The 245,896-nt window shown below is 54.6% G+C and overlaps 1 protein-coding gene across 1 annotated transcript; it reads right to left on the bottom strand.

The window, feature by feature from the left end:
* Positions 1-25,865: 25,865 nt before the first annotated feature.
* Positions 25,866-241,286, bottom strand: Grik4 (glutamate ionotropic receptor kainate type subunit 4). Its single transcript, XM_048344013.1, has 20 exons — positions 241,179-241,286; positions 234,224-234,355; positions 148,429-148,593; positions 137,558-137,655; positions 133,545-133,710; positions 125,426-125,604; positions 121,223-121,276; positions 104,775-104,936; positions 97,294-97,446; positions 96,566-96,670; positions 75,810-75,917; positions 73,679-73,882; positions 57,147-57,260; positions 48,846-48,955; positions 46,263-46,436; positions 44,328-44,493; positions 42,788-43,013; positions 37,922-38,050; positions 27,953-28,071; positions 25,866-26,228 (listed from the first exon to the last, which is right to left on the bottom strand). The coding sequence occupies exons 2-20, from the start codon at positions 234,303-234,305 to the stop codon at positions 25,866-25,868; spliced, it is 2,877 nt and encodes a 958-aa protein (XP_048199970.1). The 5' UTR covers positions 234,306-234,355; positions 241,179-241,286.
* Positions 241,287-245,896: the final 4,610 nt, after the last annotated feature.

The following is a 245,896-nucleotide window of genomic DNA, read 5'->3' as shown; positions in this document are numbered from 1 at the left end:
GGTGCGTCTGCATTACACGTGTGCACATACACAGATCTGCATGTATACATGTGCACACACACACACACACCTATGTGCTTTGAGATAGTGTCAGGGAAGGAAATGGAGGTGCGCTGGGCACACATCCTCACCCCCTAAAGAGGCATCTGTTCCTGGGGACTTAGGCTTGCCAGCTTGTTTTGTCTTAGGCTGTAGATGGGGCTTAGAGGAGGTGGGAGAGAAAAGCCAGCCAGCCAGCCAGGGGGGGCTTCGTGTGGTGCTCAAAGAATCAAGGGGAGGATAACCAAAGCAGCGTGGCCTCCCTTGCTCAGCCAAGTGCCTTTGCCTTTCTGACATCCTGGGAAGGAATGGCTTTGCCCTGGAATGGCCACGGGACCACAGCCAAAAGTAGCCTCCCTGGAAGAGGATGGTGAGAAGCAGAGAGACACACACAGAAAGGGCAAAGAGTGAGAGCGCACCGGGGTCCTGGGGGGCTATTCTGTTGTGCATGGGTACCATTAGGGATGCTCAGAAATACTTAGGATGTCTGGCGAGCAGCGATGGGGGTGGGGAGGGGGGAAATGGTGAGAACGATCAGCAATACTGTTCACAAGTGCTATGTACAGTGGGCATAAATACTTAAGTATGGAATGGCGGTGTGATTGCTTGTGCATTTCCTTGTTTTGTGGTGATATCCTGGAGTCACTTTTCTGTCTTTGGTTCCCGTCGCTCCCTTTAGACAGCCAACTCCTGAAGATAAGATTAATATCTCCACCCAACTCTTGTTGATCTCCCCAAGACAGCCAGAATTCTCTTGAAAAAAACAACTCGCATCTGATGGTGTTACTACCTGGAGCTTAAGACCCTTCCCAAGAATCCCCCCGGCTCTCAGGATAAAGTCAACAGTCATTAATATGCTTCTCCAAGTTTCTTAGGCTCTCCTCCCCACAGACTTTCCAGCCTCATCCCCTGCCTCTGTTTCAGTCTGGTAGCCACTGGCCATACATGGCTATTCAGATTTAAATAAAAAATCAAGTCTGAATAAAACTCCCTTGGATACATGAACACCAGTTCCATGGTAAGTGCTCGGTCACTACATGTGGCTAATGGCAATCATTGACCAGGACACACATAAAGTATGTGCGTTATCACATTGAGGAGGACCTGCCGCGTTAGGCTCTCAAATCTCCGTGTATGGTATATTCTATGGGAATATCCCTTCTGACAAGTAATTTGCTTGACATATTCTTCTTCCACCTCCCTGACATAAAAAATCATGCCTCCTTGCTTATTTTCTTGTTGTCTTGCTGACAAGCAAGCACTCCTCAGTGGAGGCAGGATTTGGGTCCGTGGTGTCAGCCCACTATTTCTAAAGGGCTGTAACAAGAGTCTGCATTGAATCAAAGTGAAAGCAAGGAATTGAAGGACAAATCTGGTCATTTATGAGGAATGGAAGAAGATTTAAAGTCAGGTGTGGTGATGTATGCCTGTCATCCCAGCATTTGGGAGACTGAGGAAGGAGGATCTTAAGTTCAAGGCCAGCCTACACTACATAGCAAGTTCAGGGTCAGCAGGGGCTATAGAGTGAAGTTGTGTGTACAAATCAATACAAAAGGAAGAAAGCTGGAAGAAAGAGGGCTTCTGTAGTCAGTTCTAGTGGATCACCTGTCATTGGAATAGGTCACACAAAGGAGAATCTATTAAAATAATGTATAAATGAACCCTGGATCCATTGGATAAGTTGATTCTCAGTCCAATTGATTTTCTTTCTTTCTATTCTCTTTTGGGATACTGGAGATTGATATAGGAGCCTCATGTTATTATGTAAGCTCTCTCCTACTGAGCATACCCACAGAAAGTCCTTTGACTTTTATTTTGTTTTTGAGAAACTATCTCATAGCAACTTTGCTTCAGCTCACTGGCCTCAAACTGTGAGATCCCTCTACTTCCTCCTCCCAAGTAGTTGGGATTATAAGTATGCCCCACCATACCCAGCTTTCAACCCCTACTTTAATTTAGGGTTCACTGTGCCCTAAGAATAAGCCATACTTGCTTTCTGAGTTTTTATTGTGTCAGATACTGCTTGAGATCCTTTATATAAATTATTTCCTCTAATTCTCTCAATCTCACAAAGTACCTTTGGTACTATCAGATTTCTTACGTGTGACTGGGGTTAAATAACACATTCAGCCACACACAACTAGTAAATGGCAGTGGCTGCATTCACATTCAGGTCAGTTTGCCCCCAGAATATTAGCTCATCATAGTGCTGCAACAATAGTTCTGTTGTGAATTTCAGCTGGATATTTGCATGTCCTTTTAATTCAGCAAATATTTATCTTATAATGATTATGCACCCTTATTAAGCTAGGTGGTTTGGGGAAAACACGAATAAGGCATAGTCGGTACACACGATGCATTTGGAATGATAATGCACACACACAACGTGATACAGAGCAATTCAAGGGGTGCTATTTTTCTGAAGAGGGAAAAGGGAGCCAATAGGATAAGAACGGAATCCTATGAGAATGCACCACTGGTCAGCTATGTCTCTTAAACTCTTAGGGCCTTACACCATTATCTATGTAATCTAGGTTAGATAAACTAGCACCATGAACAAGTACTCCGTCATGTGTCACATGTATCATAGGACACGTGTCATATGTACTGTGTGCATTATAAGGTGAACTCTTTATACGTATCTTTTTTTTTCGAGAGGAAGTATATTCAACTCTACTAAATTCACAATGAAATCCTCACTCAGAAAAAGGTAGAGTATGTGGTGCCTTTAAGATGTGCATTTCTCAAATTCGATACTCTATTTTAAAAAACATTATTGAGACAATCCTCCAGGAAATGGATTGTCATGACAACCTTGACAATCAGGCAAAGAGCATACATAATAAAATTTAAAACTGAAGAGTCATAGCTAGATCTAGAAAACATCATCCTTCCTGGGGAGAATATTGTCTTCAACTCAAGGAGGAATAAGAAAGAATAATAGAGACTGGGTGACTAACATCTAAGTACATTATATGTATGAATGTAAATATCACAATGAAACCCCTTTTTACAACCAATTTATGTGAATAAAAACATAAGCAGTTGGGGCAAAAAAACAACAACACATGAGCATGCCTTTCTACAGTTTCTGTAGACAGATCAGCCAAAAGAAGCTTAGTTTTCAAACAGGCCTTCTATTTATTAAAGTAATTCATTGCCAGAAACCTCCCTGTACCCTCTTGATTTTTATTGGAAAGAGTAAAGTACGCACAGAAACATGAAGGCAATTTACGTACGGATGTTTACCCGCATCCTTACATAATAGTTTACATAATCGCTTACATAAGAACCTTGCAAACATCCGTATAACCACCACTCGTGCATGCCAGAGGAAATTACCAGCACCCGAAAGCTCCTCCCAGTGCCCACACCCGCCATTCTCTCCAGACTTCGCAACCACTCTGCCTTCTAATATGGCAACCTAGCAAACCGCTGTACAAAATGAGACCGGGGCGAGATCAAGGCAGGGAGTACTTTGACAACATCACAGAGTCATTCCTAATGTCACCTACAGCTATTGTGCCTTTCCTTTCATTGTTAAGGACTGTTTTCTATTATTATCACACTGCAACTGGCTTTTATTGACGGGCATGTGAGGGGTTCCCAGTTTGGGCTCTGATGCGTAGCACGGCTAGGTGCATTCTTGTGCTTAACTGCTGATACGCATCAACGCCCATTTCTATCGGGAACGCCCCAAGACCACACTCGCTGGGTCAGAGCAGGAGGTCGGCATCAGCTGACAGAAATCTAGCACAAGCCAAGCCACACAGGAAGTTTAAATTTTCCTAATGGGTACATTGAAAGTATTTTTAAACAGGAAATGAATATGAATCGTGCATGTTCTTAAACTCCCCATAGCCATAATACTTTCATTTTTCCACGTTGTCCATATGAAGATGATGTGTGAGGCACTTCACAATCTTCTTGCACAGTAAATCTTCGAAATTTTGTGTGCATGGGACCCTGGCAGCAATTTGAGCCTAGCCACGCACACTTCAAGTGGTCAGAAAAGGTACTGGTTGTGCCAATATTCACCTCAACACTTGGTGTTGCCCGTCTTTAATTTTAGCCTTTCTGATGGTGGTTGTGTGGAAATATCTTATTTTGTTTTAACTTGCATCTTATTGGGGAAAAGGAGCTTGAACATCTTTTCATATCTATTGGCCAGTGGATACTGTCTTTCATGAAAAGGCGTGCCCATGTTTTCTTCTAATTTGGTCTATTTCTTATTGGTCTTCCTAAATTAATTGACAAGATCTCTCTTTTTTCTGAAAAAAAATATTTGTATGATATTTCCATTGTTTCCTCCTTAGAGGATTGCCAGATTTCACCAGCGGAGCCATTCTGACAGACTTTCCTATGTGGGACAGTTAATAGTTACAGACTCGATTTATTTCACAATTACAGCACTATTCAAAAAGGTCTGCATTCTCTGTGGACATTCATGCCTTATTTTTGTCCTAGGAATTTACTAGTGGCATCTAAATTTTCTAATCTAATGGCATGAAATTGTGTTAATCTATCACGTTAGTTGTATCTGCAGGCTCTGTGGTAACATTTCATTTTTATCTAGGTAATAGTTATCGATGCTATATCCTTTCCTTCTGTTTCACTAATTGTATTGCTCTTCTGAACCTCTTTCTCATGTTTTAATCTTGAGTCATTTTCTGTATGTATCATTAGTGTTTCTTCCTTGCTATAAATCACTACTCTTTTTTTCCAACTATCTTCTTTTTTCTAATATAACAGTAAGTATACAGTTATGGATGTGCCTAACTTTTGATATGTGATGTTTTCATTACCATTCAGTTGCAGTTTTTAATTATTATTTTAAAGTAGTTGTGCAAAGGCGTTACCATTTAACAGGTCAGCTTAGAAGCACAATGAAGTTTGGTCAGTGCCACTCGCTTCATCCCTCTCTCCCATTCCTTCAAATATTTTCTAGGGCTTGGGCATAGTTTTCTTCAGTGTCATCTTCCCAGCCCTAGGAGACTATCAAAAAACACTGCTGAGCTTCTCAGCCTCGGTGCTGTCTCTCCTGCGTCAGCAGATGGCCCGAGGAAGCCGCGCCTGCCTCTCTCTGGGGCTCCATCCGTCCCGCAGATCCTGGCGCCCCTGCCCAGCCTTGCTGGCTCTCTGTGCCCCCGCGAGCAGAGTCCTGAGGGACTACGCACTCATGTGCCTCAAAGAAGAATATTATCCAGCTCAACGCGTCAGAAACGGAAATGCGCCAATCCATGTTGATTCCTCCTTCTTTCCCGTTATGTTTACAAAGCTTGAGACCGCTTGAGAAATGTACTGAGCATGGATATGGGTAACTGGAGAGAATTGTAGTGAGCATTTTCAGTTAATAGTAATAGCAGCTCCACACGTGTTGTTCTTAGCTTTTCATGTATTTGCGCATTTAGCTTCTCAACATACATTTCATGTGAATGCACAGTTTCTGTTTTTGCTGTATTCCAGTCCATAAAAGTCCTTTAAAAGAGTATTTCTTCTAGGTTGCTCAATGGTAGGGTGCTTATCTTACTCCTGTGTTTTATCTCTAGCACTGCTAAGAGGGGAAAAAAGAGATACACCAATAGACATACAGTTTGGTGACAAGATTTTGTAAATAGCTTAAGTCAACTAAGATATATGTGCAGATACATATATTTTTTCAAAGAGTTGAGCCTGGTATGGTAGTTCATATCTGTAATCCCAGTGTTTTAGGCAACTAAGGCAGCCTTCTGCCTTCTGGGAATAAGCCTAAACTACATGATGAGAACCCATCTCAAGCAAATCAGAATAAGCCAGAGGCTCATGCCTGGAAACATAGCTAGTGAGGATGCTGAGAGCAGGAAGATCATCATTTGAGGCTAAGCCAGGCTAAAAAAAATAAAGTCAGTGAGAATCCATCTCAATGGAAAAAGCTGAGCATAAGTAGGAGGACTGAGGTATAAACAGGACTGAAGTCCAGGCTGGCTAGGGCAAAAGAACAAAATTCTGTCTCGAAAATAATAGAGCAAACAGGGCTGGAGTTGTGGCTTATACGGTAGAGTGCCTGCCTTGCAAGTGTGTGGACCCTGAAAATCCACTACCATTGAAAAGAAAAAAGGGAGGGAGAGAGGGAGGGAGGGAGGGAGGGAGGGAGGGAGGGAGGGAGGGAGGGAGGGAGGGAGGAAAAAATAGTGAAAAAAGGCAAAAGGTCAAATAAATGAATGACTAACATCGATGCATAAACTCACAATTGCACACTGAATTACACGTTCTCAGCATTTGAAAGCACATTGAAGGTTCACAGAAACACCTAATCAAGTGCCCACACTCACTAGCGTGCTCAAAACGGCAGCTCCCAGGGGTGCCGCTGGTTGCCTGTCCACATTCCCCCACTCACCGCAAACACTTAGCTCAGCAAAACTGCATCACAGTAAGCATTGCTTCCAAGCCAGGAACGTGCCACAGGTAAGCCTGTCTTGCCATTAAGATGAACTATTATACACAGGTAGCCATCTGTCTCGAGAGTTTAGCTGTTCCTCTACCTCCGGAGGTTCTATTGAACTCTGAAAAAATGTCATATGTTTTAAAAATTGTACCAATTTAAAAATTGTACTGAGTGCAATTAAAAGGATTGGGCATGGCGTTCACGTAAAAGATCCAGTCAACTACTGGGGCATGAGCATGCCGAGTCTCTTGATATACCATGTTCCAAGTATATGTGATTTCATGACTTGGTAGAATCTTATAGCTATTTGCCACTGAACATTTTCGGTATGACTCCTTGAAAGTTGGCTCTTCTTATGTAAAGTGATAAATGAGGAAATTAGCATAGACAACTGCAAGGGAGGAAGGAGGTGATGGGGGAAAGGGTGGAGGGGAGATTTGGCCAGAGTGGCGCAGCTCCGAACATTTCCCAGGGAGGAGTTGGAATGAGAGCGGCCGTCACATCCTGTGAAAGACTTCCCCTCATCTGTGCTCTCCGTTCACTCATCGCTGGTTCTGGGGGTAGATTTGGAACACGTCCACAAATTGTGAGCCATTCCTCCCATGGAGCGGTGGGACCTGGGTCTCCCCCTTGAGTCTAAACGAGCCTTTGTGACTGCCTGAGTCCATGGGCAGTGCCATGTCCCACCTGGGCCTGGCTGTGCCGTGAGATGTCCCAACTGCTGCTTTATGTTCTTGGGGTACTTGTGCTTAGATTTCCGCCACCGTGTCGTGTGGAAGCCAAAGCAGCCACATAGAGAGGTCCCGGGAAGGTGTTCCAGCAACCTAGACCCACAATTCAGGCTAAGGTCAAGAACCAGACCTATGAGCAAATGAGCCCCCGCCTGGTTCCAGGCCTCTGCATCGAGTCCCTTCCGGCCCTGGAGTGTTTCCAGGGGAGGCCCCAGGCATTCTAAAGCAGAGCTAAACCATCTGACTGCGTCTTCTCTGAATTTCGGATGCAACCGTCAGGAAAACAAGCCTGGTTTTTTATACAGCAAAGGACAACTGAGCCGTAGGTGAAGGCTGGAATCCAGGCACCGTGTGCATGGCTGCCTTATCTCCCATCGTTCCGCTCTATCCCTCTGTTCTTTGCGTCCCTATGTGCCGTCCTGAATTACAGCATCAAAAGACCTAGGCTTGAATGCTGTATGGGCCACCCAACAGCAGCAATCAACCTCTCTAACCCTCACCAGAAAACAGAGATGAAAACAGAAGCTGTTCTGGGGTTAAGTGCCGGAAGTGCTAAGTGCCTGGCACGCCGCAAACACTCCATGAATATGGCCTGTTATTATGAAGTCTCCTTTTTGCTTAAGTGTCTCTTGGATATCAGGGCTTACACACAACCATGGTTGAAGCTTATATGTCAATTTCTGTGTGAAGGCATCCCCACCTATCTGGCAAAAGTAATTTTCTCCTTCTATTATGCTCCCAAGTATACTTCTCACAGTTCTCCATTATAGTCTTGACAAGTGACTCGGTGTGTATGAGACCCACATTAGACCCCACATTCCTAGAGGAAAAGGCTTAAGGCAAAGTCCTCTTATGAGTGTGTTGCTTGTGTGTATACGTATAAATGTATATCTTCACACACACATATATATATATATCTTTATGAGACTAAGTATCATAAAGATAAGTGAAAAGTTGGTTGTATGACTCTGGTAGGGCAAATCTCAAGAATTTATACCACCAGTTCCCTGTCTAAACAAAACATCCTTACTACTCATAAAAGACTTCTCTGCCTGTAATCCCAGCCACTCAGGAGGCTGAGATCTGTCTGTCTGAGAGTTGTCTAGTTGTGGAGACAAATCCGGTGACGCTTTTTTTTTCCAATTAATCACATACACATGCGCGTGTGTGTGCACACACATTGCTAGAAGGGGAGCCATAGCTCCACTCAGCCTTAAAAGAAAAGGCTCAGTGAGAGCTAAGGCCTGAGGTTAAGTCCCAGTACTGGCACAGAACAAACAAACAACCACCATGAGCCAAAGTAAACTTTCCCTCTTTTTCAGCAGGTTTATCTCAGGTATTTGTTATAGTGATGGAAAGCTGACTAACGTTGCCCCTCCCTTTTGCTAGCCTCTGAGGGGTCCCTTGCTTCTGGCTTGCCTCTTTCAAGCAGGCTGCTCCTTCCTAGGAGGCTTGACTAGCTCCCTCAGTGTCCTCCATCCTACTCCAAAGGTGCACTAACTCTAGGGCCTTTCTCTAGTTTCTCCCTACACTCATAACACCTGAATTTTTTTTATCATCTTTGTATGGATGGATTCTAAGTTCTCCAGGCCTGCAGACCAGACCTGCATACCTAATTGACTACTTAACATTTCCATGCAGATAGTCCACAGACATCTCAAATTTAACATGCTCTGAAGATCACTCTGGGTCTCCTCCCCACAGGCCCTCCTAATCTTTCTTCCTCATGTGGTAAACAGTATCACTTTCCCTACAGATTACCAATGCCAGTAACTGGGAGTTCACGCTTGACTCTACCAAAGGCTGTCTAACTTGAAAACATACTTAATCTCCATCTCTGCTGATACCCAGCTCAGATAGGCACTGGATAAATACCCATTTAACGAGCAAACAAATAGGAAAAAGATTAGAATGTTTGCCTACTTGAAAAACTCTGGAACAGGTAGCTGGGAGTTCTAAGATATGAGAAGGTGATGTTGCTGCCAGCTGATTAAGAAAACACTAAACTAAAGAATGCTAAAAATAAACGTTGAAAAGCTTTTCCCAGCTCCTGAGACAGGGAGGGAACTTGGGGACAGATAAGAATCAAGGAGCCCAGGGTCCTGTTGAGTCCCCAGGGGAGGGCAGGATGGGAGGGCACTCCCCTGGCACTCCCTGGGGTACAACGGTCCCTCCATCTAGCCGGGAAGTGGCAGTCCCTCGTCTGTGACACTGCTGGCTGCTGGGGGAACACTGGAGAGGCTGGGCCTGGTGGGAGGTTTGAGGTGACCGTGAGGAAGACTCTGGACTCCTCTTTGGTATGAAGTCACAACCAGGTTCCTGATCTCCACACTACCGCCATGATCCTTCTCCTTCCCCAACCCACGCTCTCCTCCTGCCTTCACCCATGGTGCAACCCAAAGAGAAAGCAGTCTGGGCATTTCCAGGAGAACGAGGGTGGAGGAAAGCGACCTTTCTTTGCCTTTCTTCTAGGCTAACAAGAAGCACACCTTCCCCACGAAGTCACCCCACCTTCATGGCACCGCGCCAGGATCTGGCCCCCAAAGAAATGCGAGAAGCAAACCCTAACAGAATAGCCCAGAAGGGAGTTCTGAAGCCAAGGAGTCCTGGGGCAGGGAGCTGTCAACGCGCCTTTCCTAAAAGACAGAAGTGCAGTGGGGGCCTGGGCTCTGCGTGTCCTACACCCTTCCAGGTAGAAGCTCCTTTTCTTTTTAATTGCCTCTGCACTGGACACAGAGCTTTTCTTCTTGCCATGATCCCCTAAACAACACCGCACTGCAACTCTATCTAGATAGCATTTCCAGGTAGATGTTAGTAATCTAGAGATAACTGAAAGCCTGTGGGGCAGTGTGGGGAGGTTCTATACAAATAGGACATCATGTTGCATTGTCAGGATTCTGACGGGTCCTGAATACCTGTTGGTTCTAAACCAAGGACCACCATCACCTCCTTCTGCGTTGGACAGCTGAGTGGCTTACTCTCCTCCGTCAGGGATAAGGGAATTGATTTCCATGTGCTAAATTGTATTTTCAAACCCACGGCAGTACTTAAGAGTATGTCATATATTCACATGTGCATAATATAAAATTATCTTTAAGAGGAAGAAGAAAAATTGCAGACAAATCAGAGAGCCAACGGGAAGCAAAAAGTGTCATGGCGGGCCTTTGCGCATGGAAATGAAAATGATGGAGTAAATAGGAATCCTGGGCTTTCGGCTCCATAAATTCTCAGCTGAGTGCTACTGCCTAATTTCTCAGACTGCCACGGCCATAGCTTCATAGATTATTTTTTCTTTGTCTTTCTTTCAGCACAGAGAATAGATTTTTTTTTTCTGTTCACACATAAGCAGTGCTGCCCCATCTCAGAGTATCCCACCAGGAAAATGGAGCATAAAATTGCTTTCCTGAATTGTTTTTCTTTTAGCAAGTTATTTTCCAGTTTCCCCAGCATATTTCAAGGAGCACTTTTCATACCTTTGTCCCTGAGGTGCAACAATATTATAAATGATGTGTTAGGAAAATCATGTACTTTGGATCTACATGGGAGTTAATGGCTTAATGCCTTTTTTAAGAGCTGCATTTAAGGGTGTGTATGTGAAGTTGCTATGGGAGAAACAAAACTTCACACCATCTACTCTTTACTAATCTAGTCTCAGAATGCCTGGGGTGACAACGCTTTGCATAATTTCATTTGTAGATTCGTATGGTACACTCACTATACTGCAGATGTAGGCCTAGATATCTATGTGCATTTTTCTATCTAAAAGTTGGATGAAAGGAGAACAAAACAAGGGCTAAAACATAAGTGATGCAGAGCAAGGGTGAAAGAATGCTCACAGATGCCAGGCACTGGTGGCTCACGCCTGTAATCCTAGAGTTTCAGGAGGTTAGAGTCTGAGGACTGAGATTTCAAGCCAGCCAGGACAGGAAAGTTCATGAGACTCTCATCTCCAACTAACCACCAAAATAGCCAGAAGTAGAATTGTGGTTCAAATGGTAGTTGATCAGCCTTGAGAAAAAAAAAAAAAAAAAACTAAGAGATAACACCCAGGACTTGAATTCAAGCCCCAGTACACACACACACACACACACACACACACACACACACACACACACACACACACGAATGCCTATAGGCTGACACTTATAGATGGACCTACAATTTAACTTTCTAGATATTGACTCAAAAAGGGAAAAGAATCTAATCAGTTCATAGACTCTATAGGATCAATCTGATTGCTCAAGTGACTTTTAGCTACTTTTATCACCAAGATCCAACAGATTTTTTTCACCCCACTGGAGGTCTAACAGTGAACACTATATAATGCAGTGAGCCCCCACATGCAAATTTGTTTTTCCAGCAGAACCAGTGAAAGTCTCAGCTCCTAGCATCTCACTGAATCTCACTGATCTCACCTAGAATCTCACTGATTTCATAATAGCTCTGCCAGGGGTCTCATATAACTTAGACTGTGTAATGAGCTCTTTGTTGATCAGTATTGTGCAAATGACCAAGTAAGTGGACACTAGAAAACATTGTATCAATAAATTAGACCCGCTAAGTATGATCTAGGAGCACAGTCACATTTTGCCAAGAAATGCATTACAGGTGATTCTCCATTAGTTTGAGAAGCTTTCTGATTCTTTCTTGCTAAAACTATAAATAGGGCTGGGAATGTGGCTTAGTGGTACAGTGCTTGCCTAGCATGCATGAGGCTCTGGGTTCGACTCCTCAGCACCACATAAACAGAAAAGGCTGGAAGTGGCGCTGTGGCTCAAGTGGTAGAGTGCTAGCCTTGAGCAAAAGGAATCCAGGGACAGTGCTCAGGCCCTGAGTTCAAGCCCCAGGACTGGCAAAAAAATCAATCAATCAATCAAAAAGTATTAATATTAGGAAGGGGAAGAGGTCTAGCCAATAGCATGAGAAGCAGCAGCCTAGATAACATCCTCATTATCATTATCATCCTCTCCGCCAATGCTGCCACTTCTTAGGTCCTGGTGTACATAGCTCCTTATACATGCAATCCTACAAAATACTCTATTTTACCAGAGCGAATGGAAGAAATAGAGAAGAGAGGAAGGAAGGGAGGGAGAGAGGGAGGTAGGGAAGGAGGGAGGGAGGGAGGGAAGGGCAGATAGATACTAGAAACCAGAACCATTCAACTTTCCAAAATTCCACTAACACCTAAGTGGCAGAGCTTAAATTTGACTCAGTTCATAATTTTCCATTATTCCCTGAACTTCTGTATTAACACAATTTAATTAGGAGAGTTTCCCCTGCCTGGTTTCTTGCTGTCACTGTCAATTTTGTATTACTTCCTTCCAGATACCACATAAGAATAGAGATTATTTGGGGCTGGGGATATAGCCTAGTGGCAAGAGTGCCTGCCTCGGATACACGAGGCCCTAGGTTCGATTCCCCAGCACCACATATACAAAAAAACGGCCAGAAGCGGCGCTGTGGCTCACGTGGCAGAGTGCTAGCCTTGAGTGGGAAGAAGCCAGGGACAGTGCTCAGGCCCTGAGTCCAAGGCCCAGGACTGGCCAAAAAAAAAAAAAAAAAAAAAAAAAAAAAAAAAGAATAGAGATTATTTGGACAGGAGACCCAGATGGCTGGTGCTTTGCATAGGCTTACTACTGCAGCTGAGCAACGGCAGTGGGGGCAGCGGCCCAGCTTTCCCAGCCCCTTTGCTCCGCTGGTAGTGACCGAGCCTGAGCTCTTGGGCAGTCAAGTCCACGTTTCTGTTGACCGACAAACTGTCGCTAAACACGGTGTAAACGTACTCCTTGAAGCAGCCTGGTGGTCACCTTCTGCATTTGTGACTGGGGATGGGGAGTTACTTTGTAGTTTCGTTTTCCTGCTTGTTCCAGTTCATCAGTGCATTCCAAATCCAGGCCAGCCCTGGCTCGAGTGCCTCACCCACACCCTAAACCAAGAGATGCCCCCAATCCATGAAGCCCCTGAGGAAAGCATCATCTTCAGATCAATAGTTCAGCCTCAGAAAATACCCCCACGGAGATCTTGTCTATCTAATTACTACTTGATGGACAGCTCAGTGCACCTGAGCTGCCAGGGTTTTCACTCCGTTCTGTATTTTAAAGACTTATCCATATGGAAATAGGGAGAGCTCGCTGGTTCCCTCTGCCACTGTGAATTGCTGCTCGCTACTCTTTAAAACCTATAGCTTTCCAAATGTATCCCTTGGCTGGTGTACCTTTAAACTGCTCGCAGGAATTGTTTGTTTTGTTTGGGTCTATTTGTCTTGCTATTACAAGCTTCTGCAGTGAGTATTCTTGTTCATGTCTACTTGGGAAAATTTGCAAGCATTCTGGCATAGAAGCCAAGCTAGAGACCTGTAGGCTTCAGAGAATATTTCTTACTTTTATTGTTAGATGAGGTTATCAAATTATGCTCCAGTACACACTCTTGTTTGCCAGTATTGAATATATGAGAGTTTCCTGTATCCCACATCCTTAGCTCTTGGTACTATCCGTTTTTAAGTATCTATAACTATCTATCTATCTACATATCTGCATATCTATCTATCATATCTACACCCACATCTATATTTATCTATATATGTAAAAACTCTACCAATCTATTATCTACTTACTTATTTAGTAGTATTGGCATTTGAGCCCTGGTCTTGTGTTTGCTAGACAGGTATTCTACCACTTGACTCCACCATCTCTTCTTTGTGCTGGTTATTGCTTGAGAGAGGGTTTCGATTTATTCCCAGGCTGGTCTGTTTTGTAATCCTTCTTTATTTTTCCCTAGTCCTTGGGGTGGCAGGCATGTCCCAATACACCCAGCTATTGGCCAAGATGGATTCATTATCTATTATTATTTGCATAGACTAGGCTCAAATCATGATCCTCTGATCTCTGCCTCCCATGTAGTTAGGATTACAGGCTTGAGGCCCTATAGCTGGGCTTTGTTATTTGTCTTACCTGATGAATATGAGATCCTTCTCTGTCATTTTGAAAGCCTTCTAGTGTTTGAAGGCAGCTGCTGGGGTAGCTCTCTAACACCATGGCTTGGTCTACATGGATGAACAGTGTGGGGGCGGGGCGGGGAGAAGGTCTTCAGTGAGGTCCCCTGACCCCAGAAAGGCAAATCAGGTACTACTTGTTCTTTGAGCACATGTATTTAAAATAAAAAATGACTTACCAGTGTCCATATTTTGTCCAATCCTGCTAGATTCTTCCCCATTTCCTACTTTCCCTTTCTCTATTTGGATCAGGTTGTGAATTCCTGACACGTCCCCAAGAGAAATGTCAAGATCAGCACCCACCAGCATGGGAAAGCCCTTGCTTGGACAAATTAGCCTCCGATTCTTCAGCTGCAAAACTAGAAGAAAGTGGCTTCGCTCGAGTTAATTGTATTGAAATTTAAACACGCATAAAAGACCTAGCACATGCCTGAAAGACAGCAGACATGACAGAAATACCAGCTCCCTTCTTTCTGCCCTCCTTCCACACGCCTGGGACTCTGGGACCAGACTTCCCACATTGCCCCAGTGTTCGCCACATGACGCAATGCCTCTGGGCCCCATGCTGGGGACAGCCTCCCCCGGGGACGCTTTCCTGGCTCCAGGCCCTGTGTGCAGCTCCATCAAAGGTGACCTCTCCTTCCTTACATGCCTCACCTGCTCTTAGGTGACAACCAAGGAACTCGGTATTATTCTTTTTGTTGGCCAGTCCTGGGCCTTGGACTCAGGGCCTGAGCACTGTCCCTGGCTTCTTTTTGCTCAAGGCTAGCACTCTGCCACTTGAGCCACAGCACCACTTCTGGCCATTTTCTGTATATGTGGTGCTGGGGAATCGAACCCAGGGCCTCATGTATATGAGGCAGGCACTCTTGCCACTAGGCCATATCCCCAGCCCGGTATTATACTTTCTTAACCCAAAGAAATGACTACTGGTGACAAGTTCAAGTACGATTGCAGGTATCCGAGAGACACTGTATCTAGGGACAGGAGGACGCTTTGGTGTTCAGGTGTAAGTGAGTATATTTGTCTCTGGAAGCCCCAGGAGCAATTGACATCCTCACCTGCCCCTAAGACACGTTTCCCCCGTGGTACTGGCAGAGCTTTGGGTCCTAAAGAGGGAATTACCAACACTCTATACACTCTTCCGTCTGAAATGGCCAGAGTTAAGATCCTTCCCTTTCCTCCCTTCTTCCTTCCCTCCACCCCTCCCTTCTTTCCTTTTTCTTTCTTTCCCTCTCTCTCTTTCTCACTCTCTTTTTGAGATAGGGTCTCCTATGTAGCCTAGGATGCCTTGAGCTCTGCATGCATTGTGATCACAAGTCTTTGCCTCCATGCCTATTTAACAAAAGGCCGAGACTAGTGGCTCACACCTATGATTCCAACTACCCAGGAAGCATAGGTAGAAGGATCATAGCTTCCAAGCCCCATCTAGGTGGAAATTCAAGGCCCTATTTGAAAAGTAACTAAAGCAGAGAGAGAGAGAGAGAGAGAGAGAGAGAGAGAGAGAGAGAGAGAGAGAGACAGAGAGAGACAGAGAGAGACAGAGAGACAGAGAGACAGAGACAGAGACAGAGAGACAGAGAGAGACAGAGACAGAGACAGAGAGACAGACAGAGAGACAGACAGAGACAGAGAAAAGAAAAGAATGGGAGTGTGGCTCAAGTAGTAGAGCATCCACCTGAGTTCAGATCCCTGCACTGCAAAATAAAATAAAGCACAAGAAAGAAAGACGACTTCAGTGGTTGGTGGCCTGGATGGTTGGCTGTGAAACCTTTCATCTCCCATTGCCACTTCAATGTGTTCCTGTGCCAGCTTCTCAGAACTCCAGGAAGAAGACAGTTTCTGATGGGTCTCTACCCTGTCCTGTACCCTTTACCAACACTCAGCTAGCTGGAAATACCTTCTCCTCCGGCACAACAGCCTCAGCGGGGAAACAGAAGGTCAAATACATGTAATCTTTGCCCTCCGTGCTGGCCAGCAAGCAGGGATCTGTCTTTCAGGCTGGGGGGCTGGGGGATCTGAAATACCTCTTGTGGCTCTCATCAGGCGGCTTGCTCACGACGGGAGGCCGTGGCCCCGCAGGGCTATCAAGCTGACATATTCCTCTAGTTTTGCATGGAGACTAAAATACCATTTAAGTCTTCTTCCAACATTTTTCAAATCATGTGGGTATTACGGAGCATGAAATTATCAACTAAAAACTCAATTTTAAAGAGATGGTACTTTGGGAAAAAAAAATAAGAAAGAACATTTCTTTCTGTGAACTCTGAGATTTTTTTCTTTTTTCTTTTTTATTTCCCTCAATAACGTAGTGATTGTGTACTGCTTAATCTTTGCAGATTAGGGTTGAATTTTTTTTACCTAGATTCCAATTTGCTCATAAATCTTTTCATTTTGCTTAATTTAAATGTTTTGGCCAACATCATGGTTTAATAATGAGAAATAAAATGGGAGCTTTAATGACTGCTAAGAAGGGAATTTTCATTTCATTTGGAATTAAAAGAGCTGTTAAAGCAGCGGCCATCCCATCAGACAAGCTGCTAGTACCTTAGCAGAGAGTGCCCGATGCCGCCTGATGTTATACATTTGTCTCTACCCACGGTGATTCTGCAAGACGATGACTTAGAAATCCTTCCAATCCAGCTGCCCAGACACTTGCTGATTGTTATGCCTCTATGGACCGGCCGGGAACTGTTCATTGAACAAAGGCCATCTGAGAGTCCCCAGGTCACCTGTGTGTCCCTCAGACATGGCCTGCCAAAGAGAAGGTCAACCACTCAGTTCCAGTCAGCGTCCACACACCCTGTATAGCAGGGGCCCTGCGACAACCAGGCAGCAGAGAGCATGGGTTTACCCTTTCCTTCAAGGAGTCAGACAACTGTTTGTTAGTGTTTCCAACCCCTTTTCTGGTAAGTCTTACCACTGGAGAAAGACATCCACATCAAGACTAAGTAGATGTGAATTCTCTCCTCGGCCCCAAGCTGAGACTAGCCATGCGATTCTCCTGTGCAAAGGGAGGGGCTCTGGTTTCTTCCGCTGGTCTAGAATACAGTGGGTCTTCTGAGGAGTGGCTCCAAGCGAAAAGAGGGGGAACCAGCTTGCAACGTGCTCACGGGGAGCACACTGGATGGCGAAGAGGAAAACAATCAGATTCCTCAGCGATGTCTCAGCTCCTCTTTCCTCATCATATACCAGTTTTTTTCTAAGCAGTGTCTCACAGTTACTTTATATTTTTAGCATTTTCTCTCACACTTCGATTAACCTTTGAAGCAAACTGCAATTGCCTCAAGAGCAAGATGCTTGTTTTCGTGTGTGTGTGTGTGTGTGTGTGTGTGTGTGTGTGTGTGTGATTTGCTGATCGATAGCTAAGTCAGCAATGGAGTCATTCATTGCTGTAGCACCTACACGTGTAGGTGCATTGTGCATGGCTTACGTCTCGGTCTTCGAAAGGCTCCTCAGAAGGATGCTACCTAATCTCTGCCTTTCGGTAGCTTTAGTCGGTGTCTAGCGGGTGACATTGGCTCCCATACTTTCAATGACAGGGAACAGATTGCTTTGTTTCTATCTTTATTACTTTGGCCTTTGGCCTCTCAGTGAACTACGCAAGTAGTTCCAGAAACGGCACAGAATGCAAAGCCTCTTGGCTTTCCCCCTCCGATGGCGCCCATTTCCTACCCTGGGCTGGGCCCATGAGCCTCTCTGCTCACACCAGCCCGCACATACTGTTGATGAATACAGGTTGATGGGTTTGAACTGATGGAGTCACATTTTTAGGCTTGGGTGTGGTTCTGACCACTTGCTGGAGAAACCTGCAGATGTCCAAGTGGAGGTGCGAATGTCTGGAGCCCGACTTACTATCTGTCTCCACTCGATGATTTTCTTTGATTACTAAACATGATTCTCTTAAAAGTCATAGGATCAGATGCTTACCTAAAAACCAAATAGCTCCTGGGTGGTTGGTAAGGCCATCCGAAAATGGATTAACTCCCATTGCTACTAATAATGATGAAAAGACACAGAGACCCTAATTTAAAAATGCTTCTAGTAAAAAATCCCATCTCTTCAGTATTTAGCATCTCTGATGAGTTTTGAGCATTATAGATGCAGGTTGCTTTAGGGACTAATGTAAGATATTAGAGGGAAACCAGGTTATAAAATCCAAGTAATTTATCTGCTTGAACAACAAAAAGCTAACGCCTAGCTTAGGAAAAATCAAATTAAGGGGTAAACGTAGCAGGTTCCTCCTCTCTGTGTTTCTCTGGCTTTGGCTCTGTCTCTGGCTTCTCTCTCACCCTCTCTTCTTTCTTGGAGTACTGGGGTTGAACTCAGAGCCTTGCATTTTTCTCGGCAAGAACTCTATCACCCAAAGTGGTCTTGAACCATGTTCCTCCCATTCTCAGCTTCCCAAATAGCGAGGATTACAGGCATGAACCAGTAGCGCCCAGCTATCTTCTCTTTCTCTGGTCTGAACACTGGCACTTAGGTAAATAGCAATGCTTTTCTAAACATGTCAAAATGGATCTGACTTCCTTGTACGATAATCATTCTACATGCTAGGCCGATAATTTGTTGCCCTTCAAGCCACACGGAGGCATTCACATTTTTCAAAGTAAATAACCAAGGAGAAATGTGTTTTTCCTGGGAAGTAAAGAGAAAACAAAGGTTGATTTCGATTAGAAGACCACATTCCAACAAGTACCACTTTGCTGGTCTTCTACCGAAACACACGAACCGTGAATAACACGCTGAGCTCTGGCAGTGGAGGATGAACGGGAAGGGCATTCGGCACAGCCCAGGCATGGTGGAGGAGCCCGGGCAAAGCTGCACCCGTGTGGATGGGGGGGGGGGGGTGTCACCGGCAGTGGGGAGGAGGGGAAGGAGGGAGCCAGGTGCCTGGAGAAGCTCGAAAAGACCAGAGAAGAACTTGGAGTTTCCTGAAAGTTCCACAGCTTTAGCCATCTACGGTTCTGTTTGTAAACTTGAGCTAAGGTGGCCAGATGACATGTTGCTTTTTTTTTTTTTTTTTTTTTTTGCCAGTCCTGGGCCTTGGACTCAGGGCCTGAGCACTGTCCCTGGCTTCTTTTTGCTCAAGGCTAGCACTCTGCCACTTGAGCCGCAGCGCCACTTCTGGCCGTTTTCTGTATATGTGGTGCTGGGGAATTGAACCCAGGGCCTCATGTATACGAGACAAGCACTCTTGCTTTTTAATTCTGTTCTCTCTTGGCCAACTGAACCCTGACAATGCTACCACTTCCAATGTCAGGCCATTGTGGAGAGGGCTTCCTGCCTCAGATGGACGGGGCTTTGGGGAAGTCCGGGTGTACATGGTTAGCCACAGGACTCCTGTCCTCACCATCACCCGTGTCCTCCTGTCCCCCACCTGCCCCCACCCCTCCTCAGGCTGGAGGACCAGTGCCCACCAGCTGGAGGAGAAGGGTTTGCCCCGGTAAGCCATTGCTCTGCTGAGAGTCAGAAGGGACACCCCCCCACCTCGTGCATCCATGTACAGTCAGGCCTAGAAGTAAATCCCGCGAGACATCAAGGAGAGCCAGACGTACTCCAGGGTGCTGACAAGAAGCACCAGAGAAGCCGGACAGGAACGAGGAGCGGGCGGCCTCTGCCTCTCCATATGCACACTAGGAACACTGTGCTACGCTGCTGTACACACATGCACACTCAGACACACACACCACAACACAGATGCCATCCTCATCGCATGCACACCATTTACACACTCATACCACCATACATACAGCACACACACACACCAGATAACAGACAGATGGATAGGAACCTGCATGTCCGTGCCAAACTCCTCTATATACTCCAAGCACAACACATGCACGTGCGGACACACACAGTTGTGCTCACACACAAGGCACGAGAAGCAGCTGATAACCAAGTCACTGGACTTTCATCTCTCCTTTGTCTGCCGGTGTGAACGTCCGTCAGCCTGCTGGGCCTGCCACACCGTTGGGCCACGCGGCCGGTCACTCTTCTCACCTTCACCTCTGATCCAAGTTCCCCCAATTTAAAATGCTTTCCTAGCCCCTCCGGTGCTGTGGGATTACAGATGGTATAGAAATAGAAGATCTGTTCTGTTATTTTTTAATGGAAAAGCCACTCAGAATCTAATCAGAATAATCTGAGTAGAATAACTTCCCACCCAGACTCCTGCTGTGAGTTACAGGATGGTTTAATGGGTTGAAAAGGAAGACAGTTACTGAATGTCCCTGGATCGGGGACTTGGAGATTTTGTTCTGTATTAATTTCACATTGTTCCACGTCTTCAGTTCTGTATTCACACTCCTTCCCCTCAATTTTAAAACTGATCCTTTCCCTAAGAAGAGCTCATAATCCACTCGAGAGCTTGTCATCGCTCGTTTGTCAGCCTAAGTGTATTCTGGAGGGGGAAGCTATCTGTCTCTGTGGCGAATTCCACTAAGACAACCTACGGGAGTCTAGGGAAGGGGTAGCATTGAGAATCTAAATAACATGGCAGAAGAGCAAAACAACAGAACAAGTGTCGTATCAGAGCCAGAATTCCTCCCAAAGGAATGGCTTGGTGAGAACAGGAAGACTGCAGCAACAGTAAGTCATCGTGTGTGTGTGTGTGTGCGCGCACCAGTATTGTAGCTTGAACTCAGGGACTTGTGCTCTTGCTTGGCTTTTTTCCATTCAAGGCTGGAGCTCTACCACTTGAGCCACAGCTCCACTTCCAGCATTTTGCTAGTTAATTAGAAGATAAACGTCTCATGGATTTTCCTTCCCTAGGCTGCCTTTGAACCATGCTTGACAGATCTCAACCTCCTGAGTCACTCAGTTTATTGGTGTAAGCCACAAGTGTCCAGCTGACAATCCATCTTTTGTCAGAGAAGGACTGAACTCAACATGATCAACTCTTGTCATCCCAAGGGACATGAAACAAAACCCTGTTTGCCCAGACATGAGAAGCATTAGAACAACCTGAAGACACAAATGCTTCCTGCACTACACCTTGCCTGGCTTTCCCCACCGCCTAGGATCTGGAGGCCCTCGGAGTTTCTACACAGCCTATAGAGCCATACCATTTGCTCCAGCCCTTCCTTACAGGCAAGTCTTGCCCTCCCATCCAGAGTACTAATCTCTGCTTTTGCTACTCATTATTTTCCGCCAAATCTAACAAGGTGCTGGTAGCTACAGATACTCTCTAAACCCACTCACCAGTCTGTGGGGGAAAACAATGTCACCATTGTGCAAGATTCTTCTATCCACATTCCCCTCCAACATCTCTGAATGACATTAGACAAGGCACAAAAATCAGGAGGGCAGGCAGGAAGCTTTGGCAGAGTTTTCTAGCAGGAAAATCTTCCCATTTTCACATTTGACCCCCACTTACTATAATGCAGAACCAATGTCTATATTAAGGTCTCCTCTGCAAATAGGATCAAGCCACCTGCTTGCACGCTGCTAGCAGCACAATGTATCTGTTACCTGACACGCTCCAGCAAGCCCCACCCTTGGAACAGGTATACATGTAAACACATTGTTAACATATAGTCATATTCTACACTCAGCTCCCATCATTTGTAGACTTCCTTCTTTCCTGATTCCAGCACAACTTCGATGATTCGTTTCATGGCGCCATTGGCATTTAGTTTTCGTCCATCCTTCGGATTTGAAAGCTAGTTTGGAATCAATAAACCATGACTGGTGGATTCCTAACAACAGTGCCAGGAATCTCTTCTTGCTGACTTGCTATTAAATGACAACTGAAACCACTTGGGTTGTTTGTTTTTGTTTTCTTTCCAGGTTATGATTTTCTTCCCTGGAGGAAAAGTCTTTTGAAAGTATGTCATAAGCAGTCTTTGAGGCACACAATTTTTATACCCTTGAGGATGTTCTTAAGTTTGGCCCTGGTAGGGGATTTGCCTGTGAGGAGCAAGTTACCTTTGTCAGAAAGGGATGGAAATTACTCAAATCTCAAGGCAACTTAAGATTCCATTTTCTCCTCCTGAGCAGGCCCCATAGGAAGTACTAGCTTTAAGCAAAATCTTTATGAAAAGATTCCTTCTCTTGGCTCTCCGAACAGGCCTCTTTGTTATTAACCCAAGAGGGCTGACAACCAGCCGGGGAATCAAATCTCCCTTATCATTTCCAGACTAGTTTACCTTGATGTGCATACCCGATTGGTAGGAAGGTAACAAATAATTTTCTCAAGCCGCACTCCAGCCACCAATCCCCTGTGTCCAAAATACCCCCTCCCCCCACCCCCTGGGTCCCTTTCTGGTCTCCCACATCACAGGGAAGTCCCCCTTGGATTCTACAAGAAAATTCAACTCCTTGGAATCCAAAACTAATAAACTTTCACAGAGTGGTCCCAAGTGGATTGGTTATCATGATATTTCAGTCTCACCTAACCAATAAGAGGGCGGCTGGCAAATCCCCAGGCTGAATATCCTCATATGAACATTGGCTTAGAAGAAGCCAAAAGATTTTCGGCCATCTACACGCTCAACTTACACCCCACCTGGGTTCTGAGGCGGGGATCTGGTGACGGCTGGGGCCCTGTAGAGCAATTAAAAGAAATAAAGCGAAGTATTATATTTTAATTGATGTAATCTTCAAGCTCCCCGTGGGATCTGGGGTGTTATCTGACTAGAGTTACTAGAGGTATCAATAGATGGCTATTCACTGAAGAGTGCATTTGGGAAGACAAAACCCCATGGATCCTGAACTTCATTAACATGTGTATCCCCCTCTTTTTTTTTTTTTTTTTTTTTTTTTTTTTTGGTGGAGAGGCTGGCTCAGGCTCCCAGGACTGAAAATTGAAATAAGCTACCTAGACTCTTCTGAGTTGTGAACAAAGAATGGAAGAGGGTGGGGGAGAGGAGAGGAAGGGAGAGACAGAGAGAGGGAGGGGAAAAGAACGAGGAAGGGGGAGGGGGAGAGAGCCGAAGGGGGAGACACAGTGGCTTTCATTTCTCGTTTTCATTTGTTGTGAGAGCTTTACCACCTGCCCATCAGGCATCGCGAACCCCACTTGCCACACCAACACATCTCTTACCCACTGCTACCATTTCAGGGTTTGTTTCTGTTTTATTGTAAATATTCCAGTTCAAGAAAGATAAACAGACAAGGAAAAAAAAAACTGCTTTTGTTTGTTTGGTTGGTTTTTACAGTACACACAGAGTCCATAGAAAATACACAATGGAAAAGAAAGCCCACAACCGACAGATTTAAAAAAAAAAAAAAAGAAAATGGAGACCAACCAAGAATGAGAAGGAGCTGGTAGCAAATTCACGCAGCAGCAGGAGAGAGGCCGGGACGGCTTGGTGGCCAAGAGGAACTGCATGGTGCTTCAGGTTTATCTTTATTCCACACGGTGAAGGAAAGAGACTTTATAAATGATACATGAGGACATTTATTTCACCCATCCATTAAAAAAAAAGTTTGCTATTGATCAAGATAGCTTGCTCATAAAAATGAGATTTAAAAAGAAAAAAAAAGACCAACAGAAAACCATTCCCACTGTAAACGGTGTTCTGGCAGGAGGGAGCACGAAGTCAGAGGCGTGAGATGGAACTGCAGCCCGGGCCGGGCAGGGTGGCACCCCCCCCCGGGGGTCTTAGGGGACGGTGGGCCTCCTGGTGCCCTTCCCACCAAATCCACCCTTCTCCACAAGGTCTGAGGGGAGGTGTTGTTGTTTTTAATCCTCAAGTGTCCCGCACAGCTTGGTGTCATTGGAAGGTTCAAGAGAAAAAGGCTTCGAGTTCACTGTCGAGGTCCACTTAGGACAACACCGGCCTCCCGTGGAGGGCGGGTCAGGGTTTCATTGGGCCCTGGGATGCCAGCTCTGTCTAACTAGCTGTCCCGGCACAGAGGGGACAGCGAATTCAGATGACAAAAACATGGAATTCAGCCTGCCCTTGCCCCCGGCAGGCGTCCATAATTTACACACTTAGCACAGAAGCAAGGCAAGGACGGCTGGACTCAGGGGGGCGGCGCGGCCGGCGGTGGAGATGGAGGTGGTGGCGGTGATTTGCTTCTCTCTCTCCTTCTGAGTCATCTTCAGTTTACAATCAGAAATTGCATAGAATTTGTTTTCCATCAGGACATGGAAACTGCATGAATAGCCAAGGCCCATTAGTTGCTGGGGCCCCCCCCCACCCCACACCAGCATCAGAACTGTGCTCTGGACATGCCGGCTTCACAGGGGCAGAGCGGGTGACAGTATCCCCGGACCCCAGGGGAAACATAACGCTTAGTCTGTGGATGCAGGAGAAGCTCAGTGCTTTGCCTAAAGCCACGCAAGGGCCACTGCCCACAGACAGCAGGACTCCCAATTCCTAGCTCCCAGGCCTGAGGCTGGCTAAGAGAGTCCACCTCTCCAGGAACCTGCCTAATTCTTGATTGCGTAAGGTCTTTCCATTTCATGGGCACACGCACGTGTGCAGTCATACACACGCACACACCTATTTGCACCCAGTCTTGTGCGTGGCAAGAAACCTCCTGGTCCATCATGACCACCCTGGGGATGGGGCTTCACAACCCTGCTGAGTTTAGTTGAAAAAGAGATGCAATTGTTTTACCAACACACAGTGGGCTGTCCTGACTCCTCCACGAGCGGGGCAGAACAGGGCCCTCAAAGCCAGGGCCTAGCCTGGGAACAGCACACCTATCCCCTCCGGGTCTCATACTGCCTTGCCACGCGTGGTACATGGTGTTTCCCTTCCCTCTCTGGTTTCAGAGAGCTCATGGCAAAAGACCAAACCTGACGTGGTAACCATGGAAGTCAAGTGAAAGAAAACCCATCAGGAGCCCTGGAGACGCCCGGCATGTCAAGGTCTCTCTGAGTAATGGATGGGCTCCTTGCTTTGGGGAGTGAACCAAGAATGAACTGAATGCAGCTTTCGTTGAGACTCTCTCTCTCCTGATGCACCCCACAAAACCCTCTTTCTGCACTCTGGGGGACCTCCCACTCGGGCAGGAGCCTGGAGAGTTCAGCACCTGGATTCTGACACATACCGGATGACTGGATCCTAAAATTCAGGACAAAGGAATCAAGGAGGAAGGATCACTTTTGATTTCCATTCCCCAACTCAGCCTCCCTCCCTCTCCACCCACCCACCCTCCACAACAAAACAAAGCACCACAAAACAAGTGGGCAGAGCTGAGATGAAGGAAAGGGGTGGGGGTGGGGGGAGAAGGAAGAGGGCTGGAAAGAAAAGAACAGGAACAAAATTATACAAATCCAGAAAAGAAAAACTTCCCTGTTGCGTTTAATTTTTTTTTTTTTCCAGTAAGAACTAGACCCAGGGCACAACGACCCTCCCCCCACCTCATGGGGGGGAGGGCGTGAGGAGAAGGGGAGCCGATGAGAATTCCATCAGTTCCTTGGGCTGGTCCAGGCGGCGGGGGGCCCCACTGGCACGCACCCCACACGGGGGCGCTCTGGGCGGAGGGCAGGCCCACCGAGGGAAGGGTCCCCGGCCCCCTCTCCACGTGGATGGATCTGCCTCCCGGGTCAGGCAGGCAGCCGTCGAGGGGTCTCTGGCTGAAGGGTGGGAGGGGGCGCCAGGCCTGGTGCAGTGGCTGGATCCCCACTCTGTACAAGTCCGCGCCCCCCGCCCCCGGGCGCGCGCGTGGGCAGCCCGGCCCGGCCCGGCGTGCGTCCGCCCGCCCGCCGTCGGGTCCCCGGCTACTCGGGCTCGCTGCTGTTGGTGGTCTTGTCCCACTCCAGGCTCTCCTCGCTGCGGGCCGGGGACGGCCGGGCGCGCAGGCCCTGGAAGCGCCGGCACTCGGGGCACACGCGGATGTGGGTGCAGCCGCGGGCCACCAGGGCGGCCTCCTGCGCCAGTCTCTGCGCCAGCTGGTCGGGCTCCCCGGCGCCGCCGCACAGCTTGCCGTTGCTGAGCACCGCCGTGCCCCGCGCTCGGCGCGGCTCCTCGGGGGCCGGCGGCCCGGGCTGCGGGGCCCCCGCGCGCCGCCGCCTCGGGTGCGCGCTGTCCTGACACAGGACGATGCTGCGGAGCTCGGCCACCATCTCCTGACACACGGACACCTGGGGGACACGGACAGCGGGGTCACGGCCGGCCCGGGGGGACCCCCGCGCTGGAGCCCCGGCATCGGGGACACCCGAAGGTTCTGCAAGGCCGGCCCATCACCGGAGGCACAGAAGCGAAACCCGGGCCTTGGAAAGGAAACCACCGCGGCCACGCCGGCGGCTCCAGGATTTGAGGAAGACACCGTGGGTGCCCCAACAATAGGCTTGCAACCCCAAGATTCATCGTCTTTCATTTAAAAAATGCATATATATATATACACATACATATATACACAGATATATTTAGTAATACTGGGGTTTGAACTCAGATCCTGTGCTTTGCTTGCAGGGCGTGAGCTGTGTCACCGGATGGACAGCCCTCGGTCCTTTGTGCTTCCTTTTGGCATAGGGGCTTGAGCTTTTTTGCCCCTGGTCAGCTCTTAGGCGGGATTACAGGCATGCGCCTCCACCCCAGGCCAACACCTGGTTCTTTTAAGTCAGCTGGCGATGGCTGGAGACCGTGCACTCTGTAACCGAAACAAGGGCGCCACCCTGGGGCTTGAACTCGGGGCCTAGGCACTGTCTCTGAGCCTGTCTGTGCACAAGGCTAGCAGTTCTACCACTTGTGCCATAGAGCCCCTTCTGGCTTTGTCTGAGTGGTTTATTGGAAATAAAGAAGCACATGGGCTTTTCTGCCCAGGCTGGCTTTGAGCCATGGCCCTCAGATCTCAGCCTCCCGAGTAGGTAGGATTGCAGGAATGAGCCACCAGCGCCTGAGATGCCACTACTTTTAAGTCTAACATTAAACCTAACATTAAACGCTCGGCTCAAGCCATCTTTCCAAACCATATACTTTAGATTTTAGGAATGTAATAAAATGCAGCAGTGTACCACATCCAGTGCTGCCTGGGGGGGGGGGGGGGCAAACTATATTCAAACATCTCGCTATTTCTATAGGAAAATGTGTGTGTGTGTATGTGTGTGTGTGCACTCACATTGTTATTCCTACAGGAAAATGTGTGTGTGCACAGTGAGACAAAAGACCAGGAATGCTATTCAAGTTTTTGTGGCTGCATGCATTTATATCAGACATACAAAGAACTTGGAATTTTCCAAGCTTTGTGGCTTTGAGAAGTATAAGTGGAGTAGCACGAACCTGCCTCGCTATTAATTACAATTATTATATCTGTCTCACAGGTGTGCATACGCTGCCTGAGAGAGGCTCTGTATCTTGGGGATTGTTGAGCAGTAAATTGCTGGCTGAGAATCTGAGCTGCAAAGCCTAGGAACCTTCCTCTGAGTTCTTGTCCCTGATCTGAAAAGGAGCCTCTTCAGATCCATGAGACAAGAAACTTCTTGTTCTTCTACGCTCTCTCCCCTGTCAAGTGCAATACCTCTAAAAGACTTAATGGAAGGACTGAGGTCAGATTCTCCATTAGTAATCTGGTGTCTCTCTCTCTCCCCCCCCCCTACCCCCGTCTTCTATAAAGCTTTGTTGTTCAAAGAACATTTTCACATATGTATTTGCTGGACTGTCTCAAGAAGAATCTAGAAGCCCGTGAGGTTGGTACCCTTTCAGGGTATGCACAGTCAGTAGGTGACAGAGCATCCCTCAGGTTCTCTGCCAGCTCTGTCCCGGGTACCATCCTGTGGGTGTCCACCAGTCCTGCCTGAAATACAACCAGGAGCCTGTGGCTGTCACCCCATCGCCAGCACTAAGGACAGACCCTTGGAAGGCTTACCTCAGTTGCTTCTGAGTGTCTGAGAGTCCATAAAAACTCCAACATAGCCATAAAAATGGCCACAATTAAGCCACAAATAAGAACCACAAAGATTCCACCAATATTCTCCATTCCCAGGCCTGTAAGAGAAGAACAACAAGTGAAAATTAGAACAGGAAGACCTCATTGCCTCAACAAGGCAAATGCCATGTAAACCTCACTGCTTGAGACTTGTACATGGTCTAGACTCACTTTCTTGGAAGAGGTTTTTTTATGGAAAAACAAAACAAAATGGGCGTTTGGAGCAACATGGGCAGCCAGAAGGCCGTTCTACACGCTGTAAAACAATGTCTGGGGATGGGAAGGAGCAATCAGTATGAAACAGGCTCAGGCCAAACCTGATGGAGCCTTTCTTTAGTGGTGTGACATCAAAATATCCACAAATTGGAACACTTTTAATCAGTGTCCTTAACATTGAGCTCCTATGACATAAAGCAACTGTTCTGACTTGCCACGGACAGAGCAAACGTTGCTTAACAGAGTCAATGTGTTACAGGTTGAACATCCCTAATCTGAAAATACAAAAATCTGAAACCTTTTTAGCATGGATTTAACGCCCTGAAAGTTCCTGATTTAGGAGTATTTCATGTTGAACTAGAAAAACACTAAAAAGAAACCAAACTTAAAAAAAAAAAATCTCACCAGACTGATTCTCAACCCTGGCTGCCATCAGTGTGGCCAGGAAAGCTTGTTAGCAACAGACATTCCAGGCGACGGGCCTGGCCCGCCCCCACCCCCGGCACTTGAGAACCCAAACTTTAGGGGAAGTGGGATGACACATGATATGTTGATTCCACACATCAGATGGCATCTTTTATTTAGGAAAACGGTAACATTCTTCACGTGTGGGGAATCTCGCACACTCCAATGCTCACTTGACCATCAAGGAACATGGTGCTATGGGATTGTTCAGAAGAGCCAACTTCACACACTACAGGATGTGCCATGCTGAGGACCACAAATGGAACGCTACCTTCTGCACCTCGGGAAAACCAGGAAAATTGCTCTGCCTGGCCATTTCAGGATGTTTTGCATGTCCTCACACGAATCCCCAAGTGATTTAAAATCATATATCCTGGCAGAAGTGGCAGCCTCCCTGAGAATCTGCTTACCATGGCTTCAAGAGTTCACACGATAAATGCATTTTTACACGGACCATATGTTCTGGTCTGCAGACCCACACGGTCAACTCTTGTGCACTTGGGCGAATGCAGGAGCTTCTATTTTGACTAATCAAAGATAAGGGGGTCATGAAATTCAAGAGGAAGATATCTTGGACTTATTTGAACCCATGTCTCACTCCCTGGGTCCATTTGGGAAACAGGGTTCTTGAGCATGGGGGCGTGCCAAGGAACACACGAGGTCTGTAGGCCAGGGCTACGGCCAGTGGTTTAGGGGTGGTAAGAACGGAGGCGGTAGGGTGCATTCTGGGAGGACCAGTCTTTCCAGTCAGCCTTGGAGGCTGGCTGTGGGCTCCCCTGTGAAGAGGAACAGCCAGTGGTCATGGCTGCTCAGGTGTGGGGAGACTCCAGGACCCCCCATCACTAGAGTAGTTCTTCATCCAATGGAAAGGACTAGGGGTCCCTCAAAGGGCCTCTCCTGCTCTGAGTTCTTCCCTCGCTCTAGTCTCTGTCACCGAGGCTGTGGCTACGTCCCCTTGTCTCCCTGTCTGGCTCCTCCTGCAATCAACCTTTTCCTCCCTAAAGGTTCTTTGTCGCTCATGTTTCTCCTTTCTTACACAAAAAGAATCTCCCATTCTGTCTAACCAACATCTTTCTCTCTTCCGTGGGCCAGATTTTTGGAAAGAACTGTCTACGCCAGCACCTCCTGAAGACATTCTCAAGGCCCTCACAATGCTTCCACTGGGAGAGCCTTTCCCGCAGAAGAGCGGGTAGCAGAAAGTGCGCCCACATTGCAGGCAAAAATTCCGTTCTGAAATGCCGTTTCCCTGTCACGCTGAACGGCACGAAGTAGTTAATTTGTCCTTGGCTGTGATTCCTCAGCAATCACGGTGCATACAAGGGAAGGCTTGCAAAACGAGAAAAACCTAACCCCACTCCCCCAAATGTTTCTACATGTGATGCAGTTTTTATGACTATTAGATTTAAAAATTAATGAAGTTGAAACAATGTTCCATTTTGGAGATATTTAATTAAACATGTCTTAATTCAATTTTTGCAGGTTTCTTTTTGCATTTGGAAGCCAATTTCCCCACCCCAACCCCATCCCAACCTCACATAGAATTGTGGACACCTGATCAAGCTTTCGTGCCCAGGATGCTGGGTCTTTAATACCTGATGGAGAAAATGACTCTGGGCTGCTGAATATACTTTTGCTTTTCCCATTCTTTTCTCATCCCATACAATTTTGTCTCCACCGCTAAAACCACTCTTACCATTTAGAATCTAATCTTCTTGGAAATGTCCTCATCTTGATCTTACCTAACCTTTTGAGCACTTGACTCCATCAACCCCATCTTCTTTTTGGCTTTTTAGAAACCCCATTGATCGTGCTTCTCTTCTAATCTTACCAATCTCCTTTGATCACATCAGGAACATTTCTATCCTCATTTTCCTGCATTTGGTCTCTTGCTTGTACCCTCGGCACTTGACGATTACAAAATCCTGCTGATTTCACCTCTTAAGTAATTTTCAGCCACTTCCTTGCTCCATCTCTTTGGTTGACTATTATAGCAGCCTTGGAAATAATTTTCCTCAGCTCTAACCTCCACATAGCCAGCCGGAATGCTCTTTGTGAAATGTAAAATCTGATGGGGGAGAGGCATTTCTGTAATCTTAGCTAGTTGGGAGGTAGAGGTCAGCCAGGGAGAAATTGTCAGGCCCATCTGACAAATAACTAAAGCAAAAAAGGGACTTCGAGTATGACTCAAATGGCAGACGGCTTGTCTAGCAAATGCAAAGCACTGAGTTCAAGCCCCCACTACTGTAAAAAGCAAAGCAAAACAAAACAAACAAAAAACCAAAAGGAGACGTTGTAGTTGTGGAGGGCTGCATTATAAAAAAAAAAAAAACTCTGGTTCCATACTGTGATTAGGGATTCATAGCTTCATTAAATTTCATTCCGGACAAGAGTAAACATCTGACAGCCTGCAATGAGGACTCCAGGCAGACTCCTAGTCTAAACTAAGGGGCTCTACACATGGATGTGGAGACTCTACCGCTGGGATCTCCTTGCCGCACCAAGGAGGAGAAAGGGACCCGTGACCTTGCTGAGATGACTGATTTGGTCATTCCTGGAAGAGCTGAGAATGCAACAGAATGCTGGTAGGAACCGTAAGTCACTAAAACAGCCCCAGGCAGCTTCCCCCTGCTTCCCACCTTTCGGGACCAGCCTGTGAATCATGGGCATTGTGGCTCTAGCCTGCCAATTCCTGGCTGAGCGGCCCCTGTCCTGGGAGGGAGGCTCGTATACCATTCATGCCTTTAGAGAGTTACTGGAAAGTGGAACAAGAATAGATTGCTGGCAGAGTCGGAGTTGAGGAGCAGATGGAACGGGGAGTGGGAATGGAGCATTCGAAGAGCGCAGCAGTTCTGTTTAGCACGGCCATCAGTCATCCTCAGAGGAGCTGAATGGCTTCTGGAGCACGCAGCCATCCATCAGAAGGGCCTTGGCGGTGGTCAGCCCCCAGCCTGCAGGGCCTCAGAGGCACCTGCAAGAGGCACCCGAAGCCATGGAGTCATCTTCTCCCCTTCCTACCTCACAGGGGAGCACGCCGAAGCCACGCAGACAGATGGCTTTAACACTGGGGTTTTCTCCTGACACCTGAGCCTCACCTGTGCTCCGGCCATTAGCCTGCCGTGGCTGAAAGAGAATTAGGCTCTCCTGGAAAACTCCTGGTTGCTGGAATGCGAAGTTTGTGTCACTCACTGATCATGTACAAATACAAATAATCGTTCACAAGTGTACTTTCTTGGTCTCAGAACCACAGAAGGTGATAACAGCCGACAGGAGCTCCCTTTGGAAAGACAGGAATCTCCACGCTCCCTTCTGCTCTCCCTGTGGTTCTGAGTGGCTAAGAACCATTTCTAGGTTTTGGTACCCTTAGGTCTTGAGCCTCCTGTACTTCCGGGCAGCACTGCAGTCATTTGCATTGGAAACACAGACGGGAACTCCTTCTAAACAAAGAGGCAAAGAGGCAGAGACAGAGAAAGCGCGTGGACAGAGAGGGGATGGAGGGCTGTGAACCCAACAAGGGGCAGCACGTTCGCCTTGTGAAGTGGGTTAACACATCTTTACGGAGCTCCCAGGAGCTGGGCACTGCACAAGGGGCTGAAGCTCTGGGGCCTATTGGCACCCGAAGAGCATTTGGCCAGAGTATAAATTCCAAGACCCACGTTGCTTTCCAACACTCCATCTCCGGGGGCTGGGGATATGGCCTCGTGGCAGAGTGTTTGCCTGGCATCCATGAAACCCTGGGTTCGATTCCTCAGCACCACATATATAGAAAAGGCCAGAAGTGGCGCTGTGGCTCAAGTGGCAGAGTGCTGGCCTTGAACAAAAAGAAGCCAGGGACAGTGCTCAGGCCCTGAGTTCAAACCCAGAACTGGCAAAACAACAACAACAAAAAAACCCCCCAACATTCCATCTCAGCACCCCCCTCAGCCCCACCCGCATGCATATGCAAGATGGCCCCATCTGCATGGACTTGTATAAGCTTCCCTGAGCAATAATCTTCCCAGGAAATGCAATGCAATGAGGTGCCTCGCTGAGGGCTGTGAAGCAGTGAGCACGCCATTGCTGCTCGGCACTCTTACTGTGACATCTGCTGAAAAGACGGAGCAGATCCTAGAGAGAGTTGGGAGAGAAAGACAGGCAAAGGAGATAGAAAATAGAAGGGGAAACTGGACACCAGCGGCTCACATCTGTAAACCTAGCTAATGGTTCAAGGCTAGCCCAGGTAGCAAAGTCCACAAGACTCCATCTCAAAAAAACAAAAAACAGCAAAATGTTGGGCTAGAGGCATGGCTCAGATGGTAGAATGTTAGCAAAGCAAATGAGAGGCTCTGAGTTCAAACCTCAGTATGGCCAAGAATTAAAGAAAATAAAAGGAGAGAAATGGAAGAGACAGTACATATAACATTTTTAGTTTATCAAGCTATAAATTCTGGGAGAAATACTCTATCATCTATCAAAATACAAGTTCAAATGTCTCAGGTAAAAAAAAAATTCTTGCCATGACAGTCATTTACTAAAATTTCTATAAAGGAAACCCATTGTCCCCATTTTGTAAAGAAACAGCAGTTCAGAGAAACTAATTTGCCCAAGTTTCTGGCAAGTTAAGCTAAGATGTGGACTCTGGTTGCGTCTGACCCCAAAGCCTGTGGTCTTCATAAATACGAAGCTAATCTTTATGAGTGTTTACCTTGACAAGACTCCTCACTATTTTAACTCCATCTTTACAGGTGCCCTGGGATATTAGCACTACTTGGAACAACCCTCCATCTTCCCACCAAGGAAAACTGAGGTACAGAGAAATCAGCCACTTGCTCAAGGTTCAATGGCTGACAAGCAGAAGTGCCCAGGTACAACATGAAGCCAGGGCCCCCTAACACGCCTCCCCGTCTCTCAGTACCCCCGCAGGCTGTGTGGGCACCTTCAGGGTGGAGATCTCAACTGGCATCCCAAGGGGCTGGCATCACTCCAGGGAAACCCCAGAGGAGGGGTGGGGAAAGGGATTCTATGTGAGCAACACATTCAGCGCACGAGTCCCCCTTCTGTGTGGCAGAAGGCATGTGGTCCAATGTCTGAATCCACGATTGACTTCGCCTTGGCTCAGTCTGCGGCAGAGGTGGGCTGCGGTCTTTATCACCACTGCCCCCCTCCTTAGCCACGGACTCAGGGGGTCGCCATTTACGTCGGCGTCTGGCCAGCCTTCCCAGCCCCCTCCCCTGCCGGTCTGTGCCACTCAGCAATCAATCTTATTTGATTAGGGCCGGGATGCCTCCCCAGCAAGTCTGAGACATTACCCAGCTCACACATTCTGGTGCTCTCCAGAGAAACCAGAGAAGCCTGATAGCCAATCTAGGCCCCCTGAGAAGAGAGAGGAAAGCATCCCCAGAGGTCCCCCCCGCCCCCCACCCGCCCCTACCTCCCCACCCCTTTCCCCGCTCTTGCTAAGATCTCACGCTTTCATTCCCGCTGAGCCGGCCAGCATACTCCCTGTTCTCCAAGGATTCCAAGTCAATGCCAGTGGCCTGGTTTCCATTCTGGAAAGGGGACCCCCCCCACACCCCGGTTTTCACAGCCTGGTGGAGTATTTATGTGGCTTTGAAGCCCAATTGTGAGCTTGTGTTTTTTCAAGATAAAAGTATTTCATTTCCTTGGAGTTCACCCACTATCTTTTGTCGAGCGACTGTTCTCCCAAGCCTTCGGTAATCCAACCTCCTTGCGTGGGGCGGGGGTGGGGGGGTGCGCACCTGTGAGTGGCTGGGGGATATTTCTTTTTAGAGTTGTCTGAGTGAGAAATAAATCAATGTTTTTGAAAAGGCAGAAGAATGTGAAGCAGCTCGGACCCGCTACTCCCTGTAATCTCCTGCCTCCCATGCAAGCTGCAATCTCATTTATCTGTGCTTCTATAAAGAAGTCTGTGAGTGTGTGTGTGTGTGTGTGTGTGTGTGTGTGTGTACGTGCGGAGAAGCTAAGAGGCGGGATGGAGCCAAGAGAGTGTGGTTCCTCTCACAGCTGAGCAAGACCTGGCAAGAAGGCTCAGGACGGGTGGCGTGAGCTGCGTGCTGCTGTTGGCTCACGCGTGTCATGTGACCCACGCTACTCAGGAGGCCGAGACCTGAAGGATTTCCCTTCAAGATCCTCCCTGGTAGAAAAACTCATTAGACTCTGTCTCCAAAATAACCAGCAAAAATCAGGACTGGAGGCGTGCCTCAAGCGGTAGAGCCCCCATTCATGGAACACGAGGCCCTGGGTTCCAATCCTAGTACCGCCACCATTTCCTCCTCCTCCTCCTCCTTCTCCTCCCCCATAGCTGGGTGGCATCGTCTCAACATTCCGGATTCCTCTTTGGAATTTGTCGGTGATGTCTGAGTTGCAGTTATTGGATTAGAAGCGGAGTTAGCACCAGCGCCTTTTCCTTTGAAACCTCTTGCATTTTAATGGGATAACAAAGCAGGGAGGGATTACGAGAGGCCCCCGAAGTGTGGTCTCACGCACGTTAATTGAAACCGAAGCGCCTGGAGCCACGGTCAGTTTCCAAGGTCTCCAAACAAAGATACGTCAATAAATAAATCCCCCCATCCCCCCTTCACCCCCATCTTTCTCTGCTGGTTCCGCGTCCCCCATTCTCCTCCTGCCTTTAGGCCCACGTAACAGCCACGGGACTCAAAGGCCGCAAAGAAGGAACCACCGAGGAGCTGCTGTGGAAGCAAATGAAGGCGACTGCCCGCCACGCGCGAGGAAAGCAAGGCTCCCGGGATTCCCGGCCGCCGCGTGGGGAGCTCAGGGAGGAGGTCTTAGGGGTCACGCCGGTGCTCTCTTCCCAAGTCTCTTGAGGCGTAATGGACGATGAGATGGTTCGCGTGCCAGGCGGAAATGGAACGACGGCACCTTGCATCTCGGGCTAGGGCTTCCTGCCTGGCTTAAAGGAAGTCACGTGGGCTTCGGCCTGGCCAAGAAGGCTCCGAGTCATATGTGCCTGGAGCCCAGCCACGGTGACAATGGGGCCGCCACACGACGCTGGCTCTCGCTGCTGCGGCCGGATCGGCAGCCGTGCCCCGGCTTTCGCGGTGGTTGGCTCTTGGACGCCGCCTCTCATTCGGAGAGCGCAGCCCCTTGTTCCGAAGGACAGCCACGCGGGGCAAGCGACACGGGCATCTTGGGAAACACGGGGACCTGGGCAGGATGACTTCCTCTGGCGACGATTCCTTTTCATCTGCCGGTTCTCTTCTCGGTGCCAGGGAACATTTGGTCCCCACGTGCATGAGAGAGAGAGGCCTCCTGTTCACGCTGGCTGTCACATCTTCCCCGGGAGCCTGGTACCCCTGTCTATCTTCTTCCTCCCTCCACCCTGGGCTGGGCCGTCCAATCAGCCTCCTTTAACCTCAACGGGACGGGGAAGTGTTCGCAAAGCTAACAACTGTAAACACACGGATAACTTCACTTTTCTATAAATGAACCACACATTTCTCACCTCGGGCTTCCATTCCCACCTGACTGCCAAACACAACGACTTCATCATCACAGGCTTTGAGTCAGTTCAATCCAGTGTTTTCTCTATTTCACGCCTTCGCCCTGGGCGTACTTTGGGCCTGCTTCGGAGCACAGGGGTGAGGGGAGACGGCCAAGCTTCCACTCGTATTTATTGGAAGTCTAAATATAGTCAGACTTCCAATGTCTCTGTCTGGGCCTTCCACGGGGGTGGGGGGGGCCCGGTCTTTCCTGGGTCCCCGGGCACCGCCCCCCCCTCCCCCGGTCTCCACTCCACTTGACATGTCATTTATGTCTGGGTTCGCCACACTCCAGAAACAAGCAAAACATTGTCTGCGTAAGTCTTGTAACTCCCACCTAAATCGAAGAGTGACACCTGCCATGGCTCCCACACAGGGTCCTTCTGGGGGACCAGGCTGCTTCCCAACCCCCCCCCCCCCATGGCTCACCATCACTCCGCAGGGCCCTCTTGAGTGAGCGGCTGACCTTGGAAAACAACTGCCCTGTAGATAGCTACCACAGTCAACCTACCCCGGAGGCTGGAAGAACCGCAAGGCTCATATTCAGAGGGCAGAGCAGTCATGGTGGTAATGCCATCCCCCCCCCAAAGTGGGCTGTGCACAGTCCACCCGGCCTTCACCTCAACCCCACAAGCCCCACGCCACCTTACAGATATGGCAGCCAGAGCTCAGCAGTGTTTAACCCACAGGCCTCAGAGAAGCAACGGGCAGAGCCGGGGTTCCGACGGCATCGGCCCATCTGCCTGTGTTGACGAACGGGCACACACACGGCAGCTCGGTCTTGATAGAGACCAGCCAGGAAGCACGTGGCTCCCTTTACGTGACAAATGACATGTCCCTTACATTCTCACTCTTGAGCCCTCGCCTTTACCAGAGACAGATCCACACACAGACACTTAGAAACACAGAGTTGTTCATTCACTCTCTCATCAGGGACAATCATTCACGCTGAGTGGAAGACGAGCGCACGCTAGCCTTCATTTTGCTCCCGAGCTACCTTCCTAGGGGAGAACATGCACGAGGAGAGGTGCTGAATATTTTAGCAAGGCTGTGGGCAGATTGCTGGGGTGACCATATGACTGACTGTCCAAGCCAAGACACTTGGGGAAGAACAGTTGTCTAAAAATAAGCAACAGAGACCTACCTGATATACAATGGCTATACCCAGGGCAAACCGAGATACATGTTCCTCTCCCCTCTAGAAAACCCTGGGGGCTCTCGGGCCCTCACCCGCCTTGCTGAGGGTACATACAGCCGATACAGCGAGCATTCATTCGTGCAGTGTCCCTGGGCTGGCACTCTGGGTTTTATTCTGAGCAAAACGGGAAGCCGCTGGAAGGCTCGTCCAGGGGACGCTGGCATCCAGTTTGCATTTTCAAACAGAATCGCCCCGACAGCAAGTGGAGATTACAAAAACGGGCAAAGCAGATCAGGCTGTGGCACCTGCCGGGGTGGGAGAACTTGGAGCCCAGGCGGGGGTAGAGACGGTGGTGGTGGTGTCGGGGCGGGGGACAGGAAGAGAAGGGGGGGATTCGGGAACCAGTGAGGCCAGTGCCTCTAGGGGGTTTGGCCCTGGGGATGCTCAGCACCGACAGTACACGGATGCTGGACGGTCCAGCCCCACGCAGCCCCAGGCCCCGGTGTCCCTCAGGGCTCTTTGTCCCTGTGTGTTGGAAGTGGCTGTGTGGTACCCTGGCCCCGGGGGCGGGAGGCGGGCCCGGCGCAGGCTCACCTTTCGCTCTGTGGTCTTCCTCCTTGGGGCACTTGCCCCCTTCCCACCATTTGCGCTTCAGGATCTCCAGGCGGTTGTTCTCCTGCAGCTGAAGGATGGCCAGGTCGAACTCGTCCCGGAAAACCGAGCCTGCAGGGGTCACAGGAGAGTCCAAGACAGGCTGGGAGGCCCCTCCTGGGCTTCTCCACACCCTTCCCGGCCGTTCTGCCTGCCTCCACCTCGGGAAGGGGCCCCTGAGGCCGAGAGATGGCCGTGGGCTCTACCCACCCATCGCCTCCCTTGAAGACGGTAACCTAGTGGCTTTGCTGCGGTTTCTCTGTTCCCCTCCCCCCTCCCCTTCCACATACACGGATCGCACACCCAGCCCACAGCCAGAGACCTCAGCACGGGGCAAATGACAGCTCTCCGGGTGCGTCTTCCCCCCAGCACCCCGACTTTCTAAATTAAAAATGGAGCCTGGTCCCAGGGCCGGGCACGGTGGCTGGGGCGTGCCACCTGGCTGTGCAGGAGTTGTAAGCAGGAAGATGGGAAGTGGAAGCTGGCTCCAGGCAAGACTGCATGAGGCCCTACCCGAGGAAGAACTGAAGAAGCAAGCCACAGGCGCTGGTGGCTCACACCAGGGAATTGGAGCTACTAGGGAGGCCGAAAATGAGAGGATCTTTGCTAGAGGCCAGCTTGGGCAGAAAAGCTTTTGAGACTCCTCAACTGAGAGCTCTGAGGGGCAGCGTGCACCTGTGACACCCCCCCCCCCCCCCGCCAAGCTACACAGGAGGCTGAGATCAAGAGATCTCAGGTGCAGGCCAGCCCGAGCAGAGCAGCCCTGGAGACTCTGCTTCCACAGAGGGAAACGGGACACGGTGGTTCGAGCCTGCGGTCTCCACAGCAGTGGAAAGCTGCTAGGTAGATAGCTCAGGTTCTGGGCAGGAAGCAAGAAAACGATCTTCTAAAATTAACCAGTGAAAAAACAGGGCTGGAGGTGCAGCTCACTGGTAGCAAGCTAGCCTAACGAGTACAAAGCCCTGTGCTCAAACTCCAGACTGCCAAAAATAAAAGAACTAAAAAGGGCAAAGAAAGAGGTTGGGGATGTGGTTCAAGAGGTAGAGCACCTGCCTAGCAAGGACAAGGCTCCAAGTTCAAACCACAGTCACGCCTCTTGACGGAGATACCCCGCCCTCGCAGCTGAGCGAAGCGGGGCCCCGTCCCCCGCTTGCCCTCCCTCTCCTAACAGAAGGCTTCTCTCTGTTCAGTGTGATTCTTTTCTAATTTTTTCCGATGGAGCGTAGTCAAGGGGCTTTGGTTCTGGAATTAAGGTTTAATCACAAAAACAAGCTTAAATGAAACCGGGGAAAGCTCCACGCCCCACGGCAGGCTGAGGTATGTCTGAGATCATTGAGAAACAGCTGCCAAGAGACCAGAACACAGCTCAGCTGCCCGCTGGTTTCCTTGCCCATGCTCCCATGAAGGTCTGGGGCAGAAAGATGCCTCCGAGAGGAAAGGGCTACGGTGGAGGAGTCAGGCAGGAGCTTGGAACGGACCTCGTGTCATTTCGAGTGCTTCTCGCACTTGAATGGGATCATCTGGGGATTGTGCTGAACTGCGTGTTTTGTTCCAGTGGGTTGGGGCAGAGCCTGAGACCCTGAATTTCTAACAAGGCTCCAGAACTGCATGGCAGAGCCTCCCTACACACACACGCACGCACGCGCACACACACACACACACACACACACAAGATGGCGGGCGCTTGGACTCACACGCTCCCCAGGCCTGCAGCACAGATGCATGCACACAGGCAACCTCCCGTGGAGCAGGTGCCCAGCGCGCGCCTGCGGTGGGTGAATGGATTTATGAGCAAATTGCCTCACAGATGTGATTACGTGTTAGCCTAAAGAACAGTGCAGATTTAGAGACGCGCGTCTGGCTCAGCAAGGCATCTCAAGCAGTTCCAGGGCACTTTCAAGTCAATCTCACAGCACATCAACGGCGAAACGGAAGGCTATTCCACCCACTCCGTGGCGGCTTTCTATGCTCCTAAACCACCTGATAAAATTTCCATCTTTCCCTTATTCGGTTTCTCTTCATTTTCCTGTGACCAAGCGCACTGCTCATTCTGTATTTATGCCCTTCCCTCTTACTCGGGGAACCTGAACCCTGTCTCCCCAGTGTCCCGTACAAATCTCTTCCCGGCCTCTCACAAGAGCCTGGAGCAGCTCGCAGCTTCCCATCCAGCCTGTCCCATTTAGCTGAGGGCCCCCCTTGAAAGCAGCACAAAACTGGAGGCATCCCAGGGCCAAGCCAGCTTCTCCATCTAGTTGGTGACCTTGAACCAGCACCTACCTGCTCTGCATCTCAGTTCCGCCATCTACAGAGGGCAAGAGCCACGAGTGGGATAACACAAGTACCAACCGTGTCATGCCAGACACGAGCCAAAGGTATGGCATCCTGTTCTCCCTTGGTTTCTGATGGAAGTTTCTATTGGTCTAACACACACACATACACACACAGTTTCTAGAATTGGTCATATATATATGTATGTATGTATATATGCACATATACATACACACATGCACATATATACATATATATATACACACACACACAGAGCGATAGTCAAGTTCCTCATGAGAACTTTTGAAGCACTTGACATTTAGGTTAAATTTCTTTAGTTACTGGACTATCACCAAGGTATGGCCTAAGTTCATTTCACGGTTCACTCCACCATGTTAAAAGGAAATGTCAGCCAATGAGAACCAAGGAGCCCATAATCCGTTGCCCATAATCTGTAACTGACATTGATGAAACATGACAGTGAATGGAGGGTATGCAAGTTTACGAGTGGGCTCCACAAGGTCTCCTGTTTACAAAATCACTAGTGTCGGAATCTAGAGTTAGGGATGACTCCCAAGTCTCGCCTGTATGTTCGTGTGCGTGGGTTCTGATCGGTATTTAAGAAATCATCCGCTCAGTAGCATAGGGGTTGTGGGGAGGATGCTTGTGGGGGCTCGAGGTCAACAACCTATGGAAGGCTCCCAGGACGTTAACCAGAATGCAGGAGTACCAGGCCTGCCTGACTCTGGCTACCTTCACTACACACCACAGGTGTAAATGAATCCTGCCATTTTCCTTTTCTTTTGATATGATGATATATTTTGGTTACCCTTTATTTGCCTGTTTCTGAAGATTCCAGCCATCCTGATTCCACAGAGATTTTAGTAAAGTATAGCCCGTTCGACTGCTCAAACAAAATACCTCTGGCTGGATACTTTGTAAACAGAAATGTGTTGGAGTGCGGGAAATCCTCAATCAAGGCTCCGAGGTTCACTGGCCACTGGGGTTCCATGGAGCTTTCTATGTCCTTGCGTGCAGAAGACTCCATCAAATCCCTCTTTTTTGGGGGGGGGGGCTGGGGGAGAACTGGGTGACTGAACTCAGGGCCTAGCACTTTGCCAGGTACTCTACCACTCAGGCCACGCCTCCAGCCCCTGCATCCTGTAATGCACAGAGCTTTGTGTTAGGGAAAGTGCATCTATCTGTGCTCCGACGGCTTCAGTTCCTGCTTCTTCCCCTGTCACCTTGCTTAAGGACACGCGTATTCAAGGACAACCCTCTACGGTGGGGGCCCTCAGTGGCACCTGTGTGGAGAAAGACCAAGTGGCAACACAATCTGGGCGACCCACCCTCTTCTGCACCGGTTAGTTTTAGGATCTTGCTCCCCATCAAGGCCCGTTCCGAACCGTGATCCCCCTATTTGCGCTTCCTACCTGCCATGCACGGGATGGCAGGGGCATAATGCCTTGCCCAGCCCCCTCTGTTGCGATGGAGTCTTATGGACTTCCTTGCCCAGGCTGGCCCAGCACAGCAATCTTCCCAACCTCAGCCTCCCAAATGCCTCTGATTACAGGTGCCAGCCACGGGCCGCACCAGCTGGATCCCACCGCAATCTCCGCAGCAGCTAACCCTGTCCCCCTCATCTTCCGGTGGAAGCTCTGTCCCCAGGGGAAGGCTTGCGGTGTAAATGTCTCTCAAAAAGCGCAGGTGGGAAACCTTGTTGAAAACCACACCTCTGTACCCTCCTGCAACAAAAGTGGGTGGGGCTCAGTGTGCACGCCGTCAGCCAGCCATTCTCAATTACCCACACTGACTGGCATCGACGGACCAGCGAAACCCACAAGCAATGGGAGCGCCATCTCCCACGACCATGGCAGTACACTTTCCACTGGGGATGCTAACTGCCTACCAGTCACATCAACTTGTTGGATTCCTTCTGCACACCGCTAGTAAAGACGTCAACCAACAGAGCAATGGTCAAGGGACTGGAAGTGAGGGACAGTAGGAGCCAAAGGCCTAAGTTATCAGTCCAGGGTGTCAATGTACACTTTAAAAATCAGAATTAAACCAGGCACCAGTGGCTTATGCCTGTAAACCTAGCTACTCAAGAGACTAGACCAGGCAGGAAAATCTGGGAGACTCATATCCAATTAATCTCCAAAAATGGAGGTGTGGCTCAAGTGGTGGTGGACCAGTGCCCCAGGCTCTGAGTTTTAAACCTCAGTCCTCGTACACACACACACACACACACACACACACACACACACACACACACACACAATTACTAGGGAATCAATTAAATAGCCAATCCACTAACTCTTAATACTTACAGGCTGAACCTGATTACTATTAGTAGAAGTACACGGATTAGCATTTTCATTAACCTTAAGCGTGCTGGCCTAAAGTCAGTGTTACACTGGTTTGTAGACACAGGGGTTGTTGAGTTCGAGTCTATGCTCAATGGTTTGAAGGACCCCATCCCTGCCTGGCCCTGAATGGCAGCGCCCCCCCCCCCCGGGAGGCTGCTCCTCTCCCGCGTACCGACGGGCATGCCAATCCCGTAGCCCTTGGTGTCCAGCAGGTCCCCGATCTGCGTCAGGTTGCAGTTCCGCTGCCGGTAGTACTCGTTCATGGTGGACTCCAGCAGGAAGGCGTAGTTGGAATTCAGCACCCGGGCGATGCCCTCCTCCGTGCTCTTCACAAACACGCTGGGCTGCTTCGAGTACATGTAATTCCACATGCGCTGGTAGGTCTGGTAGCGGGAATTCTGGGGGAAGAAAAGGAGGAAGCAGGGTTGGGAAAACAGAGACGAAATGCTGGCTTCAAGGGGGACGGAACCGAAGCCTTGAAGTGCTGGCCCTTCTGCCTCTTGACACCCCCCCGCACCCCCAATTACAGCCAAGGACCTTTTCCTTTTGTGTCATTTCTCAAGGTATTTCCTGCCACTGGTCCGTAGCAGAGGAGCGGAGGAGGGACTTGGTCTCATACTGGAGACCAGGAAGCCATAGGTCCTACTGGTTGGTCTTCCAGTGTTAACATCTCTTTTCTGGTAGAAGAACTGATTCTGGTTGTCTCTCCCTTGTCCCTCAGTGTGGGGCAGGGAGCTCAGGCTCGTTCAGGATTTATACACCCATGTCACCTGAGCAATCAGTGCAGCTCTTTTCTATCCGCCTTAAACCAATGCATCCATCACACATTGAACGCTGGCTTTGGCTTTATCAATACCAAGGGGGACTACCCAGACTCCATGTTGGCATGGAGCCCTCCCTCGTCTCTGTGCCCACCAGTGCCAAGACTTGTATGGCAAACAGAAAATGGAAGGCCTCAGGCTTGCTTTATGTGGAAATCAGCTTCTTGGAAATTAGGTTGGTTAGACACCGAAGAGCCTCAAGGGAAATCGACTTCCCTGGAAATCTTGGAGCATATGAAAACTCTGTTGTGCGGCCTGGTTCTGTCAGCTTCGGTGATCAATCAGCTTGTCTGACAGAGAATTCTCTGTTGTGGCAGGGACTTCCCCTGAGCTTCGCAACGAAATCCCCCCAAAGCCAAAAGGGTTGCTATCTGGGATCTATCAGCCTGAAATTGATGATACCAGGTGCTATTACCTACGGTTTTTCTAACCTCAGTCATTCATGTATTATTTTAACCCTGTGTTGTCTATGTACTACATATAAAATTGAACTCGCGTCCCCAAATTTAAATGCGTATAGTAACCCCTTCCTATGAGGTAATGTAAATAAAACCACAGGTTTGGTTCATAAGGAATCCAAATCACACACAATAAACATGTAATTGTTGCAATTACAAGGAGAGTTCCACCCTGATAAACCTGAAGTCAGCTCAAGGACCAACGACTGTTCATGTACACTTTGGGACAGGCTGATGGTGATCAGACGTCCTTTTGGGACCTCCCACTGGGGATACTTTATAGAGCAGGAGAAAGCCATAGCCCCGCTGCGTCTCCACCCTAGATGTTCAAAGGAGGGAATGAGATGAGGAAAGATGTTTTTATCTCCAGTGGACAAACATCTCGACCGTGTTCCGCCCCGCCCCCGTGTCGGTGAGCAGCCACATGGTTTACTTGGAAGAAAGTCATGCTGGAGCCGCCGTGAATCGTGCCGTACTCAATGGCGGTCTGGTCGGCCAGGTCGTCCACGGACTCGATGGGTACGTCCATGCGCTGCACGGTCAGGAAGGCCGCCAGGTTGGCCGTGTAGGAGGAGATGATGATCAGCGTGAAGGCCCACCTATTCCGGAAAGACCAGGGACTCATCACTGCCCTGCCGCTCCCCAGAGGCTTGGCCCCCAAATCCAGTCCTGCCGGGACAGGGGAGAAAGCGGATGCCTCTCTTTGGAGGGCGCTCTCAGCTTTAGCAGAGAGAGAGAGAGAGAGAAAGGCGGCAGGGCATATGATGCGAAGAGAAATGAATCGCGTTGGCGAGGGGCGCCTTCAAAGAAGACAGTTGGTTCCCCATCCCAATTTCTGGAGGAAATGGTTGGTTGTTATTTCTGAGATGTGTAGTCCACGCACATGACATAGTTTGGGGGGGGCATGGAAAACGAGCTGGCGAATGAGCTAAGGGAACCAGCCAGAGGGCTGTGCCAGAGCTGGAGCTGGGCCTCCTGCCCTGCTTCCTCGTGCTCAAGCCAACGTTCAGATGCACACAGCCACGCACGACGTTCCCGCTGCCCCCACAACCTCACGTGAGCCCGGGCGCTCACAGAGGCCAAGGCCCCATCCCGACTCGACGGGGGAGGAGACCGAGGCTCTGAGAAGCTCAGGGAGTTGCCAAGACACACGCGGGTTGATTCGTATTGCAGACCCAGGTCTACAGATCTTAACGGCACAAAGTCTTTAATGAAGACAGACTGCTTAAAAGTGTCGTTGAACTGCTAAAATGAGGGAATTTGAAAATACCCTCACAATGGCCATGCGGTTCCGGACTTGATTGCTTTATTAAGTTGCTAGAAATCATTGAAAATTCGAATCATTTTGCAATGCAGGAAGCATACAGGCTAAAGCCCTTAACAGGGTTTTGTTTTGTTTTTTCCACTTTGGTAAGTTAAGTAAGCTTTTCCCACCAGGCCAACAGCATGGACACGCATCCCAATTTGTTCGTATATGAGAAGGCAGATAGGTCTATGAGCAAATCATGAAGAATCACAAGCTCTGACTCAGAGGGTCTGAGTTCACAAGGCACTGCTCGTGATATGCACAGACCTGACAGCCTCCAGGTAGGACTTTCAGAGCACCGAGTCCCACTGTCCCTTTTGCCGTTGTTGCTTATGCATTCAAGAGTGCTGGGGAGGCCCCGCTCCGCCTGTGAGGTTGCAGGGAAAGCCCTGCCTTCTTAGTGTATCTGTTCGTCACTGGGGATCGTGCTTGCTCTGCTTCTCTTCAGAGTCGTGAGCTGTGTGCAGATCAACCCTAACCCAACGATGGAAGCACCGTTTTTCCCCTTCCTTTAGCCTCAACCCATTGAGGAGGAAGCCAGAGGGTCAAGCGACTAAGCCCTAGACACACTGGTATGGAAACCTCCAGTTGATTTTTTTAAAAAAGAGGATCCCAAACTCTTACTTTGCAAACCTGCCTGTCAGGGCTTCATCTATTTTCCTCCCTCCCCATTAAGAAAGGAAATGTACGCAGCACTTTCAAGTTTCCAAGCAGCTTTCCCGCCTACTGCATCATCTTCCCATCTCTGAGTGTGCAAGAGTTGTCCGTTTTCCACACCTACCGAGGTGGCTGGACGGTGAGTCGGGAGGCCCGGACTCCAGTAGCAGCCTCCGCCCTGTAGACTCGCCTTTGCATGAATCTGCGTATGCCCGCCAGCTTTGCGGCGGGCTGTCTTGCCCTGACTCTGCTCAGGATCCAGGGGCTCAGGTGGGCAGGGTCCGCTGCCCCCAGCCTTCTGAGCCAGCCGACGGGCACACGGTCCTATGCCAGCCGTCCCCCGCACGTCCCCATTGGGCCTGGTCCCACCACCCCACCCCTTCCAGCCTGGCTCCGGGGGCTTACCAGACGCCACTCACGCAGCGGGTGGACAGAGCCCGGGGCGCGATGGTGGAGCCCTGCTGCATGAAGCCGCCCACAGGAAACCAGAGGCTGTTGCCCAGGGAGTACTGGTTCACCAGGAGGTTGCACCGCCCCTGCGCGCACGGGTGAGGGCTGTACCACTCGTAGGGAGTCAACCTGTGGGAGAGAAGGAGTCCACTCCAGCGCTGGGGAGGAGCGCAGGGAGAGGAGCTGCAGAGAGAGAGAGAGAGAGAGAGAGACGGCCCTCCCTCCAGGCCTCTCCCGGTGCCTCCGGCGGGACTGTCCTTGGGGCTGGAGCTCGCCTTTTTCCCAAGCAAAAAAGACAAGCGGAGGGGGTCGCGGAACCAAGCTGGTGTCACTTTTCTTTATTCAAAGGAACTTTCCCCCCTAATACATTGTGATGTGGACCGCCAATTTCACACCACTGGAGCCCCCCGAGAGGAAGCAGACAGGCCGCGAGAGACCTAGGAAGTGACTTGTTTCTCTATCCAAAGCCATCAGAGAGGGACGCAGGGCTTGAGAAGCCTGTCCTCGGCCTGCAGCTCTCTCTCAGCCTTCAGCCTTCATCAGAATTACCAAGAAGGCTCCTTCCTATGCCCCTTGGCAGGCCCCACCCCCCCACCTGCGTGTTCCCAGGGGACCCACGCGGGGAGACCCTGCTTCTGCGTCTGCGTTGAGGGCGGTCAGCTCACACCCCTGCGACGCAGAGACACTGGGGCCTGGGAACTCCAGTGGTGAAGAGCTCCCTGGCTTGGGAATGGCTGCCAGAGACCTGTCGTCTAATACAAGTTTCCTCTTGAAAATGAGCACAAGATCCAAGTAGAAGGGGTCCAGATAAAGAGGTGCGGGGTCCCCGGGGCCCTGCCTGTTGGGAGCTTCCAGGAGCCTCTGCATTCCCCCACTTTACAACACAACATCCTGGACTTGGTATGGGGTGTGTGTGTGTGTGTGTGTGTGTGTGTGTGTGTGTGTGTGTGAGAGAGAGAGAGAGAGAGAGAATATGTGTGAGAGAGAGGGAGAGGGAGGGAGGGAGGGAGAGAGAGAGAGAATATGTGTGTGTGTGTGAGAGAGAGAGAGAGAGAGAATGAGAGAGAGAGAGAGAGAGAGAGAGAGAGAGAGAGAGAGAGAGAGAGAGAGAGCCCAGTCCTAAGACCCCTTTCCTGGCTCTGGGGGCGAGTGGCGAGCTGGCCCAGGGGCCCGAGCGCATCTCAGAGCCGCGGGGCCGGGCTCACGCAGACGGCTTCCTGAGAGCGGCGGCAGACAGCCCTGCGAAGTGGAGAGCGGACGCGTCAGACAGCCTGCGAGCTCCCGCACCTCGCCAGCTGTCACTGACAACAGATCGTTGACCGTGGCCGCGCCTCGGTGGCGACTCAGCCCCACGCACAGGGCCCGAGAGGACGACCAGCGGGCGACCCAGGCCGTCCTGTGTTGGGCTGCAGATTATTTTCTGGAGTTTGACCTTGATCCCTATTGGAAGAGGTGGCAACAGGGTGGTTCAGCCCCTCCGGGGCACGGCAGGGGCTCGCGGGGGGCTAGGCACCCTGACAGTCGTCGGGGCTCTGGGCGGGCTGCTGCGTCTGCTCAGCGGAGGGAGCGCGTGCCTCTGACCCGCGGAGAGAACACGCTACCTGCAGAGGTCATCGCGGCCCTGCCAGGGTGACAAGGAGGTGCAGGGGACCACCGAGGCTCCGCCTGCCTTCTAGAAGCTCTTCCAGAGCTGTTCCCTCCTCTGCCCTCACCGTGGTCCACGACGGGGAGGCCCGGGGCTCGAGAGCCACTGGGGCGGAAGCGCAGCTACCCCAAAGCCTGGGCTGGACCCTCACAGGTTCGGGGTGCTCCTGGGCGTCTCCCAGAGGGCTCGGTGGGCGCCCGGCCTCTAGGGGTAGGGGAGGCATATCCTCCCCGGCCTGTTCTGACCGTGTATCTCGACTCCACCCTGCTCACCCTGCGCCCGGGCCACCTGCCCCCTCCACGGACTTACTCGCACAGGACAGCCGTGTTTCCACGGGGCAGATCCTGGCTCTGCCGAAGAGCATCCTCCCTGGCCAGTGTCACTGCAGTCTCTAGCCATCCACCACCCCACGCCCCCCCCTCGGATTTGTGGGTCCTGTTTCTTGTCATTCAGCATTTTGTGGCAGATCCTGGCAAGGACTGATGCCGGGGCAGCCAAATGCACCGTGCTTCATCAAAGTGGTCTTCCTGCCGCTTCGTTTCCTCCCCCTCCCCCTCTTTCCCAAGGCTCCTCCACAAATGGCAGAGGGGGCGGGGGGTGGGGGGGTGGAGACCAGCAAGGGGCAAGAGGCAGGGGTAGAGAAGCAAATTGAGACAAGTGTTCCTGTCTGGGCCGTGCACATTAGGGATGCTATGTGCAGCCAGATGGATGGGCAGTGTTAGGTCGACAGCTGGGCAGACAGCATTTCAGGCCCCGAGTCCCTCTCCCATCCCTCCCGTTTGGCACCAAGGTCTTTTCAACTGCCCTCTCCTCCTCCCACCCCTGCCCCATGCAGTTCCCAGACGTGGACACGAGGTGGCGGTGTGAGGACAGGCAAGGGGAGCCGAGAGTACCTAGCCACGAGGAAGAGGACGCAGCTGACTGCCAGATAGGCGAGAAGCATGAAGAGCCAGACGCCTGGAGAAAAGGGGTCCAGGAAGGAGAAATAGCCAGGCCTGCGACCCTGGAAAGGGAAACGGAAACAAGGTTCACTATACACCGTCAGTCAAAATGGCCTTACAGGGCAGGGCAGGGCAGGGCAGGGCAGGGCAGGGGGCTGGGCTCCAGATTGCATTTCTTTGGGATCTGGAAGGTTAGTGGGGGCTGCTCCAAACCATGACCCCAGCTCTGAGCTCACAGACGGGGTGGCCGGTCACTTCCTAGGAGAGGAGGATTCGCGATGGGCACGCGGGGCAGCCCCCCGGGCGGCACCATCCGTATTCTTGGGACGGCACGGATGGGCTCAAGGGCATCTCTGAGCTACTGGGGACCTGGCCTCCCTTGCCCGGGGCCTCGCAGCCTTGCAGCAAGAGGACAGCGAGCACTCAAGTGACATCTCAGCCGCGGGTCTTCTTTCCCAGCCTGACTTGAGTTGGGGAGTCGTCCCATGAGACTGATCCTTCCCCATGGTGCACGCATGCACATTGGCACAGAAGCGCATGAAAATGCAAGTATTTGAGGAACGAAGCCCAGTCATCAAAGGAAGGGAGTAGACAGGTGTGCGTGTCTGGGCCTGCCATCGTGACAAATTTCTAACAGGAAACAAAGGACTCAAGCGCAGCAGAGTCAGAGGCCCTGGTTTGGTCAATTCAGTATCGGTCACGGGCTGACCATATCTTCTGCATAATACCAAGTGCAGTGGCAGACGCAGGAAGACAGAGCTGGACAAACCCACACGATCCTGCCTGCCTACAGAGCTACTGCGGCAGAAAGCACTAGCTTGGTCTACTCCTGAGATCTCCCTCAACCCCAGACTTTCTCTGGGCAAAGGTACCTGGATTCTCTGTGCCCTGTCACTCAGGACTATTTTTCTCTCTGTTTGAACTATGAGATAGGCAGGAGAAAACAACATCTTTTATTGTTGCCTTTTGAATCTGAAACCCCATGTTCGATGTCAGAAATCTATACCTGATTATATCACAATGAGTGAAATCGAGGAAAATGACAGCACGATTTAAAGCTGCCATGTTGGGTTATGGGTGATAAGGGATGATGCATCGCCGTGGGAGAGAAAAACAGCAACCGTCACGAAGGCCCGGGTTATAAAACATGGCACAAACACAGACCAAGTCCTAAACACAGCTCCGTGAGAAACCTAGCCGTCATATTGTTGAGGCAACATCTGATCACACCTGTGATTGTCTGACGCCAGCCACAGCACCAAGGGCGGACAGTCATCTGCGATTTGGGCCTCCTGCCTGCTGACCAGTTCTCCTAGGTGGATGCCTTAGATGGCTCCCTTCTCAAAGCACACCTAAGATACTCGCACCTGAGAAAATCAGGTGTCATGCGCCACAGGCATTTCTTTCCGATCGTAGCTTTTCTGGAACCCCCAAAAGATGTACAACGGAGACGTTCTGCTTCCCTATGTTCTCTTGATTTCCAGACCTAATTTTCCCCACTGCCAGATGGAATAACTGAGACCCAGGGAGGGTAAGCGCCTCCCTCAGATCACTGGTGATAGCGTCCGTTTCTCTAGTGCTCACCCACCAAGCTGGGCCATGGGCATGACATACTCCTCTACTCGAATGCCATCTGTACCAAGTCTTCCTCTCCTCTTAAACCATTGCCACTTGCTCTTAGAAACTCCCTCATTAACCCCAAGCCTTCTCCCCAGTGCCAGGGCCTACTCGATCCTTCCTACCCCTTAAAGAACTCGTAAGTGTTAGGGATTATTTATCTCCGTCATCATTTCTTTTGACTCTGGTATTTATGGGCATCTGTATTGATTTATACAATCAATAGAACTGCCGACTGCAAGTTGGGTCTGTCCCTTCTGGTAAAACACAGCTACTTTGGAAGTAGATAATTGATGTTTTATATATGTCTCTGTAGAACGATAGCCCTCAATCCATGCCCCAAGGTCAGGGAGAGGTCAAGTGCTGCTGGTAGAATTGAAAATTAGATGGCAGCAGGATTAGAACTGAAGCCCTGGGCTTTGGGACCGCACTTTGGATTGACTACACCAGGACCAGCATCCTCCATGCTCTGTGGTGATGGGAGAAACTAAAGGCTGGCCACTAACTGACCGTGATTGGTCGAAGTGTACCGGGGGAGGCTCTCTGACTGACAGGTTGTTATGACTCCCCATCCAGCCTTGATGTGGCACTGAACTCCTCTTACATGCAAAGAGCTTCTCTTGTCCTCAGGAACAAACTTGCAAATGGACTGCCACTTCACTGCAGGTGAGGTAAAGTATTATTATCTTATAATAGGAATGAAATTGCTTTTCCCCAGTCAAGTCAGATGCATGGGGACACTGGAGCCAGGTCAAGGAGGACGAGAAGTAAATTAAAACACAGACTCTGCAGTCAGACTGCTCAGGGTAAGACTTGGCTCTAATGAGTTGTAAGTTGTATGATGCTGGGCTGAGTTATTGAAATCTCTGTGTCTCTGTTTCTTTCTTTTTTGTCACATGTGGGTAATAACAAAACCCCTATGGGGTTGTTTTGAGGACTGAATATGTTAACGTATAGCTACATCTCTGTGTGCCTGCTTCTTTTCTGTACAATGAAGAGGGGGAGGAGATAGCTTGTGACACAGGAAGGAACTTCCTTTTGTAGTCCCCCAATGGATAAGAAATACTACATTCTGTCCTATGGACACATACTATATTGGGGTTGATGGTAAATGTCATCTTGCTAGAGTCACTTTCTACATACATATGTGTGTATATATATATATGTATGTATGTGTGTGTGTATATATACATATATATGTAAAACTTGTGGAGTTTCTAGGGGTTGTAATTCATGAATCAAAAGAATACTACAGGATGCTCTAAGAAACCAATTAGGGCTACTGTAGACCTGTAGACTTCCTTCTTGGAAAGGTGGCTCCAAGGACCCAGTAGCTGAAATCTTGTTAACTGTTCCACCTCAGCCTTTCCAAGTCACTGTGACAGTGGGCCAGATGTGTGGCAAGTTTTCCTGGACTGACATATGGACGAGGTACCCTGCCGACATGTCTCAAACACGGAGTTTACTCTTTCTCTAGGCCTCAGCCCAACCCTACAATATCAACAACAAAGGGTTACTGCATCTTCTGTACGCTTTTGACCATCTTCTAGACAAAGTGTCTAGAGGTTCCTTGTTAGATGGCCCGCTGCCAGCAGGGCTCAGAGGTCCCCAGAACACTTGCTGGGGCTGAAAGGGGAAGGAAACAGTCTCTCCGTGACTCTTGGGAGAGGAGATTGAAGTGAGCATTCACTCGCTGTTGGAGCTACAGCAGCTCCCCCCCTCCCCAGTTGCCTGCACCGGGTTGTTTTGCATATGTTGACTTCACATGCACCCTACCCCTGACTCCAAGAGGAAATCGGAGGCAAGCAATTAGCGCCTCTCCACATAAAACACCCAGATGGTTTGTGGCCTATATAACCCATATGCTGGCATGCGCATTTTCCCTCTGCAACCGCATGGGAGGAAACCCAAGTTCTTCTCTTGGCACTGACCTTGACCTGCTGGACAGCCCCAGGCAAGCCACGCAGCCTCTCTGGATGCCATTTTCTGCTATCAGATGGAGCCCCACAATCCCATGAGAGGTGAACGGGAGAACTACTAAAATAATGCCAGGGCACCTCAAGCTTCTCAGGAGCAGGTCTCAATAAACAGCCAATTTTAAAGTGATTATATTTACAGGAACCCATATTTCCACTAGATGGGCTATCATATTACTTAACTTTAAGGAATAGAATCCTATTCTTTTTCTATTTCTTTATAGCAGAGTATTAAGCAGTATTAGAAATGATTCACTGGTTTACTTAGCAATGTTCCCCATTTTCCTAGACAGTCTTTTTGAAATGAAACAGATTTTCTAAAGAAAAAAAAACAGGTAATAAATCCAGCCAATGCTGTGCATTAATTAATTTACTGTTGGCATTTACTTCTTGCTCCCTTTTTAATCACCGCCTCATTTTTTCCACTCGCTTTTCTTGAGCGAGAAGACTCTAGCTGAGTTAAAGAACAGAGCATGACATGTTTTGCTCGTGAGAGGTGGACCGGGACTGCACTGCTGGAAATGGTACGCTTCGACTTTCCAGGGCGTCTCAGGGTGCTCTGACTGGCTTGGGCTCCCCGAGCGGGGATCAGAGATCACCTCGGCCGATAGCAAAGGAAGCGGAAAGATCATCTCATGCACAGCATAGACACTGGGGAAAGACGGGTGCTCTCCCGTGAAGACAAGCAGTCGGATGTGTCTGAGACTTGGAGACAATCTGCCCCGGACGCCCCAGTACCACGGTGCTGCCTGCCCCCTGCCCACGGCACGGACCAGGCGGGTGGTGCCCTACTCCTCTCCCGGGCAACGCCATGGCTGAACTCGACTGAAGTGTGTTAGTGCTTCATAAATCATGAGCTGTTAGTCAGCAGACAAATACCTTCCACATCCAGCCAGCCTCCCTGAATTAGCGGGCACTGAATTATTCAGGTGAGATTTATTTACATGGGTGAAGGGGGAGGGTGCGGTGAACACCAGGTCTGCTTTTGGCACACCCTGACTAGGCTTGGCTATCCCAGGCAGGCTGTGCTATATAGCAACGCACATTTATTTTGGTATTAGTCTAAGCAAAACATCATTAGGCAAATTGCTGCAGCAGGGGGGGGGGGGAAAGGACAGAGAACAACATGATATACTCTTAATGTCAAAGATAAATGTTTTTGTTTTCCTCTGCTCTTCTCTCTCCTCTGCTCACACATATTTGAGAGCCTCGCAGTCTGCATCAATACCATAAAACCCTCGAAAGTAAAATGCCCTGGGAGATATACAGCTACACTAAACACCAAACTTCCCAGTGAAAAAGAAGTTAATTTGCCAGGGAAATCGAGAGTCTTGAACTTCAGAGGTCCTATCACTTGGCTCTCATCCTTAGAGCAAACGCCACAGGATGTTCTGGATTCCAAAGGCCAGGCCACTGACGTAGGCCTAGGAGCACAGCTGGTCCCAGCCAGGGATCTCAGTGGTTCTCAGAAGATATTACATTGTATGGGGAATGAGAGGCACTGGAGGGAGAGAGCCATGAGTTTCGGTGGCACCTATGGCCTGGACAGAGCAGGAGAGGTACCTAGTCTGTTTGAAACACCTGTGCCCCATCTCCTTTTGTTCTCAAGATCAATGGTGTGAATGACAGGAAGAAAAGTCAATCTATTCTTAGAATGCTGACCCTGCAGGGCTTGCTTGCAGAAACCTAGGTTCCTGGGGCTTAGTGCTGCTCAGCTCGGAGACACTGGGGAAAAGATGGGGCCCACTGACCACAGGGTCTTTTATGACTCTTGCTTGCCTCATTTCTCTTTCTCCTCCTTCTCCTTCCTTCCCTCTTTCCTTTCTCCTTTCCACCTCCCTCTCTCCCTTTATAATGTACACACATCACTAGTAGTGAATGCCAAGGCCAGGTTCTTGGCCAGCCTGGGCAAGTATCAGGGAACACATGGCAAACCGAGCAATACGTTATTCTTGTGTTGGTCCTAGAGACCCCCTGAACAGATACAGATTATCTCCCCATGTAGGGAAGAAGGAAACAAGTTCATGTTCTACTCTTGATAACCCATGTTCATGAGACAGCACAGAGACTCTCAGATTGCGGCATATTCACAAGGTATTTCTGACCGTGTTCAGGCTGCAGAGACACACTGAAAGAGACCCTGAAATTATTTCCCATAGCACCAGAAATATAAATAAGTAAGCAAATAACTCTTAAATAGGCATTTATACCATGTGTTAACTACTTCTCTTGCACATGGATTTGATGGTCACCAGACGCTCACTTTTGGTAACAGAGACTCATCTCTCAGCTGATCTGACAAAAAGCTAGGTCTTTGTAAGGTATAAACAACATCAAAGTAACCATACTTTTGCTGAAAGATAGCCACCAAGTAGAGAAAACTCATGATATAATGAACACCCTTCATTCAATGTCATTAACTGGGCGCTGTGATATTAGTCCCTCTAGGTCACCTTAGATTTAGGCTCTGGCGATCCCCACCTGTCTAGACCTTAGCATTAGTGGCTCCGCTAAGGTGTCTTTGCGTCAAATACAGGGGGGCTTATTTCCAACTCATTTTCACCTGCTCTCCTCTGCATTTGTCAGTTCGGGTTTGTTCTCTCCCGAGCTGACTTCTTGATACTTTCGAAGCACAGTGCCTCACACACAGAATGCACTCGATAAATATTTGTTGAATAAATGCATAAACTGTCAGTCGTGCTCAGTGTAAACTGTTCATGCCAGCACTCATTTTTCACTCCGTTTGGCTCCAATATAAATCAGATCTGAACAGCTATGTGGCATATTGGGGACTCAAAGAGAAGCCCAAAGGAAGGAAAGGCTCTGACAAGACTGGAGGCCACACGACCCAGTCAGAGTTGTCTTAAAATAGAACCAACGGGAGAGGAATCTCTATCTGTAGCAACCTCCATCCATCATCTCTCGCTCTCTGTATCTATGTTTATATGTGCATATATATATATATATACTCTATGTATCTACACATCCATTTATTTATCACTCTATCACTTACTATCACTTTATCCATCACTCTATCACTGCCTATGCATCTATCGATCATCTATCTGCTATCTATTATCTCTCTATCACTCCATCACTCTATGAATCTATCATCTGAGTGTCTATCGATCTATCTAGGAACTGGTTCACATGATTATGGGAGCTGGTAAGTCCGAAATGCCAGCAGGCAGGAAACTCAGGCAGAATCTCTGTTCTGGCCACAGGGAGAACTCCTCTTGGAGGAAACCTGAGCATTTTCTCTTACAGCCTTCGCTGGCCTGGGGAAGGTCCACTTATAACCTTGAGGGGGACCTCTGTTCCTTGAAGTCAATTCATGGTAGACATTACTCAATCTCCCAAATCCCTTCATGGTGGCAACTTGGCTAGTGGTTGACTTAGCCTAGACAAGTTGGCGCCGAATTTGATATCCTGGGAATGAATACAAGGGTGTATGGACGGGTGCGGGCGTGTGAATGATAGGAACCATCGGGCCAGGGTGGAGACTTGGGCCGTGGCTGTGGCCAGTGATGCTACTCAGGGCAGAGGTGTCCCCGACACTGAGCAGGTGTTGTGGGTGGGTAGACGGGCGACTGTCAGCAGCCTCCAGCAGCTAGGCTGTCAGCTTGCTCCCTCTGAGCCTGCCTGTGTGTGCAGCCGACCATGGCCGGCAAGTCTGGAGGAAGGCTGCATGTCTCCATGCCCTTGGAGTGCCCCCAAGCAAGGTCAGTAGAGAGAGGTGGGAGGCAGCGGCCCAGTGAGCGAGCACAGAGGTGACCTGGTCCAGATCACTGTTCTGGAGCGAGGAGGCTGGACTCCAGGCCCTGCCCCGAGTTAGCTACAAGCAGGCCTCTGCTCTCCTTTCCTGGAAGTTGGGGATTTCAACCACCACTCACTTTCCTCAGAGAGCAGTTAGTCCGGGGGGCCAAATGGGGAAAGGTGTAGAGAAGCGCCTTACAGGAGAGTCGGGATTAGTAAGATGGAGAAGCTAGGAGACGTCTTCGATGAACTAACAACACACCAATGCCTCCTGGGTGGGTGGGTGGGTGGGGGGCTGGGCAGGACCAGCCTCCCCTGCCCCCGGCCCCAGCCAGGAAACCTCGCGCCATCCTCGGCCACGGGAGAGTTCATTTCCACGGTCACTCTGGTCAGTCTAGCTGGACATTGCTTTTCTTTTTTCTCAGAGCTGATGAGGAAATGCAGAAGGCTAGGTATAACTGGAATTAACCCGATCTGCTCTGTAAGGCTCAGAGCCATTAAGAAAGTGAGAAGTCTATGATCCCTCATCGTATCCAGGGTGGAGGGGTTGGGGGAGGACTGAGGAGACTTTGAGGACTCTGTCCCCAGGAGGAAGCCAGGGGACCAGAGAGGCTCGCCACGGGCACAGGGTCTGCCAGGCGCTAACCGATCCCGCTCGCCTGCTCCTGTTCAGATGAAGACGCGACGCGTACTGGAAAACTCTCAAGTGCGGCTTTTCCAGGCACGCCTCCCTGCAGGTTCCCACGGCGGATGGGAAGGAGAACAAAAAAACCAGCCCGACACATTTGCGCTCAAGTCTTGAAATCTAAATATTTCTGTGAGTCATTCCTTATTACCATAAAACTCGGTGTTTGCATGCAAATCACTTTAATGACATAACTGCTTATAAAAATCAGCCTCTTACCATATGAACTCGGTAAAGAATGCTAATCCCCAGCGTCATGAAGGGCTTGGAGAAATCGATCACCTTCTCCCGCTCGGCCGTGATGGTGAGGCCAGCCACGGCCAGGTCCGCTTTCTGCGGGGGACACAGAGAACCGTCAGTGGGGAGGCCCCGTGAGGCCGGGGCGCGGCAGCCAGCCAGCGGCTGGGGCTCCCCTGCTGGGGGAGGCGGGGTCTGCCTGGCCCTAAGAGACCAGCAGAGACTTCAGCGTTGGCTTACTCGTGCCCACCTTGCCGGGGGCCTGGGTGGTAAGGCGCTGTGATGGGGGGAATGAAATGCCGGGACCCCAGAAACGAGCCACCGCAGTTATTCCCCATGGAGGAGATGGAGCCAAACGAGTGGGGTTCTGAGGCCAGGGTGACAAGGCTTGCCGGAACTGGGGATGGGATTCCGGCCACTTAGATAGCAGGACGGGAGTCAGAGAAGGAAGAGCCCACAAAGGGCCTCTGGTCTCTGCTGCAAAGTCTGCCGAGCAGCCAGGCTTTGGTCTGAAGGGCTCCCCGCCTTCCTCTCTGCTCCCCGCCTGCATCCCAAGCGCCTACTTCCCATGCGTTCTGGCCTGAAAAACCATGGGAAAGAAACCAGGGGCAGATCCGCTGGGCCTCAGCCACTCCCAAGGAGATCACAATTGCCGACCAGGAAGGATAAGATCTCCGGGCAGGTTTCGGTGTCATCTACTGCTCAACCCCCCTCCTCCATTTTTTTTTTTGGCCAGTCCTGGGCCTTGGACTCAGGGCCTGAGCACCTTCCCTGGCTTCTTCCCGCTCAAGGCTAGCACTCTGCCACCTGAGCCACAGCGCCCCTTCTGGCCGTTTTCTATATATATGTGGTGCTGGGGAATTGAACCGAGAGTTTCATGTGTAGGAGGCAAGCACTCTTGCCACTAGGCCATATTCCCAGCCCAAACCCCACTCCTCCATTTTTAACTCATGCCTGGCCCCTAAACCAGTCATGTGATCCAACACAGGTTAACAAATTCAGAGCCTTGTCAAGCAAAGCCACCCTTAAAAGAAATACACTCAGATACCATTTTGCATACAGAAGGGAAACCACGTGGGGCTCACTCTGTATTTCTCCAGGAGAGCCGAGGTCTGTCCTCAAATGGGGATGGCGCAGAGGGGCTGGATTCAAAGCTCCTGAGGCCCTCCATTTGCGGGGGCCTTCCTAGAGGGCTTCTCTTAGAACCTCAGCTACCCAACGATGCAGGCACTGACTTGGTGAGCCGGAAGCAACACACGCGACCACAATGCCCTCCAGCAGGGTGGGGCCAGACTTGGGGGTCCAGGGGGGCCACAGTCTGGAGTTAGCCAAGCCTGAGACCCATGGAGGAATATGGGTATCCTAGCAACTCAGGAGGCCACAGGAAGGAGGACTGAGATCTGAGGTCTGCTTTTGGGGATGGCAGGGGTGGGGGCATGAAATAACCTACCGAGCAAGAAAAAAGGGTGTGTGTGTGTTTGTGTGTGGAACTAGGTGGATGCCTAACAAGCAGTGGGCCTTGAGTCTGAACCCCCAGTATTGCAAAAAACAAAACAAAACAAAAAACCCAAAAGAGTTACAAAAATTTAAAGGAAGGAGCAGAAGTAAAGGTTAAGAAAATCGAAACACAGAATAGCATTAGCAAGTGTTACGCCAAGCATCTGGTCCCTTCTCTGGTGATCTATTTCTTTATTTCCTTGAGATCCGAATCAATTAGGCGAGTAAACACGTGTCCTCACGCCTCTGTCCCCCCACGCAGCTTTCCTCCCCCAAGGGCAAGTTCAGGACTGGAATCTGGAGATCCTTTCGTGAGTTTATAGAAGTTGGCCAACAATGAGAGTGTACATGCCAAAGCAATTCCATATGTTCATATGTGGTGGTGGGGGGGGGGAGAGAGAGAGAGAGAGAGAGAGAGAGAGAGAGAGAGCGAAAGCTCGAGAGCTAGAAACGGGCAGGATCCTATGGACTTAGGACTGGGGCTCTTTCCCAGACCCGTGAGGTGCCCGCAGGCTCAGGGCCAGCGTGAACTCACGCTCACGCTCACGGAGGCACGCGCGTCCCCGCAGGGCACTGTGTGAGGTTCCTCGTGAACTCACGCTCACGTTGGCACGTGCGTCTCCGCGGGGCAGCGTGCGAGGTTCCGCGTGAACTCATGCTCACGGAGGCACGCGCGTCCCCGCGGGGCACCGTGTGAGGTTCCGCGTGAACTCACGCTCACGGAGGCACGCGCGTCCCTGCGGGGCAGCGTGCGAGGTTCCGCGCCAGCTCCGGGGCCTCGCCTGGCCGGTTGGGCAGGCAGCCCCGGTGCGTCTCTCCAAGCCGCCTCCGGCGAGGGCCGGCCGGGAGCAGAGGCAGGGCTGAGCAAGGACGGCCAGAAGCTTCATTTAGAAGCCATCCAAGAAACGCACCCAAGGCCTAACGTGTGAAACTGTAACCTCTCTGTACATCGCTTTGACAATAAAGAAGAAAAAAGAAGCCATGGAAGTTAGGCGGCAGTTTTGTCGTTGTTGGTTTTTTTTTTTTTTTACATTTAATTGACTCAGCGTAGAAGAGTAATCACCTCCCCGTCTCCGCGCCCCCCGGGGTGTCCGCAACAATCGCACGGGATCAGAGGCGTCTTTCACGACGTGGGCACTCGTTTCCCCTGACCTCAGTTAAAAAGACATTACATGTGCGGCCGCCCTCAGAGGGGAGGCCACAAGCCAGGGCTGGGCAGGATGAGTGCCGGGAACGCCCGGCTCCACGGAAACCCGCCCCCCGCCCCCTGCCCCGGCCCCCGCGCGGGTGCAGGGCCGCGCTGGCCAGGGGACCCACGGTGGACGGGGCACGGGAACACCCGGCTGCTGCCACAGCCCAGCCCAGCCCAGCCCAGCCAGCTCGGGTGCGGTTCCCATCTCCGCAGTGGCTTCTGCAGGTGTATTGTGAAGGAGCTCAGCAGAGTGTGCAAGGCTGTTTCCAGCTAAGAGACCTGCCTGCCCCTCCCCCCCAGCCTGCCCCTGCCCTCCCCTGCCTGCCCCTGCCCTCCCCCCCCGTTACTGCCCTCCCCCACCTGTCCCTGCCCTCCCCTGCCCGCCCTGCCCTCCCCCACCTGTCCCTGCCCTCCCCTGCCCGCCCTGCCCTCCCCCACCTGTCCCTGCCCTCCCCTGCCCGCCCTGCCCTCCCCCGCCTGTCCCTGCCCTCCCCTGCCCGCCCTGCCCTCCCTCGCCTGTCCCTCCCCTCCCCTACCCGCCCTGCCCTCCCCCGCCTGTACCTGCCCTCCCCCACCTGTCCCTGCCCTCCCCTGCCCACCCTGCCCTCTCCCACCCGTCCCTGCCCTCCCCCGCCCGCCCCGCCCTCCCCGCCGGCTCCTTGCTCAGGGGAGGGGCTCATCATCTCGGGTCCCCAGCCCCTTCAGGACTTCCCTCACACCACATCCACTGCACCCTGTCTCACCAGCTCCTGTGCCTTCTTTCCCCCATCTAACACCATCCCCTGCCCAGAAGCCGCCCCAGCTTCTCCCGCCCCCCCGGCCGCCCCTCTGCGGGGTGGGGCTCTGCTCCTTTGCCCCCGCGGCCTCTGCCTGTCCGGATTCACGGCTGCTCAGGCCCCGAGCACCTCCCTTTTTGTTTTAGTTGATTTCATCTTTTGCTGCCATTTATTTAACTCTGTAATTGTGTTACTTAACTCTGGAAGGCTCTGGGAGGCCCCGGTCGGAGCGAGAAAACGCGACCGAGCGAGGTTGTCTGCGAGTCCCTGGAAGGCTTCATGCGAGGGAATGGTCTCCGGAGGGGCCGAGGGCGGGAGGGCGGCGCGGTGACGGGCTGGGCTGCGGATGGGGCTGCCGGATGGCTGGCGGGGGCCAGGGCGCCCTGCCTTTCTTTCCCTGGGATCCAGGAGCACAGGAGGGTTCGGGCCAAGGGCGGCACCGCGGCGCAGAGCCCGTTGGGGGACGCGGGAGGCTCGCGTGCGGGCAGGGGGCGGGTGTCCACCCAAGGCCCCGGCCCGCCTCTTCAGTGCGCTCTGTCACCCAGTGTCCCTCACTGACTCCATCCTGCACCCGCCGCAGGGAAAACAAACATTGGCAGGGCCCAGAGTCCCCGCGGGAGGCGGGCAGCCATCAGGTTGTCAAAATACACGGCCTGTGTCTATTGTTGGAAGGAAGTCAGAGCAGAGTTGGGGGGGGGGGCTCCTTCCCAAGACGAGACTCCACTACCTGAGCAGGCGTTAGCAGGGGGCAGGGATGAGGATTCTGGGTGTCAAGGCCCTGAGGCAGGAGGGAGCTCCGTACCTTCCAGGGGCTGGAAGGAGATCAAAATGGCTCCTCACACGCAACCCAGGCAGCGGGCCAGGTAGGCAGGCCTGAGAGGCTGCGGGACCTGAAGGGGCACTGCCTTGAAGAACAATCAGAAAGCTCCGAGTCTTTCAGGGACCAGATCTGAGAAAAGCACACAACAGAGCCAGCGCTGGCTGCACAGCCAACAGCACCCGAGCCAGTGGGAGGCTTCAAAGGGAGGCAGTTCATCTTGCGAGGTTAGATTCTAGAACAAACCAGAACGGAGCGTGGCAAGAAAGGGTCACCCTCACCGCGGTCCTCGTGACCCTGACGCACACACGACCACACTTGGCATCTGACCCCAACCCCCTCGCTCTGCTTGGGTTAGCGGTGGCCGCCAGGCTGCAAGGACAAGAGTGGCCTTTGCGATGGCCTTGCCGGCCCTGGCTCACGTCCCCGGGGGCCTCCTGAGCAAGGCCAAGGACAAGGTCAAGGGCACACTCCCCGCCCGCCCGCCCGTCACCTTGCTCTGTCTGTGACCGCAGGCCCACCCAGGTCACAGGCAACAAACCAAACCACATCCAAGTTCTTACTCTGCTAAGTCCGTCATCTCTACACCTACTTCCCTCATTACAAGTGCAGGTGCTCAGTAAACAGTGCTCGCTAATATCCTTCTAGCAGCGTTCACTTCCGCACCGTGACGGTTGTATTCTGCCCTTCCTCATTAAGAAACGAACTGTGCTGGGCACAGCAGCTCCAGCCTGTAATCCCAGCTACTTAGGAAGCGAAGACAGGGGGATCTCAGTTCCAGGCCGAGCTGGGTGGAAACGTTTGAAAGACTCCATCTCAATCAGAAAGGCCTGGAATTCCCGAGATGCCTGGCTGGGGGCCACTTTCCACTAGAGTACCCCCCACTCCGCCCCTTCCTCCTCCCCGCTCCCCCTAGGCCCGGGAGGGTGTCCAGCAGGGACCCACGCTCCACTCTGGGGTTACAGGCAGAGAGGTGGTGATTGCACCCCACAAATCCCCAGGAGCCACTTCCAAATCCTCGCCAGCTCCCAGGCCAAGCAGTTTCCCATCTGCCAAACACCTGCTGGGGGCCTTTCTCTCTCCGCCTCCCGCCCCGCCCAGCGGGCTGCCCAGGGATAGGCCGGACACACTCACTGGGGTCACCGAGCTGGGAGCTGGGAGGCAGGGGGGATCCTGACTCCCCCTCTGGGCTCCTTCGTACCTCAACTGGAGTCTTCACTTCGATTTCTCAGTAACACACCTGGGGAAGGCCATACCTGGCATCCTGCTGCCCGCCCACCCCATCTACCCACCCACCCCACCCACCCTGCCAGCCATGGTGGAGCTGCCATCACGTGACACCAGCAGAACGTCTGGTGCACAGGGAGACGAATGCCAGCCCCCCCCCTTCCTTCTCCCTCCTTCCCGGACCCAGAAATGGAGACAAGGAAAAGGGAACAGCCAATGACACTGGCTTAGTCCCCTGTGCTGAGCCCCACATGCCCAACACAGCCTGTACCCCCTGAGCTCCAAGAGAGAGTTCCTGCTGCCCTCTCCGGGAGCCCAGCCGAGAGGCGGCAAACCAACACCAGCCCATTTGTGGGGGTCACCCGGGCTAGCAATCCAGAGAGACGCGGGGCGGGTCGGGGAGGCAGGGTCAAGAGGAGCATTAGCATTCTCGGGGAAGGGCGGTGTCATTTACAGGTCCAGACACTTTCCAGCGCTATTTCTCGAGGTGACAGCCTATTCTCAGGGTTGGATGAATTTCGTTAGAGTTAAATTAAAATCTCCATGAAATATTCACTAAGCTCAGCACAGGGCTGTCAGTAGCTGGAGAGGGCAGATTTTAAGAGCGATCTGGAGGTGCAGAGAGAAGGAATTCACCAGCTGTCTGGAGGGGAGGGGGTTGTGGGACACAGAGGTCTGAGCTTCCGTGGCCCGGCCCCCTGGGGTCAAGCAGCGGTGAGTTTGAATCCTAGGTCTGCCATCCCCCAGCTAAATACAGACACTGTTGTGCCACATCTCTAAAGTGGGCACAGTACTGTCCACGTCCCGTGGTTGTCGTGAGGGTTGTAGCCACAGGCTTGGGCAGACAGGGCTTGTATGCTGCACCCTCCCTTCAGAGGGGTCCCCGGAAGAGGGACAGTAGTGACCCTCTTCCCCGTGCCCCTGGCTTACTCTTGCAGGACCTGGATCTCATTGGAAGTTCTGGGGACATCAGGCAGGGGACCGAGAATGGTGGGTCCCCCTGCAATCTCAGCTCTGTCCTTCGTGGAGACAGAAGATTGATGCCACACACTGGACAAAAGTTAGGGAGATTCCATTTCCACCAGGAGCGGGATTCAGTCAGCCCTGGCCTCGAGTCCATGCTCCCGCCACCTGTCCTTCACGTACACATCGCCGTGTGAGGCAGCCCTGCTTGGGGAGAGCCCGGGCTTGAGGAGGCAGGCAGGGCCTCTCGTCCCACCTCGCCACTGGCCTCCCCGGCGCCCGCAGCGGCACCCTCCACACAGGAGATGCCCAGGAAGTGTCTGTCACTGGGGCACCATGAAGCGAGCCAACGGCGGATCTGGCAAGGCGCACAGTCAGTTCCCCCACCTTGGCTGCCAACTGGGGAGCTATGCAGGGGAGGAGGGAGTGTTTCCATGTAACTGCCCTCCACTCCCAGGGGCAGCTGAGCCACGCACCTCAGTTTCCTCACCTAGAAAACGGAGGTGGTAGTAATACCTACTATAAGCCTAGATGAAGGAAGACATGAAGAACTTCAACGGCACCTAAGATGCTGGGAATGCCTCCGAGGGGAGAGCTGGAGCTCTGCGGCGGCAACGGGAAGGGTTAACGTCAATTTTATTTAAAAATTATTGTTTTGGAAAGTTCAATATAGATTTTTGAAGAGGGTGCAGAGAAATCTCATGATTGGAAAATCAATGTGTATTATACATGCCACAGAGTGTTTACGTGGCCACAATGTAAAAAGGAGACGGAACCAAGCGTTTGGGTCTGGGCAGGTTACAGGGACGCAGTGAAGCCTCACAGAGTTGAACCCCTCTTTCTCCCACCCCACTACTGTGGCAGGCATCCCACACGGGATGTTCTGAAGAGCGACCCCCGACGCACACATCACCTAGAGGGAGGAGTCCCAAGCCTGAGTATCGAGGATGACGCATTCATTTCCAGTCCACACCGCCTCTGGCTCACCAAGCAACACAGTCATCCCAGACCATGCACCAACAGGGTTCTGTGGCAATTTCCACCTGGGGGACCCCTCTGTGGGGGTCTAGCGGGCCCCCCCCCCGACGGGTACAGGCTGCGAGGCAGGGTGTGGGGTCTGACACAGCACAAGGTTCACAGGCCCGTGTGAGGCTCGATCCCGCAGCCCAGGCCTTGTGATCAGGGGCTTGCTCTACACTGCTCGTGCCAGCCTGCCACCTGTCACTAGGCAAAGGGCGCCAGGCCTGCTCCAGGCCTGTGAGGCACACTCGGGCGGATGGCTTCCGCTGCTGTGGGAATCTGACAGTGCCACAAGCTCGCAGTACTATCTTTCATTTCCCTTCCCACCTGTCAGCTCTGTAATTAGGAATGGTGTGATTCACGGGCCTCGTTATTAGGGCTGGTTTTGTCGGGTAAAATAAAGTATCGCCAGTTGCTGGGAGCATGGCTGACAGCCATAGAGAACCTCCAGAGGCTTCCCCAGGGCCCTTTCCTTCTTTACTCCTGGCCCACAAATGCCCTCCAACTGCTTCCCACTCTGCTCTGCCTCTGAGAATAGCCCTTAAGCTGCCCTGCTGCTGGAAGAAGGGAGCAAGGAGCCAACCAATCAGATCCCCACGTGGAGAGCACCTGGCCCTTTTCTTGTGTCTGATTGGTACACGCAGGACTCACAGCAACTCAAAGGGCAGCAGGGCATTTTCCCAGGGGTCTCTAGGGCCTTTGGCAGAAGCAGTCAGAGACCAGGGGAACCCTGTGGCCCTTCTTCCTCTGTGTGTGTGTGTGTGAGAGAGAGAGAGAGAGAGAGACAGAGAGAGAGACAGAGAGAGACAGAGAGAGTCCTAGAGCTTGCATACAGGTGTCCTTTAGCTTTTTGCTCAGACTAACACTACCACTTGAGCCACAGCTCCAGTTCCAGCATTTTGGTGGTTAACTGAAGATAAGAGTCTCATGGACTTTCCTTCCCTGTGCTGGCTTCAAACCACGATCCTTAGGTCTTGGTCTCCTGAGTGGCTAAGATCGCCAGTGCTCGTTGAACATGCCTAATTTAGTGAAAATGCTCTTTAAAGGGGTCATATGATTTGCCCACGTGGGAGAGAGGCATGCGGTGTCCCGTGGGGAGACACTCGGGGATGGTGGGACAGCGCTGGGCTGCCCTCCCACCCCCAGGGGACCTCACCTACAGGGGAAACCCAGGCACAGGTGCGGTGTCCCCTGGGCATCTCTGCTTAACATCTGGGTGGCATCTAGCGCAAGGGGGGGGGGGGCGAAATGAACAGCTGGGCGATTGAAGCTGAGTCTGCACGTGTACGGGGGTGGAGACGAGCCCAGATCGCTCATTTGTTCAGTCTAAGCAGCTGAGCAGACTGTGAAAGCCCCAGAGGAGCCAGCTCTGCCTGCTTCAAGATCCAGGCAAAGCCCTGGGGTGGGGTGGGGGTGGAGGAAGCCTGGCCCCCCCTCCCGGGAGCCACAGTCACCCTGCAGAGCTTGCTATCCCCACCCTGAGAGGGGACCTGGAACCCGAAATGAAGGGGGCCAGTTTTCTCCAAGTTCAACAGCAATGCTCATGGCATTTCTGTGAACACCTCCACCCCAGGAATCTGACAACAGGCCCCAAAGCATCAGAGAGTCCCAGAGTTCAAGTCCTCCCGGCTAGCTGTGTGACCTTGGGAGGTTACTGAGCCCCTCTGAGTGTGTTTTCTCCGGAGGGAGGTATGATTGGAACCAGTTTCTACTTCCTGGAACTGCGGCGAGGCGGAAAGGAGCGGATGCACAAGGCGTAGCACAGAGCACATCTTCACAGGCGTTCACCACTCAGTCTGATACTACACTGTGCATTATTCCCAGGCGGATAGCAGGGTTCATCCCGGCACCCCCTTCCTTCCTCTGCTCATTCTGACGAGGGCCTCTGCTGTGGGCGGCTCCACGCTGCCCGTGGGGCTTGTGAGACTCACGTCCCACTACTCGATTCTGTCCACCGAGGCCCCATCACTGCTGCCGGGCCCATCCTGCCTGCCAGCCGGCGAGCTCGCTGGCCGCATGGGCGCTGTCTCGCTCTCCCGCCCGAGTGCCACCCATGAGCCCTCAGGCATCCGGGCCTCTGCTGCCATCTGGGACATGCGGGTCGCTCGGACGGCTCCTGGGCTGGGGAAGGACCTGCCTGGCAAGAGCCACCCACGCCCTGCGGAGCTGTTCCCCTCCACTGGCCTGCCTGCTCGCTGCCTTTGCTGGGCGCCCACGCCTTCCTCCTGCTGCCTGGGCAGAGGTTTGCCATCGCGCAAGGGCCCGAGGCGGTGCTGGAGTCCTGCACCGGGAGAGCCCCACACATTCTGGACAGCTGCCTCCGTGGCCACCAGAACAGCCACGGGCACAGCCACTCCAGGCCTGGACGCACACGCTCCCACGAAGCTAACGGGTGCCAGGAAACAACACAAAAACAAAAGCGTGTGAATTGGTCTCCCAGGCATGCAACAACTCCAGCCAGGAACCCGGAGCCAGGAACCAGGAGTCCGTAAGGCAGGTGGGGCGCCACCAGCCCTTCTGGCCAGGGGTGGCCCGAGGACAGCAGAAAGGGGCATTTGAGGACTTGGGAAGCAGGGGTCTCTACTCACAGGAAAGGGAGGGGCTGCGCCAGGCCTGGCTTTGGGGCTGCACAGGGAGCCACAGTACAGGATCGGAGGACGACAGTCCTGCCCCACTGGGCCAGGAACACGGCGGATGGCTACGAGCAGCTCAGCACAGCAGGTAAGATACACTGCACGTCAATCTGCGTTTGAACCCCAGCCGTGCCACTTCCCAACCACGTAACCTTGGATGAGTTTCTTAACCTCCGAGCCTTTGTTTTCTAATGTTTAAATTAGAGACGATAATAAATAAGAGGTTTATTCTTCCTCCCTCTCGCCCCTACTTCATCCATCCGTCTATCCATCCGATCTCCCATTTATGCATATATAGATACATCTGTGTAGCCATCCAATCTGTCCATCCATCCAATCATCTCATCCATCCATCCGTCCATCCATCCACCCATCCATCCATCTGCATTCTCAAACCACAGCTGGATTTGAGGTCATTGTTCTCAAGCTCTAGCTGGATTGAGGGAGTCCTTGTTCTCAAGCTCTAGCTGGGTTGAAGGGGGTCATTGTTCTCAAGCTCTAGCTGGATTGAGGGGGGGGGTCACTGTTCTCAAGCTCTAGCTGGGTTGAGAGAGTCATTGTTCTCAAGCTCTAGCTGGATTGAGGGGGGTCATTGTTCTCAAGCTCTAGCTGGATTGAGGGTGGGGGTCATTGTTCTCAAGCTCTAGCTGGATTGAGGGGGGGTCACTGTTCTCAAGCTCTAGCTGGATTGAGGGGGGGTCATTGTTCTCAAGCTCTAGCTGGATTGAGGGGGTGTTTGTTCTCAAGCTCTAGCTGGATTGAGGGGGGTCATTGTTCTCAAGCTCTAGCTGGATTGAGGGTGGGGGTCATTGTTCTCAAGCTCTAGCTGGATTGAGGGGGGGTCACTGTTCTCAAGCTCTAGCTGGATTGAGGGGGGGTCATTGTTCTCAAGCTCTAGCTGGATTGAGGGGGTCATTGTTCTCAAGCTCTAGCTGGATTGAGGGGGGTCATTGTTCTCAAGCTCTAGCTGGATTGAGGGGGGTCATTGTTCTCAAGCTCTAGCTGGATTGAGGGGGTCATTGTTTTCAAGCTCTAGCTGGATTGAGAGAGTCACTGTTCTCAAGCTCTAGCTGGATTGAGGGGGTCACTGTTCTCAAGCTCTAGCTGGATTGAGGGGGTCATTGTTCTCAAGCTCTAGCTGGACTGGGGGATGGGTCAGTGTTCTCAAACCCCAGCTGGATTGGGGGTCAATGGTTCTCAGACTCCAGCATACATCAGAATCACCCGTTAAATTGCAAACCATGTCCCTAGCTTGAATATCTGGTTCAGTATGTCTGGAAGGGCACCCAGATCTGGATTTGTGACAAGGTCAAGGTGCTGGGAACACTTCAAAGGCCATACTTCAGGAACCACTGGCCTAGTTTATTTCTACACCAAAAATAGACTCATATTGCTCCTCTGCTTACAAACCCCCAGTGGCTCCCCTACCTTCAGAACCTGGTCCCAGCTCCTCCCGGAGATCTACGATGACCTTCACCTCCTGGCCGATCTCGGCCACTTCCAGGTCCCCTCAAGCTACTGACATCCCTCAGCCTGTGATGTTGCATGGGGCATGTTTCATGCTCCTTCGATGCGTCCCGCAGACCCTGCATGTTTTCCTCCACCTGCAACCCGTTCCCTCTTGTTGCTTGTCACATTCCTACTTGTCCATCAAGGTCAACCTGACCGCAGCACCGCTTACAGGCATCTTCATGGGCTCGAATGACCGTGGACTTTGATGTCAGACGGCCTTGGCTTTGAATTCCAGATCAATCACTTGTTAGCTGTGTGACCCAAGTTCACCTCTCTGGGAAGCCAAAATTAACCTCGGCTTCTTCATTATGAAATGTGAACAAGAGTCATCGTATGAGATTGTTTTGTGGTGAAGACGCGATGTGTAATAAATGCCTGAAGGGCAGTAGGTATTTAATCAACAATAGTTGCGATTTCCCCCGCTCTGCTCCGCAGCACTGCCTGCCTTCCTCCAGCTGGAAGCCTTCCTTCTCTGTGTGCCATTAGAATTCGGTACTTGATCCTATTTTGCATATATTTTATTGCTATGGTCTCCTACTATTATAATACCCAAGGCAACAGAATGGAGGCCTTTGTATGAATGATAAAAATGGACTCTCCCAGCAGACTTTTGGGCACAGGGCCTGGCAAGAACTAAAGAATTTTTGCACGAGGCAAATCTACAGGTGGATCCCCCGGCCCCCCGCCACCCACCCCCGCGCCAGAGTGCATGCTTGGTCGGGGAGCAGAGGAAGGGCTGCGTCTCAAGCTGTGCTCGCCCCTGAGATAGAACATGCCTACACAACTGTACCCAAAGGTTCTGTGCATGCAGGATAGGAGCTCTGTGAAAGTGGGGACTGCGTCTTGTTTCATCTAGAGCCATACCAATGCTGAATTAATACAGCCGTTGGCCAAAGGCCGGAAGGGCAGCAGCTGGACCCGATGGGTCTTAGTTTCAGAAATAGGGTCCTTAGATGGCAAATGAAAATGTCCTTTGAGGAGCAAAGCAGATGCTAAGTCCCCGTGTGCTGAATGGAGCTCGGGGAAGCATACAGGACTTCAGACAGCCTGGCCCCCGGCAGAACCTGCCGGAGACGTCCCGGCCTCTGCCCTGCAGGTGGGAACTGGGATCAAGCTGCTCCTGGAAGCCATCAAGACAGTGTGGCTCCTTCCCTGCCCTTCACAGCAACCTGCCCCCACTGCCTGTCTCTTCAGCATGAGAGCAAGCCGAGCTCCTCGAAGGCTTTCAGGTGTTTTAATTAACACTTTCTCATCTCCCTCGCAGACCCCCCTCCCCCACGGCAGCTGGCACTCGGCGGGGGGAGGCGGAAACGATCGCGGCAAGACGAGCTGCTGGATGAATTCCCGGGATCGCGATTCGGAGCCAGCCCAGGCAGAATGGCCCACGAGACTCCCGTCCCCCAAACAACCCACCCAGAGCCAGGCCATGGGTGTGGCTCAAGCAGCAGAGCACCCGATGAGCAAACAGGCAGGCCCTGCCTTTGAACTTCAGTGCTGCGCCGTCCCCCAAAAGGCGCTTGGGGAAGTAAAGGCAGGCACGACCCAGTACGTGCAGAGACAAAGCCCTCACATGGAAGGTGAAGAAAAGCCGCACTCCACCTCCCAGCACCGCCGCTTGGGGGGAAGGGTTGAATCTGTTTTGGCCTCTAGGATGCTGAGGAAATGCTATGACCCATTTGCAGTTGGAAAAAAAGAGTAGTCTCTGGCTTCAAGGTGAAAGTGATCCCGGGGGGCTGGCGGAGCTGTTTTTGTTTTTAAGTTGAGCACGCTCTCCGTGTGAATCCTTCCCAGTGGACGGCGGCTGTGGAAAGCCACCCTCGCCCGGTCTCTAGCAAAGTCCCTTCCCGGAGGGGACGCAGGAGAGGGCACTCTAGCTTCATTTAGACTTAATTCATCAAAATGTCATTGGTAAGAGCGGTGTGATGTCCCGGGCTTAGGAGCCTTGACTCTAAGCCTCGCAAAGCCTTTTCCTCTTGGCACCTAAATGTGCCATTCAGCCAGCGTGTAGCTGAATGACAATGGGGGCTTCGTCCTGAGCTGTGCGTCTAGGGCTTCTCCCCTTCGCGCTCCAGTCCTTCTTCCAAGTTGTACAGTGTAGCTGCTCTGGGTGAATCCAATCCAAACCCGAAGCCTCGTCCTCTGCTCCCGCTCAGCCCTGGGGGACAGGCTTGCTCCCCGCCCCACCCCACCCCCAGCCTGTCCATCCGCACTGCCCCAGGGCCATGTGTCCTGGCCACCATCGGGGCAGTCTGTGATGACCCATCAAGGCTCAGGGCACTGAAACACGGGGACCCCCAGGAAGAAACCTCAGCTTTGCCCCCTTCTGATTGATGCAAGCCACAATGCCCACAGTCCACTGTAGGCTGGAAATGGGCTTCACTTCCTTCTGTGCGCTGGGACGCACACCCCTTAAAGGAGAAAGAGGGGCAGCGAGAGGCAGCCGGTTTACCTAGAGGGGCCCAAGAACAGGGCCTCCGGGCAAAGCAGCTCGTGCTCCCCGAGCGGCTGGCTCCGTCCAGAGGGCTCGCTCCACCTCCCCAGCATGCCCCCTCCACTGCCTGGTCTGGGCGGTCCATGAGGGCAGCGTCTCTGTTTATTTTGTTCCCACTTTTCTCTGATGTCTACAAGATTGGAAGTGTTCAATAGCTACCAATTTAATGAACAAATTAGTTAATTAGACCATGTCTCCCGGTTTTGACGAGACCGCCGCAGCTCGTCTTTGGCTGAAAGACAGTCTGGGGTGAATGGTAAGATCCTGCCTGGTTGCCCCATGTGCTTGGGGCCCAGGCCCCGCTCCCCTCCTGCCGGGCCCCGGTCAGATCTCATGAGGGGCGGAGCAGAGGGCTGGGCACTGGCTCCTCCACTCCTGGTCACTGGGCCAGGCCCCAGCTGCTGGGCGGCGCTGGAGCACCAGGCTCTCCGTGCCCCAGGCCGCGCGGGCGAGTCTGGAGAAGGCCTGGCATCTCTGGCCACCGGCTCCCCGCTGGGCTCGGCCTTCAGAGCGGCACCTCAACAGGAAGGACGTGCAGGAGGGGCCTGGGACTGCGGAGAAAGGAGCCCCTCTCTGCAGACGCCGGGGTACCCGCCCAGGGCGGGCCTGCGCTTCAGAGACCCTGAGGGCCCCGTGGAAGGCCCCGCCGGCCATGCTCACGCCCTGGGAGGCCCTTGCCGGGCTCTCCCGGCCTTCCCGGGCTCCTGTGTTGAGCTGTCCGTCCGCCCTCCCTGCGCCAGCTCTCTCTGCGAGCACGGCCTCGCTCCTGGAGCAGCTTCCTCGGGACTTGACTCCCTCCCAGTGGGGGGCTCAGGGTTCTGAGATGGAGGCTGCCGTTCACCTCCCCCCCCCATCCTGACAGACGCCGCCCGGACTGCCCCGCCAGCACCTGCACACCTCCTGCCCTCACTTCCCACGCACCTCTCGTATAGCTCCCATCCAGACAGAACCCTCACGGCCCGGGGGCAAGGACTCCCTTCTTAATTCCTGGGATTTTACGTGTGCCTCTTACCTTCCAAGTGTGGCACATTATATAAAAGGTGACAGCCCTAGGTTACTTAACCGGGGGCCTATGTTCTGAGAAACGAGGCGCGAGGCGATGTCACCACCGTGCACACGTCAGAGTCCTTGGACGGACTGAGAGGGCCGTGACATCAGCAGTGACGAGAACCGTGAGGAACCACCGTCACACACGTCGCCAGGGGCTGGCCCACGCCGTGTCACGCGGCTCCCCGGGACGTCGGGCTGTCAGACCTGGCCCCGCCTCGTGCTCTGTGGCCTTGAACGAGCCATTGAGCTCTCTGAGCTTCAGGGAGCTCATGGGTGAAGTGGGGACAAGAAAGTCTCCTCAGGAGGTCAGAGGTGCTGTGGCACACAGCAGCACCCACTGCAGAGACTGAAGGTCAAGCTCAAGGTCAAGTTCACATCTGTGCTTCCTGCACTGGATCCACATTCTCTTCCCCCATCATTAAAAACCCACTGTACGGGCTGGGGATATGGCCTAGTGGCAAGAGTGCCTGCCTCGGATACACGAGGCCCTAGGTTCGATTCCTCAGCACCACATATACAGAAAACGGCCAGAAGCGGCGCTGTGGCTCAAGTGGCAGAGTGCTAGCCTTGAGCGGGAAGAAGCCAGGGACAGTGCTCAGGCCCTGAGTCCAAGGCCCAGGACTGGCCAAAAAAAAAAAAAAACCCACTGTACAACCACGGACAGTGAAACTGGCCCTGCTTTAATTGTGTTTTATAGTTGTTAAGAGTGTACACCAAGGAAACAAAAGATGTCCCCCTGGAAGAACTCCCTGTATCCTTGCTCTCACCTATCGGAAGCGGGACATTCCGTGACAACACCTGCATTCCAATCAAGTCTCTGCTGCAGCCCAATCTGGGGGCCCCATGGCCATTGGTCTGTCACGGCACAGTAGCAAATGGGCAGCAACAATGCCACTACTACAACCAGCTCCCCAGACCGTTCAGCAATTTCCCGTTCTATTCCACATCGCCCTTGAGAGCAGCAAGCACCGAAGTTGGCTGATATGGGTGTATCCTGGGACCTGTCCCAGTTTGGCCGGGGGTGTTCACAAGCAACAAAATCATCAGAATTAACCCAACCAAAGAGCGAGCGCGGGGACTATACAAGGAGAGAGCCCACATCGGTGTGGGTGGGTGGAAGCCTCCACCCCCCGCTCCAGTGCTGGGCTGGGACCATGGCGGTCTGTTCACCAAAGCAAGGCACCTGCGACCAGCTGCCGGCCAGCGCCGCCACGGTTCCGGGAAGCAGGGCGCAACTGGGCGAACGGAAGGGCGGCGAGACCACAGCCCGGCTGCGTGCCTGCCATTCCCTGCCCTCTCACCCACCCCAAGGGAAGACCAGCCGCCACCTTCTTACCCGAGAAATGAGCTCCCCGACCATGCCTGTCCAGGTGCCGTTGGCCTCGGGCACGCCGTACAGGCCGTCCCCGACCAGGCGGATCTTGTAGTTGAAGCGGAGGATCTCGGCCAGCTCCTTGAGCATGTCCACGCAGAAGCCCTCGTAGCGGTCGTTGCCCTCCATCTCCTGGTGGTTCCCCTTCAGCATGAGATACGGGTTTTCCTGCAGCAAAACTGGGCAGCTGTCATTCTCATCGTAGCTCGGGTGTCCCCGCCGGATGGGATGGGGTGGGGTGGTGGGGGCAGGGCGCAAGCCCCGTGAGGGATGAGAGGCGGCGGAAGGCCCCACGAGACTTCCATCATGGACTCCCTTAGTGGTGACCGGACACTCCCTGGACCCTGATCCTCCGAGTGCTCCTGTTTCCCGCTTCTCCCATCCGTTATACGCAGGGTCCCCACTGTCCGGCCTCTGCCTCTTTCTCTCCTGAATTGTTCTCCTCTCCCTTTTGCTTATTCGACACAGACCTACTTCCAGGAAATGTAAGAGCTATAAGGATGCTGCGGTGTGGCAGCTTAGATAAGAACAGGTACATGGTGAATGGATAAAGAAAACATTATATATGCGTACATACATATGTGTGTATAATGCATGTATATATGTATACACACAGACACACACACGCGCACACACAGGATGGAGCATTAATCAGCCATACAGAAGAATGAAATCATGTTATTTATAGGGAAGTAGATGGGACTGCAAGCTATCATGTTAGGTGAAGTAAGCCAGACATAGAAAGACAAGTGTCAGGTCCTAGGCTAACCTGGATAGCAATCTTTTCATTTATACTTCCCGCCATGGCTGGATGACAACCATGCTCATTTGTTTTCTTTTCTGTTGAGATAGTCTCAGGAGTTTTTGCACTGGCTGTCCTAGAGCCATGAGCCTCCTGTCTCTCCCTCCCGAGGGGCTAGGGTTCTAGGCATGAGCCACTGGTGCCCTGCAGGAACAGGGCTTCTCTCTGCCAGGATTCTAGGTTTGTGCCTCTTTCCAGGCTCTTCTCCCATGATGTTTGCAGTAGATCAATAATCCCACACAGGGTCCCGGGGCCCCAGGAACTCCTGAAGGTCACAGTGGAGGTCCCTGAGCAATTTGCATGATCTCAAAGAGCCTAAGAGAAGTGGACACGTTTGTGCTTTGCACATTTATTGGGCTGAGACTGAGCAGGTAGCCCACCTGTGTACCTCTCAGCTCTGGGCTGATATTCAGTATCAGTGTGACAAGACGGGTTATCCCATCCCTGCTGGTGAGATGCTGGGTTGAGCAGGGAAATACATTTTCTATTAGCTACAGTGAGGAGGGGTGGAGGGATGAATGAATGCTTAACACATGTAGCTGGTTTCATTGACAGATAGTTCAAAACACGAGGCCTTCGGGAGCAAAGGCAGAAGGGGAAAAAAGAACACCTTGGTTGTATGGGCACTTGATTGCTCCCATCTGCTAAGTGATCATGTCTTTGAAGATGGAGCCTGAGTCTTATTCATCTGTGATCACCGTGACTGAGCATGTGGCAGGGGCCAGGGGCAGGAGGTGGATGCGTGGAGTTGGTAATTATTGAATAGAACTGAATCAAATAAAAAGGCAGATGGTCCCTTGCCCCGTAGGTTCATAGAGAACTCTCGGAACCATCTGGAAGTCGAGAAAGAGGCCGCATAAAACCACAGACAGTCAGGTGTCCACTTGGGTTTGTTGCAGAAGGAGCCTCAGGTATACACGGCAGGTGCCAAGCAACAGGGACAGCTGAGGGAGAACGGGGGCTGTAAAGCTGACCCCCCCTTCTCCAGCCCGGAGGAGGTGGTCCCTTTCCTGGGGCTCTGCACAGTTGCTCCGGCCTGCCTTCAGGCCCCCCCTGAAGAAGGGACCCACAAACAGTGGCATCTCCACCCATCCCTCTTCTCCATCCGGCTGCTCCGCAGCTCAGCAGATAACATTTCCACACGAAACTGCCACGCGGGCGCAATGACCCCTTCGGGAATCAGCCTGGCTGCTGCAATGAACGTCCCCAGGAAGCCTGGGAGCTGTCCACCCTGGGAGGCGGCCGCCCCTTGGGGAAGGGCAGCTGGGAGGAGACTCAGGAAAACCTGCTTACCAGGATGGTGGTGACCACCAGGGTGGTGTTGAACAGGCTGTCCGAGATGTTGGAGGCGTAGAGGCGGCTGTCCATGCTGAGGCCCTCTGCCACATGCCACTGGCCGATCTGAGGAGACCAATGGAGAGGACTGGAAGAGCCCGGGCTGCAGGCTGCCCCACCGGCCTGCCCCGGAAAGGGCGGGGGGGGGGGAAGGGGGCAGTTCCCAGCTGCAGGAGGGAGGAGCTTGGAGTCTGGAGAAGAGACTGGGGTGGGGGGGGGGCTGCTAGAGTAAGAAGAGAGGAGTGAAGACTTGGGAAAGATGGGCGAGGAATGGAATGGGGGTCGCAGAAAGTCCCCCCACCCCATACGGGGGATGAATGATTTCCCAGGAATGGCACTATTTGGGGGTATGGATGGGCCACTGTGTTGTGTGGCTTCAAGAAACCCGGTTATCTCGGTGAGAGAGAGGTGGGTAGAGGGAGCAGGTAGGTCCTGGGCCCTCATTTAATGGATGGTTAGGAGCACAGATGGATGAATGTGTGAGAAGAGGAGGGTGCTGGTGAGTTCCTTGGCTCACTGGGACAGTTGAGAAAAGTCACCCAAGTCCTCCACACCCTTGGCCTTCCCGTCTTGAGTCTGCCCATCACAACCACATTTCCTCTCTTCTTCTCAGAGCTGACAGATGGCCCAGATCTGTGACCACAAATTCGGGAGAGTTCTAGCCCCCCCGAGCCAGCCTGTCACAGGGCATAATACAGACACTTCTTGGGGTCCATTACAAAGATTCAACCTGGCACTCAATAAGGTTTTCCTTCCCCTTCTCTATTGTTCCGTCTGTATTGCCTTTTAAAAATTTTTATTGTGGTCAAACCACTGAATCTGAGATCTGACCTCCTGACCCATTTTTAAGTATTTGGTATATAGAGTGTGGCCATGTCCACTGCCGTAAAGATCTCTGGCCACAATTCACTTAGAAATTAGCCAAGACTGGGGCTGGGGATATGGCCTAGTGGCAAGAGTGCCTGCCTCGTATACATGAAACCCTGGGTTCGATTCCCCAGCACCACATATACAGAAAAAGCAGCCAGAAGTGGCGCTGTGGGTCAAGTGGCAGAGGGCTAGCCTTGAGCAAAAAAAGAAGCCAGGGACAGTGCTCAGGCCCTGAGTTCAAGCCCCAGGACTGGCCAAAAAATTAAAAAAAAGAAATTAGCCGAGACTAAACTCAAACATATGTTTTCTTGTTTGTCTCCCATGCTGGAGCTTGAGCTCAGAGCCTCACATTTCCGTAGGCACTGTGCTGCACAGCCACGCCTCCAGCTCCCTTGAGACAGTCTCACCGGCTGCTTGAGCGTCTGTCTGGACTACGATCTACTTGTTTTAGGCTTCCCATCATAGGATGATGGGTTCTCAGTACCCCACAAAGCTTTTCGCCAGGACGATGGGCTCTCAGTACCACACCGGGATGGAGTCTCGCAAAGTTTCCTGCGGGAGCTGACCTAGAACTGTGATCCTCCCAATCTCAGCCTCCCGTGTCATTAGCATGAGCCAGCACAGCGGCCTGCTGTCAACTGAAAGGGGTTCTGAGCATACTTTGGCCTTGAACTGTGATCCTCCTGGTCTCAGCCTCCTAAGTGGTTAGGATTACAGGAGTTCACCACCCAGGCCTACCTTTGGGGCACATTTTATAAAATCCCCAAAGAAATAAATTATGAGCAAGTAAGGTAGAAGTACAGAATATAGACAACATCTCAGCAGTAAATACATAAAACACAGACACAGAACCCCAGTGTAGTTCTCCTAGAGGAAGGCCCTGGTCAAGCGTTTCTGTGGCTGAGCAGCTGAGGGGAGCAGCCGGGAGAGAGGGCTGACGGCCGGCTGGAGCCCCAGGGAGACTCCCACGCTGCCTCTCCCAGCCTCTCCGGGCGCCGGGGCCGACTTCCTGGGGAAACTCCCATGAGTCCCACGACGCCCTGTGGCTCTGCTCCCAGGAACACGCTCTGTATTCTCGTCTAGAAGCTCCAACAACAATAAGGCATGGCTCGCTCATGGCTTTCACTTTCACCCCACGAAATGAGAGCACTCGGGATCACAGATGAGCCGGAACCAGTGGGGTCCCCTGTACATCCAGACGGCGAGCCCCACTTGGCGAAGAAGAAAGAAACTGAGGCTGGCAGACAGGCCTGGACCTTGAGCCCTGGGCTCTACCCCCAGAAAGCTTGCACACCCTCCCGCCACACCTTCCCGGCTTCTCTCGCACGGTGTCAGCCCCCCCCATGTCTCCCCTACTAGCTCACGTGGCTTGTGACAGAAGGGGCCAGCCTAAGTTACGTCAGACCCCGCATCCTACCTGGGCTTTGGGATCCAGGAGAGCCGGCAGCTCCACTGGACAGGTTGCTCCTGGTGGGTGGGCCTGGGCAGAAGGGAGGTGAGCCTTTCTTTGAACTCTGGAGCTCCCAGTGACTCCCCAAAAGGAGCACCCAGGCCCCTCCACCGCCTGACCTTGTCTCCCTCCTCTTCTCTTCTCTTCAGGGAATGGGGGTGGGAGGTGAGGAGCCGTGGCTGGATTTGCCAATGACGAGGGACAGGGTCCTCGCTACTGGACGCCTGTTGTGCCAGATGTCCGTCCTATCAGCTCTGAATCCTTCTGTCATGCTTTGGTGGGGTTGTGGTGTTTCTGTTTTATTCGTGAAGAAACTGCGACTCCAGAGAGATCGAATGAATGGCTTACTGGGCATGGGTGGCACAGGTTTGGACCCACAGTCATCTGACTCTTACATCCGTGTCTTCCCTGACGCGTGTGCAGACTTTGGGTGGGGACGCCCATGTGTCCTTCCTTTTCCTGGTGGGTTTCGGAGCAGCTGGCTGGATGTCAGCACCTGGACGCTCAGGGCAGGACGCCTCCAGAGCCCTAAGCCTACACGGCGCGCCCGCGGGGCCGGAACGCCCGCAGCAATCCCGGCCACCTTCCCACCTCCACCGGTCTCAGCCATCCGGTTCTGACCGCCGCAGCCTCCTCAGCCTGACTCAAGCGAGGAGCCAGGGATGGAAATGATCTATCCAGAGTCAGAACCGACAGCCTGAGCAGCACACCCTCCGCGTCCTCACCCCTGGGGACCTGGCAAAGAGACTAATTAGCCCCAAGCTCCAGCCGGCAATGCAATCTCCCACCCACCCTCCTATTAGCCCTCAAGAAATTAATAAACTCATCAGATCCAACAAAGCGTTTTGGCAGCTATTACCCGACACCGTGTAATTGCAGAAAGGCAGTGGGAAGGAAGCGGAGAGTCAGAGCCAGGTGCCCTGGGATACGGGCTAACTGCCCCACCCACTGGGCACCCGGGAAGCCACACGCGTGTCTGGGTGCCGAGGACACACAGCCTCTCATCACGGACAATCTGTGCTTCTGGCCTGTGGCCGAGTCTGAGCTTCACCCCGCTGACTCCCGTGGCAGCAGCTGTTCTGTGAGCGGTCCCCCGCCCCCCGCCCCTGTGCGCAGGCTGGAGCTCACTTCAGAGAGGGTCTCCTCCTGATCTCTGGCCCGTCCATCTCTCCCGCTCACTCACTCTGCCTTTCCCCCGGCTCTGAGGCCGCAAGGCTGACGTGGAGGGAGAGGGAGCGCTGCTAACGTCTATGCCATTTTCTTCTTCTCTCTCTTTAATTGGCAGTACTGGGGATTGAATTTGGGATCTCATGCTCGCTAGACAGGTGCTCTTCCACTTGAGCTGCACTTCGGTCATGTGTGTGTATGTATGTGCGTGTGCGGGTGTGTGTGTGCGTGTGTGCATGTGTGTGTGTGTGTGTGCACGTGTGTGTGTTGGAACTCAGGGCTTGGGCACCGTCCCTTGGCTTTTTCTGATTACCATTTGAGCCATACTTCCACTTCCAGGTTTTGGCTGGTTTACTGGAAATAAGAATCCTATAGGTTTTCCTGCCTGAGCTGCCTTCCTCAGATCCCAGCCTCCTGAGAGGCTAGGGTTACAGGCCCGAGTCACCGGAGCCTGGCTTCCAGTGTCTTTGTGTGTGGATTATTTTTTCCAGGCAGGGTCTCACTTTAGGTCTGGGCTGGCTGGACTCTGATCCTCCTCCTTTGCATCCCTGTCATCACTGTGTGCAGTGGTTGTGCTTCCCCCATAGTAGGACAACAGACATGCCCAGTCATTGGCTGAGGTGACGTCTCCCAAACGTCCCCACCCACCAGGCAGACCTCAAAGGGTGATCTTCCCATCTCCTCCATCTCTCCTAGGATTACAGGTTTGAGCCTAGGTGCCTCAATGCAGGTGAGAAGAAAGGACCCTACCAGACGGGTGTAAGCCCACCCGAGTCTAGCTTCTATTCACACATGTCACCGAGCCTAGCTTCTATTCACACGTGCCACCTGAGTCTCACTTCTATTCACACATGCCACCCGAGTCTCACTTCTATTCACACGTGCCACCCGAGTCTAGCTTCTACTCACAGGTGCCACCCAGGTGACAGCCCCAGCGCTCGGGACCTAGCCGTGACCTGTCTTCTCTGTGCCTGAGCTGTGTGACCACACGTAAGCCACTGACTCTCTCGGGGCCTGTCTCCCCCATCTCTGAGATGGAGATTAAAATACCAATGACTGCCCCTGAGATTCTTGGGGAGATCAATGAGAGGGGTAAGAGCCAGCACTCCGTAAGCACCACAGGACCCTTGTCTGAGCAGCAGGGGCGGTGTCGCTGGGGATTTAGTTCACTAGAAAGATCAGGTGGGGCTCTGGAGGGGCAGTGTAGGCACTAGAAATGCAAATGCTGAAACTCTGGGCCAAATGGACTCAATCAGAAAGCAGAGGGCTCCTGACATCCAGGCTGTAACAAGCACTCCAGGCAGTTCTGAGGCTGGCTCATTACTGCAGGACACAGAGCAAGCAGCGCGATGACAAAGAGGGTCACAGGGAAAGGCTGGGGTGCGGGAGAAATAAATCATGATGGAGTACCAGGACATGCTTCAAAACTGGCTCGCCTGTAAAAACAAGAGGCCCTGATTTATGGCATCTGCCAACTTCTGTGGTGTTGACCCTCCCATCAGAGCCAACACGGTGTTAGGGAGCACCAAGCTGGGAAGATGTATAGAATGGGGTCTGGCTAGCTGGGTTCTGCCTTCTCCACTCTTGCACAGTAGGCCCTGGGCTGGGCACTTGGAGTTTATGTGGTTTATCTCACTGATACCCCACTTTGTCAGTAAGAAAAGCCATGTTTAGATAATTACATACACATACACACATTATATATACATACACATATATACACACACATATATATATATATATACACACACATATATATATATGTTGCTAGTATGGGGCTTAAACTCAGGACTTGTCTTGCATGGCTGATATTCTACCACTTGAACCACACCTACAGCTCAGCTTTTTTTTTGCCAGTCTTGGAGCTTGAACCCAGGGTCTGAGCACTGTCCCTGAGCTTCTTTTGCACAAGGCTAGCACTCTACCACTTGAGCCACTTCTGGCTGTTTTGTTTTCTGTTTATGTGGTACTGAGGAATGAATGCATGCTAGGCAAACACTCTACCACTAAGCCACATTCCCAGCCCCAGCTCAGCTTTTTGCTGGCTAATTGGAGATGGAATCTTGAGGACTTTTTCTGTCCAGGCTGGACAGAAACCTTGGTCTCCCAACTAGCTAGCGTTATCAGTGTGAGCCACTCGTGTCTGGTTCACCCCAGGTAACAATTTATCCAAATCACAGAACTGATGAGAGAAAAAAAAAAGGACAATTCATAGAGATCTCAATATTTAAAACAAGCACGTGGTCTTCCTAACCACTGATTCTGTGCTGTTAGAGGGACAGGTTCTGCTAGGAGGGCTTCAGACACGAAAGCTTATTAGGTAATATGACTGACACGGGACATGCTTTCTATGTGCTTAGAAAGTAGGATTTCCCCAACAACCTCAAGGAATAAAGATCTATATAAATTAATAATCACTCTGCTCCTCCAAGCACTATAGTGTGGAGATTTTAATTATGTATTCAAAAGCATTCTTTCCCCAAACCCCTTCTAAAGGAACTACAAGTCCCTTTGTCCTCTTAAACAGAATATGGGTCTTTACCTTAATGTGCAGTGCTACCACTGAGAAGCCGGTGTTGACAACTCTGCCCCGGGGTCCGCATAGACCCCAGGGCTGCTTGCCTGCACCTCTGCTCCTCTGTAAATCCATCTGTCCTCCTCTTCTCAGGGTGGGCGATCCCTGCTGGCCTCGAGGATGCAGCGGCCTCGGCGCTGGCCTCCCAGGACTGTGCTTAAGACCCACCAGGGCCGGAGCTCAAAGAAATGCCTGGAAGGAAAGCTTAGACCAGACAGAAGTCAGCGAGCGGGACCGAAGGGCAGGAGTCCATGGGCTCCCAGGCCTCGTCGGGCGCTGTCCATGGTCCCACAGCTCCACCAACTCCCTGGGGCCTAGTCTGGGAGGGCCTGCACCTGTGGTGACGGTCGGTGTAAGAGACCAGGGGCCTGCAGACGCTCCAGAGTCTAGAAGATGCTTCAAGGCTGGGCTCCACGCCTCCCTGGCTGATCTCTAGACTTTGGTTCAAAGTTCACTTCCTCCAAGACACCTCTCTTCGCTTCCCAAATCACGGTTGGCTTTCCAGAGCCGCATTCCTTTCCTTCCAAGCATTTGTTCAGGTGACATTCCTTACAGATGACGGCTGGTGGCCTGCCTTTACGCCCCCGGAGAGTGGCAGAGCACCTCGCTTTTCATAGAAGCACAAGGAAATCTCTTTTTTGGGTGGGTGGGGGGAGGCAGTACTGGAGACGTAATCGAGAGACACGAGCCATCACACCCCAATGTCAATGGAAGAAAATGTACCAGGAACTTGGCATGTAGCATCTCACTTAATTCTCAGCAGGTGCTCCAAGAGATCTTTCATACTCACCCTTACAGGTTTCAAAAGCCCTATATCCTAGAAAGGTGAGGTTATTTGAACTTCCCAAGGTCACATGCAGCTAAGCACTGGAATGAGGACTCCAATGCATGCTTTCTAACCATGCTAGCCGGCTACAAAGAATCAAGACTCAACGGTGACACCTGGACTGGTAGCAGAGGTGATATGACTGTTGCCAACTTCCTCCCCATCTGTAGGCTTTGGCTTCCTTCTCAGTTACCACGGAGGAACATCTCCTGGGGACGTACACCCCAGTCCCCGGGGCTGGTATGTTGTTTTTGCGTTGTTGCTGCTATCTGGAAAGTCCTGGCGATCCTACAGCATACACCCCTTTTTCCTCTCTCCTGCCTAGAGACCTGGGCTGTCATTTTGCCGCTTTGTACTCTCTCAAGTAGGTAAAAGAGGATTCATTACTGGGGCCCAAGGGATTTCTTCACATCTTCGTCTGTGGGTGCGCACACATGCCATAACCATGAATATTTTATGTACATTTAGAGAACTATTCTATGCACTCCGCACCACTGGGACCCCGCTTCTTCTGGGGAGTGGGGGCGGTTTGAACCCTACAGCTGAACCCTTCCTCCAGAATCAGATCTTCAAACACCCCTTGATGTTTTTGCTTGCGGGGACCACTAGGCCGTGCGGTTTCCTGATTCTGTGTAAGAACCCTGTTATTATTCCCACCCGAGAAATACACACTTAGCATAGGAAAACAATAACTGAGTAATACAGGTACTTTTATACCAGTTGCTGTTGGATGCATGAATAAACCCGAGACTCGAGAGAGGCCAATAACACAGTTAGTAAGGATTAAACCTGGATTTTGAGCTCAGATTCTGGAGTCTCCTTGATCATCTGGGTGCATAAGCACAGCCAAGGGCATCGATCACTGAGGCGGGACATACCGTGACCAGAGATGTGGCCCTGGGTGACAGCACCCTGCTCCAGCAGAGACCCGCACCTGGACGCAGGACAAGCTAGAAAGACATGCAGGGCCGGCCCCGGAAGCCCACTGCTGCACGCATGTGTGTGTAGCCCACCTCGGTGTCTAGTCACCAAAACAAGTTCAGATCACACGAGAGGCTGGGTAATGAGAACATCCCCACCTGGGAACTGAAGGGGGATCCCGGGAAAGAAGGGAACGGAGGAGTCAGCCACAGGCCTCATTCCCTGACAAACGATCAAATGTGCACCTGAATGCAGAATGCCGGGAAAACCCGGCGCCACGGGCCAACGAGGGCACGAGCCAAAGGTAAGGGATCAAAAGCAAATCCAGGGAGAGCCAGCAAGATGCCGCACGGGACGGGCTCCCCCCGAGCTTCATAGGACCTCTGCTCAGATGCTCTAAGGCCGCATGTTGGTACCGTGTGTGGGGTGAGTGGGGAGGTCAATGCAGTGGATCAAGGTCTGAATCCTCGCTACTCATGAGGTAGAGGTCGGGAGGATGGAAGTTCCACGCCAGCACCGGGAAAAAGTCAATGAGCAACTATCTCGACAGACAGGGCAAGGGAAGCAGTGCCTGCCGGTTATTCAAAGACACACGGGAGGCCCTAGGAAGGAGGAGCGAGGCCGGAGGCTGACCCAGGCAGAACTGCATTCTCCTATCTGAGAAGAGAGAGGGGGAAAAAAGTAAAGTAAAACGATATGTAAAACCTGAAATTGATTTGTGGAAACCTTTGGGCCCCCCGTCTCCAGCCCTTGGGGATTTGCCGTAAGCATGTCCGCCTGAAGGCCCTCGCGTCCTTGGGTGTCCTTGCCTTTGATTCTCACTTAGGGGTTGAGAGGGCACTGCTCTCGTCAAGCCGCAGGAAGGACAGTCCAAACAGAAGAAAGGCGTCGGGCGTTCTGGTCTCCTCGACTGCTCTGCAGGAAATGGGTCACTCCCTTGTGAAGGCTTTGCTCACCCCTGGCTTGGCCTGCCCCGCCCTCCCCACTACGGAGACTTAGGGGTGCTCCAAGCCCTCCTTAAACACACCCGGGATGTTCATCATCCTGTAACAATCTAGGTGATCATTTGTTTCCAGCCTGATGTCCACGTTCAGTGATTGCTTCCGTGAGTCCAGGACTCTGACTTGTTCTCCATGTCTCTCCCCCGACCCATGCCGAGTGTGGTACTGGCACTCATCACATAGCTGGTGACAGGAACAAAGTCCCCTTTGTGGCTCTAGCTCCCAGGCCTGTGCACCTGTAACACATGCTCAGAGAACACCTGTCGGACTGCACTATGGCGTTCTTCTATTAGGCAAGCCACTTCTTTATAGTTTTCAGCTAGAATAACTACAGCAGCAGGATCCGGGAGAGGCTCTTGCAGCTCAAAAGTGGATTCCCAAAGGATCTGGGTCCACTGCAATGTGGTATGCCCTTTTCTAAGTGACCTGGGGCAGAGCCAGGAACAGGAAGGCGATGTCGCGGTCAGGGACAGGTCCAAAGGAAGAGAGCACATGGCCACGTATAGGAGGATGAGAAGACCCTTCTCCAACCTGGCACCCCCAAAGCCCACTCTGAACCTCTGAGAGGAAGCACAGATGTGCAGGTCCAAGAAGGAGAACTGAGGACTAAGGGGAGAAAGCGCCAAAGGAAGACGTCCGTGAAGGATCGACCCTCTCCCGTGACACCAGATCCATGCAGACGGCGTGAGGCAGGCCTGGCTGTCCACGTTCCACTGAGGGCCCACACGAAAGCCCCCACCTCCCCCACCCCCAGAAGCCTTTTGATAACCTCTGCCTTCTTGCTCAGACACCATACAAGCCCAATTCCAGCCCCATCTCCTTTCACAACCTCCGTTCCCATGGGAAGGCCCGCGTGTCCCGCTGTTGGGCCTCAGTCCTAGCCTGTTGAGAAGTGAGTCTGGCTTATTCCTTTTTCCATTTTCCCATCAGTCTGTTCAACAGAAGAATTTCCTAATCATGAGAGCTTTCCAACATAGAATAGGATGTCCCCATAGGTAGCAAGTTCCCTAATGCTGGAGGTATTCAAGCACAGACGCTACTTTGTACAGATGCATTTGTGAGGACCCAAACCAACTGGTGTAGCGGTCCTTTAATATTTCATGTTACTCCAGGAATGCATGATCTAGGATCTGCTACAGCAGGAGAAGCGGGCGGAAGGAAGGGTCTAGGGTAGAAGAGAAGGCCCTTGTTCACTGTGTAAGAGCAGGCGAGCAGAGAGAAATGTCCATGCAGGAAAAGCTGCAGGTTCCTGTAGATGTGTTCAGCGGGTCTCCTCTCCGGAGTCTCACTGCAGCCGATTCTCCTTGTTCCTGGTAGCTCTGGCTTATAAAGTAGCCTCACACATTTGCTCTTAGGGGAAATATGGGGACAGGTTCCTATGAACCTCTGGTTGGTATATAACCTTGTTATTGCACCCCTGCTTCTGTTTACACACACCTCATTTCACCCAGATTGCCAATGGACTAACACTGAACAACAGCACTACAGAGGAAGCCTGAACATGGCTTCTTGAGAGTGGATTTCTGTAGGGCTGCTGTGGCCTTCTTGTGCATAGGAGCACACTACATTTGGGATTCATCTTTAACTGAAGAATAGCTGGGGGGCGGGGAGGGGGGAAGCACAAAGAGGACAAAGACATGGCACTCAATATCCTGTGAAAGATGCTTTCTGACAGAGCCCTGCACGGAAGACAGAGTTTTGCCTAGTTCAACCTCTGCTGGGAGAATGTACATCAGGTGTTCAAGTGTTTTCCCACTCTGCCTGTCTGCCGAACTGTGGTGCCTATTGATTTGGGGTTTACACAAAGACTTTAGCAAGTAGTCAGATTTCCAGACACGGAACCCACAGATAATGAGGATCAATTGTACTTGTCGGTAGTTGGATGTTTGTTTGTTTTTTGCCAAAAGGAGCTCAAACTTCCATCCTTCATCCCCAATTTCTAGGAAGTGACACTGAATTGGGTCACTTCTCGTGGAGAATCAAGTCCCCTCTGGCTGTTCTTAAAGATTACGGTGACAGGGAAGGATTACCTAGGGCAGGAGAAAAGCACAAGCCACGTAAGCTAGTGCCGACTTCAAACAGGACTGCTCTGAGGAGACGCTCACTAATGGGATGGACTCCAGGCCTGGTTCCGGCTTCCAGAAGTTAACTTCCCAAAGGAGGGCCAGAAGACCCTCAGATCACTTTTCTGTTTGGACAGAAGTACTAAGGGATGTCAAAAGTTCCTAACCAGTTGTGTGTTTATTGCATAGAATTACAATAAAATTAATCTAAACCAAAGTAAGGATAACTGCATTGAATAATTATTTTTGCCTATCCCCCGATTCCCTCTTCTTCTTAAACATAGTCAAAACATTGCCTATTTTTTCTTCTGAGCACCTGGGCAGTAACCCAGCAATCTCCCTCATGTCTCTATTGACAGAGTAAACCAAGAGAAAGACTCGTCTGCCCTTCTCTCCTGCCTCCTAGAAGACTAAATGCCTTCCAAACTAGCTGCCCAGAAGAGAATCTGCCAGAGAGCTGGAACATGCTGGAGATTTTTCATCATCTAAGAAAATGACAGCTAAAAAACATGACACAGGGCTTGCCCGGCTCCACTGGGTCCGTGCGCCAAGTGAGAAAGCAGCTGTAATAATACCAGGACTTTGAACTTCGAGTGGCAGGTGCCAAGGGAACTCAGGGTTTTAATGAAGCCTCTAGGCGGATGGATCCCATCACTCCCTGTCCTGGAAATCAGGAGGAGTAGCGGGATTGTGGGTAGGGAGGGTGTGGCTTCCGAGCCTCAGCAGTGACCGACAGAGTCCCTGCCGCTAGCTGGGAGCTAGCCTGGGAGTAGAGAAGAGCATGCGCCCTCCCCCTCCCCCGTGCCTCGCTAAGCTCTGGGAAGATGCGGGAGTTTTAGACCCGGCGGTGATCAGCTGCTCTTGTCTAACTAAGCAAGGCCACACTAGGCTAGGCTTCTGTGTATGTGTTGGAGGAATGGCGACAGCCACCCAGAGCCACTGTTCAGTGCTAGGGAACGAGGAGGAAGAAGCTTCGGGAAGGAGGAAGGGGTGAGGTGGGGAGGGGAGGTAGGTGGTGGAAGGGCCGGCACTGGCTGGTCCTTGTAGGGCTCAGAGGGGTGACCCCGACGCTGGCCCTCCCCCTGTTGTGCCCTTCCCTGTGGTCTGTGCCGGGCTAGAAATGAGATTCTGAGAATATTGGAAACACAGATAGAGAGAGATATACAGTTAGACATTTCCTTGTGAGACAACAGAAGTAAAATTTGCACGATGTAGCAGAATCCTCAAAGCCCTGCCATAAACAATGTTTCATTTTGATCTCAATAACTTTACGACACCCCTGAAGCAGAGAGTGTGACATTCATCTTCCCTATTGTGCTGAACAGGGAAGGTGAAACACAGAAGGCTAGGAATGGGGGGCACTGGGACCCAGCCCTGAGCTTGGATGCTGACCCCATCTCTCCCCACGGCACCCCTGCAGCCCCTCCCTGCCCTCCCCATGCTCCTTCCTCCTTGCCCCCGAGCTTCCTGCCTGCAGTCCCACCTCTGCCGGTCCATGCGGGGCCCATCTCTCCTGGGAGCTGGCTGTCCTAAGCAGGTGGCCCTCCTCCAGCCCCTGGGCAGGAGCCGTTGGGAGTTGGCAAACTTCCCCAGGCGTATCTCAGGCAGAAGCGTGATCGGGCATGTTACACCACATACATTTAAAATGCAGCGCCTTCAAATCCTGCTCCTCTGCCCCCGAGCAGGCCCCTGGTCAAAACCTGGAGTAGCTGAAGTTGCTGCCAAAGCTGGTGAGCAGGAAGCTCCCGTGCACGGGTCTTCGTGTGGGCCGGGAGGAGGGAGGAAGCTCGAGGTCACGGCTCAAGGTCACGCCCTTCCGCAGCCAGGGCCTCTGCTCCTAAACCCTCACTCAGCTCAGGGTACCAGGAGACTGATTTCACGCTCCTCTATGCCCTAGGGGAAGGTACAGGAAAGCTTTTTTTTCCCCTTTTTCTCCCCAGTACTGAGTTTTGAACTCTGTACCTTGCACTTGCTAGGCAGGCACTCTACCACTTGATCCATGCCCCAGCGCCTTTTTTGCCTTATTTTTCAGGGAGGGTCTTTCTTTTACCACTCAAGTTGGCTTTGGATCACAATCCTCTGCCTGAAGGAGATTACAGACATGTACCACATCATGCTCAGCTTTCTTCTTGAGATAGGGGCTCCCTAACTTTTTTCTGGGGCTGGCCCCAGGGTTTCCAGCCCTGCTGATCTCCACCTCTTCAAGGGAGGGCCACTGCCTGGCCCCGGAGAGTCTTTGAATGAGCCAGAGGAGAACTTTGCTTCATTTCAAACTTTAAAACGCCAGTTGCCAACAGAGCATCTGGCACACGAAGTCTCTCCTGAGCAAGCAGAGGAGCAGGGGCTTCAGAAGACGCTCCCGACACAGCCCCGGGGCCTGGGGCTGTCCAGGTGTTGCTGGCTCTGAGCTGCTCAGGACCCCAAGGCAGTGCCCAGGCCCCAGCAAGGCGGCTTTGCACCCCTCAGGTGCTCGTTCATGGCTACACGGGGTCCTCAGGGGGTGGGGCCAACACCCAAAGCTGAGCGGGCTGGGGGGGGGGGAAGGCAGGTGAGTGGGGTGGGCACAGAGCACGGGCACGCTGGCAGGCCTGAGGGGCAGCCTGGTCGTATGCCCCGGGCGTCGGTCATTGCTGGGCTGTGTGGAGTCGAGGAGGGCGGGAGAGGAGGAGGAGCAGAGAGGAGCAAGCCTGGTGCGTCTCCCTCTGAGAGCAAGCGGGCCCCTGGGGGCTGCAGACCCGGGGGTGAGGGTCTCACGTACCCCGGTGTGGAAGGAGGTGGGCCTAGCTGACCGACCTCCAGCCAGAAGTTGTTATGACTTTCTAAGCGAGGGGATCAGTGATGCAGAGCCCCGCGCCAATTCCCCTTCTCCCTGCCTCTTAATTAAAAAGAAGAAATAAGCGATGTCTCCGTCACCTTCAAAGCAGCCCCCCCAAGCCGCATCCGCAGCGTGGGTTTGCCAACCGCGTCTCCTCATCAAAGGGAGTGAGAGCCCCCGAGAGCCCGCACTGTGTGGGGGTGCGGGCGAGGCATGGGCTGGGCCTCCAGGCTGGCCCGGGCTCCCCGGGGGTCCGTCCCTGGGCTGGGGGAGGAACGGGCACTCCGCTGTGTCCCTGGGCAGAGGACCTGGCCCTAGGGGCTGCTGATTTCCAGGGCTCTGCGCCAGGTCCAGGCAGAAGCAGCTTCACAGGCTCTGCCTGTTTGTGGGAAGCGCCGTCTTCAAGCTGAACTGGCACTCGCCCGTGCTGCCTTCCCCACTGGCAAGCTGGCGGAGCCGCGGTGGCTGCTCCGAGAGGGCCACGGACGCAGGAGGCTCCCGAGAAGAGAGGCTGGGGGGAGGGCAGGGATGTCGGGGACGGGAGGACCTCGCGCTGCTTCTCCAGTACCCCAGCCGGCAGGGGTGGCGCTGGCTCAGGTGACAGGCAGAGCACCTTGGAGTGTCGTGTTATTCCATGGGTGATGGCATTGGAATGGAGGGAGGGGCTGGGCCCCGGGGGCAGGAGCACGCCTACCTGCCCGTCCACGCAAACCACCTCCCGCGTCACAGGGGCCCCTTCCGGGAGACCCCCACTGCCGGGGCTAACGTGAGAACTGCAGCTGCCTCTGTACCCCCCCCCCCCCGCCACTAGTGGAGGCTCCCCTCCCCCAAGGGGGGCAGACCTGCCTCTGCCGGGCTGCTGTGAGGGAAGATGGCAGCCAGGGGGTGCAAGCCTGGCGGCCCGGCCTGCAGCAGTGGCCAGAGACCTGCGGAACTTGCAAGAAGGTGGGTTTGAGTTCGCTTCCAAAGAGGGCCTCGCGTGCTCCAGGTCCTGCCTGAGTGCTCCAGGTCCTGCCTGGTGCTCCAGGTCCTGCCTGGGTGCTCCAGGTCCTGCCTGAGGTCCTCACATACATCATTCCACAGAGTAGCCCCTTGGAAGCCGAGCTACATCTGCCTTGAAAAACAAAGCGCAGTTGTCGATTCATCAAGCTCTCCCCCAGCCCTCTCCGCCAGCCCCACTGAGCTTCCGGTCTCCGTGAGAACAAAGTCACTGGATCCGTGGTCCAAAAACGGATGGCTTGTGCTGAGCTAGATTCACCTCCCCTGGTGCGGGGATGCTCAGCTTACTCCCTTATCAGTGCTCCCCTTTTCACCCTCTCCCCTGGGCGCCCGACCCACGCGTGGGCAGCCAAGGTGGAGCGAAGGGACACGGGCTAGCCTAAGGTGCACGCGGCCGAACGAGATCCCCTTTTCCTCCCTCCTGACCCACCAAGGAAGCCAGGCGCACTCGGATCTCGGAGATGCTTCGGAGAGCAATCCCGTTTAATCGGGAGGGGCTCACAGTAATATAGTAGTGATGATGAGGATTGAGCAGGAGCTGGCGATAGGCTGGCAAGCTTGTCTGTCCAAGAGCAGCTCCCAAGGACCGCCCTCATGGGCTTACATCACTTCCCATAGTCCCGCCCTGTGTGCTCGCTGGCGCAAGGTGGGGGATGGTCTCAAAGCTACCCCTTCTGGTTCTGGACCCAGAAGGAGATAGGTATGGCTCACTTCCACACTGCCCCAGGGCTGGGGGAAGGGCAGCGTCTCGGGAGCGCTCTCCTCGCCCTTCCCCCCTCAAGGCCAAGCTGAATCCCCAGCAGGCTTGGAGTCTAAAAGTCCGCATGCAAAGAGCTGGCCGAATCTGTTGGGAAGCGGCACTAATTGACCGCAGGGCCCGGAGTGGAGAAAGAACAAAAAATTTTAGACTAACTTCCAGCAAGCAAGCTACCGTGGAAAGCAGAAATTGAGCCTTCCATGTAAGGCAAGTGGAGGCCCCCAAGTCTTAGGCGCAGGCTGCCGGGCCTCCTCTAGAGCTCGTGCTTGCCTGGGGCGCTAGACAAACCAAGAGCACCTGGGGTGAGGGAGCTACAAGCCGCAGCGTGTTGGGGCAGAGTACGGCCCCCGGCTCGGGGAAGTAGAAAATATGAGGCACCTAATTAGAAAACGCCACAGTAAGAGCTGCCTGCCATTTTGCCTTTTCCCCAAAGCTCAGAAGCTCTTTTAACGCTGGATAATCACCCCTACATTTCCAGTCTTTGACAAAGAGTAGTTGTTAAAAACATCTTAGGTTAAATTCCAGAATGGAAAGACTGAATGGAGCTGAAGGCAAACCGCAGATCTGAAGGGCCGGGAAGGAGAAGGAAGCAATGGAAACTTCTGGGCTGCTCCCAAGGGCAGACTGAAGAGGCAGAGTTTGAGTCAAACTCTGGACAAATCTAAAATGTGCTACAAACAGGTGTCCAGTCCACCAACCCAGGCAATTCTCAAGGAGCGTTATGGGGCTGACACTCTCGGGGCCTAGTGTAGAATGTTCTTGCACTGGCTTGAAGATGAAAGGGGAAGCCAGGGAGCAGTGGCTCATGCTTTACTCCTAGCTTCTCAAGAGGCAGAGATCTGAGGGTTTACAGTTCAAAGCCAGCCCAGGCGGGAAAGCTGCTACGACTCTTAGGTCCACTTAACCACACAAAGCAAGTGGGAAGTGGAGCTTTGACTCAAGTGATTGAGTGCCAGCTTGGAATGAAAGAGCTAAAGAACAGTGCCCAGGCCCTGAGTTCAAGCCCCAGTATGGGCATATGTACACACATGCACAAGTACACAGGTATACACACACGCGCACGCACACACACACACAGGCACGCATGCGTGCAAAGGCTCTGATGAGGATGACCGCCACGGCTCACTCAGCTGAGTCTGGCGCTTTGTGAATTTCCTTATCTGCCCCAGTGTTTCTACCTACAAGAGGAGAGCTTCCATGCAGCCCTGATAAAAAAGATAGGCATTTAAAAATATGTATGTACAACATCCTGTAGGCGACGATAAATGTTAGCTATTATGATGATGTCAGGAGCACCAGCCTTCCCATAACCACAGGCAAGCAAGCAAGCAAGAGACAGCAAGCCTGGCTTTGCCTGGATGGAGGCATAAGCCCCAACTCCAGGCAGCAGGAGTGGGGCCACGCATCCACGAGTCCAGCAGGCCGAATGCGGAGGGGTTGCCATGGTCCTTGTCTGCTTAGGGATGCTGTGTGACACACAGAGCCAACAGAGGTGCAGACAAAGGAGATCCCATCTTTAGCTGGGGATGTCAAACCTCGAAGGCTTAATTAGAGCCTGTTAAGCCATTTCCTATCCTCACATGAAAGGTGTGCTTATTACAGCACTCACAGAGTCGCTTGGGGGCTGCTCAGACTCTCTGATCTTTAGACCAAGTTAAATGAAGGAAATTAAGGGCCTTCTAAAGTTGTTCTCTTTTCTTCCCCCAGCATCCTTCTTCCCACTCCTCCCTTCTCCTCCTCTCCCTTCTCCCCCTTTCCTTCCCTTTCTTCCCCTTGCATTACTGGACTTTGAACTCAGGTCTAGGCAAGCATTCTGTCTCTCGAACCACACTCACAGCCCTTTTTGCTTTGAATTATTCCTTTCAGAGGGTCTTGAGCTGTTTCTGTTTCCCAGGCCTCCTGGGTAGCTGGGATAACAGGTGTGTACCACCACAACCCACCATTTGTTCACATGGGACCTTGCTAACTTGTATGGGTCAGCTTCAAATCGCTACCCTCCTTACCTCTGCCTCCTAAGTGGCTCCCAGCCTCTTTCAAAGAGGGCTTTTTTCACAGACAAGAAGGGAGAGAATACTATTCTAAAGCTACTCAACGCATAATGATTGGCGGCTATGGTTGGTCTCACACAGGCAGAAACTTGAGGGATGGACTGACTTCCGTGCCCATAAATAGGTCATCGGAGGCAGGCCAAGTTGTTCTGGAATGTGACCTACAGGACACCATTGTGGTCACATTCTCCAACACAGGCTCCGGCAGAGTCCCGAGATGTAAAACACTCTCTAAGCCGAATCAAAATAGTAATTTTTTAAATGGTAAAAAAATAGCCCTGAATTCTGAAAGACTATTTTTAAAATGGTAATAATCCCTTAATCAGACACCGGCAGGGAATATGGTATTTGGTTCAGACATTTTACCAATTACAACCCACTGGGTCCCTGCATGGTGCTTTCTAAATAATCAAAACCAGCTCTGAATAGTCACTCACCCAGATGGAGGAGACAGAATGAAACCAAGGCCGCACGACGCGGTGCCATTAGTCAAGAAAGCCTAGAAACATCCCTGACTGTGTGAGGAGGTGAAGCAGCAGACCTGGAGAAGGGGAACATGTGGGGGGGGGGGTCTAGGAGTGAGGAATGGGGGTGGGGGGTGGGGAGTCCAGGGAGCAAGGGAAAGCCTAGCACCGGAGAGCCCAGAACTTGTGCTTTGATGATAAATAAACCTGAACACCAACTCTGGCCTGGCTCCTTGCCCTCCCCAAGCCTGTGTCTTAGAGGTGAGTTAGGAACTAACACCTTGAAGCACCGAACTTCATAGCACACGCCCATGTGGTTTCTGCTCACCGAGTGTCCTTGCACGACAGTCCCCTGCCCTGCCAGCGTCGCCTTGGATGCAGTTGGGAGGGCCGCCCCCATGCCTCTCTCCCCACGAATGACGCCTCCCCCGGCATTTCTCCACCCACCCTAAGCCGGGGGAAGGATGGCCGTCAAGAGGCAAAGCTGGGCCGTGATTGGGATGGGACTTGGGGACCAGCACTTCAAAGCTACATCTGTGCCCAGGGCAGGTCACACAGCCTCTGCTTGGTACTCCCAGTGTCTGAGGCAGACAGCCAAGCAGCAGGACAGCTGCCAGACACAGCGAAGGAAAATGGGTCATCAAGAGGCATCCTGTTCTCCACTTCATGAGACCAGCGAGGAGCCCGCCCCTCAGGGCAGCTGAAGGTCAAGCTGAAGGTCCTCTTTAGTGGTCCCAGGTGGCCCAGCCCACTCAACATCAGCTCAGACAGACGGGGTAGCACAGTGGACAGAGCAAAGGAGAGAAACTAAGTATTCGGCGTGTCTACTGCCAGGGCAGGTAACCTGGGGGCACCTAGATTCTGATCATTCATCCAGATGCTTGTGAAACTAGCCGAGTCCCAAACACACCCAGGTTCACTGAATCCGAAATCACAGCTGGGGAGCCTGGGAATTAGGTGTGACATTTATGAACTCGTGCCTTCGCACCTACTAGGCTATTAGCTCTAACCCTTGAGCCATGCCTCCAAGCTTTTGCTTTAGTTACTTTTTTCAGATAAGACCAAGGGTCTTACCTATATGCCTCTGTCTTAGCTGAGATTATAGGTACCGATCACTATGCCCAGGGTCTTACTGACTTTTTTCCTAAGCTGACCTTGAACCAAGATTCTTCTACCTTCACCTCCCAAAGGGCTGACAGGCATGTGCCCCTGCCTCCTGCCGAGAACACACCTTTTAAAGTTACTGCCATAGAGTATTCTCTGGCTCCTCTGCCATCATCTTCTCCCAACCCTATTGCTTTGCCTGTCGCCTGTCTTGCTAGAAGACTCTTCCACACAACCAGACGCCTGCCAGTTTAAACAAAAACTTGGACCTGGAAAGGAGACCACACATAGAAGGCGCCAGACCACAGGACAAGAAGGAAGTGTTGGCCTTCACTTCCCATCCCCCAAGCAGACTGACAGCCTGGCTGCTTTCTTAGTCCGGGAACATGAGCCCCAGGGCATGATTTGAGTTTAATGGCCCCAAATTGCACCTCTGTGTCTCTTTGCCTCACCACACTGCGAGCTGTCTCAGCCATTCTCAGGTTTGTTTCCTGCCTGACACTCAGTATGTGCTCAGTAAATGACTGTTAGATGAAGGGAATAACCACTCTGTGACGGGCCATCCCCAGCTCCTGGCCGCCCGCGTCAGCTTGCCCCCCACTCAAGAACATACACAAAACGGTGGTTGTTGTCTTTGCTTAGAAATCATGTCGTTGGGCATGCCTATAACCCCAACTACTTGGAAGGCGGAGGTCAGGGAGGTCCTTGTTTAAGGCCAGCCTGAGCAAAAACGTGAGCGTGACACCCTTGCCTTTGCCCCTATGGTTTTCCAAGAAGAAGAATCCTCCAGGAAGGGTCCTGCCCACTGCCTGGTCTCCATGAGCCTTGAGATCACGGTTCAAGGCCAGCTGGGGAAGAAACGTTTGTGAGACTCCATCTCAATGGAAAGACGCCAGGTGTGGTAGTGCGTGTGCCTTTCATCTCAACTATAAGGCCTCAAACGGGGGAATCAAGGTCTAGGGGCCTGCTCCAAGAAAGACTCTGTCTCAAAGCTAAGCAATCAAAAATGGCTGGGGGGGCTGGGGATATAGCCTAGTGGCAAGAGTGCCTGCCTCGGATACACGAGGCCCTAGGTTCGATTCCCCAGCACCACATATACAGAAAACGGCCAGAAGCGGCGCTGTGGCTCAAGTGGCAGAATGCTAGCCTTGAGCGGGAAGAAGCCAGGGACAGTGCTCAGGCCCTGAGTCCAAGGCCCAGGACTGGCCAAAAAAAAAAAAAAAAAAAAAAAAAAAAAAAAAATGGCTGGGGGCTGGGCTCCGTGGAGCAGTTGCCTCACGGGCATGCCAAGTTCAAACTCCCATGCTGCCAGAGGGGGGGAGGGGGGGCGGGGGAAGGAGACCTTCAGAGAGGGACTTGGCATGACGGTGGAGTTGCAGGTTCCTCCCATACACAGGATCAGAGACACGAGGACCAGGAGGTTGACTGAGGGAGAGGATGGGAGGAGCTACGGAGGACACAGCAGCCCCAAATGATGGGAGCAGACAGGAGCGGAGGAGAGTGATCGGGAACGCCCGGGGTGGGGGTTGGTGGGCCACAGAGCCGAGCAGACAGGAGAGAATGGGGAGTCAACTCCAAGGGACACAGAGGCCATCGGGAGGGCGGGAGAGGAGCAGAGAGGAGGAGTGGCGGGCGCCCAGCCCGGCAGGCTTACCTGCCGGAAACCATTCCTGGTGAACTGTAGGATTTTCAAGGCATAGTTGGACCTTTGGCCTTTGCTGTTGAATTCAATGTGGCCGGTGAGACCTTCCAATTCTACCTGTCCAAGACAGAGTGAGTTACAGCACCAAATAGGCCCCCTGGTGCACTTAGCACCAAGCACTGAGTGGCACCCACGGGCCACTTGGGGAGGCCCAAGAAAGGACGGGCTCTCAAGGCTGGTTCTGCGGACTCCTTCTCAGCCACACCGTCTGGAAGCACAGGTGGGGAGCCCTACACCAACACCCTAAACCAAGTGCGTGCGTCACAGCCGACGGGACGCTCGCTGGAGGTGGCGCCCCCCGCAGGTCCTGGGCTGTCACTGGTCTCTGGGCAGCAGTAAGTTAGGATGCTTCTGGGAAGGCAAACTCAAGGTTTCCAACCTGTGATTCCCAGTGCAGTCGCCGTTCCCCGCAGCCTGGCCCCGGTCCAGCGGAGTGAAGACCATAGCTGCGGGGAAGTGAGGCCCCAAGCCTGGAACTCAGGACGCTAGTTGAGGCCCACGGCCTCGGGAACAAGCTTGCCATCGATGTCCGGTGGGCATTAGAGATGAGCTGGCAAGTGGGGTCCCCAGAGATGACTGTGTATGCTGGGCTGGGAAGCCTCCCTCTCCCTGCCCCCCCTTCCCCTGCCCCCCGCTCCCCCCCCCCGCCCCCTTAGGCCAGACCCTCAGCCGCTCCTCACCATGCGCAGGTAGTTCATGAGGCTGGTGCCGTGTTGCCAGATCTGGGCCGAGCCACAGGACAGGGGCTTCACCCCGATCTCTTGGCTCCGGTTCAGCTCCTGTACCGCAGTGACCACGGCATAGACGGCATCGAACAGCAGAGCCGCGGACAGCTGGGGGAGGTAGACGGTGGGCAGTATTAAGACGGGCACGGGTGGCTCACGCCTGTAATCCTAGCTACGCAGGAAGCTGAGATCTGAGGACAGCAGTTCGAAGTCAGCCCCGGTAGGACAGTGTATGGGACTCTTACCTCTAATTAGCTACTCCAAAAAAGAGACAGAAGTAGAACTGCGGCTCAAGTGGGACAGCACTAGCTTTGAGCAAAAGAGCTCAGGGACCAGTGACCCAGCCCCAAGTTCAAGCCCAAGGACTGGCCACAAGAAAAGCTCAAGGACAGCGCCCAGTCCCTGAGTTCTAATCCTAGTACTAGCACACACAAAGAAGAAAAGGAAGAAGAAGGAGGGCACGGGGAAGAAAAGAGAACGCAAACAAAAAGGGGAAGCAGGGGGTCTTGCTTTTCTGTTCTAGCAGATCCTGTAGCCAAAGGGTCTCTCTCTCGACACACACACACACACACACACACACACACACACGCACACGCACACGCACACACACACGCTGTTGAGCCTCCACACCGCTGCTTCTGTGGAACCTGCTGCCCTCCAGCTCTGCCTGCCCTGCTCCCTGCTCTTCGTCCCTCTCACCGCACACACACCCTGGCGACTGGAAGCTGGGGGTTCCCTGGCTGGCGCGGACGTCCTGAGCGTCACAGAGGAAGCAGACCCCACAGCCCCCCGCCTCTCCCGCCCTCCCACCCCGTCCCGGCTTGCTCCCGCCTGCCGTCTGGCTGGTGCTAGTCTGGCTTGTCCCAGGCCTCAGTCCCAGGCTGACGGTCGAGGGCGCGGAGAGCTCCGTGCACGGCCGTTCGCTTGGACACCTCTAGCTCCGGGGCCTTCACAGTTCTCCAGGGGCTTCCAGTCACCCCCCCCCAAGGCCTTCGGGGGGTGGCGTGGGTGGTGTGCTCCCACAAGGCTCTGCGCGTCCCAGGCCCCTCGTACTTGAGCTTGGGCTGAGCGGAGCTGACGCCTCCTCGGCCGTGAGCGTCCAGCCTCACGCTTGGGACCTCGCTCCATCACCACACAGCTCTCCTTGGCAGGCCCCGCCGTCGATCCACGCAGGCCTGCCCCTCTCGCTCCTCGGGCTTGCCCGCCCAGCGCCCGTCTCCAAGGCTCTCCCAGGGCGCAACAGCTTGCCCCCCTCCCTGCTTTCATTCTGGAGCGCCATCCTGAAGCCTCTCTTGCTCTCCTAATTGCGTCCTCCCTCCGCTATTATTTACTAATTCAGCCCTGGGAAGCACTGGGGACTGCAGTCAGGGAAATGAGGCTTCTGTGACCAAGTCCTGGGCCCCCACCCCGTCTCCCCACTTGGGGAGGGAGGCATCCCTGCCAGCCGTCCCCAACCCTCCATTTCCTCTGCTTCCAGTTCTCGTCCCTCCTGCCGTCCCGCTTTGTGTTTCCGAGGTCTCTCCTTGTCCTGTCCCTGTCCCCATCTCTTCTAAATACCGAGCCCTCCAACTGCTCAGGCCTCATTTAAAATCCTCTCGTCTTTCTTGGCACCACTATGCTGTTTGGCAAGGAACCCCTGATTCTCTTGTTTTTATATTTTCATTGGCTTCCTCGTTGTTATTTTCTTTTGAGCTGTTTGCAAATTGTTTCGGGGAATGAAAGACTGTATAAATTAAGAGGAGTCCATTCTGAATCAGGGAGTGGTGGCGGGGGTCCTCCCGTCCCTTGAAACGAAAATAAGAGTATCTTCTAGACACACCTGTAACCCTCATCTCCCCACAGCCCTGGACCACTGGGCTCCCAGAATCCTCTTGGATGCCCATTTGTCGCTGAACCGCTCTGAACTTAAACTCTGCTCCCCGATATAATACCAGGGCGGGCATCATTAAAATCTCATGGAATCGTTCTTACCAATCTGGATTTTATTCAATGAAATAAACACTTAATTACAAACATCTGCTTTAGCCCAAATTCTAATTACTTAATCTCGCCATCTGTAATTTTAATGATTTCCCACAATTCTCCTTCTTTGTGGCGTGATTAATGGGAATGGCACACAGGAAACTACTGGGTGTGCGTGGCTCCCTTTCCAGCACCCTCTCCGCTTGCTTTGTCTCAGGCAAGAGGCGCATCTGTGGCCCTCTGCCGGCCACCTGGCAGATCCGCCCCGGCGTGCGCCTCCCCACAATACCTTCCATCCAGCGCCCCCTTCCCCGCCTGCCAGCTGGGCTCCCCGTCCTGCAAGAGCCACCTGGAATATCAGGAAGGCGCGAAGCATGGGGGCCTCGCCTATGAGGTAGACAAAGGAGGACACGTCGGGGCGGAGGAAGGATGAGGAATGTGGAGGGCAGGGGAGAGAGGGAGGCCACCCCCATAGAAGAGCCCTAAAGCTGCGGGGCCTCTTGTACAGCGTGGGGTGCGGGGAGAGAGGAACCAGGCTCTTTTCCTGGAAGTGACTCCAACTTCCCGACTTCCATTGCCCTACAAGAGCTGGGCTTCTGGTGGGCTTCCCTCCACCGCAGAGAGACACACACAGCTTCCCAGGGGCGAGCCGGCGAGCCGAGCCGCTCCGTCGCGGAGCCCCTCCCTGCCCTCCCCTGCTCGGGAGATGACGGGGTTGCAAACCTCCTTCCTCCACGGGCAGTGCGGACACCACAGCCGGCCGGCCCAACGTCATCCAGGGCAGAGGTAGGCTCAAATCCGGGCAGCATTAACCCGGAACCCCACCTCCTACGCCACCGAACCCAGCCTGGCCTCAGTTTCCTCACTCCCCTCCCCCGCAAACACAACCGTCCTTCACCACTGGTAAGGACTCCACGAGGACACAAGAAACCTGGTGCTGATTCCGTGGCATGCCCCCGAGCCAGGGCAGCGTTTGCACACGAGACTCCTGCGCGCGGAAGAACACACTTGCTTCCGGCTGCGGAGGGGACCCCGGCGTCTCCCAGCCAGGTGCGCCCCCCCCCTCCCAGCCCCGAGGGACCCCCCCCCCAAGCATATCCAGCCACCCAAAGCACCCTCCCCCGCCCATTCCTGAGGCCGGAGCGTGGGAAGGGGGGAGCGGATCAGGGCCAGGCTGCTGTCGTTCCAGGGACTCTAAGGGGCTGCTACACCAGGGCAGCCACTTCGCCTCCTCGGGGAGAGGCCACGGAAATGTTCATGCTGGGCCCTAAGGACAAAGGCCATCTTCGTATCGCCGCTGCCCTTCGATCGGAGCCATTCCTCTCTGTGCGGTCGCTCGGCAACCGCCTTGGGCTCCACCAAAGAGAAGAGGAACTGACGAGCCTCTGTGTGCGAGGCAAACTGCCCCTCCAACGGGCAGGGCCTCCTCCTCCTCCACCCTCTGCAAGGAAACAGCCCCAAACTCCGGGGACCACCTGCCGGGCAGCTTGTCCCAACGGGAAAGCGGAACTCTTCCCGAGACAAAGACTCAGCCTGGGACTGTGTGAATCATACGCGCTTTTCTGGCTCCTTGTCCCCAATTCTACCTAACCCATGGCCATGGCTGCCACGAAGTAAGTCTCCTTCCTCCACCCTTCACCATGTCTTTATTTGGCGTATGGGGGCAAGTGTGGCTGGACCTACCTTGGCATTCCTGAACTTTGGGCCTGGGTTCTAACAACCCGGTTTCATTCATGATCAGACAGTCCAGATCTCTGGTCTGTCCCAAAGGCTGCCCAGCTCCCTGCCCCTGAGCCTTGTACATAAGAAAGGAGCAGCGAGCCACAGCCCTGCAAGGCTCAATGACAGGACCACGTTCTGCAAAGTGTGTGTCATTAGTCAAGTGCATCATTTGGCAAATGTCACCGAGTGCGCTTACACAAACCGAGACGGCAATACATTTTTATGGGGCCACTGCTGGGTACATGATCTGTGGTTGACCAAAGCAGCCTAATGTGGCCACGTGATTGGGGTTTACTCCCCTACCTTCTAGAAAACTTAGCCTGGTCTCTGCACCCATAGGACCCTTCTAGAAAATCTTCCCAGACCTACAGGAGCAGCCCAACTCTAGGGACCACTTTCCTAGATGAGGAGGCTTCCTCAAAGCACAGCGGCGTTGGCCCGGCCTAACGGGTCCCCGTCTGTCTCCTCACCTGGTAGCCACACATTCGGACCTTTGCTGTGTGATTTTGTGCTTTCCCGTTTAAAGGGCGGATCACGTTTCCTCACTCTCTGACTGATTATGCACCTTACTCTGGCCAAGCTACCGAGGGGAAAGACATGACAGTGTGCCTGTCGTGGGGGCCTGGGACTCAGCAGTCGTGTGGGTCTCTAGTTTCTTTGCTGGGGTGGCACCATGCTCTAGACTGTTTGCTTCTCTAGAGAAAGGGGAACAGAGCTGCCTGGCAGGCCCAGGCTAAACGTGCCAACTTTATTTGTTGCATGGCCTTAATCCTTAGCAAACTCTCAGACACATGAGCGAAATAAATGTGTGCCGAGTGCTAGTGAGATTTTGTGAACGGTTATTTATGTAGCATTTATGCAGCAAAAGCGGTCTGATCTACTTACTAATGCCTATTCCAGCACCTGGCATATAGACCGTCAAATAAAGTTATCCAATGAATAACGGAGAGTTGGAGATTGGGTCTTATCCCCATTTAATCTTCACGGCCATTCTTCGAAGGTGGTCAAGCGTAATTAGCCAACCGTGACAGATGAAGAACCTACGGCCTGGAGGGAGGAGGAGGAGACTCAGACTACTTGAGATCACGCGGCAAGACCTGTGTTTGGACCCAGGTCCTGCGGCCCCAAGGCTTGAGCTCTTTCCAGCAAGTGACCACCACCTGTGTGAGAGACTACGCGTGGTTCCCACGCGGGTCCTTGGAAGGGTTTCACTGGCATGGACAGTGTGAGCCTCCGCGGCAGAGCAAAACCAAAATCACCACACGAGGATGCTCGGTTTCACGGGGCGAGGCGCCACGCGTGGAAGGTGTGGGAAGATGCTCCGCTGACGGCCTTCCAATTCCCACCGGTGCCTCCCCAGGCGCTGGGAATGACCTCCACAAGAACAGCCAGACGGGCCAGGCTGGCGCGGGTCCTGCTGGTGCCCCGCCCCCCAGCCGGGTCCTTCCTGCAGACTTCCACCTGCTCCAGTGTGGAACGGTGTGCTGCCAGCACCCGTTAACCTTTCCTAGCCTCCTTCTCCATGCCGCCTCTCTGCATCAAAGATTCTAGATGTTTCCCTGAGGTCTACCCCACTTCCCATTCTGAGATTCCCATCAGGTTACACAGCCACTAAGGCCCGGGTTCTGTGAAGGTGGCCATGTCCACGGTCAGACCACCGGTTACCATGGTGGCCCACTAGCAATATGGCACCTGTGGGTACAGAAGTCTGGCCATTGCCTTTCCTCCAGGCACATCTTATCAAAGGCTGGCGCAGCCCATTAGAGAACTTCCTACTACTCTAGGCCGTCTCCTAGGCCTGACTCCTTTCCCGGCACCTCTACCTCTCTCCGTCTCATCCTTCTCACCTACCCCTTCACTCCCTTCCTTTCGCCAATTACAGTGCAGTGGGTTACGAGTAAACATGGTGGAGCATACGGTAAAGTCTGCGGTCTGACCCTTGGCTCTCTGGTCACTAGCTGCGAGACTTAGGGAACAGCACTCGACCTCCTTGAGCTTCCGTTTTACTGCCTGGAAGATGCAGAGGCTACGACAGTTTCCTCAGGAGGTGGCGGGGGCGGGGGGCAGCACAGGCCCATCTCAGGTGACACCTCCCGGGCTGCCATCACACAGGGCGTGTAAGGTGGAATGATGTACAGACCCAGGCAGGACAGGTGTAGAAAGCCACACAGCCCTGCCCCCTCCCCCCCCCCCCCCCCCCGAGAACGCGCCTGGCAACACATCGAACGGCAACGCTACCTGACTTGCCCCACAGAGCAAAAATGGCCAACCCACAGAAAATGGCCAAGGAAAGGTTTCCATCTGTGTCATACATCCAGGGCAAACCGCACCTGAGTGGGGACAGAAAGGAAGCTCCCTCGATGAGCCGCTGGGAAAGAGCACTGGAAGAGGAGCCCGGAGCCTTGTCACCTAGTTTCGCTCGGCAAAAGGCTGATCCCTACCCGCCCGCCACCCCGATTCCCAGCCCGTGCCTCAGCTGCATTGTCTGTACATGAGAAAGCAGATCTCCTCCAAAAGGCCTTTTATTTGTTTTAAGGAGGTCTGAGACTGGGACTTAAACTCAGCACCTGCTGCTTTTGCTCAGTGTCTCGCGTTCTGCCCACTGGAAGGCCCTTTAGTAGCGAGGCTCCTGCCTAACAAACGCGGGCGCTTCTCAGCGGTAGACACTTGGCATCACCGATGACAACTGGCCGCCTTCACACAGAGCTCTCACCACGGTCACCACCACCATCACCACCACCATCACCAACCACCACCATCACCAACCACCACCCTCACCATCACCACCACCATCACCAACCACCACCATCACCACCACCATCACCAACCACCACCATCACCAACCACCACCCTCACCATCACCACCACCATCACCAACCACCACCGTCACCACCACCATCACCAACCACCACCATCACCAACCATCACCAACCACCACCATCACCAACCACCACCACCACCATCACCAACCACCATCACCAACCATCACCAACCACCAACCACCACCATCACCAACCATCACCAACCACCAACCACCACCATCACCAACCATCACCAACCACCACCATCACCAACCACCACCACCACCATCACCAACCATCACCAACCACCAACCACCACCATCACCATCACCAACCACCAACCACCACCATCACCAACCACCACCATCACCAACCATCACCAACCACCAACCACCACCATCACCAACCATCACCAACCACCACCATCACCAACCACCACCACCACCATCACCAACCACCACCATCACCATCACCATCACCAACCACCACCATCATCATCTTTGTCATCGTCAACACTATTTGGCCCTCTGTCACTTAGGCGATGCCACCAGCCCCTTTTCTGTTGGTTAATTTCAAGAGAGGGGCTCCCTTGATGCCCGGTCAGCTTGGAACGCGGGCTCACCTGTGCTCCCCCACCCAGCTGGGATGCCTGGCATGCGCGAAGATGCCACTGGCTCAAATGGAAGCTCACAAACTTGCCTGGGCTGGCTCTGAACGGTAAATCTCCAGATCTCCCGGGTGCCTTGGTGACCTACCGTCGTGTTCTGAGCTCACTACGCCCAGATCACCCCCCCCCCCCCCGTATTTCCCAGCACACCCACACCTGGCCCTCCGAGCGGGGACTTGAGAAGGAAAGGCCTGTTTCCTAGTGGCCAGCCCACAGGGACTATGTGGAGAGGAGGCCGGGGGGCTCCGAGGAGCAGCTCCGGTGTTCGGGTGGGGAGCACTTACCGCAGGCCCCGTGAAGGGCACATGGTCGCAGTTCTCCTGCCAGGATTGGTTGAGGCTCTGGGCAAACTCTTGGAAGAAAGCATGGGATTGGTTGAAAATGGAAAATCCCAGGATGTTGACACGATCGTCCACGAGGCTGTCCATTCTCTGGAGGGAGAACTCCTGGAAAGACCCGGCGGTCAGAAACAGAGAACACAGTTAGAGAGGAGGAGCCGGGGAAGGGCCCGCGGGGACGCGTACTGGGGCGCCTGGCTCCAGTCCAGTGCACACAGGCGCTATGTGGGACCTGGGGGGGGGGGTCCAGGAATGACAGGGAGCGGGTCCCGGGGGAGCTCTCAGCGTCAGGGTGCCCGGATTAAGAACAGACATAAGCGAAGCAGCCTGTCAGCAAGGCAGGTACAGGACTGGATGGAGATGGCAAGAAACATGGAGCGTGTGTGGCTGGAGGAGGCGGGGCGTGTCCACTGAAGGTCTAACACGGGTCACACAGGGCCTGAAGGATGTGACAGCATTGTGCCGGAAAAACACCTTCCTGGGTGGCTCAGTCCATCTTTCCCAGACTGAAGCCACATCTGCTGCGTGGTCCTTCTCAGTGACAGATGGCAGGCGCCTTGGGCTGGCTTCCCGGCCAGGTAGAAAGGCTCTTCTCCTTCAGGCAGCCTTCTTTGCTGAAGACTTTGCTCCCCTAGCCCCTGGCATCTCCCGTGCCCCCTGGCTCCCATCCCCCCTGCCCAGTGCCCGGCCCTGCATTGGCTTTGCCTGGCACGCCGGACTGACCAAGACTCCTTTGGAGCCACCCCGCCCTGCGGAGTGCACTTGGATGGGGATGAAGTGTACTTTGGACTCTGTCACACTCCCATTAGGGGAGCACAGACGTGCCAGAGGATGTGTCGACTCTTAAGCCGCTATCATGTCCTGACTCTCTCCCAGGACGGCTGCCCACGTGCCGTGGGCTCCCGGCAGGCGCCGAGGGGCAGATGGCTAATGAGAAGAAGTCCATTTGGCAGGGCTGAGGCGATGGGGGCGCGGAGCCAGGCTGCTGTGGAGAAAGCAAGGGGCCTCGCTGGCGGCGGATGCCGGGGCTGGAAAACATCCTTGCAGTGCGGGCGGACGCGCGGCTCACGTCTGTGCTCATCCCACACGCACAGCCCGATGCGGAGCCCTGGTGTCTTAGATGTCCAGACCGACTAGAAGAGACATTGCGTGGATAAGGGCTTTCTCAACCGGATGCACAACCTTCAGCAAGGTCTTTAACCTTACCGGCTTCAGGTCCACACTTTGCTAAATGGAAGCAATAATATTAGCAACCTCCTGTATTGTTTCAGGGCTACATAAAGGGTTATCCTCTCTGGTAAATGAGAGGGACTCCGTCGATGACTGTGACTGAAACGTTGCTGAGAGATCTGGCCCCCTCCTTCAGTTCCACTTGCCTTAGGAACCCGAGTTTGGAAGGAACTTCCTTCAGTGCATGCTCTGGCAGAGTGAGGCTGAACATGGTCATCGCGGGCACCGAGAGATGCTCTGTCCAGAAGTCAGGCAGTCTGTCTTCCTGCCTCTTAATTCCTACCTTCTTATCCCTCCACCGTATCCTACTTTCAAAGGCCTCTTTGGATCAAAAGCTCCCAGGAGCGTCCTTCGTGATTCATTCTATTTGTGACGACTCTGAGAGGACTTGCAGAAGGATAAGAAAGGGGACGGCGCTTTCTTTCACTGCAATTTCCCAGGACACGCTGGGATTCTACTCTCCAAGCATTCTTACAGTTAGGAAATTCTTTATGTCTAAACTTAGGCTCTCCTGCTGCCACTGACATGTATTTTCTAAAAGAATATGAGAACCATCTAACCAGCAGCAGTCTATGTATAGTAAAAGCCTTCTCAGCCAGCATTTCTCCCAGTGTGGTCCTCAACGCTTTCTAGGAGTTGGTAACGGAACTTTGGTGGAAATACAGTTCCATTCTCAAGCAAGGCTAGGAGCCATCTGCATACTCTGTGTCTTTCTTCTCAAGCACAGTGAAGGTGGAAAGAATACCTGCCGTGAAGTGGCTTGTTTAAATTTGACTTCATCTCGAACTTTCCAAATACATTGATCCTGGAATATAATTTGCCCCCCTTGCCAAACTCTCGACTGTCTCACTGTAGCACAGTGGCTCTGTGGTAGCGAGCGTGAGGCCCTCAGTTCAAGCTCTAATACCACAAGAAAAAGTGTGTGTGTGTATACGTGCACGCGCGTGCTTGTACACATAGGTTATATAAGGACCTAGTAACTAGAGCTGGAGGTCAGGCTGTAGCCACACGTGAATGGGCAAGCTGCTGTCATCCTGGAATGAAGGGACACGTCCTGGGTAACAGCCTGGGGTAACGGGCCCAGTCACCCCAGGCCGCGCACCTCAACGGGGTGCTGAAGGTGCGATGCTTCCAAAGCCCTGGGTTACACACAGGCAGCCCTTCACCGATCGGCTGCAGAAATCACCCAGTGGGGCCGGGAGACAAAGCCCAGCCGGGAGAAGGGAGCTGCGCTGGGATTGGCCCCAGAGCGGTGGCGGTGCCGCAGGGAGAAGAGGGGAAGAGCAAGACTGGGAGAACGGGTGGCCACCCGGGCCCCAGGCCACACCGTGTCCACACGTCAGGAGACAGTGTCGGCGCTGGGTGTTCCGGTGAGTGGACGGGAAGGTCCACTCTCTGACCTAATGGTCCCCGATGAGCGTCGAGGGGTCCCCCGGAGGAGCAGGGAGCCTGGGGGACTCAGTCAGCCTTTTGGCGCCTCTAACCAGACAAGACTGGTTGACTAACGCTGTAAGTCGAAGAGCATTTAACAACCCAGGTGCCACTCCCTCCTCTGACCAATTTCAAGGAGGAAAGCGAGACACCAAGGCCCAGGCCCAGCCAGCATCCTTGACTTTTATCAATCTCCTAACTTGAGCAGCAGGGAAAGTGGCTTTCCGGGCTGTTCTTCCTGCCTACTTGTCTCTTCTTAGTTGTATTCCGGACCTAGGAAATACATTGCTTTTCTCCTAGACATTGACACTAGAAATGTCATAGACGGCCCAGCTCCCATCTTTTCCAACTCCGCACCCGGTCAATCGCCAGCAGATCCATTGCTTCCTTCCTACCCTCTCCTCACCGCTCCTCTGCAGTGATCCAGGGAGGGGGCCTCGGATCTTGGGACTTGTGGCCACTCCTGTGCTGGTGACGGTGCTGACCATTCTCTGTACAGGGTAGTGATGTCGTCAGGAAACAGCAGGGTGTATTAGAAAGAATACAGGGGATAAGACAGCCCTGGGTTCAGAGGCTGTCTGAGCCATGTCCTCATGAGGTGATAATGGAATCTGCTGTGCGGGGTAATGGACAGAAACCACAAGGTGCACCTGTTGTGCAGAGGGCCCTCGGGACATGGGAGTTCCCTTCTCTCCAAGTCCAGTCCAACCTCTGTGCAGCGGGTGTAGACCAAGAGGGCAAGCAGCCCCTCTGTCTGCCCTTTTCCTGGTTGCCAGGCCAACCAGGGCCCCCGACAGAGGGGAATATCCTGGCCCAAAGGCATCTCCTCTCTACTAGTCAAATAAGGAAAGTTTTGCCAAGCCGCTAGTAGGTGTTAATTACTTGGTGAGGCTATTTGTGTCAAGACCAGAAGGCTGGAGTTCAAATTCAGATCTCCTAGCCATCCATAACAATGGGAGACAGGAAGCCAACATTCTCATCTTATAACTGTGGAAGGGAGACGGCACAGAGGCTCTCCCAAGGTCACCTGGAGAGCAGAAAGGGGCCTGGATTCCAATCCAGGCTTGAAAAACCAATGCTCTGTGCTTGGGTTCCATTTACCCTTCACCAGACTCAGAAGTAGTATGAGCTCACTGGGACTCATGATACTCATTTTTGTTTAAAAAATAAAAGCAAATAAAATAGGGGAAATAATACTTCCTAGACCTTGTGAGATTCAGAGGAGACGACAGGAAAGCCCTGTGTCTTTTGGAAGCGGCGTACCGACTCCCCGAGTCCTCAGTATTTTTAGAAGTTGCAATAAACCCGCTCAAGGACTTCATTCCTCCATGCGCTTTCAGGCACCATTAAAAGGCAACGAGGAAGAAGGGAATCTGCCGTGAAGGTGGCGGCCTCTTTCTGCCGCTGCTTCTGCTTCCGCAAAAGGCCATCAGCTCTGGCTGGCCCTAGATTCTCAACAGCTCCCTTCTTCTGGGGCTGCAAGCCACCCCCCAGGAGAACCACCTGACTTGTCTGTGGGCTCTGGACAACCCCCTGTTAACCCTCCCCCCGGGACCAGCTGTGTGGTGAGTGTCCTTACTTCACGCCAGAGCTGGCTCTAGATCTTAGCTAGTTAGTCATGCCTGGAATACCGGCTACTCAGGAGGTAGAAGTGGGGGGATCATGGTTCCAGGCCTACCCAGGCAAATGCACGAGACACTGTCTGGAGAACTCTGGACCTAGCGGCCTCACTTACCTTTTCCCCCTCAAGGATGGTGCTCTACCACTGGAGCCACACCTTCACTGAACACTGTGGGGCTGGTTAATTGAAGAACCGTGCCCCTTTCTGCCAAGCTGGCTTTGAACTGTGCTCCTGAAGATCTCAGCTTCGGGAGTAGCTAGCATTACAGGTATGGTGGGCACCAGAGCCCAGCTAGACTCTCTATCGTAGTAGAAGCGTGTCCAGCTCTGTCAGTGCCGTAACACTGGGATGCCAGGCAGTCCCCCCGTCTCTGCTGCTTACACAGGCCTCCGCCTTTGGTCCTCTGTCCCAAGTTCAACCCCTGTCCTCTAAACTACGCCAACCACAAATATCGATTCGGAGCGGAGGTCATGTGCTCGCATTCTATACACAGCTACGGGGCACGGTGCTATGCTCTGGATCTTCCAGGCCACGCCCAGATGGGATACGTTTTACCCCCTGCCCCATTTGGTAGAAGAAGGAATTAAGGTTCCTAGGAGATGAGCGTCTTACCCCAAAGTGTGGGACTGAGATCCCAGTCCTCAGCATAGAAGGACCTGGGCATCTTCTGCGTCCCCAGCTGCAAGTCCAGCACTGCCCCACCCCCCCGGAGATGGCCATCTCCTCACTGAGGTGGCCAGTGACGGACAGCGTAAAGTGCTCTAGCCCCGGGAGATCTGAGGACATGGCTGACTCCAGTTTCTTAACCTACTATTATGAAGGAGGAATAGTGGAAGAACTCGTCAAGAGTACATGGCGATGCCATTAGAACTCCTTATCTGCCCACCTGTGAATGTCCAGAATTTGGCAGAATTCTTTTTTTTTTTTTTTTTTTAGCCAGTCCTGGGGCTTGAACTCCGGGCCTGAGCACTGTCCCTGGCTTCTTTTTGCTCAAGGCTAGCACTCTACCACTTGAGCCACAGCGCCCCTTCTGGCCGTTTTCTATATATGTGGTGCTGAGGAATCGAACCCAGGGCTTCATGTATATGAGGCGAGCACTCTTGCCACTAGGCCCTATTCCCAGCAAATGTCCAAAATTTGGAACACACCTGCTTCTTCCCTTCCTTCACCCTCCACGCCTCTTCCAGGTGTGGCTGCCCCAGGCCCCTCCTCGCTCACTGGCATTGGAGAACGTTCTCTCTGTCGCTGTCTCTTTCCTCCCTCTCAGCCCGAGGCTTGCTCGGCGTGCACTCCCCAACTTGTGCCACACTCCTGGCATTTGTGCTTTGTTTTATTTCTCAGATCGGGTCTTGAGCTTCTGTCCAGGCAGCCCTGGCACCCTGATCCTCCCGCTTTTACCTCTCGAGTAGCTGGCGTTTCAGGCAGAAGCTAACATTGCCGGCTAACTCTTGAGTTAGGGTCATACTCACCTTTTTGCCTGAGCTGGCCTTGGATCACGATCATCTTACTTCTGTCTTGCAAGGGGCTAGGGTTACAGATGTGAGCCACCGCACCTAGCCAACATCTTCCCTCTTTTGCCTCTCCTGACGCCCTCCCTGCCCTCTGCCCCCATCCCCTCTAGCCCAGTTCTCATCGTTGCTAGCTTGTTTCCGGGCCGCAGTAGGGATGAACTGGTTTCCCTTTCTCTGGTCTGGCAGTTCAGCAGTTTCCTCCTCCGTGCTATGGCTTGAGAGATGTTTCTGAACTCCGAATCTGATCCTGAGCTACCAGTGATGCCCAACCCAATCCTGGTGACTGCCACAGGACACAGCAAACACCCCAGCTAGACAGCAAGCCTTTTCACGATCCCTGCCCACCTTTCCTGGCTCCCCCTCCGGCCTCCTCTGCCACCCAGCCAGGTGGAACGGTGCCTCGGCAGCACCTCTGTGCGTACCTGTCATCGTTCAGAGCTCCCTGCCACGTGGGCTTGTCACCGCCACCACTCCAAGACTGGATGCCCGTTGAGGCGGAGGCATTTGCATCCTATCAGCATGTGCTCTGATGTGTCACACACGCAGAGCCGTCGGCGATGTCGACTGAATGGATTTAGGAAGGGATCATCTACCAGAATGGCCCTCATCTCACGCCGGCATCCTGGTCTCTCAGCTTTCCTGAGGCTCTCCCTTGCGGAGGAGGCCCGTGCCTTCCTCCTGGGAACCTGATACATGGCAGAAGCCACATCCTAGACCCTTCTCTTGGCAAAGCCCGAGAGCCACATGAAGCCCAGAATTCCTTGGGGCCCCCTCTGCATCTTCTCCTTCCCTCCAGAGTTCACCCAACGGTGGTAGCTGTCAGTCTATTTATCTGCATCAAAGCCTCTGCTCTCTGCAGGCTGAAGATTGCTTTTTGTGTAATAGGTCTTTGAAGACAGTAGCAGCTGGGAGGCTAATTCATACCTGTCAGTAAGTTCTATTTAATGGGAGATTTGGTTCTAAACCTCCCAGCTCCTGGCTCTTCTGAATTCTTCTCCCGGCATGCTTCCTATTCATTCATTCCCGTGACCTGAACGTGCATATCTATTCTTCCCAGGAACTCTGTCCTTTCTCTGCTTTTCTTGCCCCATGTGAGTCCACAAACAAGACTTCAAAGGCAGAGCCTATTCTCTCTGGCTCGCTGCTCAGTCCCCGGCACCATACCCGGTACTTGTGCTTAGCCAGTGCTCAAGGTACATTCATTAAGCGAATTAATGATCTCCCGCCATCACCCGCCAGGGTGGACTCCTCTTTGCGAAGACTCTTCAGTCCCTCGCTCCCGCGAAGAGGAGGACGCGGCCAGGAGGAAGCCCCTCCCACCGCCCCTGCGGCAGCTGTGACTATCTGCACTTCGCATCCAGGAGGCTGCTCTGTGTCTCTGGGCACTCGATAAGTAGCTGTTAACGATGCCATTCACTGTGCGGCTGACATCTCCATGAGCGAAACTGGCATGGCAAAGGGTGGACACCGCGTGCTCCCGTCTCTCAGGCCAGGGAGGGCGAGTGCTTACCTGCAGGCTTGCTTCATCCACCCGGCCTTGATCCGTTACCTCGGGGGCTCCCCGCCCTCCGGACCCACTGAGCAGGATCCACACCTACGCCCCAGAAGGCCAGTCTGTCCTTGCCCAGTCCCGATGCACAAGACACACCCAAGGCACCTGACGTCTCCCAGGGGTACAGGAGCCGGCGAGGAGCAATCAGAGACCATCCATCCGCGACCTCTGCCTCCTCATTGGCTTTGCCCGCCCCCTCTCTCAGCGGGCTCTCCCGGGCTCCCCCTGGGCTCTCCGAGGGGCTCCCACAGCAGGAAGCACGCATCGCTCATTGACATTCCTCGGCTGTTCTGGCCGCCCCCCCCGCCCCCCGATCCATTCCTTCACCCACTCAATATCTTTGTGTTCCTGTAGGGCACAAGAAACTCAGTGATGGGCAGGTCCTGGCCTCAAGGTGCTTATTCAGTGGGAGCCCTGGAGAGTACTAAGCAAAAGGCACTCGATGCACAGCCGAGGTGGCTCCTGCTTCCAGAACTGCTGAGCTGTACGCAGAGGGGTGAACGATGGGCAGGGGTGAGCCAGGGGAAGAGGGGGGCAGGGACACAAGCGGCAGCGCCGCAGAGCCCCGGGAAGGGGGACAAGGGAAACCCCAGCACGGCACGCGGCTCAGGCCCGGAGGCGGCATGGGCAACGGAGAACGCGGCTGCACAAAGCCGAGCGGCAAGTTCCTCCCAGGCTGTGCCTAAGTGGTCAGTTTAGGTTTGGGCCTCAGGGCAACAGGGAGGCGCTGAAGGCCCCCAAGCAAGACAGCAATGCAGTCAGAAACAGTTTTATCTTCCCACCAAGGTAAAAGGCCCAGCTGTGGGATTCCAGGAGCGACGGGCACTGGAAGAGCGACGGCGGGGTTTCCTGAGGGGCGGTGGTGTGGGCTTCCCACTGGGCTGTGAACGTGAGCTGTCACCACGGGGGGGGGGGCAGGCTGGGGGGACCCTGATGGTGATTAACTGAGCTGTGGATGACTTTGACATTGAGTGGAGCCTGACGCGGGAGAAGCTGGATTGCTTCCTAATAACAGCACTTGCTACTACTCCTAATGGTGCTTGTAATACAATAGCACTTATAATGTAATAATAATAATAATATGATTTGCCATAATGTCTTTTGTTCTCATTCTCCCTATGCTTCCTAAACATTTATTACATCCCAAAGGCTCCTCTCTGCACGGCCCCCCATTCCTCAGGGCGCAGCCTCTGAGGACCCCGGTTTCTCCGCTTACTCTTCCCCTAGGGTTCAGTTTATCCATCCCTGGTAGGGGCCACTGCTCAGAGCCACTGATCCTGGTAGAATCCCACCAGGGAGTCCTTCCCAGGGCCTTCTTCCTGGTTCCCTGGTGACGTCTCTCTCTGCCCTCCCTTTCACCAGGTGGTAGAGGAGAAAGTGCAAGAAATGAACAAGTTTACACAGGGGGCACGTTTGGTGGGTGTGATTCTACAATGGCACCTCGCCGAAGGGCGTTTGCACACACACACACACGCACAAGCACACACGCGCGACCCAGGACTGTGACTGTGCTGCGTTTTACTTCCGTGCTCAGGTGATGCCACGTGGGACATTTGACATTGAAGAGGATCCCGGCCGGCCTGCCCTAAGCCCACGAGGCCTTGCGAAGCGGAGCTCACATGGCTGGTTGCTGGACGGGGCGTCAGCGAGATCCGGAGAGTGGAGAGACAGCGCTGCCTGCGGGGAGGGCCACTGTCGGGACGCCGGCGCGCACCGCGCAGACAGAGCGGACGCGACGGGACGGTCCCCGTGCCCAGCGCGGCCTCCAGCCGCACGCCAGCAAGAACCCAGAGGGGTCGGCCCTATGCCCTCCGCAAAATGAATTCCGCTCGTGGCAGGAGGGAGCTGGGGAGGGGAGCGGGGGCCGTGGAGGAGAAGGCGGAGCGGGCCACCTTCATTTCAGCCCAGCAGAGCCCGCTCAGGTTGAGCAGCATGATGACCTTCCGCGCCGGGAGCTGATAAACGCCGCCGTTTGAAGCCGCTCCGTCCTGGCAACTTGTTATTCAGCGATAGAAAAGGAGCGCACCGCAGAAAGCTGTGAAGATCGGTTTGATGAGGGCAAGATGTGGGCCGGGAGAAGGCAAATGGTCTCACTTAGCACGCGGTTGGCTGGAGAACCTTCCACGAGGCTCACAGACGGCTCTGAACTCCCCCTCTGCTACTCTGCAGAACCGAGATTACCTGCTAGGATTATTTTGAAGATTAAAGATCTTGAGTTACAGGTGCTGGCCCCCGGGGGCAACCACCGTGGAAATGCGTCCGTTTTTACAAAAGGATTCTCTTGATCGGGGACAATTGTGAAACTGCCTGAATCAGGAGACGGAGGAAAGGCTCTGGCGTGTCTGGGTGAATTAATGGGACTTCTGAATCTTTAACGACTCCGTGACGGGGTCAAGGCCGCCTCCCTCTTCCCCGAAGCTCCATCAGACGGACGGCCTGGGCAGAGGGGACGTTTCCATTATGTTGCCAGAGACATCAAGCCAGCGCAGTCCCCAGAGCCTGGTTCCTAGCTCAATTTGATTTATTGCCCGCGTACGGCCAGCGCATTTCATCACCGACACACGCAGGCCCAGGAGTGCGCGTGCACACACGCTGCACACCAGGGAAGATGATAATAAGAAGGAAGTTCCGACTTCCACTAAATGGGCAGTAATCAACTATCTCAAACTTGGCCCCAGGAGCCATGGGGGACGACTCCTGGCCGTCACACGTTGGTCCAACGCCACCACAGGGCTGGTCGGATAACTGGCCCTTCCCTGGCCTCTGCCCTAGGCCTTCCTGACTTGCGTGGCTCTGCAGGCCTGAGAGGGGTCTTCGGGGACAGTCAACACCACTGGTCACTCCCTTTCTGGGTCCCCTGGCCCAGCAGTGTACCCAGACAGGAAGTCTTGAGTGGCCCTCCGTTGAGTAAGCAGCAAGGCAGGTGGAGGGGGTGTTGGCCCAGGTGGCCTACGGCTGCGGCGGGTGTAAACCTCCTCCTTTGACACCTACGGGCTGGGTAGCGCTGGCCTTACGTCCTCTAGCTCGCAAGGGCTACAACAGCTCCTCCACAGCGCTCCGCCTACGGGAGGGAGTTCTTCCTTCCCCAGGTCTGAGTGAGAACTCCCAGGGTCGCGGACAAGGGCAAATCCACAGCTGAAGATGTCCGCCAAGCACACAGAGGACGGGTGGCCATCTGACCGGAGCCTTCCTGGTTGGGGCTCTGGCCCTGCCTCTCTCCTTCCCATCCCTGGCTCCAGCCATGACAGGCACACTGGCATTCTAGCCTCTAGTCCATCCCTTCACAAAGAGCCTTCCCCCAAGGCCTGCCAGAAGCCCTGGGCACCCTGCGTCGCCAGGCAGAGACCCTCTGGGCCCCCCCACCAGGCCGGGCCTGTGTCCCCCACCACCCAGCAGGCACCCAGGCGACATTTGCTGACGGACTGGACTCGATTTCGGCATTTCCCACAGGGAGGTTGCTTCGTCACGGCTGGCGAGTCGTTTTCCTCATCCTGTAACTCAGGCCAAGGGATTTCTCACGAGTGCAAAATACACAGCTCAGTCAACACCTCCCCAACCTCCTTCTCGTCTGCCTGCCCGCTTGTTCCCAGCGCACCCCCATTTTCCAAGCACCCAGTTGACAAAACGCATCTCAGGGGAGAGGGGTGCGAGCATGCAGCTCTGAGCACCGCAGTTCTGGGGAGTACCGCAGCTCTGGGGAGCACAGTGCCGGAGTCGCAGTTCTACACCAGAGGCCGCATCTGTCACCTCAGGATTGTCACCTGTTGTGATTCACATTAGGTGGAGGCAGGACCCGAAGGGCTCAGACCGACACACAAGGTGGGGCGGGCGTTCCCTTCATTACTCTACTCCTTGTTGCACTAAAAGCGTATTTATTCCCCAAAGCATATTGTGGTAGACTGAGTGGGCCTCCTACGGGATAAAAATAAAGCTGAAATATGTGGGTATGCTTCTTAATAGTTTTATCGTAAACTACACTGTGGAATCAATTGTTCTGCTACTAGAAAGTTGTCTGACTGATGTGGTCCATAGCCACTGGCTAGATCTGTGTGCGTGTGTGTGCGTGTGTGCGCGTGTGTGTGTGCGCGCGCGTGCGCGTGTGGGTCTCTGAGTGTCTTGTTTCATCGTTAGTGAAAGCATGGACAATATGGGAAAGGTGCACATGCCCCAAGAACTCTGGTTCAAGTAAATGAAGGACTAATTTTGAAATGTTTCTGATGGTGCGCTTGGTGTTTTGGGAAGCTAGAGGCTTGGAATCAGAAAACCGAGGCCTTGGGATGGGAAGTGGAAGAAAGGAAAGAAAATGTGTGTTTACTAGCAATCAACTGAGGATTAGAAGGCGACATCGTTCTAATTCAAGACTCGACACTTGCACATCTGCACAGCAAGGCCCGGGTTAGAGCCCAAGTTCCCCGGACGCCGGTCCTGCCCGGGTGTTAGCAGACCGGCGTAACACCGCCATGAGGGTCACTGGACCACCGTGCGCACCTATCCATGGGGATGGGCGGGGCTCACCACCCCATGGTCTTTAAAGCCTCCAGGAAGGGTTCTGCATGACGCTCGGCCCAGACTGGGGGGGTCGGGGCACAGCCAGGAGAGGACCCCGCTCCGTGACGGAGACTCTCAGCACAAAGCGCCTCGCTGCCTTGAGTTCTTCTTCCCCTCCACCTGCATGGTCCCTCCTCGTGCTGACCGGGGCCTCTGGCTTCGGGGACTCCCACACTCAGATCCTGGCTGACGCAGCCTGTGTGGCTCTATAGACTCTACACTCCACATCTATCCAGGCCAGAATGGGAAGAAGGGCATGGGAGACTGAGAGTCGACCCGTGGGAAGGGGGAGACCGGCCCAGGGCTCCCCGGCTGGGCTCCTTTGAGTTGGAGAGCGTTGTCTAGATGAGCTGGGTTCCTGTTTGCTGTCACGAGCGGCGTTATCCCATCTGCCCAGCCCACCCGTGCTGCCACACTGCCACGCGACGCAATGTTCTAGTCATTTCCGCAATACATATTTACTGAGCATCTACTATGCTCTAGTAGGCCCCAGGGGTGGCAGTGATGGACACGGCACGCTTGGTGGTCTTACCTCTACGAATCTCAAGGGTCTGAGGGAGGGGTCCGACGGAAAGAATCCTCCCTGGAGGTGAATGCTACAGAATACAGAGCCCAGGGTGCTGTGTGGCGGCGTGACAGCAGGCCTATCGGGGACGCCTCTCCTGGGGAGGTGACATTTACACAGCATCTGAACGATGGATGAGGCTGCCCGGGGAACGGAAGGCTCTTCCGTGGCCCACGTGGACCTCCGGCCAGCGGCCACTCCCCCATCCCTGGGAAAGAGTCCCAGCCCTTGGAACTTGGGCACTGGCATGCCCCTAATCAGAGGGAAGACAAAGCTAGCCCAAGGGCGGGAAGGCTTTCAGAGAGCCCCGAGTGCAGCACTCAACCTGCAGATGAAGAACGGAAGCCCAGCAAGAAGATGGCGTAGACCGTCAGAGCGAGCTGCCTGTGTCCACGCCCCGGCTCCTTGCCTGGAGTGCGAGACGGAGGCCTTACGGACGTCAGCTCGCTTCCCTCGGAAACAGCGATGGCTCCTCTGCCAGAGCGGCTGCGAGGCTCACACCAGAACATAGCCTAGGTGAACTTGTGGCAGAGCCTGGTACGGGAGAAGGTGTTCCAGAAATACCCACTCTGGCTGTGAGGGTGTTAATGGTGTGCGTGGAGGGCCAGAGCTTGAAGCTAGGGTAGTGGCTTCCCCCTCAATCCAGGACCTTGGCGTGGTGGGTGATGATGGTGGTGGTGGTGATGATGGTGGTGGTGTTGATAATGGTGTGGTGGAGGTGGTGATAATGGTGGTGGTGGTGGTGATGGTGATGTTGAGGTGATAGTGATGTTGGTAGTGGTGGTGGTGGTGGTGGTGATGGTGGCAGTGTTGGTAGTGTTGGTGGTGATTGGTAGTGATGATGTTGTGGTAGCAGCAGTGGGAATGGTAGTGTTGGTGGTGATGGTGATAGTGTTGTTGGTGATTGGTAGTGATGACGCTGTGGTAGCAGCAATGGGAATGGTAGTGGTGATGGTGGTCTGGGGTGGTGGTGATGGGGGTAGTGGCGATAGTGGTAGTAGTAGCGGTAGTGATAATGGTGGTGGTAGTGGCGATGGTGGTAGTAGTGGTGATAATGGTGGTGGTGGTGATAATGGTGGTGGTGGTGGTGTTTGGTAGTGATGACGTTGTGGTAGCAGCAGTGGGAATGGTGGTGGTGGTGGTAGTGGCGATGGTGGTAGTAGTGATTGGTAGTGATGACGTTGTGGTAGCAGCAGTGGGAATGGTAGTGGTGGTGGTGATGGTGAGTGTTGGTGGTGGTAGTGGTGATTGGTAGTGATGACGTCATGGTAGCAGCAGTGGGAATGGTAGTGGTGGTGGTGATGGTGATAGTGTTTGGTGGTGTTGGTGGTAGTGGTGATTGGTAGTGATGACGTCGTGGTAGCAGCAGTGGGAATGGTAGTGGTGGTGGTGATGGTGATAGTGTTGTTGTTGGTGGTGATTGGTAGTGATGTCGTGGTAGCAGCAGTGGGAATGGTAGTGGTGGTGGTGATGGTGATAGTGTTGGTGTTGGTGGTAGTGGTGATTGGTAGTGATGACGTGGTAGCAGCAGTGGGAATGGTAGTGGTGGTGGTGATGGTGATAGTGTTGTTTTTGTTGGTGGTGATTGGTAGTGATGGCGTTGTGGTAGCAGCAGCGGGGATGGTGGTGGTGGTGGTGATGGTGATAGTATTGGTGGTGGTGGTGGTGGTGGTGATTGGTAGTGATTGGTAGTGATGACGTTGTGGTAGCAGCAGTGGGGATGGTGGTGGTGGTGGTGATGGTGATAGTGTTGTTGTTGTTGGTGGTGGTGGTGATTGGTAGTGATGACGTTGTGGTAGCAGCAGCGGGGATGGTAGTGATCTGGGGTGGGTGGGTGATCTGGGGTATCAATGGTGGTGGGGGTGGTGCTGTTGGTGGTGGTGGCATGTCGCTACCCAGGCCTCCTGCAATCCACAGGCAGCCCGCCACCCTCCTGGTCCCAGTGCCCAGTGATTTGTGACTTTCCCTCAACACCCCATGACTCTTTGACCTTTACCCTTAAATCTGCACACTTGTCCGCACCAAGGCGACCAGCTCCCGCCTTTGGCTTGCTGCCTATCTGTATCCTCCAACAAAATAGATTAAGGTGCTTTTATCTTTTCTATTAGGCAGTGATTGCAACTCTCCCTGGCTTTATTAGTAGCTGGGTAATCCCTCCAGATTTATTAGCTCAAATTGAGCTTTCTCCTTCACCTCTTCAGACAGCGCCCGCCGTTTCTGCTGTCCCTGTGGCTGAAGGAGTTTTGCCCCAGGGCGCTAAATTCTTCATGTCCTCCCTCAAGACTTCATCAATCTGGCGGAGCCGTTTCTCCCGGCCAAACCCAGAGGCCAGCAGGAGGGCAGAGACCAGAGACCGCCTTGAAGGGGGAGGCGGGACGCTCCCGGTGCGTCGCTAACGGTCCTGCGCACGCGCACGATGAGGGCGCTCCCGGCCCAGGGGCTGTGGCTAGAAGCGGGTTGATGACCCCATAACCAAGCGCGAGCCCCCACTCCTGGGCTCCGTCCCCCGTGTCCCCCGCGGCTCAGGGCCGCCATGGCCCCTCGCCCCGCGGGTCCACACGTCGACAGGGCCACACTGTGCTTCCACATCGGGCTGAAAGCGGGATCCGTGGTGAGTCAGCGCGGCTCAGCGCTTGTGACGGGCAATCACGCAAGCGAAGCCACAGCCGGTGGCCCGATCCATCCGCTACGGGTGAACTAAGGAACCTGGGCAATCTGAATGCCTGCATGGGCTGGACACATGGGGGGGCCTGGCCAGATGTTCAGTGATCACCAACACAAACAAACCCTGCAATGCCAGACCTATCCGTGCGCGAGAACAGAACCGCCTGATTCTGGTTAGTCTCTAGAAAGCAGCATTGTAGGAGTCATTTTTTAAAGGGTATCACATACAGAGCAGCAAAATGTGTATCACTCATTATTTCTAACTTACAGGAAGCAAAAGGGGAAGAAAGGACCTTCTATTAAACATGAATCATGAGCTAATTTCTCTCCTATTAGCGTCTACTTACATGAAAGGGCATCGAGGCTCGGGGACACGAAGGACCTGGCAGGAATCACACAGCCAGGAGCTACGGAAACCAGAATCTTAAGTCTTACCTGCCTAATGCCAAGGTCTGTGGTGCATCGCAATAGTCTACGCCCGTTTGCAAAGCACTGAGATCTGGGAACCTGCGGCGAGGCTGCGACAGATTTCAGGGAGATGGGCGACCTTTTGCGATCCCGCCATCGCTCCAGAATAGACAAATGACACCTTGCTTCCGGAGGCGCGTCCTGCCCCGACTAACCATCTCTGTGTGTCACAAAGCCTTCTGCATTTCAAAACCGTTCCACGTCCATGGAGTCGCCTGACTTCTGAACCGCCGCCGCCGCAGCCACGGGGGGCCTGACCATTCCCATCCCCTCCCCCCACGGCTCCGGGCACCTGGCCACACCCGGCCGCACCCGCCCTTAGACCTGACTGAAGAAAACCTGGGCCCATCCCAGCTTTCTCGTCTGTAAAATCAGGGCTGAGATGGCCTCAGAGGAACGTCCGGCTCTACCACCTACGACTCGGTGTCCCCGCTGTGACCGGGTTAGGCCGGGCGCTGGCGACGGGGAGGTCAGACCTCAGGCAGCACCGGGACTAGGCAAGGAGGCTCCGCTACCGCCCTGCCACCCAAAGGACCCAGGGATACACAGCTCCTGGCGTCTCAATGGAGGGGCCGGAGGGGTTGGCGTGCTCCGGCTCCCAAGGCTAAGCAACGTTGAGATGAGACTCTCCGTAAGATCGTACGCCAACGCGAGTCCAGGACGCCGACTCTCTACGCGGCCTCGGCTCCTTTACCTCTATTTCCCCACCCACCTCCCATCTCCGGGGCCTCAGCCCGTCGTGATCTGCTAACCCAGACCCCGACAACACTTTATGCCAAGCAGGGGACTGTGGAAACGCCTTACCAGATTGGTGAAGATGTACGTGTAGTAGGCCGACACCATTCCCAGTTCAGCCGCCTGCAAAGCACAGAGAAGGGGCTTAGAAAAGAAACCAGAAGCTCCCTCACCGGAAGCAAACGAGCAACAAAGACTCCCGGCACCGGCCACTTTGTCTGAGCAGCCATCCTTCCGGACCAGGTAGAGCGGAACACCCACACTGCTTCTCAGGTTGCCCTTGATCTCGAGATCAGACCAAGCAACGTCAGTCTCCAGAGCAGGGCCTCCCCCCCACGGCCCCTTTCCCTCCTCCTCGTGACCCTCACAGTGGCTGCCACGCTTGGATTCAACACACTTCCTGGAACAGAACTGGATATTATGGGAACCGGAATGACTTTAAGGGAAATGAAGCAAATAATAAAACAGAACTAGGATAATTATCTCCACAATCATTAACAATAGCAACAGCCAACATTTACCCACTGTTCAGTCGGTGCCAGGCACCATAAAGCATTCTGCATGGGGGAGGGACTGTTATTATTCTCCATCTCCAATTACAGCAAAGGAAATGGACGGGACGCCAGGAGAACAGGACGAGTCTCCGAGACTCTCTGGGATCACATGGAGCGTGCACGGGAGAGATCGCACCAAAGCCAGGCAGCCGTATTGCAGGACTTTCCACCAACCATCCTCTCCCTCCAGGACCACAATGCCAACAAAGCTGCACAAACGATCCTCTCAGAGGCCGTGTGTGTGTGTGTGTGTGTGTGTGTGTGTGTGTGCGCGCGCGTGCTAAGAATCTGCAGGTTATAGGCAATGTAGAAATGAACTCTGACCCCATCAGGATGCAAATGGAGACCCAAGAGAAACATCAACACCCGCAGTCATGTAGGAAACAAGGGCATCCTTTGCAAAATCTGCTCCTTCCTTGCTGGAAGGTGCTGGAAGGAGGAAGCTACCTGTGGCAGGTCTCATCCTTGATCACAGCCTGGCAGCATGGCGCCCCTCCATAGGAGGAGACTACAGCTTCAGAACCGCCTTCCTCTTGCCTGATCTCTGCACCTGTCGTAAATACCCCTAACCAACCTTCCCTGTCAGCACGCCTGGCTTTGAGTGTGACAGGTATGACAGAAACTGACAAGGAGATCAGGTAAATAATGAGCATGGCCCTTTCCGGGGCTCTCATCTCTCCTGACAGTCGGTTAGATTTTCAGAATATCTCCTGCAGCCCCCGGGGGCTGCTGGGACAGCATCCTTGTCATGACTGTTGCACTAGATGGGAGAGGAACAAGACCGGGGCTGATTGCATTTTCCTCTGACACAGTGTCTGTCTCCCAGGGAACTGGAGACGCTCGCGGAGCACTGTGACGGGAGCCCCGGCAGGCTGCCTGCGCGGCCCGGGGTTCCATCCCCAGGGTCTCAGCGGCAAGCTGAAGTGCACAGGGGCACAACGCCCGCGGGACACAGACACCCAAGGCCTCCGGAGTGAGGCCTCCTCGCGCCATCCTTCCAGGGCCTGCCCCGGGGCAGGATGCCCCCCTCCTCCCGCACCCCGCCGCAGCTCACGCGGCCGGGGTCCGCGGGAGCCACCGCCGGAGAGGCCTGGGGCACCGTTAAAAGCCCATTTTGTAAAATGTGCTGTCCTAGAGCTCAGCGACAAGAGATGCTTGGTTCTGAAGACTTGAACTCTGGGTAAACATGAAGTCCGTCGCCGGAAGAGCCGCTCAATAAAGCAGGGGATTACTGCGCAAATCCTCCCAGAATCAAGAGGCTGCGGAGGGCTGCCGAGAGCCCGCACCGAGCGGCTCTCCGCACTGCCCGCCCTCCACCGGGCCCCGTGGACCCCTGGAGGGAGGAACGCGGAGCTCAGGCGGGAAGAGGCCAGGCTGGCCAGAGGCACTGCCTGCCACTGGGGTGTCAGGAGGGAACAGAACCAACAGTCTCTCCGTTCACTCATCGCTGGGGCTGCCGAGCGGTAGGGAGAGCCCGGGGCCTCAGGGGGCTCGGGAAAGATGGCCACCGGCACCCAGCAGAGCCGTGTGCTCATGAGGATTTGTTACAGGCAGATTGACCGAGAAGGAAGTGAAAAACAAGTGTTATAGGCAGATTTACCCTCTCAGATTCTACCCCCCTCTTCTTTCCTGAAAGAAAACATCTAGAGGGAGGATTTGTGGGAGGAGGTGAACTCAAGGCCTCCCCATTGCCCAGCTGGTCCACTACCACTGGAACCACGCCTCCAGTCGGGCTTTTGGCCGGTTACTTTGGAGATGAAATCTCTCAGACTTTTTTTGTTTTGCCTAGGCTAGTGTTGACCTTCCATCCTGCAGATTCCAGTCTTCTGAGTAGTTAGGATTGTAAGTGTGAGCTACCAGGGACCTAGCTCACAAGAACATTGTTACTGGAAATTCCCCCTCTCAGTGAAGGCACAATAAACTTCCTATGTGTTGGTGGCTGCAGGTGTAAACTGTCCCAGATTTCTAAGAGGCAATCTGGCGTATCATCCGAAGAAAAAAATAATCCTTGAAATGCACACCTCTAAGTTGGGATTTCACTTCTAGAAATTTATGCTGGAGAAACAGGCGTGAATGAGCATAAAGATTTATGCACAAAGACGTGCGATCGGCATTATTTATTGTAGGAAGAGATTAGAAACAGCTTGTTTCTCTAATCCTAAAGGGCCAGTTACATAAATTATGGGACAGCGATGTAAAGGGAGATGATACTGCCATTAAACTATTTGTAGAGAAGTATTTAATGGCATGGAGATAATGCATACAGGGCATAAAATTAAGTGCAAAATAAAATGGTTTCCAGAAAAGTTTACCGGGTGTCATAATCATTGGGGGGGGGAAATGTGTTTGGGGCAGGAAGCAGAGACATGCAAAGTTAACAGTGCTTGAGGGGGGTGAGAAAAATGGTTTCCATTTTCTTCTTGGTGCGTTTTTTTTTTTTTTTTTCACGTTGGCAATGAGCTGCTCACATTGCCAGGGAAAGGGCAACGCCTCACATGCGCGGAGCTGGGGAGTATTCTTGGGCCAAAAGGGGGGCCCCCACCTCCCCAAAGACGCCCAGCGAGGGGCTGTACAGGCCGGCTCTCTCTACCACCTTCTGTGGCCATTTACATGCGAACCCGAAGCCCCCGGCCGGGTCCCCCTTTCCCTAGGGACCCCCCCTCACTTCCTGCGAAACCCGGAGGTGGGGTGGGGGGCATTCTATCCTGAAGGCCTTCTCTCGGATGGCAGCACCAGATGTGATGGAGGGAACGTGGAGGGGAACGTGCTTTGGAGAGCAGGGAAGAGGAGGAAGGGCTGGGCACACGCGCAGACAGACGTGGCTTTGGTGCGGTGGAAAATTACTATAGCAACAGGCTGCAGGGACAGCCCTCAGGACTGAGAGAACTCATTCAAATCTTATTAACTCGCAGGCAAAGGAAAAAAAAATCCAGCCCAGGAGAGAGGGAGGGAAGGGAAGAAGGAGGGAGGCAGGGTGGGGGGGATCACCGGAGTGTCTACCGAGGAGTAGCCTGGCTCCCTGGTGGAAGGTGGCTGGGTGTGTGTAAATGTGCAATTAAAATGGCATTAGCAAGGTTGGGGTGGGGGCAGCCGAGGGGCGGGAGAGAAGAGCCCAGAATGGAGGGCCTGCTCTCTGAGACCATGCTGAGCCTGGCCATCAGCCCCCCCCCCCCGCCCCCACCCCGCCCTGCTGCCCGCCCCCTCCCCCCACGCTGCCAGAACCCGGGGGACCCTGCTCTGCTCTGCCCAGTGCCAGACTGCAGATCCCCTAGAGCCTCCGTGTCTCTGCAGGATGAAGACAGCACACTGACCTGTGTCCCCACGGGAGGGACGCCACAGGTGGTGACGGAAGACAGCGATTTGGAAAGGGTTGGACAGGGTGTCAGGGCTGACGCGAAGCCACACACACACCCGTGTGACTTGGCTGCTGGTGGGAAAACGGAGCTACTCCTGTCTCAGCAGCCTCTGCCGCAGCCCCCGGCCCCACAAGACCCCGAGACTTTCCGCCTCCGGCCCTGCCGGGATTGGGTCTGCCCGATCAGACTTCTAGGCAGCGCCATCATCCTTTTTGCCTTCCAAGAACTGAGCTTTGGAATGGAAGCCGAGGTTGGTCAGGGTTCAAGTCTAACCTGGGGCTAAACAGGGCAGCCCTGGCTCAGGACACTGGAGGCGGGAGAGGGAGAGGGTGGAGGGATGGAGTCCCTGCGCCCGCCCTCACCTTCAGGAGGATGGTGTGGGACATGGAGGCGTTGGCGTGGATGATGATGGTGGCCGTCTTGTCGTCGCGGATCTCCTTGAGGAGCGGCGTGGGGTCCCGGGAGTCATCCAGCATGCGGACCGACAGCGTGTCCTTGGAGATGAGGAACTGGCGGAGCAGCTTCTCCAGGTTCAGAAGGCCTGGGAGGAGAGAGAGGCCCCTTGGGAGCTGCGCCCCTGCCTCCCAGGGACCCCTGGGCACGAGCAAGACCACACCCGTGACTCCAACTAAGACAGAGCGGCGAGGGAAGGGGAGCCGGTGATGGGGTGCAGGGACGTGGCGGCAGCCAGGGGCTGCGCCCCCATCTGAGCAGCTTGGGTGGCTCTTGGGTGGCTTTGGGGTGCCACTTCTCCTGCCTAAAATAAAGGAATGCACCTTAGCTCCCAGCGTCTCTCCAGTGACCTTGAGATGCCCTTGGGATATCCTTTAAAGCGGCTCCTTTGAGGATGCTGGGTGAAGTAAGAGCCCCCACTCCTCCCTGCAAAGCACCTTGTACGGTGACTTGGGTTCAGAGACAACCAAGTCAGGGCTCCCTTCCCCCATTTCCAGGACCTTTTCGTGGGTCCGTGGCCTGAGCGGTTTCACCCCAGCTCCTAGCGCGGTGCCAGCACAGCAGGCTCTAGAAAGCCTTTGTTTTCATTCTGGAATTGGGGGACAAACTTCCCTGAGAACCCCGAGGCCCAGACAACAGAAAGCCTGTGAAGTCCTCAGAACCTTCTGGCTGGCTGCACTAAGACGAGGTCTAACAGATCCCGAAAGAGGGGACGCGGACGCGGGGCTCAATTGCTGCAGGCCAGACTCCAGGCCCAGGACCCAATGGGAAAGACGAGCACGCGCGCCCAGAATTCTCCTTTCCCCTCCTCGTCCCCTCTCTCCGTGCGCTTCCGGGGGGCTCTGGAGGGAGGAGGGCACCCAAAACACCGGTGGCTGAGACCACAGAGTCTTCACTCTGCTCCGTCCCTGCGGAGGCCGGCGGGGGAGGGCAGGCGGGGGCGGGGAGGCCGCCTTCCCAGCCAGCGGTCTCCATTCCAGTGGGGGAAAAAAAAATCTGTCGGCATTTGTTCCCTAAGCAATGACAGGAGTAACGTTTATCACACCTTATTATGTTCCAGCTAATATGCTAAAATTTTTACATGGCTTATCTCGTGTAAGTCCTTACAACAATCCTCTAAAATATTAAAATCCCCAGAGTTCCGAGGAGGAGGCCGGGAGGCCGGGAGGCGCGCTGCGCGCCGTCCTTGCTGTGGATGTCAAGGGAAGGGCTAGTTTTCCACCAGTCGGGGGTGGGGGGGGGGGGTGGGGGGAATCCCTGGGCTGAGGGGGTCCTCGCAGGCTGTAGACTTTCAATGTGGGGGTCTCTCCACTAGAACCCTCAAGTCTTCCTGAACCCAGCTGACCCTTCAGTGTCAAAATGGTTGCGATCGCTGCAAGCACACTCGGGTCGTGGAGGGGTGGTACCGAGGGGCATCCGTCCGTGGCCTGTCCACGTGGCCACGGCGGGGACCTGAAGCCCCGTTTTCTCTCCTCCCACGAGACCAATTGACCTCCTGGAAGGAAAAAAAAGCAGGTGACAGCACAGATGGTGCCTGGGCAGGTCTAGGGACATGGGCCTGGTGTGTTGTTGTTGTTTTAAAGGAGATGGAGCGGGGTTTGAGCCTGGGTTCCTTCTCTGATGGAGGCAAGACACTGGTCACTGGTCTTCCTGTCCCCCCTGGGGAAGGCTTTCCGGGAGCTGGGGCTGTGTGGGGAGGAGGGGGGAAGCTCTCTTCCTGTACGAACATTTGGGGAACAAACAGCGTGCTGTGCGGGTCACGCGATGGAGTGGCCTTTGTCCTCGTCCCGGCCAGGGCCCCGCGGGCTGGCGCAGAGACTTCCTCCGCCGTGGCACTGGTGCCATGGAGAGCTTCCTGCCACCTCAGCTCCGGAAGACCTGGATTCAAATCACCTGGCTCGGGACCTTGAGCGGTCTCCTGGCCTCTTCCACGCTCCATTTTATCAGAGCAAGAAAACGCCATGAAATCCTAAGTCATGCTGGGAACTAAAACTTGAGTGCTCTGTGCCTCTCCTCCAGAACTTACCACGCCAAGCTCCCAGGGCCAGGTAGGGGAGGCAGCCTTCCCCACCATGTGGGGGGGGGGGAGAGGAAGGGGGGAATAGCAGGATGATCAAGGTTGGAAGCCAGCTACAGAAAAAAGTTAGCAAGCCCCATCCCAACCGATAAGCTAGGAATGGCGGTGCAGGCCCATAAGCCAAGATACAGAAGAAGCATAGGTAGGATTCTCACAGTCCGAGGCTAGCCTTGGGCAAAAATATGAGACTATTAAAACAAAACCTACAGCTAAGAAGGGCTGGGGGCATGGCTCAAGTGGACGAGCAGCTGCCCGACAGCCCTGAGTTCAGTGTCGCCGCCACCACCATCAACACGAAAACAAGAAAAGGATACTCAGAATTGAACAGTGGAGTTTGATACTTTCCAATTGTCATTCCCCTCACCTCTGTGTCATGAAACCACAGAGATCTTAGCAAAGGCAGGTGCTGCCAGAGGAGTCAGGATTTGCTCGCTTGCTGCCTTGCCTCCCTCCCCCTCCCCCCTCCCCCAGCCCTGTCTTCGGCAGGTCTGCCTGCCAAGTCAGAGTCTGAGGAGGACCTAGGGAGCCTATTAGTCTCGCTCAGGATGGATCGATGAGAGGCCCAGCAGGCCAGCTGTTCTGGGAGGCAGGAGGAGGCTGGCTTCTGGAACGGGAAGGCAGGAAGGAGCCCAGGGAGGCCGTGAGAAGCCTAGGCAGGGTCAGACACAGCCACAGGACAAGGACACAAATACCGAAGTGATGGGCCTGCGGGGGACGCAGCACAAGACCCTGGCGTCAAAATATAGAACACGTCTATTTCTGCCCAGCCTCTTCTGTCTGTTCGCTGAGTCCCTCCGTGTGGGGCTTTGGCCCTGGAAAAGGCTGGCTCTCCCAGGAGGGCAGGGCTTTCGGGTCCTGTGGGAGGCCGCAGATGGAGGAACGCGGTGGGCACCGGGGTGAAAAGGGGGGGCGGGGGGGGGTGGAGGAGAAGGCAGCCATGGAGGGCGGGAACCACACGACCTGGGAAGCAGACCGGACCTCTCCTTTCTTCCTGCTTATGAGAGTGACAACAGAACCCATCTTGGGTGATTATCAAGCGTTAGAATGGTTTAAATGAGAAGTGTGTGTGTGTGTGTGTGCACGCGTGTGTGTATGTGTGTGAGAGAGAGAGAGATTCGGAATTTAACTCAGGAACAGAGACTTAAGTGAGATCGTATAAGAATCTCATCATGGGCTGGGAATGTGGCTTAGCGGTAGAGCACTTGCCTTGCATGCACAAAGCCCTGGGTTCGATTCCTCAGCACCACATACAAAGAAAAAGCTGGAAGTGGTGCTGTGGCTCACGTGGCAGAGTGCTAGCCTTGAGAAAAAAAAAAAAGAAGCCAGGGACAGTGCTCAGGCCCTGAGTTCAAGCCCCAGGACTGGCAAAAAACCAAACCAAACAAGAATCTCATCACTGTGTTCAGCACACAGTCGATACTCACTGTGCAACAGGCTCATGGTTCATTTAACATCTCTGTGACCAAAAGGGGTCCCACAGTGCCTCCTGGGGGTGGCAGGGGGAAGGCTGGCTATTGCCCCGTCTCGCTCAGGGTTCCAGGTACCCACCACCCACTTCTGCCCCATGCTCCAGTGCCTCAGCTAGGGCTACGGGACAAAAGCAACAGCGACTAAATTTTCTCCATGTCCCCGGCCCAGCGACCTTCCCGCCCAATTTAGACAGCACTCAACAAAGGCTCAGAGAGGCAGGCGGAGGGAGCTGCTCAACTTCCACAGCTCCCAAGTGATGGAGCAACTTGGTTGGACTGGGAGGTGGTTTTGCCTTTGCTCTACCATCCTGCCTCTCTCCCTCCGGCCTCCCCCCCCCCCCCCGCTCTCCGCCCATTTGGGGGATACTTCCTCCTCATCTGGGGGAGAAGGGGGTGTGTAGCTCACGTCTGCTCCTGTTCAGCACCCTGGACAGCAGCCAATGCCCGCAAGTATGGTGGGGGACTCAGCTGAGTCTTGGCTCTAGGTCATGGTCAGGTTTTACTCAACGGGAGAGGATAAAGGACACCCACCAAATCCCAAGGACTCTGCCGACGAGTGTGCTTCAGACCCTTCAGACAGACTGGGTGTGTAAGTAATTTTAATCCTGTTTTATAGACAGGACAACCGATCCCCAGGAGAGGTGAGGTCATTTTCCCAAGATCACGCAGGCACAAGAAAGACCTAGGGACACAGGGCCTGTAGCCACAGGATGTCTTAAAATATGAGGAAGCACCAAAGCAACCATCTAAAAGTAAAAGTAAGCCAGCTGTTGGTGGCTCCTATCTGTACTCCTAGCTCTTCAAGAGGCTGAGGTCTGAGGATCACGGCCCAAAGCCAACCCAGGCAGGAAAGTCTGTGTGAATCTCATCCAAAAGCTAGGAGTGGCCTGGGAGTGTGGCTCAGCGGTAGAGTGCCTGCCTAGCATGCGTGGAGCCCCGGATTCGATTCCTCAGCACCACAGACACAGAAAAAGCCGGAAGTGGTGCTGTGGCTCAAGTGGTAGAGTGCCACCCTTGAGCAAAACAACAAACAAACAAACAAACAAACAAAAGCCAGGGACCACACCCAGGCCCTGAGTTCAAGCCTCAGTACCAGCACAATAAATAACGAAATGAAAGATTTGAACTACAAAGACGGCAGGTGAACATACAGCTTGTTACACTTGGCTCCCGCCCGAGGCTGCCAACAGCCAACTCGGTGGGAGGGAGGCGTGGTCCCAACAAATGAGCCCTCAAACAGCCAGCACCTGGGGGCTCCGTGGAGACGACCAGGCGACCACGCCAGAGCCATTTAGCCCATCTCTTCTCCCAGACTCATCAGAATAAGGCATTTGGAGATCTTCCGATTTTTTCCCTCATTAAAGAAAAATAATGAAATTCAGACTATACCTCTATTTGGTCCAAAACCTGCTTATTAAAAAACCTACGCTGGGGAGGTGGAAAGTAAGTGTCATGATTCTCCATGGAATGATCTCCATTTCACCTAATTCTGATGGCTAGAAAATAGAATTCGATTCATGGTCCTAATTCTCTGAGCCCCGCATTAATAAAGAAGACGGCAGTGTCTCCTTCCAAGTTCAGAACGCGTTTCCTCTCAGCCTCTCGTTTCCCCAACCTTTGATTCAGTTTTTAATCTTGTCTGCCCTTGAACTTCCGCCCTGCCCCACCCTTCTTCCCCCCCTCTTCCCCGGCCCTGTGGGCGGGGGCAGTCTGAGCAGGCTCAGTGGCGAGTTCCCTGAGCAGCGGCCTGGTGTGGCTGCCAAGGCTCCCCGGGGGCGTGATGGTGGTCTGTCTTGTGCTTGGGCATCCTCAACATCTCCCAGAGCTGGCCTGGGCTCAGCCATCCTGCGACTCTGGAGACACAACGTCCCAGAGGCGCCTCTGACCTTTGAAGGACATTGTCCATGCGAGGCAGAGCCCACCCCTGGCTGGTGCAGATCGCGGGAACGATAGGGGGCTGTAGGTGTGTGTGGGGGGTGTGGAGACCCAGCCTGTGAGTCAGAGAACCCCGGAGCCTTGGCTGGAGCTGGACCGCAGCCTCACCCGAGCACCACAATGCTTCCCTGAGCTCTTGCTGACTGGGGAAGAGGAGATAAAACCAGAAAACATCGCGTAGGCGGTTTGCCCTCTGCAAGGAACTGTTTGAATGTCAAGAGATGCCCAGCTTTCTCTTGGAAAAGCGTGCTCCAGTGCACAGCAGATAGTTAATAAACATCTGTGCAAAGGATTTCCCAAAGCCCAGGAAGAGCTGAAGCAGAGGAAACCGGCTCAGCCTACACATCAAAGGGCCTGCCGGCTAGACACAAGGAAGAACTTCCTGTGGGGCTAGTGAAACCTTATTCTCAGCACTGAGAAGACAGTAGGACAGCCTTTATCTGGACATACTCTAACAGCCACACCCTCCGTCTCTGACCCCATGAGGTGGGCCATTTCAGTGCAGCCCCGCGGGGACTGGTGGCAGCAGCTCGCCATTCTCCGGTGCAAGGATGTCACACATGGAAGGACATCAGGCACAATGTCCCTTTTCCACCTGCATTCCATCACACGCTAGCATCCTATGGATGTTTCTGTAGCATCCCTTGGGGATTCAGCATCCGCCTAACTGCAGGATCGGGGACATAGTTGTTTTAGCCACATGGCTTCCCAAATGGCCCAAATCCCCAGGAGAGGGAGATAGAAGGCAAAGCTATAGAAGTCTCTGTTCATAAGCGATGTTGGCCACGACTTCTGCTGTTGGGCAGGCTATGCCCCTGGGCTGCTCAGCTGGTAGCCATATGGGGTGGCTACCAAGCACCTGAAATCTGACCAGTGAGAACAAGGAACTGAATCATAATTTTTATTCAACTTGAATAAATTGAAAATGAAAGGGAAATGGCCACAAGTGGCTTGGGGTAACTAACTACACTGGCCAGCTTAGATCTCGCAGAGGAACTTGGTTTGAGAACCAGTGGTATAATGGCGACAGTGCATTGGACTGGGATCCAGGGAGTGTGGGTTCAAATCCCAGCTCTGCCGCCTACAGGTTATAGGGGCCTGGGTCCCTTTTGTGAATCAAAGGGTGAGACTGCTCACTGAGCTTCTCTGAACCCCTTGCATGGACCCCTGGCCGAAGCGGTCACGCCTCCTCCCATGAGCACAGACTCACTGTCTGCTTGTTTTCCCACAGGTCCACGGGCTCGCAGCCTGTGCCGGCACTCAGCTGCCTCTGAGAGCATGTGGCTGCCCAGGTTCGCTGGGCGGTGCTGCCTTAAATTAGCGCAATCTCATAAATACTAAATTGATGTCATGAATTGTCCCAGAGTCACAGCAAACTGCATTTCCCAAACCTTGCATTTGGAAAAAAAAAATAAATAAAAGCCTTATCAGGAATTGGCCTTGGACCTTGTTCCATCAGCAAAGCCTGCTCCTCAGGGAGAGAAGCTCTGTAGCCCATCAGGTACAAATGCATTCCGCTCGGTGTTTTCCCTCTCCCTCCGCCCCTCTCTTTGTATCTCCTTAACAATGAGGCTGAAAATGTGGGAATTGAGTTTGCAGATGTAAAAATACTCTGGCAGCCAGCCAGTCTTTCCTATGACCTGATTCCCTTCGATTCTGGCCATGCCCAGGGAGACCAGGCACAGGACACCCTGTGCCATGCACTCTGCACACACGCGTGTGCCTGTGTACACACACCTAGGCTCAAGTGTGTGTCCGTGCCTGTTGGTCATCACACCCCTGATCCAGCCAGAGGGGTCAAAGCCAGCTGGAGATGAGCAGGGCCAGCCTGTGGGGGTGGAGCCAGCCTGTGTGGGGCGGGGCCAGCCTGTGTGGGTGGAGCCAGCCTGTGTGGGGCGGGGCCAGCCTGTGGGGGTGGAGCCAGCCTAGGTGGGGTGGGGCCAGCCTGTAGGGGGCGTGGCCAGTCTGCACAGGGCAGAGCCAGCCTGTGTGGGCGGGGCCAGCCTATGTGGGGCGGGACCAGCCTGTGTGGGGCGGGGCCGGCCTGTGTGGGGTGAGCCAGCCTGTGTGGTGAGCCAGCCTGTGTGGGGCGGGACCAGCCTGTGTGGGGTGAGCTAGCCTGTGTGGGGCGGGGCCAGCCTGTGTGGGGCGGGGCCAGCCTGTGCAGGGCGGGGCCAACCTGTGTGGGGCGGGGCCAGCCTGTGTGGGGTGAGCCAGCCTGTGTGGGTGAGCCAGCCTGTGTGGGGCGGGGCCAGCCTGTGTGGGGTGAGCCAGCCTGTGTGGGGCGGGGCCAGCCTGTGTGGGGTGAGCCAGCCTGTGTGGGGTGAGCCAGCCTGTGTGGGGCGGGGCCAGCCTGTGTGGGGCGGGGCCAGCCTGTGTGGGGCGGAGCCAGCCTGGGTGGGGCGGGACCAGCCTGTGTGGGGCGGAGCCAGCCTGTGTGTGGCAGGGCCAGCCTGTGTGGGGCGGGGCCATCTTGTGTGGGGCGGGGCCAGCCTGTGCAGGGCGGAGCCAGCCTGTACGGGGTGGAGCCAGCTGGGACAAACTTACATTCCGCTTTGGCACAGATGAGGCAGGCGGTGGTGCAGTTGAAGAAGTTCAGGACCCCAGCCACCGCCACGCTGATGTCGGTGTTGCTGGGATGAAGGTTCAGGGTCGTGAACCTCTGGAACTGGAACTTGATGAACTCTTCTGGGGCCACTTTGAAATGAGGGACCTGGTGGGAGGAGCAAGAAAGGGGGCAGCAAAGAAGACCCAGGATGAGTGAGAAAGACCAGAGCAAGGGGGAGTCAGACTGCCTGGGGTAGGTTCTGTGCAGAACGCCCCAGACCTGGGCCGGTGGAGGCACAGGGCAGCGCCTGGAGGAGAGCCAGGGCAGGAAGCCCTTTGCACCGAGTCTGTGGCTTGAAAAGGCAAACAAAGAGGTCTTCGTTTGTACAGCAGGTACCAGCTGCCGCCCCATGGTGAGAGAAACTGCTCTTGAGAGCACCATCCTTACACTATTTTGTTTGTAGTGAGCAGAGATGGCAGGAGAAAGAACACACTGTTCTAGGACAAAGACAGGATCCCCTCAGCCCAGCCCAGCCCAACCCAGAGGTTGGTAACCTTGCTCCCCAAAGGCTTGGGGTGAATCTGGGGAGAAGCAGGGGTGGGGATGGTTTCTGGCAGAGGTGGGAAGGAAGTCCTCAGTCTGAGAACCACCCGGGACCCTCTGGCTGGAGCCAGGAAAGTAAACACCTGTGCTGGTGTTTCAGTAGATATGACAGGTTCCCTCCACACGTACTGTTGACATTTCTGGGGGGGACTGCGCTGCCTTCTGCCCCTCTTCTCCAGGGAAGTGATATTAACAGTCGGTGATGGCAGCCTTACTGTCAGCGGAGGCCACTTGGTAGGTAATAGGAAAGTTAGCTGTCATCCACTTTTATTTTATTCTGCCACTGCCATCCCTGGTGCCCAGAGCTGAGCTTGAGCACGTGTTCACACTGATGTGAAAGCAAGTGAGACTGAAAGTAGACAGGAGTAAGGACCTCCTGATGGTGGCTTGGCTGGCTTCTGAAATGTATTATTCAGAGATGGTTAAAGAGGTGTCCTGTGCCTGGCCTGGCTCACACAGCTTAGGAGCCAGGGAAGATGGAACGGTGGTCTCTGCAATGTTCTACTTCCTCATCCGTTTACACTTCAGGGAGAAACCAGAGCTCTTCTGAAATTGAGGTGGGAGGGGAGGAAAGATTAACAAAAAAGGCAAGGAGAAAATGACTGAATTCAACTAGGATTAGCCCTTGTGCCCTAGAGAAAGCACAGCTCTATTTTGTTCCAGCGCAGACTGCAGAGGACAGATTTGACGAGAGCCTGGCGCGTTATGAAAGATGACTCTCCGGCGTGCGGCTGACACTGCCAGGCAGGGGCTTCTCCCTGGTGCATTCTGAACCCCCCACACCCACTCCACCCAGTACCCCTAGAGAGAAAAGGACCACAAAGGGCACGGTGGATGGCAAGGCTGGCAGGGGCCAGGCTGGTGAGGACCTGGGAACATCCCTAACCAGAGGTGCCCTCCCCCCTTCCATCCCCCCCCCCCCCCCGGTGTGGCCTACTGGCTCCTCCAGCAGCTCAGCAGCTGCCCATGGGCATCCGGCATTGGGAGACGCTCCCTGCCACCTTGGAGCCCCGGAATCCTGGCCAGAGACTGGGGAAGAGTCCTTCAGGAAGATGAAGGACACGTGGCTTTGAGAGTCGGCAGCCGGAGGTCTGCTCTGCTCTGCGGTGCGATTTGGGCGCCATGCTGATTAACCTGTCCAAACCCCATTAAATTGGAGACAACCACAGGTGCTTCTGGGACTCGCAGGAAGACCAAATGAGATCCCCTGTGCAGAGGACGGGCTGGCTCAGTGGCTAATGAGCAGGAAATGCATTCCTGGGCAACACCTTCTTTCTTTCCTCCCCCCCCCCCCCAATACAGGGAGTCCCCGCAAGGCCCCGGGAGCTGTGTATGTATTGCGGAGGGGAGCTGGTGGCCATCTCCAGCACAGGGCCATCTTGAAGGCTGCTGGAGAGGCAGGCAGGGATGGCCGGGCCCCTTCCTTGTCAAGGGACTCTGGAGGAAGATCAATCTATAACCGATTTGCAATTTTGCAAATGTGCCCCCAGGAAGTGGCCCCCCCAGGTATGGTGGAGTGGACAGCAGTAGACAGGAGGCCGACAGTTCACCAGGGCCACAGAGAACGTTAGCAGCATTTAAAGCCCGGATCCCGTGGTGAGAACTCTATTGCTTTTCCCTGGAGCAGAGGATCCGTGTAAGGCAGTTCAGCCTCATAAAATATTAACAGACATGCATAATCGGAACAGTGAAGAAAGACTGCTCTGGAAGGGACGTGATCAGACGAGGAGTGCAGGGGAAACTGTCTGCCGCTCCCTGGCCTGTGTGACCTGCCTGTCTGTGGCACCGCGGCCCGGGGACCAGGACAGTGAGACCTGGTGAATCGAGGGCTCAGACTCCGTCTCCAAAATACCAACCAGAACCCCATTTTAGAGGACCGTGGAGAGGTGGTTAGGGATGGGGGAAGAGAGTGTGGAGGGGGAGGAGGCAGAGAGGAGAAACAAGGAGGGCAACAAAGAGAAAGTGGGGGACCAAGGGCTTCACAGTCTCACTTGGAGAAGACCAGCGCTGCGGCGGATGGGTGAACGAGCTGCCTCCGGGATTCGCCAAACTCCCCGGTCATCAGAGGGTTGGGCCCCAGGGCTCAGTCCCGGGCGAGCCCGGCTGTACCATTCGCCCGGGGAGGGGGGCTTGCTGAGGAGGCATCCAGCCTGTTGGACAGGGGCGCCCCTCTGTTTTCAAGAACTGAGCCCTCCTCAGAGTTCCTGGAAGGGGGAGCCCAGACGGTGCCCTTCCCCCATGCCCACCTCACACCGCCCCACCAAGCTCTGCCTTCCCCATAAAGACCTGGTCAGAGGACCTGCAGGACAGACTAGGCTCGGGGGGCCGCGTGCCCCCCACAGAAGGACGGATGGCTCCGGGGGAGGGCTAGGAAGATGCCAGCAAGGGGTGAGGTCTCTCCAGACCTGAGCCTTTGTTCCCCGGGGGAACGGCAGGGGAGAGAGGACAGAACAGTTACTCAGGCGCTTTCCCCTAACCATGCATTTCCCTCATGAACAAGAACTAGAAGAGCAAGCCTCGATGGTTGGCATCTAAAGAGTCTCCAGTCAGGTGCCAGAGCTGAGGACAAGTGTCCTGTCTCGAAGAGCTTGCAAGCACTACAAGCAGCGGATGAGGAAGAAAGCAAAATAACCCCCACCCCAAGACAGAAGCTCTCAGACGTTATTTTCACAAAGAGATGTAGTGATACCGTCTTCCCCCATGGGAATCCCCACGACCCAAGCTTGAGTAGAGCGCGAGAGAGCGCCCATGGGGCGCGGAGACGGGGCTGGCTTCCCCTCTCAGCCTCTCCTGGACCCCACTCTCAGCCTCCCTCCTCCTGGAGGCACCCCAAGGGACCCTAAGATTCTGACCACTGGGAAGTCCTGCTGGCTCAGGCCCCGCCCTCTCATAGGCCCCGCCCACAGGTCCCCGCTGACGCAGGGACCGCCCTCTCGCAGGCCACGCCCACAGGTCCCCGCTGGTGCAGGCCCCGCCCTCTCATAGGCCCCGCCCTCTCGCAGGCCACGCCCACCAGTCCCCACTGGCTCAGGCCCCTCCCTCTCGCAGGCCCCACCCACAGGTCCCCACTGCTGGCTCAGGCCCCGCCCTCTCATAGGCCACGCCCTCAGGTTCCCCCACTAAGGCCCCGCCCTCACATCCCCGCTGGCTCACGCCCCGCCCTCTCGCAGGCCCCGCCCTCAGGTTCCCCCCCACTAAGGCCCCGCCCTCTCACGGCCCCGCCCTCACATCCCCGCTGGCTCACGCCCCGCCCTCTCGCAGGCCCCGCCCTCAGGTTCCCCCCACTAAGGCCCCGCCCTCTCACGGGCCCCGCCCTCACATCCCCGCTGGCTCACGCCCCACCCTCTCGCAGGCCCCGTCCTGTCCTCAGGTCCCCCCACTGGCTCCTGACCCGGGGCCCAGCACTCACCTCCTTCTCCCCACAGATGTTGCTGATGATGGAGCTGGAGGCTGGGCTGGACGACGGTCCCAGGACAGCGACCACCCCCTTGGGGAGGATCTGGCACACTGCAGCCATGGGCAGGGGCAGGAAAGGAAAGGAGATACAAATCAGGTTGGACTGGGGCCTGTGCCTGCCTGGGCTTGGGCCCTGAGTTCTTTCTTTCATCCTTGTGCCTGCCGCTGCAGCCCTTCTCCTTCCATCCAACTCCTCCCCCAGCCTTCCCCAAGCCCCCCAAACCCAGCTCTCTCCTCCTCCCGGGCTACTGCACTCAAGGACAGTTTTATTGGAGTTTATGGAGAGTATTAAATGAGAAAATGACCCAGGTTATGACAACATACAGCCACAGCCAACAGGGTGTGTAAATTGTCTGGGCTATCTCCAAAAGCTAATGAAAGAGACTACAGGTGCCCCTCCTGGCGTGCGTGCGTGCGTGTGTGTGTGTGTGTGTGTGTGTGTGTGTGTGTGTGTGTGTGTATGCGAGGGCTGAGGAGAGATGAGGCCAGTGCAGAGGCCCAAGTGTCAGAGCAGACACCTGGTATCCGATCCCTTAGCACCCTCAGAGTGAAGCGAATGGGAGGGAGACGGGCAGACGAGTAGGAGACACAAAGAGACAAGATCATGCAGGCAGACACGAAGAATGTGGTCAGCAGCTGTTAAAAGGCAGTCGATCAACCGGGAGATGGGGAAGGAGGATCAAGCCTAAGAGGCACAATGGGGCAACCTCTGACAATCCAGCCTGGCCCCAGTGCTGACTCAGCCCCTCCCTAAACACATCGGGGATGGTCCTGACCGGCCGGCGTGCCTGCCACCTTGCTCTTTCTCTGCCGGGCGGGTGCGCCTCCCGGCTCAGCGCTGGACACTCACTCACCTCCCAGGCCCATCCTCCTCAGATCCTCCTGGGCTCCTTGGGTGGAATGGACCCTCCTGGGGCCCCCAAGGTCCCCGGTTTGTGCCTCTATTCGAAGACGCTTAGTCACGGCATCTACTTTGCTTTTCCGTGTGAGTTCGCCCCTCACTAGATTTCAGGTCACTTCCACACAAGCAGAGAGACACCGTTGTGTCTAAACAGACACCTGTTATTTCCCCAGCATCTAGGGAAATGTTTCCTACAAGTAAGGCTAGCTCCTGATCATGGAAGGATGGATGAATAGACAGATGGGTGGAGTGGATGGATAGATGGATGGGTGGATGGGTGGGTGGGTGGGTGGATGGATGGATGGAACAGGTGGGCAGAAGAGAAAAGAAATTGAATACTTTAAAACAATAGAGTTGAGTCAGGTGCTGGTGGCTTACACCTAGCTACTCAGGAAGCTGAGATCTAAGGGTCACAGTTCAAAGCCAGCCCAGGCAAGAAAGTCTTTGAGACTCTTACCCGCAATTAACCAACAAAATGGAGCAAAATGAAGCTGTGGCTCAAGTAGTGGAGTGCCAATCCTGAGCAAGGCTAAGGGCCAGTGCACAAGCCCTGAGTTCATGGCCCCGTACTAACTAAAGGAAAAGAGTGTCGAGAAAAGAAAAGTGGGAGCGAGAGGCGGAAGCCCCAGAGGGAGCAAGCAGGCGTGCGGCACTGGCAGTGAGGGGCCACCCTTCAGAATATACACCGAAGCCCCTTCTCGCGTGCTGTGACATCCATCCGGCTTACAAAGACAGAAGCTCAGCCTCTGGCAACGTGAGGTGTCAGGCACGGCCATTTCCCAGGCCCGGAGCGTGCATGTGGAGAGAGACCCAAAGCCACGTCGGCAGCCCGGTCCTCCCTCTCCCGGTGATCGTCCCCACCTCTGCCCACCACCGAGCGAGCGGCCACCTGAACGGGGCGCAGAGGGCGAGGTGAGATGGATGCTGGGGCTCCAATCCCACCGCTGCAATCGACCATAGGAGCGACAGACCCGAGCGGCCTTCCCTCTGCCTGAGGCTCCCCACACACTTGGCTGACGGAGGGGCTGTGGGCTGAGGGGGGGGGCGCCCCGGGGGACGCCGCCGTGTGGCCTCAGAACCAGCGGCAGCCATCCCCGTGGCCTCCGTGATCGGAGGAGCTACCGCGGTGCTATTTCCAGGTGAGCGACACCCAGCCGGTGACACCCAGCCCCTCCTGATCGCGCCAGACAGTAAAACCCAAGTCAGGGCCAGAGCCAGCCTCGGGGTTCCAGCCTCTGGACCCCCCCCCCCCCGCACGCCCCCCGAGTCCCGTCTCCACACCCCTGGCCATGTGACTTGTCAGCACCTCTCCCTGCTATGCATGCCTTCCCCCAGCTCCTCCCCTCCCCCCTGGAGCTGGCATCTCCCTGCCAACCTCATTCTACTGAATCCGCTTTCTCGAGGGTCACCGCGACCTGTTCCCATTTCCTCACCTCTCTCTCTCTCTGGAGCATCTGAGGAACTGATTGCTCCGCGGTCCTGGGTTTCGTCACCCAGTCCAGCCCTGACTCCCATCCAGCTCTCTGACCACCGCTTCCTTCCCCCGCTGCGAGGTGCAGGTTTGAACCATGCCTCTCTCTCCCCCCGGCCTGCCCACAGGAATAGATCCTGCACTCCCACCCGCGTCCTGGCTGTGATTGGGTTCGGGCCACCTGCTGGACGTGGCCGCAGGGCCTCCCGCCGTCAAGCACAGTCTTCAGGCTGTGGCACGCTCCGAGGCCGGGCACTCTGAGCCCACGCGTCCGTGCTAATGCTGACTCGCTGTGAGGACTTGAGGACGTTCCCGGCCTGCACGCCTGCACACCTGTGAAACTCGGCTAGGTTATAGGAGCATCTCTCTCCCGCAGGATCGCCGTGAGAGTCAGAGCGACTGATTTATCACGCCTCGCGTGCTGCACGGCGCTTCCTGTCGCCACTCCACCGCGGCCGTGATGCATCTTCACAGCCAATTTCATCTTACGTTTCCATGATAAGGGTTCACTTTTTCAGTCCCCACTTTGCAGATGGGGAAATGGAGGCTTAGATGGGAGAAACTCGCTTGGGCCCACGCAGGGACTTCCACAGAAGCACCGGATTCGCACTCTGGAGATCTGGAGATCCGTCAACCTCCACGTGTGTGCGCGCAGCCCGCCGCTGTCCTTCACGCGCCAAGGTCAAAGCCAGAGGCACCCGTCACAGTCCTCAGGGCCGGAGCGCCCCCATCCGAGCCGACCGTCCCCAGACACGCCCCTCTGCCACGTTCATTCCCGGCGCCTGGCTGGCTCCCTTTTGCCGCCTGTGTCTCCTCAGGGCCGCTCTGTCTCCAGGATTCTCCATCTCCAAGCCCTTCTCCAAGCTGAGGAAAGGCGCAATCCTAAACACTAACCCGCGTGTTCTTCTACGGCCCAGCACGGGTCCCGTCTCCCCACGCGAGCTCCACACTGAGCGAGGGCTCACCTCAGAAGGCTATGCCCAAAGCGGTGCCGGGGTCCACCCCAAACTGGAGAGAAACTCACTGTGTAATCCTAGGGAGAAGTGTGAGTCAGATGCCCACACGGAATGTTATTTCGGTCTTTAAAAAATGCACACGCGCGGTTTATAATAGCATTTAAAAATATTTATGTAATGATATTAAGAGAAAGAAGCCAGACATAAAATTATATGCCTATCTATACGAGGGCTACCGCGAGGCAAATACAGGGAATATTAAGCCTTAAGGAACGGACGGAAAATGAAGCGATTAAAGCCAACATTTATGGAACACTAATGCCGGCCCCTTCCAAGCCCCTCTCAGGAAACATTTAATTCCGAAAACAACCTGATGAAAGTGGTTCTACTACTGCCGTCCTTCTACAGAAACGAAAACTGAAGAGCAGGGTGAAGACTCCACTGCTCAGCCACGAGCTCAACCCCAGGACCAGGTCTTCACCCACAGACTGCCCAGGAGTGCCAACTAACTGCCACGTTTGCAGCAGTGCCCCGGCCGGGAGGAACCTAGAGTGGCTATATTTTTCCTGATTTCTTCATTTTTTAAAAATAATTTGCACGTATTCTTTATACAATTTACTGTAAGGAATATAATGCCATGATAGAAACCTTTCTCCAGATGATGAGTGAAAACCAAGGGCTCCGCTTCCTCTCTGCTCCTTCTCTGCTCCCAGCTGCCAACTCTGTGCCATCCGCCTACAATCTTCTCCCCATCTTCCTCCCTGCGCCTGGGGCCAAGGGGTTTCCTGTGCCTCAGCTAGGGGGTCCCTGACCAAAGGTCCACGTCTGGGATCATTATTCTAACGCTCGCTGAAATAACACATTCCAACTCCGTGTCAAGTATAGGCGATAAACCAGTGTAGGTACAGCAACCGCTAGCCATGGCCGTCAGCAACAGAACTCACGAGTGCTTTTCCATCGCACTACAGAGCGGCAGACACCCTGAGATGCCATTTATATTCATGACTACTTCAACATCAGTCTACCAATTAGACTCTGTTCTGGACTTGGCAACTTCATGCATTAATAAAGAAGCCCAGATATTAATACTGTACGTTTAAAATAGTTTAACTGCATTTCTACATAATTGGTCCCCGTGGTCATCTGGCTCATTCTATTTTATTCATTTTAAAACATTTCTCTTCTGAGAAGAGATTCATAAGCACCCCCAGTCAACCATGGTCAATACCCATTTTTTGCCCTTCTCCTCGTCAAACTCCTACTGATCCTTCAAGCACCCAGCCAAAGCTTGTCCCTGGGCAAGGAAGCATCGGAGTCTGCTGCCTTTGGGAGAGAGAGCCATCTCCCTGTCCCGGCCAGCAGTCCCCACGCACACGCATGGCGTTGGCTGTCCACCCGGGAAGACGTCTCTCAAAAACGAATCCTGTTCTAAAAGAAGCTCATACGTGGTAAGGCTCAGAAACTGGATGGTTTTCACCCAACTCATTGGATGGCAAAATCTGATCTAAAGAGATGTAGAAGCCCTGTGTTGGTTTAAGGGTCCCTAATCCCCAAATCCAAAATCGAAACTGAAACTCTCTGAGCACTAATGTGTTAGATATCAGATTTCTGAGTCTAGGATTAGGAATGCCCAGCCAGTTTATGCAAATATTCCAAAACCCACTCCCTCCGCCCTGACTACGTAAATACTTGTGGCCCCGTGCATCGGAATAAGGGATATTTGAGCTACACAACGCGTGGCTCTCAGAAGACAAGCATGCACTTGTTTGAGTACAGGACATCACTAGAGATGTTATTCAGTCTTCCTAGATGCATCACACGACATGTCCATGGTCTCAGAAGCTCTGGATTCTCAATACACCAGGTCTCCGAGGCTTGTGGACCTGGGCCTGCCCCGCACCTGTGTCCATCTGTCTGTCCCCCTCACTGGAGCCCAAAGTCCTTAAGGGCAGAGGCCCCTGTGTTCATGCTAAGAAAAAGACATTTCTCTGCAGGTACTGCTGGGCTGCACAGAAATAACCGCAAAGCATCCAACAAAGTGGATCGATCATCTTACCAGCAGCTCCGGCCAGGGAGGGGGCTGCTGGGAACTGAGCGGCAGCCCTTCACCCCCTGTGAAGGAGGCCAGCTCTGTCCGAGCGGGGACCCCCTTCACTGGACCTCAGCTCTAGAGCGCCCCGGCCCTGGTGCCGGCGGCAAGGCCGCCTGCATGGGCTGAGGAGAAGAGGAAGGGGAGGGAGGCAACTTCACCTCTGCCCCCAGGGAAGCCAGAGGAGAGGGAACTGGAGACATGAGTGACATCGCCATGGCAACTAACTTTCCCAGCCACCAGGAGCGCAGCCACGGTGAGAGCAAATGCTGGAGTAGACAGCCAGGACGGAGTGCGGCAATCCACACGGAGGGACTTCTCCCTTCCACTGGCTCCGGTCCCCCCGGGAAGCTGGGCTGGACGGGGAGAGCCCGTAGGAGCGGCTGAGGCAGGAGCAGGGCCGAGGGACCGGGCTGGCTGGGTGGCTGCCGTGGCGGGGCTCACCCCAAGTCCTTGTGAGTGACAAGGCGGGGCTGGATGAGCTGCTCAGCCGCTCCCAGAGCCCGGTGGTCAACAATCACAGCGAGGCAAGGAACGGAGAACACTGGGGGGGCTCTTCACCCCTGAGACCGCTCCTCCTCCGGGCCGGGTGACACCGCACGCAGAGCACACGGACGAGCTGCGCCCACCGCCAAGGCCCCGTCCGCCCCGACGCCAGCTCCTCTTCCACGCCCAAGCTGCTCCAGCCCCTCGCGTCCCCACCTCCCCATGGGTGGACGGATGTCCCCGTGGGCGGACCGTGGGCCGAGTGGACAGAACACGCGGGCCACTGGACAGGGCAGGACGCGCCTAGGGGTGGAGACCCGGGGGTCTCTGCAGCACCCCACCCCAACTCTCCCCTCCAGTCCAGGCTGAAGCCTGCGCCCAGGCTAGGGTGCCCTCTCCCCGGGGGCTTTCCTCCCCTCTCTTCCTGGGCCTGGGGCCTCCCCTGCCTGCTCACCCTGCACCCTAGTTGCAAACCATTGGCTCCCACACCTCAGGCCCCCAGGACGCAGGTCGCCTTGCAGGTCGGCAGAGTTTCCCTTGGAAGATCGGGGGTCTTGGTTTCCCCACGCAGAGGGAAGGGCAGGGGCTGACGGCAAGGCCGCGGCTCCCGGCTCTGCAGTACAGGAAGCCTTCCACCCGCTCGGGCGGCGGCGGGGCCGGTGCCTCCGGGCATGGGGGTGGTAACGGGGTGGCATTTAGTTCAGCTCTCACGCGTTCACGGCCGGAGACGCGGCGATGACGTATGAACGAGGGGAGTGCGCATCCTGTGGGGGACCCCGGGGAAAGAAAGGCTGCAGCGATGGCGATGAGACTGGGCGGGAGCCCGAGGGGCCTGACGGGTCTGCCCGGCCCTTTCATTTCAGATCCGAGGGCCCTGTGTGTGGACGGAGCTGGGAAGTCAAACATCTAACAGCCCGAGGCGGGAGCGCCGAGAGGGCGGGGGCCGGATCCCAGGTGGGCTGGAGGAAGTGACCCCTCACACGCGCTACACCCTCTGCGTGGAAACCTGCTTGAACCGGACCGCACAGGCGTCGGCTTTCTCCTCCCCTCTTTCCCATTTCCAGGTTGGCTCTTCATCCATGCCCTGTGTGATGCTTTCCATCTCCCCGCCTCCTGTGCCACCATCAACGAGGGGGCGACCTCCCGTCTCCAGCATCTCTGCCGGCTCTGCACTCCCTCATCTTTGATTCTCGAAATAACCACTGCCGTTCTGCACTTGCTTGCCCTCTCCCAACGGCGCTGAGCTCACGGCTCGGTGCGGCCCCTCTCCCGCGACGGAAAGCCAAGCCCCATGCTACCCTGATGGATGGTTCCAACCCCCATCCCAACGGCAGCCTCTGCTTTCCACAAACCAAGTCATCCCCCCTTGTCTCTTCCCGCCCCCTGAATCACAGTCCCAGGCCACAAGGTGACAGGCGAGGGGCCGGGGGAATCGTCCAGGGCCCTGGACGGTCGCTGTCCTGTTGTTCAATGAGCAATGCAAATGATCCCTGGACCGTCAATCCCCAGGAAGCCCGGGCTGTGACTCGGAGCAGCAGCTGGGGTGAGGCGGCCCACCCCAACTTCCCAAGGCACAGATCTGCCAGATGCAGCAAAGCCAGAGCAGGGGAAGGAGAAGGAGAAGGGAAGAGCCCATTACTCTTGATGCTGACACGCTACCAGCCACCTGGGAAGGGCGAGGGAGACAGGGCTCCTGAAGCAGGAGAGCGGCGGGGGGGGGGGGGGGGCGGGGGGGACGCGGTGAGGAGAGCCTGGGAAAGCCTGCTCGGCCATGAGACAAGAGCCACGGCCTCCCCTCGTTGAAGACCCACTGTGTGCGCCGTTACCACCCACTGTGTGCTCCCAACGACCCGCCGAGGCCACGCCGACACCACCTTCCGGTGACAAACGAAGAACCCGGGTGTGAAATGGCCAAATACCCTGTCCACGCTCCACCCCTGATAAATGGCATTGCCGGGACTTAACCCTGGTGAATCTGGTTCTAAACTCCATGCCCCTGGTCGCCAAGTGGGGACCCTGTCGTCTCTTTCCCCCAGCCCCCCCCCCACCTCCTGTCCAAGCCTGCTTTATCCAACAGTGCGAAACCACCGCCCCCCTCCCCTCTGACACGGGCGGGCAGGGAAAGCGCTCCCTTTCTAAGAACTTTCTGTGAACCGTCTATGAATTAGGTGGGAAGCGGGTTGCCTTCAGATAAAAGGACGATGGGGGAGAAAGATTCCAAAACCCTCTTTTCTTCCCAAAATGCCAGATAGTCATGGCACAAATACACTGAGATATAAAAGCTAAATGGAGGACTACTTGCTAATAAAATACTTGGCACCTAAAATGGGGACATCAAAAAGATAACCGCAGCCCTGCAATGTGAAATAAAGACATCCATTTCCTTTATTCCCCTGATCCATCCAGCTTAATATTTTAGATGTACTAACATTACTGAGTCGGGCCGCCAGGGTCACTGGAAGAGAAAATTTACACCTGCTAATGACACCGTCCACAATGGGCAAATATGCACTCCTGGCTCTGCCAAGGAAGCCCCGGAGAATGGAAGAAAAGGAAGCAGGAGCTGTTTTCTTCAACATATGGCTACAGGGCTGCTTGGAAATCTAGAGCCTGGTTTGAGACATAGATGAAGAAAGCCGGCAGCCCGACTAGATGCTGCTTTGGGAAACCTTGGGCAATCTGAGTCTCCCTGATAGAGGAATTAGCATCCATCTCAACTCAGACATTTGTGTGGCCTCCTGCTCTGTCCTCGCTGTCCCAGAATCAAGTACAATAAACTCTCATCAAATATTTATTGACTAACTGGTTGAATGAATAAATGAACAACTACTTCAGTATGTTTTGGTGTCATGGCCTCTCTGGGAGCAATCTCCGTCCATAAATCCTGACCTGAATGGCCTTGTTCCACGCTTACACGCCGCCCTCGGTTTTAACTGCTGGACCAGGAGTGGACACTGTCCCCAAGAGAAGTCAGCAGACAGCCTGGCCAGTGCCGATAGCCTGTGAGACTGGCCACTCGGCAAGGTGAGCTGGACCTAACAGATCGCCGGATGCGGGGATCCAGGGTAGGAGGTCCTGAGCCGGGCACTCGGGAGAGAGACTGCAAGCTGTTTGAAGGCAGGGGCGTTGTGATTCCCCATGCACGCTGTACAGAATTACACCAGAAATACAGAGATTGTTCACAAACCATCTCCTGACTCAAGCCTGGGCGGCCAATAAGAGGCGGCTCAAATGAATAAGTCAGGGAGACCCGCCAGAGGGGAGACACTGCACCCAAGAGTAAAGAGCATCCAAGAAGCTGAGGGGGGAGGGGGAGGGAGGGAGAGAGAACTTGGTGGTATTACGAGTCACTTCCATCCTTCCTGCTTACACTTCCAGATCCTTACAATACTCCCGCACACCGTGCTGGACCGGGGTGAATGTTTTTCTTTTCTGTCAACCCCATAACAGCCCAGGGTACAACACTGCCTTCGTACAACCTTCATTTGGAAGACCAGATATACCTGGCACACTTCTGGAAGTCTTCTTGTCTTTCTGCCAGTGAGGGCTGCTAGAGGTACAGGTGGGTTGAGAAAGGAAGACTCTTGGGAGGAAAAGGAGACGCTTCCCTGTCTGCCTGGGCTGAGGAGCCGGAGCGAAGCTCGGATCTCCGTGTCCCCCAAAGGCCCTGGGGTTGAAGGCTTTGTGGCCAGCCTCGGGGGTCTCTGGGGAGGTGAGGGGACCTTCTGTGGGTGGGGCTCAGGGGAGCTAAGTGAGGTGATGGGGGCACGTCCTTGGAGGGAACCCCGGGGCCCTGGCCCTCTTAGTGCTTCTTGGTCACCATGAGGTGAGCAACTTTACTCCGTCACAGCTTGGGCCACGGCATTTCGCCTCCACAGCCAAAGCCCTGGGGTCACTTATTCATGGATGGAAACATCCAAACCCGGGATCCAGATGATGCCTTTGTTCTTTGGAGGCTGATTATCTCAAGTACTTGGTGACATGGCGGGACGCTGCCAGCCACGGACCTTTCACGCCCCTCCTACGCAACAGCCGTCCATCTCCAGCGTGGCTACGGGACACTCGCCTGCTCACGCACTCTGGCCGAGTCTTGTGAAGCCACCCAGCCACGTGTCAGAGGAGGCTAGGAGGAGGCACCGGGGGCCGTGCCCTGGAGTTGTGGGGGCCACAGCCTGTTCAGCCACTGACTAGCTCTGTGGTTAGGCAAATTATCCAATTTATCTTTGAGCCTTAATTATTTTTTTCTAAAATGAAGAAGAAAATGACATTCAGCTCTCAGACTCTTGCTAGAATTAAAACCAGGGCCTAGCACTAGTGGATTTTCCCACGTGGACCCGGAGCACTTACTGTTCATGTCTGTAAAGTTCAACCAGCCAAGGATTGTCTGTATTTTAAGTTATTTACATCTCATACCAACTTGCAAGACCTGCAATGTGGAGCCTAGCATTCCCGTTTTACGGATAAAGAAGATGAGGTACAGATAGAATGACGTGACTTGCCCACAGAAAGCAGCCAGACGCTTACCTTCAATCCCAGTTTCTTCCCACCACACCGCCTACGACACACAGAGAGAAACACTAACAGATGACCAATGGCACAACCGATCCTTTCGACGGGCAGCAACCCACAAGCACACCCAAGACCTCATTCAGTATTTGTACAAAAAAAAAAAACGAAGGAAAGGAAGCCGTCGTGTAACAGAGCGATGGGTGAGTATGAATGAATGAGCCTTCTGTTCTTCATCCTATGCTACATGTGATCCACCAGAACACCCAGCGTTCTCTTCTCAACCGAGAGCCCCTCAGCCGGCTCCCGCTGTGCGCTCCTCTCCCTTCCCTGTGGAGCTCTCTCTCCGGGCTCTGGCCCCGGGGCAGCTCACACCACCGGCTCCTCTTCTGCTGGCCCTGTCCAGTCTACGTACTGGTTTCTGCGGTCTCGTACTCGCTGTCTCTGAGGAGCTCAAAGATGTCCACTTCGACCTTGGCCTTGCCCAGCCTCTCGGGAGCGCGGTTGATGCGGTTCTTGGCCAGGGTGATGGAGAGCCGCTCCCCTCTGCTGCACTCCATGGGGTCGTCCAAGATAGCAGCTGTGGGCAGGCAACCACATGGAGACAGTTGGTACCACACCCACTACCATCGCCCCGCCTCCTTCTCCAGCCCCGCCCGCCCCCCCCCCCCCCCCCCCGCCTACCAGCTTCCTTTCTAGGCAGCTTCCCAAATCCCTCTCCACGGGGGGGGGGCAACCTCAGCCTCAGTCCCAAAGCAAGTTCTCTACAGACTCCAGGGCTTCAATCTGCAGATGGATGGAGCAGCGAATCCCACTACACAACTCAACTGCCAGAAGTTGGAGGAGGCACGGAGAATCGAGGCGGACAGACTCCTGTGACTTACAGCCCCTGGATCTCTGTGGCGCGGTGGCCCAGTCGCCATGCTGTCTTTTCTGTATATTGCTCTGATACTTACATCTCGCACATCCATTACCGAAACACAGAATACCGCAAAGCACTTGGGCCAGTTTCCACAAACTGAAAAATTATTTATATGCCTAACCTCGCAGACCAGTCAAAACTAAATTTCATGTATTCAGGGAGCCATGCAGGGGCAATGAAGGTGCACCCCAAGACTTGGGCAATAAAGTGGGTGCCTGGGAGTTAGCTAGCAGGGTCTCTGCATACCTGCGGTGACCAGCCACCTGCAGGGGTGGCCGAAGGACCGTGACTGTGTGATTGACAGACCTGAGGACACTTACCTTCCCCCCAAGGTGACTTCAGGGAACAAGACCAGAAGGAGGTGCTTACGAGAAGGCCATGCGCATTAGGAACCCCGCATGCTATGGCCGGCCACCAGGGGCCCTACCTGTTTGGGGACCCGGGTAACAGTGATGCCCTTGGAGGTATAGCTGCATGCACACGGACAGACACAGGTGTGCGGGGCCTGGAAATTAGCTTCCAGGCACGTGAGCAACCTCCTGAGGTGAGAGAGGACGGAGGGGACCGGGCTTGTTCTAAGGGAGTAAGAAGCGATTTCTGGATACTGCTGGCTACTGGCCTGCAGCGCGGACGAGCTCGCCACCCAGGTGAGCTGCGTAGCTTCTCTGATCTCTTCCTCGTAGAACACTAGGGACTCTAGGCTGGTGTGGGGACTCAGCTCAGTGTGAACTTAACCAGAGTAACCATCAGTGTGGATGACCTCCTCACCCCCCAGCTTCGGGGTAAGTGGGAGCTAGCTCAGAGACCAGGGTTTGCAGAGCCCTTATTAGGTAATGGGACCTCTGTTTTGTCACCTATGGTTGTGAAGAGCAAATACAGGCTCTCATACACACTCAACACAATAGCTCTCGGGTTGTGGGCACTCAATACATCCAACTACTGAAATCCCTGAGTCTCTTGATAGAAGTTACGGAAAATAAAAACCTATCCACAGTAGCTTATATACCAACATTTAGAGCAGCATTATTTGTAACTGCCAAAATGGAGAAACAACCCAAATGTCCATCAACTGATGGGTAAGTAAAATGTGTTCTATGCACTGGGTTATTATTCAACAATATAAAGTATTTATACATGCTACCATGTGAATAAACCTTGAACACATGATGCTAAGTGAAAGGAACCAGATACAAACAGCTCTATTGGCTGGTTCTGTTTACAGGAAAACATCGAGTCGAGGGAACCCACAGAGACAAAAAGCAGATGAACAGTCATCTAGAGTTAGAGGAGCTGGGCAGGGGACTGAGAGTGACTGCTAATGAGCAGAGTTGTTTCTTTAGGGGGTGATGAAAATATTCTAAAATTGACTGTGGTGATAGCAGCGCAGCTCTGTGGATGTAATAAAAGCTACCGAATTGGATACTTCAGGTGGGTGAATTAATTATGTGGTATGTAAAATGATATCTGAAGCGAAGTCATTATAGGAAAAGAAATATCCAACTCATCCTTCAGTAGTTGAAGGGAACAGGGGGAATCAAGGCAGACAGACTCCAGTGACATCCAGCCTCCGAACCTCTGTGGCCCGGGTACCGTGTTGTCTTGTGCTGTGCAGCGCTCTAATCCTTAACGTCTCACACACATCGCAGACCCTGGCACTTTTCCTGGTGTGCGGATCTGTTTATATGCCTAATAACGAAGACTAAACCTGGTGTACTCTGGGGGCCACCTGGGGGCTGGTAGAGGAGCACCCTAAGGCCTAGACCATACAATGGGCAAAGGACTCTGCGTGGCTGACACGCTGGGGACACTGAAACCTTCCACCACGGTGACGTCAGCGAGTGAGATCTGAACCAGGTGCTTCCCTAGGAAGAGAAACCAAAACCACCGGCAAACGCGACAGCCTCGGTAAACGCCAGGGCAGAATGGGGGGGAGAGGGTGATTCTCAGGTGGTGTTCCTTGGTGGACCCCTGGGGCTCCTTCTGGAAGAGCACAGGGGGCTGTCTGAGGGCATCTATCCCCGTGCCCATTTCAGTGACTCATAAGTAATGGGTAGTGGGGTTCCTGTAAGGTTTCACACAGGGAAAAATATTCCACAGCCAGAGGTGTAATAGAAATGGTTAGGCTATCTGTAAAGCACAAGACAGAAGCATCTAGAATGTCAGGAATTGGCCACGCCATCCATCCTTGTCACAGGAAAGCCCTAGGTCCACAACACGGCAGTTGTATAGTCGTGGGTGCACATTTCTTCATCCACAATGCAGGTACAGTTGCTGAGCAAGCACCGTCTCCATCTCTGAACAACTTGGCAAGATGGGGTTTTGTCTTCACACAGAGGTGAGAAATTGGGGGTCAGAGAAATCTCCTGACCTGCACACGTTCTCAGAGCCAGTGCACAGTTGGAGAAGGAGTGTCCCAGGGAGGCCTTAACCACAGTTCCTCTCTGTTCTCATGGAAACCTATCTTCCCAGGGGCTGAGGAGGACAGAGCGGAGTGGATGCATGAACCGCGCAGACACAGTAGCACAGCCGGAGCCTGGAAAGACGGACATTCTCCGTTCCCCGGCTTCCGCCATACCACCTCCGGTTACGCCGGTGAGATTTCAGACAGGAAGCAGTTAGCCTTCCCTTCGGGCCTAGTGATCTAACAACTGCCAACCTGCCCACTCGCAACCTACTAAATATTTAACAAATCGCTTGTAACAGAATAAAATTAATTAATAATCTCTCAGAAGATGCCCGTTAATCGTCCGAAGCTTAAATGTCCCCCCACAGGCCCGTATGCTCAAGGCCTAGTCTGCGTGGCTTCTGAGAAGTGTTGGAACCTCTAGGAGGCAGGATCTAGCGGGAGGAAGTTAGGTCATGGGGGTCACGGCCCCGAAGGGGGACCTCATCGCCTCCTCCCCTCTCCTAGAGAACACCCTAAGGTGAGCGGCTTCCTGTGCCATGCGCTTTGGCCGTATGTACTGCCTTGACGCATGCCCGTGAGCGACAGGGCCACGTGATCCTGGGCTGAAAACCTCTGGAACCACGAGCCAAAGTAAACCTTTCCTCGTGTGCACTCACTTATCTCAGGGGTTTTGTCACGGCGGAGGAAAGCTGACTGGTACAATGCCCACATCGCCACTGAGCTGAGGAACACAGCCACGCCTTCACCCTGGTATGTGGGCGCTACTCCGCCACACTGGATCCAGGACACAAAGGTCAGGATCACAGCTAGATCGCAGAGGGAAGGCACGTCCACCCAGCAGGAACGCACGTCCAAAGGCCTGTTTTGATCCAGTCGGTTCCCTCGGTCATCCTCTTCCGGCAAAGGACATAGTCAAGGTGCGTGCTATAGACTTCAACAGGTGACATTCACCCCAATGTGTAAGTGGCCGCCATAGTTCCCAACACGACTGCAATGGGAAATAAGGGCACCCGGTCCCTGATCTGTGATTAATGGACCTCTCTGAAGAAATAGGAGAGACACCGTTCTCTCTCTGCCTCTATTCCCCCCCCACTCCCCCCTGCCCCGCACTTCTCTCTGTCAGACACTGGGAAAAGGTGCTCACCCACTTGGTCTGTGGTGTCTAACCGTGAAGCCTGAGCCGCTCGAGACCATGTGTTAATACAAACCCGGATGCGCAGGTCCCGGCCAGCCGTCTAATGCATTGCACAGCCAACTCCCAGCGCGCCCCTGGGTCACACTGCGTGGCGGGGATCGTGGGCAGGGGGACAGGGGACGAGAGGATGTACTTGAGAGGGAGCGTGGGCCCCTCGGCTCCGCCCCCTCCCCTCCCCTCCCCTCCCCTCCCCTCCCCACGGGCTGGTTGGGAAGGGACTCTGCACTGGGAGCTTATTTGGCAGGTGACTGACTGTCCACTCTCTAAGACCCCCAGATGCTGCCCTGCCCGGCTCCCTCTCGCCACGGCTTTCTGGGCACCCCGTCTCATCGGGGTTTCAGTTCTTGACAGAGCTTGAGCTTCTGGCTGGGCTGAGGCTCAGCTGGATGGTCGGTTGGCATCAAGCAAATTGGGATCAGGGTAATTAAGCTGAACACGGGAACCGGATTCTGCGCTGCAGACACCACAGACAAGGTGCAGACTCGGGCTCCCTTGGGACACCCAAGGGCCAGGTCCCCAGCAGGCGGTGAGCCGACGGTGCTTGGTCTCCGGCAGTGCTGGGGGAGGAGGCAGACGGGAGGAGGAGAGAGGCGTGCTGGAGACGTAATGCGCAGCGCACGCTCTCGGCCCACACAGGTCCCCCAGGCCCGGCGGCCCCGCGGGGCCAGGACGTTGAGAGTCCCCAGCCACTGCCCCGTGAGGACAGGTGTGAGCCCGCACAACCCCCTCCTGGGGCCTGCGCGGCAGGGCGGCAGGGGGGCCCGGCTGGCAGCAGGGGCGGTGCTGAGACGGGGAGACGCGTCCAGGCACCTGGGCCCGCACCTCTCCCTGCTTTCCTGGCCCCGGACCCTGAGTGCACACCAATTCCTCCCATCTGCGTGTCCTTGACACCCCAGGATTCTGCACCCAGGAGGCCGGGGGGTCTTCAGCCTCTACCCTGAGTCCCCAGCCCACCAGCTCCGAGCAGGGACCAGTGCTCCCGGGGTTAGAGGCTCAAGGAGAGGCCGGCCCCTGCGCTGCGCCCATCCCGAAGCCAGGCTCCTCCCCGTCCTCCTCCCAGGCCGGCGTCTGCTTTGGAGAAGGCACCTCCCTTGGGGTGGGTGGGGGGCAAGGCCAGTGACCTGCCCACCACCCTCAGGACCCCCGCCTCCCCGCATCGTGGGATGGCTGGGTCCCAATGGGGGACTGGAAGAGCCCCGGGCTCTCCATCTTCTTGTGCTGGGGGCCACAGCATGGTAACAAGAGCCAGAAGGGACTGGAGTGGCCCTGTGCCCCCCCCCCAGTGCCCTTGCCGATGCAAGGCCATCCTTCATGCCCCTTTCCCCGCCGCGCCTTGTCCTGGCCCTCGGACTCCCCGACGTGGTCCCCGGCCCCGGTCAGTGCTCTGTCACCTCGGGCTTCCTGATGACAGCCCCACCTCCCCTGCGCCACCGTGGGGGGACCCGCCTGTCCATAGCACCCTGCCTGTCCTCAGCACCCTGCCTGTCCTCAGCACCCTGCCTGTCCATAGCACCCTGCCTGTCCTCAGCACCCTGCCTGTCCTCAGCACCCTGCCTGTCCTCAGCACCCTGCCTGTCCTCAGCACCCGCCTGTCCATAGCACCCTGCCCGTCCATAGCACCCTGCCCGTCCATAGCACCCGCCTGTCCATAGCACCCTGCCTGTCCTCAGCACCCTGCCTGTCCTCAGCACCCTGCCTGTCCTCAGCACCCTGCCCGTCCATAGCACCCTGCCTGTCCTCAGCACCCTGCCTGTCCTCAGCACCCTGCCTGTCCTCAGCACCCTGCCTGTCCTCAGCTCCGTGTACCTGAAAAGCCTCAAATAACAAGCCAGAAATCATCCCTGAAAGGTCAAGAGAGGGTGACAGAAGTTCTAATAGTCAATGCGCAGACTTGAGGGGTGGGCCGGGGTATGCTGGGGAAGATGAGGGGGAGTGACCAAAGGGGTGGCTGACACCCCTCTCTGTACAGCCACTAAAAGACAGTAATCAAAACAAGAGCCCCCCGCAACCCTTCCTTCAAGTCTTCCTAGGCTTCCGATCCCACATGAACCCCCCTTCCTTTGAGCTCCTTGCACACGTCCTTGTGTCTACCTGTCGTCACTGGGGAGGACCTGCCCCGGGCGCGGGGCAGAGGACCCCACACAGTGAGGCATCCAGGGGGGGACCCAGGGCTGGCCAAGTCCTCCTGCTCAATGGATGCTCCCCTGGGCAAACTAGAATGGAGCCCCCCCTCCCACTCCCCACAGCCCGGGCCTGGCAGGTGGGCGAGGTGAGGCAGCCTCCGTCATCCCTGGACCCTTCCAGAGGCTCTGCGGTCACGGGACTCTTTTAAGGGCAGCATAAAGAGATGTCACTGGAGAGCCTTTATAGGCAGTATCTATAACACTGCCTGCGGCTGTTTGGCCTGGCCGATAACAACCCAGTGCTAACAAGGAGAAAAAGATGGCTGGAGCCCCGGGGAGCGGGTTAGCTTTGCTCTCTAGCTGACCCCGGTTCCTTGCTCTGGTCCCCAAAGGCAGGCCCCCCAGCCCGTCACTCATTCAGCACTAGCTCCTCCTCTACTCAGCTGGAGGGCATCACACCGCCCAGCCCCCCCCCCCGCCCCCATACCGGGGAAGCGCATGCCTTCAACCCTACCGGGGCTGGGGCTGGACCTCGACCCGCCCCCAGCAACCCCGTGAGACAGCGTCCGTGAGACAGGGCCCGTCCCGGGATTCTCCGGTGTGTCCAGTCACTCCCGCAGGCGTGCTCCTCTTCAGCCCGCCCCGCGCTGATGGCTGCCCCCGCTCTCTGCAGAGCTCTCATTCCCAGGAGCGTCCCAGACCACCTCTCCCTCGAGCAGGCACCCCTGCAAACACAACCTGTCCATCTGAGGACGGGCTCGTGTCCCCAGGGAACGTCCGGAGAGCATCCGAACGCAGCGAGACGCGAACCACATCCCCCTTCCTTCCTCCATGCTGCCTGCCGGGAGCGTTCACTAAGCACCAACTACCCAGACCTTCTCCCTGCCCCCCCTCCTCCTCCCCCTCCCCCTCCCCCTCCCCCTCTTTCTGTCTCTTCATGCAGCTACTCCAGCCTGGCTTCCGGCTTCCACCACCTTCTGCCAATCTTTGGTCACACAACCGCCAGGCTCACCTTCAAAATACACCACGTCCCTTGGCATGGCAGACAAGGCCTCTCTCTCCCCATCGCCTCCCTCGCGCTCCGCCTCCCTCTCGCTCATCCCTACCTCCTAGAACCAAGACAGCTGCCCCGGTGCTCACCACGCACACTGTGTGTTCACACCCAGGCCCGCGTGCCCTCCTTCCCTCTCCTCCTCCGCCGCCTCTCCTTTGTGCAGGACGCGGCTCGCTCAGGACGGGTCCTCGCCTCACGCAGCCCCCTCGCAGCCCCCCCCCCCAATGGGAAGCCTTCCCCGATCACGCAGCGCCCCCGCCATGGGAAGCCTTCCCCAATCACGCAGCCCCCCCCTACAGGAAGCCTTCCCCGATCACGGCCTGTGGTGTGGCACTCTAATCGACTTTCCCGCTTGCACTCCAATCGACTTTCCCGCTTGCACTCCAATCGACTTTCCCGCTTGCACTCCAATCGACTTTCCCCGCTTCCGCGCCTTCCTTGAAAACTTCTATGCTGATAAGAGTTCTATGATTTTTGACAAAGGTACAGAGGAAAAAGAAGACCCTTTCAACCAAATTATGCTGGGATCGTTGAATCGTTTTTGTTCAAGAGGGGAACAAAAACCTTTACATCCTGCCTCACACCACATGTAAAAACAGACACCAAGCAGGTCACCGATGTAAAGGTAAAACCCGAAGCTGAGAAGAAGAAAATCTTCATGATCTGGAGTTAGACAAAGACGTAGCTATGACACCCAAGGCACATCCCAGAAAGTAAAAAAGGTGGTAAGCGATTCCACCAAGATTCATCACGTCCATTCTTGAAAAGACACTCTTGACACAATGCAAATAAAAAACAGGCCACAGGCTGGAGGAAGACGGGATGCGTGCAGCATGGGACAGATAAAGGATACATTTTTTCAAAATTAAGAAAATGGCCCAATTTTTTAAATAAGCTAAAGATTTGGATAGATACCTCACTGAAGAGGCAATATGGGTCGGAGGAAGGTATGTTCAGCACCATCAGTCATTAGGGAAAATACATTAAAACTATTCTAAAGTATTGCTATTGTATGGCTGGAATCAAGAGCACCCCAAGGGCTGCCAGGGGTGCAGAAATTCTGGAACGGCTGTGCCCCCGACTTCTTCCCTTGCTCCCCTCCTCCCACGGAAGCCCGCTTTGGGGTGTCCACCAGCCCTTCGCCTTGCACTTCCTCAACTCTAGGGTCCAAGCCGGTGACGCCAAAACCCTTGTCTCCACGCCCGACGTTGCATCTACTGGCCAGATATCTTATTTCTAGCAGCTACCAGCTGCGCCCCCCCCTCGGTGTGCGTTCTGAACTCTGCACCCCATATCCAACAGATTACCACGCCCGAAAACTGGGCGGCTTTTCCCTTCTTCATGGAGTCGATTGATTGCACACTCATGTGCACATTGTGGGCACAATTGCCGTGCCCTCTGCCCCCCCACCCCGCGGGCCCCTCGGGCCCCCTCACTGGAGTCACGGAGGTCACGGAGGATGGGGGTGCTGCTTCCCTCCGGATCCTCCCCACCTCCCCACTGCAGTCCCCTCGCCTCGGTGCGGCGAGTCCCCAGGGGTCCCCGCGGCAGCCCGCTGGCCGGGCCCCCACAGGCCTCTGCCAGGCTCCCACTCTACCAAATCCCATGGCCACTTAGCTGGATCTAGGTCATCGCTGCCCAGCACTGCGCACAGCAGGCAGCAGGCGCTCGCCCTGTGCTTTTCTGGCTCTTCTTGCTGGACAGCTCCGGGCTCTCCTGGGCCCGTTTCCAAATCCTACCTAAACAGCACGTGGACCAGCCCCACTCCCACCTGGACCCCAGCCAGCCCCGAGCTCCGCCCCCTCCACTCCCACCCGGACTCCAGACAGCACTGAGCTCCGCCCCCTCCACTCCCACCCCACCCCAGCCCCGAGCTCCTCCCCCTCCACTCCCACCCCACCCCAGCCAGCCCCAGAGAAAGCCAGGCTATGTCCAGAGGAGGACATGGTCGCGTAAGCAAATAGGCAAACCCGGCACAGCAGGTGACAAGACAGAACCAGTCTCTGCCCTCCTAGGATGCAGGTATTCACAGGAATGCCGAGGAAGGCCGGAGTCCTTGCTGCCCCAGAACATCCTGAGGCCAGGTGAGTGAGCCAGACCTCTGCCAGACAAGGAAGCACGTGCTTCTAGAAAGAGAACCGCCAACTTCTAGGGAGCACAAAGAGCCACCAAAGTCTCCCGTGCGAGGTCCCCAGGATTGAAGCGCGTATCTAACACTGTCATGCTAAATGCTTACCACCTGCCGGGCTTGCTGAAGAGGCCATCTTGAAGGATGTAAGCCATGTGCTGATGCCCCTCCCCGCCCCCACCCCCTCCACCCCCCTCCACCCCCAGCATAAGGAAGCCCTGGGTGATTGGGGCTGCTGGGTGGAGAGGCTTGGTGGGAGGGGGGAGCTGGAGGGAAAGGGACTGTGTGCTTCATCAGGAGGCTGGGATGGGCGGTGGACCCCCCCCCCCCCCACCCCAGGAGTGAGGAACATGGCATCGTGACGTTTGCCTTGCTGTCCACTGTGGCTGCTCTCAGAGACACAGGGGAGACAGTGGAAGTGGGAAAGACCAGTCTGGGGGCTATTTTAGCAGTCGAGGTGTGAGAAGCAGAGTGAGGCCGGAGACTGGCAGGTTCAGACGGATGAAGTACCGTCAACGGGGGGCCCCGTGCAGAGGGGCTGTCCAGGTACGGGCTCAGAGCGGCTCTTACATTTAGAAGACGGCATCACTGACCCAGACAAAGAGTGGAAGACGGCAGAGAGGAGGGCTGCTCCTTTCTGGTTTTGGACAAGGAAATCATCAAGTTTGAGGCACGCTGCTCGCCTCCATCGCTGGTGGCCTGGCTCTCCAGATAACAGCCCAGGCTGGACAGAGCTCTGCGAGTCTTCAGAGGGAGGGAGGGAGGACTGTCCATCCCACAGACGGCCTGGATCCCGCACAGAGCGCAGACCAAGCGAGCGGAGGGGCGAGGCTAAGACCCGGGAGACTCCATGCCTGGGGAGAACGTGAGGGTAAATGGAGAAGCAATGGTGAGGTGGGGGCTCTAAACATGGCAATTAGGAGGTCTCTCTCCTGGGACCTGGGAGAGCCCTCCCGGGAGAGGGAGAGCGTAGGTCACAGAGGGTGGCAGGCGGGGCAACAGAGCAGCACTTAGGACAGCAGGCAGGAAGCCCTGCACGGTCCAGAGACAGCTCAGAAAGGAGGAGCCAGAGGGGAGGGGGGGCTGGTCCAGTCAGAGCCCAAGGGGCATTTTCTGAATACGCCCTGCAGGAAGGCAAACAGAGAGGTCCTGGAGCAAAGTACAGGTTCACCTAGGATGTGTGTGTGTGTGTGTGTGTGTGTGTGTGTGTTTAATGTAGTGCTGGCCACATTGTGAAAAGTCAAAAGAAGTTGGTAAGATTATGAGAGTAAACCAAAGTTGCCAGTTTCCAAACTGACTTCACCAAGCGACATAAAAGTCATTGAGGTATTTAACATTCCCGCGCCCATTCGGAAGCCTTTAGAGCTCTGTTAGGTGTTTTACGCTTGCAGCGCATCTCCGTTCCCCGTGCTGGGCAGAGGACGGCTGTGGAACTGAAGAGCTCAGGGCTAAGATGGGGAGACGAGATGGTAAATGGGGGTTTGGTGGGAGTGGGCGTTGGGAGAGACTGAGCCAGCCGGGCAGCTTCCTTTCTTTGAGGAGAGGTTAGGTCATCATTTTCTGCCAGCCGGAGTGACAATGACAGGACAGACGTCAGAGGTGAGCTCAGAGTGGCTGCTTTGATATGTAAATGCATTTCTGTCTGGGCCCAGATAAACGGGAAGAGCGGCTGCTGTGGCTCGAGTGCGAAAGCCAGGCAGGCGGAGGTCAGAGCTCTCCGAGGGGAGGTTCCCAGCGAGGTGGGGGGGACACAGCATGCGCTATGACCTTTCCACCGGGCGGGGCAGGGAGCCGCGCCCAGAACCAGCCGTGCTACGGGTTAGACCAGCAGAAAAGAGAGGCGTGGAGCGCGTGGACGGGGTCCGTACAGCCGGGCAGGAGACGGGAGCAAGTCCTCGGGGCCGGGGGGACGGAGGAAGAAGCAGAGGCTGCTGGGACACGTGCTGTCTGTGGAGAGGACGTCTGTGGAGGGGAGGGGCGCACACAGTCACAGTGGTCCGTGTGGGGTCCAGGGCGGTGATGAGCGGGTCTGGGCGAGATGGGGGAGAAAGATGACGAGGACGCGTCGGTGCATCACACTTACACACTGAGGCGTTGGATCGAGACCCCTGTATGACTACTTCAAGGCCGGAGGGGAGCGGGGTTCCCGTGGAGGGAAGCGGGGTACCCGTGGAGGGGAGGGAGCAGAGGGTGCCCGAGGCCACATCAGCGAGGGATGGGGACGTGGGTACTGGAGAGCTAGGGCCAGGCCGAGGTAGGCAAGAGGAGGGCAGGGAGCCCCAAAGCTCACCCCCACCCCCACACAACAGTGGCAGATGCGAGATGCACGGGGGCCCGTGGCGGGAAGCGCCAGGGAAAGTGCCAGAAGGCCACGCCCGAGCGCTCAGACAACGCAGCTGCCGTCTTCTGAGTGAGCAGCGGGCTGGAGATGGGGGTAAAGGAAGCCCTCTACCTACCGGGGCTGGGTTCCGGGGTTCTGGCCAGCAGGGGGAGTGTGTGTGTGTGTGTGTGTGTGTGTGAGATGCGTGACATCACAGCTGGAGGGTTGTGTAGGCCTGCACGTGTGTGTGTATGTGTGTGTCACCATAGCTGAAGGGGAGCTGTGTAGGCCTGCGGGTGTGCGTGTGTGCGTGTGCGTGTGCGAGACGCGTGACACCACAGGCCTGCTGCCAGGGCCCGCAGGGTGGCCGGGAGCGGGGCCCGTGGGCCGTGGTCGGACTGCAGAGCGCCGCGGGTGGAGACGAGCGTGCACACAGAGGCGTGCCGACCGTGAAGCCGCCCGGGGCCGCGTGCGGGGCGCCGCGTGCCTCCGTGCGCGTGGACGGCCGCCGCACCGGCGCCCCGGGCGAGCAGGGGCCGTGTCTTCTCCGTCTGTGTCCCTCCTCAACTCAGCGTGGAGCTGATCGCACGCACGCCACGCACGCCTCCCGGAGCTGTTTGACGGGTGTTCAAGGCTAGGTGTCCACCATAAGCTTTCTTACCATACTCCTTCACACTCCCACCACTAAGTAAAGGTCATGATGACCTTGGGGGGGGGGAACGGTATGAATCAAGTATCTGGCATAGCCAGTAATGACTTCTCCGTCGAGCGCCTTACACGCGGTCACTTTGTCAGGCCTCTGCCTTCCCAGGTAACCGTCTTAGGTTTCCTTGCTCTCCCTGGCTCGCCCACTCCCCTCCGCTTTCTTCTGGGGGAAGCGATCCTCCTGGTTTCTCCTTCAGGCATGGTCCCAGAGATGTCCCCCGGCCCCGCCTTCTGCCCTGCTTGCCCTGGCCCGGCACGCCACTGCGGTAGCACTGTGCCCGGCCCGGCCATGCCGGCAGCGGACGGCCCAGAGCCAGGCCAGGGGAGAAACCGTGAGCGAGAGCTGCCCGTGCGTCTTGTCTAATGGCTGCTGGTGACGGCCTTCCGGCCACGTTGGGGGAACGAGGGCCGAGGGCGGCGGGGCGACACAGGCGGCCCGAGTCTTGGTGGACTGTAGATGCGCAGAGATGCCGGCCAGGCCGAGCCCGGGATGCTCTCCTTGTCGACCATGACCCAGTCTGGAGAGGGGACACTGGCCGGCCACCCGTGGGTGTAAGCAGGTAGGAGCACGTGACACGGAGCAGCTGTTCCCAATGGCTCACGGGATAGTCGAGGAGATGGAGACGGAGGGGAAGATGCGAAGAACAGACGGCCACAGGCTGGCAGTGCGGCCGAGTGGCACCGTTCTCGCCTGGCGTGCCAAGGTCACAGGTTCTATTCTCCGGCAATACCAAACCAAACTGACAACGAGACAGCTCGCACACACTGTGCTGGGGAGACTGAATCCAACTGCACAGCTGGCAGGAATCATCTGAGTCCACTCACCTGACCCACCCACCCTTCAGTCTCCAACACGAGGCGTCACCTGACTTCCTGCCACCCTTCCCATCCCAAGCCTCCATTGTGACCGAAGCCTTGAATAAGCAAGGGTCGTGTCCACTGGAGTTTACGACTCGCCTCTGCTCAGAAACCGCCTTTAGAGCGGAAACCAGACAGGGGAGGCACCGGGTGGACGCTCATCTCTCTTCACCCCAGGAAAAGCACCGGCCAGAGGGAACAGCATCATGGAGCGGCCGTGAGAGCTTCGCAGAAAGAAAGGCTCCAGAAACCTGCAGGGCCAGTGCTTTGGTTGCTCCTCTTCCCGGGAGACCGAAGCACCAGGAGTACATTGTTATTTGGTGTCCTCATCCTCCGAGGAATGAAAGAGCCAGGGAAGGGAGTATTTCCTCAGGAGGACACCAGGGTTCAGAGTGTAATCCAAGCATCCCCGGTGGCACAAGAATAAAGCACGCGTGCTCACTCTCTTGACACATACTCAGATCGGCTGTCGTTCTTCTTCTTTGGCCCATTCCCTAAGGTGGAAGGGAAGAGATTCCTACCAGCAGAACGTGTCCAGCCTCAAGCTCACGTGGCGATGGTGACTTCTCACGGTGAGCAGCAACCCAGCCATGCTGGGTGTCCCGGAGTCGGGCGCAGCCCTGGTGGGGCTCACCTCCGGAGTGGGGGGCGGGGGGGCTCTCCCGTGCTTCTCACCCCACCGGCTCCGGGCCTCTCTGCACGTGGCCTCCGTAGGAGAGCCAGGCGGTCTCCGAGAGCTCTCTATGACCCTTCACCCAAACGATGGTTTCCTCCCTCAGAATCCCACAGCGTGCTTTTCCTCAAGCTCACTTGCTTGCCAAGCCGGTAGCCTCGGGGACGCAGGGCTCTCCCTAAAGGGAGAATGAGGAGGGACTCCGGGACCAACGGACTGGGCGCGTGCTCAGCCCCAGATGAGGGGCAGGCAGAATGGCTCCAGAGATCACACCCAGGCCAGACTACACCGGGACCCACACCACACCCCAGGCCTTGTTCCCGCTTTCTGGGTAACCTTACGCTAACCAGACCAATCTCCCCCAGAGGGCTGCTGGCTGGAAGAGCTGCTAAACTAGCTACTGTCAGGATATTCAAAATGCAGAGAGAGCCAGCAAAACAAAACCAAACCCCAACCCACAGGAAGATATAAAGTGTGGGGGATTTTTTTAAAAGAACACAAAGCAGCTCCATTCAGACAGCATCTGCATACAGGTAAAAAGCTAATAAATTTAACTTAGTATAGACCATGCGATTACCCACTTTAAAAGTTAAGGACCGAGACCATAAACCCATTAAACTTCCAATCTTCATAATAGGCAGTTAAATGAGAGAGACAAAGACAAAAGGTACAGAGCCACAGAGGAAGAGGAAGAAAAAGGCCCACAGGGCCAGGAAGGCGAAGGAAAGAGGATGGCAGGAGTGAAGGCGCTGTCTGTCTGCGCTCCTCCGTCTCTCCCGGGCCTCTGTGTCCCCCTGGATGGCCCCGTATTTCTTTGTCACCCCCTTCCTTCCCTTTCCCCCCTGCCTTCCTCTTTCCTTCTCCTTCCTCTTCCCCTGTCCCAGGAGAGGCAGAGGAGGACAGAGAGAGCCCCGTTCTCCCAGGTCCTGCAGGCCAGAGCCTCTTCCATCACGACAGGCACAGGCGGGGGGCGCACGCTTCCTCTGCTGGCTAGAGAAGGACGTGCGTGGGGTTGCTCGTTCCTCTCCCGGCCAGCGGCTCCCTCGACCTCAGCCCCGCTCAGAACCGGGGGCTCCGCTGCGTGAGGCTGTGGGCCCTGCTCCCGGCCTCACACCCCCGGAAGCAGCGCCGGCAGCGCTTCTCCAGCGGTGACCACGGGCGGGGACCGTGGTCACACTGCTGTCACCCTCACCGTCGCTCTCCCTCGGGCTCCACAGCCACAAGAGGACTCTTCCCACAAGGCACCTCTTTTGTTTGTTTCCCTTTCTGCCAGTCCTGCAGCTGGAATTCCGGGCCCGGCTGCCGTCGCTGGGCGTTTTGCTGTTGCTCAAGGCTAATGTTCGATGACTTGAGCCGCAGCTCTACTCCCGGAGGTAAGAGCATCCTGGACTTTGCTGCTCGGGCTGGCGTGGAGTCACCGCCTCGGGTCTGCGCCGGTGAGTAGCTGAGATCAGAGGGGGGAACCGCCGACGCCCCCTCCAGCAGGCAGCTTGCATGGCCTCACCGAGGCGGCGTGCAGAGCCCTTTCCACGCACAGGAACCCAACCTTGGCTACCTACTTTGTACCGGCCTTTACCCCAAGCAGCAGTGAATGGAGCAGAGACCGCATGAGGAGACACCGATACCGAGGAACAGACACAGAATGATTTCAGACAGCAAGAAGAGCTAGGGAAAGAAGAGGACAAAGAATTCTAAGAGCATCACCACGGAGGGCGACAGGGAAGGTCCGTCTCTACTGAGATGCCATCAGGTCAGAGACCTGAGCAAAGAGGAGGAGGAAGAAGCCTGGGGCGGGGATGGGGGTGGGGGTGCGGGGGGGGGGGGGGGAACAAAGAACATCCTGGCTGAAGAAACAAGATATTAGAGACTTTGTAAGGGTTGGAGTTTGGTGGCTAGAGTACAGGCTGATGGGAAACCCAGAGGGAGGGAGGGAGGGAGGGAGGGAGCCCCAGGTGGCCGTGCATACCTCCTGGGCTTATAAACATAGTCTTATCCCCCCTGTAGTGGGGATTTAGTCCCTGACGTTAGTCCCATGAACATGCTGTCACTCCGCGATCTGATTCTGGAACCCACGCTCTAGCTCTCGCCCACACGGCTGGGTCTGCCGCGCTCGCGTCTCGGTTCCTTCTACTAACTTGAGCACGCACGCGAAGCACCCACAGGACCCGCGAACACACCGCTTGCCAAGCCCACGCCCACAGCTTGTGAGTCAGCGCGGGGCCGGAGGGGTGTCTACGGATATTCGATTCTCACCGGCTTCCGGGAGCTGCTCACGCTGCTCACCCGGGACGCACGCACGCACGCCCGCCCAGCGCGGTCTTTGGGAACAAGCCTCCACCCTAAGGTCTCCCTGGCCCTGTTCCCATCGGCCCCGGCGGGCCCGCCCCTCCTCTGCAGCCACTGCCTTCGGAAACCCCAGCCGCTCTCCAAACACGATGCTAGGGGGCACGGGCACCCTAGGAGGGGCCCGGGGCACGCCATCGCCGTCTTCCAGCCTGTAGCACACACACTTGTGTAAGAGCCCCGGGTCTGCTTTTTTAAACACGCTCCTTCCAGCATGGGACTTGGCAAGTCTGCTGAAAAATCCCCCCCCCCACTTGTTTTTCTGTTTTGAATGAGATGCACTCCTCATTAATTACCTGTGTGACATGATTAATATCATGCACTGGTCTCACGTGCGTTAGAACGGCTATTATGAAAAATAAACCAAGTAAATAAAAACCAGGACAAATCTAAACTGAAAGAGAAAAGAAAATAAGAAGTGCTGGCAAGGAGATGGAGAAATTGCAGCACTGTGCTCTGCTGGGAGAAATGGGAGATGGTTCTGCCACTAGGAAAGCCGCGGTGGCCCTTCGTACAGACATCGATCTGCCATCGGACCAGACTGCAGAGTCTGGAACCGACACACCCATCCATCATCAAGTACCATATGTGAAGTCAGAAGCAATTCAAGTGCCCGGGAGTGGACAAGCAAAGTATACATACACGGCGAAGTATTATGCAGAGGAGGAAAACCCTGGCACATGCTCAAACACTTCTAAACCTTGAGATTATTGAACTAAGGGAATAAGCCAGTCTCGATGCAATGAAGACTGTATGGTTCCACTTCGGTGAGGTGGACAGAGCCGTCAAATTCTCAGGGCAGAAAGTACACATGGTTGCTAAGAGCTTGGGGGCAGGGAACAGGGACGGGAAGTTATTCTTTAATGGGAATCTAGGTGCGGTTTTCAAGATGTGAAGAGCTTTGGAGATGGATGGTGATGATGTCTGCACAGCAACATGAAGGCTAAATTAACACTACCTAATTAGATGAGGGGCAGGCATGGCTGTATACACCTGTGGTCCCAGCTAGGCAGGAGACAGATCACTGGACAAGACCCTGTGCAGAAAACAAACTAAAAGCTAAAGGACTGGGAGTGTGGATCAAGTGGTAAAGAGCTTGCCTGGCAAGTACAAGACCCTGAATTCAACCACTGGTACCACAGAGGGGGGGCGGAGTGTAGGGGAGAGTTAAGGTAGTTTTTATGTTGTACGCATTTGAGCACAATTAAAAATAATTTTAGAAGCAAAACCCCTGCTTTTTCACTTGCAAAGTGGTTTATAGGCCTTATTTTCATCTTTTTTATAACATATAATAGTAAACTATTGTCATTCCTATTTTGGAGATGTGCATTCAGAAGCCCAGACACAAGCTCAAGGACACACAGTGGATGGGTTGGGAGATACCACTAAAAAAAATCAGAGCTTTTTGCTTTCCTACCCACACTCTGCCAGGCATATCACCATATTCTGTAGAGTAAATCACCCTTTTACGTGCTAAAGAAAGTGCTAGCTGGCTAGCTGGGAGAATGGAAAGGAGACACGGGGGGAGGGAGAGAAGCAATCATTTGATTTGGAGGGTCCTGCTTTGTGGTCCCTGTACCGCGGGTACCACCCTCATTATCTTCTTCTCCTTCTTCTTCTTCTTCACCATCGTCATGATCATTATTTTACAGATGATAGTGAAGAAAACAGAGCCTTTAAGTCAACTGGCTGAATTCATACTCCCCGCCCTCCTCCCATGCCAGAGTTTGAACTCAGGACCTCCTGCACGCTGGCTAGGCGGGTCTTGCGCCACTTCCGCTTCCTGCCCAGACTCGTGCCTGGGCTGCCATCCACCTGTCATAGCTAGAATGGCAAGCCTACGCCACTGTACCTAGCAACGGGTTGATTTGGAATCTCATGAATTCCTTCCCCCGGGGCCAGTTGTGAACCCTGATCTTCCCCGTCTCAGCCTCCCAAACACCTAAAGGGTAGAGGCATGAACCACTATGCCTGGCATTCTTTTTAAATCTAGAGTTGTGTGGCTTCTGAGCTGAGAACCCTGGCACTGCGGCTCGTTCTAAATGCCAGTGAGGCGCCAGGTCCGCACATCCAGGGCCGGCAGTCAATGGAAGGCGTGCCCAATGGATCCGCTCCCTCCGCCAGGCACCATGTAAATACTTTTCCTACGTCTTCTGACCTCGCTGGGTAGCCGCCTGCTGGGCTGTATTTTGCCCAGGTGCTGAGTAACTTGCCTTTCTTCGGCTTCCCAGGGTGAAGAAAGACATGGCCCAGGGAGTCTCCGTCGCCCATGTCTCCTTCCCTCCTCTCTCACGCACAGAGGAAGCCATGATGGAAATCCTGGTGCCCTTTCCGCCAAACCGCACTCCATTCCCCGGCTGACAGGCGAGTGGAAGAGGTGATCCTCATGGAGTGCCAGCCAGGCTCCTCCCAAGGGAGCACTGACCAACTTTTCGGAGACCCCGGGGAGAGCAGACTCCACCCCAGAGGCCGCCGGAGGTCACACCCCCCACCTTCCCTGTCGGCTCCCCTTGCCACCCGGGCCTCCTTCCAGCCCGGCGCTTCGGAGCTGCCGAGCCAAACACAGGCGTCCACGGCCCGGCCTGTGTTAAGAATGTGGAGAGCGCCAAGGTGCCATTGATTGGCATCACGGGCTCATCGACCCCTGCGGAATGAACTTGGCTGCAAATGTGACTCCAGCCCCTGTGACTCTCCATCAAAACCTGTCGTTCAGTGGCCTTCATTTCCAAGTCTCCAGAACTGGTTAAATCTACCAAATGTGAACCCACTCCATGAATCTGATGGTTTCCAAGCCTCCAGAACTGGTTAAATCTACCAAATGTGAACCCACTCCATGAATCTGATGGTAATGAGGTTGACTTTCACTTTATTTATCACAAGAGCCGGCAGATCCAAAAGGTAATTTAGTGTTGGAAAAAGGCCGACGTGAAAACTTTATGTCAGGAGGACGCATTGCCAAGTGCAGCCTAATAACCACACCATTAAATACAGACTGAGGGCCTTACTTACATTCTCTTTCATCTCACCCCTGTCTGTAAAACATCGGGACACACACAGAGCAAGTCTGTCACCCTCAAAACAAACGTCGTCATTCTTGTTTCTCTCCCCACCCCACCCCCACCGCCCCCGCCGCCATTCCTGTGTCTCTGGAAGCTTGCAGGGGGGCCGCACCCCCCCCCGTGCCTGGCCCAGACACATTTCAACCCCTTCCCATCAAAACGACGCTCATCACCCACCGGCCCCCAGCAGAAGGCTGCGTGGCGCGGCAGGAGGCGGAGCGGACAGAACCGACGCTCCCGTGGCCTCTGCCTTCGAGGAGCTCACAGAGCCGCATCGGGACGAAAGCCATGCCCGTCGCCCACCACGTAAAACCGCGGGCCGCAGAAGCCACAGCCGCCCGTACGGTTATGACGAGGCTGGAGAACCCCCACGTCCATGGGCTTCCTCGCCCCCGGGCTGTCCCAGCCCGGAACGTGCGGAGAAGCCCTCGGCGTGGCCACGCGTCCGGGTGGGTGACGGGAACGCAGGATGGCGTCGCCAGCTTGTGTGTTTGCGACACCACGCTTTGTGCCACTGCGCTACAGTGTCGACTCGCGCTTGGAAGACATGTTTACTGTCACGCGGCGTGCCAGGTTACGCCGGCAGCTGCCGCGCACACCTTGTGTTTACCGCATCTCTATGAGTTATTTCTCGGGGGACGGCTTCGTCTTCTGTCACCTTGTTTATGTAACCTAAGAACGACGGGCTCTATTAGTAACGCAGGCATCCTATGGGCCGGGAACGGGCACGAGTGTAGGCGTGTGCACATACGTGTGCGCTTACTTACATGCACACACACGTAGTATAAGGGGAGTGTGGTGATGCACACCTGTCACTTCCAGCGCTCAGAGGGTTATGCAGGAGAATCTCAAGTTCAAAAGCAGCTTGAGCTCAAAAAGAAAAGCTCTTTCATTCAGTACACACGCAGGCAAAACCAACCGCCCTGTCTCCAGCAGGCCTACGGGAGACTAGGAAAGGAGGCAAAGCAAACAGGTCCCACGCCCGTCCCAAACCTGGCTCTTGAAAACAATCTTGGCCTTGGGGCTCCAGGCCCTCATGGAACTGGGCCCCAAAAGCTCCGCATGGCCCTTTCCTTCCTCCAGACTTTGGGCCCGTCCAGCTCCGCGGCTGGTGCGGGGACAGCCCGCACCGTGGGTGGGAGTCTCACCTTTGCTGCTCCTCTGGGCCGGAAGTGCCAACCGTGGTCCAGGGATCGCCCCACCCCTTGCCCCTCGGGAGAGTCTAGCGGGGGTGGGGGGCTGCCTGGCGGCCCTGCCCCAATGCCCCACTTCTGTCTGGGGCTCTGCAGCTCTCCGGGGCATGACCTGGGAAGCCCATGGGATAGCAGCCCTCGCCTCATAGTTCCTGTGGGTGTAATTCACACCCAGAAGCATGGCTGGGGTGGTCCAGGAGCTTGGGGAGCAAAGCTGAACAGTGAGCACCCCTTCCCCGCCCCCCCCACCCCCGTCACACTGAAGCTCATGTCCCTGCCTTTGAACCCATCCTGTCCTTCTGATAGGAGGAACAGCCATGATCATCTCCCAAAGGCCATGCGAGTCCCGGTTCCATTGACCCGAGGGACAGGGCCAGGAGCCCATGGAGAAGGCTGGTCCCCACCAATCATCCCACCCAACGGTTGCTCGGATACATCTTTGGTTTCCTCTCCCCAACACGCAGTCTTGTTCTTTACAAGATGGACGGGCTGGGGGGGGGGGGCGGCGGAGGGACCCCCCAGAGCGTCAAAGTCTGTCAGTCAAGGGTCGAGCGAGGTCAGAGAGAAGACAGAGCCTGGGGTAACGACGGGACGGGGAAAAGGGTGGCCACTGAAAGAGGGCACGCGACTTCCGGAAGGACGGCTGGAGCCAGACGCTGAACTTTGGTTGACTTCCCAGTTTTGCTAGGGTCAGCGCTCATTAACTTTCACTGCGTGGCATAAACAGATGCTGGGGATTGAGGCCATTTTCCTCCTGCCGCCGTCTCCCGGCAGCTCCGTGCTGCAGGATTTGGAGAAGATTTGTATGTGTTTGTTTTGGACGCCATGGCTTTCCTATAAAGGAGGATCGCAGCACTCCTCTGCTTGGCTACGGCACCCAGGGGGGCTGCAAAGCCAGGCAGTGTTTCAATGACTACTTACTGACTAATTGCAGTGACTCCTTTGGGCCTAGCCACAAAAAGTGGGAGCCACTGCTTAATCTCACGGGTTCAGGGGCTACCTGGGAGTGAGAGGGAATGCTTCAACCCATGGCCACCACCGTCAAGCATTCATTCCTTGGGCGCTACGTGCACTGGTTAAGCAGGGACCGGGCGGATGTTGAGGACCTGTCTGTGAGCTGGCGCAGGTGCTCACGTAGCCCTGAAAGCACCAAGCTCTCAGAGAAGGGCTCTGGGACCGACTTCCCTCCCCACCCCACCCCTTCCTCAGGGTCGGGCGGCGACACACTTCAGAGCCTGACCACTGCTCCAGGGAGAGTTTTCATTCCTCTAAGTCAAGAGTTCAGCCAACTATGAGCAAAGCACCAATTCTTGTGTGTGCATGTGCACGCGCGCGTGTGTGTGTGTGTTCAGGATGGGGCATTACAGTGGTAATCATAGTCTTTGAGCTAAGAATGTTACCTTACGTTTTTTTCTTACTTCATTTTTTTAAAAAATAAAGAGTGTTCCTGACAGATAAAAAATAATACCAAATTAATATATTAATATCTACTAATCAAAGCTTGGTGGACCACAGCCATGCTCATTTATTTAATTGATATGTATAGCTGCTTTTGTGCCTCGGTAACAACGCAGAGGTTGCATCAGAAGCCCACGAAGTCTAAAATATTTACGATCTGGCCCTTTGCGGAAAAAAATTTGCCAACCCCTCGCCTAAGTCAATTTTCAAATCCCATTTCCCTTCGCAGTGCTTTTTTTTTTTTTTTTTTTTTCCTTAAGAGCCCAGACTAAGTTGATCAGAGCCAGGCTTCCCCCATGGCAGTAATCGGTTCAGGGTGGTTAGTGATCCAAATTGGCCCATTAAGACTTGAGGAGAGAGGATGCAGTCTGCCTGTTACCACGCTCCTGTTGGACCTGCGGAAAAATACCGCTCCTGATGGCCCGCGACGGGACGGGGAGCCAGCCTTAGGATGCAGGAGAGCTGTGGACAACAAGGGGACACGATGAGGACCGGCGGAGGTATGGCAGCCTCTCAGGGAGACTGGCCGGGGTCATCGCCACTCGGTTTCCCACACTGGAGCGGGGCCACCCTGTCCTCGGGGACAGGCGGCTATGGGCGTGGATTTCCTGTGCCTTGCAGCCCAAAGCATCCCCGTGTTTATGGCACGCATTATGACGGACATACGAAATGACAGGACGTTCACCGGATGTGAGAGCCTTTCCTGTGTTTGGGGGGGCGGCAAAGGAAGCTAGAAATTACTTTCTAACACCAATTTTTGGAAACGATCATTTCGGATGAAAATCGTCTCTGGACTGTCCACCTGTGCCTTCGCTTCCTCCTTCCTCAAAGCTCCCGCTCTCCATCGCCTGCCCAGCTGATTTCGAAATCACCATCAATCCAGGCACTGCTGGCTCACACACTTGTGACCCTAGCTACTCCTGAAGCCGAGCTCCAGAGGACCACAGGTCATGGCCAGCCTGGGCAGAAAAAGTCCTTGAGACTGCATCTCCAGAATAACGAACAAGGAGCCAGCCTGAGGTACGGCTCAAGTGCTAAAGATCTAGCCATTCAAGCTCAGCAAGTGTGAGTTTAAACATGGGTACTGGTAAATCATAATAATGACAATATCATAGCAAAGCTACCTCCCGGGCTGGGTAATAACCTTGCGCTGTCCAGCACCACCCCAAAGCCTTCTGGATGCTCCTTTTCCACGTATCTAAGTGCCTACCCCTCCTTTTAAGAATGCATTTATGGTTAGTATGCAGACGGTCCACAGGGGGATTACAGTGCGTTTAACCCTTTCTTGATGGTCAAGTGCCCTCAGAACCTAGGCCGTCTTCTCCACTGATTCCCAGGTGCCGAGCAGAGGGCCGGTCAATTGAGTGCTAGTGAAATTGCACGAGGAGCCAGCTTTCCCACTCCACATTTCATGGAGTGCCAGGGTCTCCCGAGCTGGTGTTAGGGAAGGCACCCAGACAATCCCGATGGTCCATGGTGACTGGAGGCCAATGAGCAGCAGACAAGTCCTTTGATCCGACCCCTCCTCTCCCCTCCCCAGCGTGTCGTTCCAGGGAACGCCGTCCAATGCATATCCGACGGCCACGCTCCCGTCCTCGGGAGTTCAATGTCTCGTGCCTAGACGATTCTCAGAAACAAAAGCCAAGCTGTTGACTTCCCCGTGGGACTTCTAGGAAAGCTGCTTAACAGGGCCGGCTCTACAGGGGTGGCATGGGTAGCGGGCAGTACCAGAGCCCTGACCGTGAGCTCGTGGCGGGGGGGGGGGGGCAAGCAGCATTGCCCGGGCTTATTTGCTGATGGCACCTTTGTCTCTAAGCCACAGAGCACGTTCCTAGACTCCCGAGATAAATCTGTGTGCATGAGAGAGAGAGAGAGAGAGAGAGAGAGAGAGAGAGAGAGAGAGAGAGAGAGAGAGAGAGAGACTTACCGGCTTAGGCCTTTGGGAAAAGAGGACGGCAGAAGCAATGCATTAAGAGGCCCTCTGTAGTATCTAGCACAAAGCACCTCGTTTCCTAATGAGCTTCAACAGCACCTGTGTTAGGTAGAGGGGCCTCCTGGGTACCCAGGATGGGGAGGCAAGGCAGAGAGCCAGAGAGGGGTGTGGGGGAGGGTGGGGTGGCCCCGGGCCCAGCCCGTCTGTTGTGGTACTGCACTTGGCAGTGAGCTGCCACCGCGTCTGGCGCGGCTGGAGGGACACAGATGTCGTTGCCCGCAGCCGTAGAGGATGCCCCAGGAAATGAATCCGGAAGGGTCACCCGGAGGCCAAGGGCGGCTCCCGCTAGTATCCGAGCCCCAACTCCAACCCCTGGGCCAGGAGTGGAAATCACCTTCCAAGTGTCGATGACTAGCTGTGGGGATCATGGCTCTGGTGGGATGGGGCCACAGGGGTCCCCTTCACGCTGCAGGACTTCCCTCTGCTGGCTGCGATAACTGTCAATCTGGAGACAGTGAGCAAGCTGCAGAGTCTGTTCAGAGGCTGCCCACGGGGAGCTGCAGGGGAGAAGCCGAAGGTTCCCGGCTGCCGGCGTGCTTTCTGGCACCTCCAGCACGGAGCGGTGGGAGTGCAGGTACCTGCCCCCAACTTCTCAAGGGACGGGGTCTCATGAGCCCACACTTCCCCCATCCAAACATGTCTGCAGCGGCCAGGCGGGGGTAACAGCCCTGGGCTCCCTGGTGGACAGGAGCCCGCATTTAAATGCTGTGCTCCTCAGAACTCAGATCCCATTTTGGAACACACACACACACACACACACACACACACACACTCACACACAATAGGAGGCAGGGTCTGGTTGCTGGCAGTTCCCCTGCATTTGCTTGACCCTGAGAGCTTATCTCCCATTTATAGCTGTGGAGGTGGACAGATTTTCAAGAAAAAGACTAATTCCCTGAGCCCTCCGAGACAATTACCATATGTGGTATTTTCTAGATGCTGTGTTCTGCCTCTCCCAGGAGCACCGAGGGGGCACCTGAACCTCACAGAAGGTAGAGGACTTGTCCATAAAACCAAGTGCAGGTCAAGATTGGCAAAAAGCTTGGGTTCCTGCCCAGAGACCACGCCATCTTCCCCAAGCCCCAAGGCAGGCAGGTCTCGTGGGCCCCAGCAGACAAAAGCCTGGTCCTGCTGGGTGGCCCCCTCCACCGCTGTTGCCCAGATGCTACTTCCAGGGGATCCATCGGAATCTCTGCTGGGCAAGTGGGTCCAGTGGCCAAGCCACGACTCTAATGGCCTCTTGGGCCGCCTCTGAGTCTCTCCCTCAGTTAGGAGGGATGACTGCTCAAAATATTGCTCTTGTGGCTCTGAAACAAGACGCTCCCGGGCTGTTGAGCTGAGAAGCTCACACCGAGTTCACTCAGGAGTAAATTCTGAACCTCCTTCAAGAACAGAAAGCTCAGTGCCCCTCACGTCTCCACCGGAAGTGAGCTGTGGGCTGCTGGCGCCAAAGGGGGTGAAGGCAGACAGGGGAGAGATCTGAGCAGCACAAAGCCTGCAAAGGCCACCCCCCCATCTGTGGCATGGCATCGGGAGCACCCCCCAACTCTCTTCCTGCTTCATAACTAATAAAAAAAAAAATGCCCAGCAGCCTTGGTGTGGGAATCATCCATGCATCCAATGCAATCTGGAAGGTTCCGCGGGCGGGCTACTGGGAAAATTATTTCAGGGAAATCTCAGGAGCCTCAGGAGAAGAAATTCCCAGCAATGATAACTTGGCTTAAGAATTAAAGAACTGGAAACATAAGAAAATGATTTTCAGTCCCACATGGACCACGCACTGCCCTTTGAGTCAAGGCCCAGAAAGCACGCAATAAAGAACCAAGGCCGAGTGAGAGGCTTCCCGCGCATAGAAGGCGGCTGGGCTTCCCTCCCCGGACGGTGGAAAGGCACAGGGGATGGAGGATATTTTATACACATGACACGTCAGAGTTCCACAGAGGTCTTCAAGGTCAGGAGCTAGAGACGGGCCCAGAGCCAGGGAAGGTAGAAGGCAGCCTGGGCCCTGGGGTTCCAGCGATTTGCGGGTGGATCAGGACCTCGTACGCTGAATCCCACAAAGCACACGTCTAGTGACGGGAAGCACGCATCCAAGCAACCAGGCCCACTGAACCTGACATTGCAGCAGCAATGCACAAGCCAGCTCTGAGCAGAACACGTGACCTGGCCTCCCAGGGAGGCCTCCTGAGGCCAGGAGAGGAGGGGGACAGCGAGGGCGATGGGGTTTCCCGGCTGATGTCCAGGAAACAGAACAGGGTGTGACAAACGTCTCTCCCAATGCCAATCACACACAGTTGTCACCGTGGGTAAGTCACTTCACCTCCCAAGTCAGGTTTCTTAACGTAAATGATGACGGTCACGGGTAACCATGGTAATTCCACACATGGGCGATGATAGAAGTCCTGGCTGGTCCTCCACACGGAGCAGGTGGGAGCTCGGAGACCACTGTGGGGAGCTGGGCAAGGCCAGCCCCGTCCTCTGTGAGCACAGAAATGAGAGCCACCCAGAGGCCGCAGCTCACCTGCCTCCTGACTCCACTGCTCATTTGGGGAGGACGCCCTTCATTCGCAGAGCCCGGGCTTCGTACCCAGCCCACTGGCCAGGGCTGCGCAGCGCCCTTCTCCTCAGTGCAGACCGCAGGCTGCTCACTTCTGCTCCTTGTCTCCATCCCCAGGGCCCGGCACAGAGAGGCCCAATAAACATCGCTGAAAACACAGACTCTGACCTTCTGCCCTAACCGACTGCAAATTACAAGAGTCCAGACTGATGGTCTCAGCATCACGAACACATAATACGTGCCCACATAACAGGAGCAAGTTGAAAACTGTGTGTGTGTGTGTGTGTGTGTGTGTGTGTGTGTGTGTGTGTAAAAGAACTTGTATCTCAACAACAGGGTAATGAGTTCAATTCTCAAGTACTGCCAAACAAAACAAAACAAATAAAAAGATGGGCAGAAAAGGTGGGTAGGTAAATCTTCAAAGAAGATTTCAAGTGTCCATTCAGGGAGGTGCTCACCACCTTGGATTTTGTGGGGGTGGGGGCACCCACCAAAACCCTCTAGGAGGGGTGCTGAGAACTCAGAGTTCACCCAGGGAGCGATGGGAGTGCAAAATACTGCCCTGCGATTACACAGGGCTTCCGTATCACCTGGCGATTCTACTCCTCCGTAGAAAACAGGGCTGGATGTAGGGCGACTGTTCCGTAAGTACTTCTGGAATCAAAAAACCTGGAGTGTTTGGCCATTAAAAAGAAAATGGAGGTATTTAGCCTCTCATTCAAATTCAACATTACCAGAGAAATTGTCTCCTGGATGGGAGACCAGGACTCCATCTGGATAGGACTCATTTATCTATTTCACAAAAGTGAAATAGATCCTAACTAGAGCCAGAATTTCACACAGAAGAGGAGACGGAGGATCAATGGCGTCAGGGAGCTTGTTTGAGGTCACAGAGCTAGCTCACGGCCAAGACGCAGCCGGATTCCAATGTCTCCTCAATGGTTTGCTTTTCTGTTTCCTGAGCGAATCGCTTTCACCTCCCCCCACCCCGTACCCCAGCCTTCCTCCCTTTCCTCTCCCCTCCACTCCCGCCCTTCCTTCTTCCCGCCTTCCCTCCCTCTCTCCCTCTCCTCACCTCCACCTCACCTAGCATCTGCCTCTATCTCGGCCTCCCGGCCAGAGCCAGAGCCTCTCAGGACCCTCCCCCCCCACCCCCCCCCCCGCCGGTACATCCCTGGGATTCACCTAGACAGGCTCAGGGCTGAGCAGCGCAGCGCTCCGACGAAGCCCTCTGTTCTGCTCTGGGGGCAGCTGGGTAACACTCCCGTTGTCCTCACCTTCTCCACAGCACCCATCCTGTGCTCAGCTGCTCTCCTGCCACGCCACGCCACTCCTGAGCCCCACCCAGCCCCGCACCCTGCTCCCCCAGGACCCCGTCCCTAGAGGCCTCGATGGGCAGCGGAGGGCGGACCTGGCCTGTCTCTCGGCTCTGCCCCCTGGCTCCCCTGAAGGGCAGTGAGCTCTGTACTCCCTGGCTATTCTGGGCAGGGCGGAGGTCCAAGCGGTGACTGCAAGGGAGAGGACTCTAAGAGAAGGGGGGGAAATGGAAGCTGGATTCTCTTTCCTTGGGCCAACCTTGTGAAACGGCTTGTGGACTCGGGAGAGATCTCTCGCTCCCCGCCGAAGCGCACGGCGAGATTCCGAGGATGAAGAACGACGTTGACGACGTGCACTCCGGAGCCTGCTGGCCGAGGGGCCTGGGCAGAGCCAGGTCACGGGGACTGCCACGAATGCGGAAAGACCTCGGCGTGAGGTGGGGCGGGGGGGCCCGCTGCCCTGGCGCTCTGCAGGGAAGGCCTCGCACCTTGCCAGCTCCCCACCCCATACGGGGGGGATAAGCTCCCCGGAGGAGGACTCCCGGCCCCCCCGCTCCCGACGTCCCTCGCGGTCCTCGTGCCGGGGTCCAGCGAGCCCGGCTGGGCAGGCCCGGGAGGACGTTCGTCCTGCTCGCTGAGCACTCGGCCAGCCTGGAGGCCCAGCAGGGCTGAGGAGAGGAGAAGGCCCTTCAGGGGGACCCTGCTGCCTTCAAGATAGGAGCCCCATCGCTCTGCTGCTATAGCCTGAAACCTGTCCTTCCCCACAGCCAGCCGCACCCCCAGAGCCGCTAAGGGGATCCCCAACAAAGCAGGAACTGAACAGAGCCCAGGTTTGTGAGCAGCTGCTGAGCAGGCTCGCCGGCCCGTCCATTATTTATTTTATTTCATAAAGCCACTGATAGGACTTCCCATGCAAATGACTCCCAAATGAGATGCAAATGGGGACTTGGAACCACTAAGAACCTACGTGGCTTTCTTCTTTGTCGTGTGTGTGTGTGTGTGTGTGCGTGTGTGTGCATGTGTAACGGCACCGTGGCGCCTCCTGCCTGCTAGCCAGTGCCCTCTGCTCACAGGCTCCTTGCCACGGGCTCTGCCAGGTCCTGCCCACCTGGGGGTGGCAGGCCTGCCGGGGGAGGGGGGCTGTCTCTCACAGGGGTCCCCGCCCCTCCCCTCCCCTCCCTGTGGCCTCCCCACACAGGGGAAGCTCAGCACAGGTGTGCTGCAAGGACCCTCTCCAGCGCACAGGCTTTGGAGCGCCTGGATTGCCTCCGCGTCTACAAGCCCGGGCTCAGATCTTGACTGAACCGTGAGCCACTTCTGCGAGGGACCAGCAATGGGAATTTCTCTGAACTTCCCCCCTGATAGGAGAGCTCAGGATGGGAGACGCACACAGGAGGTTACTGTTACATGGACTGGGACTTTGGGATCTTAGGGGCTTCTGGGAAATTCCTTATTCTCCTTTCCTCTCTTGGGAGCCCCAGGATTGCTCTGACCCCAACCGCAGAGGACTTTACAACGATGGGCCACACAGGGATGGAGACAGGCCTGCAGCTTCTCCATAGCTCCTTGGTAGCACCGATGAGCTGGGAAAAGAAGGGGGGTCCTCTGCCCCCCCCCAACTCCTGGCCAGGAGACTGGCCGAGCCTCCTTCTAGCCTGGCACCAGAGCTGCCTGTGCCAGCAGTCCGTCAGTCACTCTGGAGTTCTGGGATCTTCTGTGGCTTTCTCCAGCTATGTCAGACCCGCATAACACGAAGATGTTGGGGAGAGGAGAGGTACTGGCAAAACTCCTCTAGATTGAAAAGGAAAAAGGCATTCCAGAGCCTGCTCTCCCTGCAACATCCCAAGCACATTGCTTAACTCTACGCCCCTCGGCCGGCCTCCCATGCTGACAGGTCACCCTAAGGAGACAGAGGCTTGCATGACTTCAGAACATCCCAAGAGCCAAGACCAAAGAGTTAGAACCAGGAAGCCACTAAGCCGCCGGCAGCTTCCAGAAGGCTGGGTGGAGGGTTGTGATCTCTCCACCTCCCCTCCCCGCCTCCCTCCCAACTCAGGCAACAGAGACACACACAGCCTACTCCGTGTTCTTAAAGAGCACTGACGTGTTCCCGAGAGAGCCGAGGGGGCTTCGTGGGCGCTCCCGGGAAAGGAAGGACAGACCGCTCGCGACCATCTCCGGCAGGCCGGAGCTGCAGCTTTCCCGGCTTCCCCCTCCACGTGTGGAGGACCGGTCGCTGGCCAGGAGCTCCGGTGGGAACCTTGTCCTCCGTGGGAACGGCTGATAGCCACGCGGGAGGGCTGTGCCCAGGCCTGGGTTTGGAGTCCTCCCGCGAACGGTGCGTGGGGGTGAGGCGTGTGCGGGGCATCTGCCAGCAGGAGAAGAGCCAGCAGCAGACGCGAAAGCCAGAGAGAGCACCAGACACCACACGCGCGTCCGTCCTCTCCCCTCCTACCGCCCCCTCCTCCTCTCTTGCTGCCCCTCCCTTCTCCTCTCCAACGACTCACTGCCCCCCCAGTCCGGAGGGGGGCCACAGCCGCGGCCGCCAGCGCCTGGGGAGGCATGGGACGTGTGGAATCTCAGATCACAGGACCGGCACCCCGCGGCCCACCCCGGGGCAGTGTGCTCCATGGCGGTCCACCCCGCGGCCGTCCACCCCGCGGCAGTCCACCCCAGTACCTGACGTCTCTTCCCCCCACAGCTGCTGAGATCGAGGAGAGGTTTAAAGGTGATAAATAAAAGCGAGGCGAAAGGAGGTACGAGAAGAAGACAGAACCAATTATTCTAAGCAAATTAAAAGCACTCGGGAGGGGACGGGAGGCGAGGGGGGGAAGATGCCAGCGGACACCACAGGCTTCAGGAGGGAGACAGACGGGGAGAGGATTCACCTGTCACGGGCTTCCCAGACCCCTCCGGCCAGGGCCAGGGTGCCGAATGGAGAGGGTGGGGCTACTCCGTAGAGCGGAATCGCATCCCCGGCAAGGCTCCTTGAAGAGGACACTAAATTAGCTACGTTAATCCACAGAGGCGGCTTGGCTCGGGGTAGCTGTGATAAGCGTAATTACACCGCTTAGTTACTGGATCACAGGCTTGGGTGGCAGACGGTCAAGTTCATGCATCCTTTAAGGATGCTAAGACCCTGGTTCTTAGAAAGAGGTTGGAAGCTGAGGGTATATAGTGTGTGTATGTGGGTATGTGTGTGTATATGTGTGTGTATATGTGTGTGTGTAGTGTGTGTGTGTGTGTGTGTAGTATAGTATGTGCCCCGCACATTCTGAGGAACACAAAGATTTTGTGCCAAGCTCTCTGCCCACTTAGAGTTACCTTAATAACACGCTCAGATGAAATTGTTCCAAAGGAATCTGCATGCTCTTAACCATCACAGTAAAAATACTGATGGCAATATTGGGCTATGCTCAAAGTAAGTCGCTAAGCAAAACAACCATAAATGAGCTCACTTGCAGACTGAGATCTGAAGATCCAAGTTCAAAGCCAGCCTGCTCAGGAAAGTCCATGAGACTCCAATCTCCAATTAACCACACAAAACAAAAACCAAAGCAGATGTGTGGCTCAAGTCGTAGAGCACAAGACTTGAGCAGAAAAAGCGAAGGGACAGCACCGGTCCCCGAGTTCAAGCCCCAGTAGCACAAATGGAAATGCAGAGTCAAACCAGGAACCCTGGCAGCCAGCAGGCCTCTTTCCGCCCATTCACCTCCTGGAGTGTTCTGGCAACTTCTAAAGTAATTCTAAAGCCTTAGCTACTTGTCTAAGGTTTTCATCTGCTTCAGAAACCACCTTAACACGCCTGACTTTACATCGAGGGTAATCCGTTTATGGGATTTTGGACTTTTTCCATCATTCCCTGGCTTCCTTCCCGACATTTCCACGGCCCCTGAATGCTGACTCAGCTTGTCACAAACCCTAGGAGGGGAGGAGAATGCAGCAAGTCAGGACAGGCCAGGGACAGGCAGGCCTGGCTCAGAACCGAAGTCCCCCTGGATACGCAGTCACCAGCTTCCTACTGCTGTAGGCGCACCAGCCGGCGAACAAGACAGAACCTTCTAGCTTGCCCCTCATTGTTTGCTTACTTCACCAGCGACCCCGGCGCTCATTGGGGTTGCTAGGACATGGGGATGGGGCTGTCAGGTCTGTGATACTGGGAGACCCTCGTCAGTGAGCTGGGATTGCTTGTGAGACCGTAACACAGAGCTGATGTGTCGGAGGATGCTGGACACAACAAGCGCTTCCTGTGTTTCCGGCACTTTATTCATGGAACTCTCACAGCAAAGCCATGAGCAAGGCGCGGCCACCCTGGTCACAGGAACAAAGGAGCCCTGGCTCAGGGTGGTTGGTGATTTGTACCACGCATGTCCCACAGCTTGCTGGTGGTGGAGCTGGGATTACAGCTCGGTCACCTTGACCGTCCCTTGAAAGCCTCCGTTTTCCACCTCCTTATGAGCTGACTCTGTTCATTCAAACGTCGTCTGTGTTATCACGGGGAGTGGGGAGTGGCCGGCCCTGCTCTGCCATCCCTCCACCGAGGGCTCTGCCACTCGTGAGCGTGGCAGCAATGACTGGAAGGTGGCACTCTGCCTGCTCACACTCTCCGCTTGTGGCCGTGTCTTCCTTTATCGGAACGGCGCGGAACAGAACGTAATGGGCCCTGATTTCCCTGTTGAGGTGAGCTCAGATCCCCCCTGCCCCCCATCTGTCCTCCTGGAAACTTCCGGGGCGCCTAGACGTCATACCGCCATCACTCTGAGGATACAGGGCCACCTCCTCCTGCTAGGGCAGAAGAGTGCTCTGCAGGAAGGCGCTGTTTATTCATCCCCCCTACTTCCTACCTGCTTCCCACCTACCTGTCTGTCCATCCTCCCTTCTTCCCCCCTCCCTTCCTCACCATCTACCTATGTGGTTCATTCAATCTACTTACCTATGTATCTACCTACCTATCTACCTGTCCTTTCTAACTACCTACCTGTCCGTCCTGCTTACCTATCTGGCCACCCTTTCCTCCAACCTAGCTACTTGCCTATCCATCTACCCATTTGTCCTATCCTATCTACCTTTCTCACCCATCTACCTAGCTGCCTGTTCTATTTCCGCCTAGCTGCCTGGCGCGCGTTGTCTGAGATTACTTCAGCTTAGGTGTACTGGATGGCCAGTCTCTGGCGGAAGTTGCTGCCGACGGCCAACGAGGCTGAGCCTCTCACACAACTGTGCCTCTCAAGCCTTCGAAAATGGAAACCCAGGCTCGTTGAGGTGTAAGAATGTTTCCAAGGGCAAAGAGAAAAACAAGTGTGCATGCACACACACACACACACACACACACACACACACACACACACATACATCTTTTCTTTAGGTCCTGTGTACTGTAGTGGAGAAGGGGGGGCACCGGTAAGAACATTTGGTCAGCCAATAACCCTCCAATTCATTAGGAATAAAGACGCGGGCATTTAAGCAGCACTGTTACTTTACAATGCAGTGTTTTGAGAATGACCAGCAGCAAAGCTTCCGATAACTTGATGAGATAGGTGTGAGGCTTCCTATTTCATCCGGCAATGACAGAAAACACACGCAAGCTCTGGGCTTGGAGGCAGCAAGGCTGGAAGCCCAGTGCTCTTGGACGCAGCCGGTTCTGAGGGCCTTGAACCTCAGCACGACGTGGTGGCTCTGCAGGGGAGGGGGAGATGGGATGGCCATCACCCTCTACAACACCCCCTCCCCGCTCACACCATCATCACCGGGGTGAAGAAAAGCATCCCACGCCCCCAAAGAGCTCCACCTCATTCCCAGTCTTTATTGGGCCCCTCGATGGGCAAAAATCACAAACACCCCAAAGATCTCTCACAGTTTTGCCCACTGGTTTTGACAAGAAGAACTCTGTTGGATAGAAGTTATCAGATTTCATTTTTCATTGTCCACAACACACGCAACTGCTTCTAATTTCAAATGTCTGTCGCCTTTCACCTGATTTTCATCTAGGAATGATTCTCCAAAAACACTCCAGCGAATGCTGCTAGTACCAGGCACAGGGAGGAAACAACCCCAGTGCCTCTCATTTAACGGGTCGTTAAGTGAAGGCATCACCATGTCAAGGAAGACTGTTCTCAAAGGCAGTGGCTACAGAGGTTAGCTTCCCACCACTGTCACAGATTAACCAAACTTCTCAGCTTGTAAAAAGAAAAGGGTTGTTTTGGCTCACAGTTTTGGTGTCAATCTTTAACTGACGCCAATCTTGAACTGGCGCTGTGGCCAGACAGCCCGTGTGGCAGCAAATAAATGCATGAAGGAAGGGAGAAGGGAAGAGGCGGGCGGAGGGCAGCCTGCGATGGCCCGAAGACCTCCCGTGACGCCCACCACTTCTCAGGAGCACCCTGCCGGGAACCAAGGCTTTCACTCGTGGGACCCTGGGGTACATTAAGTTCTGTACTACAGGTGTAGGGATAGATTATATGAACGGACCTGGGAATATAATATAACAGGGCCCAAATTGCAAAACAGTATTATAGAATGATTCCTATCTTTCCCCAATAAAATATAGATAGATAGATAGATGTTGTATGAATAGAAAAAATCCAGAAAAATGTTCACCCATTATTAACTTGGCAGGTGGGAGAGCAGCAAATTACAGGGTTCTGGGAAGAAGTGTTTTAGAAGACGCTCAGCAGACTCAAAAAAGTCATCTCATCCATGTCAAGTGTTTTCTCTCCAGCTGTGACCAGACGTGGAACAGGAACGTTCTACCCAACAGTTGCATCTGGACTTCCACAGAGCGTGGGTTGGAAGGTCATTCCAAGCCTTCCCCCCTCTCGGTTCCCTCCCGCCACCTCAATGGATTCCGAATGAAATCAAGTCACAAGAATGAAACGCAAATTTATTTACTGCCGTGGCGGGATTGGGTCATTTTTTTTTCCCTATCCATTCCCAAGCCTAGAAATTGCGTTTTTAAATAGATGATGATGATTCTGAGGGTCCAGTTATTACCTTGAAATCTCACATGTTGATCTATCCAGTGCCGTTCTCGTATATAAATAACAGTTATTACTGCAAGGCCATTCAACCCCCCCCCCACTTCCAAAGTGTTCCTGCAGGAGATGGCAAGAAAATGGATGCCATTAATATTCTACTTAGAATGGTGGCTTTTTTCCAGCACTGACTTCCACATAAATCTCCTCGTGAATCTTTTTACACAAATGCCACCCCCTCCGCCCCACGCTGCCCCCCTCCTCTGCCTGTCTCTCCTGCTGCTTCCTTCCCATCCCCTCCCTCAAGGAATAAGATCACTCCATTCCCTGGTAGGCTGCTCGGCGGCTACTTTTTGCCTATTTGGTCCGGGTCTGGAGCAGTTTAACCAGGGGGTAACATCATCACCGCAGTGCTATTGTTCCCAGCCCTGCTGTCCCCTCTCCTGGCCAGAGAATGAGCCCTGGGCTCACCCTTCCTGCCAGCTTAGTGCTAACAACACCCCCAAAGACACAACAGGTCAATCGATTGACACAAGCTGGGGGACTAAGAGGTGAGGCTTGTAGCACTCAGGTCCCCGCCTAGACGAGGAAGTCAAGGTAGGTCCTGTAACAGCTTCTGGAACATTCTCACACCCCAGATCCCAATCTTCACAGAGTCCGATGGGGCTGGGATTTACAAGAGACCCAAAGCCTGCGCAGCATTTCTGCCAGGTCTGCTCCCCATGGAACTCTCGTGGGTTGTTGTTATTCCGAAGTATTTATAATAAAAGCCGCTGCTGCTGTAAAGTGCGCTACAGTCATTTAACAGCAGAGACTAGGGAGCCGGGAGAACTGAACCTGACGGGGTAGCTGTCTCTAGCGTCGTTCAGGATGAACCCCGCCATTCATGCCCTTAACAGAGAGACGCGGCATTGAGGGGACTCCTGCCCCCAGAGAAGGTGGCGGGATGTGCAGCTTCCATCCAAACCACAGCACTCTCAGCTCTGTGCCCTGGGTAGAGCTGAGATGGTTAGGTCTCCAGCCCAGTGGGAGGGTGGAATGAGCACCTCAACCCTAGGGTTCACATCAAACCCACATCATAAAATGGTAGCGTGAGTACGACCCAGGAGATGCTCTGCAATCAAAGCATTTGCAAAGCACATGGCAGGAGGAGGATGGAAGGAAGGACCCACCGACCCAAGGAGGCCAGAATCCCAGACGGAGCCCAGAGGGAGGAACTCCCAGGCCACCAGCCAATGCTAGGCCACTTCCTGGCCATTCATCTGCCCTGTCCCAGCAGGTGCTCTGTATGGGTGAAGGGCATAAGGCTCAGGACCCCAGGAGAGGTAGAGCCATGGGGCCACAGTGGGTGACATGGGTCACGGGCTTCTTCTGGGGAGGCCTCAGTCACTGCCCTCGCTCCAGCTAGACACTGCCGTTCCTGGGCTGGGACTATGGCCTAGTGGCAAGAGTGCGTGACCTGTATACATGAAGCCCTGGGTTCGATTCCCCAGCACCACATATATAGAAAACGGCCAGAAGGGGCGCTGTGGCTCAAGTGGCAGAGTGCTAGCCTTGAGCAAAGAGAAACCAGGGACAGTGCTCAGGCCCTGAGTCCAAGGCCCAGGACTGGCAAAAAAAAAAAGAAAAAGAGAGAGAGACTGCCGTTCCTGAGAGGGCAGGTGAAGGCAGGGGCTCGCTGGGACTGCCGGAGTCCCCTTTGGACTTCACATCCAAAGCAGATGCTCACGCAGCAGCCTAACCACAACCCCAGCCAGGCTCAGGCCAAACTGGTGTAGGTTCTCGAGTCCAGCCTGGCTCGGGTATTTCATTCGGAGGAGGCTCCGAAGGGGAGGAGACACGATCTGCCTCGGGGTAATGTCAAGCATCTCGCTGGATCTGCAAAGGTTCAGCAAGGTGTCCATGTAGTCCAATCCCAAGATGCCCAGCCATGCAAACTACCCACCTGTATGTCCCAAACATAAGCTCCGGCCTCCAGATGGGCTGTCATGTTAGACAAGGTTGGAGCACATGTGAGGTCAGCACAATGGCCTTCTAGCTTAGGCCCACGCCTTGGATGTTAGATAGCTCTGTGATTGGCCTTCTAGCTTAGGCCCACCCCTTGGATGTTAGACAGCTCTATGATTGGCCTTCTAGCTTAGGCCCACCCCCTGGATGTTAGATAGCTCTGTGATTGGCCTTCTAGCTTAGGCCCATCCCCCTGGACATTAGATAGCTCTGTGATTGGCCTTGCAGCTCAGGCCCACCGGCTAGATGGAAGACAGTTGTGTGATTGGCTAGTTTACCACACCTGCTGGAAAATAACCACATATACATAATTGATGCTGAGGACAGATAGGAACTTGTGCGTGCACACACACACACACACACACACACACACACACACACACCTATCATCATCCAGGCTTCCAAAGAGGCCCATAATATAAAGGCTTTAATATGTAAAATAAGAGGTATCTGGAAGATTGATTTTAACTCAGAGAAACACAAAGAAGACTTGATCAGTAGGAAACAATTTCTCCCCATTAGGCTCTAACGTTCTGATGTAGAAAATCATGGTTATGACCCACCATTGAAAGAGAAGGAGCAGCTGGCCCCTGGGTTGGGCAAGAGATATATGAGGTGAACCCGTGACAGGTCATGTGTAAAGAACATGGGAGCCGACCTAAAGAGACTCCCACGAGCCAGTGAGGACACGGTCAGCTCAAATAGGGATCGGAAGGCCTTGCGTAAACATGGGTTTAATAGGTTCACCTTAATGAGCTCATAATAACATACTAAAAATTAACTAACTGGTCATCTTCTGAGGGTGACAGGGAACCAATGTATCTTGAAAGATGGGCAAATAAAAGGGAATACGCTTCCATCCTGTTATTTCTATCAGAGCTGGACGCATGGGTAACCAGACCATAGACGAAGGGCAGCATTTCTGTATAAAGTTTGTGTAGCTGATATGTGAAAAGAAAATTTCCACAATGAGACATCTTCTAGGTGCTAATACTTAATTTTAAAAAAAAGGGCAACATGCAAATACAATGTTCCTCCCGAGGAAAAAACTTAGCATCACCATACCCCTGTCTAAGAGACTAAGCCTGAACTTGCGCACAGCTCAGACCCAGATGCCGTGTTCAGGTGGGTGGAGCTTCCCATGGCCATGAAGACAACGGAATCCAGACCGGGGGAAACTCCACAGGGCAAAGGAACAGACAACTTAGAAAGAAAGGAAAGAGCTGGAGCGAGAAAGAGATAACACGTATATAAATTAAAATTCAAGTTCAGGTCTGCAATATTCTCTCTTTTATATTCCTCCGTATTTCCATTCTTTTGAACTGACAATCCTGGAGCTCAAGGACACATCCTAATAGAATTAGGATGACCCCAAATAATTTATTTGCTTTAGCCCACAATACACATACAATCCCTCTCCGCGCTCTCTTGCGGCTGCTTCTGCCTGCACCTGTATGTCCAACACTGACCAACAGCACGCATCAACACATCTCTCATTCATGTCTAGTCGCCAGGTTGTCTGAAACTCATTTTCCAGCAGATTCCTGAAGAAAAGCTCACGGGGACAATATTCTTCTCTGATTTCTTATATGCTATGCTAATAATAGTGTGAGCTTTTCATACTTGAAGGTCAATTTTGCTGACTATAAAATCCTTGGCTAGTATTCCCATTTTTTCCCGAAGTACATTTAATATGTTATCCCATTTTCTTCTATCATAACACAGGCTGTGGAAAAGTCTGATATCTTTCTCAAGTAAGTCACCTACTCTTCTTGCTCTTCCTCCTCCTTTTCCTTAAGGTCAGGTCATTTCACTAAGGTATGTTTGGTCTCTCTAGGTCAGCTTTCTCAGGGGTATCATTGGTTCTTGCAATACATAGCTTTAAACTCATTTACAGTTTCATAATGTCTGTGTAAAATTGTAACTGTTAGGATGTTTTCTGTCACTGCTTATTGTGTTGTGTTGGTTTTATTTTGTTTTGCTGAGGTGTCTGCTGTCCATGTCTGGATTTGTCCTTTGTCCTTCAAAGAGGTTTTATATCATTAATTTCCTCTTAGTTCTAAACATCGGATTCCAGTATACCTTTTGGGTCGTAAGGGCTTTATTTAGAGCACGTCATTATTCTTGTGTTCCTTGTAGCTTCACTTTCATTTATGAAATTACACTTTTTCTCCCGTTTCTTATTTATTGAATTCTGTGGCCCCATTTCTGCAGTTTCTCTCCTGATTCATACCCCATGATCCTCCACATTCTGTATCCTTTTTAAAGTGCTTCTGAGCTCATCCTGGGGGCAGTACAGCCACAGTACCTGGCACATACCAGCTCAATAACTATGTTCCAACGAACTGGACTCTACCTGCCCCCAGATATGACCAGGGGCACCAATCCCGCTTCACAGGAAGCTCGGGAATGTGACTAACTTCCTGAAGATGTCTCAAGACCCAGGTCCTGGCTCTGCCCCAGGAACGAGCCCCTCTTGTCAAGAATGGCGAGAAGGCCCTGTTCTGTAAGGTATAATCGGCCCAGTCTTTCCAAATGATGCGCGTCCTGTCAGCGCAGGCTTCCAGAGGCTGGGGCACGGAACCCGTCTCCAGTGAGACCCGACCCCCCCCCCACCACGGTGCCTTCGGGGTAAGTTATTGCCACCACCCGAAGCCCGCCACACACCACGAAGCCTTTGCCACCGGAATGGGTAAATCTCATCCGGGCTCGCTCCAGAAACAGAAGCGCGGGCTCGCACAGACTCCCCGGGAGCTGGGTGGGCGCCCTGCGTGCCCGCAGGTGCAGGAAGAGCGCGCGGAGGGAACCCCGCGGGCGCTGGCCGGCGTGCAGGGCCAGTTCCCCGGCGCCCGCTCACAAGAGCTCCCTCAGCGTGGCTCTTTGGCAAAGCTTCAAACCCCTTCTGGGCCTCCAGTGAACCCTGCTGGAAAATGCCATTCCCTCCACCGTGGTTCTGAAGAGAAGAAGGCCAGCCAGGAACCCAAGGCATGGTTAACTTGAACTGAAATGGCCACCAACCTAGCCTAGCTCAGCACCTGAGCCACGGGGGGCACGGCACGGGGCTTCCGCGCTGCTAGTTGGGGAGTGCCGGCTGCTTCTACCTACGTAATCTCTCTGAACCCCCGTTTCTTCATCGGGACAGTCGTACTGAACTCCTCAGGAGGCCATGAGGATTGAGTGGAGTCCTGTGAGTTATTAAGCATAACCAGCACATCATCACCATCCAATACATGTCGTCTAGGGGTCTTCCCTTAGTGGCTTGCTTTTCCATCTTTCATGCTCTGGATTCTGGGTGCTTTGGCACCAGAAAGCCTTACTGAGCCAGAGAGAGTCTCCTTTCCTAGGAGATTTTAACAGGAGACGGGTGGAGGGAGGGAGGGAGGAACGGGCGGGGGGGGGGGGAGAGAGAGAATGAGAAAACCTTCTTTACCCTGGAGATTACAAACAACTCAGGGATGTTTTCCAAATACAGACCCACCAATCCAGAGCACCCCGCGTCCCCCCCACCCCCCCCCAACACTTCCGTCATGGGGCACTTACTCGCTGGCCATCAGACAGAGTCAGGCCCAGCTCCAAGGCCCAGAGCCTGAGTGCTCCCCAGTCAGCCCGTCCCGAGCCTGCTCCTTGCTCTCCACTCTCCACAAGGGCTTCGCCCTCACCCTCCTCCCCTGGTTCCAAAGGCACCGGGGCGGGCCCTGCCCCCTCACGGGGACTGTGCCCAGCTCCTCCCCATCCATGGCCCCGTCCCCGATCGGCCAGCTCTGCTGCACCTATGTTTGCTCTGGACATTGTCTAGCACGGCTTTGTCCATAGCTTGTATTCCTCTGAGACTGCTCTCTCCACCCTTCCACTCATCTTACATCCTTTCCCTGGCTTGCCCTGCGCACCCCTTCCCCCGCCCCCACCCCGTGGTCCCCACTGGGCACATCCCCTCCTCTCCAGGACTTGGAATGTCAAACGCTGCTGTCCACTCCTCTGTCCATCGCCAGCTGACTCAGCAATGACCTCGGAACGTAACGCATCTTCTCCGTTCCAGTCTCCCCCTCCATGCCAGACGGAAGGCTTGAACTGCAACGGAACTCCTCGGCCTCTCTCCCTCCCTGAGCCTCTCCAGCCTTGCCTTCTCCGAGTGCCGGGTGTCTACTCTCAGGGGCACCTCTGCCCTGTCCCCAGCATCCTCGGCCTCTTCCCCAGCCACTCGGGGCTGGGCACCCTGATCTCTAGCCTGAAAGCTTCCCTTCTTCCTACTTCTGAGCAAACCCTGAGCAGCACAGGCCAAAGTCCTGTTGGCAGCTTTCCCTTCATACACTGTCCAGGCCTGGGCTCTGGGGGAGACCATTCTTTACCCCCAACAGATGCAGGACTGCGGGGGGCTCGGCCTTGAGACTGGGAAGGTGTGGGGAAATCGATATTCATCTGCTCATGGTCAGAGAGATACCCGAAGATGTTTGGAACAAACAATCTATAATTAATCAGAGGTAAATGCAGTGCTGGGCAATGTCGTGGCCAATTCTGCTCCGGCCGACCTTAATGTGTTGTGGCAGTGACAGACACTGCAGTTTCAGTGGCCATGCCCACAGGAGCCCCTGTTTCCCCGCCTTTTCCGCCTCCTGCCCCCCCCCGTCCTGCCCCCCTCCTCCATGCCCTCACACTGTCTGGTACAAGAGCGGGACGACTCACTAACAGATTGACTTTGCTTTGTGCAAACACGAAACAACTTGGATTGTATGGATCAAATCCCAGCTCCCCCCAAGTCATACTCTTTCCATAGTCCCCCACACACACTATCTGTGCTGAGCAGATTCAGTTCAAGCCCTTTCCCCGCCGCAGCAGACAGTACGAAGCTGCGTTTAGGATGAAGTCTCACTTATAATTGGGTCCAGGAAGAGAGTCACAGCAACCACCAACGAGAACACGGAACAACTGCATGGCTAAAAGTTAGACAGCATAATTCTCTCTTTCCCTTTCTCTCCTGCACACACGCATGACACATTCATCTTTCTTCCTTTTGAATACAGTAAACTAAAACTGCGACAAACCAAAGCACAGACAAGGGAGACCCCGGCGCCTCTTCTCTTTCTTAAACGGATCGGGTTCTTTGTCTTGAACACGAGTGGTTTTCAGCATCTCCCCACTGCCAAGCGAATACCTCCATGCAGATATTAGTGCCTCCCATGGAAAACAACCCTGTGGCGTGGGTGCAGCCTCACAAATACCTGTAGGCAAAAGGAACCGTCCTCCTGTAGCAATCGTGTCATTGTCCCTTGGTTTTCTAGTGTGTAAACTCTGGGTTTGGGTTCTAGATGAAATGGAAGCTCATCTTCACAACCACTAGGAGTCAGGAATGATGATATCAGCCTCGATTTACCCAAAGCGACAGCCCTCGAGACCCAAAGGGTAGGGTGACACCTGTCCCAGTGCCATGCCGGTAGCGAATGTCAGAGCTGGGATTGGAGTCTAGGTCAGCTGACTTCAGGACCCCCTTCTTCCACCAGGTTCTCTAGAAGGGGCCATCTGGTCGACCACCCCCCCCCCCCACCCAACCTCAACCTAGACCAGACAGGTGACAGGAGGGAGGCAGAGCTTCACGAGGACCAAAGAAGTCGTTATAGCCTTTCTATTATTTTAAAACTCTATTTTTAATTAACTATTCGTCCAATCAAGCATAAAACGCTATTCAAGTATTCAGGTTTTATCTGTAGAAGAATGTGAGATCTCTCGTTTGTTTCATTTTTTTAAAAATCTAATTTACTTGAAATATTCATCTTACACTTTTTAAAATAAACTCACTCATGCAACTTACTGAAATAAAGAAGTCATGTGGATCTAAAAAGCTCCCTCAAAACCTATTGTCTTCCTTCTTGAAAGAACCGAAGGAGGAGGCCGCCTTCGTCCTTAGCAAAATATTCCCGTTATTGACAACAATCGTGGTTGAAACCAGGCCTGGACAAGTAGTAAGATGGGTGGGAAAAGAGCAGGCACAGGAACAAAACCCGGCGGGATGATGCGGGGGAGGGAAAAGGAACCACGCAGCCTTGGGCGAGAGCCAAGCGCGTGGCACGTGGAGCCGGCGGGGCGGAGCGGCGAGCGGGTGCCGGAGCCAGGCTGAGCCCTGTCCTGGGCACCTATCTGTCAGCACAGAGCCAGGAGAGCACTGGGAAGGCCGGTGCCCCGGCCCTGGCGTGACACAGTGCTCGGTCCGTGGGGGGGGGGGGGCTCTCCCATCCAGGAGACGAGACTGGCCCCGTCCCAGGGACGGGCTATGCCGAGTGTCCCTGGAGAGGACATGAGGGAGGACGGAAGTCACCAGGCCAATTGCCACCTCCGGCGTCCCTGAGCTCTTTGTTTAACCCCAGACAAAAATCTGGCTGCTCTCTAAGACTATTTTTCGTCCTCCCCCTCTCCTCAGGGCAAATGGAAACTGGCAAGCATCCTCCCCTGAATACAGATGCCTCCGCCATTAGAGCTGTTGGCTACGGACGTCTTAGGTCTACCGGGAGTCTGGGTTTTTCCTGCTCTCTCCAGAATGCCTGCGTAGAGATGGGGTGAGAAGAGGAGGCGGGCGGGGGGTGGGGAGGGGGGGCTGAGGGGCTTGTGGACCGGCCGGGCGCGGGGACACGCGTTGCTTTCTGAGGAATTGGACGGCAGTCTCGTGGCTCCAGGGCTGAGCTGTGCCTCTGTGCAGACGGGAGGAACAGGAGCCTGGGGGCGGAGCGGGGGTGGCGGGAGGGAGGAGCCAGGCTTCTCGGCGCCCCCAGCACCAAGCCAATGACTTACGAGCTCTCCTGCCTGGAATCAGACGCGGTGTCTAGACAGATACTTCAGAGGAAGGAGAGCCACACCGGCTCAATTCGGTTCCAGATTTCCTCAAGCCCCCTCGCCACACACGCACCTACCTGCCTGGGTTCAGAGGGGGCAGAGCCGGAGCTGCATGGGGGTGGTGGGCTGGGCGTCTCCAGCGGAAGCAGCCCCTTCATCTAAACAAGGAAGTGGGGACCCCCGAGCCAAAGGCAGCTGACCTCACACACCACCGTCTACAGCCCAGATGTTTGTATCTCGAGAGCTCACCTTTCCTAGCCCTACTCTCTCCCGACAGGCGAGAAGGCGAGGCTCAGACAAAGAGGACGATGGGCCCTGTCCCCTCCATTCCCGCAATCTTGGGACCGAGTTCAGGGAGCAGAAGAGGCGGGAGGAAAGCAGGAAAGATGCTCGGTGAAAACCGGGCCCCACAGGGCACCTGTCTTGCTGCTGGCTGTGCTGCGACCACGTGGCCCAGGCGGTGTGCTTCCTCCTTCCCCTCCCCCGCCCTCCCTGCGCCAGCCCCTCCCGGGCGCTCATGGGAGAGCAGCGAGGTCTGTGATGACTCCACTTAAATGGTCATTTGGGTCAGCAAGAGAAATCTCCCAGCCAGGACCTGTCAGCACAACCGAGAGTTGCTGGGCACTGTTTTTCCCCTCTTGGGTCTGGAGAGGTCCCCACAGAAAACCATTTAGAGGATTTACATCCTAATCCCTTCCCGTCACCTCTCCTACTCTCTGAGCTCAAATCGCAGCCCAGATCTGTGTTTAATAGGCTTCCTAGCCCATCTTAGAGGCTCCGTGTTTCCTGACCCTGTAATGACGCTCGGCGAATGGCCCTGAATTCGGGGAATTCGCAATCCGCTCGTCCTTGTTCCCCTGGCCGGAGTTCCGTCTGAGGGGGCAGGCTGCTTCTCCGGGGAACCTGCGAGAGTTTGCCTCTCCTCCCACCCGGGGAGGGTTCCTGCGAAGCGTCTGAATGTCGGGTGGGGACGCTGAGGGTGTTGGCTTCTCACCTGTTTGTGCCGGCATCCTGATGACGTCTGCATCCCTGGACCGACGCCTGCGGTCCGCCCCTAGCCTTCCCTCGACGGGCAGGGGGTGGACGAGGGTTCTTTGTAACTGTGCGAATCCAGTCAGCCTCTAGCTCCAGCCTCCTCATTCCTGTTTCAAAACCCTTGGCCATCTCTCCACTGCCGACAGAACAGACTAGACCTATTCTTATCCTCTTGGCTTTTGTTTGTTTATTATTTATTTATTTGCTAGTCCTGGAGCTTGAACTCAGGGCCTGGGCACTGTCCCTGAGCTTCCTTTTGCTCAAGGCTAGCGCTCTACCATTTGAGCCACAGCGCCACTTCTGGTTTTGTTTTGTTCTGTGTATGTGGTGCCAAGGAATCGAACCCAAGGCTTCATGCATGCTAGGCAAGCACTCTGCCACTAAGCCACATTTCCAGCTCACCTCTTGGCATTTAGGATGCCTTCATCAGCCCAACCACCAACCCCACTGCAACTCTCCGCAAGCCCAGCTAGTTCTTTTTTTTTGTTGTTGTTTTTTTGCCAGTCCTGGGCCTTGGACTCAGGACCTGAGCACTGTCCCTGGCTTCTTCTCTCGCTCAAGGCTAGCACTCTGCCACTTGAGCCAGAGCGCCACTTCTGGCCGTTTTCTGTATATGTGGTGCTGGGGAGTTGAACCTAGGGTGAACCTAGGGCAATCACTCTTGCCACTAGGCCATATCCCCAGCCCCCAGTTAGTTCTTGATAGGCAGCAAAGGGCTTCTTCTGCTGGCCAGGCCTGCCTCCGGGCCAGGTTTGGGTGAGCACCCGGGAGGGGGTCGAGCAGGGAGACCATGCTTCGTTCATCTGAATGAAATTCAAGCTGGGGCCTAAAAGAGGCAGTGTCCTAGTTTCTGTGCCACTCTCTCCAGCTCGCTCAGAAGTGGAACGGTGTGCCCGGAGCCCACTGGCCCACGCAAGAGACAGCAAGGTGCCTGTGGGGCCCGGTGTGGAAAGAGTGCTTTGGAGAGTTCACCAGCCCTTCGCAAATGTCATTCTCCACCCCGGACCAGGAGGGCGTTGGCAAGGAAAGTGAACGTCTGGGAAAGGGAAACATGGAGGAGAGGGGAGGGGAGGGAGAAGGTGGGATCAGACAGAAAGATATACCTTAGCCCTGGGGGAGGGGGTGGGGGAGGGGAAGAGGGAGGGGGTCTCCACCTGAGCTCACAAACTTGGCGTGCTTTGAGGTGTTTTTGTTTTAGAAAGTCCCCATAGCTTTCAGTGGAAATTCTCAACACAGCCTGGGGTTCTGAGGAGGGCTTCTTTATCCCGATCGCTTGTGTGTCTGACTCCCTCACCTGCCCTCCTGGGTCGGTGCTCCTCCGAGCCTGGCCCGGGCTCTTCCCTTGTCCTGAGAGCATTGTGCTTGCCACTCAGGACTCTGGCCAGCGGCGCGGGCCGGAGCCGGCAGAGCCAGCAGAGCCAGCAGAGCCAGCATCCGTCTTTCCGGCCCGCACCTGCCCTGTGAGCTCCGGACCCATACACGAGTGTGGCTCTGAGGCTGGACGGCTCCTCTGGCAAGGCCAGCATCAGCTGGACAGTAGCCACTGGCCCCCCCGGTCCTTTCTCCTCGCTACGGCGGAAGGACTTGCTCCCACCCCGACACGACAGCAGATCCCGGCTCTTCGGCAGTCTACCCCTGCACTAGGCTAAGGTCCGACCCTGCGGGACCCGCCTTCCGTGACTCCCCGTCACGGGCCCTCCCCGAGCACGCCCGCCTCCCCTGCTGGCCGGACACGGGCAGGCGGCGCTCAGTCTTCCGAACCCCGGTACACGAGAGTTCTTCAGTTCCCGGAGGCCAGGGACTCTGTTCTGACTACATTCACGCTTGGGACTCGGTGCCCGGCACAGGGTGGGCACACAGAAACTACACGGGAGTCACCGATCTGTCCATCCGAGATTTAACAGAAAAATGAAACAGGACACATGGAGGAGGGAAGGATAGAAGGACGGCCCAGGGGAAGGAGGAAGAAAGGGAGGGAGGGAGGGAGGGAGGGAAGCAGGAGAGAATCCCTTCCTACAGAAGAACCCCTCATCTCCGCTCTGGGACGCAGGAGAAACGTACGCCGGCGGCGCCGTCCTGCGTCTGGGACTCTTGACGCCGTCAGGCCACTCGACCGCCAAGCCGGGGCACCGTCACCTTCTGCTTTCGCCCGGCCTGGAGCCCGGCACAGGCTCCTCCCGCGCCGATTTCTCACCGTCACCGCGAGGACCCCCGAGAGCGAGCGAGCACCGCCGGCGCAGCGCACGGTGCCGTCCTGTGGGGGGGGGTCTCGGGAATCACGGCGGGGGGGGGGCGGGGGGAGGGGTGTGCAGGGCTGTGACCCCGGCTCCACGCTGCGCCACCGCCGGTGGTCTCCGCAAGCCAGGGCCCCAGGCCCACCCAGCCCCAGCCGGGTTCTCTTCGTGACTTTCACTAGGTCCTTGAGTCAGCAGCCACGCCGCGTCGACTCCCTTCCCTCCTGTCCCCCTCTCCAGAGGCTGCCGGGGAGAGATAAGGCTCCCAGCCGGCGACCGAAGGAAGGAGCTATGAATATGCATGCCGCGCATCTCATCAAGCCACTCGCAGCCACCTCGCCGCCGAGTTTCCCAACTCCATTCCTCACACTTGTCTTTCCTCTCCCCGAAGAAGTCTGCAGCCAGCGGGGGATGAAAGCAACACGGTCGCATCCATTACCTCCTACCAGCCACGGTCCCAAACCCCGTCGCAATGACACGCAGCCCACGGCAAAGGGCTCGGGGCACCAGTCGTGGCCCTGGAGATTACTGCATTTGCCGATTACGACGGGATGACGGTTGCGTCGCCCCCTGCTGGTCACGCGTGGACGTCCCTCTGTCTTTCCCTCGCTCCCCTGCGGAAGGAACACCCCCCCCTCCCCAGACAGGGCCTACAGGCTGTGCAGGGGGCGGGGACAGCAGCACACAGCGCCTACTGGTCCCATCCACAGAGGACGGGACAGGTGTGGGGGTGCGGGCAGAGGCACCCCCTCGCGTGGCAGGGATCGGAATCCGGATTCCAAACGGCCAGTGGAGTCAGCACCGAGCCGAACCGAGACACGAAACCTGGGGTGAAATAGTTTGAAGACACGCGTGTGTGCGCTCAAGAGATCTGTGGCGGATCTATAAATGGGGGTGGGGTGGGGAGCCCTTGGCCTGGACGAGTTTATTAAAACGGAAAGATGTGGTGCTCATGCCATTTTTATGTGGTTTTTAGAACCATAAGCTCGACAGGAGTCGAGTGAAAAACTGTCACTAATTTTTTTTTTTTTTTGAAGTACAGCCTTGGGTTGTTAGTAGCAGCAGAAGCTGGGTGGAGGGTTGAATTATTCTCTCCTCTCCGCTTCGGCTAGACTCCCTGTAGGCCGTGACAGGAACGGCCACCCTTTCAGAAGGACAGTGTAAAACGAGACAAGAGGAGGCCCTCCACACGGCAAGGAACTCCCGAGAGAAGTGACGGGAGCGGGGAGCCCGGGTCCAGGGAGGAGGAAACTGGGGAGCACTGCGGCCGCTGACGCCCTGGGCGCGGAGGACCAGCCTGCAGGATGAAGAGTCCACCTTCCCAGGCCCACGGAGGCCACGCCACCCTGCGGGAGGACTCCACTTTAAACTCACCATCAGCACACACAGAAACCACCTCACCACCCCCGGTGAGACGGAAGTCGAGGACGAACTGAAGAGCCGGGAACAGGACGGTCCATGGCTTTCATTGATATTGCCTTTAAAGGTCAGCGCAAGGGCTACGGCCTGCCCGGAGCCAAGCAGGCCCGGCCCTTGCCTTCTCTTCCGCCCTGCCTCTCCGCCACCGCTGCCCACCTCCATTCCAGCAGCCACACTCCAAGTTCCCCACGGCTCTTCTGAGAGGCCTTCTACCATCCCCACCCCACACAAGCTGGGTGCCCCGGGGCCCCAGGCTCTCCCCGTACCTTGGATTTCAGGGCCGGAGGGCTTCCTCTACCTTACGGTTGCTGCTCATCAGTGGCCTGCTGGGTTTCCCTGCGGACTGTACGCTGGAAAAGGCAGAGCGGCCTCACTCCTCCGCCTGTCGACGTACCTACTACTGCAGCCAGCGCCCCCCCCCCCCCCCCGCACCGTGCACCGCAGAGCATGGACGTGAAACCCACACGCCCCGAGCAAACAAGTGCACGGACACACTGGATCCTCAGTGCTGCTACTCAGACCACAAGGTCATTAGGATTCTACACATCTCATGCCTTCCGGAACAGGCCACGCTCTTCTCTGGACTGCCGCCCCCCGCCCCCCCAGGGAGGAAATCCCTGCCTCTCCAGCCCCCGGATGCCTTCCAGCAGCTTCCAGAGCATCCGCTGTGTCCCCGCCGGCCAGTCCCGCAGTGGACATGTTAGGAAGTTCTTTCCTTGAAAGTACCAGATCAGCCTGCCCTTTATAGTTCTGCCAGGTCATGAGAGATGGGAAGAGAGGCCCGGAGGCCCCTTTCTCGGTGGGGAATCTCTGCCCTAAAGGGCCTGTCCTCCTGGAGGTGGCCTATCCTGAGATCGCCCTGGGACAAGCACCCTGCCGGGCTGTGATTCAGCAGCTCCCAGAGGGACCCACGGCCTCCCAGGCCCAGACAGATGAGCTCCGTGAGGAGCACGTGCTCTCCCTCCCAGCATGCCTTGCACCGCGCGGCCGGGCGTGCGGCCCTAGGTCCTCGCACCACGGGCGAGGTGGATGAACTCCAGGACACCCGACCCCGGCTCGGCGAGCCGCTGAGGAGATCCACGGAGTTCAAGACCTCTGCTCTGCTCTTGAAACGCTCCTTCTCCTCTCACCCGCCAGAGTTAACACCGGTGCCCTCGGAATGAACGTTTTATAACTCGCTTCTGTTTACCCTCTGCCTCTATTGCTGTTATTAATATTTAATGTCTCTCGAGGAAGGCACGCTTCTCCGACACAACAAGCCTGCTGCAGGATGCATCGGCGCGTCTGGCCCGGAGCTCGCGGACTCCGGGAGCTGGGCACGGCACGGGCTGACGCACCCCAAGGTGGCGTGCTAGGTGTGGCCGGGGGGCTGGTTGCTTGGGTGCTGGGCCGCCCTCTAAAGAGCACCAGCCCAGGAGTCTAGCTGAGAGCTCCCGGCTTATTTATTTACCTACTTATTCACTCGCTGGGCCTCTGGCAAGGAGGCCTCTGGATACACAAACAAACTTAATACCCACCATTAACACTGGACGCGGGGAGCAGCGCAGTCCATTCTGCTTTACTTGGCTGGGGGCAAGGGGAGGGCGGTGGTTAGCAAAGGAGCTGAGACAGAGTGGGCAGGGGCGGCAGGGCGAGGCGTGTGGTAAAGCCTCAGAGCCACGTGGGGAGGGGGGGGGTCTCGGGGTCTGGAGAAGGGGGTCCCGGTCCCAGCAGGGCCCATGTGCTCTGCAGAGCCTGCATGGCGCACCAGAATCCCTGCAGAAAGCATCTCCGTTCTTGGCCGCGGCGATGCTCGGGAGAAAGGGATGGCAGAGCTCCGGCCTCGCCCAGCCGCAACTGGGAACCATTTTGTGTTCCCCACCGGGAAGGCGGAACTCGACACCCACACAAGCTCGGTCCCTGAAGGGCAGGGGACACACGCGGTGCTGCCCGGGGGAGGGGCGGCCGCGGAGGCCCGCCGCCACGCATCTGCACCGCCGCGGTCATTAGGATCCGCGTGGCCTCTGCGGGACCCCTGAACCATGCGATACGGCTCCCTCCATCTTAGACCTGGGAGGGGCCCCGGGCCATCTCCAGTCCCATCTCCTGCTGCACCGCACCCTCCACTCCCATCTGCTCCTCCGAGGTGCTAGCAGGATCGCCCGGGCGACCGGAAGCCTGTCTGCACGGGTACCGGACTCGAGGCATGGCGTGGGGCCCGCCACTTCCATGTGTTTCTATCCTGGCTCAGTTCCATTCAGTTGAGACGGGGACGCTGCTCACAGCGGCGGTGCCAAGCTCTTAGGGACAGACGTGATGCTTTGCCCATGTTGACAAAGCCCCCTCCTGCCTCAGCCATCCGGTCCCTTGAGGCTGAGCGTGGGGTACACAGGTGGCCCATGGGAACGGAGACGGAAAGGCCCCGCGCCTCTCAGGCAGCCCAGACACACCGCACCCCCCCAATTCATGTCTTGCCCGGGTCTCGCGCTTCTACAATGCCCAGCTTTTTTCCTTTTTGAAGCAGACGGGAGACTTTGCTAGAATGGAGACAAGCTCAGACAGGCACAGGGGGAAGGGGGCTTTGGGAAACGGGTGAACAGCTGTCCAAAGTCTTCCGGTGCCTGGATCAAACACTTCTAGACCTGTCCATTTGCAGGGATAGTCAGAGGGGCCGCATAAAAGTGAAGTGGGGTTACGACCGGAGCCCACGCAGAACAACCAGCACTCTGGGCCACCGACCTTGTGTTCTCTAGGAGCTAGTCGGCACTGGCAGACAGTCCCTTAGAAAGCAGGTTCCCCGTCCCTGATCTGGTGAGATGGCTTAGAGAAAGTGGACTCCTGATCTCCGATACGAAAACTCAGGTCCGGGAATGCCTGGGGAGTTCTCCCCCCCGCGGCGGGAGCCGGGATGTCTAAGTTGTCCTCACATCTGCCATCCATCCCATCTCAGGGAACACAGAGCTCCGGAGAGGCGAAGGGAACAGTGCTCCCCCCCCCCCCCCACCTCGGGAGGGGAGCTGGGTCTCAAACTCCAGCCCCGCTTGTGAAAAGGCAGAGGACGGACTCGACATTGGAGAGACTCCATCTGTCTCAGGTCTGCGTGTTTAATAAGGGATCCAGGTAAGACTGTGAGCAGGTGGTCCTCAGCCCGCCCTCTGAGAAAGACGGCGTAGGAAGGACTGTGGATGCCCCAGCTGGAAGGCGCTCCCGAGGGCTACTTAGACATTCCCCTCCACACGGTGTGCCCCCAAGCTCTGGAGACTTATACCCCAACAGGGAAAGGTGAGGGCCCAGCGTTTGCTCTGCCCTGAGCCGTTAACAAGGAGCCGGCCCGGCCTGCTGGAGTTGTTCAGCGCACAATGGGGCAGCGGGAGGGGGAGCAGCATCTGGACAGCCGCTCGGGCCTCCCCGCGGCGGGTTCCCAAATGTCAGCAAAGGGAAGACGTCAGCGGGGCGTCAGGACGGTGGAGCTCAGCCACGGCGCTCGGCCGCACGCAGCGGAGGGCAATTAACCTTTAGCGGGCGGCTTCATTACAGGAACGAGCAGCTGCCTCCGGCCTCCGGGGCCCGTTGGCCGTTTCCTCCCGGAGCACCGGGCTGGGGGCATCTCCCCGGCGTGGCTCTGTTCCAGAGATCTGAACGGATAAAAACTAAAAACCCACACCCTGCCAGCCAGCCAGCTGCCAGCCGCCCAGCCCCACCAGCTCCGCCTCTGCCCGGCTGGGAAGGAGCAGGAGCTCTCTGTCCCCCGATGAGGTTATTCATGGGGGACTTGTGCGGAGCCGAGCCAGAGGTGGAGGAGAGGGGGAGGCTCGACAAACACAACGCCCACAGGAGTGCTCTCGTGGAAGAAGGAAATGCATCAAACCCCAGCCCCTTCTCCCCGCCTCCCCCAGCCATACCCACCCAGAGCAGAAACAAACTGGGAAGCCAAGGCCTGCGGCAAGATTCCTTCCTTGGCATCATGTCCTTGTCGACACACCTTACTGCCCGGGAAGCCCCTTCCGGCTTTGTGGTGACATCAAAGTGGCCATTCCTTCTCCAAGGTACATGTGGAAGTTGTATTTAAAAAAGAAACAAACCTGGGGTGGGGTGGTGTGTGTGTGTGTGTGTGTGTGTGTGTGTGTGTGTGTGTGTGTGTGTGTGTGTGTGTGTTTACGTCTGTCATCCTAGCTACCCAGGAAGCTGAGATCTGAGGATCACAGTTCAAAGCCAACCCAGGCAGGAAAGGTTGTGAGACTCTTATCTCCAATGAAACACCAAAAAAAAAAACCCAGAAGGAGCGCTGTGGCTCAAAGTGGTAGAGCGCTCGCCTTGAGCAAAAGAGCTGAGCTCAGGGACAGGTGCCTCCCCTGACTTTGTAAATAAGCAGAGTGGCTCTGCCCACTCCCCACCGTGACCAGTCCATGGGTTCCAGCCCAAACCCCCCCCCCCACAGGTTCCAGGTAGGACTCCAGGTCTGCAGAAGGGAAGGGAGCAAGGGCAGAAGGGCACTGCAGACACCTGTGCCCAACACCACGCATCAACACCCAGCCCACACCCACAGGAACACACTCTCACTCACGCAGTCAACCCAATCATGAAAAACTGTGGCTTGGCTTGTTGTGATTTTGGCACTGAATTTGACTTACAAAAAAAAAAAAAAAAAAAGCCCAGAATACAATGTAAAAAGAGATTTCTATTAACTATGGCCCAGAGCAAGAAATACAGGCCTATCGTGGACCAGGATGCCCACACCCACTGGTGAACACAACACTGAAACAGCCACTGAGGTTCTCCGCGCTGTGGCTTGCTTTGCTGCTGCTCAAAAATAGCAGCTTGTGACCCACTAAGCAGACATCCCAGCCATTAATGGGTCTTGCCCTGCAATCCAAAAATCACTATTCTAGAAAGAGAGTCAACAGACTACTACCCTCAGGTCACATCCTGCCAGACTGTTTTGATTTTCTTAAGCCAATTTTATATAATTCATGCAGCTTCACACAGAGCGTTTTCCGTGTTCGAGTGTCGAATTCAGTAGCTTTCTGTGCAGATATTCACGGTGTGGTAGGACCACTGCCTCTCTCCAGTTTCAAAATGTTTTCACCACCCCCAAAAGAATGTTGGGTTCCCTTTAAGTAACCACTGCTCATGCCCTCCTTCCTCCCCCCTCCATCCTTGGCAATCACAAACCTGCTTTCTGGGTCTGTGGCGTTATGTGCTGAGTGTGTTCCACATAAAGGAATCACACAGTAAGGATCAGCAGAAACCAGTACATCCTTTGTATACCCAGCCAATATCCCAACCTCTGGATTAACCACAATGTGATTACCTATTCATCGTGGGTGGACATTTAGGTTGTGTGCTTCCACCGTTTTGCTATCATGGATAATGATGCTATCAGCCTATGTGTAGAAGTTTCTGTATGAAGGGCCGTTTCCATTTCCCTTAAAGAATAAGGAGTGGATTTGCTAGGCCACGTGATCATTACAGGTTTGACTTTTTTGGGGGGTGGGGGGGGATATTGCTAAATTGAATTTCACAATAGCCACAACATTTTACCTTCCAGTAGCAATGGAGTCAAGTTCCTGCCCCTCCACATCTTTGAAAACAACTGTTTACTTTGGTATTGTATTAACAACTGTGTGCTGGGTATTGGTCATGTAATTTGTTTATGTACTCATTATCTCCAGCAGATGTAGGGGGTTTCCACTTATCATGTCAGTTTCCAGGTACAATGTCCCTTGATCAATGTCAGCTGCCTCTGCACTCACTCCAGCAGGTGGATGCGAACTGCTGCTCCTCACCGATCAATGAAGTTGAACAGCTTCTCTTTCTTTGGAAAAAAAATCTATTGGCTATTTTATAATTGGGTTGATGATCCTTTTCTTGCTGAGTTGCAAGGGTTCTTTCTGTAATCTGAATATTAAACCCTTATCAAATGTATGCCTTGCAAATATTTTCTTCCATACTGTAGGCTTTCTTTTCAGTCTCTTGATAATAATATCCTTTGATACATAAACACTTTAATTTGGTAGAGGCAATTTTTTTCTACTTTTGTTTTTATTGCCTAGGCTTTAAGTGTCAAATTAAGAATCCATTTCTACTTCTGCTGTAGTTTGGATCTAGAATGTTCCCCCAAGGCCTGAGTATTAAAGACTTGGTGGCTCGGTGCTGTTGGCAGGTAGACAAGCATTAAGAGGGAGAGATCTTCAGGCCACTGGAAGGGGCCCTCAGAACGGTGGAGGGCCCCGCCTCTTCTCCTCCTGTTGTTCTGTTTTGTTGTATAACAAACGTATCGGCCATGCTCATGAAAATTTGTCCTTATATTTTCTTTAATAGCTTTATAATCTTATTTCTTGGGTTTAGATTTTTAAATATTTTGAGTTAATCTGTATATACAGAATGAGGTAAGGGAACAATTCTATTCTTTGGCAGTTGACTATCTATCTATCTATCTATCTATGAATCCATAAGACTGCTATAGCTAATCAAGTCAACAAAGTTATAGGGTATAAGATCACACATGCACACACATGCATGCACACATGCAAACATGAATGCACACACATGTACACACATGTACACACATGCACACACAAATAAGTTAACCTCCTAGATACCAGAAATGAACAATGTGACGAAGAAAGTAAGAAAACATGACCAAACATGTCCATTTATAAAGTATTAAAAAGAATAAAGTACCTATGAATCAATAAGCTAAGGAGGTGAATGACTTGTATAGCAAAAACCAAAATAAACTGCTGAAAGAAATTAAAGACTCAAGTAAATGGAGAGAAACCTCATGTTCAGAGATTGGAAGTCTTAATAATATTAAGATGAAAATATTCCCCAAAGTGACTCAAGACAATCCGTAATAAAATCTCAATTGATTTTTTCCTTTAAATCCTATAGAATTACAAGGAACCATGATTAGGCAAAAAATAAAACCAATGTTGAAAAGGAAAAATAATGTTGCAGGATTCAGACTTCTTGGTTTCAAAACCAACTACAGAGCTGCAGTGACAAAACAGTGCGGTACTGGTATCAGAACAGAAATCGAGGGTAGAAATAAAAGAGCCCATAATAAACTCAACACCCTTGGCCTATGAACGTGCTGAGACTATATTCGCTGCGGAAATCATCTCTTCAACAAATGGTGCCGGCACAACTGGTAAGCCCCGTGCCACCCGTGACGGTGGATTACTCTTCACGGGGCGGTGCTGCTCCTGCTTGCTTGTGTATGTGCTATCCATAGCTGCTTTTGAGCTACTGTGGCAGAACCGGGCAACCCCAGTGTGGCCCACAGAGCTAAAAGCGCCCTCTGGCTGGGCGCCGGTGGCTCACGCCTGTCATCCTAGCTGCTCAACTCGGGAGGCTGAGATCTGAGGATCACGGTTCAAAGCCAGCCTGGGCAGGAAAGCCTGTGAGACGCCTATCTCCAACTAGCCACCAGAATAAAACCAGAAGTGGCGCTGTGGTTCCAAGTGGTAGAGCACCAGCAGCCTTGAGCTGAAGAGCTCAGGAACAGCGTCCAGGCCCAGAGTTTAAGCCCTACGACTGACCAAAAAATAAATAAAATAAAAAATTAAAAGATGCACTCTTTGGCTTTACCAGTGGAAGTTTTGGAGCTCTCATGGTAAAATCTCGACACTCGTGGACACTCTTCTAACCAAGAAACACTTATTGATCACCTACCCCATACCATGACAGTGCCCCAGACACAGCAGTGAACCATACAGGCAAGAGCTTGTCTACCATCGGGGACTTCGATTCCGCCTGGGAAACTACTCAGAACAGTTCAGCGCAACCTCAGGAAACCCAGTGGCCCAGCCGGGGAGCAGCAACAGATGTCACAGGCCGTGACTGCCCTAAGCGTGGGTACCCACCAGTGCTCCAGGTTGGTCCTGCGTCCTGTCTCCTTCCACTGCGTCTCCCGAGTGGGTGCCCAGGGTTTCTAGCAAGCAATAAATCCAACTGCTTTCCTCAGAACCAACTATGTTCATGGCATTGTGTAAGTCCGGCGGCGTAAAATAAAACCCAGTCCCTACTTGTAAAAAGATCGCAGTCCAGCGAAGAATAAACCAAATACAGATCACCGTAGGAGAAGCGAAGAGACACGCTCACGTGCTACTGTGCCGTAAGATAATACCATGCAATTATCTCATTTGATTCTTATGACAGCACAAGAAATAACTGTCATCACAGCGGAGAGATGAACAAATTGAGCTTCAAAGAACTTCGTATTTTTGCCCTCGGCTACAAAGCTGGTGGGCAGAAACTCAGAAATGTCAACAGAGACAGTATAATTCTAACTTTAGGCATTCCGTTATTAAACAGACTCTTATTGAGGTCCTACAACTTTTTCTAAGCATCCATTTCGGCTCTGGTGTTATAAAGACAGTCACTTGACGCCCCTCCATCCCGCGCCAGCTCAGAACAGGAAACGGAACATGTCGTAACTCCCTTGCCTGCGGGAATCCACAAAGTGGACCAGGAGCGGGGCTGCAGATAGGGCTGAAATACTAACACCACCACCACATTCGAAGTCCAAACACGGCATGTCGAGGCACTCGAAGCCCTCGTGGATACGGGGGACGAGGAAAGCTTCGTGAAGGAAACTGGCAGGTGGCAGGATTTGAACGTGGTTAGCCGAAGTCGGCACCCCGTTCCCCTCCCCACCCTCAACTAATCAGAGCCCAGGTTAGACTGACAGTGGCTGGGGAAGGCAACGGGACAGCGTGGGGAACCTGCCGTTGACTTAGTCATGCCTGGAACTTCAGGTGAGCTCTCGGGTCATACACATCATCTTCTCCAACTCTGCTCTCCCCAAGCTTCCCCAGCTCAAGCCCACCCTCTCTCTGCCTTCTGGAATAATCTACCACCTTCCTGAGACAGTCGATTAGAAGGCCCACACCCTGGGCTGGAGTACCTGGCTTTAAACAGAGATTTGTATGCTAATAATAAATTGCACCCCTATGAAGGCAGCCACCAGGCACAGATGGTTCTTTAAATTAAGTCAAATACAATTAAAAAGTCAGCTCAGTAGCACCAGCAATATTTCAATTGCTAAATGGCTACATGGAGCCCATGGATCTAACGCTGCACAAAGCAGAGAGCAAAGGTTTCCATCACCACACAAAGTTCTGTTGGCCAACACTGATTTAAAAGTCCCTGGTCAAAAGCTGGCCATGCCCTCCCCCCGCCCCCCAACTCTGCAGTAATTCACACCCCGCTCTCTTCACGATTACCTCCCCAACCGCGGGCTAAGAATAAGACGATGAACTTGGACACAGTGTGCCGGGAACCTTTCTCTTCCCAGCCCACAGGCCCCAGGCTTCCAGCTTTCTGCAGAGATCCAAGACTCACCCCGTGTCCACTCCAACAGACGCGTGCCCGCCCATCCCCCACGGAGCCTCCGGAAACGCACGCGTGGCGCACGAAGACCACCGAGCAGCAAGCCCCCGTGTGGCGAGTGCATCCCTCGGTCCCGTCTTCCGGGACCCCTCGAGGTGCGCTGGTCAAACGAGCCGCCCTTCCGGGCTTCAAAGGGCAGGGTCCACCTGGCTTCCTCCCCGGGTCCCCCTCCCCACCCCTCCCCCTGGGCCCCACCACCCTGACGCTCGGGATCTCCACGTGGCACGGGGTCTCACGGGCCTCGCAGGCCCGGCATGCCCCGCTAGATGACAACTATGACAGTAAACTCCACCTCTGCGGGTTCGATGCTTGGCCTCGCCCCTTGGACCCCCCCCCTCCTTTGCCGGGTGTCGAGGCTGAACCGTTGGGCAATTCCACGGGGTCGGCTTTGCGAATCTCTCCAGCGTTCCACCCTACGGCCCGCGACTCACCCTCAGCTCTGTCCCCGTCTCCGGTGCTTCCGCCGCCTTGGCCACACCCTCCTGGCCTCTCCCAGGCGCCCAGCTCTCCCGAAGCCCACATCGACGGCGGCGGCCTCTGTTCTCCGTGCCGGCTGCCCACGGCTCCCGGACTCCACGGTGGCGGCCGGGCCCCTTCCCCAGCCTCGCTCGGTCAGCCTCCTGGCTCCCCACCACACATCCCGCTCCAAGTTCTCTACCGAGAAGCAGCCGGTATCCGTAGCCCTGAGGCCCGAGGGGGAGGACAGTGGCCCTGCAGACAGGGCCTCCTTCCTCAGGTCCTGACCACCGCACACCGGGCGGAGACCTTCATGCACCGTACAGACGCACCCGCGGGAGACTGGCCTTCCCAAACTCCACTGCCTCCTCCCTGGGCCTCAGACTCCTCCCGCGCGGGCTGCAGGCCGAGTGCTCTGGAACCTTCGGGCCTCGGGCTCCGCGCTTGCAGCCAGCAGGCAGGGCTCCGTGTGGCGTGGGCGGTGCCAGGTCCCTGGGCAGCACAGGGCAGGCTGGCTCGCGTGGAGCACCCACGGGCAGCCCCCGCAGCTCCTCCCTCCCCTGTGCACTCCCGGGTTCATTAGCCGGCGGCAGCAATCGGCTGCCGTTCTCCTCTCGTAGACAATTGGAGCTTGTTAGCTGCGTTGTCATCTGGGGGACTGATTCTCCCGTGGCCTACTAGGGCCCCGCCTCGTCTTGCAGAGGCAGACGGCCTGAATCTCTCTGCTGCTGTGGGAGCAGTGGAGCCCCCCCCCCCTCCTCCTCCTTCGCCTGGTAGGAGGGAGCACCTGGAGCACCCCCTGGGAGGAGGCTGGAGAGAGCTCCAGGCTCTGCTCCTATCGAGCCACAGAGCTGACCTGCTGGGCACCATACAGCAGGGTCAGCCCACCGTGATCGACATGGTGGCTCCCCCCGCCGACCCCCTGGGCCTCTGCAGAGCGGATCACTGTCCAGCCAGGCCGCCCTGCTAACGACCCTGCAGCCCACCCGGGTCACAAGGGCGTCCGCCCCCTGCCACTCCCTTCAGCACCACGCGGCCTGGCCATCCTTCCCGCCCACCAGGGATGGCCTTCCGGGTGGAGAGGCCACGGCCGGCCAGACCCCGCAGGCTGACTTCTGTCTCCTGCATCAAGGAAGGTCTAACGAGCATGGCCACTGGCCCCTCGCCGCTGGGGAGGGGCGCGCGCAGAGCCCTCGGGCTCCTTGCTGGGAACAGCACCGGGTGGGGCACTCCGGGAGCGGTGGAAGGGGAGTCCCGGGAACAAGCCATTTACAGGCCCCCTGGGGTGGCCCCACAGTGGCTGGAACAGCCCAGCCCAGCCAGGAGGAGAACACAGCCCACTCCCGGCCCCAGACTCCCCTCTCCCGGAGGAGGGGGGCTGGGAACCTCAGGTCTGCCTCTTTGGGAATGTGGCCATCAGTCACCCGGGTCTTCAAAAAGAGCAGGCCTGGCTTCAGCAGAGTCTCAGATTTCTTTTTAAATACTTTCTTAAATGCTCTGAAGGGGGGAAAAAGGAAGTAATCAGGTTCCTGTGATGATAAACTAGAAAGAACTGCAGCAGAGCAAATGGAACACCAGCACAGGCTACAGTGTTTTATGGACTGTGCCTCTCTCTCTCTCTCTCTCTCTCAACAATTAAAGGGCTTGGGGTTTAACTACATTACTGAAAGATAAAAAGTGACACAAGGTTTCGGTAGGTGGGATGGATGACCGGCAGCCCCCTCCCCCACCCTCTCCCCCCCACCCCCACCCCGAGCCAGTCTCCCCCTCCCATGCTCAGAGCCAGGCTAAGGACCCGGCTCCTAGAGGCCAGTCCGGGCGGTGGACCCCAGAAAACTCAACACATTTCTGGCGAGGAGACCAAAGGGGCCAACGGGGCACAAGCAGCAAGTGTTTGACATTCTGCTTCCGTCACAACGACTCCGCTTTTACTTGTCGGGAGCCTCTGTGCGCTGCTATTTGAACGAAAGATTTAACCACTGGAAACAACTTTGGAGACTACTGATCTGGTCCGGTCATCTCATTTTACAGATGGCAGCCTCCGGGGCTCCAGGGGGGCAAGAAGGAGCTACTGGGGTCACGCGGCGCAGGCGGCAAGTCCAGGACTGAACGCATCCGATCCCGACAGTCGGCCCAGGGTTCTTTCCCTCACCACACTCCACCCCAGGCGTTTGATCCGCGCCCGGCCTTCCTCCCACGGGCAACACTGCAGCTCTCTTCCAGCCCGTACCCCGCCTTCCATCCCGACCTATCCGCGGCCCACCGCCGGCCCACCGGGCATCTGCGGGCATCTGAAGTGACCGTGGCCACTGGCACCTGCTAACGGCCGGCTCTGTCAGGAGTGGTCCACTCATCCCTTAGGGGAGGGAGTGAAGCCCTCAGGTTGGGAGGGAGGAGATGCTAGCCAGCCAGTCTCGGACATGAGTCTGCGTGGCAAACACGGTTCCGCTGTCCTTAGCGCATGCGTCCACCTAGGACGCCGTCGACACTGAGGCAAGCCTCGTGCTGGCCCAGCCTTCGTGACGTCTGGTGGGAAGCACAGCGTCTACCCTTGGCAAGTCAGCACCCACGTCCGTGCAAGAGTAACCTCAGAAAGGATGCTTGCTTTCTCCCAGGGTTCACCGCCTCCCCTATGCAAGCGCCAGAAGCCAGACTCTGCTCAGACTCTCAGCCTCCGCAGCCCCAACCCCCTCCCGGTACCAGCGCGTGCTAGGGCTCAGCAAATATTTACCGGAAGCGTTCATGGGTGAGTGGGTAGGTGGGTGGGCAATTCTAACAGCTTCTTAATTGGCCTCTCTTTAAAGTTGTTTCCCCCTCAAAGATGACCTCCATTTTACCGTTGACTGACTCATCTCAAATGTAAATTGCCAGAGTACTTTTCTTACTTAAAATCCCTCCTTAGAAATGGAAAGACTTGGAAAAAAATCATATTAAGTGAAGTAAGCCAGACCCAAAGAAACATAGAGTCCATGGTTTCCTTCATTTGTAATAATTAGTATATGTCTAAGACAGACCTAGAAGAAGATCACAATGATAGCTCAATAGCTATGTACATATGACCGACACCTAGGACGATGCTATAAGCAAAATGAACTCCAAGATATGGACACGAGAGGTTTTCCTTTGTTGTTGTTTTTAATGTACTAGGTAAAGTTATTTCTTTTTTTCTTTCTTCCCTTGTCCTTTGATTTATCCCGTTGCCACTGTATTTGACTTTAGTACCCTGTGCCTTATATGTGCATTTATCTGACTTGGGGAAGGGAAGGGGGATAATAAAATGGTGAGACAAAGGACAAAGAATGAACCAATGCAACAGCAACACTCATAAGACAGTCTGAAAATGAACTGTACAACCTGAGGGGGGGGGCGGGGGGAGAAAAGCTGGGAGAAAAACAAGGGAGGGGGTAACAATGTTCAACAAAAAATGCACTCACTACCTTACGTATGTAACTGTAACCCCTCTGTACATCACCTTGACAATAGAATTAAATTTTTAAAACTCCCTCCTTAGGAGTTCACTGCTACTCCAAAACAAATTCCGTCTTTCAATTGCAGGCAGAGGCCTCTGAAAGTTCACCTGGCTTTCCCCTTAGTCTCATCTCCCGCTCTACCTCATCCGGCCCGGACTTGCCCACCCTGCCCCATCTGCTCGACTCTCCACATCTACCCCGGAGCCAGGCACTACAATGCTAGCTACTCAGGAGGCTGAGAGCAAGGGCTGGTGTTCAGAGCCAGCCCAGAGACGCTTGTCTCCCATTAATCAGCAAAAAGGCAGACGTGGCTATGTGGCTCAAGTGGTAGCCTTGAGTGCAAAAGCAAAGCAAGAGCCCGAGGCGCTCAGCTCAAGCCCCAGTGCTGGAACACACACACACACACACACACACACACACACACACACACACACACACACACCTGCCCCGTCACTCTTGGTGCCTGGCCGCTGGGTTCCAAGGTGCAAATTCCCAGCCCTGTAATCGCCATCTGGAGTTTCGCTGATCCGCGTGTGCTCGATCTTAGACAGCTCACTCCTGCACGCCAGCTCCCCGCCTTGCTCATCTGCACGCCCCTCATGCGGCGGCGCAGTGGCAACGGCTTGGGTCTCAATGAGTCAATGAGCACCTTCCCTGGGGCGGCGACGGGCGGCATTTCCCCGGCCACCCCAAGCCATTGCTGACCCTGTCCCCACCTGTGAACATCGCTCCCGATGGGAGTCGCTCACGCACGTCTGCGTGTACGCCAGCACGGAAGCAGGACCAGGGTAGACAGACACTTCCTGTCGCCCCCTGAGAGGCAGGAGAGACAGCGCCCAGCCCGGATCGCACCGGCACTGGGCCATCGCCCCGTTAGGCACTGCAGTCGCCAAGTCCTCCCTGTGCCCGTGGCTGCCTGGTTGGGCGAGGGGAGGGATGCCACCAGAGAGCGGCCGTGTTCCACGCAATCGAGCCACACGTGGGTCACAGGAGAACACACGCACGCACACACGCACACGCGCACACACACACACACACCACAAGGGATGAGAGGCAGCCACCGCCAGTGGGAGCCCCCAGCTCGAGGCTCTAGAATGTTCTCTGTCCCGCTCACAAGAGGAGGACCATGCGGCAGACGGCCCGGGAGGGTCCGTGGGGCCAGGTCCGGTGGATGCCTGAGGCCCACAGTACGTACGTGAGGCAGCCAAGGTGCTGGATTCAAGCGAGAGCACCACAGTGAATGAAGCTTAAAAAATACATAGCTATCAGGCCATGTCAGAAGAGAGCGGGGTTCGGTGGGGATGAGGCCAACATGAGAGCCTTGGTGGCCTGCCGCGTTCTGTGGCGTCCTGCTGCTCCCCCCAAGCAGCTCTGCTTCGGGAGCCTCTGCTCCTGCCTCCTCCCAAAGAGGCTGCCCAGAGAGGAAGGGAAGATGCTGTTGGGGTCATCCCGCACCCTACGTTCAAGTCCCAGCTGGGGCACTGATCAGCTATGCGCGCTTGGGAAAGTCAGTGGCCCTTCTGAGCCTCCGTTTGCTGAACTGCACGGAAGGGTCAATACCTCGCTGGAATAACGCCTGGGACCGTCTTGCTTCGTACCTGTCATAGCCCACAGTGTGTGATTCCCATTGGCTCCCCCCCCCCAGCACCTTCTGCCCCGAGTCTCCCCAGTCTTCACTTGTAAACCCCAAGGCGGAGCTCAAGACCACCGCTGGGGTCCCCAGCAGCTGCTGGTCTGGGTTGCTCTTTACATGCAATTGGAAGTGTGGGCTTTCTTGCTCTCAAAAGAAACCAAAGAAGATTGAATATAAGGGAGGGGAAATAAAAATGATTAAAGGAATTAGAAGGCCTGACCTGTAGAGAGAGGTTAAAGGGACATAATATGTGGAGCCCAGAGACCCGAGACCTGCAAGGACGTGATAACGTCCCATAAATATGCGAGACGGAGCCACATAAAAGAAGGGCAAGAATTACTTCAGGCAGCTTGGGACACCACTCAGAGAAGAAATGGCCTGAAACTAAAATAAGAGAGAGAGTTAAATCTAGGCCTTGGGAACGCAGGGATGCTAGAAAGGACAGAGGGCAACAAGACACCTGGTGGTTGGGGTAAACTCATCAGAAAGCTAGAGCCACAGGCCCTAGTGCCACTGTCCCCAACTGGAAGAAATGGCTCCGTGGGGACCCATATCTGGGCCACTCTGGTGGTGTTTCTACTCTCCACGCCACGCTGCTGTTTCCAGCAGGCGGGGCCCACTCCGGCTACCCGATGGCTCCCGCTCTCTTGCTCGGGTGAAACGAGAAGAGGCGGGTCAGCCAGGTTCCTGCTGTGTCCAGCCTGCTCCATCTGTGCAAACCTGAGACCTGAGAGCCGGCCTCGAAGACTCACGCCCCCCGTGGGTGAGGCCCGGAGGCCTGCGGTGAGAGAATGCAGCTGGGACGGGTCAGAAGTGGTACCAAGGTGCCCAGGGTGATCCCTCGTGACCTGGGAGGCGGCCCCTGAGAGGCGAGCCCTCCCCGTAAGCATCTCGCTGGACACCCACTCTCCGGAGTGAGCGCTCTTAGCCAGTATCAGCTCTCCAGAATAGCCACATCTGGAAAGCCAACCAAGCTGAATGGAAAGTATGGTGGGGGGGGGGGGCCGGGGAACACATCTATTCCAAATGTTCCTTGTCCCCACTCCCTAAGTTTCACAGTAGTACACCTGTTTACGTGGCATGGATGCCGTATTGGGATGCTAAATAGCCTGCATGTGGGTGAAGGGTACTTGGGGGGCATTCACCGGTTATACATCTATATTCTGCCATCTTCTACAAATAACCTGGAGGCCTGCGGGCTCGAGGATCTGAGCAGTATCTGAGGAATCATGGAGCCAGCATCCATGGATACTGAAGGCAGACTGCACTTCAGTGCTCTACACTAAGCCCATTCACCTGCCAGGAAGATGAACAGGCCCTGGCCAGGGCCGCGGGGAGCAGCTGTGTGTCTGCATTTAAGGTCCGCGGTGATGGATGGCGCAGACACAGGCTGGCTGTGAGCGTTCCCCTCACCCGTCCACACCGATCCCCGACACGCCCATAAATCACTTTTACATTCCTTCCCAAACCCTACATAAAACTTATTTTGCTTTTTGCTTGAAGTTGACTTTAAAAAAAAAAACAAAACAAAACCCTTTAATTACAAGAAGAAACACCTAGAGCAGAACGCATGGAAAGCCCATTCAATAAGCATCTATGCGTTCAATCGATCAATATTTATTGAGCACCAGGATGCACGCGGCACCACGGGAGCTGAGATGGGGACTGCAGAGACGAAGGAGCCACCTCCCTGCCTTCAAGGCTTTCGCCCCTGGCGGACGCAGAGGTGGGAGGGGAGAACTGTGCGGTAACTCAGAGGAGAGACGATTTACCCCGGGAGCACCATGGAAGTTTCCAGAGAGAACTTCATACATGCTCTGGGTCTGGAGCACGGGGGAGACTTTCGCAGGGCCACGTGGGCGGGGAAAGGCCATCTGAGCACAACGAATGCCGTGGCCGACGCTACGAGGCTGTAAGTGTTGGGTTTCCTCAGCAAAGTGCACCCTGGCTCCATAAAGCCAGGAAACATGGTGTCGTCCGGGGCAGGCGAGTGCGCACGTGCAGGCAGCTCGTGTGCGCTGAAGACTTGGCACTCCATTCCACGGACTAGAGAAACACCAAGGAGTTCCTGGGCTGGGAAACGACGCTCGTGAGGGCTGTATTTCGGGAAGAAAACATGGGTTCGTGTTGGCTAGGCTGTTTCCTGTTGCCAGCAACGCAATCCCAAAGTCTGGGTGACTCCACGGCCAAGGGGGTGACGTTAGCTCGCTGCGCAAGTCTGAGGCTGAGGGCCTGCCTGAGCTTCCTCGCCGCCAGAGTCCTGAGGGGCCCGGGAGAAGGCAGCACAGGGCGGGAAGCAGCGAGCCGGGGTCTGCCGCTTGTGATGATGCTCCCAGGATCTCACGCAGGAGCCCCGCCTCCCTGAGGCCACAGCGCTAAGCCGCCAGGTCCGGAAGCGTCCGCCCTCCTCGCGCCTGAACTCCAGCATGGAGGTCCGGGGGAGCCAAGCACATTCTAGCCATCGCGCGTGTGCAGGGCAGACGGGATAAATGAGATGTGGGGGCAAGCTGACACCAGGCAGTCTGGCCCAGGATACCGGCAGGGGCCGGCCACCCTCTAGGTCTTCTTCCTGGCACGCCCTCTGCCCATCCCATCTGGCTCCCTGCAAGGGGGTTCCAGCACCTGTGTTCCCGGTGCTCCAGAGACTCCAGAGACTCCCGCTCTCGCCCACGTCACCACAGACCAGGAGCTCCTGAGGTCGGGACAGGAGTTTCATCTCCCGTCGCTCCGTCTTTCCCGGACCCAGTCTAAGCTGGTCTTCAGAGAGAAGGCCGTGATGGGAAGGACGGTCCCTACCAGCGCCCTCAGTCCCGCCTGTACACCCTGCGCCTCCCCTCCTGCCACACACACGCACACACACACACACACACACACGCACACACACGCGCACAGCACACCACACGCCCTGCTGCCATTCATGTGGGCCAGCCCCACGTCCAATGCCACTCCCCCCCCCCCCCCCGCTCCCATTCCTGCTCTGCACCCCAGCACCCTACTCTCAACGCAAATCACCCCTGACTGGCCTCTCTCGATCCCATTCGGATGTGATGAATTGTCTTGGGCTCTCATGGCAAGACTCCACATTGGGTTATCTGGGCTGAAACACAATCTGTTTGCGGATATCAAAATGCCGCCGCTCACCCGGGGGATTAACGGTGACAAAATCATTAGCAAGCTGATGGAGCACCGAGGCCTCCTGAGCTTCCCGCACGCCCATTCCTCAGCCTAATGAATGCCTTCCCCCGGCTCCCGGCGGCCCCGCCACTGCCCCGCTCCCATCCATTTCCCTGCTTCCCCCCTGGCCGGGAGACCAGAGCCCGGCCAAGTCCTTGAGGAGGGTTTGTCCCTCGTTGAATGGAACACCCACCAAGACTCCAGCTAAGAACTACCTTGGCAATCCCGCCGCTCCTGGACTAACAAGCAGCGTGGGACGTGGGACGGGCGGTAGAGTTCACGGCAGATCAACACTTCCATTGGGAACAACTAGAAATGCCGGAGAGGGTACAATGCTTGCCTATTTCAAGCCACCCCAGGCTTGCTAGAGCGCAAAGGATCCGAGAAGACCAGGGTTGCCACAGGGGAGAGCAGGAGAGGTGAGCTGGGGCTCTGCAATGGATTCTAGCCCAGGCCCATCTGCGGCCATTCCAAGCACAGGACGTTCCCAGGCTGGGAACGCAGGCATCGCGCCTGGCGGACCAGGCAGCCAGCAGTGTTTTGGCCATCTTAGGACTTGGGAGACCTCTCAAGTACACGGCCAGCTTTTCCTTCCAGTCATCACAGAACTGTAATGCTGAGCAGAGATGAAGGCCAAAATAAAGCCAAGCAGAAAGCTTGTATAAAGCAGAGTGGATTTTTTTTTTCAAGCAGTCATCTATCAAAGAGGCAAAAGTAGAATTCAGGACCTGCAGGGAAGGAGCCCAACGAACACATGGGGCTCTCAAATATAACGCCGGCTGACGCCTGGGAAAGGAGAGAACCAGAGGTGAACTAATAAACCTGATGGAGCCGCAACCCAGCTTGGCCTCAGTTCAGCCCTTAATTGGATTAAGATCATTGGTTTGTGTCAGCATGGCAAAGAGTCAGCCCTCTCTTGAGAAAGATCATAGCATCCATGGCCTGTCCAATGCCCTGCATTGGATTAGGGAAATTATTAGGAATATCCAAGAGGGAACCAATGGCCAATATCCAATAGGGGGTCTGGGACAAAAAAATAAAAAATAGAGCCACAGGTGACCCAGACATCAGCGTCAACAGACAGAACTTTACCTATGATAAATTTATTCTTAAAATTATAAAGGGAGATATAAAATGAGGGGGAGGCTGGGAACCATAAAAAAGAATCCCAGATTCCCCAGCCCCAGTACGTGGAGTGTGGCCTGACTTGGCGGTGTGTCTTCACGGGAGTACTCTACTTTAAAATGAGGCTGCTGAGAGTTGGATGCTCTTAAAATGAGATCAACGGGAGACTTGGACATAGGAAAGATGATATGCAGAGACATGGAAACAATGTCCCTCTTCAATAAAGGAGAAAGGTATGGATTGGATTAGATCTCTCTCTCTCTCTCTCTCTCTCTCTCTCTCTCTCTCTCTCTCTCTCTCTCTCTGCGCCTTTGGAAGGAACCAATCCTGATGACACCTGGATTTCTAAATTTGCCATCCAATTTGAATAAATAAACTCCTATTGCTTATTCTTTAAAAAAAATAATAATCCAGGGGCTGGGGATATGGCCTAGTGGCAAGAGTGCCTGCCTCATATACATGAAGCCCTGGGTTCGATTCCCCAGCACCACATATACAGAAAATGGCCAGAAGGGGCGCTGTGGCTCAAGTGGCAGAGTGCTAGCCTTGAGCAAAAAGAAGCCAGGGACAGTGCTCAGGCCCTGAGTTCAAGGCCCAGGACTGGCAAAAAAAAAAAACAAAAAAAGAATCCTAAGCATAAGGAACATCTTAGAGACTGGAAGGAACATTGTCAGGTGAGGTGCACAGCATCTGAGGAGAGAAAGACCCAGGCTTCCAGCCCTGGCTCTGCCTCCATCTATCTCGGAACGCCCGAGGAAGCTTCTTCACCCGTCTGAGCCTCGGTTTCCCACACCTGTCAAATGGGACACTGAGGCCTGTCTATTTACTGCAGTGTCTGTTTACAATGCACAAAAGCTCACTGTGAATTGCTAATCATTATACAGATTACTGTAACAGTCTGGCAGCAACCCAACACGCAGTGCTTCTCCTCCATCATCAGAAGTACGTTGTGTCAGGTGACACTCGTACCCTTGATGAATGTTATCGAGGATCCCCGCCACAGAGACCTAAGCTAGGAATAGCCATGGAAGAGCCAATTCTCGGGTGTGCATGGGTTGATTGTTCACTTGATGAATTACCCCTAAACAACAGAAAACCCCAGACTAGATTCTCCACCACCAGCATGCTTTGGGGGGGGGGGGGTCGCCTGCTTCCGTTTCCCAGAGAGTGCATGGCCATGGAATGCAAACTCATACTAATGTATGCCTGATCAAACATAATCAGCAAGGTGAATCCGAAGCAGAAATACCAAAAATGCCTTCCAAAGCCAACAGCAGTGCCGCCGGGCCCGTCTGCTATTTTGATTCTCCAGATCGCTGCTCCCCTCTGTTGGCAGACGGAATGGAGAGTGATGTGCTAGCTCGCACATATAAAGATGGCGCCACCTGCCCGCGCCCAGCAGGACAGCTGGGCATCTGGGCGTCCCACGGCCCTGGCCGGCCCCTGGGGGACCGGTGCTAGAGGTCACCAGCCAGACCTGAACAGAGCTTTCAGTCTTGCAGGGGACATGTTGTATGACCAGCCAAGAATAATCCAAGGTAGGGAGTGCTATGGGCAGCCTAAGAGACAGTTAAAACAACACAAAAAAACCCACAGCAAATGGTGTGAAAGTTGATTTGGGGTCAGGTCAGTCAGAGCATTTAGGGCCCTGGTACCAAGCAAAATTAGGAATTCCAAGCAGAAGGAAGAAAATAACCTCTCTCTCTCTCTCTCTCTCTCTCTCTCTCTCTCTCTCTCTCTCTCTCTCTCACACACACACACACACACACACGTGTAGAATGCATGGGCTCCCGTGGTTCACGCCTCTAATCCTAGCTAGTCAGAAGGCTGAGGGCTGAGGGTGAGGGTTTGAAACCAGCCTGGGCAGAGCAGTCCTTAAAAACTCTTCTCTTCAATTAACCAGTACAAAGCTGGAAGCGGGGTTACGATTCAAGTGGCAGAAGGCCAGCCTGGAGTGGAAAAGCTAAGTGAAGGCCCGAGGCCCTGAGGTCAGGCCCCGGTACCAGCACAAAATGAAATGTAGAATGGCTACTGGAAATTGAGTTTGTTCTGGAGGTATCCTGAAAGGGACTTTTTTTTTAAAGTACCTGACATTCATTGGGTACTTCTTGTGCACCATGTGTTCATAATACACGCACCATGCAGGTCACAAAGGCCATCCTACCCCGTCTCCAGAATTACCCTCTGCAGCCAGGAAAATTAATCTCACGACGGCGGTAAACCGGGACTGAAGAGCAAACTCGTCTCCCCAAGACACTCCAGCTGACCAGGACAGAGCAGGACTCGATTCCACGTGGGCTTGACACGACAGCCGGGCTGCCCTTGCTGCCTCTGAGGGGGGCGGATCTGCCCACCCCCAGCCCCGGGGGCATGAGGACACACAGGAAACAGCACTGAACACAGCTGGAGCCAGAGACGGGCTGGGCTGCGGGAGCTGCGGAGTCTACCTAGACACCATCGACAAAGCTGCCCAAAGTGGGGGGGGGGGAGGGAGGCAAGAGCAAAGGGCCCGGGGGAGAGAGAATCGTCAAAAAGAGAGACACACGGAACAGGAGAGCCTCGTCTACGGGAGCCACGTCTGAGAGGGGTGGTCAGATGCCACGGCGGGGAGGAGGTGGGGGTGACGAGAGAGGAGAGACGGAGAAGGACGACTTCTACAGAGAGCCGGACTCCCATAGCCCGGCGTCTGCGGGGCGAGAACGCTGGCCCATCCCGGGGTGTGGGGCTCAGCCGCTGACCAGACTGGAGCAGAGCACCCGGGGCTCCCGCTGGCAGCCAGGGCAGAGGGCGGTGATTTATGAGGGGCTGGGAAGCGTCTGGGAGGAGACCAAGTGCCCCTGACGTTACAATGGATGTGAGAAGCCATGTGGGCCAGGGGCTAACGTGTCGATGCTGGCGTGGTTCACGCTCACACCCCCCCCCCCCCGTGATGCCGAGAACTGCGTGACTGACTCTCAACGGTGAACGAGACCCAAGCTTGCCTGTCCCACCCAGGGGGATGCGAACGCGTGGTTCTTCCTGGCACTTTTCATTTTCCCTGCCCCATGGCTGCGGCTGAGGCCGCTTCCCACACTCACCGAGAGATGGCAGCAGATCGTCCAGGACGTCCCCTCGGACATTCCCTGCGGTCCTACCTGGCTCCGCCCTAAGCAGTGTGAGGTAGCCTCTCCCCTAACACGGATCAGACGCACTTCCCTTGGCGGTTCTGGTACAGAGAGGGCAGAGTCTTCTCGGCTTTCATACCATCCACACTATCTGCTCCATTCGCTGCGCTTATGTTTTCCCTTGCTATAATTTCCAGGTCGTTTCGCACTTACCAGCTTTTCGCGTTAATGTCTGCACTATCCGTTCTCTTCCTAACCTTGACTTAAGAGTGATTTGTTCACGGTAGCATTGAGTATGAATGAGTGAGTAGATCCATCAGCCCTCACGGAATCAAATGCATGTTCCATTTGTTTCTCTTTGATTTCTTCCCGAGAGAGAGAAAAAAATATGGTTTTCCAGGCAGCATTAATAATCTGGAAAAGGTCTACACTCATTTACAAGTCTGTGTCCATGTCTTACCCCTCGAGAATGTCTAATGTTCACTAAGGATAACCTCCCTTGGCTTCAAAGACACTCCCAGACCAATGTCTGCTTCACCTAGAACAGGTGGGAGGCCAGGCTGGCGTGGCAAAGCTCAGCTGGCTTCTGAGGACAATTTCTGCTCCGCTATGGTGAGCCCACTACACATGGCGGGCCAGTGGGCCACCATGCACAAACATGAAGCTTTCCACTCTTGACTGAGGGTGTCTGGTATACAGTAGTCCTACGTTTATACTGGGGTATGTCTGTTTTGTGCAATGGCCCCAAAACCTTTGATCAACATTCTGTTTTGAGCAAACCTGTATCTGGCTCTTTCCCTGGTCTTCCAGGCCACTGTCCATCATTCTCTCCCTAGGAAATTGCCTCGCCCCATGGTTCTGAATGCCCCCTACATGGCCGGGGTGTCTCCATCTGAAAAGTCTCCTTCGAGATCTGAAGATTGACACCCACTTGACAACCTAGCATCTGTACTCGGATGTCTTATCAAGGTTGAAGGACTCAAATTCAAAGTTTTCCAACTGGAGTTCTGTTTATTGTTATCGTTATCAGGCAGGACACTGGGGTTTGAACTAAGCACTCTGCCACTTGAGCCATGCTCTGAGCTCTATTTGGTTTGTTGTTTTTCAGATAGGGTCTCACACTCCCCTTCCCCCTGGCTGACCTCAAGCCATATCCTTCTGTCTCTGTTGACAAGGATCTGAGATCACAGGTGTGGGTCAACATACCCTCTGGCCCTTTCCTAATAAATGATGCCGAGGGCTACCTGATTGGCTAGTTATTCTCCAGCCCTCCTTCATCATCCCTATCCAATCTACTCTATTACCAAGAGCAGCCAATTAGACTTCAGACAGATCTATTCATTCTCGCCATCTCCACTGCCACTCCGCTAAGCCAATGCCATCTCTGACCTGGATTTATTAAATAGCAATACACACGGTTTTTGAACTTTACACTTCATTTGTTCACTCAGCCACTTCGACAGTACCTCCTCTGGGTTAGTCAGCTCTCTCAAACAAACACAGCAAGTTCATGAATGGCCCCAACGCGAAACTGGTACCACGAAGGAATTTATGGAGCTTGAGAACGCAGAAGGCAGAAGCGGGAGGGGGAAAAGAGAGTCCGGGAACACACCGTGGGGACTGTGGCGGTTAAATGAGTAAGGATTCCCTCAAATTGGGACCCAGCCTTCTGGGTGTTTGACAGAGACAGGGTCCAGCAGAGCACAGCGTTGAAAAGGATGGTGAAGAAGCAAGGCCGGCGGGGGTTCCAGCTCAGAGCATTCCACGCACGGTACGGAGGGCGGGCCTACCCCATAGGCAAAGTGGGCACGGGAAAGGGCTGAAACAAAGAGGAGACCGTTTATCCATCCATCCCTCACTCCCCGCGTACAATATATGGACTCTTTCAGCCGCCAGAACACAGTTAAGGAAGATTTATCTCTAGGGATAAATCTACAGGGATGACATTTGAGGGATAAATAGACGGTGGACAGATTTTGAGGAGAAAAAAAAATAGAGGAAAATAATGGCCTAGACGGAGGAAATAGTTTAGGGAAAGTCCTAAATCAGAAAGACTCTTGGCACATTCAAGAAACTGATATTAATCCCACGTGGGCAGAGCGTGGAAAAAGAAGGGAGCGTGTCTCAGGACCGCAGGCGGAGGAGGCCCGCGCGCCACCGGCCGAAGGGGCACCTGTGTGTGCTCTCCAGCGAACCCCTGTGGGACCAGCCAGCCCCCTGTGGGGGCAAAGCGGAAGGCGTGGCCTCTGATAGCTACCAGCAGCAGCCGGGGACCCCTCCCCACCCAGCCTCCCTCCCGCCCGCCCCGGCCACCGAGGTGACTCCGCGTGCCTGCCTGCCCGCACTCCCCCCCGGGCCAGAGCTCCGCCATGCCAGGATCTGCAGTGCAATCTGACTCCTTCCTAACGGTTCCAGCCAAGGCTGGGAAACCACGCGCAGCTCCGTGTTCCTCTTCTCCTCCCTCGGCCCCGCGGGGGGCTGCTTGCTCCTTGACATCCTGCCCCTTGATGCGGAGAAAAGTCAACTTGAACAGCAGCTTTATCGCCCGGTGATATTAACACAATGAAGGAAATCGCTGCTAATTTTTATGAATTGTCTCATCATCTGCAACTAATTAACAGCTGCTGAAAGAGCGGGCGTGCGGCTTCTCCTCCGAGAGCCTCGCCGTCGGGGAGGCCCCGAGGCTGTGGCCACGGAGGGCTCTGCCCCTCTCACCCGCAGCCCCGGTCTCGCGTGTGCCCAGCCTGAGGAGCAGCTGCCAGGCAACGCACCCCCAGCCAGCCTGTGACGGGAATGAGTCAGGCTCCCCGGAAGCTGTATTAAAACCCAATCTAAAAGGGCCGCCGCCGCTCTCTGTTCCCATTACCCACCCTCTCCAAAATCAGGCCACGGCCTCGCTGAACGTGCGTCCATCAAACTGAGCACACGGGCAGCCAGCAGCTAAATGGCACTTGATGGAGAGATCATCCAGACCCAGGTGGGAATGAAGTACTCAGAAGGGCAAAGGGGAAAGAGAGAAGAGAGGAAATATACAGAAAGGAGGGTGGGGGGGCGCAGGGCGGAGGGACGGGAACTGCACAGACACGGCGCGGCAGACCCGGGGGGCCTCGGAGACCGCGGCGAGGGTCGGACCCCTGCAAATTCAACAGCTCACGGAGGCTTGGCTGGGTGCTGTCCACCTATCATGCAGCTATCTCAGGATGTGGAAGCGGAGGGATTCCCAGCCTGGGCGACAATCGCAAGAGTCTGTCTCCAAAGGATAAAAACAAAACAGAGCCTGGAACTCTCTACTTCAGGGTTCCAGCGCCTTCCTGCCCTTGGCTCATTCCCTGGCCCCTTTCTTTCTGCCACTGGCCCCTGAGGACCCTCCTGTCAAGTGCCCTTGGAAGCTGCCCAAATGGCCGTGCCTCCCAGATGAAGGGTTGACCCTGAGGGATGAGGAGAAAGAGGGAAGAGACCCGAGGCAACGCCACTCTGCTGCGGGGTGGTCCTCTCCCGGGGCGGGAGCCGCCATCAGCGCCAAGAGGCCTGGCGGGGGTCCCAGGACGCTGGGCCAATCACCCAGCAACCCTCCTTCAAAAGCCCAAAGGTTTCACACCATGGATCTGGCTACCCCGGAAAAGACCAGAGAGTTGGCATCAGTGCTGCAAGGAGGAGCGTGGCACCGGGCAGGAGCTCTCCCCGTGCGGAGGCCCCCGGTCTCCGTGGACGCCCAGAAGGTGGAGACACCACTGTGTGTGGTGGGGCCTGGCAGGGTCCACCCCTCCCCCACCACCTCCTCTCCAGGCAGATGTGCGGCGGCCATGCTCTGCAGGCACAGGCAGGGAGTGCTACCGGCCAAGGGGTCTTCACTGGCCACCAGGGCCTGGCACGGCCTGAGCTACTACCGCCGGGGAGCCAGCCTCGGGCCTGCTTCCGGTGGCCCAGGGTGGGTGGTGACTGCTCCCGGCTCCGCTCGAGCAGACTGTAAACACTCCACACCCCGGGAAAGAGAAGAGGACGCCAGCTGCTTCCTTCTCTACTCCAGCTGCGTGGGCTCCAGGCAACAAGTCCTCTGTTCAGCTCTTGCGCTGTTGACTGCAAACAAAATGAAGTCTAACCCAAAGAAAGGGCCTGGTTTGTAAAGCCGGGGTAATGGCACCAGGGTTTGCAAGCCCAGACTCCTGCCAGCTACGTAACCACGGCGACGTCTTCCCACTTCTCGGAGCCTCCGTCTGCCATCTATAAAATGAACGGAAAGTGGCGGGAGGAGACGGTTGTGAGCGCTGTCGAGTGTCAGGCCTGCCACAGAATAAATCCTCGATGGATGCTGCTACCAAGAGAAAGTCAGACAGGTGTGGGGTCCAAAGCCCCAGCCGTGACGTTTAAACTCTCCTTCCCATCCCATCCCCTTAGTGCCACAAGATTCACCCTTCGCATTTATAAAACTTTCTGGGGAGCCCTTCCCTCACCTAGTACCTGGGCTCCCCTGTAGAGTTACTTCCCCTTCCTCTGAGTCCCTTCCTTGGTGGCTTCACGGGGGGGAAGGCACCCGACGCATGGAGCAGGGCTAAATAAATAGCAATGGTAATATACATTCAGCCATTAGCGCGTAAGCCATCAGAGATCACCGCCGTATGATTCCCCGCTAAACACCATTTTGAATCTCATAAATAAGCGGCTATAAATAACGGCGACGTGGGGACAACGCGGCCTAAAGGTGCCTTCAAGCGCTGCTCCTGCGGTTCGGTTCCGAGTTCGCCTCTCTCCCGCATGTCTGGGGCACAGGAGGGGTGACAGTGCGACCCCCCGGCCTGGGGTCCCCTTCTCCGGGCAGAGGGCACCCAGGGAGCACCACGGGGGGGGGGCGCCGAGGGCACCCGACTCTGGTGGTGACGGAACAGACACCTGGGAGCGGAGAGGAAGCCCCCCCCCCCATGCCGAGACGTGCCCCCCCCCCCCCCGGCCCATGCCCTGCACTTCACAACGGCTGAGCCCTCCAGGCGACGTCTAAGCCCACCACGCCCGTCTCTAGTCCCTTCGAGTCTGAGTCCTGCCACCTCCTACTTAGAACACGAAGCAACTGCACCTCCTATGCCCTCGTACTTCCCACAAAGCCCAGCCCAGAGCCAGGCACCGCCGGTGTCCAGGAAGAGCCAGGGGACAGAGGCGCAGGCTGGACCAGCTCCCGAGGCCAGGCCTCGGAACGCCTCACTGCCAACCCAGCACAAGCAGCTCTGCCCCTCGGACGGCGTGGCAGGGGCAGCAGAGTCTTCCGGGACCCGGGAGGAGGTTACCTCCTCCAGGCCCCCTGGCGGGAAACAAACACATCCCTCCACGCCCCGCGGAGCCCCCGCGACCACCCCAGATACCACTCCGCGGTAGGCGACTCGGTGCGCGTATTACATCCACGCGATAAAGCACTGCCTGTTACACAGCCCCTGCCCGGCTGCCTCTCGCGGGCTGGCATATAGAGTGGAGGATCACCACGGGGAGAGAGTCCAGCGACTTGGGGTAGGGACGGGGTAGCGGGCAGCTTCCGGGGCGGAGCGCATTCGCCAGGCACTGCCCGCCCTGGGGAAAGCTTCCTCCTGGCCCCGTCTCCCACGAGGGAGGCTGGCCAGCCGAGGCTCCGAGTGGCTCTCGGCGGCCCCCACACGGGGCGGGCACGCGGTCCCGTAACCGCAGGGAGCCTGCCACCCCAGCGAACAGACGCTGTCCCAGAGGCTCAGGAAAGGACATGGCGCAGCAGCTCAGCCACACTTGGAACCACGGACTGAGCTCATAAATTCGTCTTGTTTAAGCTGCTAAATTTGCGGTAATTTGTTATGGCAGCGATGGAAAACCCTAGTAATGGCAATAACGGTGGCACCTCGGATAACAGCCATTATTTATTGACTTCCTCTGACTCGCGCATCCCGCTAGCTCTGTTCCACTCGCTGTCTCTACAGAAGCCTCGATAATCACGTAAGGTGAGCAACTGTATCCCCCATTTGCATAGCAAGCAGCAGAGGCCACGTAACTTAATTTGCCAAAGGTCACATGCAAAGCTGGGATTCGGTTCCACGTGTACAGTCAGCGGGGCGATTCCATTCCAACTGCATCCCGGTGTTTGCCGTAGATCTTGAGCCAGCTGCTACTTTTTTGTGGCACTAGGGCCTGAACTCAAGACCTTGTGTTTGCTAGGCGGGGGCTCTACCGCTTGAACCATGATGCCGGCCTTTTTTTCTATTCTTTTTAGTTATCAGGTCTCACGCTTTGGACCAGGGATAGATGTAGAGCCTGTTCCTCCTATCCAGGCCGCCCACGTGGCCTGGGCCACCACACCTGGATTGTTAGTTGAGACAGGGTCTTGGCTAATGCTTTTGACCCAGCTGGCCTTGAACCTTGACCCTACCAACTAGCTAGGATTCCAGGGATGTGCCACGCTGCCTGGCTCTTAATTCTTCCTTGAAAGAAATCAAACGTCCACTAAACATTTCTATGTGTCACATACCGCGCGTGCACCATTAGATCACGCCTTTCGATGAACACCAGAACCAGGGATAAGCAGTATTATTTCCAGGCTAGCGATGGGAAACTGAGTGCCAGCCTGGCTGGTTGAGTTGTAGGCCTAAAAGGCACACGGCTGGGAAGTGCCAGGAACTTCAGCGAAGCTCGTGACGTTGCCCTCGGAGCCCAGCCCAGCCCTCCTCACGGCTGCAGGGTAAGGCTGGCATCCATGGCGGCCCCAGCAGGGAGCCGTCTCAAGGGGTGGCAGGGCTAAGTCTCCAGCTGTGCCCCCACCTCCCCGCCCAGCCCCCCAAGCCCACCCCCAGGGCCCACCCAGGCACCCCTACGCTCAGGGGGCCACTTCAGGGGCTGCTGGGAAGAGGCCGACTAGATGGGACGTTCCGGAGGCCGCAGACGGGTCATTCCACTCACGGACGCCCCCACCCGCTTCACTGACTGCCGCTCGGCATCCTCCACTCCTTTCGAACGCTCTCTTTCCCCCAGCCGGCTCTAACGGGGACATTAGCATTCACCCGCTATTCCCCGAAGACGGCCTTTCGGATCGGAAGCCCCACAGCTCTGGCGGGTAACCAGAGTTCACTCCCCGCGGTCTTTGGGAGGTTCTCCCTCTTCTTCAGGCCACCGGCTGCCCGGAAGTGGGGTTCCCTCCCTGCTCCCTCACTCTCCTCTCTCCTCCCCAGCCCCCCCCCCCCCGGGCTGCGTGCTTGCCATCCCTGTCATCTCTGGGAAAATCCCTGTTCTTTCATCCGTGAGCTGAAAGCTCAAAGTCTCCTGTTGTCGGATCCCCGCTGCTGGGGGAAATTTACGAGGATTGCCACAGAGTGGCCCTCCCTCCCCCGCCCGTGGCACCTGGCCCTCGAAAGCCCACGAGCCAGGAAAGGGCGGGAGAAGCCCCCCTGGTGCAGGAAGAAGCCACCGGGGACTCCTCACCCCGGGGGCCACCCTCCCGAAGCCCGCGGGCGGCGCGAGCCAGCTTACCTCGACCAGTGAGAGCGCAGCGTGCCCGCAGCCCTGCCCGCCGCGGAGCCGCGGGGTCCTGCGTGGCACCAGGGATTCCCCCCGCGGAGCCGGGCACACCCGCGCGCCAGGCTGAGACCCCACAGCTGCTCCCTCCCTCCAAGGCGCTTCTCCACCGCCCCCCCCCCTCGGTGTAGGAAGGGGTCTGCTCTCACCTGGCTTACCCAAGCAACTGGAACCAAATGGGGTCGTGGCTTCCATCAGGCAGATGGCCATCTCGGTGTAAGCACCTGTTAATGGTTATTAATGAGGACGCCACATCTCTCCGCGCGAGCGGGAGAGCAAAGGTTAAACGATCAGGCCACGGAATCGCAGGAGGGGAGGGGGCTTAGAGACGGCGGGCGCCCCCCTCTGTTGAACGCGGAAGTCCCTGCTGGGCCTCTCCACTCTCCCGGGGTGACCTTGGTGCCCAAGGGGCCACTCGGACAGCCTGGGGAACAGTTTTAAAAAGCCACGGACCCCAAATCTCTCTCCACGATGTCCACATTCTACCCCTTCCTTCCCCACGAGTACAGCTTGTGAACAGCCCACTCCACATCTCAAGACTCCGAAAGCCGCGTCGCAGAGCTGGGGAAAGGTCTGAGATACTCCGACCGAAGACCCCCGCTGCTGGCTCTCCCGAGAGCCACCTGGCTGGTCTGCACTCCACAACGACGCCCATCCGGCCCCAGGCCTCCCCGGCGGCTGCTACAACACCCTCCAGGGGCTGCAATGAGAGGGAAGCCACGCCATCCTATCACCCATGAACACGGGCGGCGCCTGCCGGAATCACAGAGGAAGCCATGCCACTGTCCAAGGCTGGCACAGGACCCCAGCCCCTGCCTCCCAGGGCCTGCGCTGCGGCTCTCCCACTGTCTCCCAGGGACCCATCGCAAGTATGTTGAAAATGACACCGCGATCTGGGTGCTGGTGGCTCACACCTATAATCTGAGGATCTGAGGATCACGGCTCAAAGCCAGCCCAGGAAGGAGAGTCTGAGAGACTCTCATCTCCACTAAACTACCAAAAAAGCCAGAAGCGGAGCTATGGCTCAAGTGGTAGAGCACTCGCCTTGAGCACAAAAGCTCACGGAGAGTGTCCAGGCCCCAAGTTCAAGCCCCAGGATCAGCACAAATAGGAGGGGAGGGGAAGGGAGGGGAAGGGAGGGGGAAGGGGAGGGTAGGGGAAGGGAAGGGGAGGGGAGGGGAGGGGAAGGGAAGGGGAGGGGAAGGGGAGGGGAGGGGAGGGGAGGGGAGGGAAGGGGAGGGGAAGGGGAGGGGAGGGGAGGGGAGGGAAGGGGAAGGGGAGGGGAGGGGAGGGGAAGGGAAGGGAAGGGGAGGGGAGGGGAGGGAAGGGGAAGGGGAGGGGAGGGGAGGGAAGGGGAAGGGGAGGGGAGGGGAGGGGAGGGAAGGGGAAGGGGAGGGGAGGGAAGGGGGAGGGGAGGGGAGGGAAGGGGAGGGAAGGGGAGGGGAGGGGAGGGAAGGGGGAGGGGAGGGGAGGGAAGGGGAAGGGGAGGGGAGGGGAGGGGAGGGAAGGGGAGGGGAGGGGAGGGGAGGGGAGGGGAGGGGAGGGGAGGGGAAGGAGAAGGGGGGGAGGGGAGGGAAGGGGAAGGGGAAGGGAGGGGAGATCAGTGCCCTTGCTTGGAGGTTTTATTTTATGAAGTACCCGCACCCAGTCTATGCAGGGCTCTGCCACCGTGGCTGCCCCCATGTCTGCTCAGATCATGCCACCCTCGACCTTGACATGACCTCTCACCTCTGAAGAGTGTAGGCAATCTGCACACCCCAAAAGCCTCAGGCCGTCTCCCCCAAGATGTGCCCCTCTGCTGCCTGCCTTGTAGGTGGCTGGGAAGATTCAGTCATCACCCAAGAACACGGCTCGCACTGCACGGAGGGGCGAGCCGTTGGAAGTCAGTGGCCGTGGCCTCGTCGAGGGGGTCTTCGCCGCGCACATCCTTGCTTAAGACCCCGATACCCTACATGCGTGAAACGAAGCACCCGTGCCCACTTGACCCCCAACTTCTCAGCAGAAAGGACTGGAATGCGAGGCTCTGGGTCCCAAGTGAGTTCTGGAAAGGTTGAGAGAGAGCACACATCCTGACAGCACCCGCATCAAATGCTGGCCCGTGTGGGGTCCGCAGGCCTCCCTCCTCCGCCCCGCAGTGTGCGGGTGACAGAGGAGGAGGATGAGCGAGAGCACACACGCACATAGATCTCCTGAGGGAATAAATCGGTTGCCTCTCTTGATTACACGTTTTATAAAGTTGCTTTGGCATCAGTGGTGTGTGAGCAATTCCTGAGAGAAGTTTGGAAACTGAAAGGTCAACCCATGATTCAAAACGTGCCATCGGTAACTCTCTTAGCAAACCCTGACCAAAGCTGCCACCATGGCCGGACATGGCGCGAGAGCCTGAGAAGAGACCCCGTGGACTCTCACCATGGAGAGATTTCTGTCCCTCCTCTTCTGTCTCTATTCTCTCTGTAGGTGACAGACGAAGAGGAAAGCCATCAATTTCTATTTGTCACTAACGTGAAAGACCCATTGATTGTCTATACAGGTGACTCAATTTAGAGCCACGATGAAAAGTTACATGCTGATCAGAATGTCATAAATCAAATCACATGGTAGCATAAGCAGGCAAGCCCGCTACTCCCAAATCTTCAACCAAGTGAGGAATACACTGGGTACATTTGAATCTTGCTATACCCAGCATCAGACACGGGTTTTTATCTTCCTTCTCGGCAACTCCAATTCTCCTGTGAGCTTCACGGTTATAACATTTGAGTGCTCTACGTTGAATATTCTCTGCCAAGACTTAGAGCTCACTGGAGGAATCCAGCTAAGTAAAAAAACGACTGTAATTGTAAAGAGCTTGGGGGTCCTAATGAGGTGGAATGTCAAATAAGAGCTCTTGCGGCTCTGCCACCCCAGGAAACCTTAAACAAGGAGAGAGACTCAATTACTACTCCAGGAGCCTGCTAGCATGACTGCTGTCACCACACTGGGAGGGACCTCCCCTGCCGGGTCTAGAGCCTCACCAAATCCCAGAGCCTCAGTTTCCTCATCTGCCAGCTCCACACTGAACTCTTAGGTACAATGCATAGGAAGTAAGCGTGCCCAAGCCAAGAGAGACACTGTGTGAGCCATGGGAATTCCAGCCTTCCCTTTCCTTTCCCACACTGGCAATGCTGCTACTGTTACAAGGTCAGCGGCGAGCGTCTCCTCCGGCAGAGCGGAGCGGAGCGGAGACGGCTTTGGAGGCAGAGATACTGCAACCTGAGGCAACTTGCTTAAACTCTCTGAGCTTCCGTCTCCTCATCTGTAACATGGGAGGGTTGATTCCCACACAGAGGTAGGCCGAGATACAGCAAAGACCTTGGCCAGTGCTTGGCACAAAAAGAGGACGTTCCAAGTGGGAGTCACGTCGACCACTATTATTTAGCACCTTATCCTCAGTGATTGGCACACTGCATTCAGTAAATATTTAAGTGAATTAATGAATCCATGTACTTATTATTACAACAAAAACTTTCACCACCACCTGGCCAAGATCTTTTATGTTTGTTTTTTTGGGGGGGAGGGGGGAGAGGTTGTTGGCCTTGAACTCAGGACCTGGGTGCTGTCCTTGAGCTCTTCTGCTCAAGGCTAGCAACTCTACCACTTTGAGCCACAGCTCCGCTTCCAGTTTTTGAGTGGTTCATTGGAGATAAGGGTCTCACGGGGACTTTTCTGCCTGGGCTGGCTTTAAACCACAGTCCTCAGATCTCAACCTCTCGAGTAGCTAGGATGACAGGCGAGAGCCACTAGCACCCGGCATGGTCAAGATCTTTAGCTAAGTCCCGTTTTCTCCTTGAAGTGGGATGGGTAAGTGGACATTTTCTCCTTCTCTTCATGCTTTCTCTCCACCTTGCCTCACACCTACGAGTGTGGGGTCAGGGGAGACCAGAAGGAAGCACTGCCCATGTTGTGGGTGACCCAGGCCTGGCAAAGGACCTGGGCTCCTCCGTTGCACTCACGGGGCTGCAGGATTTCCTCCACGCAGGCCCGCTGTGCGAGACGTGGTCCCCCTCCCTGGCGATTCGGTTTGGTGGGAAAATGCCACAGCGAGTGGAATGCCATGTTTTGAGTGTTTCCCATTCCGGGGGGTGGGGGGGGGAATGGATGGACACAGGAAGAGCCTGTAAGCCAATGTGACTGAGGAGGAGGAAGAGGAGGGTGGGGTGTGGGAGAAAGACTCCCAGCATTGTGAGGGTGAAGCCAGGAGCCGATCTCTTGCACACTGAGGTAGCAGAGAAGAGCTGAGCATGGCTACAGTGGAGGCGGGGGGGGGGGGGGGGGACGGGTAGAAGAGAACCAGGAGTCAGGTTGGAACCTCCAGCATTGATTCAGTTAACAAATGCTTATTGAGCACTGAATGCATTAGGGACAAGGACATCACTGGCTAATGTCTGAACATTTTCTAGAAGAGACGAGAGGAAGCTGCACAAGAAAATAACCTTCACATCCTCTTGAAGGTGATCTGCTTCCAGGTGGCCACGGGAACGCAGCCTGCAAGCTCAGCGGAAGCCTGAGGACGCACACCAGGCCCTCGGGCCGGGCACCGCGAGCCAGGTCGCCCCGTGACCTTGACCCACCCCTGCCCTGCGGGCTTGTGTCCCCATCTGTACAAGGACGAGGTCGGAGAATGGGTGCTCAGCGTCCTTTGCGGCAAGACACAAGGACCACGATCCCTTTCGGCCACGGAGGGCAGCCATGGCGGGGCCGGGGTCTTGTCAGGGCGGTATTAACTCAGATCGCTCAGCCAACCCAGAGGGACAGAAGCAAAATCAAAACACAGTTCCAGGAGACGGATGACTGCGGAGTGGGGGGGGGGGGGGGGAGGACGACACATGTGTGAGAGTGTGGGGAATTTATGCTTGCAGTCTCACAGCCATAAATAACATCCTTTGCTGTTACCCAAAACCTCACTGGGTGTGGGGGGGAGGGGGACTCAACAGCCTCCGAAGACGAAGTGGCAGACGATTTGGGTGGATTTCCAGCCCCACCCCTCGCTTGAATGAAAAACAGCCATCCCAAGGCGGGGAAATGGGGTTGGCTGTCTCTTTACAAACAGCCAGATTGTCACTGGCAACCAGCGGGGCTGAGGACGGGGCGGCCGGGACCATTCATCTCTGCGGGCCCCACTGACGGCCAGCCATGGGGGCGGGGGGCGCTGAGGAACCCTCAAACGCCAGTGCAGTGGACACCAGGAAGGGTGCGAGGTGCTGCACCGCCACCCCCCCTTTCCCGTGCACCTCTAAAAGACAGGAAGCCCTGCACTGACCTAGCCAGCCCAGCCAGGCTATGCATGAGACTGCCTGCTAAGTGGTGCACCACCACTGGCGTTTTCCTGACCTACTTCTCCTCCCCCCCCCCCCCCCCCCCCCCCCCCCGCCTGCCCTACTCCACTTCCCCTCCAGAGTTCATGTAATTAGCACCTCTCCACCCCCAAGCATCTCGGGGACTTTTCAAAGGCTCCTAGAGCTCCCAGCACAACCAAGGAGACCCACAAACAGGGCCCGGCACGTCTTGCTTCCTGCGCTCAGGCTGGGTTTGACCTTGTCTGCTGGGAAGATGGTGGGCTGGATGGCTGGAACCAAACCCAAGGTGGGGGGGCAGCACAGCCTCAACAGACACCCCCCAACCCAGCCCTTAGAGTGCAGTGGGGAGCGTGGGAGGCACTCCAAGTCCTTCCCTGCTGGCGCAGCCCCCGGGAGAGGGGTCTGCGGGCTCCGCTCCCCGCTTTCCCTCCCGGAGAACCAGGGAGCTTGGCCGTGAGGCTCTGCCATTCTGGCTGGATGCCTTTCCGCTTGCCATTAGTGACAAATGGAAATGGATGGGTTACTGCTCTATCCGCTCACTTCCAGGGGGAGCAATGCTCACCGCGGACGTCGGATGACTGTGGGCATCTTATAAATGAAGCAACTTAAGGATATGAACCGCTTTTTCATTGCCACTAAGCAGAATTAAATTAGGGTTTGAAGTTTCTGTAGAAATGGATGAAGGAGGGGGAGAGAAGATTTTGTTTTTAATTCCATATTTTTTTTTTTTTGGTCTTTGAAGCATGCAGGGGGGAGGTGGGGGCAGGGAGGATCGAGTCCATCGGCAGAGCTGCATCTAGATGCAGAAATGTGCAGCCAAGGCCTGGCGGGGCAGCTCAGAGACCTGCAGGTGCGGCCCCTGCTGGGGGGACACCGGCCTGGCTAGCGTCTCAGCTGCTGGCTTGCCTCTGTCCACACCCGGACCTCCTGGCCACCATCTCTGTGTAAACTCTACTCTGGACATAGAGGACCAGTCCTGGTCACAACTGGAGGATGTTCTGGAGCTTTCCCTGATTCCCCTGAGTCTAGTGACAGTCGGCTTCGTTCTTATTTTGTTACTGGTGGTGGTTGTTTTGGAGATAAAGTCTTGCAGGCTGTTCTGCCCAGGCTAGCTTGGGGGTCATGATCCTCTGGTACCCAGCCAGCTGTCTTTACTCTCCGTCAGGCTCAACCCTTTTAGGTCAAGGCTTAAGATCGGCATCCGGCCTTGCTGGGGTATCCGTTCCACTCCCAGCCCATAGCTGGTCTGGAAAGGGGAGCCAGGGACTTTCTATCTGGATTCAATTGCATTCAGCCCCACCCACCTCTGCCTCTCGGGTTCTGCTAACGAACCCATCTTTTTGGGACCCAAAAGTTGGATTTCTTGGTGCCATTAGCCAGCGGCCATTTCCCCACACTGACCCCTGACTCTCCTGCATGCCCCCAGAGACAGCCTGACCCCTCGCCTACGCTGTCCACAGTCCCACCAGATGACCGCTCTGTGCCAGCTGGACAGGGCCCCTGTCCTCACCCTGCAGCTGGGGCTGTGCTTCTAGTCCTCAGGTTCGGGCACACCCTGGTGTGATCTGCTGGTGCCTGGCCTCCTTCCGCGCTGGTTTCCCAGGTGCCTCAGCTGGGAGGGGGTGGGACGGGGGGATACAGGTGGTCGCTTGCCTGCCCACAGCTGGACTGGCATGTGCACAGCAACAAGGACAATGGCAGAGGAGGAGCGGATGTCACCCCACACTTGCCATCAGAACCAGGCCACGCCCAGCCGGCAGCAAGTCAACGGCACCCCCAAGCTGGCAAACTCAGTGTCACTCAGCAGATTCCTAGCTCCGGTCAACTGGTACCAAGGACACAGCACACTCCCTAGGATCCTTCTTTGACTGACCAAAGGAAGGAAGAGGCCTTTCCTGTTATCTCCAGAACTAGACTTAGAATCCCCACGGCCGTCGTCATCTTCCTTCGCGGACAGCTGCCCGCTCGTGCGCAGGCTGAGCCAGTCATGGACCGCGCCAGGAAGCTATCGGCATCTTTACCCGAGACCGGGGAGCTGGGAAGGTGGACCAGGTCAGAGCTGTGAGCCCGTGTTACTGCCACCCACCATTAGCACATCCACATCCACGCCCTGCTCTACACCGCCCCCGACAAATTCAGCATGGCACCAGGTAGTGAGAGCTTCCCGCATGGCCTTTACTGCACAAAGACGCGGGGGCAACAGTGGAGGTGTCGGCCAGAACCGGGCTGCACTTACCGATCCTCAGGGAGTGGGGGCTGCAGGTGACCATCAGGAACCACGCAGGAAGCAGCACCAAAGGCGCCGAGACGCGGGGCATCTTCTATAACTCCTCATGGAGCCCTCTGCTGGTCTGGGCATGACATAATTCTGTGGAAGGAGGGAGCAATTGAGTGTGGTGCTGCTGGTAGCCACCCCATCTATCCCAGGGGCCTGAGAGTCCAGGGAGCCCCCTGAGGGGCAGACGACAGCCCTTCTATATGGCCCTACCACGGGAGAGCTGCAGGCGAGGACTAAAGTAGCTCAGGAGAAGTCGCCACCTGCAGGGGCTGACACAAATGAGGGGGCCAACATGAATGTCAGTTCTGCCCTGGCTGGAATAAGAGAGACTGTTCCCAGTAAGTCCAGCAGCAGGGAAGGACAAATCCCACTGAAACAGTAGCTAAGACAATGGGAAGTAGGAAAATATTAAACACTGGGAAAACAAGAAAATGCCAAAGAATTAGATCACGGTTTAAATTATAACCCTAAATATAAATGGTCCTGGTTCTCCATGAAAAGACACAAACTGGTTGGTTACACCGCAAAAAGGGGACCCACTACTGTATGCCTGTAAGAAACCCTCTGCAATGGCAAAGATCCTTTCACTGACTCTGAAAGGATTGCAAACAATATCTGAAAGAAATGGAATCCAGAAGCAACTCCACGAACTATCTTTGTATCCTACCAAGCTGACATCAAGTCAAATGTAATCTGAAGAGACAGAGATAGTTGCTATATACTGGAAAGAGAAACAATCGATCACCAAGATACAATGATGGTAAACACGTAGGCACCCACACCTGGTGTCTCAAAACAAATCATACTGGACATAAAGGGAGTGTTGGGCTTACTACAATAGTAACAGTTGACATCCATGCCTTGTTCTCATTGATACATCATCCAGACTCCCACCTTCCCCTCCCCCTCCAATATCAGTGCAGAAACTCCACAGTTCATCTGCACCATAGAATAAATGGGCTTAAGTGACATCCACAGAGTATTCTGTCCAATAACTACACAATACATATTCTTTATCAGCAGTTCATGAAGTTTTCCACAAAATAGATCATATACAAAGCATATCTTAGTAAATAACAACAAAAAAGTAATTTCTTGCATCTTTTCAAACTAGAAACCAACAGCAAGAGAAACTAGGAAAATTGTACCAAAAAAACCCAACAACAAACCCATAGTGATGGATCAATATTCTATTGAATAACCAGTGGGTGGTTAAAAAGTAACAGGAAAAAATTGTAAAATTCCTACAATCAAATGAAAATAAAAACAAGACATAACAGATAGGATACGACTGCAATGCTAACCGTGACCTTCATAGCTATGACTACTGACATTAAAAAACCAGGAGAGATCTCAAACAAACAACCTAGCAATGCATGTCAAGGTCTTAGAAAAATAAAAATGAGCTACATCTCAAATTATTAAAGGAAAGAAATAATAAACATCAGAGTTGATATTCATGAAGTCTAAAAGATGACAGAGTGATTAATAAAACAAAGACTTGGTTCTTGATTAATTAAACAAACACTTGGTTCTTGAAAAGATTAACAAGACAAAGCTATAGTCAAACTAATCAAAAGGGAGAGAGAAGACCCAAGTTAATAGAGTTAGAGATGAAAGGGTGATATTACAACAAATACCACTGAAATCCAGAGAATCATTAGGGAATATTGTAAAATAAAATAACACTCCAATAATTTGGAAAATCTCAAAGACATGGATGAATTTCTAGATTCATATGACCTACCAAAATTGAACTGAGAGGATATAAAAAAAACTAAACAGATCAATAGCAAGTAATGAGTTTGATGCAGTAATAAAAAGTCTCTCAGCAAAGAAAAGCCTAGGACCAGACAAATTCACTGCTGAATTTTATAGGATCTTTAAAGAAGTAGCACCAATCCTCTCCAAGCTATCCATTAAACAGAATGAGAAGAAATGCTTCCAAACTCATTCTATGAAGTACGTCCTACCCTGATAACAAAAGTAGGTAAAGACACAACCCAAACAAAAAAACTATAGACCGGGCTGGGAATATGGCCTAGTGGTAAAGTGCTTGCCTTGCATACATGAAGCCCTGAATTCGATTCCTCAGCACCACATATATAGAAAAAGCCGGAAGTGGTGCTGTGGCTCAAGTGGCAGAGTGCTAGCCTTGAGCAAAAGGAAGCCAGGGACAGTGCTCAGGCCCTGAGTTCAAGCCCCAGGACTGGCAAAAAAAAAAAAAAAGACAAAAAAACTATAGACCAACATCCTTGCGGAACATCGACATAAGAATCTCCAGCAAAATATTTGCACAGTGAATTCAATCACTTTTTAAAAATAAGATCAGACACCATGAGCAACTTGGTTTCATTTACAGAGATCAAAGGTGTTTTTTAACTTATACAAATCAATAAACATAATACAGCACATTAACAGAATCAGAGACAAGAATCACATGATTATCTTAGATGAAGAAAAGGCATTTGACAAAATTCAACATCCTTTCATGATAAAAGCCTGAAGAAAGTAGGTATAGAAGGATCATATTCCCCTATAATAAAAGCTACATCAAACAATCTCACTCTGAATACCAAACTGCATAAGAAAAAAACTGAAAGTCTTTTCTCTAAAAATCAGGAACAAGGTAAGAGTCTGCTCAGCATTCTTTTTTTTTTTTTTTTTTTTTTTTTTGGCCAGTCCTGGGCCTTGGACTCAGGGCCTGAGCACTGTCCCTGGCTTCTTCCCGCTCAAGGCTAGCACTCTGCCACTTGAGCCACAGCGCCGCTTCTGGCCGTTTTCTGTATATGTGGTGCTGGGGAATCGAACCTAGGGCCTCGTGTATCCGAGGCAGGCACTCTTGCCACTAGGCTATATCCCCAGCCCCTGCTCAGCATTCTTACTCAACATAGTACTTGAAACTTTAAGAGAAACATCTAGAAAAAAAGTTAAGGGTATGCAAATGGGAAAGAAGTTAAATTATCTCTATTTGTATATGATATGATCCTATAATTAAAAGATCCTAAACATTTCACCAAAAGACTTTTAGATATGAACAAATTCACTCAAACATTAGGGTACGAATCAACATTTTAAGATCAGCGCTAGTCAGAAACCCGTGGCTCGTGTCTATAATCATAACTACCCAGGAAGCCAAGATCTGAGGATTGTGGTTAGAAGAAAGCCCAGGCAGGAAAGTCTATGAGACTCTTTTCTCCAATTAATCACCAAGAAGCCAGAAGTATACCTGTGGCTCAAGTGATGGCACACTGGCCTTGAGTACAAAATCTCAGAAACAGCCCTGAGTTCAAGCCCCAGGAGACACACGCACACACACACACACACACACACACACACACACACACACACACACACACACACACACACACCATCAATGCTTTCTATTATACCAATAACAAACCAACTGGCGGGGGGGTGGGGCAGAGTCAGGGAAACAATCTCATTCACAATAGCCCCGAAAGAGTAAAAATAAATGTAGCCAAGGAAGTAAACAGGTAAACGTTTTTAATAAGATGACACAGGCATCAGAAGATGGAAAGACCTCCCACATTCAGGAAACAGCAAGATTAGTATTGTTAAAATTGCCTGGCTACTGAAAATGACATAAGAGACTCAATGCAACTTCCATCACAATGTCCAAACAACAATCTTCACTGTGCTGGAAAAAAAATAAAATAATCCTAGAATTCTTATGGAAGCACAAAAGAACCCACGTAGTCAAAATAATCCTCCGTGAACAGAGCCACGCTGAAAGTGGTCACAATGCCCGCCGTGAAATTGTACTAGAGTTACAGCAACAAAAACAGCACGGTCTAGTATAATAACTCTGAAACTTCTACAGCAAAATATGGGGGGAACACTCCAAAACATAGAAATAATCAATGACTTCCTGAATAGGGCTCCAACAGCTCAGGAAATCCTAGCAAGAACTGACCGGTGAAACTGCATCCAACTGAAACGCTTCTGTGGCACAGGAAACAGAATGGGGCGCGGCAGCCTGCCCAGCTCCGAGGGAAGCACTTTCCTCTGTGTGGCTGGTGCTTCTGCAGGTCTGTACCTGGCATCGGGACCTGCCCTCCCAGAGGCGAGGGAGAGCACGGCTTCCAGAATCTCTTGACAGAGGAAGCGGAAGCGTGACACACCTGGCTCAGGACACAGAGGCCTCTAGCAATCCTCCCTGAAGGGAGACAGGGAGGGGATAACCGGAAGGATGTGGATAGAGAAAACACGGTGGGCACATCAAGCCCCGAACTGTGTCCATTAACTCCTGGGTGTGGATGCAGAGACGGGTTAATGTGAATATAAAGCAACATAGAGCAACAGCCTATCATATGGAAGAACATCTTTATCAGTTGCTCATCCTAAAAAAGGCTAAGATCTATAATTTATGGAGAATTCAAACTTTTCAATGCCAAAACAATTAACAATCCCATCAACAAATGGGCAAATGAACTGAACAGACTTTTCAAAGGAAGTAAAAATATGTCAATCGATACTTGAACAAATAGTCTGTGTCTTTAGCTATCAAGAGAACGCAAATCAAGCCTACAGTAGAGGGTAGAACACAGCTATAATTCCAGCAACTCAGAAGGCAGCTCACAAAGACCAGACTAAGCTAGGGTGACCCGGACTGTATGTCAACAACAAACCGGTCATGGGTGGTGACACACATCTGTGACACACATGGGTGACACACATCTGTGACAGGAAGATCATAACGTGAGACCAGCCATGGCAAATGCACAAGAAGACTCTATCTGAAAATCAAAGTAAAGTAAAAGCAGCCCGACTGGGGAACAGCTCAGTGGGAGAGCACTTGCCCAGCCCAGCATGCGTGAGGCCCCAGGGTGAAACCCTAATACAGCTCACCCCAGTCAGAATGGCTATCATCAAGTCAACAAGAGAAACCCCACATGGTGGAGAAAATGTGGGGAGAAAGCCAGGCCGTACAGTGTCGGTGAGGACTTAGGTGAGTGCAACCACAAGGAAATCAGTACGGAAATGCTTCCAAAGCTCAAACTGCCACTACCATGTGACCCAGCCACACCACCTGTGGGCATACACCCCAAGAAGCCAAACTCGGCATGCATTAGACACACCCACACATCCACGTGCATTGCACCATCACTCCAAAGAGCCAAACGGACAGCCTCAGTACCTGGCAGTAGAGGGCTGAGTAAGGAAGATGTGGTCCACACACACCACAGGGCATTCGTCCGCCAAAAAGAAGAACGAGATCCGACCACTCAGAGAGAGAGATACAGACGGAAATCGTCGTGTTAACAGAGCATCGTAGATCGATGAGAGTTTAAGCAAAATAAGTCAGACTTAGAAAAATAAGCATCACCTGTTTTCTCTCCTATGTGAAATCCAGGAGGGAAAAAAAAGACATCCAAGCAGAAAGGGGGCTGCTGGGACTAGCCAGGGGAGGAGAGAGAGAGAGGGTAAGAGACTAGGAGGCAGTATGGGGATGAAGACGATCAAGATGTTTTATGTGCTTGTTTCAGAAGGACAACATGAAAGCCACTGTTCCGTACCAAAAAAAATGCATGCTTTTCCAAATGCAGTTCCCTAGGTGCTCAGGGCAGGGGGTCTGGCATACGGGCCTCCTGGGGCCCTGAAGCTCGGCCTTTGCTTGGGCGCTGGCTAAACCAGGGTGTTCAGTGTGTGAGAGAAACCACTGAGGGGACTGCGTCAGCCTAAGTGCTTCCGGTGTGCAATGCTTTAGAAGTTGTCCCCTATTCCTTGATTCCGTGCTCTAGCCACAGCCAGCACCCGGAAGTCTCCTGCACGCATGCGCTGTGCCTAAGGCCCACTCCTCACCCTGCACCTTCGCCAGAGTTAGGGTCCTCAGAATGGGGCGCGGCAGCCTGCCCAGCTCCGAGGGAAGCACTTTCCTCCGGGTGGCCGGTGCTTCTGCAGGTCTGTACCGGGCATCGGGACCTGCCCTCCCAGAGGCGAGGGAGAGCACGGCTTCCAGAATCTCTTGACAGAGGAAGCGGAAGCGTGACACACCTGGCTCAGGACACAGAGGCCTCTAGCAATCCTCCCTGAAGGGAGACAGGGAGGGGATAACCGGAAGGATGTGGATAGAGAAAACATGGTGGGCACATCAAGCCCCGAACTGTGTCCATTAACTCCTGGGTGTGGATGCAGAGACGTGTGACCTCAGGCCCTGCGCTTCACTCTTCCTCTTCCGGAACAGAGCTTGCCTGACAGAGGAAATGCAATCAACACCAGAACCCACTCTGCAGACCTCTGAGGCTCCTGCGTGTGCAACGTGGAGGGTCTCTTCATGCCCGGAAGGTTCGGGGCGAGACTACTTTGGGTCCTCGTGCCCAGCTGCACAGCTGCGAGCCAGGAGCAAGCAGGGATCCCAGCCATCGCTGTTCGGGAGTGAGGTCTCCGGGTTCAGCCAGGCTCGGGAGAGCCACACCAACAAGGAAAGTCACGCCGGCACAAACCGCACGCAGCGCTGCCATCAAATAAAATTTACAGCGGCTAATCTGACACCTATTTAGCAGTCTGCATAATAATTATTGTGTAGCATGCTGTTTGGGCATAAATGGAAGGTGTTTGACATAAATGACTATACTCAGCATTACTTTTATAGAGCCTTAACCAGACTTTTACAGTTCTTTTCTCCGTGACAATTCATTTGTCCCTTCAACGATATTTATGGAGTCTGTAGCATATACCAGGCACTAGTCTAGGTCTTGGAGATGCAAATCCACAAGTCTGAACATTCAGAGACAAAGCTTTCCTGGGTCTTGGTGACACTGTTCTGAATGCCCGGGCATGGCCCTGAAGAACTAGACTGAAGACACACTGGCCTTGGGCCTTGGCAGGCACTGTGCCCCTCACGGTCTGTTTCCGTGTCCACGTCAAACACAGGAAACGCAGAGCTTACCTCTGGAGTGAGCAGCACCAGGGAAGCAGGGGATAACTCGGACTCTTCTCCCGGTGTCTCCAGCGCCCGACCCAGGCTGGTACATAGTAGGTGCTCAGCAGGTATCTGTGGAGGTAACCAGAGAAGCTGATCAGAAGGTGTCTGCGGAAATGCTAGGTGTTCAACTATGGTGATTTACATTCAGGGACCTCGCCCATGAGGAATTTATAATCCAGGGGCAATGTCCCCATGCACACGCGTGAGGTTCCTTCTGCCCTTCAGCCCCTCCCGACCCCGGCTGGAGGACACCATGTGTCACACAGTTCTGTGGCAGGCTGAAAGAAGACGGGCTGGGCCCTGGGCCCACGCTGGTCTCTTCAGAGCCTCCAGGAACCACCCTGACCTCCATCCCATCCCTGCCTCTGCTGTGTGGGCAGACCCAGGGCAGGGGCTGTACCACACACAGCTCCGCATCCAGCACCTGGGACAGCGCCTTGCCTGGGCCTGCCTCGAGCAATGTCTGACAATGGATCTGTGGTTATTGAACTTGGTACTTCCCTTTTCTACCATTGGGGCCACCTGGCACACTTGCCAAGGGGTGTGTGATATGAGCAGAAGGTCCGTCGATGCTTGCTGGGTAGAGTGGGGACGCTCCGCTCCCTGCATTCCCTCGGGCGCCCCGCCCCGCCCCGCCCCGCCCGCCCGCTGTGCTGAGCTGAGCTGAGCAGCCCCGCCTGGCTTCTCTCTCATCCTCCCAGGGCCACTACACCATTCATCACCATCTTCCCGGGGCGGGGTGGAGACGCGGTTGACAGCCACCAGACAGTGTTTGGCGGCGGGGAGGACAGGAGAAATCAGAGGGGCAGCCAGATTAATTACAAGTTTTCTCTTGGCTCTGGGCAACAAGATCTTGATTAGTCCCCCGGACGCCCCAGGCCGCTCATGACAAATGGACGTGAGCCCTTCTCCGCCGTCCTCTGACGCCCCTGGCTGCGAGAAACTCTCCACAGAAGCGAGCCGCTCGCAAAGGTCAGGCGGGGGAGGCGGCCAGGGCGGCGGGGACAGGCTGCCCGGGGCCGGGGCTTCCTTCGCGGAGGATGGGCCTCGGTGGCTTCACACAATCGGGCTGCCTGCGTGCTGTGGGTGTCCCGTCTCCCTGGTAACAGGCTGGTGCCGGGACCCACGGCTGTGCCGGAAGCCGGCGGGCCCGGGTGCGGCCAAGCACTGGCAGGCGATGCCTCGAGCCTCGGCTCCTGGTGACGTCGAATGAGGCCAGGAGACCAGGTGCTCTCCGAGGGCGGGCCTAGGAATCGAGGGCTGCGATGACACGCAGTCACTGGACTAGGTGTGAAGCGACATTTCAGAATCGACTCCTGGCAGGGGCCTGTAAGGCGGGTACGCCTCTCTTCCGCCACCTGCAGGGCTGGAGGCCAAGGGCAGAGCGGCAGAGACCTCCCCACCCCCCACCGAGGCCACCCAGCCCGTGGCCGGGTCACCACACTAGGGCCCTCCCCCCCCCCAGCCCACCCCACTGTACACCCCACCTCCCGGCTGGTGTCCAGGCAAGTTCAGTGCAAGGGGATTTCAAGCCACCCACACGTGTTGCGAAATCAGAGGTGAGCGTCCCGGGAGCGCATCTGGGAGCCCTCTGGAATGTCGCTTCGACTTGGTGTCCTTGACGTCAGCATTCCCCACAGGAGGAGGTGCTCCCGGGGGGCTGTGCCGGGGACGGGTTAGTTGGGGGAGATGGGCATCGGGCGCCAAGAGATGGCCTGGGTTTGACTCATTGGAATAAACAGAAGCCTGATCGCCAGTCCCGCGCCGACTGACGGGAGGGAAGATCCCAGCCCCTGGTAGATCTCAGGATGAGCCCCTTAACGTAGCCTCCACAAATCTGTCTCTCTCACCAGAGGTTAGAGAAATGTCCCTCACTTCCAATCTCACTTGTTGCTCTGTGCCCTTCAGTTCAGCCCTTAATCTCACTGAGGTTCCCATCTGTGCTGCAAACTGGACGACAAGTCTTCCCCCTTGGACAGGAAAGGGCCTAGGGCCTAGGCATGATGCAGGCAGGAAATGAGAACCTCTTCCCCCTTTCCTCTCTCCACGCCCTTCAGTATTTCCTCCAGCCCGGTCCACATCGTCGCTCACCAAGACAGACCCCCATGCCCCCTCGCTGGGTTCTCGCTAGGTTGAACCTACAGCCCTTGCGCCAGTCGAGACTCCTCCTAGGGGCTCCCCAGCGATCATTCAAGCCCCAGCCTGGCACGGGGCGAAAACGAGAAGATGACAGGCAGAGATCTGGGTGACCTTGTGCCTGTCACTTAACCTCCCAGGACTCCCACATCCTCTGCTGAGAAGTGGAGGGATTCTACTCACGTCCTCTACCTCACAGGGCTGCTAAAAGGGTCCAATGAGATAATGGATGTCGAATTGCTCTGCGAATGAGTAAAGTGCTGTGTGTGTGTGTGTGTGTGTCTGTGTGTGTGTGTGTGTGTATGCGGGCGTACACACACACACGTACATGCCCTTGCAGATACAGAGGCTGAACTCAGGCCCTCATGCTCTCACTTGGCTTTTCTGCTCAAGGCTAGAGCTCTACCGCGTGAGCCATGCCTCCCGTTCCAGATTTTTGCTGCTTAATTGGAAATGAGTCTCTCCGAGAATTGCCTGCCTGGGCTGGCTTTGCGCCTCAATCCTCTCCTGAGTAGCTGGGGTGACGGGTGTGGGCTACCAGCCCTGGACCGTCGAGTGCTTTTGCTGCACCGTGGTGTGTGCTGTTTCCATACCCTGGACTGGCCCAAGCAGGCAAATACATTTAGTGCTACTGTGATTTCTGTTCCACTCATTCCAGGAATGTATCTAGCGAATGTCTACTGCCTGGCAGGCCGGTTTCCAGCCCTGGGACACAGTTCCTGCCCTCATGGGGCTTACAGTCTAGGACATAAAGAGACCCACGTGGGAAGCTGGCACCGTGGCTCATATCTATAATTCCAGCTATGCAGACGGCCTAGGCAGGAGTATCACAGTTCAAGATCAGCCCAAGAGAAATGTTAGTGAACCTCTCTGTCTCTTGAAAACAAAATCCCAGCCAAGTATGGAAATGCTTGTCTACGACTCCAGCTCCTTGGGAAGGGGAGGGAGGATGATCTTGGTACAAGGCTAGTCCAGGCAAAGGTGCAACATCTCATCTGAAAAAAGGACTGGGGGCGTGGCCCAAGTACTGGAGGCCCAGGACTGCAGGGGGAGGAGGAGGAGGGAGAGAGGGGAAGTGAGAGTAGAGGGGAGGAGATGTCATCATTATGGCTGATGAACACAAAGAAGAAGACGCTCCCGAGGGTGGCACAGGGTGGTAACGGGGCGATGAGCCGTTGGACTTGAGTCAGCTCTGACAGGGCGCACAGTCGGGTCAGAGAAAGTGAGTAGCTCCCGAGTTCTCTGCTGGACAGACCACGGTGCGCGTCAGCAGTGACACACAGGAGAGCGCAGAGCTGCTTCTTCGCCGCGCACCCACTGTGGCCGTGCCGGCTTGCTCCTCAGAAGTGGCCTCCCCGAAGGACAGACACTTAGGTCCCAGAGACCCTGCCCTCCCCCAAGGAAATGGCCACGGAGGAACAACCCTTAGGACGGTTGGAATCACCTCAAGATGGCCGCCTCTGCCTTGTGCCAGGCTCTCTACCCAGCGGAGGGTGCTCAGTACCTCGGGCCAAGTGCATGCATGGTGACCCTTCAGGAGCCAAGTCAGAAAGGAGCTGTGTGCTCAGCCTGGAGAAGAGAAGGCGCAGGGAGGAGACGGGGCCCCGAAACTGGGCTGTGAGCAGGATGCAGTCGGGATGTCCGCTCGAGCGGCGGCGGCGTTCTGGACTTCACCATGAGGTGCTCAGGTCAAAGCCAAAGGCAGAGGATGGCACTCTCAGTGATAGAGAGGAAGTCCTGAGCGGGGAGATGGCGGGGCACAGATGGTGGCACCCACAAGGGGTGGAGCCCCCACCCCTTGGCCTGGATCTCCACCTCCCCAGACCCACCCTGCCCACACCCCGCTCACAGGCACCCCAGAATGTAGGTGTCATTATTCATCAGAAGACAGTGCTCTATGGGTTCTTTCCTGATCTCCTAGGCAGAGAAGGTCGGCCATTATCTCTGGACCCGCTCATTCCGTGGGGAGGACCCGGCCCAGCCCCCGACTGCTCCCAGAGACAGAAAACCTAGTGCACAGAACCTCTAGAAACTTAAAAACCCACAACGGAGAGCGCCCCTTCAAAATTCAGCGTGGCGGATTTATTCCACTGGAGTCCTCGATCTCAGATGGCCCTCGCGCTGACGGCCCGGCCCGCCTCTTCCCTTCTGTCCAGCTCAATTAGCACCAATCGCCACCACTTGGGGCAGGACCTGGCAGGGCTCCCCGAGGGGCTGGCAGCAGGGACTGGCAGCTGGGCAGCTGTCCCTGGAGAGGAGTTAGAGTTGTGTGGTCAGGAGTGGGAGGGAGCCTTCCATTTATTCTAGAGTGTTCTCTACAGTTTGCATTTTAAACACCAGAGGTTGGATTGCTTTTTTTCCATTAGAACATCTGGCCCATCATTTAAGAGATAAGCAGCCCGGGCTGTGTCCTTGACCAGCCCCAAGGTCAGGGCCCGCTCCTTGTTCCCAAGCCTGTCCTCCCCGTGCAGTGCGCTGTGCACACCTGTGCTCACAAGCCAAGCTCAGTGATGCTTCCTCGTCTGCCCAGGCCGCCCGGCCTCTCT

This window comes from Perognathus longimembris, chromosome 3 (genome assembly GCF_023159225.1).
Source record: "Perognathus longimembris pacificus isolate PPM17 chromosome 3, ASM2315922v1, whole genome shotgun sequence".
Classification (NCBI taxonomy): Eukaryota; Metazoa; Chordata; class Mammalia; order Rodentia; family Heteromyidae; genus Perognathus; species Perognathus longimembris.
This window is presented reverse-complemented; position numbering and strand designations above follow the sequence as displayed.

Excerpts from the sequence above, each read along its gene's own strand:
- Grik4 (XM_048344013.1), bottom strand. The coding sequence starts at position 234,305 with ATGCCCCGCGTCTCGGCGCCTTTGGTGCTGCTTCCTGCGTGGTTCCTG. Across the intron at positions 125,605-133,544 it reads CATCTGTGCCAAAGCGGAAT|GCCTTCTGAACCTGGAGAAG; the intron begins GTAAGTTTGTCC and ends CTCTCCTCCCAG. Across the intron at positions 26,229-27,952 it reads GACACTCAGAAGCAACTGAG|GTGTCCGTGTGTCAGGAGAT; the intron begins GTAAGCCTTCCA and ends CGTGTCCCCCAG.